The sequence below is a fragment of the Ranitomeya variabilis genome, chromosome 4, assembly GCF_051348905.1.
Source record: "Ranitomeya variabilis isolate aRanVar5 chromosome 4, aRanVar5.hap1, whole genome shotgun sequence".
NCBI classification, from domain to species: Eukaryota; Metazoa; Chordata; class Amphibia; order Anura; family Dendrobatidae; genus Ranitomeya; species Ranitomeya variabilis.
In genome coordinates, this window is record NC_135235.1 from 590,694,760 (window position 1) to 590,950,673 (window position 255,914).

Here is a 255,914-nt window from a genome sequence, read left to right on the forward strand (position 1 = left end):
ACGGGCTCATACTGTATACAAAAGGCTATGTTCAGGCTCGCACTATATGCAGGAGACTATGTAAAGGCTTACACTGTATATAGGAGTCTAGATGAGGGCTCATACTATATATAGGAGGCTATGTACGGGCTCATATTGTATACAGGAAGCTATATGGGGGCTCATACTATATATAGGAGGCTATATTGGGGCTCATACTGTATGTAGGAGGCTCTGTGCGGGCTAACACTGCGTACAGCAGGCTATGTGCGGGTTCATACTGTTAATAGGAGGCTATGAGTGGGCTCACACTGTATAGAGGTGGCTATGCATGGGCTCATACTGTATATAGGGGCTATATGTGTGCTCATACTGTATATTGAAGACTATGTGCAGGGTCATACTGTGTATAGGAGGCTGTGTGTGGGCTCATACTGTATATTGGAGGCTATGTGTTAGGTCATACTGTACAGTATATAGGAGGCTATGTGGGACTCATACTGTATAAAGGAGGTTATGTGCGGGTTCATACTATGTATAGGAGGCTATGTGGGGCTCATACTGTATAAAGGAGGTTATGTGCGGGTTCATACTGTATATAGGAGGCTATGTGGGGGGCTCATACTGTATATAGGTAGCTATGTGGGGGCTCATACTGTATAAAGGAGGTTATGTGCGGGTTCATACTGTGTATAGGTAGCTATATGGGGCCTCATACTGTATGTATGGGGCTGTTTGGAGGCTCATATTGTATGTAGGGGCTATGTAGTGGGTGGTACTGTATATAGGGGATGTCAGAATACTTAATTCTGCTCAATATTAAGTCATACAATTATTAATAATTATTGTTTGATATTATAATAATATTGAGCAGAATTCATTTCAGCCTATTGGTTCAGCCTCTACAATTGTCACGGTCTGTCATGTGGCCGGACACATGAGGAGTAGTGTTGAGCATTCCGATACCGCAAGTATCGGGTATCGGCCGATACTTGCGGGTATCGGAATTCCGATACCGAGATCCGATACTTTTGTGGTATCGGGTATCGGTATCGAAACAACATTAATGTAAAAATGTGTAAAAGAGAGAATTAAAATAAAAAATATTGCTACACTCACCTCTCCGACGCAGCCTGCACCTTACCGAGGGAAGCGGCAGCGTTTTTTGTTTAAAATTCGCGCGTTTACTTCCTTACGTGAAGTCCCGGCTTGTGATTGGTCGCGTGCCGCCCATGTGGCGGCGACGCAACCAATCACAGCAAGCCGTGACGTAATTTCAGGTCATTCAGTATTTTAAAATTACGCTCCGGCTTTGTGATTGGTTGCGTCGCAGTCACATGGGCGACGCAACCAATCACAAGCCGTGACGTCACGGGAGGCTGGACACGCGCGCATTTTAAAATGCGCGCGTGTCCAGCCTCCCGTGACGTCCCGGCTTGTGATTGGTTGCGTCGCGGTCAACCAATCACAAGCCGGGAGGCTGGACACGCGCGCATTTTAAAATGCGCGCGTGTCCAGCCTCCCGTGACGTCCCGGCTTGTGATTGGTTGCGGCGCGGTCAACCAATCACAAGCCGGGAGGCTGGACACGCGCGCATTTTAAAATGCACGCGTGTCCAGCCTCCCGTGACGTCACGGCTTGTGATTGGTTGTGTCGCCCATGTGACTGCGACGCAACCAATCACAAAGCCGGGACGTAATTTTAAAATACTGAATGACCTGAAATTACGTCACGGCTTGCTGTGATTGGTTGCGTCGCCCATGTGACTGCGACGCAACCAATCACAAAGCCGGAGCGTAATTTTAAAACACTGAATGACCTGAAATTACGTCACGGCTTGCTGTGATTGGTTGCGTCGCCGCCACATGGGCGGCACGCGACCAATCACAAGCCGGGACTTCACGTAAGGAAAGAAAAGCGCGAATTTTAAGCAAACAACGCTGCCGGTTCCCTCGCTGAGGTCCAGGCTGCGTCGGAGAGGTGAGTATAGCAATATTTTTTATTTTAATTCTTTATTTTACACATTAATATGGTTCCCAGGGCCTGAAGGAGAGTTTCCTCTCGTTCAGACCCTGAGAACCATCAGGAATACCGTCCGATACTTGAGTCCCATTGACTTGTATTGGTATCGGGTATCGGTATCGGATTGGATCCGATACTTTGCCGGTATCGGCCGATACTTTCCGATACCGATACTTTCAAGTATCGGACGGTATCGCTCAACACTAATGAGGAGAATAGCCGACTGCAATGAGTGACAAGAGACATGAAGAGAAGAGCATACCTGAGCTAGTTTCAGACACATGAAGACTACAAGTGAGAGCCAGAAAGAGGCATTATTTGTTTAACCCCTTCCCGACACCTTAGAAACCGTCAAAATGGCTGCCAGCCAGTTTTTATTTTAGATTTGTGAAAAGCGATTTACAAATTATTTGTATTCTGAACAATCCAATTGTTTTATGATCTTCAAGGTGAACTCAATTAGCATGAAATTAACATAGTAACATAGTTAGCAAGGCCCAAAAAAAAAGACATTTGTCCATCCAGTTCAGGGTATATTCCGTCAGAATAAATCCCCAGATCTACGTCTTGATTCTCATCTCTGATCAGCACTCTCCTCTTCAAAAATAATTGCTATTATCAGGAACCTTGCCCCCAGTAAGGCTCTTCTAGTCCGCTGCTGGCATCCATCTTTCGCATGAAGTCTGTTTCCCTGGTCCTTGGATAGAACAAAGAAATGGAATTGCAGCAAAATGCAGCATATGCGTCTGTTCACGAGTTTTTTCTTTTTTTTTCTTGGATGTGAGTATATGGAATAGTGTAGCAGGCTATGCTATGTCATATATTAAGAAGTACTATACAAGATATCCTGACGTCAGCAAACTGACAGGAGCCAAGGGGTCACTCAGTTGCTCTACATTGGGTACATCATACACTTCTGGTACAAAAGCCACATGGACTGTGAAATGGGATGTACTGCTTCATTGATAGCACAGACTTTCCACCTGATAGAGTATATGTGAGCGGTGAAATTAGCATTGTCTGATTGAGGCTAATGTGACATTTTACTGTTGTACTTCCAACAGGTGGCGCTATAGAGTTCTCTTTTTCTCTGAAGAGGCAATTTGCATATTATATTTCCCAGAGGAGCATTGCACTGCGAATAAGCCTCCTTACCTTGACAAGCCAGCTGGTATGTCACTCCCCATAAGGAGAAACGCTACCCCTTAGACCCCAGTCCAGAGCCTCTCACATAGCCAAATCAGTTCTCATACCTCGCACTGACGAGGGCCAACAGCCAGAAACACCGTGTCTGCGAATTGAGATACTGATTTGGCTCTTATCTTAAGTCATATTGCACGACTCGTTAAATGGATAATTGTGACTTGTAGGATCGCTACTTCCAACAGGTGGAGTTCAAGTCCACTACTATCCAGTGAAATTTGTCTCCTATGCAGTTTATTGTTGTGGCTGATCTGAATACATGGTAAATCTCGCCATCTACTGATCAGAGTTAGAATTGCATGACATCCATAAAGTCGCATGAAATTTGTTTCATTAAAGGAAACTTTCCTAAAAAAACCCCATAGTAAATGCAAATTCAAGAGTCTTTCTAATGGTGTTTTTGAAATTTCGATAGCGTCTGAATGAAGCAGTGAAAATTCTTCACTGCTACTCGATTCACAAGGTGGTTGTCAGAGGCATAGCTAGGGTTTTGGTTCAGGGGGGTGCGAAACCTCTGAGTAGACCATTAGCCAGGTATCCCTGATTACAACTATGGTGAAGCACCCTAATTGTAGCTATAGGGGAACTTCAGCAGATGGCAGAGCAAATCTCTATACAAAGACCAACACTGATATTACCACCATATGATGACCGTCTATTGGTAGCTAACAGTCCTGCAGAACATGGAATAGATTACAGTGCAGTTCCAAATAGTGACTTGCAGATGACGTTATTTCTGGTGGAGTTGTTCACTTTTCCCGTCTTTTCCATCTGGATCAGACTGTCACAAGAACTTCTTCCAGCCAGGACTCGTCTGCAGAGAATACAACAAAGACACATTTCACTTCTCTCACTTCCTGCACTGTCACCATTAGTGTTGAGCATTCCGATACCGCAAGTATCGGGTATCGGCCGATACTAGCGGAATCGGAATTCCAATACCGAGATCCGATACTTTTGTGGTATCGGGAATCGGTATCGAAACAACATTAATATGTAAAATAAAGTATTAAAATAAAAAATATTGATATACTCACCTGTCCGGAGGCCCCTGGACATCACCGCTGGTAACCGGCAGCCTTCTTTGCTTAAAATGAGCGCGTTTATGGCCTTCCATGACGTCACGGCTTCTGATTGGTCGCGTGCCGCTCATGTGACCGCCACGCGACCAATCACAAGCCGTGACGTCATTCTCAGGTCCTAAATTCCGAATTCTAGGAATTTAGGACCTGAGAATGACGTCACGGCTTGTGATTGGTTGCGTGGCGGTCACATGAGCGGCACGCGACCAATCAGAAGCCGTGTCGTCATGGAAGGCCATAAACGCGCTCATTTTAAGCAAAGAAGGCTGCCGATTCCCAGCGGTAAGGTCCAGGCTGCGTCGGAGAGGTGAGTATATCAATATTTTTTATTTTAATTCTTTATTTTACACATTAATATGGATCCCAGGGCCTGAAGGAGAGTTTCCTCTCCTTCAGACCCTGGGAACCATCAGGGATACCTTCCAATACTTGAGTCCCATTGACTTGTATTGGTATCGGGTATCGGTATCAGATCAGATCCGATACTTTGCCGGTATCGGCCGATACTTTCCGATACCGATACTTTCAAGTATCGGACGGTATCGCTCAACACTAGTCACCATCTATTCCCAACCTGCACAAACTCATCCTGCTGATACCCCAATACTGAGCCACTGCTTCCATATGTGTCCCTGTTACTGCAAATATTGTGTGGTACTCTGTGCCTTCTAGATGGTAAAACAATCTAGAATATAGTGATGACCAGGGCCGGCGTCAGCACCCGGCATACCCGGGCAAGTGCCGGGGCCCTGGCGAGACAGGGGGGCCCATTGAGGGCGGCATTAGGGGCAGGCAGCTGCCTAGGGCCCCCCGCTCCCCCAGGGTCTCTCAGCTAGCGGCACATCACGCAGCCACTATGGGGCCTCTGTAAGGCAGGGGGGCCCGCCTATCGCCAGCGCCAACTCCCCTGCCGCCACATTGAACTATACCGGCGTCTGCCAGTAAAGTTCAAAGCAAATGATGGAGGAGAGAGCCTGACGCTCCCTCTCCCATCATTCCCCACTCTGCCTCTGACACTGCCTCTGCGGGTGCGCGATGACGTATCGCACACTCGCTGTGTGTCAGGCAGTGCAGCGGCAGCTGCAAAGACCGGAGCAGGGAGCAGCGCGGGCACGTTGAGAGGTGAGGAGTGTTTTTTTTTGTAACTATAACAGTGAGTACTGGACTATGGGGCCATTCTTGGGGGGAGGGGGGCTGTGCTGTATACTACATGTCTGTGCTATATACTACATGGCTGTGTTATATACTACGTGGGCTGTGTTATATACTATATGGGCTGTTATATGCTACGTGGGCTGTGCTATGTACTACATGGCTGTTCTATATACTACATGGGCTGTGTTATATGCTATATGGCTGTGCTATATACTACATGGCTGTGCTATATACTGTATGGGCTTTTATATGTTATGTGGGCTGTCGTTTATACTACGTGGCTGTGTTATATGCTACGTGGCTGTGTTATATACTACGTGGGCTGTGTTATACACTACATGGCTGTGTTATATGCGATCATGAATCGTGGTATGTGTTAAAGGGGGGCCCACTGAGACTCTTTCGCCCGGGGCCCTCAAAAACCTGGAGCCGGCCCTGAGTGATGTCGTGGGCAAGTTCCTTAGAAAAGCTTTTTGCCACCTAGATCCTAGAAAGTAACAATGCCCTCTGTGTGCTCCTTTGATAGTCATAGTAACCAGAGTTCCCCTATAACAATAAGTGCCCACTTAACATTTAATGATGTCCCAAGTCTTTCCCCTACACAGCACCCTTCTACACAGTATGATGCTCTCTTATACATAGCATAATACTCCCTTACTGTATAGTAACCACCACACAGTATACTGAACTATTAGCAGCCACCAAACTGTTTATGGCCCCAACACTTTATGATGACCCCCACACTGTAAAAAGACAGACCCCACATTATCTCCCACATTGTATCATGGCCCCTCTCACTGTAATCCCCACACTGTATGATGGCAGCCTAAATAGCCCTCAAATAGTATAATGCACCAGATAGTCCTCAATATAGTATAATGTACTCCTCTTAGGCCTCCATATAGTATAATGCACTCCCCACGGGGCGGGCATACTGCATGTGCAGCTGGTACGGCTGCACCAGGGCCCAGAGGTGGAGGGGGGCCCCTGCAGGGTGGCTAATAATGAGGGCAATCTGGCCCCAGGGCTCTGGGGGGCCCCTGGCCAGATTGCCCTCATGTGCAGCTGGCAGGGAGAGATCCCGGCAGCTCCGCTGCCTACAAGAGAAATTAGCAGCAGAGAGGAGCTTCAGTGATCCGTCCTGCTTCCTGCCCATGGTCCCTGTCTCACACAGCAGTCAGCAGCATGGCTGGATGACATCATCATTCAGCGCCGCGGCTATGCCAGAGAGAGGAAGCTGCCTGCGACAGTAAGAGAGAGTGCAGAGTGGTGAGAGGTGCTGTGTGTGTGTGTAGAGATGAGTGGTGGTGTATGTGTGCATGCGTAGCGCTGCGGGAGAACGTGCAGAGAGGTGAATGGTGCTGTGTTTGGCTGTGTGTAGGTGGAGGAGAGGGCAATGATGGGGGTGATGGGGGAGAATGCAATGATGGGGTGACAGAAAGGACAATGATGGGGTGGTGGGGGAGAAAGCAATGATGGAGGTGGTGGAAAGGACAATGATGGGGGTGGTGGAAGGGGCAATGATGGGGAGGAGGAAATGATGGAGGTGGTGGAATGGGTGATGATGGAGTGGTGGAGGAGAGGGCAATGATGATGGCAGTGGAATGGACAATGATGGGGGTGGTGGGGAAGGAGGCAATGATGGTGGTGGTGGAAAGGAAATGGTGGTGGTGGAAAGGACAATGATGGGGATGATGGGGAGAAGGAAATGATGGAAGTAGTGGAATGGGTGATGATGGGGTGGTGGAGGAGAGGGCAATGATGATGGCAGTGGAAAGGACAATAATGGGGGTGGTGGGGAAGGAGGCAATGATGAAAGTGGTGGGGGAGAAGGCAATGATGGAGGTGGTAGAAAGGGCAATGATGGGGTGGTGGGGAGAAGGCAATGATGGGGTGATGGAGAGGACAATGAGTGTGCAAAGCAATCATCAAAGCAAAAGGTGGCTACTTTGAAGAACCTAGAATATAAGACATATTTTCAGTTGTTTCACACTTTTTTACTAAGTATATAATTCCACATGTGTTAATTCATAGTTTTGATGCCTTCAGTGTGAATTTACAATTTACATAGTCATGAAAATACAGAAAAATCTTTAAATGAGAAGGTGTGTCCAAACTTTTGGTCTGTACTGTATATATAGTATAAAGCACACCTATAGGGCTCTATAGTATAATACACTGCTCATAGGCAGAATCTATATAGTATAATGCACTACCCATAGGCCTCCATATTGTATGTATAATGCACTCCCCAAAGTTCTCTACATAGTATAATGCAATCCCCATAGGTCTCCATATAGTATAATGCACTCCCCATAAGCCTCCATATAGTATAATTCACTTCCCATATGGCTATATATAGTATAAAGCACTCCCATAGGCCTCTATAGCATAATGCATTCCCCATAGGCAGACTCCATATAGTATAATGCACTCCCCATAGGACTCCCTACAGTATAATGCACTCCCCATAGGCAGACTCTATAAAGTATAATGCCCTCCCCATAGGCAGACTCTATATAATATAATGCACTCCCCATAGACAGACTCTATATAGTATAATGCACCCCCATAGGAAGATTCTATATAGCATAATGCATCTCTATAGGCATCTATAGTATAAAACACCTCCATAAATAGACTCTATATAGTATAATGCACCCCCATTGACCTCTATAGTATAAGGCGCAAAGTAATGACGTCATTGCGCCCGCTGTCAGTGTCTGCGTCAGATACAGAGAGGAAATGATGGGAGAGGGAGCATGACGCTCCCTGTCTCATCAGGGCTTTCAACTGTATCGGCATTCAGGCGAGGGTCTGGTGTTGGTTGGTGGTCCCCCCTCCTGCTCAATGGCCCCATAGCGGCTGAGTGGCAGTGTAGGAAGATCGAGTTTTATTGCTCTGCAACAGAGTGTAACTGTATGGGAGTGCCGCCCATGCCCATACAGTTAACAGTAATGTAGATCCGGGCGGTCCCTTCAGAGCACAGGGCCTGGGGTGACCGCCTCCTCTGCTACCCAACCCCCCCCCCCTCGTAGCTACGCTACTGGTCGTTGTGCTTGTATGAAGGGACTAGTGTGTCTAGTGATTAGTGAAGATCCCAATGGTGCAGCAACAATCAAATTTATATTATTAATTCTGTTGGTGGATTATATTGTTTATTAGATGTGTGGGGAAAAAAACAACTTTAACCCCTTACTGACCTCGGACGTACTATACCGTCCGAGGTCAGCTCCCCTGCTTTGATGCAGGGCTCCGCGGTGAGCCCGCATCAAAGCCGGGACATGTCAGCTGTTTTGAACAGCTGACATGTGCCCGCAATAGGCGCGGGCAGAATCGCGATCTGCCCGCGCCTATTAACTAGCTAAATGCCGCTGTCAAACGCAGACAGCGGCATTTAACTACCGCATCCGGCCGCCCGGCCGGATATGACGTCATCGCCGACCCCCGTCACATGATCGGGGGTCGGCGATGCATCAGGAAGGTAACCATAGAGGTCCTTGAGACCTCTATGGTTACTGATCGCCGGTGGCTGTGAGCGCCACCCTGTGGTCGGCGCTCACAGCACACCTGCAATTCTGCTGTGTAGCAGCGATCTTATGATCGCTGCTGCATAGCAGAGCCGATCGCGTTGTGCCTGCTTCTAGCCTCCCATGGAGGCTATAGAAGCATGGCAAAAGTGAAAAAAAAAAGTAAAAAAAAATGTGAAAAAAATAAAAAAAACATAAAAGTTTAAATCACCCCCCTTTGCCCCAATCAAAATAAATCAATTAAAAAAAAAACAATTACATATTTGGTATCACCGCGTTCAGAATCGCCCGATCTATCAAAAAAAAAAAAAAAAAGCATTAACCTGATCGCTAAATGGCGTAACGAGAAAAAAATCGAAACGCCAGAATTACGTTTTTTTGGTCGCCGCGACATTGCATTAAAATGCAATAACGGGCGATCAAAAGAACGTATCTGCACTGAAATGGTATCATTAAATATGCCAGCTCGGCACGCAAAAAATAAGCCCTCAACCGACCCCAGATCATGAAAAATGGAGACGCTACGAGTATCGGAAAATGGCGCAATTTTTATTTTTTTTTTAGCAAAGTTTGGAATTTTTTTTCACCACTTAGGTAAAAAAAAACCTAGTCATGTTAGATGTCTATGAACTCGTACTGACATAGAGAATCATAATAGCAGGTCAGTTTTAGCATTTAGTGAACCTAGCAAAATAGCCATACAAAAAACAAGTGTGGGATTGCACTTTTTTTGCAATTTCACTGCACTTGGAATTTTTTTCTAGTACACGACATGGTAAAACCAATGATGTCGTTCAAAAGTACAACTCGTCCCGCAAAAAATAAGCCCTCACATGGCCAAATTGACGGAAAAATAAAAAAGTTATGGCTCTGGGAAGGAGGGGAGTGAAAAACGAAAACGGAAAAATGAAAAATCCCAAGGTCATGAAGGGGTTAAATGACATTATAAGAAAAGGCAAAAAATGTCAGCACTAGTATTTGTATCTATTTTTTTTTTTAGCCTTTTATACCATTTTAAAAAGTGGTACAAGGGTTATATTATATACATAATTCGTCAGTGTGCATGAACAATCTTAAAGGAGCGGTGCCTGCAATTTTCATAGATGACCACCAGATGTCAGTAAAACACTACAGATTTTCCTTTCTGGAAATTGACTCAATTTTGTCTCTTGTTGTCAACTGCCATATTGAAGTCCTGTCTGTATGAGTATAATGCTCTGTTTACATCAATGTTGTCATTCCCAGTTCTCAAGGAAGCAACAATGCTGTGCTAGATCGGATTGACAATGCTGAAGTCTTTTAAAGTCTACTGGCGTATAGGGACTCTGTCAGTAGGATCAAACCTCCTAAGCCATCTTTAAGCAGTAGTCATGTAGGTCATAGAAAATTGATCTATGATCTGATGCCTTATTCCAGACAAATGTTGTTAAGCTCTATAGGCAGGACATAGATCTAGCTGAGAATTTGCTTCCAAAGGTTATATTACCAGTGTGAGACATTTAATGACTGACAGTCTGCTCTCTTGATCTCACTGCAGAGCTGATTGTGATTATAAGGTCGGGGTCACACTACCGTAGAATATGGGCGAGTGCTATGAGAGAAAACATCTCATAGCACTCAGCCCAGTGTTAATCTATGGGGTAGCTCACATCACCGTTTATTTTTTTAGTCGTAGTCAGCATGCGTGTAAAATCGCAGCATTCTCAGACTCGGCAATGCAAGCCTATGGGTGAGAGAAAAACTCACACAGCACTTGCACCATGCGAGTGCTGTCCGATCTCTACTCACCGGTGTCCTTTGAAAAGGAAAAATGTGTCACCGAGGTGGCTAGCCTCGGTGATGTAAGTCCATGACATGAAGGCTCCAGCAGCAGAACGTTGCTGAGATAAGTTTCACTAATCTCCTGAATTTGGTAATGTTCTTTTCGCCCTGCGCCTCTCCATTCCTGAGATATAGCTCCTTCCCTGAATATAAATCTAATCTTTTTAGCCAACGGGGTATTGTCCTCAAAGAAGACATCATAGGGCCATGCCCACTTGGCAACATGACTATATTTACATTTAGAGAAGAGGGGGCCATATCTCAGGAACAGAGAGGCGTGGGAAGACAAAAAGAGCATCTCCAGATTCAGCTTTTACACCAGGTAATAAAAAAGTAAGATTTTTCGCATGTGACAGGTCCTATTTAAAGGGGTTTTCCTATGCTTTAAAATTGATTCTCATGGGCCCAGAGTGGGGTAATAAAGATCCAAATCTCAACTCCTTGACCCTTGCTGATCCTCTGCGCTCTCTCCTCTGTCCCATGCCGCCGGTCTTGGGATGTCAACATTTGGAGCTTTATGTATCCACTGCTCCTAATTACCTTTAAATGAATAGAAATTCAAAAGGGTCTGTATTTCCCTACTTCCATGGGGAGAATATACCACAGGTATTTCTAATGCAAAGGTTCACGTTCACCAAAAAATTCACAATGTGATCCATATGCAGACAGAAGGGAGGTAGTCAGTGCTAGCAGTCATGCAGAACAGGATTTGTTGCCCCAGAGAATTAGTCCTAAGACAACAGGAATCCACTGTAGAGACAGCGCACAATTGTACATACACCATGGAAAATGCTTATGCAGCAACTCTCTAATATACTTTTTGTATGTGGTATGTATAGCTTCCCTATAGCCTGTGAGTAGACATAGGCTCTTAATTCTTTTTATATTTTTAGTTGTTTTTTTTTAAGTCACTGTTCTTTTTTTGCCTTATGGTATTTGCTAACAATTATGAAGCAAAATCATCAAAAAAGACGTATGCGGTTCATTAATTTTCCGCAAAATAGAAATGCTAATTATTTACAGTATGTCTTTAACCTTTTCAATGCAAAGAGCTGCCTAAAATGTTGTTCAATTTTCTCTAAGGCTACTTTCACACTAGCGTCGGGCTCGGCCCGTCGCAGTGCGTCGGGCCGAGGTTCCCGACGCTAGCGTTGTCTCCGCCGCACAACGGGGGCAGCGGATGCATTTTTCCAGCGCATCCGCTGCCCCATTGTGAGGTGCGGGGAGGTGGGGGTGGAGTTCCGGCAGCGCATGCGTGGTCGGAAAAAGCGGACCGTCGGCAGCAAAAAACGTTACATGCAACGTTTTTTGCGGCCGACGGTCCGCCACAACACGGCGCAACCGTCGCCTAATGTTAGTCAATGGAGAAAAAACGCATCCTGCAAGCACTTTTGCAGGATGCGTTTTTTCTGCAAAACGACGCATTGTGACGGATTGCAGTTAACGCTAGTGTGAAAGTAGCCTAAAATGTTTTGCCTATGTAAAATCCACCCACTTGGGAGGGGAAGACTGGAGGACATTTGTGACAAATTTTGCAAAAAAAAATATTAAATGATGAATCAGTTGGAAACATCAAGAAAAACCCAAATGCTGCCCATAACGGCGAATCGGAAAAACCCTTAAGAAAGAAAAGATTAATGTGGCGCTAGTAAAAAAAAGACAAAAAACATAACACCAAAAATGGGTGCAATAATGAATTAGGATCTCTGAGCACAAAAGGACACACAAAAAGAAAACCACAAAAAAACAAACAGTTAAACTTATAACAAAATGACCTTAAGAAAAATGTAAATGGAAAGATGAAGATGGCAAAATACGTAGTGGCAAACATAAGAAAAACTAACAAAAACCAGATGAATATGTATATATATATATATATATATATATATATATATATATATATAAATGACTTTAAAAGAGACACAAATAGAAAGATGAATATGAGGCAAATAAAAATAAAGGCACAAAACACCAAGAACTCTCCAAATAATAGTCACAAATGCCATAAAGAACAGTAGTTTATTTTGAGACAACCCACAGGCTGCCATAGACTGCAGATACAGTATTCTGCTAAAGCCGGGCTCACACATACGCGAGATACCGCCGAGTCTCGCAGGTGAAAACCCAGCTCTGGCGCCGGCACTCCGGAGCGGAGCGTGCAGCTCCATGTATTGCTGTGCGGCCGCACGCTCCGCTCTGGAGTGCCGGCGCCAGAGCTGGGTTTTCACTTGCGAGACTCGGCGGTATCTCGCGTATGTGTGATCCCGGCCTAACAGTTCCAGGCTGGATTTTCTCCACCCTCCACAAAAATCTTTGCCCGGGTCATGACCCTGGTAATGTCGAGCGATTGGGGTAAGGGGGACCCAAACCCACACCTACCCGTCGCTGCACCTAGCTCCGAGTGCAAACCCCATTAATCCCCAAATAAAACGCATACAACAAATTATTTGGAATAGTAATGGCCACAGCAGCCTTTTATTTATTTAGCATAAACAAACATAGTAATGCATAAAACCCACCAACAATGAGAAACTGTGAAGGAGTCCTTGGAGCTCCCAAAGAATCTGGTGAACCACACAGCAAAGCGTGACCATAATCAAAGCCAACTTACTCCCAGCCGTTTCCATACTGGCTCAGGAGCACCGAAAACCCATAAGGTTCGCTGTTCACGCTAGAAACCAGGGGAACCGACTCCCCCTGCCGGAACCCCCACCCCAGTCACCAGATCCAAAAACCAATTGAACACTAAATACAGAGGAGCCATCAGCCAATGGCTCCCCCAACCCAATTTCCACCAACTCCAAGGACTCCCCCCCAGCCACCACAGCCACCATGACCCTTAAAAACACAAGAAAAAATTCCCCCGCACAAAATTAACACCCCAACATAACAAACAAAATAGGGCGGGCGGGCGGGACACAGAATGGCCGGAGAGCGGGAACTGCTGAGCACCACCCCCCACACCACTATTTAACCTCCCGCCTTTCTTCAAATCCCTGCCCCATTAACCCTAACCCCTCCCTCCATCCCATGGTCATGTTGACCTTCACTTACGCCGCTGGGGGGAGGGGCGGCTCCAGCTCCGGCCCTTACTTGACCCTGGTAATGTCGAGCGATTGGGGTAAGGGGGACCCAAACCCACACCTACCCGTCGCTGCACCTAGCTCCGAGTGCAAACCTCATTAATCCCCAAATAAAACGCATACAACAAATTATTTGGAATAGTAATGGCCACAGCAGCCTTTTATTTATTTAGCATAAACAAACATAGTAATGCATAAAACCCACCAACAATGAGAAACTGTGAAGGAGTCCTTGGAGCTCCCAAAGAATCTGGTGAACCACACAGCAAAGCGTGACCATAATCAAAGCCAACTTACTCCCAGCCGTTTCCATACTGGCTCAGGAGCACCGAAAACCCATAAGGTTCGCTGTTCACGCTAGAAACCAGGGGAACCGACTCCCCCTGCCGGAACCCCCACCCCAGTCACCAGATCCAAAAACCAATTGAACACTAAATACAGAGGAGCCATCAGCCAATGGCTCCCCCAACCCAATTTCCACCAACTCCAAGGACTCCCCCCCAGCCACCACAACGAGGGACTTTGAATACCTCAAAGGCCCGAGACCCCACCAAAATGAAAAGCTATGGCCTTCTCCACACCCTCCTGCAACCCAAGTGCCCAGAAATCAATTCCCACCGCATTTAAATGTACCCCATCAGCCAGCCAAAAGGCCCCATCACCTTTTTCCAACTCAAAATGCCTCACGGCAACTCCCCCATTCCGGACAACAAAAGCAGACACCGCTCTGTTAACTTTGATTCTCGCTTTATTAAGTTTTTCCAAAGACCGCATATTCCGCCATCGCTTCCGCGGCACTATCTCAGACCAAACCACTGCCAAACCAGGGTATAAAAGCCACAACCGCAGCAAATCTTGTTTAATATCCCTGATTAACTCTCTGAAAGGTCTCACCCCCAGATCATTACCCCCCACATGCAACACCAGAATATCTGGTTGCTTATCCAAAATGACCACCTTGTGAAACTCCTTCAGGACCCTGTTCCAGGCCATACCCCTGAAGCCAATCCAACGGACCACCGCCACCGACCGATCGAAGCCCAGCTGTCTACCATCCGACCGCACGTCCGCTCTCAAGGCTCCCCAATGGACATAGGAATGGCCGAAAATCCACACAAGCAATGGCAAAGAACCTAAAAGATACAAACATAAACAGTTAAAAAACTGCTAAAGTAAACCAAACACAAAGCAACTGATGCCCACAAGCACCCAACAACCTTCCACTCAATATCTAACGTAACTGCGGTACCTATTGGACGACCATCTACCAATCCGCTTGATAACCTCGGAATCCAAACCTCCCACAGCAGCAGCAGTTGCCGCCCCAATACGAAACGAATGAGGAGCGAAACAAGAATCGTCCAAACCTAAAGCTCTAACCGACTTCTTGAAAACCATAAGAAACTGATAACGCGACAACGACGACCCATCCCTGTGGCACAGCAACGAACCGTCCCTAGAAGGGAACCACCCCCAAAAACACTTCAAACAGCTGACGGGGCACATTCTGGACCCCGCAACCAAACCTAGCACAATCCTCTTACCCTGACCAATTTGATCCGTCTTAGAGCGACGTAACCAGAACTCCACACGCCCATCGGACAAAAATACATCGCGCGCCAAAATTCCTGCCGCCACTCTCTTATTGGGGGACACCAACTCCCCAATTCTCAACGCGCCAAAAAAGGCAAACGAGAAAGCCAGTCTAAACAAACAATGTTCAAAAACCGATTCACAACAATCCCCCAACACGTCACCCAACCCTTCCAACATAACAAAAGACACAGGACGCCGGGAATCCAAGCGACCATAATGTCTGCGGAAACCTTTCACTGCCTGTTTTACCAAAAATACTTTGGACAAATCCCGCTGTCCCCGTATCCTACAACCAAAAGCCAGAGCGGCCAACAAACGCGATACCTTAGACCACGACCAACCTTCAGCAAAACCCCGACTCAGCCACGACAACAAGACACCCACCTGCGAATCAAAATCCCCCACATCCGGGTAAGATGACAACTCCCTTTCCCATGAAAGCCAAGCCGCCTGATAAGCCTCCCATGTCTTGGGAGCCAACGATGACCTTATCAAATCTTCTGCGTCCCGGATACCACAAGCCAAAGCTCCGCCGGGCATTCCAAACCGCTGATCTCTGCCTCTGGCGCCAAGAACCGAAAACGGTCGAACTGAAAACGAGAAAGAGAATCAGCAATTGAGTTACACACCCCAGGCACATGAGTGGCCGTAACCTGTGAATTCAATTCCAAACAACGAAGCACCAATTGTCGCAAAACCCGCACCACCGGAGGTGAAGATGCTGTGAGACCATTCACTGCACAAACCACCCCCATGTTATCACAGTTGAAACGAATGCGCCTGTTACGGAATTCCTGTCTCCACAAATGAACTGCCACCAAAATCGGGAAAAGTTCCAGAAGCGCAACATTCCGAACTAATCCCTCTGAAAACCATTCCGCGGGCCAAGGGGCAGCACACCACTGTCCTCTGAAGTACGCCCCAAAACCACTACCGCCAGCCGCATCCGTGAACAAATCCAGCGACTCATTACCTACTACTTCTTCCATCATCAAAGAACGACCATTGTACGTTTCCAAAAAGGAGCTCCAAACCGCCAAATCTTCTTTCAAGTCAGCCGATAAACGAACAAAATGGTGCGGAGCACGGACCCCGGCCGTGGCACCCGCTAACCTCCTGGAAAAAACTCTCCCCATCGGCATCACCCTGCAAGCAAAATTGAGTTTTCCCAGCAGTGATTGCAAATCCCGCAACGACAGTTTCTTAACACGACGCGCCCGAGCCAAATCCTCACGCAAACCTACTATCTTCTCCGCAGGCAACCGAAACTCCCAAGCCATTGTATCAATAACAATGCCCAGAAAACTCAAACATGTGCTCGGACCTTCCGTCTTACCGGGGGCTAAGGGAACCCCAAACCGCTCGGCCACCCACTCGACAGCCCTCAACAGCCTATTGCAACGATCAGACCCAGCCGGGCCCACACACAAAAAATCGTCCAAGTAGTGTATAACGGAATCACAATCCGATACGTCCTTAATTGCCCATTCTAAAAATGAACTGAATGTTTCGAACAAAGCACACGATAAAGAACATCCCATGGGCAAACAACGGTCCACGAAGAAACCCCCTTCCCAACAACAACCAAGAAGTTTAACACTTTCTGGATGAACCGGCAACAACCGAAATGCCGCCTCAATATCAGTTTTAGCCAACAAGGCCCCTTTACCAAACTTGCGTACCCACCCAATGGCCTCATCAAAGGACGCATAAACCACCGAGCAAAGCTCCGGGGCAATACCGTCATTCACCGAGAAACCACGAGGATAAGACAGGTGGTGAATCAAACGAAACTTGCCCACTTCCTTCTTGGGCACCACACCTAGAGGTGACACCACCAAATCTGCAAACGGCGGAGCCAAAAATGGACCGGACATCCTGCCCAAAGCCACTTCCTTCTTCAACTTTTCCGATACAATCTCCTTGTGTACAAAAGCTGACCGCAAGTTCTTAATAACCCGGGGGACATCGAAAGACGGGGCCGGAATAACAAAACCAAACTGAAAACCCTTAATTAACAACTCGGCCGCCTCTCTCTTCGGATATCTATTTAGAAAGGGGGCCATCCTTTCCAGACTCACCGGCGTCACCCCCATGGGAATTCCCCCCTCCTGACTTCGATTTTGCTTTCTTAAAGCATTTTGAGGCCCCGTGAGAGGAGCCACTACAATGGGAGCATAAGTGCTTGAACTTGCAGTTAACTCCGAACTTACACTGCCCATCATTGAATTGCCAGCACAAACCCGCTTTATGTCCCCCTGACTGACCAGACTGGCCTGACACCCCCGTACTGCTGGACTGACCCCCTTGGCCGGAAGATCCGGCTCCCCCCTGAAAGGAATGACCAAATCTATATTGCGCCATCACGCGCAACCAAAGCCCGATGTCCTTTTGGTCCCAACGCAACGTTGGACGAATCGCTTTCCTTTGCCGAAATTGCTCGTCATACCTCAACCAGGCCTGCCCCCCATAAACCCTATGAGCCTCCCCAATGGAGTCCATATAGCAGAACAGACCCGAGCAATTCTCCGGCGCCCTCTCACCAATCACGCTAGCCAGTATAGCGAAAGCTTGTAACCAGTTAACGAAAGTCTGAGGAATAAGTCGCCATCTGCGCTTTTCCTCCTCCTCCTTCTTGCTGTCATCCTTCTTCCCCTTCTCCAGATTAAATTTTTCCAGAGGAAGCAAAGAAAAAATTTCCACATACTCATCCTTAACGATTTTCTCCTTCACCTCTTTTTTAAGGTGCGCCCCCAACGGGCCCTCAAAACAAACATACACTTCCCCGTGAGCCCTATCATCCAAGTGAATGCGACATTCCTTCTCCTTATCTGTCTGAACCGAAACCGAAACCGGAGCCACGGGGCCAACCGCCATATCACGTGCACCAATAACCCCTCCTCGAGCAGCCATCCAAGCCGCCAAATGCCTCTGATCATTCATACCCCCCTCCAACCGTACCAGTAAATCCCTAACGTCATTTAAAACTGCACGTACGCCACCCGCATCCCCCACACTCGGGACCAAAACCCCCGAAGCAAATCCCCCATCCCCTTGCAGCCCCCGAACAACTGGAGAGGATAACAATTGCGCAGATAGTAAAGACACGGACGCACACTCACCAGGCTGCGAGGGAGCTGTGATCCCTCCAGCCGGAATACCTGGGTCCTGATGACTCTGTCCTGAAGAAAAGGATCCATCTAAAGGGGATAATCCTGCGTGTCCTTGGTTTGGATCCAGCTGCACTCCTCGCGACACTCCAGCAGGTGGCGATGAAGAGACGGGTGCCAGCCGACCACCAGATGGCTGCACCGATGTAGGTCCTGGGCTCCCATCCAGCCCTGACGAGACCACCATTAAATCCGGGCCTCCGGTCACGGAAGAAGGTCCTGCTGCCGAAAACAGGGTCGGCCCGTGGGCTACCGGGCCACCCGGTCCATAGCCGTCGCTCCGCCCGCTCCTGTTTGAAGCTGAGGCAGGCCGCGCGGCAGGGACATCACCGCCGCGGCCCCCCGCTGCACGCTGCCTCACGCGCTGGCCGGCTCGCGCAGGCTCCGCCCCCACTATGCAGCGAGGCGAAGGCCTAGCAGCCGATGATGGGCCCCTTCTGGCTGTTGGATTCCTCCCAGGCCGGGGCGCGCTGGCACCGCGACTAGATTGCGCCCGGCCTGGAGGGTCCCTGGAGGGGCTCCTACGCCGACGGGGAGCCCGGGGAGCTACGTCGGGAGAGAGACGCTCTGGGGGCCTGGCCCGGCGCGAACGCCGCAGAGGAGACGCCGTCACTGCCGCCGGACCGCCGCTCCCCACGATTCCTGCCACCTGCTGTTCCAGCCAGCCGGGAGGGTGCGAAGCAGCCGCAGCCCTCAGACTCTCCAAGGCACGATCCACGGCGGACATGGTGAGTGCACACAGAATGGCCCGGAGAGCGGGAACTGCTGAGCACCACCCCCCACACCACTATTTAACCTCCCGCCTTTCTTCAAATCCCTGCCCCATTAACCCTAACCCCTCCCTCCATCCCATGGTCATGTTGACCTTCACTTACGCCGCTGGGGGGAGGGGCGGCTCCAGCTCCGGCCCTTACTGGATATTTAGGCTATGTGCACACGTTGCGGATTCGCAGCAGTTTTCCATGCGTTGTACAGTACCATGTAAACCTATGGAAAACCAAATTCACAGTGAACGTGCTGCGGAAAATACCTCACGGAAACGCTGCGTTGTATTTTCCTCAGCATGTCAATTCTTTGTGCGGATTCCACAGCGGTTTACACCTGCTCCATAATTGGAATCCACACAAAAACTGAGGTAAATCCATGGTAAATCCGCAGGTAAAACGCAGGGTGCAGAATCCGCCACGTGTGCACATACCCTGAGAGACAGGACTAGGGGCATCAAACTGATTAAAGACAGACTTGCTGGAACTGTTGTTCATGTGGTTTCCCAGATTATAGGTGCATGTCTCTTTAAAGCCTTCCCAGGTGCTCGGATTCTGCAGGTATTTTTTTTGTGTGTGTGCGAAACAAGAAACGAGGAAGTTGGTCTAGGAGGAAGTGCCCGACGCAGAACCCTCCGTGTAACCGCTGCTCCTCGTATTAGCCTCTGACTGACCTCCAGCTCTCCAGGGTGTTGGGCAAGTGGACAGCTCACTGGAGTCATGGCTGACCATAAGAAACATCTGCCCACCCAGGTAAGTGCCCGTCAGTTGGTGCCATCTCTGGGGTGTGGGGGAGAAGTATTAGGTCAGAGGAAGATGAGGAATCTGAGCCTTCACTTGTCATTGCTGCCTTATTACTTCTGCACAAAGCAATCACAGAGGTAGCAATTGCGCAATCCTTCCTCAACTATAGATGTAGCCAAAGGGAATTGTCAAAGTTCATAAAGGTTATGCACAACTACTCATCATCGCTTCTCACTATGCTGCCAGGATCATCACCATCTGCTGTGGAGGGCATTTATTATCATGGGAGCTGCTATTTTAGCCATTGACATCTCAGGGTTACATATTAAATGCTATAATCTACCTGGGTAAGAAGGCGAGTACATGTCTGCAGGTGAATCGCACCACCAACATGAGGATTACCACCATTTACTAAGGCAGCACTGTTTTTCGGTAACACCCCTGTTTTTCTCTAATCTGAGAAAAACGGTCCGATTATGTTAATTTGGTCAGCGTTTGATCAGAGTGGACTCTCATATGTTTTTCTCATATGTGGATAAAAATTCTCCGTTTTATCAGTTCAAGAAAATCGAACTGCAATCAGATGTCATCTGAGTGCAGTCCAATATTTTCCACTGACCCATAAAAATGAATTCCTCGAATGCGATCCGATAATGAAACTCATGCATGCTGTGATTTCTTTCCTTGGACTGACTGGGCCCAATGAAAAAATTGGACATGTGCACGGCCCCGCAGAACAACATTTGGATGAGTGTTATCCGTCAAAACAACGGATAGCACTTGTCCAATTTTTACGTTTGTGTGCACAAGCTCTTAAAGGGTTTCTCGACTACTCAAGTCGGTTTACTCCTGTGTATTGTGCACTCAGCAGTCTGCAGTTTTCTTTTTGTAGCAAATTTATGCCTGGAAAAGATTTTTACAAGATTTTTTTTTTTTTGGGGGGATGCATTTTTTTGCATCACACGCTCACACTGCGACAAATCTGCAATCTGTCTGGAAATATCATGTCCCTAAAAATCCTGATAACAATGGCTTCCAAAAGCATAAAATGTAACGTACAAGCTAAAAATAAAAAAAAAGTCAAATTACCGTACATTAAAAAAAAGCAGTGAAAATAACAACAACAAAAACTGGCACAAGAACAATGAAAATTTCTTTCTTTTGTGTTTCAATTCTTCTGTCTGCAAGATCTAATACTCAGCTGTGTCTGTGGCTGAAAACCCATCCTGATCTTGTCCTGCTTATACAGCAGCAGAGTGTTTCAGTCATTTATGCCGGGCTACATGGCGACTTTGTGCATGGTTGTGCAGCAAACAATCGTTCTTTGGAGCTACTACATCGCAGCGTAATGCCGGGGAATGGACAAGGTACTGCGACAAGCAAATCGCACAATGTCAGAACCAGTTGGATTTCCTCCCACTTGCTTATCTGGGAATTGCAATGTGACCCCATTCACCTGCACTACGCCAGGGCCATGGGGTACTTGGTACAGGGTCCGGTACTTAAAGGGATGTGTCACTGTGGCAACGACCTGGTCCGTGGCCCTGGGCGCCCATGTTAAAGGGACGGTCTTTAAAGAAAGTTCCTGTGGTATTTGGTCAGGAATGACCATCGCTGCTTAAAGGGGTCCTCTGGGGTGAAGTTATGGCAGCCAGATGGTATAACTTTCCACAGGTGAAGTAGGTCCCCAGGGCTCCCGGTGAATAGATGGAGGATGGTGAGTGGTGCAGTAAAGAGTGAAGGACACAGTTGAGCAGTCTTTTTACCTAGTTTATTGATGGCAGCAGGCAGCCACAGTCCAGGGCACCAGATCATAGGTACAGGCAGGGTCTGGCCGTCTTGGAAGCGAGTTCAGAGTCCAGCTTTACCAGGTGGAGTTAAAAGCCTTCCTACTAGCGCTGTGTTGTTGTAGTCCCTTACTGCCTAAGGCTTATGGCAAGGTCCTCTCAGTTCTCTCTGTCCCCCTTTAGGTAGGACTCAAACCAGTACAACAGGTGACGCAAGCCTTTTTACAGGGTCTCTATCACGACCCAGGCTCTATGTGTCACTGTGTCTCCTGGGTATTAGGGCGGATAAATTACATGTAGTCTAGCTGTCCTACCAGTTTCTGCTGTGCCTCCTAGAGTATGACACAACCTCAGTCTTCCGGTTACCTGTATCTGCGCTCTGTCAGGGATTTAGCCCAGTCGCAGCTATTCTCTTTTGTTGTCACTCTCCTGTGCTTTGCTCTCCAGCACGTTAGCTAAAGGCACGTTAGCACGTTAGCACGTTAGCTGTTCTGCCTTCTGTATCTCACTATCTAGGAGCTACAGCACTTCAGGCTGTATGGCCCCTCACCCGTCCTTCTGCCTCAGACTGCTCCAGTCTGCTGTCCAGGACCAACTGTCTAATTCTTCCTAACTGCCTAGCAACTGCCTAGCAACTAACTCCTCCTCCCGACCAGAGAGAGCAGCTTCCCTGAAGTTGGGTGAAGAGCTCCCCCTTCTGGCCTGGAGTCAGAACTGTGTTGTATGGTTGTATGTGCCATTTACCTGTTAAAAGGAATCCTCCATCGCTTCCAAGCGTGACATCACTCTCCCCATGAGGAAAGCAATGCCACTGTGACAACCAGGGCCCTGGGGCGTCACACTGACATCTACCACTTGACCTGTGTTGCGGCTAAAGTCAGGTATTGCGGGTTTCCAAACAAAGATATAGTTTTACGTTACTTTGGTATTGACATTTGAATCCACCATAAAAACAACCAAAAACCTGCATCGGACTCCACCTAAATTTATTGTGTCTGAGCAGCAGTTGATCAAGACAGTAGGAAACAAAGAGGTTTCCGATTACTGACAGGTAGCACAGATCTTGAAAATTCTATAATAATAATCCCTCACAGACTGCAACACTACACCCCATTTATCCAAACTGCAAATAGCACCTGGTAGCGGTTACCAAAAACTTGTCTTGGTCGTAGCATTGTCTCTCATACAATGTGACGGTTACTATTACATTATGTTTTTTCTTAAGAGGGGAGAATGTTTATTCAGGTGTGAGCTGGGGTGTCTGCCAATCTTGATCTCCACAGATCACTCCCCTCACTCTGTATGTAGAAATTACCTGATGATTGTTGTAAAGAGATGGACATAATGCCCACGTTCCTCTTTGAAGACACAGGTACTGTTATGATGTCTAATGTATATTGTTATATACATTATTTGTGTTGGTGTTGTAATCTGCCCAGCAACAGCTAGTGAGTAGACGATAGATGCCCAGCAACAACTAGTGAGTAGGCGATAGATGCCCAGCAACAGCTAGTGAGTAGGCAATAGAGTTAACAGTTGGGACTAGCTCAGAGAGGGAGGGCCTATGTAGCAAGATTGGAGAGGACTTCCTGATACTGAATTAAATAATGCCCACCAAGCAATAAAAGCAGACTTATTGTTTGACTAATGAGCTGAGCCGTATGACGTGGATATCCCTGATGTGAGTGGAGACTGAAATAGTGGATAGTGTGATTCCTGAGTAAAGAGAGATAGTGATTATTATTATTATTATTATTGTTTATTTATATAGCACCATTAATTCCATGGTGCTGTACATGAGAAGGGGTTACATCAAAATACAAATATCACTTACAGTAAACAAAACTAACAATGACAGACTGGTACAGCGGGAAGAGGACCCTGCCCTTGCGGGCTTACAATCTACAGGTTTGTGGGGAAGGAGACAGTAGGTCAAGGGTTGCAGTAGCTCCAGTGGTGTTGAGGTGGCCGTGTAGTCTTTACAGGCTGTAAGCTTCTTTGAAGAGATGGGTTTTCAGGTTTCTTTTGAAGGATCCAAAAGTAGTGGATAACCGGATGTGTTGGGGCACTGAATTCCAGAGGATGGGTGATATTCGGGAGAAGTCTTGGATGCGATTGGGTGAGGAGCGAATAAGCGTGGAGGAAAGGAGGAGGTCTTGGGAGGACCGGAGATTACGTGAGGGAAGATATTGAGAGATTAGTGTGGAAATATACGGAGGAGAAAGATTATGGATGGCTTTGTAGGTCAGTGTTAGTAATTTAAACTGGATACGCTGAGAAATTGGGAGCCAGTGAAGGGATTTGCAAAGAGGGGAAGCAGGAGTGTAGCGAGGAGAGAGATTAATTAGACGGGCAGCAGAGTTAAGGATGGACTGGAGGGGTGCGAGAGTGTTAGAAGGTAGGCCACAGAGGAGTATGTTGCAGTAGTCGAGGCGGGAGATGATTAGGGCATGCACGAGCATTTTGGTAGAGTGTGGGTTGAGGAAAGGACGGATTCTGGAAATATTTTTGAGCTGGAGGCGACAGGAGGTGGCGAGAGCTTGGATGTGCGGTTTGAAGGACAGGGCAGAGTCAAGGGTTACTCCGAGGCAGCGGATTTTGGGGACAGGGGAAAGTGTGATTTCATTTATTTTGATAGATAGATCAGGTAGGCAAGATATGCGAGAGTGAGGAAAGATAATTAGTTCAGATTTGTCCACATTGAGCTTGAGGAAGCGAGAGGAGAAGAAGGAGGATATGGCTGATAGACACTTTGGGATTCTGGAGAGCAAGGAGGTGACATCTGGACCAGAGAGGTAGATCTGAGTGTCATCGGCATATAAATGGTACTGGAAGCCATAGGACTTTATGAGTTGTCCCAGGCCGAGTGTATAGATTGAGAAGAGTAAGGGTCCTAGGACAGAGCCTTGAGGGACACCAACAGAGAGGGGGCGAGATGAAGAGGTAGTATGGGAGTAGGAAACGCTAAATGTGCGGTTGGCAAGGTATGAGGAGATCCAAGATAGGGCGAGGTCTTTGACCCCAAAGGAAGAGAGGATCTGTAGTAGGAGGCAGTGGTCAACTGTGTCAAAGGCAGAGGACAGGTCTAGGAGGAGGAGAATAGAGAACTGTCTGTTAGCTTTGGCTGTAAGTAAGTCGTTAGTAATTTTGGTCAGGGCAGTCTCAGTGGAATGGTGGGGACGGAAGCCAGATTGTAGGTTGTCGAAGAGAGAGTTAGATGCAAAGTGAGAGGAAAGTTCAGCATGGACGTGCTGCTCAAGGAGTTTGGATGCAAATGGGAGCAAAGATATGGGGCGATAGCTGGACATGGCGCTTGGGTCAAGGGATGGCTTTTTGAGGATAGGTGTGATTGTGGCATGTTTGAAGGCAGAGGGGAAGGTACCAGAAGTTAGTGAAAGGTTGAAGAGATGGGTTAGGGATGGGATTAGTGTGGTGGTGAGGTTGGGGAGGACGTGGGATGGGATGGGGTCAAGTGCACAAGTGGTGAGGTGTGATTTGGAGAGAAGATGAGCAAGCTCCCCTTCAGAGATTTTGGGGAGTGAAGTTATGGGGTTTGGGCATTGGTCTCTCATACAAAGGGGTTGTGGTGGTTGGACAACAAAGACTTGCCTTGTTTGGTCTATCTTATTTTTGAAGTGCGTGGCAAAGTCCTCGGCAACGATTAGGGAAGTTGGAGGGGGCAGTGGTGGGCGGAGGAGGGAGTTAAAAGTGTTGAACAACTGTTTGGGGTTGTGGGATAAGGAAGATACGAGGGTTGTGAAATAGGCCTGTTTAGCAGAGGTGAGAGCTGATTTGAATGCCAGTGTTGCTTGTTTGAGTGCAGTGAAATCATCTTGTGAATGCGTTTTCTTCCAACGCCGTTCTGCAATTCTGGACTCTTGCCGAAGCTTTTTAGTGATGTTATTGTGCCAGGGTTGTCTATTGGTTCGTCGCGCTCTGCTATGCATGACAGGGGCAACCGTGTCAATAGCTGATGCAAGAGTGGCATTGTAGAAAGCAGTGGCAGTGTCTGTGTCTTGTAGTGAGGATATAGAGGACAGTGGTAGGATAGAGTCAGAGAGTGTGTGGGTGTCTAGGTGTGCGAGGTTCCTGCGTGGGTGCGCATGGTGCTGGACATGGGTGACAGGTGAGGAGGGCAGGGATGAGAAAGTGAGTAGATGGTGGTCGGATAGAGGAAGAGGGGAGGTTGTGACGTTAGATAGGGGGCATAAACGGGTGAAGACCAGGTCTAATGTGTGTCCATCTGTGTGGGTGACTGAGGAGGACCACTGAGTAAGTCCAAAGGATGAAGTAAGGGACAGGAGTTTGGAGGCTGCTGACTGGTGGGTGTCAATGGGGATATTGAAGTCACCCATGATGATGGTGGGAATGTCAGCAGAGAGAAAGTGAAGGAGCCAGGTGGAGAATTGGTCAATAAAGGCAGTGGCCGGGCCCGGAGGTCGGTATATGATGGCCATTTGGAGGTTGTAGGGGGAGTAGATGCGGACAGAGTGGACTTCAAAAGAGGGGAGGATAAGGGAGGGTAGAGGTGGGATTGCGTTAAAGGTACAGTTGGAAGAAAGGAGAAGGCCCACTCCTCCACCATGTTTGTTGCCAGGGCGAGGAGTGTGGGTGAAGTGGAGGCCACCGTAACATAGTGCAGCGGGGGAGGCTGTGTCAGAGGGTGTCAGCCATGTTTCAGTGATGCCCAGAAAGAAAAGATTACGAGAGGTAAAGAGGTCGTGAATCACATGGAGTTTATTGCAGATGGAGCGGGCATTCCATAGTGATCCAGAGAGAGGTTGCAGGGGGGTGGGTGTCATGGGCACGGATTTGAGGTTGGCAAGATTACGGTTTTTTATAGTGGGTTGGGAGCGATAGGAGGGGGTAGTAATGGTTGGTATGAGCTGTGGGGGTCCAGGATTGGGAGATATGTCACCAGCAGTGAGGAGAAGCAGAGAGAGACAGAGCAGGTGAGAGAAGGAGAGTGGGCGACTTGTTTTGTGTTTTATTAGGAGAGATCTGAGGTTGAGGAGAAGGTCAGTGGAGGAGGTCAGGTGGGGAGGCAGGAGGGAAGGAGAGATTATTACTTGGTTAGGGGGTGCTGGTGTTTGAGGATAGCGAAGGAGAGTGAGGAGTAAGGGAGCCAAAACTGTTATAGCGTATGTCAGCATAGTGTGGCAGAAAGTTAATGAAATTGAGTACAGTTATTAACAGGGGTTAGTCTTACCTTCTGTTCACTTCTGGCTCATTTCTGGCATATTTCTGCTATAATATTTGTTATTATCCTTTTAGCGACATCCTTATAGAGACAGACCAAGGTCCAGACAGACCTGTGACTCTGAATTTATAACAGGCTAAGGGCTCATGAAATAGGCCAGGTGTGATCAGGAGGGAGGGGCAGCAGGGAGACTGGTCACAGACACAGGAGGGGATTAATTAGAAGTCAGAAGGGAAAATGCAAGGGGAAATAGACCCAAATGGAAAGATAAAGCCAAACTGTGTATTGGCATCAAGGAATTACAATGAGAAAACATGCATGGGAAGGGGGAAAAAACAAACAAACAAAAAAAAAAAAAAACAGTCATAGCAGCCAGCGGACATACCAGGAAGAAATATCAGGGTGAGGAAGATCAGGAAAGTGGGGTGATGGTGATGGGATTGGGGTAGCAGCCAGCGGACATACCAGGAAGAAATATCAGGGTGAGGAAGATCAGATGCACTGGAGTCCTTGGACAGGACGTCTAGCAGTATGGCCCCGATTTTATAACTCAGAGAGGTAATAAGCCAGGATGGAACAGAGAACGTGAGACAGAGAGAGTGACCTGGGTGCAAGTTCCAAGGAATCGGCAAGCAGAGAGGCTAAGTACTGGACATAGTGGCAAACTAGTTCCTTAAGAGGGAAGAGGATGCGGAACTGCGGGTTGAGAACAGGACTCTCACTGGATTGTAGTAATATGCTGGGTTGTGTTGAAGACAGATGAACCAGTGGAGACAAAAACTAAGAAAGTTAAGAGAAAGAAATTGAGACTGTGTGTAAAAATCCTCCATGTGACGAAGGAAATTAATTAAGCTGTGCACTCGCTATCTTTAGTATATAATCCCCACCAAATTATCGTTAAAAAAAAGTTTGTTTTTGACTGGCAGTCTCCCTAATTGAAGTCCTCAACATCTGGTCCTGGCCAATCAAAAAGATCAGTAACATGTGGTCTGCAAGTGTGTAGCGCCCCAATAGAAGTCCACACACCCAGGACCCCCACCTTCATGTAAGAGATGAGTACCTAGCCCACGGCTGCTGCCCAGTGCCCCGTTACATGATGACAATCTCATTTGTTGTTTTACGAATCATTCTGGAAAAGAGGAACTGCAGTGTTAGACATGGAGATGATCCAAAAGCTGGCTATAATAAAACATAATGTGACAACAGTCGGTGGAATGATCTTTTGGCCAAGGGCTTTATCTGCTGAAACTGTCATATACATGTACAGTGGCATATAAAAGTTTGGACACCCTTGGTCAAAATTACTGTTATTGTGAACAGTTAAGCAAGTTGAAGCTGAAATGATCTTTAAAAAGAGCTAAAGATAAAGATGGCACATTTCCTTTAGATTTTAGGCAAAACATTACATTTTAAAAATTACAAAAAAGGAAAAGGAGCAAAAGTTTGGGCACCTTGCATGGTTAGTACCTAATAGTACCCCCTTTTCAAAGTATCACAGGATGTAAACACTTTTTAGTCAGCCAAGAGTCTTTCAATTCTTGTTTGAGGGATTCTTCTTTGGAAAATTCTTCCTGTTCCATGAGATTCTTGGGTTGTCTTGCATGCACTGCTATTTTGAGGTCTAGCCACAGATTTTCAATGATGTTCAGATCAGGGGACTGTGAGCGCCATTGTAAAATCTTCAGCTTGTGGAGCGCCCCCATGGGGCCGTGGGATATTCAATACCGGGTCCTGCAGTTCATAGGGGGATGTCACAGTGGCTGACCCGGTTCGTGGCCCTGGGACATCCGTGTAAAAGGGAAAGGTCTTTAAAGGGATAAAGTTTGTGCTCGTGACCCCACCTGTGGTATTTGGTCAGGGTGACCGACGCTGCTTTAAGGGGTCCACTGGGGTGATGTTATGGTAGCTAGATGGTATACCTTCCCACAGGTGAAGTATGTCCCCAGGGCTTCCCGGTGTGTAGATGGTGGATGGTGAGAGGCGCAGAGAAGAACAAGGACACAAGGTTGCAGTCTCTTTACCTTTACTGAAGACTTCAGCATCCACAGTCCAGGGCACCAGATCACAGGGCAGGCAGAGTCCAGCCAGTTTGGAGGCAAGTCCAGAGTCCGCTTATCCAGGTGGAAATCAGTAGCCTTCCCTTGTGCTGCAGTGATGTAGTTCCTTACTGCCTAAGGCTTCACATAAGGTCCTCACAGATGTAATGTCTTTCTCTCTGTCCCCCATATAGGATAGGACAAACCCGTATGACTGGTGGCTTGAGGCTGTTTATAGGGAGTCTAGCACGCCCCGGCCTCCAAAGGTTGCCACCGTGCCTCCTGGGTGTAGGGCGGACAGGTAACTTGCAATTAGCTGCCCTGCCGGTCTCTGGAGCAAAGCATAAAGGTCCTTACTCCCTCGGTGTTCCGGCTACCGGGATTCTGCACCTCAGAAGGAGGCAACCTGTGTAGGGCTGGTCCCCTTCTGGTATCCTATCCTTTGCTACAACTTCCTTCTTGCTCACTGCAATACAGTTCTGCCTTCAATGTCTCTTCCTAGGAGCTGCAGCTCTGAGGGCATGCACAGCTCCGTGTCCTTTCTCCTTCGTTCACTGACAGGATCCCACCCCTGTCAAGGACCAACTCACTGAGCTGAGCTCAGCCAGCAACTGACTCACTCTCCCTACAGGCGACCAGTTTTACCTATGTGGGGAGTGACCTAATAAATAGGAGCAGAGATCCCCCTGGTAGCCTGGAGTGTGAAATGTGTTGCATGTTTGTGATACCTGGATGCAGTTATCCTTCTTTGCCTCCAAACGTAGCATCACTCTCCCCGAGAGAAAAAAATACCACTGCGATGACCAGGACCCTGGGGCGCCGCACTTGCACCTTTTGAGGTAGTCTATTGTGGATTTTGACATGTGTTTAGGATCATTATCCATTTGTGGAAACCATCCTCTTTTCAACTTCAGTTTTTTTACAGATGGAGTTATGTTTGCATGAAGAATTTGTTGAAATTTAATTGAATCCATTCTTCCCTCTACCTATGAAATGCTCCATTGGCAGCAACACAACCCCAAAGCATGATTGATCCACCCCCATGCTTAATGGTTGGCGGGATGATCTTTTGCTGAAATTATGTGCCTTTTTTGGTACACACATGCCTGTAATCATTGTGGCCAAAGAGTTCTACTTTTTAACCTTTAATATTTTTTAGCCTCTCGGCCAAGAAAAAAATGGAAACATTTGCAGAATCTTAAGTTTTTCGGATTAATTTGTGCAGAGATAATAATCGTATAATATGATTAAGGCCAGAGTCACACTAGACCGTAATACGGATGATTGCTATGCGATAAAAAAATTGCGGCCAAGTCTAAAACCAAGCTCTGGCACCGGCACTCCGGAGCGGAGCATGCGGCTCCATGTATTGCTATGCGGCTGCATGCTCCGCTCCGGAGTGCCGGTGCTAGAGCTTGGCTTTAACCTGCGAGACTCGGCCGTATCTCGCTGTGTGTGATCCCGGCCTAACAGTTGCTGTAGAGATGTGTCTGCTGCTAGAACTCTCTGTGGCATTGACCTGGTCTCTAACCTGAGCTGCTGTTAACCTGTGATTTCTGAGGCTGGTGATTCGGATAAACTTATCCTCAGAAGCAGAGGTGACTCTTGGTCTTCCTTTGGGGCGGTCCTCATGTGAGCCAGTTTCTTTGTAGCGCTTGATGGTTTTTGCCACTGCACTTGGGGACACCTTTCAAAGTTTTCCCAATTTTTCATACTGACTGACCTTCATTTCTTAATGATGGCCACTTGTTTTTCTTTACTTAGCTGCTTTTTTCTTGCCATAATACAAATTCTAACAGTCTATTCAGTAGGACTATCAGCTGTGTATCCACCAGACTTCTGCTCAACACAAATGATAGCCCCAACCCCATTTATAAGGCAAGAAATCCCACTTAATAAATCTGACAGGGCACACCTGTGAAGTGAAAACCATTTCCGGTGACTACCACTTGAAGCTCATCAAGAGAATGCCAAGAGTGTGCAAAGCAGTCATCAAAGCAAAAAGTGGCTACTTTGAAGAACGTAGAATATAAGACATATTTCAGTTGTTTCACACTTTTTTCTTAAGTATATAATTCCACATGTATTAATTCATAGTTTTGATGCCTTCAGTGTGAATTTACAATTTTCATAGTCATGAAAATACAGAAAAATATTTAAATGAGAAGGTGTGTCCAAACCTTTGCTCTGTACTATATATAGAGAGAGAGAGAGAGAGAGAGAGACTATATATATGTTTTCAAGAATATTTGAGCCTATGGATCCATTATATGTCCATTTTGCAAGCCGCCGAGAAAATCTCGCCATACGGATGTCATACGGATGCCATACGGATATTTTTTGGAGAAAAAAATTGCATCCTCGCACTGCACACGGCTTACTGTTCATGAAACATTTGTGCGATTCTCGTCCGTGTAAAACGGACTGATTTTTTTTTTATACGTAGTGTGTGATGCCGACCTAAGACAGAGGACAGAGCGCAAGATGGGGCAAGCTTAATATTACAGCCTGGCAGTGGCTGAAAGGGAAATCTTCAAACTCTGAGACAGAAATGAGCCACGGTAAAGAGTGAGCTCCTTGCCTGTGTAATTAGGGACGAAGAGTGATAAACAAAGTCTCCATTGTCAAGGACTAATCTGTCCTCAACTATAAATGCTTTATTCATTGATACAACTATCATCCAACAATGACTGTGGTATTGTAGATGCTTCTTCTTTGGATAAATTGCAGAAATTGGCTTTTTATTAACAAAGCTTACAATAAATAACTTTTTGTAGGGAGGTTCTTGGAGGTCCAAAACCTGGGTGAATTCAGTAAATAATTAACCATCCAGCATTACCCCCAGCCTCGCCCATAGGCTCAGGGGCACTTTTGTCGCTGGAAAACCTTTTCCATAACACTGACTCTCAGGGACCCCACCCTGTAGAGTCCCAAAATCCATCAGGCAATTAACCAAATCCAAACATAAAGGAGAGGTCACCATCCACCTGATGTACAACCCCCCAACCACAATTTTGCCACCAACTCCAAGTACCCCCTCATCACCGCTTGCTGAAATTACCCAATCATGCATCATTTTTGATATTTTTTCCTTACTTGAACCCCTAAATTAAAGAGCGGGAGGGCGAGACCTTTGCTCTTGGTGCCTCCTGACCATTACTATCCCCCACCCCTTCTCAGACAGATAAACCCTGCTCAACTTTAAACATCTCCTACCCTTACTGTCCAACCTCTCTAAACTTTTGACCCCTGAGCCCACCCACTTTTAACCATATACGTTTTCAACCCCTGCTTGCCGTACAAACCAAGTCATGGGCACTCTAACATGGCTTTAGTGCGGGCGACATTTTTCCTTTATAAAGCATCTGAGTCATCTTCCTGGAAAATCTCTAAGATTTTTTGGCTGATCTTGGTTTTCAAGTTTCACCACTAAAACTGCCCACAGTGGTTAATGCCCAGCTTTCCACAGAAAATCTATTTCCTTCTGTTTCATTGAATGAGTCAGTCATCACTACTTGTGTTATTTTATTTGAACACTGCCCTGTATAGAATTGTGTGAAGACATGAAAAAAATATTTATTTGCCGATGTCATTTGACTTTTGAGTTTTACTTGACTTTCGTCACAAACTACATACATAATTTTGCATGCAGCATATTTTCAAAAAGTGTTTGTGGATGATGATGGTGTGCCCCCTAAGTTATACATTCCGATGTAGTGGCCATTCATGGCAGAGTCAATCCCACTAAAAACTGGTGAAAGTATATACTCTAGTTGTATATAGATGAGCTTGCTGATTTTCACAGTCTAATCAGATGAAAAAGGCTGACTTGTACAGTGGTAGATAGGTAACACTTGCGACAATTGGCTTACACTTAAAAGGGCTCATGCTGATGTCTGTGAAACTCGGTCTGGTCCTGGACCGCAATCTACGAGCTGGTCGCAGGTCTGCTGACCCAAACTCAGCAGTCTCATGTGACCAACACATGAATTCTAGTCCAAGCTCATACCGAGATTCACAGACATCTGTATGAGCCTTAACTCTTGGCTGACTCTTGTGATAGTCTGCTGGTAGGGATAAGCGAATATGCTCGGTGATACTCGAATGTCTCTCGAGTATCTGGGTGCTCAGATGTGCTTGGCACTTGTCGAGCATTGGGAGGTCCTTGGATTTGAAGGTTGAATCCCTATCCTGCATGTTTGGCACCTGTTACACAGCCAATGCGCATGCGATGATTGGATGCCAGTAACTGTAATACCGTAGTCATCTTGGTAGTGGCATTACTGTGATTGGCTGGCTACTTTACCTCATCAGAGGTTAGAAAAGGACAGGCGCTGCCATGCTCGGCTCACAAACGCCATTGCACTGCTCAGGGACAGTTCTGATTGGAGGGAGAGAGCAGTTATCCAGGCCTGTGTATGCATAGTTTAACTAATCAGAGTCCTCTAGTGTTGATACTGGTGCTGATGCTGAACCATCATTCTAACAGTCTTTCTAAGAGCTTTGCTGTTTGTATCACATACATTCTGCATTTAGCCTAGGTACAGTTGCAGGAGAAGGGAGAATGATAGGATAGAGCCTCTAGGCAGTGCTTAGAGCTTTGTAGTCCGTTGTAAAATATATAGCTGCTGCACATGACTACATTCTTTTTTTGTGGGGTTTGAAAATATTGACTATACTGTCATCTATACAGTTTAACGTGCTTACTGTTACATTAGGGTGGAATATAAACCTCAAACTGTTCAAAAATATTTTTCTGGATTCAATTAGTCATCCATACAGTTTAACGTGCTTAGTGTAATATTATGGTAGCATTTAAAACTTTTTAAAAAACTTTTTTTTTCTGTATTCAATCAGTCATCCATAGAGTTTAGCTTGGTTTGTGATACATTATGGTGTTATATAAAACTTCAAAAAATATATAATTTTTCTGAATTCAGTCAGTCATCATTACAGATTAATGTGTAAAATTACAGTGGTTTAAAATAAAAAAGAAACGCTTGGCCTGCTACAGTTAACCCCATTTTTGGGTTCATTAAAAAAATGTGTTTCAATTAATGAAGGAAACTTGGTTTCCAGAGAAGTAGCAATTAGAAATTGCATAAGGCGTGTGGTAGAAACGGGTAAGTGGAGTTGCTGAGGACGGTGCATACAGATGCCGAGGACGTGGGGCAAGTGCCCCTACGACTGTTGCTGGAGCACAAGAAACACATCCATTCGTGTAGAGATGGAGGAAGACATAAGACAGGGAGATTCTAAAAATGCCAGCCTCATCTCATTTGCTCAGTGCAGATTGGATAACAATGAGGAAGTGTAGGCTGAGGAAAAGGAGGAACAGGAGCGTGTTGCTAACACAACAGAGGCTTGTACCCACACAAGCTTCATTCCGTCTATTCTATGTGGATGGACTAAAGGGAGGAATGAGGAGGAAGAGATGGAGGAGGAGATTTAGACAGGGAGATAGGGAAATTTTGGCGGTATGGAATTTGGCACATATGGCCAACTTTATGTACCATTTCCTTTCCTGTGACCCTCACGTTAAATTCATCTTGGAAAAAAAAGAGTATTTTTTTCACCCTGCTAGACCCATGCTACAAGGAGAAACTTGCATCTCTCCTTCCAGAGGCAGAGAAGTCTGCCAAAATGGTGCTATACCAGAAGGCCATTGTGGAAAATATTTAGAAAAAATTCCCATCAGACAGCGCTAGCGGCAGGGGGCAAGCTTCCTTGCGCAACCAAGGAGGGGAAGCGAGGGAAACACACATCAGGTACAGCAGAGGCAGGGGTACACTGTTAAAGGCCTGGGCCAATTTCATGCCCTGATGATTGGGTATTTTTGACAAGGAGAAATTTTCTTTAAAGATGGTCATGCAATACCTGGCTGACAAAACCAACATACTCCCTAATTCCTCTGTGACCTTCAACTAGTCAGTCTCAAAGCTGGACACCTTGCATGAACTGTCCCTCTATTCCTTGGAGGTGTTGTGTTGCCCTGCTGCTAGCATCTTCTGTGAGCGGGTTTTTAGATTCGCAGGGGAGCCATAAAAGACAGGTGATTTCGGCTGTCATCAGAAAAGGCTGACAGGCTAATGCTGATAAAAATGAATAAAGCCTGGATTAGCCCTGACTTTTCCACAGCAGCAAATAGTAATCTTCAATATTTGAATGAGGCCCGCCAGTTGTTGCCCTCAAGGGTCTATGGATGACTGCATTACCCTCCTTATCATTTTTTCCTGGCTTTGCACTTTGTGAAAGCCTTTATGAGTGTAGGAGTACATCAACCACACCTTAAACATAATTGAATGAGGCCCACCAGGTGTTACCTTCAAGGATCAATGGATTTTTCCCTGGCTTTGCACTGTGTGCAAAACCCTTGAGTGTAGAAATGCCACAACTACACTTTCTTATTTTTTTTGTTAGGCACTCTAGTTGGTATGGATGACCCTGCTTGTCATTTTTGACAGGTTTTGCACTGTATGCAGTGCTTTTATGACTGTAGGAGTACCACAGCTACACTTTGTTCACAATATTGAATGAGGCACTATAGTTGGTGCATTCCTCGATGTATGGATGACACTGTATGTAATCTTTGGCAGGCTTTTCATGTAGTTCATAGCCTTTATCAGTCTAGGAGTACCAACACATGACATTTTGAACAATATGTGTTTGAGGCCCTACTTATGTCTAATACAAGGTGCATCTGAGTTCCTCTTCCAACAAATTTTTGGCAGTTCTTTATTTCTTCATAAATAACACTGACAGTTAAACATTAATAAAGATTGCAATTTTGGTTTACTTAAATTATTATTTTTAAAACATTATTTTTAAATTTTGACTTGCATGGAAGTCATTATACAGAAAAGAATGTTTTGTAGTATTTTTTTCCTGTAAACTCCAATTTTTCATTGATTTTGAATGTTCTGTCCTCACAGTGGAGTAAAAGTGTGACACCATTGTTCTCAGCAGCAATCTGGGAGTCAGAGGTGCTTCAATGGTTCTTCCCCATTTTGTTCTCCTTCCATTCAGCACTTTTTCCATCAATTTTAACATTTTCACTGCCCTTGTAGGGTCTGCAGAAAAAAATGCTCAGATTTCCTATTGACGCCCATTATACTTGGTACTCAAAAATAGCATCCAAGCATTAGGAATTGCTCATCCCTATCTGCTGGCATTTTCTTGAGCAGCACCTATGTCACTTTACACAAGGTGTTGCATGCTCCTCTTTTTCACCAACTCTCTGTTCCTTAAAGCATTGGTTCACCATAGCAAACTGATTCCTACTTGCACATTATTATCTCAGGCTTTATAGATAGGTTAATTTGATGGAACGTTGCTTGAGTATTCAGGTAGTCTGCATGCGTGCTGATACTGTGGACTGCCTCCCTCCTCTGCCTAGAACCTACTAACAAATCCAGTTCTCCTATGCTGCTGCTCAGTGCTGCCTTGACCTCTGTGACAAATCTTGCTCTACTATATCACTGGGTTACTCTTCTATACTGTTAGCCAGTTCTGACTTTGACTGTGTGACCAACTTAGCTTTTCTTACTACCATATTAGCAGTGTGAGAAGCTCAGTCCTTCAGTCAAATCTGTTTACAAAGGCAAATTTGGATTGGACTCTATGAGAAACTTAGCTCTGTTACATTACTGAGTCAACTCTGCCATGCCACTGTCAGTTCTGCTTGGAACTTTGTGAGAAACTCAACTTTGCTATATGATTTAGTCAACTCAGTTTGTAACTCAGTTCTCCACTTATTCCTCATCACTGAGTCTTCGGTGCACCCTTCTGGATTAAAACTCTTTTATGCCTGTTGCCACAATCTCAATTATGTTTCATCAGATCCCTAGATTCCTACTTGCTCCTCTTGTTGCCATTCTCCTGCAATGGCATCTGTTCATTCTGGATCTCTCTGCTGACTGCAGCTGAGGCTAGCACTTTTTCATCCTCTTCTGTGGGCTTCACAAATCCCTAAGGTGGCACAACTTAAAACAGTGAAAGCTACTCATTCCCACTTGATAGCTAGCTATGTTGCAGGTGTTTCTCTTTGTGCTGTACAACTCCTCATGCAGAGGGCAGACACATGCTGACAGTATATTTCTGTTATTTGTGTATCTGGAATGCCAACTAGGGCCGTGAGGCAATCGGGCCGGGTCCGGTGGTCATTAAAGGGGTAGTCATGGTGGCAGCGACCCGGTCCATGGCCCTGAAAGTCCAAGTTAAAGGGAAAGTCTTTAAAGGGGTTGATTTGAGTAAAGAATGTTTGTGACGACACCTGTGGTATTTGGTCAGGGATGACCGACGCTGCTTAAAGGGGACCACTGGGAATGATGGTACTGCAGCAGGGATGGTATGGCTTCCCACAGGTGAAGCTTAGTCCCCAGGGCTCCCGATGTAGTGGGTAAAGATGACAGACGGTGTAGTTCCAGAAAGAATTGGAGGATACAAGGTTGCAGTCTCTTTACCTTTTACTGGTAGTATGCAGACACAGTCCAGGGTCCTGGTAACAGGTGATGGTGAGGTCCGACCAGCCTGGAAGCAATTGGAGTCCTTTTAGCCAAGTGGGGTTGGAAGCCTTCCTTACTGCGCTGAAGTGTACATCCCTTGCTGCCTAAGGCTTCACACAAGATCCTCTCTCTCTCTGTCCTATACGTAGGACAGTACCCGCATGGCAGGCAACATGAGCCTTCATACAGGTGTCCCTACTTATGGAGACTCCGGGCTCTATATGCTGCTGTGCCTTCAGGTGTGGTTGTGGACATGCAGCGCCCCAGAGTCCTGGTCGTTGCAGTAATGTAGCTCTGCCACTAAGGGGAGTTAATGTTACGTCTGATGGCACTGAAGGAGTTCATCTGACCAGGTATCACAGACACCAATACATTTCACAGTCTGGCCTCCAGGGGGAGCTAAGGGTTCTATGTATTAGGCCACTCCTCACAGTCTGGTAAAACTGGGGGTTAGGCAGGAAGTTAGAACAGAAAGCTGACTGGGTTGGAACCAGGCAACACCTTGTGGCAGAGGGTGTTGTGGGGGAAGATTCAGAGGGGTCCCTGTCAGGGGTGGGATCCTGACAGAGGCCTAGCGAACAGAGAGAACGTTACGGGACCCCGCCTGCACGATATAGCGGCAGTGCCCTAAGAAAGGACAAGAAGCGAGGTTTATTATGCTGAGTAAGAAACGAGATCAACGCAACAAGGAGAATACCAGTAGGAGTCGTGCTGTAAGACGAGGCAACATCCTACTGAGGCGCATAACCGGTGGCCGGAACGCCGAGGAAGTATTAGGCTCCAGGCAATACTTCAAACCTACGGCAGGACAGTCAGTTAGAGGCGGGCTGTCTCACCCAATTGACCTAGGAAGACACAGGGGGGTAACAACAGGAGTGGGGCGACACTAGAGTCCCGGAAGAGCTCCGAGCCTCCCCGTCATACGGGTGCGTCCTAACCTTAACATCTGGGGACGCAGAAGAACATCAGAATCGAGTTGTGAGGGAACACGAGAAACAGACACAACAGTTGTGGGGACTATCCCGTAAGCCCAGCAGGGGAGGACCACAACACACAAGCGCTAGAAGGTAGGCACAGATTTCCACCTGAAAAGGGAGCTCTGGATGTGCTATCGGACCGGCCGGACTTGCGCAGCCCGGTTAACCGTATTCTGGATTGAGGACCCTGAAGCCTTCAGTAAAGAGGTAAAGAGACTGCAACCTGGTGTCCTCGTTATTTACTGCGACCGGCACTTCACCGCACCATAACATCATCCCATACCTCCACCTTCATTGTACGCCCCTCAGCAGGGTCACGGACCGGGTCTAGCCACCGTGACAACCCCAGAACAGAGACTCAGAGGCCCGGTACTGGGTACCCCTCGGCCCTGCGGCAGTGGGGGCGCTACAAACTTGGCGTCACGAACAGGATCTACTTAAGCCTGAAGAATCAGGTCATGTGTGCCTTGGAACTTTGATTTATTGTGCTTGGACTGCTTTATTGCAAGGACTGTGTATTGTCATTTGCCACCAAACTCTGCCATTACAGCACCCTGAGGAGAGCACAGGAGAAGAAGAGGGGCGTGGAGTGGGCGTAGACAAGCTGGAGAGCGCGAAAGACAATGGCCGCCCAGTCTAAATATTTCTGTGTCCTGAGGACGTGTCCGTCAGCAGCCGAGGTCCGCCTTCTCATCCTCTTTGGAGGGTGGAGACCATGGAGACGGGGCCGCCCACGAAAGAGACCGCGGGAAGAGGACACTGGAGAAGAAGCAAAGATGGCGACGCCGGGAACACCGCATGGGAATGACCCGACTCGGCGTGAGGCTGCACAACCCGACACAGCCCCATATGCGCCATCATTACGGGGACTGACCCTCACGGAGCTATCGATGGGCCGACCCCCCTTGCCACCGTCTGAGGAGTGTGTGGCTGCAGCCGAGGCCCGGCAGATAGCCTACTGCCGGGAGGCCGATGCCCGTGTGATCGCCCGGCTGGGCCAACCCACGGAGGTTCGCCTGTCTCCGGTGTCCCATGCTTCCTTCACCCCGACCGCAGCGGAGTGTGAGCTGCAGGCACAGGGCCTGAGGATCCTGCCAGAGGCAGAACACCTGCAGCGCTGGATGATGGCCTGGCGGAACAGACCCCAACCTGCGGCCCAAGTCGATCTGATGAGCATCAAGGAGACTCCACCGTCACACTGGGGTGTTGTGGTGTCCTTCAACTCCCGGAAAGGAAGGGGAGTTATTCAGGAGATCGGGGAGCCACTACAGGTCAGTGTTGACCGAGAGGAAGTAGAGCCCTGCGTAGGGAAGGTACGACTCTGATCTGGAGCCTGGTGACGCAGTGACCTACACCCGGTGGAGGAGGAAGGTTGGCTGGATGGCTGAGGGCATCCAGCGGTGTGTCGCATTCCAGGCCGCTGCCGGAACGTCGGAGGACGAGCCTCCTGCAGGGAAGGCAACGGAACCCGTCCCCGCGGAACCTCAGGAAGTCCAGACCCACCGCGTGCCTCGGGGTCGCGCTTGCCAACGAGTAAGGAGGACATCCCGACGAGTGATCCTGTCGTTGCTGGGGCCGGAACCGGTCCTTGGTACACCAACGCGACCCGTTGGCCTGGTGAGGCCTGGAAGAAGAACGCATCCTGCTCCACAAGAAACTGAGTAAGCAAGAATGCTTTATAAAGTGTAAATAGTTAACTGTTTGTTTTCCTGCTTTTTGCTACTTTAAACCCGGTCAGGGTTAACTCTTAAAGGGATCCCTTTGTTTACCCGGGATCCCTTCTTCTGCTTTTTGTTTTGTTTCCTGTTTATTCATCATTGAAAGAACTGCTGAATCATGAACAATGCATGATTACAAACTTTTTGTACATAGTTTGCACCTTCTTAAAGGTGCTCTCTACTGGTTTTACACAAAGAAAGGACTCTTTGCGAAGACACTGGTCTTGGAACCAGCACCGGAGTCCTTACTGCGAACGGACTTGCAGCTAGAGAAGTTGCACTACCTCATAGAGACTTGGTTCCCTCTTAAAGGGAATGTTCACATATTACACTTATGAACAGTGTTGCCTTGAGATGGTTAAATGGCAATAATGTCTTGACAGAAGAAGTTAAATGTAGCTAACTAGTTGATTGTAAGAAATGTTTAATAATGTTGATAGAAGAATGAGGACAGAAAGTGGACCCGTATGGGGTTAGTCAGTGAGTCCTCCTAGGAGCCATACAGAGATGGCTCAGTAATCCTGAACTGAAAGATGGATGATAAGTTCTATACTGTGTATAGTAGCGGAAAGGCAGAAGGCCCCTGCGGAAAGGGGCGGTCCTGTAACAGAAAGGAGAGGCAGCAGGCCTGGAGCAGTTAGGACAGGCGGTCCTGCAGATGTAAAGAAGGAGAATGTAGAAAAGTTGATTAGTATTATAATGTTTTATGAGTAGGTCTTTAGTGGATTGAGCGTGTACGTCCTTAAAGGCAATGTTAACTTATTGTTCAAAGTTTGCACTTAGTAGAACACCCGGTTGGGTAAAAGAAGTTATTTATAGTAAGTTATTCTAAATATTTAACCATGTTTGTAACGTTCAAGTGTCCTCACCTCCCATAATGGGAAGCTCTGTTCAAATTTGTTTATGGTTATTGCATTTCAAAATTGTATGTCTTTTTGCTGACATGTATTGTTGTTTTCTTCCCAGTCCAGGAGTACTGGATTTAACCGGGGGGGAGTGCAGCGCCCCAAAGTCCTGGTCGTTGCAGTAATGTCGCTCTGCCACTAAGGGGAGTGATGTTACGTCTGATGGCACTGAAGGAGTTCATCTGACCAGGTATCACAGACACCAATACATTTCACAGTCTGGCCTCCAGGGGGAGCTAAGGGTTCTATGTATTAGGCCACTCCTCACAGTCTGGTAAAACTGGGGGTTAGGCAGGAAGTTAGAACAGAAAGCTGACTGGGTTGGAACCAGGCAACACCTTGTGGCAGAGGGTAATGTGGGGGAAGATTCAGAGGGGTCCCTGTCAGGGGTGGGATCCTGACAGAGGCCTAGCGAACAGAGAGAACGTTACGGGACCGCGCCTGCACGATATAGCGGCGGTGCCCTAAGAAAGGACAAGAAGCGAGGTTTATTGTGCTGAGTGAGAAACGAGATCAATGCAACAAGGAGAATACCAGTAGGAGTCGTGCTGTAAGACAAGCCAACATCCTACTGAGGCGCCTAACCAGTGGCCGGAATGCCGAGGAAGTATTAGGCTCCAGGCAATACTTCAAACCTACGGCAGGACAGTCAGTTAGAAGCGGGCTGTCTCACCCAATTGACCTAGGAAGACACAGGGGGGTAACAACAGGAGTGGGGCGACGCTAGAGTCCCAGAAGAGCTCCGAGCTTCCCCGTCATACGGGTGCGTCCTAACCTTAACATCTGGGGACGCGGAAGAACATCAGAATCGAGTTGAGGGAACACGAGAAACAGACACAACAGTTGTGGGGACTATCCCGTAAGCCCAGCAGGGAAGGACCACAACACACAAGCGCGAGAAGGTAGGCACAGATTTCCACCTGAAAAGGGAGCTCTGGATGTGCCATCGGACCGGCCGGACTTGCGCAGCCCGGTTAACCGTATTCTGGATTGAGGACCCTGAAGCCTTCAGTAAAGAGGTAAAGAGACTGCAACCTGGTGTCCTCGTTATTTACTGCGACCGGCACTTCACCACACCATAACATCTGTTATGACCCCAATGGCAGAGGGTCTCAGGAATAATGCTAAGTCAGTAAATACAGAAAACCAGCTCATAGGGCAGTGGTAACTGGGCTGACCATATAACTAATCCTAGCACCACAAATACCAGCAGCCGGGGAACGTTCCTACGTTGATCCTAGACGTCTCGCGCCAGCCGGAGAGCTAACTACCCCTAGAAGGGAAAAGAAAGACCTTTCTTGCCTCCAGAGGAAATACCCCAAAAAGTTGGATAGAAGCCCCCCACAAATAATAACGGTGAGGTAAGAGGAAAAGACAAACATAAGAATGAGCTAGGAATTTAGCAAAGAGAGGCCCACTAGCTAATAGCAGAATATAGAAAGATAACTTATATGGTCAGCAAAAAATCCTATCAAAAATATCCACACTGGAAATTCAAGAACCCCCGAACCGTCTAATGGCCCGGGGGGAGAACACCAGCCCCCTAGAGCTTCCAGCAAGGTCAGGAATCACATTTAGTACAAGCTGGACAAAAATGATAGCAAGCAAATAACCCAAAAAACAAAGAAGCAAGACTTAGCTTAATTAAACACGAACCAGGACCAGCAAACAGGAGCAAACAGAATGTGTCTGATAACACCGATGCCAGGCACTGGACTAAGGTTCCAGGAGGTTTATATAGCAACACCCCTGAAGTAACGACCCAGCTAGGTGCAGACAGAGGGAAGGAAATCCCAGAGTCATATCACTAGTAACCAATGGAGGGAGCCAAAAAAGTCTAATTCACAACAAACATCATCCCATACCTCCACCTTCATTGTACGCCCCTCAGCAGGGTCACGGACCGGGTCTAGCCACCGTGACAACCCCAGAACAGAGACTCAGAGGCCCGGTACCGGGTACCCCTCGGCCCTGCGGCAGTGGGGGCGCTACAGACAGGCAACTTGGAATCTCCTGCCCTCCGGTTTCTGCTGTGGGGCATACAGTCCCACACAGCCTCGGACTCCTAGTGTCCGGTTCCTGTGCTGATTCTGGAGGGAGCACACTCGCAGCTCCACTCCCAGTATCTTTCCTCTCCTTTTCTTCTTCTCCCTTCACAGTCTCACAATCTGACTGACTCTCCTGTCAGGAGCTGCAGCACCTCGTGTCTGCACGGTTCCAGCTCTCCTCTCGACTCTCTTCCTCCACACTCCTCACTCCTCTCTCTGACTGACTCTGTGTCTCTCTCTCTAACAGACTCCCTCAACTCCTCCCCCAGCCAGAATATATATAGGGAAGCTCCCCTGAAACCCGGTCTAGATTTCCCCCTTCTGGCCTGGAGTCAGAACATGTTGCAAGTATGTGTTACCTGTTAAAGGGATTCTCCTCGCTTCCAGGCATGGCATCACCCCCCTTCCCCCCCGAGAGGAAGGCAATACCACTGTGGTACCCAGACTCCTGGGGTGCCACATATCTGGATGGCAAACATTTAAGTGTACCTTCCTGCCTTCTTGCTTTCCAACAATCTACATGTTTCTCTGGCTCTATGAAACCAGAGCTGTCAGTCAAAAAACAAGGAAGGCGGAGATAAAGGGGAAAACAAGTAGGTGAGGAGATGCACTTAACTGATTGGCCACGCCAATATGCACCAAGTGCCTATACTTAGTCCCTTTAACGGTAAGCCATCATAACATCTAGTCAGTATGATATACTGCCTGGAGTAACACTATATGTCCAAGGAAGCAACACCACAGAGCATGTTTAGTGTAGATACCAAATTTGCCAAAGCTTTAGGATTAGTGGTGAGCGAGTGTACTCGTTGCTCGGGTGACCTCCGAGTATTTGACTGCTCGGAGATTTAGTTTTCATCTCGGAAGCTGAATGATTTACAGCTACTAGCCAGGCTGAGCACATGTGGGGTTTCCTGGTTGCTACAGAATTCCCACATGTAATCAAGCAGGCTAATAGCTGTAAATCATTCAGCTGCCCCACGATGAAAACTAAATCTCCGAGCAGTCATAAATACTCGGCGGTCACCCGAGCGTGCTGGGAAAACCCAAGCAACTAGTAAGCTCGCTCATCACTATTTAGGATATATACAGCTGTTTTTGCAGGGGGGTTTTTTTGCATGAAAAATGCATTGTCCAGAAAAACACTCCATACATTACGTACATTTTTATGTGTTTATGATACGTTTTTAATGCAAACAATTGAATGGGTAAAAAATGCAGAAAAGTGTTGAAAGAATTAACATGCTGCGATTTAAAAAAAAAACAAAAAAACAGAAGAAAAGGAAAATGAACTGTGTTTACAAAAATCTCATTTATTTTGCTCTATATAAAAAAAAACGCAGCAAAAGTGCTGTGTGAACATGCCCTTATCCTGATTATGGACACAGCTATCTTTGACTTTTTCACGGCATGTGGCTGTCAGGAGGAAGTGCTGCATATTTTTACAATGTATTGTTTGCAAAGTAAATTTACACAAGGTCTAAAGAAATCACTATAAATTCTTTGACGTATCCAAGAATGACGCAGATTTCACAACTTATTGATTCGGAGAGATTTTTAGAGACAGAGTGTAATAGAACCTTAGAATCCTGAAGTCTGTATCTAAGCCTGTTCTGGGTGATACGGTCTGCTGATGTAGCTAAGCCTGTTATGTGTGAGCTCCAGGAAAGTTTGGTGGCTTCCTGGCACTTGTAGTGATAGTTTTAGGCATTAAAGTTTGTGGAACAATGATGTCTTCTAGTAAAAGTAATTCACATAATGGAATGTATAGCTGTCAGTATGGGAGGATAATGGGGCAGCACCGCATGTTCTCTGCTGAATGTGACCGTTGTCTGGAATCTCCTGAATGTCTTAGTCTTTACGTCTGAAGCATTTCAAATCTTCGAAGAAAATTGCCTCTAATGCAGAGAATTGATCCTTAGGCTGAAATGTTAGGTATGAATTTATAACCTGCAGGTATCATGCTAAATGGAGAGACTGGGTACTGCTACTTTTAAAGGGACAGTACCACTATCACTACGACACTAAAGTTGCACTTATACTGCAAGATATTTGTGAACGAGTGCTGTAAAAAACACTGGTCTCACTATTATCTTACTGTGTAAACAGGGTGCCAATCACCCGATGAACAAAACTCTCCTTCATTGGGTGAAATGACCTTTTGTGCAGCACAAAAAATCTTTGCTCTTGGCGGTGCATCAGCCTGTGTAAAAAAGGCTTGCACTGCTCAGCACCCTAGCAAATTCTGCGCACTGAGTGATCTATACTAGATCGTTCAGTCCACATTGTTAAATTCGGTCTGCCTGTGTAATCATTAATTTAAATGACGGTATATGAAAACGGATAGGATGGGATTTCACCAGCAAAATAGTGAGTGCAGCTCTGGAGTATAATACAGGATGTAACTCAGGATCAGTACAGGATAAGTAATGTAATGTATGTACACAGTGACTCCACCAGCAGAATAGTGAGTGCAGCTCTGGGGTATAATACAGGATGTAAATCAGGATCAGAACAGGATAAGTAATGTAATGTATGTGCACAGTGACTCCACCAGCAGAATAGTGAGTGCAGCTCTGGAGTATAATACAGGATGTAACTCAGGATCAGAACAGGATAAGTAATGTAATGTATGTACACAGTGACTCCACCAGCAGAATAGTGAGTGCAGCTCTGGAGTATAATACAGGATGTAACTCAGGATCAGTACAGGATAAGTAATGTATGTACACAGTGACTCCACCAGCAGAATAGTGAGTGCAGCTCTGGGGTATAATACAGGATGTAAATCAGGATCAGAACAGGATAAGTAATGTCATGTATGTACACAGTGCCTGCACCAGCAGAATAGTGAGTGCAGCTCTGGAGTATAATACAGGATGTAACTCAGGATCAGTACAGAATAAGTAATGTAATGTATGTACACAGTGACTCCACCAGCAGAATAGTGAGTGCAGCTCTGGGGTATAATACAGGATGTAAATCAGGATCAGAACAGGATAAGTAATGTCATGTATGTACACAGTGACTGAACCAGCAGAATGGTGAGTGCAGCTCTGGAGTATAATACAGGATGTAACTCAGGATCAGAACAGGATAAGTAATGTAATGTATGTACACAGTGACTGCCCCAGCAGAATAGTGAGTGCAGCTCTGGAGTATAATACAGGCTGTAACTCAGGATCAGTACAGGATGAGTAATGTAATGTATGTACACAGTGACTCCACCAGCAGAATAGTGATTGCTGCTCTGGAGTATAATACAGGATGTAACTCAGGATCAGTACAGGATAAGTAATGTAATGTATGTACACAGTGACTGCACCAGCAGAATAGTGAGTGCAGCTCTGGATTATAATACAGGATGTAACTCAGGATCAGTACAGGATAAGTAATGTAATGTATGTACACAGTGACTCCACCAGTAGAATAGTAAGTGCAGCTCTGGAGTATAATACAGGATGTAACTCAGGATCAGTACAGGATAAGTAATGTAATGTATGTACACAGTGACTGCACCAGCAGAATAGTGAGTGCAGCTCTGGGGAGTAATACAGGATGTAACTCAGGATCAGTAATGTAATGTATGTACACAGTTACTCCACCAGCAGAATAGTGAGTGCAGCTCTGGAGTATAATACAGGATGTAAGCCAAGATCAGTACAGGATCAGTAATGTAATGTATGTACACAGTGACTCCACCAGCAGAATAGTGAGTGCAGCTCTGGAGTATAATACAGGATGTAAGTCAAGATCCGTACAGGATAAGTAATGTAATGTATGTACACAGTGACTGCACCAGCAGAATAGTGAGTGCAGCTCTGGAGTATAATACAGGATGTAACTCAGGATCAGTACAGAATAAGTAATGTAATGTATGTACACAGTGACTCCACCAGCAGAATAGTGAGTGCAGCTCTGGATTATAATACAGGATGTAACTCAGGATCAGTACAGGATAAGTAATGTAATGTATGTACACAGTGACTCCACCAGCAGAATAGTGAGTGCAGCTCTGGAGTATAATACAGGATGTAACTCAGGATCAGTAATGTAATGTATGTACACAGTGACTCCACCAGCAGAATAGTGAGTGCACCTCTGGAGTATAATACAGGATGTAACTCAGGATCAGTGCAGGATAAGTAATGTAATGTATGTACACAGTGACTCCACCAGCAGAATAGTGAGTGCAGCTCTGGATTATAATACAGGATGTAACTCAGGATCAGTACAGGATAAGTAATGTAATGTATGTACACAGTGACTCCACCAGCAGAATAGTGAGTGCAGCTCTGGAGTATAATACAGGATGTAACTCAGGATCAGTAATGTAATGTATGTACACAGTGACTCCACCAGCAGAATAGTGAGTGCAGCTCTGGAGTATAATACAGGATGTAAGTCAAGATCAGTACAGGATAAGTAATGTAATGTATGTACACAGTGACTGCACCAGCAGAATAGTGAGTGCAGCTCTGGGGAGTAATACAGGATATAACTCAGGATCAGTAATGTAATGTATGTACACAGTGACTCCACCAGCAGAATAGTGAGTGCAGCTCTGGATTATAATACAGGATGTAACTCAGGATCAGTACAGAATAAGTAATGTAATGTATGTACACAGTGACTCCACCAGCAGAATAGTGAGTGCAGCTCTGGATTATAATACAGGATGTAACTCAGGATCAGTACAGGATAAGTAATGTAATGTATGTACACAGTGACTCCATCAGCAGAATAGTGAGTGCAGCTCTGGAGTATAATACAGGATGTAACTCAGGATCAGTAATGTAATGTATGTACACAGTGACTCCACCAGCAGAATAGTGAGTGCAGTTCTGGAGTATAATACAGGATGTAACTCAGGATCAGTACAGGATAAGTAATGTAATGTATGTACACAGTGACTGCACCAGCAGAATAGTGAGTGCAGCTCTGGAGTATAGTACAGGATGTAACTCAGGATCAGTACAGGATCAGTAATGTAATGTATGTACACAGTGACTGCACCAGCAGAATAGTGAGTGCAGCTCTGGAGTATAATACAGGATGTAACTCAGGATCAGTGCAGGATCAGTAATGTAATGTATGTACACAGTGACTGCACCAGCAGAATAGTGAGTGCAGCTCTGGAGTATAATACAGGATGTAACTCAGGGTCAGCACAGGATAAGTAATGCAATGTATGTACACAGTGACTGCACCAGCAGAATAGTGAGTGCAGCTCTGGAGTATAATACAGGATGTAACTCAGGACCAGTACAGGATAAGTAATGTAATGTATGTACACAGTGACTCCTCCAGCAGAATAGTGAGTGCAGCTCTGGAGTATAATACAGGATGTAACTCAGGATCAGTACAGGATAAGTAATGTAATGTATGTACACAGTGACTCCACCAGCAGAATAGTGAGTGCAGCTCTGGAGTATAATACAGGATGTAAGTCAAGATCAGTACAGGATAAGTAATGTAATGTATGTACACAGTGACTGCACCAGCAGAATAGTGAGTGCAGCTCTGGAGTATAGTACAGGATGTAACCCAGGGTCAGCACAGGATAAGTAATGCAATGTATGTACACAGTGACTCCACCAGCAGAATAGTGAGTGCAGCTCTGGAGTATAGTACAGGATGTAACCCAGGGTCAGCACAGGATAAGTAATGCAATGTATGTAAACAGTGACTGCGCCAGCAGAATAGTGAGTGCAGCTCTGGGGAGTAATACAGGATGTAACTCAGGATCAGTAATGTAATGTGTGTACACAGTGACTCCACCAGCAGAATAGTGAGTTCAGCTTTAGGGTGTCATAAAGGATGTAACTTGAGATCAGTATATATTTGTGTGTTTGTGTATATCAGCTGCTAGATATATATAATTAACAAGGTATACTAATGTCATCCTGTGTTCTGTCTATGGAACAAATAGTACAGACTTCACCACAGCATCCTATGTCTACTGTCAGGGAGGAGCTGCTCGGATCACGTCTACTGAGAATTGACTTTTAGCCTAATGTTCTTCGAGGAACAATACAGTAGGTTTTCGTCAATAAGATTAGACACATTTCATTATTTGGGGTATTTGACTATCATTAATCAGTTGCCATGTGGTCGATATTCTCTATTCTATAATGTGCCTATGTGGTATTTTATCCACATGACATTTGACCTGCGGAGTGGATTTTGAAATCTGCAGGATATCAATTTCTATTAGAGATTTGACCTCTCTCAGGGTAGAGAAGTGAAATATGCAACAAAATCTGCGAGTTGTACATGTGGATTTTGCTGCAAATTAGTGACCAATTTATGCATTTTTGTCCCTTCGTTTGCGCTCCCCAATATGTGCACGTCTGTAAGTACTGTATGGAATTTAGGTCAAAAATCACCTCATGGAATTCCATCATTTTATAGCCTCTTGAAGTGTTTCACACTAAAGTGGAGTAAACACTCGAGGGAGACGATGAAGTAACGTGCGGTTCTGAGCGGCCTCATTGTGCAGATTGGGCTCTGTGAGTCTCCTGCTGGGGAGCGACCAAACTTCTTGTCATGTCTCCATGTAATGTTGTCCTTTTGATGCCCTGATGAGACAGTCTATACTTTTACCACTAGGGTGGATTTGCTTTCTCCGATGTGCAGTTGATTTACTGTGGCTTGAGGAATAGAAGCTGTAAAATAGTTTAAAATCAGAAGTTCTATGTTATCAGGGTTATCCTTTCATTGTATCTGTGACATAACGCCTATTCTCTTAGGACAAGTAATTAGAAACCTTCAGGTAGAAAATATTATTAAAGTGATAAAAAAATAAAAATTGACACTGCAGTACCACTCATTGCCACCAGGTGGAAACTCTTACATTACATGCACAGGCCCGAATCATCCGCTTGCGTTCTGTTCTGCACTCCAGTCTTGATGAAGTATGCAGTTGAGTAATATGCACCAAATTCATGAAGGCTTATGAACTTGGATTATTTTTCAGTTGTCGCGTGCCATTGCCAGATATGTTGCTCCAAGTTATGGACTGAAGTACATTTCTGTCGGTGGAGTAAATTATGATGAATTTTACACCTCCTTGTGACCTTGGCAGAGCTGACCAGGACTGGCCCAAAATGGGAAAATTAGGGACTTTTCTTTTTAACCAACAAGTTGCAAAACATTTTGCAACATTTTAAACAGTTTTACCCTGGAATTCTGGGTAAAGATATTTGATGAATTTAATTGGCTCCAACGAATACATATAAGAACATAGAAACAGAAGCACTGCCGTTATTATGTCTTTATTTCTTTAGTAGGGGCGATTAGAGCATGCTTTTGTGGGATGAAAGGGTTAAGTGTGCATTACACAGGTGACAGGTGTGGCAGCTAAATCAGTCACACCTGTCCTCAATGTCACACATCATAGAGCAGCGTCTCCCTCTAGTGGTCAAACTGCTTACTACGCCCACACTGTACACAACTGCGGACAATTGAGCACTAGTACTTACTTCCCGCCAGAAATCAGGGAGAAGTGATGAATTAACTCAAAATTTGACGTAAATTGTGGAGAATCAGGCCATTGTCAGCAGGATATTCAACTTCCATATCCAATTATTTATTGTAGGGTGGAAGGATTAAAATGAATCCTTTTTTCTATTGGGAACTTTGGAAACAAGTTGGGTGACTCCGGCTTAGCTGCATTGCTTGTTGCAGTCTTCTATAGAGTAACATCCCTTATTTATGCCTTTGTGGCTCAGGTCTTCTGGTCTGCCTCACTCCCTTTATATTGCAGCTTAATAAAATACAGCTATGATCAACCACTGCAGTAGTTTCTCATTCACTTACATTCATGGCCGGCCTTAGCCCTGTACAATGTGTGCGTGTGACCAGACTCCAGTGGGGAGCATTGGGTGTAAAGATAACAAGCCAGTTTGAAATTGGCCCCCACAAGATGCATTTACTGCTGTTACCCCCTGCCACTCACGCTGCCCACTAGGGAGAAACAGCAGCAGCGACCCTACCCTGGCTGCTGCTCACTGTTCAGTAGACAGCTCTTCCCAGGTGGAGCAGCCATAACAAAGCCAATCAGTAGTAAGGGTGTCTGTGCCCCCCTGGCTCTACGAAAGGCTCATGTAAGGAGCTGTACTGTGACTGACAACGCTACATCTCCATCACTGATTGAAACTGTTTACTGACGGCAAAGCTGGTATCAAAATAGCGCAACCAACCGCTGCAGCCAGTCACTGAGTTACAGCAGAATCCAGTATATGGCCATATTGTCACATGCGCTGTTAAACATACTAGCAGAATAACATTGGGGATGATTATTTATAAAACTAGATGGTAGCCCGATTCTAACGTATCGGGTATTCTAGAATATGTATGTCGTTTACTCATGAAGATTTCAGAATATTACATTGAATACACAGGATTCGGCCGGCGGGCCACGACCAATTAGGGAAGCGTGGTTCACAGCCCGCACCAATTTGCGGCCGGACTGCGTCTGTCGCTGATTGTTTGCAAGCAATCAGTGAAGACAAGGGCCAGCTCCAGGTTTTTGAGGGCCCTGGGCGAAAGAGTCTCACAGCCCACGTAGCATATAACACAGCCCACGTAGTAAATAGCACAGCCACATAGCTTATAGCACAGCTACATAGTATTTAACACAGCCATGTAGTATATAGCACAGCCATATAGTATATAGCACAGCCCACGCAGTATATAACACAGCCCACGTAGTATATAGCACAGCCCATGCAGTATATAACACAGCCCACATAGTATATAGCACAGCCCACGTAGTAAATAACACAGCCCACGTAGTAAATAACACAGCCACGTAGCATATTGCACAGCCCACGTAGTATATTGCACAGCCCACGTAGTATATTGCACAGCCACGTAGTATATAGCACAGCCACATAGTATATAGCACAGCCCACATGGTATATAACTCAGCCCATGTAGTATATAGCACAGCCCACGTAGTATTTAGCACAGCCCATGTAGTATATAACACAGCTCAAGTAGTATATAGCTGAGACGTAGTATCTAACACAGGCCACGCAGCATATAACACAGCCCATGCAGTATATAACACAGCCCACACAGTATATAACACAGCCCACGTAGTATACAGCACAGCCACGTAGTATATAGCACAGCCCACGCAGTATATAACACAGCCACATAGTATATAACACATCCCACGTAGAATATAACACAGCCCACATAGTATATAACACAGCCCACATAGTATATAACACAGTCCACGTAGTAGATAGCACAGAGATGTAGTATATACTACAGGCCACGCAGTATATACCACAGGCCACGCAGTATATAACACAGCTCACGTAGTATATAACACAGCCCAGATAGTATATAGCACAGCCCACGTAGTATATAACACAGCCCATATAGTGTATAACACAGCCACGTAATATATTGCCCAGCCACGTAGTTTATTGCACAGCCCATGTAGTATATTGCACAGCACATGTAGTATATAGCACAGAGACGTTGTATATAACACAGCCCATGCAGTAAATAACACAGCCCATGCAGTATATAACAAAGCCCACGTAGTATCAAACACAGCCCACGTAGTATATAGCAATGTGGGCACCATATCCCTGTTAAAAAAAGAATTAAAATAAAAAACTAGTTATATACTCACCTTCCGGTGGCCCCCGGATCCAGCCCAGGCGTTTAGCGATTCTCCTCACAACGCTCCGGTCCTAAGAATGCATTGCGGCAACCGCTACGTCATTTCCGGTCATTGCCGCAATGCATTCTTGGGACCGGAGAGTCGTGAGGAGCAGGGAAGTCGCCGGAAGGTGAAAATATAATGATTTTGTATTATTTTTAACATTAGATCTTTTTACTATTGATGCTGAATAGGCAGCATCAATAGTAAAAAGTTGGTAACACAGGGTTAATAGCAGCGTTAACAGACTGCGTTACACCGCGTTATGCCGCGGTGTAACACAGTCCATTTAACGGACTGCTAAACCGCAATGGGGCACTGACTGGAGATGAGTAGGGAAGGGCGAATTCACGGCCGGACTGTGCCCATCGCTGATTTGTCGCGGCCGGCCGCGACCAATCAGTAACGTGGGATTTCTGTGACAGACGGAAGTGACCCTTAGACGATTATATAGATAGATAGAAGCTTAGTAGCGGCAATAATATGGATGCAAATAGAGGACATTGCCTCAGACTTCAAAATTACAGTGCCACACCACGTCAGGAAGAGAAACAGCATAAAATCCTGCTCTGTGCACTGTATGGCACTATTTATCTGGGCACCATGGGGCACATTGTACTCGGGTGCTGCCACAGTAATAAGTTGGAGCCTGTGTTCATTCCTGACACTATACTCCTGGAAGGAGATGGTAATCTTCCACTTGCCAGTAATGTGTCCATTTGGTAACATGAAAACTCCATTAGCCTTCAGAACAGCAATATTTCTTACAGCTGAGGGTTTGTTACAATTCTATCCAGTCTAGACAATGCTCTGTGAGTTAAATAAAATGACAGCACAATTTTCTCTCCTGTCCTGATGGTTTGTTACAATGTATCAGTGCTGATAACATATTAGGTCTCTCTTGTACTGTGCAGCCAGTCTTGATGAGAGTTGTAGTTGTGTAATGGCTGGAGAAGCACAAGTTGCATCCTGCCATAATACACTCATAGACGGGTTTCCAGTGCTGGAGTTTTCAGATCCATAAGCAATCTAGTTGGGCTTCCTTCTCTTATTACACTTCGGAGCTCCTGAATAAACCATGTGTTGGCAGCAGGGGGAGACATTGAGCACAGAAGAAAGCTCCGCCCACTGTACAGGGAATCCGAAACTGGTCCTTCAGCCAGAAATACATGGATTTTAACTAAACCCCTTTTATATCATACTAGCTGAAGAGCCCGGCGTTGCCTGGGCATAGAAAATATCTGTGGTTAGTTATAGCACCTCACTTGTCTTATTTTCCCATCATGCCTCTCATTTTCCCCCTCACTCCTCTCATTCCCCCCTCCTAACACTTGTCATTTCGACCTCACATCTGTCATTTTCTGATCACTCCACTATTTTCCCTCACTCCTCTCATTTTGCACTCACACCTTTTCATTTTCACCTCACACCCTTCATTTTCACCTCACACCTCTCATTTTCCCCTCAGTATACACTGTGTTCCAAGTTATTATGCAAATTGGATTAAAGTGTCAAAAGGATTTAATTATTTTGTTTTTCAAATAAACTCACAGATGGCATTGTGTCTCAGGGCTCAATGGATCACTGAAATCAATCTTAAACACATGTGATAATTAGTTTTCCAGGTGATTCTAATTAAAGGAAAACTACTTAAAAATGATGTTCCACAATTATATGCAGGCCACAGTTTTCAAGTAACATGGGAAAGAAAAAGGATCTCTCTGCTGCTGAAAAGCATCAAATAGTGCAATGCCTTGGTCAAGGGATGAAAACATTAGATATTTCTTGAAAATTTAAGTGTGATCATCTTACTGTTAAGAGATTTGTGGCTGAATCTGAGCACAGTCATGTTCGTGCTGATAAAGGCATAATGAGGAAGGTTTCTGCCAGGCAAGTTCATCGGATAAAGAGAGCAACTGCTATAAAGCCATTACAAACCAGCAAACAGATATTTGAAGCTGCTGGTGCCTCTGGAGTCCCTCAAACCTCAAGGTGTAGGATCCTTCAAAGGCTTGCTTTGGTTCATAAACCTACTATTTGGCCACCCCTAAACAGTGTTCACAAGCAGAAACGGTTGTAGTGGGCCCAGACATACATGAAGACTAATTTTCAAACAGTCTTGTTTACTGATGAGTGTCGAGCAACCCTGGATGGTCCAGATGGATGGAGTAGTGGATGGTTGGTGGATGGCCACCATGTCCCAACAAGGCTGCAACGTCAGCAAGGATGTGGAGGAGTCATGTTTTGGGACGGAATCATGGGGAAACAGCTGGTAGGGCCCTTTAAAGTTCCTGAAGGTGTGAATATGATCTCTGCAAAGTATATAGAGTTTCTGACTGACAACTTTCTTCCATGGTATAAAAAGCAGAAACGTGCCTTCAGGAGCAAAATCTTCTTCATGCATGACAATGCACCATCTCATGCTGCAAAGAACACCTCTGAGTCATTGGCTGCTATGGGCATAAAAGGAGATAAACTCATGGTGTGGCCACCATCTTCCCCTGTCCTCAACCCTATAGAGAACCTTTGGAGTATCATCAAGCAAAAGATCTATGAGGGTGGGAGGCAGTTCACATCAAAACAGCAGCTCTGGAAGGCTATTCTGACTTCATGCAAAGAAATACAAGCAGAAACTCTCCAAAAACTCACAAGCTCAATGGATGCAAGAATTGTGAAGGTGATTATCAAAGAAAGGTTCCTATGTTAACATGTAACTTGGCCTGTTAGGATGTTTTGGAGTTAAATAGCTTTTTTGTTCAGTGAATGTGACCTCTTAATGCTGCAAATTCCACAAATGAGCATTTTCAGTTCTTTAAAACATCAAATGTCTAGAAATTCTACTGTGCCTAATAATTTGGAACAGTGCATTTTGAGTTTGTATTCATTTTGGAGATTATACTGTTATTATTGGGAGGTTTCTTCAATAAAATTCAATGTATTCTCTAAAGGGTGATGACTTTTAGTAGACTGACTGTCATTTGGACCGACCATTTAGGAAAATCCGAGAAAAATATCATTTGCATAATAATTAGGAACATGGTGTATACATTAGGGTGTTTCATTTTGTATGGTAAAAATTAAAATGTCAAATTTTTTAAGACTTTGCTTACGCCCCGAGTCTCACTAATGTAAAAAGTATATATGCCAAATTTCAAGATGATCGAACAATATTTAGAGGTTGCACACTTTTATCAGTTTAATAAAAGTGCGCAAAAAACAGATTTTCAATGTTAAGTATTTTTTATTAGAAATTCAAACAGTTAAAAACTTAGGATAATAGTGACAATAAACAGTAACATTGATAGGCAGTATCATGCGTATTAAATGATTTACACTAAAGATGCAACTCCTTCTTTTGTTCGCTTGGTGACGGCTTTTCTATGACACTCGACAACTCTTAACAAGAATTGTTTCTGTTGTTCATCTGTGATCGAATTACTAAACTTCTTTATCAGAGCAATGCCCCTTTCAGCGGTGTCATTCACCACCTGAAGAGCATTGACGTAGCTTCTTAGTGTATTACTGCAATATTCTTCTATGTTGTGGATCCCAAACAATTCAAAGAATGTCTTTGTTTTACTTGTAACAAAATCGCTGAGGTCTTTTCCTTCAAAAACAAGTTTTTTACCTTCCAAGCATTTCAGTTCCTTTTTCTTTGCAGGTTTCATTCTTAAATTTTCAAACATCTTATCCTTGTCAGCCTGACCGATATGTTCATCCAAAAATGCCAATCCTATGTTAGTTTCTGACAGATACCAAATGTGACTCTTAGCCACTGTGAGGGCACTTTCTCTGACATCTTTATCTGGATAATATTGCAAAAGCTGTAGCATCTCCAAATCCTTCCTTGGAGCCCATCGACTTACAACTGCCTAGTGCCAAAAGCGGACATATATTAGACAGACAAAACGTGCTACAATATGCAGCAATATCAAATAGCTCAACAAGATCACCTTTCCAAATCTGCCGCTTCATATTTGTTTTGTCAGTGCTTCTTGATTTCTCTTTACCCAGATGTTGATATTCCTTGTATAACTTCTGTATACGAGTTTGGATATTCTCCTCTGTCATGACAGGGATACTTGCTTTCTTCCACACTTCCTGTAGTTTAATACTTGTGGATTTAGCAGCACACGAGAGTGTTTCTTTAATTTCCTTGTGATGGTAAATAAAAACTAAAAGCACTTGTTCCTCGGAAGGGAGTCGAGCTCCCAAAAATTCACCACCAGGCACCTTTTCAAGTAACCAAATTCCCTTTCTAGTACTCATTTTCAGTTTAACTACCTGCAAAACATAATAGAAACACAACATACACATTAGTGTGATGTCGATGATACATTTTCATGAATTTCAGTGCTTTCAGATAAAAGTGATCAAAGTGTGCAACCCCTAAATATTAATCGATTTTGCTAATATTTTTTACATGGATCTTTTAGATAACTTAGACGAAGGATTCAAGCAAAGTCATATGAAAATCATAACTTTGGAAAAATGAAACACCCTAATATACATGTTTGCCATCTCCCTTATATATAGTATACACCTGTATGTCATGTCCTGTATATAGTATATACCTGTATGTCATCTCCCCTGTAAATAATATATACCTGCTGTATGTCATCTCCTCCTGTATATTGTATATACCTATGTGTCATCTCCTTCTGTATATAGTATATACCTGTATGTCATCTCTTCTGTATATACTATATACATGTATGTCTCTCTTCTGTATATACTATATACCTGTATGTCATCTCCTATATATAGTATATACCTGTATGTCATCTCTTCCTGTATATAGTATATACCTGTGTGTCATCTGCTCCTGTATATAGTATATACCTGTGTGTCATCTCCTCCTGTATATAGTATGTACCTGTATGTAATCTCCTCCTGTATATAGTATATATTAGCTCACACATACACATAATAGACAGGTCATGTGACTGACAGCTGCCGTATTTCCTATATGGTACAGTTGTTGCTCTTGTAGTTTGTCTGCTTATTAATCAGATTTTTATTTTTGAAGGATAATACCAGACAGTGTGTGTTTTAGGGCGAGTTTCATGTGTGTGTTGAGTTGCGTGTGGCGACATGCATTGTAGTGTCTTTTGTGTGATGAGTTTTGTGTGACAACATGCATGTAGCAACTTTTTGTGTGTCGAGTTGCATGTGACAGGTTAGTGTAGCAAGTTGTGTGCAGCAAGTTTTGCTCATGGTGAGTTTTGCGCGTGGCGAGTTTTATGTGGTGCGTTTTGAGTATGTGCAAGTTTTGTGTGAGGCAACTTTTGCATGTGTTGCAACTTTTGTGCATGTGGCAATTTTTCCGCTTGTGCAAGTTTTGCGTGTGCCGAGTTTTCCATGAGGTGAGTTTTGCACGTGTGGCGAGTTTTGCGGAGCCTAGTTTTGCATGTGGCGAGTTTTGCGCGTGGCGAGTTTTGAGTGGTGACTTTTGTGTTTTGACTTTTATGTGGCAAGGTTGGTGTATGTGTGGTGAAATGTGTGTTGAGAGTGGTATATGTGTTCAAGCACATGGTAGTGTGTGGCGCATTTTGTGTGTGTGTGTTCATATCCTGTGTGTGGTGAGTATCCCATGTCGGGGCCCCACCTTAGCAACTGTATGGTATATACTCTTTGGCGCCATCTCTCTGACTCTTTAAGTCCCCCTTGTTCACATCTGGCAGCTGTCAATTTGCCTCCAACACTTTTCCTTTCACTTTTTCCCCATTATGTAGATAGGGGCAAAATTGTTTGGTGAATTGGAACGCGCGGGGTTAAAATTTTGCCTCACAACATAGCCTATGACGCCCTCAGGGTCCAGACGTGTGACTGTGCAAAATTTTGTGGCTGTAGCTGCGACGGAGCAGATGCCAATCCCGGACATACACACACACACACACACACACACACACACACACACACACACACACACACACACACACACACACACACACACACACACACACACACACACACACACATTCAGCTTTATATATTACATTTGCATTATGTCACTCATCATTAATCTCTGCATCCACCCTGATCTTATCAACGGTGATCGGAGTTCCCCTTTAATTCCTTTTTTATTATTATCACTATTTTCCTTTAAAAATACTACATAAGTTTATTAACGTCATGAAGGCGTATAGGATGTTGCTCTCGGCTGCATCGATCAGCCCTGACTCTCAGCATTTTCCATTTTGCGCTTGCTGATTTTTTTTGTCCATCACCGGTCGGATACATAAAAAGCCAAGATACAATTGATATTCTTGGCTCATACTGTGAAGAAAAAAAACAGAATGTAATTCCTGCCAAGTGGAGTTTGAAGATTGGGCAGTCAGCAAACATGGTGGACGTGAGCCCCTCCAGATCTCCGAAGGCTTTATATGGAGGGAGCATCAAATATGGATGAGGCAATAAGAGCCGGGCTATTGGCTTCAGCAAAGACGGTGTCATGTCCGGCCTCAGGAGCCTCCAACATGCCAGGTATTGGGGGAGGTGCTAGGAAAGTTTGGGGTTTTAACTTTTGGATTTTTTTGTTTAAGTATTTTGAGCCACATTAATGCAACGTCTGTGAGTAAGCAACAGATCAAACAATGCGACGTCTGATAATCAAGTTCTGCAACATTCATATTTTAACATCTATTCTTAATATCAGTGAATAGAATTTACTTTTACACCCAAAGGTCAAAAACATGTTCAGACCGAACACTTCTTATATCTGAAAATTTGCTGCAATGTATCTGTGCATTTTCTTTTAAGGATCTCTGCTTCCTGTCAATGAATATACCTTTGTTGTTTATATCCGAAATCTGTACGGACCTAAAACTTCTCACAGTTGAAGGGTTGTTACAATGTATCCACGCAAGGACAGGTTATCTTCCCTGTAAACACATCACTATTACATGTCTCCCTCCTGTCCTGGTAATTTGTTAGAATGTATCAGATTTGGATTCTCTAGACTGGATACAGTTATAGCAAACACTCAACTGTATATTAAAGGGGTTGTCCAGGCTTGAGGTTTATGTCGTATGACTGCAGACTAGTGAATACTAAGATCATGCATGATCAGGATTCTCCGGTGCCGGAGATTTGCATACATGCGGTCACATGCCGACTAGACATGCAAGTCAATTGAGCAAGGTGGGACACGTCTAGTCGGAATGTGACAGGAAATTGTATAATTGTGGTCACATGCCCACCGCTCCAGGCGCCGACATTGGAGAATCCTGACAGCATGCACCATGTGAGCTGCGAGGTTTCACAAGTCTGCAGTCACATAGAGTGCAGCACTGAACTCAGGACTGGACAACCCCTTTTAAGCTTCTGGATATGAACAAGATTATTTCCATCCACTGGGGCGTCTGATACTGTTGTCAATTTGTAGACGATCTCCTCCATTGAATAAATATCACCACATTCGTAATCACGGTTCTCATCTCAGAATTCACCCACTAACCTAGATTTTTTTAAATTCTTTTAGCGAAGTCAAGAAGAACTCTTACAAATACTTCAGATGGTGAAGAAGAATGAAATCACCATTGTAGAAGCGATTGCTCGATCGGAAGAGGGCGGGAAGGTAAGAAATGGCGCCAATAACTTAATAGATATCTTGAATGGCTTCTCTAAACCCGGATATGCTTGATTGACAGGTCTTTCCTTTTGGAGACCTCTCAATAAAGTTGAGTGGAGTAGGGAGAAATCAGAAGAACTCCGCACAGTCAAGACTTTTCTCCATGTTTGACTTTGTTTTTAAACTGTCTCCTCTGAAATGCAGCAATATTTTATAGTAAAACCACAGTTGCCTCTAGTGGAGAAACCTGTGGGTCCGTGGCTAACGGGAGTCTGTCAGCACAGAATGACTGTTCAAACCAAGCACGGTCGCGCAGTTCACCGCTAGTGTAGCCAAACAGCTCAGTGCACCTTCCCACCTACTTTACTTCCCTCTATTTCCAACTTTCTCTGGTTCTATGAAGCCAGAGCTGTCAATCAAAGAAGAGGTGGTGAGGAGGAGATAGAGGAAAACAAGCAGGTAGGACGGGGCACTGAACTGGTCACACGAAGGCTGCACTGAGTGCCAGTACTTTTTGAACAGTTATTCCATGCTGACAGACTCAATTTAAAGGGGATGTCTGGCCCTAGGATACAAGTCTATGTGACTGCAGACTTGTTTATCCTCACATACTGCACGCTGTGACAATTATCAGGTGTCGGCGCAGGGAGCGCATGACTGCAAGTATGCGATTTGCATATAGAAGTAACATACCAACTAGACATTCGAGGCCTCACTCAATGCAAGTTTATTCAGACAGGCCAGACAAGTCTAGTTGGAATGTGGCCGGAAATATGCAAATTGTATACATTTGGTCACATGATTGTCAACTCCTGGTGCCGGCACCGAAGAATCATTACGGCACACAATGTGCACACTATGAAAACTCACAAGTCTGCATTCACAGAGTAATTACAGATGGTTATCCGGCCTAAAGCCGGATAACCTTTTAAGTTAGCATGAATTTCCTGTAAGGTTCCCTTTGAGATGGATAGTTGATGGTCTAACGATTGTGTGGCTGATAAATAGACATGTACCTGGACTTATCTGATAAATGTACACGCTCAGCTCAGTCAAGTGCACATTGTACTTTTTAATTTAAAAAAATAATATATTTTTATTAGGTCAAATTTTGAAATATTATAAATGAAAGGGGCGTTATTCATTTATTTTATATTTTAACAGATGGAACTTTTTCAAATGTAGTGATACCAAATATGAGTATTTTTACATTTTTTTTAAATTATTTTTTGTGTGCTGAGAACATTTTTACTGATACCATTTTGGGGAACATATAATGTTGTGATTGCCTTTTATTGCATTGTTGTGGTGTCCAAAAAACGTAATTCTGTTGTTTTTTTATTTTTGTTTTCGTAACACCATTAATCTATATAATATATATAATATATATAATTACCTAAGGGGTACTTCTATCTGTTTCTAACTTCCATCTGTCTGTAACGGAAATCCTGGGTCGCTGATTGGTCACGGCCGGCCGGCCGCGACCAATCAGCGATATTGGGACGGGATTAAACACCGCTTCACTTTTTACTATTGATGCTGCCTATGCAGCATCAATAGTAAAAACATAGAATGCTAAAAATAATAAAAAAAAACAAAAAAATTTATATTCTCACCTTCCGAAGTCCACCGCAGTCTTTCCTGCGCCTCGCGACGCTCCGGTCCTAAGAATGCATTGCGGTAGTGCCCCAAGATCACGTGGCGGTCTCGCGAGACCGCTACATGATCACGGGTTATTGCCACTAGGCATTACTGGGAACAGAGCGTCGCGAGGAGCATCGGTAAAGGCCTGGGCTGGATCCAGGGGCCGACGGAAGGTGAGTATATAACAATTTGTTATTTTAATTGTTTTTTAACAGGGATATGGTGCCCACATTGCTATATACTATGTGGGCTGTGTTATATACTGCGTGGGCTGTGTTACTGTATATACTATGTGGCTGTGTTATATACTACGTGGGCTGTGTTATATACTACGTGGGCTGTGTTATATACTGTGTGGGCTGTGTTATATACTGCGTGGGCTGTGTTATATACTGCGTGGGCTGTGCTATATGCTACGTGGGCTGTGTTACATACTACGTGGGCTGTGTTATATACTACATGGGCTGTGTTATATACTACGTGGGCTGTGTTATATACTGCGTGGGCTGTGTTATATACTGCGTGGGCTGTGTTATATACTGCGTGGGCTGTGTTATATACTGCGTGGGCTGTGTTATATACTGCGTGGGCTGTGTTATATACTACGTGGGCTGTGCTATATACTACGTGCCTGTGCAATATACTACGTGCCTATGTTATATACTGCATGGGCTGTGCTATATACTACGTGCCTCTGCTGCATGCTACGTGGGCTGTGCAATATACTACATGGCTGTGTTATATACTGCGTGGGCAGTGTTATATACTGCGTGGGCTGTGTTATATACTACGTGGCTGTGCTATAAACTACGTGGGCCGTGCAATATACTGCGTGGGCTGTGTTATATACTGCGTGGGCTGTGTTATATACTGCGTGGGCTGTGTTATATACTGCGTGGGCTGTGTTATATACTGCGTGGGCTGTGTTATATACTGTGTGGGCTGTGTTATATACTGCGTGGGCTGTGTTATATACTGCGTGGGCTGTGCTATATACTACGTGGGCCGTGCAATATACTGCGTGGGCTGTGTTATATACTGCGTGGGCTGTGTTATATACTGCGTGGGCTGTGTTATATACTGCGTGGGCTGTGTTGTATACTGCGTGGGCTGTGTTATATACTACGTGGCAGTGCTATAGACTACGTAGGCTGTGCTATAGACTACGTGGCTGTGTTGTATACTGCGTGGGCTGTGTTATATACTGCGTGGGCTGTGCTATATGCTACGTGGGCTGTGTTACATACTACGTGGGCTGTGTTATATACTACATGGGCTGTGTTATATACTACGTGGGCTGTGTTATATACTACGTGGGCTGTGTTATATACTGCGTGGGCTGTGTTATATACTGCGTGGGCTGTGTTATATACTGCGTGGGCTGTGTTATATACTACGTGGGCTGTGCTATATACTACGTGCCTGTGCAATATACTATGTGCCTATGTTATATACTGCATGGGCTGTGCTATATACTATGTGCCTCTGCTGCATGCTACGTGGGCTGTGCAATATACTACATGGCTGTGTTATATACTGCGTGGGCAGTGTTATATACTGCGTGGGCTGTGTTATATACCACGTGGCTGTGCTATATACTACGTGGGCCGTGCAATATACTGCGTGGGCTGTGTTATATACTGCATGGGCTGTGTTATATACTGCGTGGGCTGTGTTATATACTGCGTGGGCTGTGTTATATACTGCGTGGGCTGTGTTATATACTGCGTGGGCTGTGTTATATACTACGTGGCTGTGCTATATACTACGTGGGCCGTGCAATATACTGCGTGGGCTGTGTTATATACTGCGTGGGCTGTGTTATATACTGCGTGGGCTGTGTTATATACTGCGTGGGCTGTGTTGTATACTGCGTGGGCTGTGTTATATACTACGTGGCAGTGCTATATACTACGTAGGCTGTGCTATAGACTACGTGGCTGTGTTGTATACTGCGTGGGCTGTGTTATACTACGTGGCTATGCTATATACAACATGGTCTGTTATACACTATGTGGCTGTGCTATATACTACGTGGCTGTGCATTCTAGAATACCCGATGCATTAGAATCGGGCCACCATCTAGTTTATTTTATATTTTGATAGACTGGACTTTTTCTAACGTAGCGATACCAAATATGTCTATTTTTGTTTTTTTAAAATGCTTTTATTTAAAAAAAAATAGTTTCTTTTTTCATATTTTGAAGTGTTTTTTTTTTTTACTTTTTACTGGATTCAAAAGTCCCATTAGAGAACTTGAAGCTACAATCCTCCAGTTGCTTATGCTTTACATAGCAGTGCTATGCACAGTGAAAATAATGATCTATGAACACTAGCTAAGCACTGTCTTTCACAAGAATCGTCATGACAAGCAAGGAGGTATTCAGCAGACCCCTATCTGTCATGGCAAACCATCAACGCCCTGTGAATCCATCATGGACGGACCAATGGGTTCATGGAATGATGATGCACCCTTTGCAGGTGAGTTAAATGTACCTGTCAGTGATTGACAGCGACATTTAACATGTTAACAGCAGATGACATAGCTCCGCTCCAACCGAGGCTGTTAGTCAGATGATGGTTGAATAATTCAGCGATCATATGACAGGAAAGATGCGAGCCACATCAAAGTCAGACGTAACTGTACGTCAAATGTTGGAATTGATATGTCTTTTATTGTTAACTAAATGGTGGCCCGATTCTAATGCATCGGGTATTCTAGAATATGCATGTCCACGTAGTATATTGCCCAGTCACGTAGTATATTGCCCAGTCATGTAGTATTTTTCCCAGTCACGTAGTATAATGCTCCATGAAGTTATGGCCCCATAGATGCCCCATATAATGCTCCATGCACTTATGGCCCCATAGATGCTCCATATAATGCTCCATGCAGTTATGGCCCCATAGATGTCCCATATAATGCTCCATGCACCTATGGCCCCATAGATGCTCCATATAATGCTCCATGCAGTTATGGCCCCATAGATGTCCCATATAATGCTCCATGCACTTATGGCCCCATAGATGCTCCATATAATGCTCCATGCAGTTATGGCCCCATAGATGCTCCATATAATGCTCCATGCACTTATGGTCCCATAGATGTCCCATATAATGCTCCATGCAGTTATGGCCCCATAGATGTCCCATATAATGCTCCATGCAGTTATGGCCCCATAGATGTCCCATATAATGCTCCATGCAGTTATGGCCCCATAGATGTCCCATATAATGCTCCATGCACTTATGGCCCCATAGATGCTCCATATAATGCTCCATGCAGTTATGGCCCCATAGATGCTCCATATAATGCTCCATGCACTTATGGCCCCATAGATGCTCCATATAATGCTCCATGCAGTTATGGCCCCATAGATGTCCCATATAATGCTCCATGCACTTATGGCCCCATAGATGCTCCATATAATGCTCCATGCAGTTATGGCCCCATAGATGTCCCATATAATGCTCCATGCACTTATGGCCCCATAGATGCTCCATATAATGCTCCATGCAGTTATGGCCCCATAGATGTCCCATATAATGCTCCATGCAGTTCATTATAGCACCATAGATGCCCCATATAATGCTCCATGCAGTTCTTTATGGCCCCATAGACGCTCCATACAGCATTGTGCCACATGTAATGCTGCTGTTGCTGCAATTAACAAAAAAAAAATCACATACTCACCTCTCGTCGCTGCTCCTCAGCGTTCCGTCTCTCCGCACTGACTGTTCAGGCAGAGGGCGGCGCGCACACTAATACGTCATCACGCCCTCTGACCTGCACAGTCACTGCAGAGGACGGGAAGACGGAGCGGCGCCCGGCGGATGGAACGCGGACAGATGAATATGAAATACTCACCTGCTCCTGGTGCTCCTGACGCTGTCCCTGCCTGTCCCATGGTACCGCAGCTTCTTCGCGCCTGCGCGAGAAGGACCTGCCATGACGTAATGGTCACATGACCGTGACATCATGGCAAGTCCTTCTCGCGCAGGCGCGCAGGGCCTGTGATAATGTCGCGGTCACATGACCGTGACGTCATGGCAGGTCCTTCGCGCAAACCATCCTTGCCACCAAAACCTGCCGGTGGAAGGTGAGTATATAATGATTTTTTATTTTTTAATTATTTTTAACATTAGATTTTTTTTACTATTGACGCTGCATAGGGAGCATCAATAGTAAAAACTTGGTCAAACAGGGTTAATAGCGGCGGTAATGGAGTGAGTTACCCGCGGCATAACGCGGTCCGTTACCGCTGGCATTAACCCTGTGTGAGCAGTGACTGCGGGGAGTATGGGGCGGGCACTGACTGCAGGGGAGTAGGGAGGGACTAATCGGACTGTGGCCGTCGCTGATTGGTCGTGGCAGCCATGACAGGCAGCTGGCGAGACCAATCAGCGACTTGGATTCCATGACAGACAGAGGCCGCGAGTCGCGACCAATGAATATCTGTGACAGACAGACAGAAGGACAGACAGACAGACGGAAGTGACCCTTAGACAATTATATAGTAGATGACTTTGTAGAGCTTATTATATGGAAAAATATAAAATGGAAGGTGGGTGACAACTATAGAGCGCTTTTTTGTGTTGTCAAAGTTGTCACCCACCATTACATACAGCCTTTTTTCTTGAACAGACTCTGACACATTCATGGTATCCATTGTTTAGGTCAAAGATTCTCTCCTGAAACCTCATTGGGAGATGTACAGCTATATTTCCAGTGAAATGGCTGATCACAGGGAACAATAAATTGACAGTCACTTTCTCCCTAGCATAAAATGACTACAATAAAATAAGAAAGATATATATCTTGGTACCGTGTTAGCCAGTAGATAGAAAAATATTTAGAATTGAGAGTCCTCAGTGGTTGATACCTTTTAATGGCTAACTGAAAAGATGGTAACAAACTGCAAGCTTTCGAGACTACACAGGTCTCTTTTAGGTCTTTTAGTATTTGCCTGATGAAGAGACCTGTGTAGTCTCGAAAGCTTGCAATTTGTTACCATCTTTTCAGTTAGCAATTAAAAGATATCAACCACTGAGGACTCTCAATTCTAAATATTTTACAATAAAATAATGAACTCAAATGTACAAAAAAAAAATTGAGAAAAAATACCCAGCATGGTTACTGTCCTTTTAAATGTGCAGCGGTGAGATGGGAGGCAGTTCTAGTGTCAATGGGAGAAAGAATAATGATTTTTTTGGGGACTTTTGATAAAAAATAAAAATAATTATAGTTGCCTCAATGGTTATAAACTAATAATGATAATTATGTGTAATTGATGTAGTTGCAATCTTACTGCGCTCTCCAAGAAAATGTCTATTTACTGCCAGATCCCAGTAAAAACAGCGCAGCGGGCAGTATGTTCCATTCCCCTAATAAGTGTCAGAATGTCATTAGCATAAACTACATGTTTTTGCTAATTTGAATACATAAGCTTAATTCTATCACAGCACATTAATAGCTGAAGAAATACAAATTTCTATAGACCTGCCAGAGAGAGTAAAATAATCTATAAGAGTAATAATAACATTGTTATAAGATGAACTTGTATATAGGGGCAGTATTATAGTAGTTATATTCTTGTACATATAAGGCAGCATTATAGTACTTATATTCTTGTACATAGGAGCAGTATTATAGTAGTTATATTCCTGTACATAGGAGCAGTATTATAGTAGTTATATTCCTGTACATAGAGGGCAGTATTATAGTAGTTATATTCTTGCATATAGGGGCAGTATTAAAGTATTTATATTCTTCTATATAGGGGCAGTATTATAGTAGTTATATTCTTGTACATAGAGGGCAGTAATATAGTAGTTATATTCCTGTACATAGAGGGCAGTATTAGTTATATTCCTGTACATAGGAGCAGTATTATAGTAGTTATATTCTTTTACATAGGGGCAGTATTATAGTAGTTATATTCTTGTACATAGAAGGTAGCATTATAGTACTTATATTCTTGTACATAGAGGGCAGTATTATAGTAGTTATATTCTTGTACATAGGGGCAGTATTATAGTAGTTATATTCTTGTACATAGGAGGCAGTATTATAGTAGTTATATTCTTGTACATAGGAGCAGTATTATAGTAGTTATATTCTTGTACATAGGAGCAGTATTATAGTAGTTATATTCTTGTACATAGAGGGTAGTATTATAGTAGTTACATTCTTATACATAGAGGGCAGTATTATAGTAGTTATATTCTTGTACATAGAGGGCAGTATTATCTACTATATAATTGTCTAAGGGTCATTTCCGTCTGTCCTTCTGTCTGTAACGGTTATTCGTTCGCTGATTGGTCTCGCCAGCTGCTTGTCATGGCTGCCGCGACCAATCAGCGACGTGCACAGTCCGGAAGAAAATGGCAGCTCCTTACTCCCCGCACTCACTGCCCGGCGCCCGCATACTCCCCTCCGCTCACCGCTCACACAGGTTTAATGCCGGCGGTAACGGACCGCGTTATGCCGCAGGTAACGCACTCCGTTACCGCTGCTATTAACCCTGTGTGACCAAGTTTTTTACTATTGACGCAGCCTATGCAGTGCCAATAGTAAAAACATCTAATGTTAAAAATAATTAAAAAAAAAAAAAAGATTATATACTCACCTACGCCGCCTTTCCCGCTCCTCGCGATGCAACCGCCATGTTCCATTGGCACGGATGGTCTGGCAGAAGGACCTGCCGTGACGTCACGGTCATTTGACCGCGACGTCATCACAGGCCCTGCGCGATATACTACGTGTCTGACCAATATACTACGTGGACTGTGCAATATACTACGTGGACATGCATATTCTAGAATACCCGATGCGTTAGAATCGGGCCACCATCTAGTAGTAGTTATATTCTTGTACATAGAGGCAGTATTATAGTAGTTACATTCTTGTACATAGGAGGCAGTTTTATAGTAGTTATATTCATGTACATAGGGGGCAGTATTATAGTAGTTATATTCTTGTACATAGAGGCAGTATTATAGTAGTTATATTCTTGTACATAGGGGCAGTATTATAGTAGTTATATTCTTGTACATAGGGGCAGTATTATAGTAGTTATATTCATGTACATAGGGGGCAGTATTATAGTAGTTATATTCTTGTACATAGGGGCAGTATTATAGTAGTTATATTCTTGTACATAGGAGCAGTATTATAGTAGTTATATTCTTATACATAAGGGCAGTATTATAGTAGTTATATTCTTATACATAAGGGCAGTATTATAGTAGTTATATTATTGTACTTCATCTTTCATTAGTAATATTCTTGTATGTGTGATTCCCTCTCTTACAGTTAAACCTCAGAGTAGTAAACGTAGTAGTGTCTTGGGCCTTTAATATCAGCTTCCATTTTTCTCCTTTATCATAGTAAGTCTCCTTTGGGTTTCTGGTAAGTTTGAGTTTCTGGTCTGAGCTGTTTGCCATTTTCCCTCTCTGGTTTCCAGCTCCTCGCAGCTCATTTCAGAGGAGTCTCACAGATGGGGATAATGTCTTGCACTGTCAGACACGTTGAGGCTGAGCTTCCATTCATGAAGTATTCATCAGCCCGGTGGAAGTCGCTGCTGGGGATCACTCCACTCAAGTCCTTTCTGGTAACGCTATCTATTGCTTTCTTGTAGGAGACTTCGAACTCTCCCTCCAACCAACAGTACAACTTCAATGTCTACAAATTCCGGTACCGGTGGCAGAAGCGTATCTTACAGGTAAGTTATCAAACTTTTACTGCTGCAGCTTACACTTGTATTAGAAGATAGCGCTCACCTCTGCCGGGAACGATGAAATATTTAAATCCTATAAATTATAGAGAAATTCAGGATTTCTGAGAAATTAAATATTGCATGTGAGCAGAGTTTTTTTCCTGTTTCCTGATATGCTACAAAAACAACTTGTCGTTCCTCGAAGACGATGACGTCATTTAATAGGCGCTGTACGTTTAATGTGATTTCATTAATATACAGCAAAATTCTTAGAATTCAGCATGAAAGTATTACCAAGAATGAATGCTGTACTCATTATAGTAAAGCAGAAAGTTCCGCTAAGTCTTCCGTTTTTCTGACACAAAGCTCCAAAACCCCAGCTTAGACTCAGGGGGCAATTCATCATGTTCATGTTTTTGTCCTTTTAAGTCACTTTTTTTTTATCTTGCTGTATATATTTGCACCATATTCCTCGATATGACGCACGTGGGTTTGTAAATTTTCTGCAGAAACAAACATGCTTTTTTTTTTTTACCTTCTTTGGAGCAAAAAAATCACACGACTCGTTAAAGTTTCAAAATGTGCAAAAACCTGACTTCAATGAGTAGGATACTTAAAAAAATGTTGCACCTTTAAAAATAAAGTCGCATTTGATGAATCTGTGGTGCGCCTGAGGGTCCAGTCGCCACAGAGGTACTGCACATCAGCCAGAGGTGTGGTACCCCACTATCAGGGAAGGAAGGGGCACTACCCGGTACCCGGACACTAGCATCCAACATCACACCACTCCAGGCCAGGTGTTCTGGGCGGACCCTATTTAGGGAGGGCCCCATCTCAGGCTGGACAGGGAACTAGGTAGAGGGTGTGGGTGGAGGAAGTAGATAAGGGTAGGAGACCCAGAGGTAGTGTGACAGTTGGGAGTGAAGTGTTGTCATGGAAACGGCAGTGAGGTGGAGTTAGTCAGAGGAGGAGAACAGAGAAGAGAGGAGCTCCAGAGAGAGAAAGGGTCCTAGGGGCCAGGGAAGTGAAGAATCCACCTGTGGTTCCCAAATCCATGCTGACTTTAGTCGGATGGAGGGACCAGGTCGCAGTGGGGACCGGCCCCAGTGGAGAGACAGTAGGACTCAGCTAGCAAACCGGAGGCTGTGGTATCTGTATGTGCAACAGCCAAATCTACACACAATCGCTAAAAAGGCAGCCATATAGGGTCAAGGGGATCAGGAGGTCGTCGCCCGACAGGACCTGAGGCTGCTGGCTTGGGACACTGTGTGTAAGGTGCAGGGCAGGAGGGTGTGAGCCAGAGCAGAGAGACGACCTTGAAAGGTACACAAGAAGGGGGTCCCGGTAAAGTGCACCCAAACTACCCGAGAGCTGGCTGGACCACCGACCCGGAGGACACAGCATCCGGCTGGTGATTGTAACCAAAAGACTGTGAGTAAAGTGTGAATACTGCACCCTGCTGTGTCCTCCGAATTGTTTACTGCATCACCTGCCCAGTACTACAACAGTTGCCATCATCAAATTTACCCTATAACTGCCCTAGGGCCCACTCTACCCGTGGGAAGCTGTACCATCTTTTCTGCGTCGCCACTGGCCCCAGTGGACCTGAAATGCAGCGTCGGCCATCCCTTGCCAAACACCATGGGTGGCGTCACAAATCAATCCCATATAATTTTCCCCCTTGCATTTCTATTGCACGCCCAGGGCCACGGAGTCGGGTCACGGCCCTGTAACGTCCCCAAAGAACTGTTCAACCTGGTTCCGAGTACCCCACGGCCTGGGTGGGTGTCGCAAATCATCTGAAAATAACTGGGAAACAAAAACGCCACCCACAATGTTGAACCTAAAAACAATCAAAAGGCAAACAAATATAAAATAGACAAAAAAAATGATGCAAATTGTAAGAAGAAGATTAAAAGCAGGCGAAAAACACCAAAAATAAAATAAGAAAAATATGCAACAGGGATTTGGCTCATGGTATATGATACAATTCTCTCTGATAGTTTCTACCACTAGAGGGAGCTGGCTGCATGGTCTTAATATTGAATTCAATATTACCTGTATACGTTAGGCTCCCTCTAGTGGTGGCTGCAGGAAGCCAGAAAATCATCATAAACTGTAACTAGTTTTTACAATCTTTGCTTGCTGTCATTCAATAGGAACCTTTATCGTTGACCTACTGTTGATAAAATGTTATTGAAACCTAGAAATGAATTGATTTATCTTGGAAAAATATAGAATTATTCATTGTAGAAAGAACTACAACTGTGGTCTTAGCTATCTGGTCCAAATTAAAACCTCACAGGTCTTGACATTTTGGGGGAGTCCTACCTGTAGATTAGCACTCTTACACTAATTCAGTTTTTCGTCTAATCCCATGAAGTTTGTCTATAAGGTCTGTCCAGAAAATTAAGAGATGATGATAATGATATTTGTAGCTCCACAGCTTTTAGTGTGCGTTATAGATAAATATCGATAAATATCTTTCTTTCTTTTTAGATTGATTTCTATACACAGATGATTTTCAATATAGAGAAGGGAACACTGAAGAAACAGTTCCCGTTCGAACAGGTCAAGTCATGTCAGGATATCGATGGCCTGAAATTTGTCATCTCCTTTCACGGCCACCAAGACTATGAGCTGGAGGCAGCATGTGCAGAGGATAAACAGAGTGTAAGTACCAAGCTGGTATAACCAGGGAATCTGGTATATGCACAGCTGGTATAAGTTATACATCTTCTGTATATAGCGATATGGAGCATGCTGGTATAACCTGGGCATCTCCTGTATATAATTATATATGTACACCTGGTGTAAGTTATACATCTTCTGTATATAGGGATATGGAGCATGCTGGTATAACCTGGGCATCTCCTGTATATAATTATATATGTACACCTGGTGTAAGTTATACATCTTCTGTATATAGGGATATGGAGCATGCTGGTATAACCTGGGCATCTCCTGTATATAATTATATATGTACAGATGGTGTAAGTTATACATCTTCTGTATATAGTGATATGGAGCATGCTGATATAACCTGGGCATCTTCTGTATATAATTATATATGTACGGCTGGTATAAGTTATACATCTTCTGTATATAGTGATATGGAGCATGCTGGTATAACCTGGGCATCTCCTGTATATAATTGTATATGTACAGCTGGTATAAGTTATACATCTTCTGTATATAGTGATATGGAGCATGCTGGTATAACCTGGGCATCTCCTGTATATAAATATATATGAACAGCTGGTATAAGTTATACATCTTCTGTATATAGTGATATGGAGCATGCTGGTATAACCTGGGCATCTCCTGTATATAATTATATATGTACACCTGGTGTAAGTTATACATCTTCTGTATATAGTGATATGGAGCATGCTGGTATAACCTGGGCATCTCCTGTATATAATTATATATGTACAGCTGGTGTAAGTTATACATCTTCTGTATATAGTGATATGGAGCATGCTGGTATAACCTGGGTATATTCTGTATATAATTATATATGTACGGCTGGTATAAGTTATACATCTTCTGTATATAGTGATATGGAGCATGCTGGTATAACCTGGGCATCTCCTGTATATAAATATATATGAACAGCTGGTATAAGTTATACATCTTCTGTATATAGTGATATGTAGCATGCTGGTATAACCTGGGCATCTCCTGTATATTATTATATATGTACAGCTGGTATAAGTTATACATCTTCTGTATATAGTGATATGTAGCATGCTGGTATAACCTGGGCATCTCCTGTATATAATTATATATGTACAGCTGGTATAAGTTATACATCTTCTGTATATAGCGATATGGAGCATGCTGGTATAATCTGGGCATCTCCTGTATATAATTATATATGTACGGCTGGTATAAGTTATACATCTTCTGTATATAGTGATATGGAGCATGCTGGTATAACCTGGGCATCTCCTGTATATAATTATATATACACAGCTGGTATAAGTTATACATCTTCTGTATATAGTGATATGGAACATGCTGGTATAACCTGGGAATATTCTGTATATAATTATATATGTACAGCTGGTATAAGTTATACATCTTCTGTATATAGTGATATGGAGCATGCTGGTATAACCTGGGTATTTTCTGTATATACCGTATATACTCGAGTATAAGCCGACCCGAGTATAAGCCGACCCCCCTAATTTTGCCACAAAAAACTGGGAAAACTTATTGACTCGAGTATAAGCCTAGGGTGGAAAATGCAGCAGCTACCGGTGAATTTCAAAAATAAAAATAGATGCTCCATACCGTTCATTATTGCCCCATAGATGCTCCATATAAAGCTGTGCCATATATAATGCTCCATACCATTGATTATTGCCCCATATATTATCCATATATAGCTGTGCCATATAGAATGCTCTGCACCGTTCATTATGGCCCCATAGATGCTCCATATAAAGCTGTGCCCCATATACAATGCTCTGCACCGTTCATTATGGCCCTATAGATGCTCCATATAAAGCTGTGCCTTATATGCTCTGCACCGTTCAGTTTGGCCCCATAGATGCTCCACATAAATCTGTGCCATATATAACGCTGCTGCTGCAATAATAAAAACAAAACACATACTCACCTCTCTTGCTTGCAGCTCCCCAGCGTCCGGTCCCGGCGTCTCTCCGCACTGACTGATCAGGCAGAGGGCGGCGCGCACACTATATGCGTCATCGCGCCCTCTGACCTGAACAGTCAGGGCGGAGAGACGCCGGGAAGACAGAGCGGCGCCCAGCGTGTGGATCGTGGACAGGTAAATATGCGATACTTACCTGCTCCCGGCGTCCCGCTCCTTCCCCCGGACAGCTGGTCTTCGGTGCCGCAGCCTCTTCCTCTATCAGCGGTCACCGGCACCGCTGATTAGAGAAATGAATATTCATTTCTCTAATGAGCGGTCCCACGTGACCGCTGTACAGGGGAAGAGCTGCGGCACCCGAAGACAGTGTGACGGGCAGGGGGAGCGTCAGGATCGCCGGGACTAGGTAAGTATGCCTCAGCGCCCTCTCCCCCGCACCCGCCGACCCTGCCACAGACCGTGACTCGAGTATAAGCCGAAAGGGGCACTTTCAGCCCAAAAATTTGGGCTGAAAATCTCGGCTTATACTCGAGTATATACGGTAATTATATATGTACAGCTGGTATAAGTTATACATCTTCTGTATATAGTGATATGGAGCATGCTGGTATAACCTGGGTATCTCCTGTATATAATTATATATGTACAGCTGGTATATGAGTCATACATCTTCTGTATATAGTGATATGGAACATGCTGGTATAACCTGGGTATCTCCTGTATATAATTATATATGTACAGCTGGTATAAGTTATACATCTTCTGTATATAGTGATATGGAACATGCTGGTATAACCTGGGTATCTCCTGTATATAGTTATATATGTACAGCTGGTATAAGTTATACATCTTCTGTATATAGTGATATGGAGCATGCTGGTATAACCTGGGTATCTCCTGTATATAGTTATATATGTACAGCTGGTATAAGTTATACATCTTCTGTATATAGTGATATGGAGCATGCTGGTATAACCTGGGCATCTCCTGTATATAATTATATATGTACAGATGGTATAAGTTATACATCTTCTGTATATAGTGATATGGAGCATGCTGGTATAACCTGGGCATCTCCTGTATATAATTATATATGTACAGCTGGTATAAGTTATACATCTTCTGTATATAGTGATATGGGGCATGCTGATATAACATGGGAATATTCTGTATATAATTATATATGTACAGCTGGTATAAGTTATACATCTTCTGTATATAGTGATATGGGGCATGCTTGTATAACCTGGGTATCTCCTGTATATAATTATATATGTACAGCTGGTATGAGTCATACATCTTCTGTATATAGTGATATGGAACATGCTGATATAACCTGGGTATCTCCTGTATATAATTATATATGTACAGCTGGTATGAGTCATACATCTTCTGTATATAGTGATATGGAACATGCTGGTATAACCTGGATATATTCTGAACATAATTATATGTGTACCAATGGTATAAGTTATACATCTTCTGTATATAGTGATATGGAGCATGCTGGTATAACCTGGGCATCTCCTGTATATAATTATATATGTACAGCTGGTATAAGTTATATATCTTCTGTATATAGTGATATGGGGCATGCTGATATAACATGGGAATATTCTGTATATAATTATATATGTACAGCTGGTATAAGTTATACATCTTCTGTATATAGTGATATGGGGCATGCTGGTATAACCCGGGTATCTCCTGTATATAATTATATATGTACAGCTGGTATGAGTTATACATCTTCTGTATATAGTGATATGGAGCATGCTGGTATAACCTGGGTATATTCTGCATATAATTATATATGTACAGCTGGTATAAGTTATACATCTTCTGTATATAGTGATATGGAGCATTCTGGTATAACCTGGGTATATTCTGTATATAATTATATATGTACGGCTGGTATAAGTTATACATCTTCTGTATATAGTGATATGGGGCATGCTTGTATAACCTGGGTATCTCCTGTATATAATTATATATGTACAGCTGGTATGAGTCATACATCTTCTGTATATAGTGATATGGAACATGCTGATATAACCTGGGTATCTCCTGTATATAATTATATATGTACAGCTGGTATGAGTCATACATCTTCTGTATATAGTGATATGGAACATGCTGATATAACCTGGGTATCTCCTGTATATAATTATATATGTACAGCTGGTGTAAGTTATGCATCTTCGGTATGTAGTGATATGGAACATGCTGGTATAACCTGGATATATTCTGAACATAATTATATGTGTACCAATGGTATAAGTTATACATCTTCTGTATATAGTGATATGGAGCATGCTGGTATAACCTGGGCATCTCCTGTATATAATTATATATGTACAGCTGGTATAAGTTATATATCTTCTGTATATAGTGATATGGGGCATGCTGATATAACATGGGAATATTCTGTATATAATTATATATGTACAGCTGGTATAAGTTATACATCTTCTGTATATAGTGATATGGGGCATGCTGGTATAACCCGGGTATCTCCTGTATATAATTATATATGTACAGCTGGTATGAGTCATACATCTTCTGTATATAGTGATATGGAACATGCTGATATAACCTGGGTATCTCCTGTATATAATTATATATGTACAGCTGGTATGAGTCATACATCTTCTGTATATAGTGATATGGAACATGCTGATATAACCTGGGTATCTCCTGTATATAATTATATATGTACAGCTGGTGTAAGTTATGCATCTTCGGTATGTAGTGATATGGAACATGCTGGTATAACCTGGATATATTCTGAACATAATTATATGTGTACCAATGGTATAAGTTATACATCTTCTGTATATAGTGATATGGAGCATGCTGGTATAACCTGGGCATCTCCTTTGTATACCGTATACACTCGAGTATAAGCCGTCCCCCCCTAATTTTGCCACAAAAAACTGGGAAAACTTAATGACTCGAGTATAAGCCTAGGGTGGAAAATGCAACATCTACCGGTAAATTTCAAAAATAAAAATAGGTACCAATAAAAGTAAAATTAATTGATAATCCAATTGAGAATCCATAAGATGCTCCATACAGTTCATGATGGGCCCCATAAGACGCTCCATATTAAAATATGCCCAACATAATGCTGCACAAAGGTTAATAATGGCCCCATAAGATGCTCCATAGACACATTTGCCCCATACAGTACTGCATAAAGGTTAATAAGGGTCCCATAAGTTGCTCCATAGACACATTTGCCCCTTATAATGCTCCACAAATGCTGATTAGGGCCCCATAAGATGCTCCATACAGATATTTTCCCCATATAATGCTGCACATGGCCCCATAGAGATATTTGCCCCATATAATGCTGCACATGGCCCCATAGAGATATTTGCCCCATATAATGCTGCACATGGCACCATAGAGATTTGCCCCATATAACGCTGCACATGGCCCCATACAGATATTTGCCCCATATTATGCTGTACATGGCCCCATACAGATATTTGTCCCATATAATGCTGCACATGGCCCCATAAGATGCTCCATACAGATATTTGCCCCATATAATGCTGCACATGGCTGCATACAGATATTTGCCCCTTATAATGCTGCACATGGCCCATGCAGATATTTGCCCCATATAATGCTGCACATGGCCCCATACAGATAATTGCCCCATATAATGCTGTACAGGGCCCCATACAGATATTTGCCCCATATAATGCTGTACATGGCCCCATACAGATATTTTCCCCATATAATGCTGCACATGGCCCCATACAGATATTTTCCCCATATAATGCTGCACATGGCCCCATACAGATATATTTGCCCCATATAATGCTGCACATGGCCCCATACAGATATTTGCCCCATATAACGCTGCACATGGCCCCATAAGATGATCCATACAGACATTTGCCCCATATGATGTTGCTGCAATTTAAAAAAAAATAAAAAAATGACATACTCACGTCTCAGACCCAGCACTTGCTATATTCACCGGTCCGCGTTCCTGTCCTCTGCACTGTGGTTCAGGCACAGGGCGGTGCGCACACTAATTGCGTCACCACGCCCTCTGACCTGAGTGTCACTGCAGAGGACGGGGAAGATGCAGCGCCGGCTGTCGGTGGAACGGGGAACAGGTGAATATCACGCACTGCGTTATATTCACCTGCTCCTGGCGCGGTTCAGGCCCTGGTTCTCCGGCATCGGCAGCTTCTTCCTGTATTGAGCGGTCACATGGTAACGCGGTTACCATGTGACCGCTCAGTGCAGGAAGAAGCTGCTGGCACCTGGAGAACCAGGGACGTCCAGGGACCTCGCCAGGAGCAGGTGAGTATTATTAGACAGCTGCTGCTCCCCCTCCCCTGCCAACCCCTGGGTATGACTCGAGTATAAGCCGAGGGGCAATTTCAGCCTAAACAAGTGGGCTGAAATTCTCGGCTTATACTCGAGTATATACTGTAATTATATATGTACAGTTGGTATAAGTTATACAGTTATATGAAAAAGTTTGGGCACCCCTATTAATCTTAAGCTTAATGTTTTATAAAAAAATGTTTTTTTTGCAACAGCTATTTCAGTTTCATATATCTAATAACTGTTGGACACAGTAATGTTTCTGCCTTGAAATGAGGTTTATTGTACTAACAGAAAATGTGCAATCTGCATTCAAACGAAATTTGACAGGTGCATAAGTATGGGCACCCTTATCATTTTCTTGTTTTAAATACTCCTACCTACTTTTTACTGACTTACTAAAGCACTTTTTTTGGTTTTGTAACCTCATTGAGCTTTGAACTTCATAGCCAGGTGTATGCAATCATGAGAAAAGCTACTTAAAGTGGCCACTTGCAAGTTGTTCTCCTGTTTGAATCTCCTCTGAAGAGTGGCATCATGGGCTCCTCAAAACAACTGTCAAATGATCTGAAAACAAAGATTATTCAACATAGTTGTTCAGGGGAAGGATACAAAAAGCTGTCTAAGAGATTTAACCTGTCAATTTCCACTGTGAGGAACATAGTAAGGAAATGGAAGAACACAGGTACAGTTCTTGTTAAGGCCAGAAGTGGCAGGCCGAGAAAAACATCAGAAAGGCAGAGAAGAAGAATGGTGAGATCAGTCAAGGACAATCCTCAGACCATCTTGCCTTAAACCGGTAAACTTTACCTTCTGAGTCATATTTGTTTTTGAAGACCCACTTATTTCGGACAGCTCTTTTTCCTTGGGGTAGCTCAGTAAGCTCCCATGTCTGGAGTTGGTGAAGGGACTCCATCTATTCATTAGCGGCATTTATCCACTTCTGTTTCCCGTGGACAGGCAGTTTTTGCATCTCCTGCCATGACTGTGGCTCTCATTCTGGAATTGTTCTGACCATATAAGAAAGGCATCTAGCTGGGATACCTTTGTTTATCCTTTCTGATCTCCTGACTGGAGGTTGACTTGGTTCTTCTGTGTATTCCTTGGTGGCTTCAGAGCTTATCCAAACTTCAGTGTTTTCCTTTTCGGTGTCTGGTGATTCTTGTTCTTGATTCTTAGGTTGAATAACTGGTGTAACATCATGGAATTTGAGCGATACAGAGTTTTCATCAATCACTACATCTCTGCTGATTGTTACTGTGTTGGTCTCTGGGTGCAGGATTCTGTATCACTTTTGAGTTTCGTTATAGCCCTGGGTATCTCCTGTATATAATTATATATGTACAGCTGGTATAAGTTATACATCTTCAGTATATAGTGAAATGGAGCATGCTGGTATAACCTGAACATTGTTTCATTGTTTTGTCTTATAGATTCTGAAGATTGTGAATGAGATTCTGCAGATGCAAGCAAATGGTCAGACGTCTGTTGTGAAAACCTTTGTTAAAAAAAATGCTTTTTCTGATGTGGTCTTGGAAGGGCTCCTAGAACTTCTGGATAATCCATCCAACAAATGGGTGAAGTATGCAAAAGCATCATGGTTTATAAGATTAGTTGTGAGTGACCGCCTCCATATCCGTGTAGCTATTACAGTTGTTTTTGACAGAGGAGTTTGGGTTTTGTTCTTGTTATCCAAAAGCTAAAGGGGATAAGACGGTCCAGCGCTGGTCCTCATCCCTCCATGAGATGGAAACCAGGAGACGTCATCATTATTTCCCAAATATTCCTGCTCTTTATCTCTATTCTGTGTCCAGTCGGAGGAGGGAGAACATATTGTAGAACATATTGTATAGGAATTGGTTTGATTGCAGCACTCCCTGTTACATAGTTGCGCTCTCATCCCGTCACTTCTGGTTTAGGATGTCTGGATGTTAATACCACGTAATTACAGACCAAGAAACAAGATACAAACTCAGCTGCCGGAAGATCCTTTCCCCCCCAACAATGAAAACAGTGTGTAAAATATTCATGGGGTTTTTGTTTCTCTGGGCAAAAAAACAGTCCTGGAATTAATGAGGTGCTGGAGATGCAGAGCGGACACTGAGGACTCAGATCTAGAAATTACATTTGTCATGTTGTTAACTATATTGGAAATTGTAAGACGATTCTGGCTAATTATAAATCCAGGCCGTGTTACTGACCTCCAGCCTTCCGGTGAAGAACGCAAAAGTAGATTTTTATTTTTCAATATTTTTGAAAAGTTTACATCTTTCTTTTCTTCTATTTATTTTGGTGTGAATAGTGCTTTTTATTATTGCAGTCTTTGGAATATATGATGGGATGAATTTTGGGTTTACAGTATTATCCCGATAGGATATTTTATTGCTTTAATTCATTTGCAATTGTTTTTTGAGACCTCAAGATTAGTATTTAGATCCATTTGGTGGCAGGTAAACATGAGTACAATACTTCTGTCTGAAAGATGTCTTAAGGCATTGAGGGGTAGTTTAATCAACAGTAAATTTAAGTGGAAAATTAATTTTGTGAGTTTTAACTTCTTTCAGTGACCATGGTGGACTTCTCTTACTTCATCCCCTTACCAACATATCATTTACAGTCATAACAGAGTCTGCATCTTTCCTGACAGATGATGGCTGTGATAGTCAACCATCATTTACCTCTAATTGCTGGGAGTGGAGGCGCCGATGAATTGCCATGATGGCCGGTGGTCTGCTGAATACCCCGGTAACTTTCATGATGTTAATCCTGTGAATGTCCGCTTCTGGCTGGTGTTCATAGTGTCTGAGACGGCGTCCACCAAGCCGGGGCATAATGGTGGCCGATGGTCGGCGGGTCTTCCTCATCAGAATAAAAAGGGAGAAGTTCTAGAATTGATGCAGGATCAGTCTGTCTTAATAAGCAATGCCCAGGAAAAAAAACTTGCTTTTACCGGAGCGATGATGATGATTCAATCTCCACAGTTATTCAGTAGATAGAGCCAGCAGCCCCTTATGGTGTGATGAACCCAGCTCTTTTTCAGCAATATGTAGTAGCTCTCCTCACTCCTGCTGCATATAGCATTATATGTGCACTAAAACGTCTCCTCTCAGCCTGGACCTTGGCATCCACAGCACCTCGGCATCCACAGCACCTCGGCATCCACAGCACCTCGGCATCCACAGCACCTCAGGCTTACATGAATGTACCTCAACTCTCTACTAACTGCTGACAACCAAGGATTGTGTCTAGACATCTCTCCTGTGATCTTTAAGTGATGTCGTCTGGCAGTTGGGCACCTCTTGAACCACGTAGGACACTATGTCCCACGTGGCCGTAGATTTCGCTGGAGTCCTGACAATGAATGCAGCAAAGGAACTGGCTGGCCTCCTTGATCTCCAGCGCCACTCAATCCGAGGGGTGCAGGGTTGCTTCTCTTGGGCTCAATAGTTCTCTTGTGGGGGCTGATACCCACCAGTCTTCACAATAGCCCTTACACTAATCACATATGTGTGTAAATGGATGAACAGCTGGCTTCTCACACCATCCGATTTCACAGCCATTTGCGACACCTGACTTTGCAGGGCATCACAGTAGGAGATCATGATTTTTGCATTACAAATGTAATGTGGTACTGCTGCATATACTGCAAGCGATCAAATAATCGCAGGTTAAAGAAGTTGTCCACTACAATAAAAATTATTTTTTTTTTTCATAAATCTTGCTATTATGTGCCACTGAAAACATCCACTGTCTTTATTTTAGCAATATTACCTTTTATCATGCTGTAGCAGCACATCTTTAGTGCTGGATCCAGCTCTCATGGGGTTAATCGACAACTTCCATTCTCTTGAGTTATTGTGCTCTAATACTACAAGTTCCATGATGCATTGCACTGCCACTAAGCAGGAACCTACCACACCCACTCCAAAACACACCCCAACCCCTCCCTCCTCTAGCTTCAAAAAGATTTGTGATGTCATTTCTGTCCAACCTCCTCTTTTACATTTGTCCAACCCACACTCCATTACACACAGATAGGGTATGTTCACACGTTCCTGATTTCAATCCTTTTTTTCAGGACTAAAAACCGCAGCTCTTGGCAGAAAACGCAGGAGCGTTTTTGATGCGGTTTTTGATGCGGTTTTTAGTGCGGTTTTTTATGCAGTTTTCTCTGCAGATTGTCTGTGTTTGACACAAATAAAGCTTTAACTGCAGTGGGGGAAAAAAAAAAAAGAAATGATGTCATTTCCTTGTCCAACCCTTTTCTTCTTCCATCCTCCATTTTGGGACTAAACACCAAAATTGAGTGGACGTGTTTTGGATGACAGCGCTCCGCAGAGTGCTGAGCGTAGGCCAGATCACAGCCCGCGGATCCAGCTCTATCCAGCTATTTAAGTCTACGTTCACATTTGCGGTCTGCGCCGCAGCGTCGGGCACCGCAGTGTCGCCGCATGCGTCATGCGCCCCTATATTTAACATGGGGGCGCATGGATATGCGTCGCACTTGCGTTTTGCGCCGCATGCGTCACTGCAGCGCACGCATCCGGGCGCAGAGGACGCAGCAAGTTGCATTTTTGCTGCGTCCAAAATCAATCAAAAAAAGGACGCATGCGGCGCAAAACGCAGCGTTGTGCATGCGTTTTTGTTTGCGTTGTGTGTTGCGGCGCCGACGCTGCGGCGCACAACGCAAATGTGAACATAGCCTAAGTGCCACGTATTTAAGTGCCACGTATCACGTATTTCAGTGCCACGTATTTCAGTGCCACGTATTTCAGTGCCACGTATTTCAGTGCCACGTATCACATATTTAAGTGACACGTATCACGTATTTAAGTGACACGTATCACGTATTTAAGTGACACATATCACATATTTAAGTGACACGTATCACATATTTAAGTGACACGTATCACGTATTTAAGTGACACGTATCACGTATTTAATTGCCACGTATTTAAGTGCCACGTATCACGTATCCCACGAAGATCTTCCATGGAGAACAGACACATCCAGAGATATGTCTGCTCTCCACGGCTGCAGCAACACACTGACAGGAGCCATAGTTCCTGTCGGTGTGTCACTGCGCATGCGCGAGCGAGTTTACCGGCGGTCATTGACCCTGGCACTCTCGCTTAACGGCAGTGCTGCGTGGGAAAGTTCAGCGCAGCTGTACTGCCGTTAACCGAGACGCCGGAGTCATTGAACTCCGGAACAGTACGCGATACACTGCTAGGAGCTTCGCTCCTGGCAGTGTATCGCCGGAGAGCAGCCGATCGGCGTGGGGCACTCGTTTTATGGATTCTGCGGACAGGGAGTATGAATTTGATTTTTTATTTTGGGATTTTTTCCTGGAGGATCGAGGGCTTCGTCTACAAGTGTGCTGTTGGTGAGTATATACTCTGTGTTATATGTTGTATGTACTGTACTGTGTGTCATGTATGTGTATTGTGTGTGTTTTGTGTAACTTTACAACTGTGCTAAGTCGCCGGACACAGGGACAACTCTCCCATCCTAATACCGGATGGGAGTAGTAGTCCCATACGGCGACTTAGCACAGTGGTGGCACTAACGTCGCATGGGGACACGCACACACACACGCACACACACACACACACACACACACACATACACACACACAGACACACACACATACATACACACACACACACACGCACACACACACACACATACCAAATACCAAATCAATCAAACGGCCGACACGATCCCCATGCGACGGTATGCCTCCATGTCTCTCCGCCCAAGCACTTCCGCCCACGCACTTCCGGCCGCTTCCCCGCACTTCCTGCTGCAGCGGTTCTGCACCACAAACCGCAATAAAACCCGCAGATATATTTTTGATCTGCGGGTTTTACTGCGGGTTTGACCTCACAATGGAGGTCTATGGGTGCAGAACCGCTGCTGTTTCGGGCAAAGAAGTGATATGCTCCTTCTTTTTTCCCGCAGCTATTCAGCGCGGCTTTTTTTTTTTAATTCAGGATCATGTGCACAGTGGTTCCTGTTTTCCATAGGGTACATTGTACTGTACCCTGCATGGAAAAAAGCTGCGGAACCGCAGCGGCAAAACCGCTGCGGTTCCGCGGTAAAAAACGCACTGTGTGAACATGGCCATAGAGGGATAGATGGATGGATAGATAGATAGATGATAGATAGATAATAGATTGATATGGGATGGATAGATAGATAGATAGATAGATAGATAGATAGATAGATAGATAGATAGATAGATAGATAATAGATTGATATGGGATGGATAGATGGATACATACAGATATATCTATATATCTATGTCTATTTCCATACATATGTTCATATCCATGTTTCTAAACCCCTTTACCCCTGGAGCTTTTTTCGTTTATCGCTCCCCTTCTTTCCAAAGCCATAATTGTTCTGTCAATATGGCCATGTGAGGGCTTATTTTTTGCGGGACAAGTTCTACTTTTGAATGACACCATTGGTTTTACCATGTCGTGTAACAGAAAATGTGGAAAAAAGTCAAAGTGCGATGAAATTGCAAAAAAAGTGCAATCTCACACTTGTTTTTTGCTTGGCTTTTTTGCTAGGTTCACTAAATGCCAAGGCTGTGTGCACACGTTGCGGATTTGATTGCAGATCCGCAGGGTTTTTTGCTGCACAGAATTGCATCAAATCCGCAGTGTAGTGCACAACCAATGCAAGTCTATGGGAGCCGCAGACTTGTTGCCCACATGCTGCGGAAAAGGCCGCACCGAAACGCAGCTTTTTTTTCCGCAGCATGTCACTTCTTTTGTGCCGAACTGCAGCATTTCTGCACCCATAGACTTTCATTGAGTCGGGCACATCCGCAGCAAAACCGCAGATGTAAAAAACATCTGCAGTTTAGATGCGGATGTGGGTCCGGGAAACGCTGCAGTTCGAGAGGAGGGAAGTGTGTGGGCGGTGACGGTGTGCGTGTATGTGTGTGCGGATGGGGTCTGCGGCCTGATCAGTTGTGTGCGGCGCTGTGCGGGACTGTTCAGGTGTGTGCGAGGTCTGCGGGCTGTTCGGGTTCGTGCGGGGATCATCCAATGGGACTACAAGTACGCAGCATCCAATCTGCAGCTAATCCGGATGTAATCCGGACAGTGGACACGCACCCTACACTATCCATACATCTATCAATAGATATATCTATAGATAGATATAGGAATAGATAGATGTATGCATCTATAGATCTATCTATATGTAGCTCTGTCTATCCATTTCATCTATCATCTATATGTCTATCTATCTGTGTGTAATGGAGTGTGGGTTGGACAAATGTAAAAGTGGAGGTTGGACAGAAATGACATCACAAATCTTTTTTTTTGTTTAATAATACATCTTTATTTAGCTTTCAAAAACGCATACAAACACCACGCAAAAATCGCACCAAAAAAATTAAAAACTGCATCAAAACCGCACCAAATACTGCATCAAAACTTCACCAAAAACTGCATAAAAAGCATCAAAAACCTGAATCCAAACCACGCAAAAAACCGCACCAAATACTGCAGCAAAAACTGAATCAAAACCGCTCAAAAACCACACCAAAAACCGCACCAAGAACAGCATCAAAATCACACAAAAACCCCGCATCAAAACCGCGCAAAAACATGAAAAAAAACGTGAAAAAAATGCATCCAAAACGCAGCTGCATTTTCTGCAAGGAGATGCAGATTTTGTGCAGACAATTCTGTACCCAAATCTGCAATGTGTGCACACAGCATAAAACTGACCTGCCATTATGATTCTCCAGGTCATTACGAGTTCATAGACACCAAACACGTCTAGGTTATTTTTTATGTAAGTGGTAAAAAAAGTTTCAAAACTTTGCTAAAAAGAAATAAAATAATTGCGCCATTTTCTGATACCCGTAGCGTCTATATGTTCTGAGATATCGGGTCGGGTGAGGGCTAATTTTTTGCGCGCCAAGCTGACGTTTTTTTAATGATACCACTTTTGTGCAGATACGTTCTTTTGATCGCCCATTATTGCATTTTAATGCAATGTCGCGGCGAGCAAAAAAAACATAATTTTGGCTTTTAATTTTTTTTTCTCGCTATGCCATTTAGCGATCATGTACATTTTTTTTGTTGTATTAAAAACAGTTGACATGTTGCGGCTTTGAAGTGGGCTCACCGCCGAAGCCCATCTCAAAGCGTGGGGATACTGCCAGCTGACGTACTATTCCGTCAGCTGGCAGAAAGGGGTTAATGAACAATATGTTTCAGTTAAAAAAAAAAAAATTGCGTGGGCTCCCGCAAAATTTTCTGCGCCAGAGGGGGAAAGCCAACGGCCGGGGGCCAATATTTGTAGCCTGCTATGAATATCAGCCCGCAGTTGTCTGCGTAGCCTTTACTGGCTATTAAAATAGGGAGACCCCCCAAAAAATGATGTGGGGTCCCCCTATATTTCATAGCCAGATAGGCTACGCAGACAGCTGTGGGCTGATATTCATAGCCTAGAGAGGGGCCATGGATATTGGCCCCCCCGGCTACAAATACCAGTCCGCAGCCGCCCCAGAAATGGCGCATCTGTAAGATGCGCCAATTCCGGCACTTAGCCCCTCTCTTCCCACTCCCGTGTAGCGGTGGGATATGGGGTAATAAGGGGTTAATGTCACCTTGCTATTGTAAGGTGACATTAAGCCAGGTTAATAACGGAGAGGCGTCAATAAGACACCTATCCGTTATTAATCCAGTAGTAATAAAGGGTTAATAAAACACACACACATTAGGAAAAAAGTATTTTAATATTGTTCATTTAACCATACTTACCATACTTCAGCGCCTGCAAAAAACGTAAAATAAACCGTATACTACCTGTCCGCCGTAGTCCAATTAATAATGAGTGTCCCACGATGATCTCCCCTATAGAACAGTGACATCGGGTGATGTCACTGCTCTATAGGACCCTCAGTGACACACTGACAGGAGGCAATGGCTCCTGCAGTGCATCACTGAGAGGATACTATAGTTCACAGGTCTCACTTTATGGCAAAAAGCGGCGTGGGAACTTTCTCACACAGCAATGCCAAAAGTGAGACTAGGGACTATTTTCTCAAAGGGGCGTAGGAATACATTGTGAGGAATACATTGTGGATGGATACCTTCCATCATTGTAGTCCTGGAGCCCCTGGAGAGCAGTCGCATCAGCTGATGCTCCTGCTCTCCACGGGAGATCATCGTGGGACACTCGTTTTAATTGAATTTCTGTGGATCAGGGAGTATATTGTTTGTTTATTATTTTAATATTTTTTACAGGTGACACTGGCTTCGGGGAACAAAGTGACAGGTGATGGTGAGTATGTAATCTATGTTATATGTACTGTATATCTGTTGTATGTATGCACTGTATGTACTGTATGTAGTATGTATGTATGTACTGTATGTATGTACTGTATGTGGCATGTCACATGTTGCATGCTGCATGTCATCGCATGATGTTGCATGCTGCATGTCGTCGCATGTTGCATGTCGCATGATGTCACATGTTGCATGTTGTCGCATGGGGCATGTCGCATGGCGTCGCATGGTGCATGTCACATGGTGCATGTCGCATGATGTCACATGTTGCATGTTGTCGCATGGCGCATGTCATCGCATGTCACATGTTATCGCATGGTGCATGTTGTCGCATGGTGCATGTCGTCGCATGCTGCATGTCGCATGCTGCATGTTGTCACATGTCGCATGGTGCATGCCGTCGCATGTCGCATGCTGCATGTCACATGGTGCATGTCGTCGCATGGCGCATGTCGTCGCATGTTGTATGTTGTCACATGTCGCATGTTGTCACATATCGCATGCTGCATGTCGTCGCATGGTACATGTCGCATGGCGCATGTCGTAGCATGGCGCATGTCGTCGCATGGTGCATGTCGTCGCATTTCTCATGGTGCATGTCGTCGCATGCCGCATGGTGCATGTCGTCGCATGGTGCATGTCGCATGTTGTCACATGTCGTATGTCGCATGGTGCATGTTGTCGCATGGTGCATGTTGTCGCATGGTGCATGTCGTCGCATGGCGCATGTCGTCGCATGGTGCATGTTGCATGTCATTGCATGGTACATGTCGCATGCTGCCACATGTTGCATGTCGTCGCATGCTGCATGGTGCATGTCGTCACATGTTGCATGTTGTCACATGAAAAAATGCACACGGCACTCAAGGTTCCTATGTGGTGCTCAAGTCGGGTTTCCAGCCCCTCAATCCAATACTCAAAAAATACTTGGCACTCAGAAGAATATTTTGCAAGTTGATTATTCCATTTATTTGTGCATCCAGTTAGAAAATAAACGCTTTCGGTCCATACATCAGACCTTCATCAGAAATTCCTTTTTTATCAAACTGAAATACAGGTAGATAATACAATAAAATGAATATTAATCTACAATACATCACAATATACATGGTGCACAACATAAAGGACAATAGAATTATAATGGTATATTTCCAGACCAAATCCATCATGTGACAGACCGAGTGCACGCAACCGTGGCGGCTGGAGAAGTTCCGGGTTGGTGGTCCGTGAGTTGTAAGTGCTTCCAATTATTGAGAGCTAGATAACAGGAAATAAAAAACTGTGCAGCTGTACGTGCATATAAGGAAAAGAACCACTGGCACAAAGTGGAAACTTATGGCTTATGACGGTAAGTCCTGTCAGAGGACTATAATTATGGTAGAGGTTCATATTGCCTCAAAGGATACTAGGTAAAGGATTAGTCCGGGTGCTTGCAAGAGGTGCTGTGCTCTATAGCGGACAAGTGATGGCCTACAAAACAAGTGTGACAACATATATTAATTACCACACACGATGGTGTCTATGCTGTCAAGAGCACTGGTCATTATGTGAATGCTGTGCGTGACCCGTTTGTCCTAGGTACTGAGCTGGTGGTCTTAGGCACATACGGCGAAAAGAGAGGAGGTAAAGAGAATGTGGAAAAAAAGGATAAAAAATCGTATAAAGATTTTTCTAGAGCCAAGTGGCAACCCCACTCGGTCTGTCACATGATGGATTTGGTCTGGAAATATACCATTATAATTCTATTGTCCTTTATGTTGTGCACCATGTATATTGTGATGTATTGTAGATTAATATTCATTTTATTGTATTATCTACCTGTATTTCAGTTTGATAAAAAAAGGAATTTCTGATGAAGGTCTGATGTATGGACCGAAAACGTTTATTTTCTAACTGGATGCACAAATAAATGGAATAATCAACTTGCAAAATATTCTTCTGAGTGCCAAGTATTTTTTGAGTATTGCATGTTGTCACATGTCATAGCATGTTGCATGTCTCATGGTGCATGTTATGTATGTGTGTTCTATGTATGTATGTATTGTATATGTCTTTTTTTTTACATTCAACACATTAGACGGATGATGGGACTACTACTGTCCCATCATTGGCTAATGTGTCACTCACTGTCACTGTAGCAGGCAGAGCCCGATGGGACTTGTAGTCCCATCGGACGATGCCTGCACACAGAGGAGCCGCCGCCACCACCACCACCACCGCAGACCCCCGCACACTCCAGCACCTTCGGCACAGACCTTCACCGCACAGACCCCCGCCGTTGCACCGGCCGCCACCGTTGCACTGGCCGCCGCCGCCGACGCACCGGCCGCTGCCGCCACGGCACCGGCCACCGCTGAAGCACCTGCCGCCGCCGATGCACCGGCTGCCGCCGCCGAAGCACCGGCCGCCAATGCATCGGCCGATCCTAGCACAGACACCAGCACAGCCCTGCCCGCCCCCAGCAAGCCCCGCCCGCCCCCAGCACAGCCCCGCAGGCAGCCCACAGCCATGCCCACAGCCCAGTCACTCTTGAGCAGGGCCGGACTGGGACTAAAATTCAGCCCTGGCATTTGAAGTTACACAGGCCCACTATAATATCTTTGTACACTTGTAGGCAGGGCCGGTTTTAGGCAAAGTGGGGCCCTAGGTAAAGTTTAAAATGGGGCCCCAAATGCTAACATGACTGCTACGACCCACAACCGTTTACTCCCATTAAGTGACACCAACAAATTATCAAAATTGAAGACTTTATTGGGAAATATAGGCATAAAATTTCCATCTTTTAACTTTGGGTAAATATTTGGTCGCAGCTTATAAACTCAGGCAATATCTGCCAACAAATTTGGGTGTAGGGAGATTTACTGCCTTCCGGACTCCCGGGCAGGTATCTTCACCACCAACAAAACTCCACCCTTACGCCAAGGAGGAGCGAATACAGAGAGCTGCGACCCCCCAAATGAAAGCATAGCCTGTACGACACCTTCACGAAGCCCATTGAGGAAGATATCCAAACCCGCCTCGTACGAATGAACTCCGTCTGAAATAAGAAAACCGGAATTATCTCCCTCCAGACGATGGTGCCTTACCACTACACCATTCTTAAATTTCACGAAGCGCGATATCCTCTGATTCAAAGAGCGTCTGGATCTCTCCATAGCATCCAATTCCCTGGCACCCCGCCACACCAGTTTTGGGATAACTTCGGACCAGATTAGTCGCATCAGCAGGAAAAACTCGGGAATTTGTCCATATCAGATCTGATAAGCGTAAGCAGCTCGGCAAGTGGAAACGAAGCCAGGTCATTTCCTCCAGCATGGATAACCACAATGGCGGGAGATGAAGACCCCCTTGTAATGTGAGCGACCTCCGGCAGCACTTGGGACCACGTCAGACCTCTCATACCACGCCATATCACATCGACATCAACAAAAAACCAAGGATCGCCCTCCTGGGTACAATTCAGCACGACGAGCTGCCCAATAGATGTATGAGAGACCCACTATCCAGACACTGGGTCGCACTCCATCTAGGAAGTAAAGTATACAATTAGCCAACATATAATAACCAAAACACTAACGATAACTTCTCCGATTTGTATCTGGAGCTGCTTCTATATTATTGTTAGACAAAACAAAACCAAAACCAAAAATAAAATTATTTTTAATTATAACACTAAGTCAGGCTTGATATATCTGGCAAAACAGCGGGATATCCATCTGCCCACCCTTTGAATCTCTGATTCAAATAAACCCACCCTGGAAGCTTCAGACGCTGCACCTATACGAAAAAAATGAGTCCCAAATTCTGCTGCAGGAATACCCAAAAAGATGACAACGCACGTCTCAATATGGCTAAGAATTGGCCCGACACTAGAGGGAGACCACTCGCATGCATGAAAAATTGATCACCATCCTTTCTCACCTGCAAGTAGTTCTTGACTAACGTTCATGGACAAACGTCCTTATTGATGGCAAATATCGGGAACCACGTCCCCAGACCTCCTGATCAGTTTTAGATTTACATATCCTGATCCTGAGATTGTAACAAATCAATACGTCATCACGCCTCAGTCCACCCGGTTTATTTAGGGCCGTGGGAAAGATCTCACTGACCCGCATGGCCCCCCAAAAAAACAAAAAAAAAACAAAAAAAAAAAACGCCAGTTCGAAAGCCGCTGATGTAAGTGCAGCTTCATAGTTATAATCGCAAACTGATACCGCGGATTTAACCAAGCTAATTAGCAAATCAAAGGAGATAGGACGCCTATTGTCGCAGTGCATTATCCACTCAGAGCCAACCTTTCAATAGCTGGCTGACTAAAAAAAAAGAAAAATGTTTTGTGAAATCCGACCATCCTCGCAATTTAAAATGGAAGGCTAACGCAGACACACGGTTGCGCGCTATCGCACCCGATACTCCCTTGGCACGCAATTTGGATAGAAATGCAATGGTCACCTGCATCCGAACATCATCAGAAGACCCCACCGGCTTTCCGTCTGCTAAAAACCACCACTCCTCCCACGCCTTACCATAGGCTCTCCAGGTCGACGGAGCTACCGATGAGCGTATTAGCGGCATCAGGTCCCCAGGACATACCAGATCGAATGTGGGCAATCCACCTCCTCCAAACGCTCCTGAAGAAGCAAATCCCGTAGGTCCTGTGAATAAATCGCAGTTACTAACTCTGGAACAGTCTCATTGTTATCAGGAAATGTATTAGATTTAAACCAAACATTAAACATTTTAATACTATGGATCTGATCAGGTACAAAAACCAAAATGAAGGAAATGCTAGGTAGCTGATGGCATGCGCCCCTCCAACGGTTTCAAGGTGTAAGCGGATCCGCATGTTGGCCAATAGTGGGCCCCATAGTTCCATGACAAGCGCAACGGGAAAAGGTCAATCAAGGTTGGGTCACCGTTACACTCCTTGGAATCCAGGAAGCAGGCCATTGGCCGGAGCATATTTGGCAGCCGAAACGAACACTGAAACCCGTGTGGCCTGATGCTGCAAACAACAAACCCATATCAACGGTTGAACACTCTGTCTCCTGAAAGCAAGTCCTACCATTGTAATTGCTGAGAAACATCTTCCATGTGTTTAAATCAGAAAGTAACTGGGCCGTGATCCTGAATCTGTGATGACGTTGTTTCACTCCTCTCGTGGCAAAGGTCAATCTGCGAGAAAAATATCCTGCCCGCTGGCATGAACCTGCATGCAAAATTTAGTGAGCCAAGAAGTGACTGCATTTGCGTCAATGTGACTTTGCCAACCGAAATGCATCCATTAATGAGGTCCAGCGATTTGTTGATTTTTTTTTTTTTTTTGGCAATCTAAATTCCATGGCGACCGTGTCGATTACAAACCCAAGGAATGTGATCACTGATACTGGCCCTATCGTCTTCTCGGGGAAAAATGGGACCCCAAAGTATGTCATGGCATCTTTGAATTGTGCCAGTGCTGTGGAACAGACGTCTGAGTCGGCTGGGCCAACTATCAAAAATGATCAAGGTAATGAGTAATGGCGGTTAGCCGAGTGATCTCGCGGGCAACCCATTCTAAAAAATTCGCTGAATAATTCAACATAAAAAACAGGAAATTGAGCAACCCATGGGAAGACATGCGTTGTAATAGTAAAAAATCCTCAAATTTGGCTCCCAGTAATTGGCAGCAATCCGGGTGAACCGGAAGTAGACGGAAAGCGGATTCTATGTCTGACTTGGCCATAAGGGCCCCCGAACCAGCATTTCTGACTAAATCCACCGCTTTATCGCAGAATATATAAGTAATGGCTGAGTCCTCACTGAGTATGCCGTCGTTGGCCGACGTACCCTTGGGGTAGGACAGGTGGTGAATCAACCGGTACTTGCCTGATTCCTATTTGGGAACCATGCCTAGGGGTGAAACACGCAAATTAGGGAAAGGATGTGTCTTAAAAGGACCGCGGAAGCGACCCAACCCGATTTCTGTACCCAATTTCTCCGCTAACACGTTGGGTAACTCCCTAGCTGATTGTAAATTTGGGGCTGACTGCGACTCGAGGGACCAGTTAAACGGGATGAAAAACCATAGGAAAAACTGAACCGCAGTTGCGCCGCAGCCGACTTATTGGGGTATTTGTCCAGCCACGACCCCATTCTTTCCACGCTCACTGGCGTCGGTAACCTCACCTGTAGAGGTTTTTTTTTGGGGGGGTTAGCTTTTTGGGGCTGAACACTCGTGCTTATATTTGCAGAGCCCGTAGAACTTACAGTGGGGATTATAGATGCTGACTAAGTATATAAAAAACTCAGAGCACCTCGCCGGGTGCTTCTCCGCCATAACACGTCCTAGGAGGACAGATTTGTTCCTTGATGGCGCTGTCCTAGTGAGCCCCTAATGGAGGGACACCACAAAAACAGCCTATCCTTATAAACATTCGGGCGAGGAGGGAGGGGCTGCCTACACGATCCTGACAGTTGTAGTATTTTTGGGGTTAACATAAATCCTATTCCCTGTGGCCGCATTGGCTACTGTGTCTGCAAAGATGGTGTTGGTTCTCTCCCCCCCCCAAGCCCCAACAAAGGATACTCACCAATTGATGCACCAACCTCCGAACGGCTTGTGTCCCGTGCCACGGTAGTCATCGAACCTTGACGCTCCATGCGATGTTTTGGACCTAGGACGAGAAGACTCCTGCCAGCGCGACCTGCTTGAAAAAATGCCTGATGACGAAGGCGAGCACCAACGCGACGCTCTAGAATGCTTACTGCGCCGGCTGGACCTGGATCGATACGAACGCCGCTTGCTGTCAGAACGACCGCGCTTCCTATGTCTATTCCTGCGGTGCCCTCTGGGGGATGACGATGATGACGATGATGATCTGCGCGCGGAGCGGATGCCCGCACTCTGTCTGTTATCCAGAGCCAGGGTGCCAACCCCTGAATTGGGGGACGAACACCGGTTGCCATCAGCGATAGCGACGCTGGGTGGTTCTGATGTTCGGCTACCACCGCCTGAGAGGGAGCTAATTGCCCACCCGGTATTTGCGAGTACGGGGTACTAAAAATGAGCGGGTAGGATGGAAACTGTGACTCTCCCCCTATACTATACTGGGAATATACGCTATGCTGTCCGGGCGCTGATAATATGCGATGTGAACCCACATTCGGCTGCACTGGGGCTGCCGTCTCCCTGCCCCTGTCAGTATTGGCCATAACTTCCCCCATGTCCCTAGAAAGTGGTGGGATGCCCCCCTGCAGAGCCTCAATCTCCCTTTCTGCAGAACCTGCATCCTGTGAGGAAACAGATGTTCCCTGGGCTCCCCCCATGCTGTTACCAAGTAAGATTGCAGTGCCAGGTAATAACGCTGGCACTTGCAGGCCTGCACCCCTTCCTACTGTAACAGGGGCAGCAGGGGCTAAACTAATGTGAGTGTCACGCAGCGCCGATCCCTGCACCTCCCCCACCTGATGTACGACGCTGCTTCCCGCCGTGCTAAAGCGCCTGGCGCCCGAGTCAGAAGAAGAGCGCGCACGCGAATTGCGCACGCTCTTCTTTGAATGTAATGGCGGGCTCAGCCGTGCCGGAGGCCGGGTGGCTCTGCGAGAGCGCCGGCCCTCCGGCGGCACCGCCGTCGCCATGGCAGAGAAGGAGTCGCTCCCGGTCAGCAATGCTGCTAACCAAGCGCTACCTTCCCTGCTAATTCCGTCCCTCACCGCTTCTCCCAGCGGGTCCATGATGCCGGCTGCCCTCACAGGTCCGGGTCCAGGGATCGGATGAGCTATCAGCACTTCCTGGTGCCAGAAGCAGAGGATAAGCCCCGCCCCCTCTGCAGGGAGTTAACCCCATATCCCATTTTGGACTCACTAAATGGGAGATCTGCTTTTAACACAGGGGGAAGGCGCAGCAGTCAGGGGACAGCGGCGTAAGCCGCAGTGTCCCAAAATTGCACATCACACAAAAGTATTTCTGTTGTATTTACGTGTGCTGAGTTCAGGCCGCTAAATGAGTTTGATCGACAATACGGAAGTTGTTCAACGCTTGTTTCCCGGCCTCTTTCCACCAACTGAGGAATAATGATGGGACAGAACGATCACTAATAGATCACTAACAGATCACCATACAGTATCGTGTTATCAGCAGCACATCTACAGTTTACGCTGGCGATGTGCTGCTGAGAACAATGATTTTTGTTCCAGCAAGAACAATCTGAATATGCAGCATTTTACTTGTTTAGTAAAATACACCCCATAGTCCTCCATATATTATAATGTGCCCCACAGTCCTCCATATAGTATAATACACTCCCTATAGTCCTCCATATTAAAATACACTGATCAGTCCTCCACATAGTATAATACACTCCTCACAGTGCTCCATATAGTATAATGCACCGCCATAGTCATCCATGTACTACAATTCACTTCCCATAGTATAATGCACCCCATAGTTCTTCATATAGTATAACGTATTCCCCATAGTCCTCGATACAGTATAATGCAGCCCACATATAGTATAATGCAGCCACCCCACAGAGTATAATGTAACCCCCCATAGAATATAATACAGCCCACCTCCCCATAATATATAATGTAGCCCCCATAGAATATAATGCAGCCCCCCATATTATATAACACAGCCTCCCCCATAGTATATAACACAGCCTCCCCCATAGTATATAATATACCCCCAGAATAGTATATAACACAGCCACATAGTACATAACATGGCCTCCCCCATAGAATATAATATACTCCCCATAGTATATAGCAAAGCCATATAGCACAAACCGTATAGTATATAGCACAGCCTGCATAACATAGCACAGCACGTGTAGTAGATAACACAGCCCACACAGCAGTATACAGCACAGCCCACGCAGTAGTATACAGCACAGACCAAACAGTAGTATACAGCACAGCCCAGAGTACTATATACAGCACAGCCCACAGAGCACTATATACAGCACAGCCCACAGAGCACTATATACAGCAAAGCCCACAGAGCACTATATACAGCACAGCCCACAGAGCACTATATACAGCACAGCCCAGAGTAATATATACAGCACAGCCCACAGAGTAATATATACAGCACAGCCCACAGAGCACTATATACAACACAGCCCACAGAGCACTATATACAGCACAGCCCAGAGCACTATATATAGCACAGCCCACAGAGCACTATATACAGCACAGCCCACAGAGAACTATATACAGCACAGCCCACAGAGTACTATATACAGCACAGCCCACAGAGCACTAAATACAGCAGAGCCCACAGAGCAATATATACAGCACAGCCCACAGAGCAATATATACAGCACAACCCACAGAGCACTAAATACAGCAGAGCCCACAGAGTAATATATACAGCACAGCCCAGAGTACTATATACAGCACAGCCCACAGAGCACTACATACAGCAGAGCCCACAGAGCACTATATACAGCACAGCCCACAGAGTACTATATATAGCACAGCCCACAGAGTACTATATACAGCACAGCCCACAGAGCACTATATACAGCACAGCCCACAGAGTACTATATACAGCACAGCCCACAGAGCACTATATACAGCACAGCCCACAGAGCAATATATACAGCACAGCCCACAGAGCACTACATACAGCAGAGCCCACAGAGCAATATATACAGCACAGCCCACAGAGTACTATATACAGCACAGCCCACAGAGCACTATATACAGCACAGCCCACAGAGCACTATATACAGCACAGCCCACAGAGCAATATATACAGCACAGCCCACAGAGCACTACATACAGCAGAGCCCACAGAGCACTATATACAGCACAGCCCACAGAGTACTATATATAGCACAGCCCACAGAGTACTATATACAGCACAGCCCACAGAGTACTATATACAGCACAGCCCACAGAGTACTATATACAGCACTGCCCACAGAGCACTATATACAGCACAGCCCACAGAGTACTATATATAGCACAGCCCACAGAGTACTATATACAGCACAGCCCACAGAGTACTATATACAGCACTGCCCACAGAGTACTATATACAGCACTGCCCACAGAGCACTATATACAGCACAGCCCACAGAGCAATATATACAGCACAACCCACAGAGCACTATATACAGCACAGCCCACAGAGTACTATATGTAGCACTGCCCACAGAGCACTATATACAGCACAGCCCACAGAGCACTATATACAGCACAGCCCACAGAGTACTATATACAGCACTGCCCACAGAGCACTATATACAGCACAGCCCACAGAGCACTATATACAGCACAGCCCACAGAGTACTATATACAGCACAGCCCACAGAGTACTATATGTAGCACAGCCCACAGAGCACTATATACAGCACAGCCCACAGAGTACTATATATAGCACAGCCCACACAGTAGTATACAGCACAGAGCACAGCCCGCATCCCACACAGTTCAGTAAAAAAAACAAAACTCTCCTCACCTCTCCTCGTGCCCCGCGTTGCTTCCTGGTTCCTGCTCCTGTCTAACTCTCAGCAGCTGCAGTCTGCCCGGGACACAGCAGGTGCGCGATGATATGACGTCATCGCGCACCCGCAGTGTCAGAGGCAGAGCGGGGAATGATGGGAGAGGAGCGTCTGTAGACGCTCTCTCCTCCATCATTGCATTCAACTGTACCGGCGTCTATACGCCGGTATAGTTGAATGCGACGGCGGGGGCGGGGGGAGGCGGATCGAGCGGCCCACTACTGGCACCGGCCCTTCTGGCATTTGCCAGAAGTGCCCGATGGCCAGTCCGGCCCTGCTCTTGAGTGACTGCTGCCAGTGGAGCCTTGGTCACACCTGTTGCTGATGTCACGTCAATTTCCAGAGTCTGGAAATTGACGTGACGTCGGCGGAAATTAGCGGTGGCTCCAGCCTGGGGGTCACGTGACCCGGACTCAGCCGCTGCCATAGCACCGCTCACAGGCGAAAGCGGCAGCAGAAGGTAATTACACAATTCATTTGGGGTCCCGGGGGGATACATTGGGGGGTTAACTGAAAGTACTGGACAACCCCTTTAAAGTAACAGATACAATGAAAAGTAAAAAAAAATAATTATATACTGTATATAAATGTATATATGTGTGTGTGTGTGTGTATATATGCATCTGTGTAGATATATATACAGTACAGACCAAAAATTTGGACACACCTTCTCATTTAAAGATTTTCCTGTATTTTCATCACTATGAAAATTGTAAATTCACACTGAAGTCATCAAAACTATGAATTAACACATGTGGAATTATATACTTAACAAAAAAGTGTGAAACAACTGAAAATATGCCTTATATTCTAGGTTCTTCAAAGTAGCCACCTTTTTCTTTGATGACTGCTTTGCACACTCTTGGCATTCTCAAGAGGTAGTCACCGGGAATGGTTTTCACTTCACAGGTGTGCTCTGTCAGGTTTAATAAGTGGGATTTCTTGAATTATAAATGGGGTTGGGACCATCAGTTGTGTTGAGCAGAAGTCTGGTGGATACACAGCTGATAGTCCTACTGAATAGACTGTTAGAATTTGTATTATGGCAAGAAAAAAGCAGATAAGGAAAGAAAAACGAGTGGTCATCATTACTTTAAGAAATCAAGGTCAGTCAGTCCGAAAAATTGGGAAAACTTTGAAAGTGTCCCCAAGTGCAGTTGCAAAAACCATCAAGCGCTACAAAGAAACTGGCTCACATGAGGACCGCCCCAGGAAAGGAAGACCAAGAGTCACCTCAGCTTCTGAGGATAAGTTTATCCGAGTCACCAGCCTCAGAAATAGCAGGTTAACAACAGCTCAGATTAGAGACCAGGTCAATGCCACACAGAGTTCTAGCAGCAGACACATCTCTACAACAACTGTTAAGAGGAGACTTTGTGCAGCAGGCCTTCATGGTAAAATAGCTGCTAGGAAACCACTGCTAAGGACAGGCAGCAAGCAGAAGAGACATGTTTGGGCTAAAGACACAAGGAATGGACATTAGACCAGTGGAAATCTGTGCTTTGGTCTGATGAGTCCAAATTTGACATCTTTGGTTCCAACCACCGTGTCTTTGTGTGATGCAGAAAAGGTGAACGGATGGACTTTACATGCCTGGTTCCCACCCTGAAGCATGGAGGAGGCGGTGTGGGGGTGCTTTGCTGATGACACTGTTTGAAGGCACACTGAACCAGCATGGCTACCACAGCATCTTGCAGCGGCATGCTATTCCATCCAGTTTGCGTTTAGTTGGACCATCATTTATTTTTCAACAGGACAATGACCCCAAACACACCTCCAGGCTGTGTAAGGGCTATTTAAAAAAAAAAAAAAAAACCAAGCTAAGATGGACCGAAATCCTAGAAAAATCTATAAACCAAAAAGACAAGGATCCCTAAAATGTAACTTTTAATAGAACCAGTAAAAAACTCTATTTAACATGAATAATTGAGTAAAAAAAGTGAGAAAATATTCAATGTACCTAAAAAACCCCTAGGTCACACTACAATGAGTACTGCCTGGCAGTGGAGGTTGGCACCCTACTTTTTCTCGGTTGGCGCCCCCACTCCTCGACGGCTCACCCTTTTATTCCCTAGAAAATACCTACAATAAAGGAAAACTGGTGAACCCTAAAATTATGTACCTATACTATCACCTGCCTGGCAGTGGAGGTAGACACCCTGATTTACTGCGGTAGGTGCCCCCACTCAACGATGACTGCCCCTAGGGTCCCTCACAATCCCTACAGTTACAGATAGACAAAAGATAATGTCCCACAAATACCTCTGATACCCATAAGAGAAAAAAAGAAAAATAAGGAAAAAATTAATCAGAAAAAATCAGAAAGGAGCTCCTGTATCGTTGATGTGGCTGCTTAACCCCTGATGAACCCCCGTTATTCCCAATGGGGGGGAAACGCGTCGGGCATTGTCTGGGGATTTTCTAATAGATGTTGATCACGTACATCCTCATTGAATGATCTGCATCTCTGGGTTTAGCTGGACGAAAAGGTTGGGAGACTCCAGCAAATAGATGAGTATTGCGGTGGCATATTATATATACTCCTTGTTCATCTGCATTAGTAGGACGACTGTGTCCCCCTTTTTTGCTGGGTTAGAAAATTCTCCTTTATTTACCTATGACTGGCTGTGATTACGTCCTTGCTACCCAGAAAACCTGTGTAATGGTCTGTTCACATCTTGTAGTGGCAAAACAGTTGCTGATTTCTGTTGATTAGATCACAGTGAACATGTGGGTGCATTTATCTGGTTATTACTGAATAACTAACCTCTTATATTTAGCACTCTTATATTATAAGACATGTTATAGCAAGACAAGATGGTACTCACTTTTTGAATGTAGGAGTGCTTGTTCAATATCTGATATTTATATTTTTGTAGGCACTCTGGTGCTGTTATAAAAGCTGTATCTGGACAAACATACATCTTTTTTGCACTCTGTGTACCCGTATATTCTTATAACTCAAGGTCATTGAACTTGATGGTAGTCCCTTATGGGTACTAATATTGAATTGTACTTATACTAATTATTTTTGGTTTTGTTGATTTTTTTCTGATTAATTTTTTCCTTATTTTTCTTTTTTTCTCTTATGGGTATCAGAGGTATTTGTGGGACATTATCTTTTGTCTATCTGTAACTGTAGGGATTGTGAGGGACCCTAGAGGCAGTCATCGTTGAGTGGGGGCACCTACCGCAGTAAATCAGGGTGTCTACCTCCACTGCCAGGCAGGTGATAGCATAGGTACATAATTTTAGGGTTCACCAGTTTTCCTTTATTGTAGGTATTTTCTAGGGAATAAAAGGGTGAGCCGTCGAGGAGTGGGGGCGCCAACTGAGAAAAAGTAGGGTGCCAACCTCCACTGCCAGGCAGTACTCATTGTAGTGTGACCTAGGTTTTTTTTAGGTACATTGAATATAAGGGCTATTTAACCAAGAAGGAGAGTGATGGGGTGCTACGCCAGATGACCTGGCCCCCACAGTCACCAGACCTGAACCCAATAGGGATGGTTTGGGGTGAGCTGGACCACAGAGTGAAGGCAAAAGGGCCAACAAGTGCTAAGCATCTCTGGGAACTCTTTCAAGATTGTTGGATGACCATTCCCGGTGACTACCTCTTGAAGCTCATCAAGAGAATGCCAAGAGTGTGCAAAGCAGTCATCAAAGCAAAAGGTGGTATTTTCAGTTTAGTCATGAAAATACAGAAAAATCTTTAAATGAGAAGGTGTGTCCAAACTTTTGGTCTGTACTATATATATATATATATATATATATATATATATATATAATTTTTTTTAAACTTTTCACTGTATCTGTTACTTTAACCTGCAATTGTATATACACTGCTCAAAAAAATAAAGGAAATTCTTAAACAGAATATAACTCCAAGTAAAGCAAACATCTGTGAAATCAAACTGTCCACTTAGAAAGCAACACTGTTTAACAATTCACATGTTGTTGTGCAAATGGAATAGACAACAGATGGAAATTATTGGCAATTATCAAGACACACTCAATAAAGGAGTGGTTCTGCAGGTGGGGACCACAGACCACATCTCAGTACCAATGCTTTCTGACTGATGTTTTGGTCACTTTTGAATGTTGGTTGTGCTTTCACACTCGTGGTAGCATGAGATGGACTCTACAACCCACGCAAGTGGCTCAGGTAGTGCAGCTCATCCGTGATTGCACATGAATGCGTGCTGTGAAAAGGTTTGCTGTGTCTGTTAGCGTAGTGTCTAGAGGTTGGAGGCGCTACCAGGAGACAGGCCAGTACACCAGGAGATGTGAAGGGGCCGTAGGAGGGCAACAGCCCACCAGCAGGACCGGTACCTCTGCCTTTGTGCAAGGAGGAACAGGAGGAGTACTGCCAGAGCCCTGCAAAATGACCTCCAGCAGGCCACAAATGGGCACGTAGTATATAGCACAGCCCACGTAGTATATAGCACAGCCCACGTAGTATATAACACAGCCCACGCAGTATATAACACAGCCCACGTAGTATGTAGCACAGCCCACGCAGTATATAACACAGCCCACGTAGTATATAGCACAGCCCAAGCAGTATATAACACAGCCCACATAGTATGTAGCACAGCCACGTAGTATATTGCACAGCCACGTAGTATATTGCACAGCCACGTAGTATATTGCACAGCCACGTAGTATATAGCACAGCCCACGTAGTATATAACACAGCCCACGCAGTATATTACACAGCCCACGTAGTATATATCAATGTGGGCACCATATCCCTGTTAAAAAAAATTAAAATAAAAAATAGTTATATACTCACCTTTCGGCGACCCCAGGTTCCAGCTCAGGCCTTTAGCGATGCTCCTCGCGACACTCCATTCCCAGTAATGCCTTGCGGCAATGACCCGCGAGACCGCTACGTCATCTGGGGCTATTGCCGCAATGCATTCTTGGGACCGGAGTGTCGCGAGGAGCGGGAAAGGCTGCCGCAGACGCCGGAAGGTGAGAATACAATGATTTTTTTTATTATTATTATTTTTAACATTATATGTTTTTACTATTGATGGTGCATAGGCATCCGGTTAACGGACTGCTAAAACGCTATGTGGGCACTGACTGGAGGGGAGTATGGAGGGGACACTGACTGGAGGGGAGTATGGAGGGAGCACTGACTGGAGGGAAGTAGGGAGGGGCAAATTCACGGCCGGACTGTGCCTGTCGCTGATTGGTCGCGGCCAGCTGGGTGCGACCAATCAGCGACGCGGGATTTCTGTTACAGACAGACAGACAGATGGAAGTGGACCGTAGACAATTATATATATATATACTAGATGGTGGCCCGATTCTATCGCATCGGGCTTTCTAGAATATGTATGTATGTATGTATGTCACGCTGTGAGTGGGGGTTAAATTCCGTGCGAATATCGCTGATTGGTCACGCCTGGCTGGCTGATCAGCGAAGCGTGGTTCAAATCCAGCGCCAATTAATGGCGGGACTGCGCCTGTCGCTGATTGGTCGCGGCCGGCTGGGCACGACCAATGACCGAAGCGGTGTTTAAATACCGCACCAATATCGCTGATTGGTCGCGGACGGCCGTGCGCGACCAATCACTGAAGCGGTGCATTAAATTCATAGGCAGCATCAATAGTAAAAAGTTTGTCACACAGTGTTAATCTCAGCGTTAAGACTGTGTTACACCGTGTTATGCCATGGTGTTACAATCAGTTTAATGGACTGCTAAAATGCTATGTGGACGGCGGGCGCTGACTGGGGGGGAGTATGGAGAGGGCACTGACTGCAGGGGAGTAGTGAGCGGCCATTTCGCAGCTGGACTGTGCCCGTCGCTGATTGGTCATGGCTTGCTGGCCGCGAGCAATCAGCGACTTGGGATTTCTGTGACAGACAGACAGACAGACGGAAGTGCCCCTTAGACGATTATATAGATAGACTAGATGGTGGCCCGATGCTAACGTATCGGGTATTCTAGAATATGTAGGTAGTATATAGCACAGGCTACGTACTATATTGCACAGTGACGTAGTATATAACACAACCGACGTACAGTAGTATATAACATAGCTACGTAGTATATAGCAGAGCTATGTAGTATGTAACACAGCGTACGTAGTATATAGCAGAGCAATGTAGTATATAACACAGCCACATAGTTTATAACATAGCCACGTAGTGTATTGTATGTAGTATATTGGTCAGCCACGTAGTATATAGCAGAGCCACGTAGTATATAACAGCCACCTAGTATATTGTAGAGCCACGTAGTAAATTGCACAGGCACGTAGTGTATTGCACAGCCACGTAGTATATAACAGAGTCACGTAGTATGTAACACAGCCACGTAGTGTATTCCACAGCTACGTAGTGTATTGCACAGCTATGTAGTATATTGGTCAGTGACGTAGTATATTGCAGAGCCACGTAGTATATAACATAGCCACGTAGTATATTTTAGAGGCACGTAGTATATAACAGAGCCATGTAGTATATTGCACAGTCGACGTAGTATATAACAGAACCGACACAGCCACATAGTATATTGCACAGCTACATAGTATATAACAGAGCACGTAGTATATTGCACAGCCACGTAGTATATTGGACAGTCACGTTGTATATTGCCCAGCTACATAGTATATAGCACAGAGATGTAGTATATAACAGAGCCCACGCAGTATGTAACACAACCCACGTAGTATATAGCAATGTGGGCACTATATGCGTGGTTACAAAAGACTTAAAATAAAAAATAAACATATACTCACCTTCCGAAGGCCCCTTGAAGTCCTGGCGCCTGTGTGCGGTGCACGCGACAGCTTCCGGTCCCAGGGTTGGTATGAGCGCAGGACCTGCGATGACTTCGCAGTCACATGACCCTGACGTCATAGCAGGTCTTTCTCGCATAGCATCCTTGGCACCGTAACCTGCCGCTTGCACTGCCGAGGACAGCCGTGACGTCGGAAGGTGAGAATAACCTTTTTTTTATTATTATTATTATTATTATTTGTAACATTAGATCTTTTTACTATTGATGCTGCATAAGCAGCATCAATAGTAAAAAGTTGGGGACACACAGGGTTAATAGCAGCGTTAACGGAGTGCGTTACCCGCGGCATAACGCGGTCCGTTAATGCTGGCATTAACCCTGTGTGAGCGGTGACTGGATGGGAGTATGGAGCGGGCGCCAGGCACTGACTGGATGGAAGTAGGGAGGGACTAATTCTCGGCCTGACTGTGCCCGTCGCTGATTGGTCGCGGCAGCCAGGACAGGCAGCTTGCGAGACCAATCAGAGACGTGGGATTTCCTTTACAGACAGACAGACAGACGGACAGCGGACAGACGGAGGTACCCCTTAGACAATTATATATAGTATATATATATATATAGCTATGGCAAAAATTAAGAGACCACTGCAAAATGTTCAGTTTGTCTGATTTTTCTCTTTATAGGTATGTTTTTTAGTAAAATGTAAATTGTTATATTGTTATTTTAGTCTATAAACTTCTGACATGTCTCAAATTTCCAAGCAATAAATTTTGTATTTTTTTCTGACAAAGAGAAATGGTCAAAATTAGAAAAAAAGCCAGTGCTTTCAGGCCTCAAATAATGCAAAAAAAACCAAGTTCATAATAATTTAGAAACAACAATACTAATGTTTTAACTCAGGAGGAAGAGTTCAGAAATCAATATTTTGTGGAATAACCATGATATTTAATCACAGCTTTCATGCGTCTTGGCATGCTTTCCACCAGTCTTTCACACTGCTTCTGGCACAAAAATGTAAGCAGTTCTTTGTCTGATGGCTTGTGACTATCCATCCATCATCCTCTTGATTACATTCCAGAGGATTTCAATGGGGTTCAGGTCTGGAGATTGGGTTGCCCATGACAGGGTTTTGATGTGGTCAGGGCCGTATTTGCCACTAGGCACTTGAGGGCACGTGCCTAGGGCGGGACAATACGGGGAGCGGCACCTGAGCAAGGTTGCTTTTTTTTTTTAATTCTTTTTTAAAGTCGTGGGTCACCTCCCGACCGACCGCCCCCCCGGCCACCCACCCGCCTGCCTGCCTCCCTCCCTCCTTGAAGACGATACTCACCCTGCTCCAGCGATGCCTGGTCTCAGCGTCTGCAGCTCGTCCTGAGTGAGCGGTCACGTGGTACCGCTCATTAAGGTCATGAATATGCGCATATTCATGACCTTAATGAGTGGTATCACGTGACCGCTCACGCAGTAAGAAGGTGCTGCGCTGGGAGTCGGGACAGAGCGAGAGGGATATCGGCGTGGCTGTGTGGTGTGGGAAAGGTGAGTATGAGGGACAGGGGACGGGGGGGATGAAGGAGGACGGTAAGCGGTGCCATGCAAGATGGGAGTGGGAGGGGGGGTTGTTGAGAGATGAGCCATGCATACAGGGGGGGGAATATGAGCCATGCATACAGGGGGGAATATGAGCCATGCATACAGGGGAGGATATGAGCCATGCATACAAGAGGGGGAATATGAGCCATGCATACAGGGGGGAATATGAGCTATGCATACAGGGGGGAATATGAGCCATGCATACAGGGGGGGGGATATGAGCCATGCATACAGGGGGGGGAATATGAGCCATGCATACAGGACGGGAATATGAGCCATGAATACAGGGGGGGAATCTGAGCCATGAATACAGGGGGGGAATATGAGCCATGCATACAGGGGGGGAATATGAGCCATGCATACAGGGGGGGAATATGAGCCATGCATACAGGGGGGGAATATGACCCATGCCTGAGGGGGGGATATGAGCCATGCATACAGGAGGGGGAATATGAGCCATAAATACAGGGGGGGGGGAATATGAGCCATGCATACATAGGGGAATATGAGCCATGCATACAGGAGGGGAATATGAGCCATGCATACAGGGGGGAATATGAGCCATGCATGCAGGGGGGAATATGAGCCATGCATACAGGGTGGGAATATGAGCCATGCATACAGGGGGGGAATATGAGCCATGCATACAGGAGGGGGAATATGAGCCATGCATACAGGGGGGGGGAATATGAGCTATGCATACAGGGGGGGAATATGATCCATGAATACAGGGGGGGAATATGAGCCATGCATACAGGAGGGGGGATATGAGCCATGCATATGGGATGGGAGGGAGATGAGCCATGCATACAGGAGGGGGGTCATTATACAGTATGGAGCATCATGTGGGATCATTGTACAGTATGGAGAACTGTGTGGCCATTATACAGTATGGAGCATCATGTGTGGCTATTATACAGTATTGAGCATCATGTGGGATCATTATACAGTATGGAGAACTGTATGTGGCCATTATACAGTATTGAGCATCATGTGTGGCCGTTATACAGTATGGAGCATCATGTGTGGCCATTATACAGTATTGAGCATCATGTGGGATCATTATACAGTATGGAGAACTTTGTGTGGCCATTATACAATATGGAGCATCATGTGTCGCCGTTATACAGTATGGAGCACTGTGTGGCCATTATACAGTATGGAGCACTGTGTGGCCATTATACAGTATGGAGAACTGTGTGTGGCCATTATACAGTATGGAGCATCATGTGTGACCATTATACAGTATTGAGCATCATGTGTGGCCATTATACAGTATGGAGCACTGTGTGGCCATTATACAGTATGGGGAACTGTGTGTGGCCATTATACAGTATGGAGCATCATGTGGCCATTATACAGTATTGAGCATCATGTGTGGCCATTATACAGTATGGAGCACTGTTTGGCCATTATACAGTATGGAGCATCATGTGTGGCCATTATACAGTATTGAGCATCATGTGTGGCCATTATACAGTATGGAGCACTGTGTGGCCATATTTTTTTTGTTTATAATTATTGTATATAAAACAGTGTGATCAGCAGTGCTAAATGGCTGTGGTTGGGACGTGGATATGGGTGTGACTAGTTGTGAAATGGGTGTGTTCAAAGGCATGGCATAAAATTTGCCGTGGCGCACACATCAAAAGTTGGGGGGTATGGTACCGCATTTGCCAGATCACGGCAAGTGCCGCAAATCCCAAAGGGAATGAATGAGGCCAAACGCAGTGTTGCTGTAAGTGATCCGTTACGCGGCAGATGCAGAAAAACTGCCCAATCTGCTGCAAAAGGCTACTTTCACATCAGCGATTCTTGCCACAGTCACTGCCGATAGTGTCATACTCACCAAAGGGGGAGGCAGCACTAAAAGTGCCTAGGGCAGCAGTAACTCTAAATACGGCCCTGGATGTGGTGGTCTTTTAATTTTTGCCAGAGCTGTATATGTATATGTGTGTATTTATACATGGGGCAAGGTATCGGAGTCCCGGAAGCATGTGGTTCGAAAGAATGAATTGTGATCATATTTGCAAACCTTGCAAATTCTGCTGTCAAGCTGGACAGTGGCATTTAAGAGATTAAAAAGAAGCAAACTAGGATAACTCCAACAGCATCCGTTATCAGTCGAATGTCTGCTGTGTAAACCAGCCAGCACCTGCGGTGTATGGAAATGGCTGAGTTCCTGAACCTGTATTATATAAGCAGTGCACAATTCTGCCTCAAAAAGTAACGTGAAAGTTGCTAAGAGTGCTTTTGGAGCACCCCCAAGAGCCGTGGGGTATTCGGGCTGGGTCGGACAGTTCTTAAAGGGGATGTGGTCACGGCAGCGGTGACCTGGTCCATGGCCCTGGGCGTCCAATTGAAGGTGAAATAAAGGAGAAATAACGTTTATGGGAGATTGTTCTTGATGCCACCTGTGGTATTCAGCAATAAAGGTGTTAGCCGACGCTGCTTCAGAGTCCGTTAGCCTGATGCTGTGTTCTCCAGGCTAGTGGTCCAGCAAACTCCCAGGCAAATTGGGATGCACTTTTCCAGGACTCCTTTCATATGCCTTTTTCTGGCCGTCTCACTACGCTGGCTTCCACTTCTCCTGCCCAGCGCCTAACCCACAATGTCCCAAGCCAGCAGCCATGAACCTGGTCAGGCAACGTCTTCTCAGTTCCCTGGATTTTATACCTCTGCCTTTTTTGGCGAAGTATGGGTGGATGTGGCTGTGACTCTTGCAAAGCCACAGCCTCCGGTTTCTCAGCTGAACTTGAAGTATTCCACTAAGTTGGGGCCGGTCCCCTAACTGCGACCTGGTACCTCCACATCTGGATATGAACCCCACGGGTGACTTCTGCACTTCCCGTGCCCCTAGGACCCCTTCTGTCCTCCCAGGAGTTTACTTCTGTCTCTCCCTCTCAATTCTCTCTTCAGGCTGTCAGGAGCTGCAGACCCTCACATCTGCTCAGCTCCACTTCTCTCACAATCTGACTCACTTTCCCTCCTAATTAGCTCCTCCCCCGCTCTACTTACCCTACCCTGTCTCACCACCCATTCCTGTCCAGCCTGGGATGAGGCCTTCCTCCCTAAGGGTACGCCCAGGTGCCCTGACTGAACTGGTGTGTGTTGGATGTGAGTGTTAGAGTCCTGTGTAGTGCTCCCTCCTTACCTGTGAGTGGGACACCACACCTCTGGGTGAGGTGCAGTACCATACCTCCCAACCGTCCCGATTTCAGCGTGACAGTCCCGCTTTGGCACCGGGGTCCCGCTGTCCCGCTTCGGGCATTTAAAATCCCGAATTTGCGGCCGCCGGTGAAGCCCCGCCCACTTCCGGGACGTAGAGAGAGCCCGATTAGTACCCGCTGTTCGTTCCGTTCCCTGGGACTGCGTTGTAGCCACGCCCCCTTGAGTTGCCTCACCGCCCGCCTCCGGCTTCCTCCTCAACTATAGACATGGGCGGACTCTGAGGACAGAGCGGCAGCACCCGGACTGGTTTCTGGCACGGGGGCAGAGTTGTGAGACACTCCGTGTCTGTGTGACCGCGGGAGCAGCGAGCGGATCTCCAGACTGTAAGTGAATGTATGTGTCTCTCCCCCTCTCCATGCAGCGCTGCCCTGCTGCGGTTACAGCAGAGACTCTGACAGCATAGGAGGACTGACAAACTAAACTTTGTCTCCCCATGGTGCGCGCACCCCGCTCCCACTCTCCCCCTGGTACCCATCCATCGGATTCTCCACCAACCTGGTGCAGCACCCCTTACATTCTATGGGGGCTGCCACCTGCCTGCGTTACATTCTATGGGGGCTGCCACCTGCCTGCGTTACATTCTATGGGGGCTGTGCAGCATTATATTCTATGGGGCTGTGCTGTATTACATTCTATGGGGACTGAGCTGTAATGCTGGATACAGCAGTCAGCGGCGCAGCTGGATGACACCATTCAGCGCCGTGGGAGTGGAAGCTGCCGGCTGCTGCGAGGGAGCGCGGTGAAAGGTGTTTGTGTGTACTGATGGAGAAGGCAATGATGGGGGTGGGGTAACCATGTGTGGCCATTATACTGCACCCAGCATTGTGTGGGGCCATTATACTGTACCCAGCATTGTGTGGCCATTATACTATACCCAGCATCGTGTGGGGCCATTATACTGTACAAAGCATCATGTGGCGCCATTATACTGTATGGACCATCACGTGGGGCAAGTATACTGTACGCAGCATCATGTGGGGCCATTATACAGTATGGAGCATAATGTGGCCAATGGCCATTGTACAGTATGGAGCGTTGTGTGTGGCCATATTTTTTTGTTCATAATTATTGTTAACGAAACATTGTGATCAGAAGTGCTAAATGGGTGTGGTTGGGGCGTGGCTAGTTGTGAAATGGGTGTGGCCTAAAATTTGCCGCGGCGCACTACGCGCGCCGCTAACTTTCTCCCTCTTTCCCTTCCCCTAAAGTTGGGAGGTATGGCAGTACCTCTGTGGAGACCAGACCCCAGGGGCGCCACACTTTCATATTGTGTTCTCCCTCCGCAAAACAGGGTCTGGACGCATGTTCTTATGGGGCCATAGACTGTAATGAACGTGAACTCTACAGTGAATAATTTTCTAAAGTGCATAATTTTTGGGAGTGTATGGCTACAGGAGGCGACCACTGAGATGTAGTAGTATTTGCCTTCTGTAGGTGTACACTCCCAAAAGGAGTGCACAGCAGAGCGCATGTTCGCTCTGCCATCACTAACAAAGTCTATGGCCCCATCGGCGCATGCATCTGAACCATGTTTTGCAGGGGATTTTGGACGTATGCCCCCACGGGGACACAGGACGCAGTGTGAAACCACAAGGGGTTAATATGCTTTTGCAGGCTGTATTTTTGGATAAACAATAAATCCCCTGCAAAGACAAAGAATTACATGATACAATTTTATCTTTTGTGGGTTTTTTTTATAGCATTAGTAAACTCCTATGCTCCCCCTAGAGATGACTGCAAATAGATCTATAAAAGGAATTGAGAGTTTTGTATTGGAATACAATTCTCACCTCTATAATGATATATATTAAAAAAAATATTTATACATGATGTAATATTAAAAAATGGAGATAAATAGAAAATGATATGTGTATGTTTGGTTTGTAAAGGGTTTCTATGTTTTCTTTCTACTTTGGACTAAACTCTGAGCCATTGGGTGATGAGAGTAGGATTTATATTACTTTCAATAACAAATAAAAAAGCAGCTGAATCAGTTTCTTCACCCCTGGACGAAGAAAAAACCTGAACAATAACTGTAGAAAAAAATTGCAACTATATTACAATGATTTTTTAAACAATTAACAGCATTAGAAAACTTTATAGTAGCAAAATTCCCTTCTGCCTCATACTTCAGTAATATATTAGTTTAAAAAGAAAAAAACATATAAACCTTTGGGGAAAAATGTGTTATTCTGTGTGGTGCCTGGTACAGTGTAAATAAAATATTTTTCTGCATTGTTTTACAGATATTTGGTAAAAGTGAAGAGAGATGAACTTATATTTTACTGTGCCCAGAAGCTATCTCCAGAAAAAATTAGTGTCAAGTTATCTGATTGTGAAGTGTGTGCCGGAACATACAACTCCATGCCTACATTCTCCATCCACAGCACTGGAAATACATATATGTAAGAGGAAACTCAATGCAAAACAAGTACAGTACTGCCCCTGTGTACAAGAATATAACTACTATAATACTACCTCTATGAACAAGAATATAACTACTATAATACTACCTCTATGAACAAGAATATAACTACTATAATACTGCCCCTGTGTACAAGAATATAACTACTATAATACTACCTCTATTAACAAGAATATAACTACTATAATACTGCTCCCTATGTACAAGAATATAACTACTATATTACTGCTCCCTATGTACAAGAATATAACTACTATAATACTGCCTCCTATGTACAAGAATATAACTACTATAATACTGCTCCTATACACAAGAATATGACTACTATAATACTGCTCTTATTTACAATAACTACTATAGTACTGCCCCCTGTGTACAGGAATGTAACTACTATAATACTGCCCCTGTGTACAAGAATATAACTACTATAATACTGCTCCTATACACAAGAATATGACTACTATAATACTGCTCTTATTTACAATAACTACTATAGTACTGCCCCCTGTGTACAGGAATGTAACTACTATAATACTGCCCCTGTGTACAAGAATATAACTACTATAATACTGTTCCTATGTACAAGAATATAACTACTATAATACTGCTCCCTATGCACAAGAATATAACTACTATAATACTGCCCCCTATGTACAAGAATATAACTACTATAATACTGCTCACTATGTACAAGAATATAACTACTATAATATTTCCCCTATGCACAAGAATATAACTACTATAATACTGCTCCCTATGTACAAGAATATAACTACTATAATACTGCTCCTATATACAAGAATATAACTACTATAATACTGTCCCCTATGCACAAGAATATAACTACTATAATACTGCCCCCATGTACGAGAATATAACTACTATATTACTGCCCCTATGTACAAGAATATAACTACTATAATACTGTCCCCTATGCACAAGAATATAGTTACTATAATACTGCTCCTATGTACAAGACTATAACTACTATAATACTGTCCCCTGTGTACAAGAATAAGACTACTATAATATAGTAGATTTGGTTTCCAGTACCATCTCTATGCTGATGACACCCAATTATACACCTCTTCTCCTGCTTTCACTCCGACCTTCTTAGAAAACACCAGTGATTGTCTTACCGCTGTCTCTAACATCATGTCCTCCCTCTATCTGAAACCGAACCTATCAAAAACTGAACTCCTCCTGTTCTCTTCCTCTACTAACCTACCTTTGCCTGACATTGCCATCTCCGTGTGTGGTTCCACCATTACTCCAAAGCAACATGCCCGCTGCCTTGGGGTTATCCTTGATTCCGAGCTTTCATTCACCCCCCACATCCGATCACTGGCTCGCTCTTCTTATTTGCATCTCAAAAACATTTCTAGAATTCGCCCTTTTCTTACTTTCGACTCTGCAAAAACTCTTACTGTTTCTCTTATTCACTCCCGTCTGGACTATTGTAACTCTCTACTAATCGGCCTCCCTCTTACCAAACTCTCCCCGCTCCAATCTGTCCTGAATGCTGCTGCCAGGATCATATTCCTCACCAACCGTTACACCGATGCCTCTACCTTGTGCCAGTCATTACACTGGCTACCCATCCACTCCAGAATCCAGTACAAAACTACTACCCTCATCCACAAAGCACTCCATGGCTCAGCACCACCCTACATCTCCTCTCTGGTCTCAGTCTACCACCCTACCCGTGCCCTCCGCTCCGCTAATGACCTCAGGTTAGCATCCTCAATAATCAGAACCTCCCACTCCCGTCTCCAAGACTTTACACGTGCTGCGCCGATTCTTTGGAATGCACTACCTAGGTTAATACGATTAATCCCCAATCCCCACAGTTTTAAGCGTGCCCTAAAAATGCATTTGTTCAGACTGGCCTACCGCCTCAACGCATTAACCTAACTATCCCTGTGTGGCCTATTAAAAATAGAAAAAAAACCCAAAACACATAATCAGGTTCCTTGCATCGTGTTCTCATACACTTTATGCAGTTAATAGCCCTCTGTGTCAGTACTGCTACATACTTAGGCAGTTAACTGGTTCATGCAGCTTTACATGAACACCCGAGCCTTACACTATGGCTGGTCCAAATAACTAAAGCAATTGTTACCATCCACCTCTCGTGTCTCCCCTTTTCCTCATAGTTTGTAAGCTTGCGAGCAGGGCCCTCATTCCTCCTGGTATCTGTTTTGAACTGTGATTTCTGTTATGCTGTAATGTCTATTGTCTGTACAAGTCCCCTCTATAAGTTGTAAAGCGCTGCGGAATATGTTGGCGCTATATAAATAAAAATTATTATTATTATATTAATATTATTATTATTGCCCCCTATGTACAAGAATATAACTACTATAATACTGTCCCCTATGCACAAGAATATAGTTACTATAATACTGCCCCCATGTACGAGAATATAACTACTGTAATACTGCCCCCTATATACAAGAATATAACTACTATAATACTGTCCCCTATGCACAAGAATATAGTTACTATAATACTGCTCCTATCTACAAGAATATAACTACTATAATACTGGCCCCTGTGTACAAGGAAAAAACTACTATGATACTGCTCCTCTGTAGAAGAACACAACTACTATAATACTGCCCCTGGCTTGTCCAGGAATGGCGTGACTGCAGGCTTCTGAATCCTCACTGCAAGCGCATCATGCATGCTGTCAAGATTCTCCAGTGGGAGTGGATGGCCTCATGACTGCAATTATCTGATTTGCATACATGTAGTCACATGCCGACTAGACGCTCTTAGTTTCTCTCAATTCACTTGTATATAAAGTGACTGCAAACTTTCATCCCAAACCTGAACAACCCCTATAAGCTTCTTCTCCTTCCTTCCACCATGCTTTACAATGCAGCTCAGTTTGCACAGATTGGCCCAGTAAGATGTTAGTTCATGTAGCAGGACCAGAACTAAACCACCAATAGAATGATGGGAGAAGCCTCGGCACAGAGGAGGAAACATCTTTTTTAGTTGCATTAAATCAAAGGTGTTGATGCTAATCGCCTTATTTATATACCTTATGTCAAATCCAGTCATTTTATTTGTTGCAAAATTGAAATTCTCAAGATCAATCTGAGATTATCCATTAATGTTGGAGTTCAGATAATGCTGTGCAAAGTTTACAAAGTTCAGCAAAGGTCTAATAATCAGGAGCATTTAGCACAGGGCTGAGACCTTTCATCTGCGGCAGAACCCTCTGCAGTATCCAGGGGGCGTGCAGAGTCTTTCCCTTGCAGGACAGCTCAATGCACAAAGCAGAGCCAAATCCTAACAAACCGTGGACTCCCCGGCTGCCACTATGTCAGCAATTAGCGCTGCCTGAAAAGGTCAGACCCAGAGCTGCGCTCCACCTGATGTGCATTCACTTTTAATAGATACACTGCAACGTTTCATGCGCTGATACATTGTAGCAGATTGTTCTCGCCCCATATCCCCTCCACAGGATAATGAAATGCCACAATTAAATTACTGGAAAATATTCACATCAATATAACATTTTCCTTCTTTTATCAAGAGTTAAATGACTCAAAAACAAAAACAGTTTCTAGTTGAAAGAAAATTCAGAAAAAAATAATTTTCATATAATTTAATTAAATCTTTGAAGCCAAATGTCGGATAATAGACCCAAGGCCGAATCATGAAGCCTGGCGTTGTTGAAGTACTTTTCTGGCATAATTTAAGCCACCAAGGTGGTGTTAATTTGGATGAATTTGAAGCTCGGGTAACACCATGCCCCATGCCGCCCCTTTCCCCCACCCCCTTTTAGTAAAATTGGAATAAAATGTTAAAAGCTGTAAAACTTTTGTGATATGGTTAGGTCCAGAAATATTTGGACAGTGACACAAGTTTTGGCATTTTTTTTGGCAAAACACATTCAGGATATATAATCAATATAAGCTTCACATCGTAATTGGAGTAAGGGTTTAGGAATTACACCTTTTTAATATGAAGCTGCCTCTTTCTAAAGGGACCAGAATTAATTAGACAATTATCTCAAAAGCTCTTTAATGGGCTACATGGGCTTTCCCTTTAGTTAATCCATCACCAATTAAGCAGGTATGCTCTCCAGCTGATTCCAGGTGTGGCATTTGCATTTGGAAACTGTTGCTGTGAACTTACAACATGCGGTCAAAGGAGCTCTTAATGGAAGAAAACAGACTATCATTGGGCTTAAAAAAAGAAGAAATCCATCGGAGAGATAGGAGAAATGCTAGGAGTGACCAAATCAACAGTTTGGTACATTCTGCAAAAGAAAAAGAGAGCACTGGTGAGCTTGGGAACTCAACAGGGCTTGGACATCCCTGAAAGACAACATTGGTAAATGATCTTTCCATGGTGAAGAAAAACCCTTTCACAACATCCACTCTAGGGAAGAACAACTCACCAGGAATTAGATGTTTCAGTTGTTTCATTTAAATCAAAAGTAGAGGCGTTCAGAGCCCAAATTACGATGTCTCCGTCACTGTCCAAATATTTCTGTGCATAACTGTACATCAAGATACATTTCAAGGTGTTTTACATTGGAATTCTGTCAAAAAACACCTTCATAAATCAGGCCTCAAGCATTATATAGTGAAAGGAGCAGGGTCCTCAGCAAAGTCATCTATTGAGGATAATGGAGCGGATGAATTATAAAATAGTGTCTTCTAGTAGAAGGCGGTTAATACCTGTACTAAGATACATACATGCATTTAACAGCTGAAGCTTTGCTACAGTTGCATCCAGTCAAGACAATATTTTGTGAGACATCAGCCTGGTATCTTGACTGATACATCCTTTCTACACTGAAACATTGTAGCACCGACAGGAGCAGCACAGCAGTGTACAGCTGAGGTAGTCACTAGTGATGAGCGAAATTGTTTGGGAAACGATCGCCAAACATAAATTACAGACTTGGCACTTTGTTGGATCTCCTTATACATAACAGACAAGACACTGTGTCTCCCTCTCACACACCACCTTCTTATCTCATCCCCTATGTGTCATTGTCTCCCAAGGTTCAGATATGAGACCGGGCACTATGCTTAGGGCGCACGGGTAAAGGGACCGCCTGCATCAATCTAAGGTATTCCCAGCCTATAGCTAGGTGACACCTTCTATTTAAGGTTTCTTCTCCAATATGGAGGTGCCTGAGATACGTTGTTAGTTTGCCTTGCATGTTTGCTAGTTGTCAGGGTTCCCAGGTCCGCCCATCTACTAGTCTACCCTGTACCCATCTGCTCGTACCTGTCTGTGCTCTTCTGTCCATCAGCCAGTCCAGCCTGCACCTGCCAGTGCTTTTCTGTTCCTCAGCCGGTCCCATCTACACCTGTGGTTCCAGTGTCCCTACAGTGCCTGCCTGCATTTTTCATCCCTTCCTTCGGGCCGTGGCAGCCTACCCACTGTAGGGGGTCAGCTGCCGATCTGTAGGTCAGCCCTGGAGTAGCACCTGGTGCCACATCCTTGTCCCTCTTTAGGTCGCAGTTTTTGCCTGCTGACACTTATCCGAGTTCGGATTTGGTAGGCCACCTAGTTACGCCCCTCCAGGCTTTCCGAGGGATATGGCACAGTGGTTCCTCCACCTTGTCCTTTACAGTCTACATCTGCTGGGTGGCTGTATTGGAAGAGGTATTCGTCCCCGCTGTACTAGTTCTACTCTATTGCATTTGATGCCACAAATTTTTGTAAATGTGTAGACTCCTTTTTGAGTCTCCTTCATGCATGTTGCCTGTAGCAGTAGGCCTCGAGAACCATCAGTCCTCCACTCTCATGGAGTCAACTACTCGTGTTACTATCCTTAGATTTTTCTGACAACAGTAGTCTGTGAAACTGATATTTGTACCACCTGAGTGTGGCTGAGCATGAAAGCAGGTTGAGCTGTTGCATGTGGTATCAGGGCTCACAACACAGCATGTTTCCACTGTTCCCTCATCCACCTCGACTTACTTTGACATGCAGTTGAAAGCTGTAAATGCTGGCCTAGACCCCGATACATCATGCATGGCTTGTTGCTGCAGTGCCATGCTACAATTTGTACTGTGGGTGAACTGAGACCACTTTCCTGGTGTCTTTCCCTCATTTGATGTCTTTTGGCAGCTTTTGTGTCCGTTTGAAGGTGTTGTGCATGCGTTTGTTTTTGCCTCCTATTGACTGTAATGGCGTTTGGTGAATATTCAAAGAATAAATCGGCAAATATTGCAAATTCGGCGATCATAATGTGAACCGAACATTGAAATATTCGCTCATCTCTAGTGGTCACCTCCCTGAGGACTGTCTACACTGGGTACAACTGTAACTCAGCCGTTACAACAGTAGGTTAGGATAGAAATTGGGGCTTTGGGATTAAATCTTGGCCTGGGCAAAATTAAAAGTGGGGTCCATCACATAAATATTTAGGGTGCATTTACACAACCGGATTTCAGACCGTTAAACGAGCACTGACTATATTTGAGAATTTCTGTTCTTCTTTAGCTGCCTCCTTACATAAGCTGATGAAGAATAATTGGGTCAGAGCGATCACTAATACATTGGTTTTATCCCCATACAGTATCATGTATCATCAGCACATCTTGTTTACATCGGGTGATGTGCTGCCGAGAACAAGGATTTTTATTCCAGCATAAATTATCCAATCACCTGATGAAAATATTTTGCTCATTAGTTGGGTTATTGCTGACACATTTACATCTATGAATTTTTATCTGCATTGTCAGTCTTTTTAAATGGTAATGCTACACACACTGTATGCTGCACACACTGCATTCTACACACACACAATGTTCTTTATGTTAAACACATTCAGTGCTATGCATAAACACAGGCTACACACATGCACTGCAAGGTACATGCACACAGTTCATGTAACACATTCTGTAGGTTACACACACTCCATGCTACTGTGAAAGGGTCACTGACGCTGTATGTGAGGGGAGATATGTGTCGCGAAAGTTGCTATCTTCTGTGATGTAAAACCCATAATTTTTTTATCCAGCGTGCTATGTGCTGAGGGTTTAATTAGCAATTAAAAGGGTTTGGGTTTTTTGTGAGTAGATGTAAGAGATGGGCGAGACATCTACTCACTATATCTCCACCTCAAGGGCGTGGTTGGGGAAGTTAAATGTTAAAGGGAACCTGTCACCTGAATTTGGCGGGACCGGTTTTAGGTCATATGGGCGGGGTTTTCGGGTGTTTGATTCACCCTTTCCTTACCCGCTGGCTGCATGCTGGCCGCAATATTGGATTGAAGTTCATTCTCTGTCCTCCGGAGTACACGCCAGCACAAGGCAATATTGCCTTGCGCAGGCGTGTACTCCGGAGGACAAAGAATGAACTTCAATCCAATATTGCGGCCAGCATGCAGCCAGCGGGTAAGGAAAGGGTGAATCAAACACCCGAAAACCACGCCCATATGACCCAAAACCGGTCCCGCCAAATTCAGGTGACAGGTTCCCTTTAAGCTTTTTTTTCTCAGCTATGTGTTTGGAGACAAGGAAGTATCCAAGCTTGACCTCTGGTGGGAGTTGAAGTGTCTTGTTTTCCAGAAGGCTGGAGCCACTGTGTGATGGACTTTTGTATGAACTTTTTATTTTCAGGCTGCTTTGTGTTACTATTTGCTTTATGAGGCAATAAACCCGCCACAGACTTTAAGGGTATGTGCACACGTTGCGGATTCGCTGCGGATCCGCAGCGTTTTTTGCAGTGCAGAAACGCTGCAGATCCACAATTGATTTACAGTACAATGTAAATCAATGAGAAAAAAAAAATGCTGTGCACACTTTGCGGAAAAATCTGCTGCGGAAACGCTGTGGTTTTAAAGAAATAGCATGTCAATTCTTTTTAGTGAATCTGCAGCGTTTTTGTACCCACTCCATTATAGAAAACCGCAGGGGTAAAAAATGCAGCAAATCCGCAAGAAAACTGCAGCAAAAACGCACAAAAAAACGCTGCGGAATCGCACAAAAAAACGCAGGTGCGTTTTCTGCCAGGAGAGACAGAATCCGCACCAGAAATTCCTAAGCCGAATCCGCAACGTGTGCACATAGCCTAATACCAAGTGTTCCTATGTCAGCCTCTGAGAGCAGTTGAGTTAGTCAACCTCCCACACTACACACACTGCATGTTACCCACACACACACACCAGGACACACCAGGCTCTCTTCTCCTTTTCATTCCTCCATAGTTCTGTACTATAAAGGACTGTTGCCACCAAAGGTTCTTGTACACTTATAACTTGTAAATTGTGCTGTTAACGCAAGACTAGTATTGAAGAATCCCTCAGAATTAACATTTCTTTTTTTTTATCTGTGTACATATGTACATAGTGTACTGTCAGCCTTCTCCTGGATGAAGAGCTGTTCAGCTCCTCTTCTCAGTGATGTCACCGCTCTTCAGACTCTCTGGATCGCACTGCGCTCTGCGTGAGCGAAAGTTTCTTTTAAATGAAAAGCTATGTAGTCTTGTCCTGACACGCCATATATTTGCATTGTAAAAGCCACTTCTGGGTTGCATGTAGCACAGTGTGATCCAGAGAGTCTGCAGTGGGGTGACATCATTGAGAAGAGGAGCGGAACAGCGCTGGATCCCTGAGAAGGAGCCAGTAGAGTTGATAAAAAATAAAACAATCTTCCTTGGAGTGCTTCAGTAACAACACAGTTTCTGATTTGTAAAGACTGGTGGCGACAGATTGATCAGCCTACTGAACCTGCAGCTATATAGGGCCCTCTCAACACCAGCCCTTAGGACAAATCAGAAAACCCTGAACACATTTACCTTTGCTTGTTTGCATGCACAATTCTGCACTGCCAATAGTGAATGTTAGATTTCTATGAAAATCTACTGTGATCCCTGCTCCCCCTCCCCATTACTTTGGTCACATATTAATATATTTTTTTGTTATATTAGTTTACGGATACCATTAAATGAGCAGAATAAGATCCTGGAGAAAACAAAATCTATGCGAGACGACTGGGTCTCCATCCTGGAGGAGCTCTGCCTTCAGAATCATCAACGTCCTCTGCCGGAAGGCAAATCAGCTGCGTCCGAGGACATGGAGATGGATAAAGATAAGGTGGTGTACAGTGAACCTAACTGCTACAGTCCATGTCTTAAGGTGGCGAACGGTCTCCAGATTTATGACGAAGTTCAATTGCAACCGATAGCCTCTGGGAACCAGACGGGTTCAGAGGCAGCAAGTATTGATAAGAGACTCTGCTTCCCTGGTGTTCCTCAGATCCAGACTCCTGGACCCTTCTTACCTCCTCCATTACCAGTCACTCAAAGGACAGTGTCACAGATCAGAACCAAAGCTTTCCATTGGAACACTATACCCCAGGAAAAGGTAAAGGGCATCCTTCAGAAATTGGATATCACACCATCATTGACATTCCGAGGTGCCACTAGAAGAAGGTTCCATACCTCAACACAAAATCTGTATAACCTCATATGCCATTTATTATACTGGGGTCTTCTTCATGTGTCTCCCATATGTCTAACTTGCTGTGGGAGGTGTCTCTCAGCTCTTGCTCTCCTGTCTGCATACAGGGGGACCAGAGTGTTGTGCATTAAGTTCAGGATCGTAATTACCACAGTGGCAAGAGTAATGCTTGCTGGAAAATGAGATTTCTGCAAAGTGCTGGCAGAATGCTGATGAAGAAGAATCCACTACTAAAAAATAGAGACAGGCAAGTTAGAGTGTCAGAATCAGGACATTTCCTAGATATATTAGTTTATGTGCACAAAAAGTCTTACCTTTTTCGGGGGAGTGAGAGCAGCACGACCTTTTCTATGTGAAAGTACTTGTACAATTTCAGTCCTGTTTGAAACTTTTGTAATTCAAGGTCTGATTGCAGACGGCTATGTCAGGCCTGGCCGTCAGTCTCCTGACCTGAAATCAACAGTCTCATAAATGGCTGCAAGGCAGCTGAGTTCAGTTAAGGAGAACTGCGGCCGGTCCTAACATCGTGGTCTGTACTCTGACCGTGAATGTCAAAAAAGTATGAAATGTGTTTAAGCCTTAATTAAAAGAATATCCTCAACCTTGTTCCAAAATCATGATTTATAGATGTCTGGGGAGAAAATACTTTTGGACAAGTAGTGTCATTTTATGATATGAATTTAACCAATTCACATATATTTCCTCAGATTAACAAGTCTATGTGGGGACAGAACTCTGCTCAGAAGAAGATTGACTCCCAAAGAATTCTCCATCAATTCCAAATCAGCGACTCCTGTCCTGTTCTAGATTCAGACATCACAAAGCACTCGAATATCCTGTTAGATAGGAAGATCGCACATAATTTTAGTAAGGAACCAAATATCTCATCATAGAGGGAATCAATTATTCACATTGTTTATAATGGGAAAGGGATCAATGCGTAGTTTGCTTGGGACTGGTATACTGTAACAAACTATAAGTATAGGGATAATTACCATTAACGGGAATTTGTCAGTAGGATCAACCCTCCTAAGCTGTCTGTGCATATAGAGCATAGGAAGCTGAATAAAATGACACCTTGATATCTGCGATCCGATGTCTTATTCTAGAGAAATCCACATTTTTCTTATATGTAAAGGAGCTGTTAAGATCTCTGGTCCAGACATAGATCTCCATGAGAATCTGCCTCTAGAGCTGATTTTAAATGAAAGGGGTCATTACCAGTGTAAAACATGTAATGGCTCATAGTCTGTTCTCCTGATCTACATGTCTCATGCTGGTAATGCCCCTTTTCATTTAAAAAAATCTCTAGAAACAGATTCTCAGGTCAGATCTATGCCCGGCCTATAGTTCTCAAGAGCTCATGTGGATTTCTCTGGAATAAGACATCACATCTCAGATGTAAAGGTATCATTTTATTCAACTTTCTGTGGCCTGCATGCCTATGTAGACCGTTTAGAAGGGTTGTTCCTACTGACAGATTCCCTAATTTCCAGGAGATATAATACAGGATTTAGCTTAGAGAATCAATAAAGGATAAGTAATGTATGTATACAGTGACTCGACTAGCAGAATAATGAGTGCAGCTCTGGAGCATAATACGTCATGTAACTCAGGATCAGTACAGAATAAGTAATGTAATTTATGTACACAGTGACTCCACCAGCAGAATAGTGAGTGCATCTCTGGAGTATATAATACAGGATGTAACCCAGGATCATTACAGGATAAGCAATGTAATGTATGTACACAGTGACGCCACCAGCAGAACAGTGAGTGCAGCTCTGGAGTATAATACAGGATGTAACTCAGGATCAGTACAAGATAAGTAATGTAATATACTGTATGTACACAGTGAATCTACCAGTAGAATAAAGAGTGCAGCTCTGGAGTATAATACAAGATGTAACTCAGGATCAGTACAGGATAAGTAATGTAATGTATGTACATAGTGACTCCACCAGTAGAATAGTGAATGCAGCTCTGGAGAATAATACAGAATGTAATTCCGGATTAGTACAAGATGAATAATGAGTGCAGCTTTGTACTCAGGATCAGTTAGGTTAAGTAATACGATGTCTCCTTACTTATCCTATGTTTTCTTAGAATATCCTTCCTTTATAGATATTGTCTTAAAACGTTTTTACCTGAAACCAGAGCAGCTTCAGGAAAAGTTATTGATCATACGGGAATGCGACGGAGGTTTATCTGATGAACATCTGACGAACCTCAGAAGGTAAATCAAAGAATTAGATCAAACCATTGTGTTCCCAGTCATATTGGGGTGGCCATGTTTGAGTACCTGACTAGACAGTCCATACAACTTCTTTGGGGCCCTTCAGTAACAGGGTTAAGCTCAGTCCAGCCTTTACCAGCCTTAACCAATCCCTTCACAAATTAGTACAAAGAAAAGTGGTGGAATGGGCCAGGGGTCTCACCAGCCTTCTCTTCTATAAAAGGAGCAAAGGAGGTGGAGGAAGGTCATAAGCCCAGTGTGATGCTGGGTGAGGGGAAGTAAGGGGCATGACAACACAATAATGGTGAGAGGGGAGAGGAGCCCAAACACTAGGGTAGGGGGGAGTGGAGACCCCTAGACAGATCTAACAACACCCTGCCTGCCCTAAACGTACCTAAATAGGTTCTGCACCTATTGCTGAGCAGGAACCTAATCCCGGCCTGACCCTAGCGATAGGCCCTGGCTAGGGAGGGGACAGGGTTACTGCTAGTCAGCCCCCACTACAACTAAAAAGAGAGAGGGTGAACAAATGAGGGAATACACTTAGCTTAAGAAAACCACCGAGATATCAAGCCAGCAATCCTCCAAGATTACTCCAATGTGACACTGGCCGACTGCTAGTACTTCCAGCCAGAGAAAAGTTGATCTAACATCAGCACCCTGCTGAAGAGTCTTAATGTATTTAAACCTTCAGCCAAGGTGTGCTACTTAGCAGCAGGAGGTGGAGGTAACTGTTAGGTCCTAGATGGAGAAGAACCTCACTCCATAACAAGATGCCAAACTCAAGAAGGTGCTTGTAAAGCTAATCGCATTGACCTTCTATAGCCTGATCCAGGATGACTGCCTGTCACGCCGAACACACCTGTGGCAGTGCCCCTCCACCTTCTACGAGTGGCTTCTGGACACTCAGGATCCAGTTTCTCAGGATGAGAGGAATGGAATGAATGAACCAGTCTAGGGGCATTCACCTCTGAGGCTGAAAACCCACATCGTCTCCTCTGGACCATAACCACTCTAGTGCACCAAGTACTGTAGGGACGACACTGAAGACGAGAATTAACAATCCTTGAAATCTGGAACTCCAAATTACCATCAGCAATGATTGGGGGCAGTAGCAGGGGAGAGGACTCAAGAGGTTCAACATACTTCTTGAGCAGAGACCTGTGGAACACATTGTGAATTTTAAGAGCCCAGGATAACTCAAGACGAAAAGCTGAAGGTTTGATGATGGCTGTTATTTTATAGGGGCCAATAAACCTAGGTCCCATTTTCCAGGAGGGGATCTTCAACTTGATATTCCTGGTAGACAACCACACAAAGTAATTTACTCTTAGGTCTGTACCTGGCGAGTATTTCCTGTCAGCCATACAATTGTACCTGTCTCCCATGATCTTCAAATTACTCAAAACCCCTCGCCTCACTGAACAGAGCGACAAAGCAAAATGTTCCCCCTCAGGAAGTCCCCAAGCCCCTCCCTCTACTAAAAGTACCAAACAGTCGATGCACCAAAGAACGGTGACCTGCCGGTAGATTCTTGGCAATGATTGTTAATAGCAAACTCAGCCCACGGAAAAATGCCCATTCCTCCTGGTTTTCAGAGACAAAACACCTGAGGTAAGTCTCCAAATTCTGATTAGTGCGCTCGGTCTGTCCATTCGACTAATGATGGAAAGCAGAGGAAAAGGACAGCTGCACCCCCAGTTGAGTACAGAACGCTTTCTGGAACTTTGAAACATATTGGGTCCCCCAATCTGACACCACATTGGAGGGAACCCCGTGAAGATTCTCGATCTCATTAACAAAAACCTGAGCCAGATTCCTGGCATTTGGAAGTGCTGGTAAAGCAATGAAATGCCCCATTTTACTGAACCTATTCACAACCACTAGAACCACAGTCTTGCCTGCTGATACCAGTAGGTCAGTAATAAAATCCATGGACTAGTGCATCCATGGACTGTTAGGAATAGGTAGTGGAAGAAGAGGACCAGATGGACAGGGATGTGATACTTAAGAATGTGTGCAAACACTGCAGGCAGACACCTGTTCCACTACATCCTGAAGCAACACCAGCTACCAAAAACAACGAGAAAGGAGGTCCGTGGATGCCTTACCTTCTATAACTACTTTGGGGCGCAAATCAGACAATACAAATAATCTCCCTGAAGGGCAGGAGGCTGGAGTGTCCCCCTGAGCCTCCAACATACATCTCAACCTCAAGGTCAGGGTATAAGGCCGAGATGACTACCCTCTTTTGCAAAATTGGACCAGGGTCCTCATGGTCACCACCAGGGAAGCTCCGGGACAAAGTGGTGCACCCGCCAGGGCTGTGGGACACTTGGTACTGGGCCGGTTCTTAAAGGGGACGTGTCATGATCGCAATGACCTGGTCCATGGCCCTGGGCATCCAGTAAAAGGGGATGTGAATGGGGAATAAAGTTTATAAGTGAAAATGTTTGTGACGCCACCTGTGGTATTCGGCAAATGTGAGATGTTAGCCGACGCTGCTTGAACAGACCGCTGGGGCTGATGGAGATGCAGCAGAGTTGGTACAGCTCTCCACAGGCAGAGCTTTAGTCCCAGGGCACTTAGATTGGAAATGGTGGTTATGGCAGTTGTGGTGGCTGTAGTGCAGGGTGGATGGTGCCGTAAATAAGAGTGAGGACACAGCAAGGTGCAGTTTCCAAAGCTCTACTCACAGTTCTTAGTTGCCCCAGCCGAGGTGCTGTGTCCTCCAAGTAGGTGATCCAGCCAGCTCTCAAGCAATTTGGGTGCACTTTCCAGAACCGTCTTTCATGGTTCCTTTCCTGGCCGTCTCTCTGCGCTGGCTTCGCCTCTCCTGCCCTGCACCTGCCACACAGTGTCCCAAGCCAGCGGCTGCGAATCTTGTTCGACAGTGTGCACTGAATCCCCCTGGATCCTATATGGCTGCCTTTTCAGCGAATGTGTGCAGATGTGGCTGTGGCACATACGGATACCACAGCCTCCGGTTATCTAGCTGAGCCCTTAGTTTCTCCACTAGTTTGAGGGCTGGTCCCTCACTGCAACCTGGTCCCTCTACCTGAAGATGGTATGCGTAGATACGAGCCCCTCGGGTGGACCTCTCACTACCCGTCCCTCTAGGACCCCTTATGTACTTCTGGGAGCTTCTTTCTGCTTTTTCCTCTCACTTTTCTGTTATGTCTGTCAGGAGCTGCAGACCCTCACGTTTGCTCAGCTCCACTCCTCTCTTCAACTGACTAACTTTCTAGATCTTTCCTGGCTCTTGCTTACTAAGATCCTCCCCTACTCTACCTATCCCACCCACTCCTCCAACACCCTTTCCTATCCAGACTGGGATGAGTCCATCCTCCCTAAGGGTACGCCCAGGTGCCCTGACTGAATTGTCTAATGGGGGATGCGGGTGTAGGGTTCTGTGCAGTGACCCTCCTTATATGAGAGCTGAATATCACACCTCTTGGTGTGGTGCAATACTCTGTGCTGAATGGACCCTCAGGGGCGCCACACAAAGCATTCACCTTGGTGTTTTTAGATGGAAAGTAATCACAAAATTATATCTAGTAAAGAACAGGGGCCAGTTAGCATATTTAGGGCTGAGACGTTTAGCCAATTGAAGATATGACAGGTTCTTGTTGCCCATGATAACACTAATACGATGGACTGCCCTCTCCAACCAATGTTGCCACTCCTTGAACACTTTTTCAATTGCCAAAATTTCCATATCACCCACGTCATAATTTCTCTCAGCTGAGGATAATTTTTTGAAAAAGAAGGCACATGGATGCCATTTACCAGGGGGTGGACCCTCAGACAACACAGCCCCAACCCCCACCTCCGACACATCCACTTCCATGATAAAAGATTGAGAAACATCAGGTTGATTGAGTACTGGTGCAACATCAAGACAACTCTTTAAGGAGGAAAAAGTTTGCTGACCGTTTAGAAAAGGCAGACCCTTTCCTTGTCATGTCAGTAAGGGATTTCACCATCACCAAATAATTTTAAATAAACTCCCGGTAAAATTAGTAAAACCCAGAAAATGCTGTAATGCCTTCAAGTTCTCGGGATGGTCCCAATCAAGTACAGCACGAACCTTCTCTGGATCCAACCCAAAACCAGAAGATAACAACAGGTACCCCAAAAACTGCACCTCCTGAACAGCTAAAACACATTTCTCAAGTTTGGCATGAAGCTTGTTATTCCTTAATATCTGAAGCACCTGTCCCACATGCTCCCGATGTGTCTCCAAATCAGGTGAATAAACCAAAATGTCATCCAGATGACTACCACAAACATACCCACCAAATGATGGAAAATATCATTTATGAAATGCTGAAACACCACTGGTGCATTAGTCAGACCGAAAAGCATAACCAGACTCTCAAAATGTCCCTCAGGGGTATTGAATGCCATTTTCCATTAATATCCTTCCCTGATTCAAACCAGGTTATATGCCCCTCTTAAATTCAACTTGGAAATAACCTTAGCTCCCGCCACCTGGTTGAATAAATCTGGAATCAAAGGAAGAGGATACGGATTTCAGATAGTAATTAGATTCAATTCCCGGAAATATAAATAGAGACAGAGACCGCCACCTTTCTTTTTCACAAAAAAGAACCCTGCCGCCATGGGCAAAAATAAAGGTCTGATATGTCCCTTCTCAAGACTCATTAATAAAATCTTTCATGTCTCTCAGGACAGGACAGATTGTACAGTCAGGACTTAGGTAGTTTAGCTCCAGGAGTTAGGTTAATAGTACAGCCGTATGCAGGATGGGGGCGGGGGCAAATCCTGACTCCCCTTCTCAGAAAATACATCCTCAAAGCCGGACAAAATTGCAGGTAAGGTCCCCGTAGTAATCTGCTCATTCCATGGTTCCTCTGGATTGCCAATCCACTATCGGATTATGTTTCACCAACCAGGGGAAACCCAGTACAATTGGAATGAGAAGACCCTCCAAGACATATCAAGGTGTTACTTTATAATGAAAAGACCCCACCTTCAGTTTTATGTTATGTACAATTTGCGCCAAAGCTCTCTGTGCAAGTGGTGCTGAGTCGATGGCATAAAAAGGAATGTTCTTAGCTAAGGTAGAACAAGCAAGCCCATGAGTTCTAGCAAACTCGGCATCAACCATTCTTACTCCAGCTCCACTGTCTACAAACAGAAATTCTCTCAACCCTGCTCTCTAGCACCATCTCTGCTGTCAGGACAAACCAAGAATAACAGGTTGAAGACGAAAATACCCCTTGATTATCAAACTCCAGACTCCCAAGGGATACCAGTGTCTCTTTTTGTTTAGGAATCAAAGGACAGGCCCAATAAAATGTCCCTTCCTCCCACAACAAACACACTCCCTTTTTCTTGCGAATGTCAGGGGAGACATAAGATGTAATACCACCTCCAAACTACATAGGTTCTTTCAGACTCCACAAGTATAGGTTCACCCTCGGACTGGGGGTATTGTTCCGGAACGAGGGCTCAGGAGGAGGTGGTCTTACCCGTCTATTCCTTAGGCTTCTATCCACCCGTATAGCCAGTGACATGGCAGCCTCCAATGACTCTGGGGTTTCATACACTGCTAAAGCATCTTTTAACCTTTCAGTAAGACCTTGAAAAAATTGGCATCTAAGAGGTGGATCATTCCATTTGGTATCGGTTGCCCACCTGCAAAATTCAGAGCTATAAACTTCCACTGAAGGATTCTCCTACTGAAGGCCACACAGCCTGGATTCAGCCAAGGAAATATGGACAGGATCATCATAGATCAGGGCTAAAGTCCTTAAAAACCCTTCCACAGACTGAAGACAAATAGACCCCTGTGGCAAAAAAAAGCCCAGGATTGAGGACCCCCTGCAACAGTGAAATCACAATTCCCACTTGTTGCTCTTCATCTCCAAAGGAGTAAGGACTAAGTTTAAAATACAATTTACATGCTTCTTTAAATAGAAAAAAACTTTTCCCCACCTCCTGAAAACCTGTGCGGGAGGGCAATTTTGGGTGCAAGCTGGACCGGCCTACATATAGCGTCCCCCACAGTAAGAGTCTCAAGCTGCTGCCGTTGCTGCTGAACCTCAGATCGAAGGTCTGTCACCTCCAGTGACAACCTCTGTAGCTTCTCTGCCAGCTCAGAAACAGGATGCATGAACCCAGAAAAAGAAAAAAAAAACACACCAAAAAAAAGTGTCTGACTTTTTTTATATATATTAAAATGTACTGGTGGTGTTGATATCACACTGGGTGAGGGAGAAGCAAGGTACATGACAACACAACAATCGGGAGAGGGGGAGGAGCCAAAACTCTATGGAAGGGGAGAGTAGAGACCTCTAGGCAGATCTAACAACACCCTGTCAGCCCTAAACGTCCCTAAATAGGTTCTGCACCTATTGCCAAGCAGGAGCCTAATCCCGGGCTGACCCCAGCGATAGGCCCTGACTAGGGAGGGGACGGGTGAGCGCTAATCAACCCCCACTACAACTAAAGACTAAAGAGAGAGAGGGAGAACGAACAAGGGGATTGAGAAGACCACTGAGATATTACACCAGCAATCCTCCAAGAGTACTCCAAAGAGACATTGGCCTTCTGCTAGTACTTTCAGCCAGACAGAGGAAAATTGAACTAACAGTAGCATCCTGCTGGAGAGTCTGAATGTATTTAAACCTTCAGCCAAGGTGTGCTGATTAGCAGCAGAAGGTGGGAGTAATTGTTGGGTCCTAGAGGGAGAAGAACCTCACTCCATAACGATGCCAAACGATGCTTGTAAAGCTAATCAAAATGACCTTAAACAGCCTAGGATGACTGTCAAAAATAGAAAAATTGAGGCTGACAGCACAACTGACAAACGGATGCCCGTCCTAATTCCACTGGACCCAAGTGGAAGAGTACATACCATGAAGTGAAGTGAAGGACAGCATCCAATCCAGGTGAAAAAAATCTTTCTTTATTGTGCCAAATGCGACGTTTCAACCACAAAGGTCTTTTTCAAGCGTGAAACATCTTGAAAAAGACCTTTGTGGTTGAAACGTCGCCTTTTGCACAATAAAGAAAGATTTTTTTTCACCTGGATTGGATGCTGTCCTTCACTCCACTTCCTAGGATGACTGTCAGTCACACCTGACACACCTGTGAAACCCAGGCGGCATAGTGAGGTGTGATGGCCAAGCCAGCAGCAGGGGCTATTTTGTTTTTTTTCCCACAGACTTCATTGTCCATCTTGTAGTTTGAAGTTCCCAAATAGTTTTTGGAATGCAAAATCATTGTCTAGAAATATAGGATCCTGGGGTTTACTGGGCTGAACAGATCCTCGCCAATGTAAAGCCAATCATTAATTTCATGGAATCTTTTGTCAATTTTTTATGTGTAGGCACCAGCAGATTCCTCCAGATGACTAAAATTGGGGCATAAGATGACTGGCCATACTGGATTTTTTTCTGGACATTCTTTTTAATAATTGATTCAGGAGCAAATAATGGCTGATTCCCTACCCCACCCTCCCCCCCGGTTATCCAGGTGGCAGAACATCCTGCAGTCAACATTATCCTGCTAACTGTAAATAAGCTTTGGCCCCTTTAAGTATTTGGCTATATTGTATGGTATTTGTGCTTTCATGCAGATATGTGCCAACTGCAAAAGACAGGACCATGTACTTGGCTTATAAGGGTTCTCCGGCAGAGCTGCACATCGTGGATCAGTTTATGCTTCAGGTACAAAAGTAATTTATACATTACCATCTATTTAGAACAGAGGAGGTACGCAATATCTGCTTACTGTCTGTGAATGGGACTATCCTTGTTTGCATAAAGAGGCCGAAAATACAAAAAGGCTTTTGGCCTGACTCATTATTGATACATATTTTACGCGTTTTTTTCCACTTTTCGGTGCTTTTCACCTGTTTTTCATTTAATTTGTATCTTTTATAAAGTCTATTAAATATGTGTTTGTCTTTTTTTTTGCTATTTTGGGAGATGTTTGGGGTTTTCAGATGTTTTTGGTTGATTCATCAATTGCAGCTTTTTAAAAATTTTTTAGACCCCTTTGTAGTGATTTTATGTTTTCCAGATCGTTTTACATTATTTGGTAAAACTGGCATTTTTTTTTTGCACAAAAAGTCATAAAACGCGTCAAAGACAAATCCATGCACTATTCTCCAAAATTTGGAGCAAAAAACATCAATGAATATCCCAATACCTAAAAGAAAAGTAACTTTAAAACAAATGCAAAGAATAAATGGCTCCTTAGTCCTTTCAATAATTAATGTACCTATTGTAGCCCAGAAATGCTTCTTACATTGGCCCCTGTAACATTACTGAGTAAGCATAGCCATCATAGCCATGTTGGTAGCCATTCCTTGAAATCTGCCTTTCCAAATACCTCTCTCTGGTTTTTTTACAGATGTGCAAAATCACAGATCTGTGCCCCCGACTTGATACTTTACTAACAATAAGAGAACTGCCTGTGTATATTAAAGACATATTGCCGGTAAGTGGGGTTAGAAACAGTAGCATTGATACCCCATCTTCTGTCACAAGGCGACCCAGAAAAGAAGGGTATAGAGAGCCCCATGTCCATGACCAATAATTTGATTTTCCAGTCCCACATGAGATGTAGTTTCGTGCCCCAGTCTCATGTGAGCAGTAGTTTGGTGCCCCAGTCCCATGTGATAGTAGTATAGTGCTCCAGACCCACATTATTAGTTAGTTTGGTGCTCCAGTTCCACGTGACTAGTAGTTTAGTGCTCCAGACCCACATTATTAATAGTTGCATGCTCCAGTTCCACATGACTAGTAGTTTGGTTCTCCAATCTCATATTAATTGTCATTGGGTTTCGCAATCCCACAAGACTAGTGGTTTGGTGCTTCAGTCCCACATTGATAATAGTTTGTTGCTCCTGTCTTTCGTGAATAGTAACTTAATGCTGCAGACCAATATTATTAGTACTTTGGTGCCACAGTCCCAAGTGACTAACAGTTTGATGCTTCAGTCTTAGGCTATGTGCACACGTTGCAGATTTTTCTGCGGATCCGCAGTGGATCTGCAGCAGCGGGTCCGCAGCAGTTTTCCATGCGTTTACAGTACAATGTAAACCACAATCCACAGTGCCCATGCTGCGGAAAAAAACGCGTTGAAACGCATGTCAATTCTTTGTGCGGATTCCGCTGCGGTTTACACCTGCTCCATAATAGGAATCCGCAGGTGTAAAACCGCAGGTGGAATCCGCACAAAATCCGCATAAAAACCGCTGTAAATCCGCAGGTAAAACGCAGTGCCTTTTACCTGCGAATTTCTAAAATCTGCTGCGGAAAAATCCGCAGAGCTCCTTTCTACGTGTGCACATACCCTTATGTTGCTAGTTGATTGGTGCCCGAGTCCCACGTGACTAGTAGTTCAGTGCCCCAGCCCCATGCTCCTTTTAGTTTAGAGACCAGTTCCCTGTTAGAGATGAGTGAACCTTTCAAGTTTCGGTTCGGTTTGTTTGAACATCCTTTAATGAATCTAAATTAAATCATACTCACGTCATTGCCCATTCCACAGAAGGCAATCTTTCCTGTAAAAATGAGGAATGAGGAAAAGGAAACCTTTTCTTTATTCACTTAAAAGATGTGCTCAGTGGAGGATAAAAACATCAGCAATAGCAAAAAGTAAAATGCAATATCAACGCGTTTCTGGTGACCAAGCACCCTTAGTCATGATGTAACAGAATTAAAATAATAAACTACAATATTCCACACCTGTCCGCCAAGACGATAATAAACTATTTGTCCCGCGATGGGTTTAGCTCCACTACATCTAGATGGCAGGCTGCATGGTTGCATGATGCAACTATCCAGCCTGCCATCCAGCAGCGACACTGAGCAGCGCATGCTAGCGTTGCTCAGTGTCTCGCGGTGAACTCCTATGACCTGACTGACGTCACCACGAGCTTGAGAAAGTTTCACACTCGCCGTGCTGTCATAAAGGTCCTGGGAGTTCAAAGCTAATGAACTCAGTTCAACGCACTGATGTCAGCACGAGCACCGCTACAACTTTTCCCACTGCACTGAATCCCAGCCGTACATTTCAATCCGAACACGAATCCGAATGTGCAACGTTCATGCCGAATTTGAGATTTAGGGCTCCAGTCCCCAGACATTGGTTGAATGACCAATTTTAAAGCAAGTTAGACTTCCAGGCCTTCGGTATTTGACACTTTTGTCCAATTCTTGTTCAATCCCTTAGGTGTACTTTTGCCTGGGCCCCCACCATCTTTTCCTTTCTCCTACACTTTCTTCTCATGTATAGATATTATTAATGATCGTGTGTTACCTTTAGTCCAGTTGATTCCATCATATCTTTAATGTACAAAAAATGAGATGTATAAAGCACATTTTGTGATATATGATGAATGAAAGGAAAACATAATTTTTTTTGCTTGCAGCTCACATCACAAAAGATCAAAGCTTGTAAGCAGCTGCTCCAGAGCCAGTCCTTCCCCGCAATGCTTGCTTACATCCTGGCCATGGGCAACTGTCTAAACGAGACTACAGGCAAAGAGAAAGCCAAGGGGTTCCATCTCTCCACCCTGACAAAAGTGTGTATTATAACAGTACTCTAATTCTCTTGGCATTTTGTATTTTTTCTGTTCCTCTGACTGCGACACTTTGTAATTCCGGAACTGTTATTGAAAACGATTGGGTTATACGTGGTCTGTTTATTCTCTTTTTCTGTTCCATAAACATTATGATTATTACTAGAGACAATCACATTTTCTGCAGGATCCTTTTCAGCAACCATGTCAGTATTCTGTGGCCAACAGACGTGAGCCTTGTGAACTTACTTCTACCTGCTGACATCCAAGGCTCCTTTTTGATTAGCCTTCTCGGCACAGCGCTGTATGTATATCACACCCAATGACAAGGTTGCGCCAAAACAGACAACCACAGTGGAGCCAGTATGTAGGAAGCAGGGCTCCCATCTGGCAGCCATAGAATACTGATGTTGCCAATACAATAGATCAGGATCCTGCCAGTTTATTTGCTCATGACAATCATGAATCAATTTGATATCCACAGTCTTTTCAAAATAATCTACCATTATTAGATTATAACATTGCCTTTTGAGGCTGTTGCTTGGCAACTCGGAGCTTCAACACTCCATAAGTTTTCTATGGGATTGCTTCTTTTTGAGCCACTCCTTTGTTGCCTTGGTTGTATGTTTTGGGTCATTGTCTTGCTGGAAGACCCAGTCACGACCCATTTTTAATGTCCTGGTGGAGAGAAGGAGGTTTTCACTCAAGATTTTACAGTACATGGCTCCATCCATTCTCCCATTGATGCGGTGAAGTAGTCCTGTGCCCTTAGCAGAGAAACAACCCCAAAACATAATGTTTCCATGTTTTCACCTCCATGCTTGACAGTGGGGATGGTGTTCTTTGGGTCATAGGCAGCATTTCTCCTCCAAACACATCAAGTTGAGTTAATGCCAAAGAGCTTAATTTTTGTCTCATCTGACCACAGCACCTTCTCCCAATCACTCACTGAATCGTCCAAGTGTTCACTGGCAAACTTGAGACGGGCCTGCACATGTGCCTTCTAGAGCAGGAGGACCTTGCGGGCACTGCAGGATTTTAAATCTTTATGTGTTACCAATGGTTTTCTTGATGACTGTGGTCCCAGTTGCCTTGAGATCATTAACATGTTCCCCCTGTGTAGTTTTAGGCTGATCTCTCACCTTCCTCATCATCAAGGATACCCTTCGAGGGTGAGATTTTGCATGGTGCCCCAGATCAATGTCGATTCAGAGTTATTTTGTATTTCTTCCATTTTCTTACTATTCAACCAACAGTTGTCTCCGTCTCACCCAGTGTCTTACTTATGGTTTTGTAGCCTATTCCAGCTTTGTTCACTTCTATGACCTTGTCCCTGACATCCTTATAAAGCTCTTTAGTCTTGCCCATGTTGTAGAGGTCAGAGTCTGACTGATTAATTGAGTCTGTGGACAGGAGTGTTTTATAAACGTGACTATGTAAGACAGCTATCTTTAATGCAGGTAACGAGTTGATTAGGAAAGTCTAAATGGTCTGTAGGAGCCAGAACTCTTAATGGTTGGTAGGGGATCAAATACTTATTTCTCACTGCAAAATGCAAATAAATTTATATAATTTATACAATATGATTTTCTGGATTTTATTTTTGATTTTCTATCTCTTAATGTTAAAATTAACCTACCCTTAAAATTATAGACTGTTCATGTATTTGTCAGTGGGCAAACTTACAAAATCAGCAAGGGATCAAATACTTATTTCCCCCACTGTTTGAGAGTCTTTAACCCCTTAATGACCTGGGGTATTTCCATTTTTGCATTTTTGCTTCTTGCTCCCCTCCTTCCCAGAGCCATAACTTTTTTATTTGTCCGTCAATATGAGAGCTTATTTTTTTGCAAGACGCCGAAGCCCACTTCAAAGCGGGGGTTCTGTCCTCGGACGTACTATTCCATCCGAGGGCAGAAAGGGGTTAATATCCATATTCTGATGGACCCTCTGATGCACTGGTAAACCAGTTTGAGCTTAGTCTTTGCTGAAAAAAAACGACAAGACAAGATTTCCAATCCTAGCTTGTTGGTGGATCCATCAAGAGCAACACATTTACCATAGACTGGACCATCTAAATCTCTGGTCTTTTTTAACATTGTTCCACCATGAGACATATTTTTGTGATGGCAAATCTAGATTACACTGCCAAGTTTTAGGTAACCTTTGATGTTGTTTATTCTTTTTTTGATGTTTTATTTTTTTATTTCTTGCCTCAGTTTTTAAAAGGAAATTTCTCTCACCGTCCATAGACCCGTGTCCATACTCATAATAGGTGTATGTGGTTTTCAGATCACTAAAAGTTGGCAGGGCAAGGACAACTCCAATTGAAAACACACATGGTCACCCAATAATCTCTCCATGTATGTGTACATTCTTTTTACAGTGTCATACACAGGTCTGTGATTTAATTCATCTTGGTGACATCATTGTCCAATTTTATGAATAAATTTGAGGCAAATTCATGTACAGACCTGAGAAATGCCCAAAATTCCACTTCCATGGACACGCGTTTAATACATTTTAAAGAAGCTCATGTTTAAGAGTCAATAAGTGATTTATGGCTATGAGACCATCGCATTTGAGTGCATCCAGAACCTCTGTGGTATAAGACCTAACACCTCATTCATCAATGAGAGAAAAGCCGAGCAAATCATATTTTACCACTGCTCTTCCCAGAGGAGTTACCACGCAATCATTAAAACACCCAGGATTAAAGAACATCACAAAATGTAACATCAAATCTGCAGAAGGTCAGCAGCTCAGCACGAATATTCCCAATGTAAAGTTTACACATCATCTGCAAAATATTACTGCTCTGAATCTCAATGATACAACCGCTATGTATACTAAAGGAAGATACGTACAATTGTCCACTATAGAAATATGCCAGACAGATATTAAAAGTATCTGAAATATATTTTATATTCTAGTCCATAGGAGCAGTATTATAGTAATTATATTCTTGTATATAGGGGGCAGTATTATAGTAGTAATATTCTTGTATATAGGAGCAGTATTATAGTAGTTATATTCTTGTATATAGGGGCAGTATAATAGTAGTTATATTCTTGTACATAGGAGCAGTATTATAGTAGTTATATTCTTGTACATAGGGGCAGTATTATAGTAGTTATATTCTTGTATATAGGAGCGATATTATAATAATTATATTCTTGTATATAGGAGCAGTATTATAGTAGTTATATTCTTGTATATAGGGGGCAGTATTATAGTAATTATATTCTTGGATATAGGAGCAGTATTATAGTAGTTATATTCTTGTACATAGGGGCAGTATTATAGTAGTTATATTATTGTACATAGGAGCAGTATTATAGTAGTTATATTCTTGTATATAGGGGGCAGTATTATAGTAATTATATTCTTGGATATAGGAGCAGTATTATAGTAGTTATATTCTTGTACATAGGGGCAGTATTATAGTAGTTATATTCTTGTACATAGGGGCAGTATTATAGTAATTATATTCTTGTATATAGGAGCAGTATTATAGTAGTTATATTCTTGTATATAGGGGGCAGTATTATAGTAATTATATTCTTGGATATAGGAGCAGTATTATAGTAGTTATATTCTTGTACATAGTGTGACGCTGAGTAACTTCTCATGAACAAGCCATCAGTCAGGATGGTCAAGGAGGCCAAGGTCAGAAGCCAGGAGATAACATTACAAACAGAAGGAAGATACAAAGGCATAGTCAGGTAATGTTCTGATGTCAGAAAACCAGGTGGATAGCAGGTCAGAGCAGAAGGGGTTAAACAGGCACATGGTCAGAACGAGGTCCAAGGTCAGGCAACAAAAGATCTACAAACAGAAAGCAAGGCACAGAGGGACAAACCACACGGTAGCTGAATGTACGTCTGACAGAGGTCTGAGAAAAACTGCCCAGGTAAGTAGCCTGGCAATCACCTGGGACAATGAACAACTGTAGACAGCCAGCACAACCCTGTCTCAGACTGGATGGCCGAGCTGTTAATCAACACACTGACAGCTTCAGCACACCCCTGTATCAGATTGTACTGCTGAGCTGTCAGTAACTGCATCCCAGAAATACAATGAGTGGTGGAACCGTGACATAAAGGAGCTGTATTATATTAGTTTTATATTAGTGTATTATATTAGTTATATTCTTGTACATAGGAGCAGTATTAAACATTCATATAATGAGAAAAAAAAAGGTTTAAAGCCTCACTGTGTTGTTCAGTACTAGGACCATTTGCAACATGATGTTGCTGCTCCATGGAGAACCGCTGACCAACAGTAAAATATAAAAAAAATTCCAAGTGTCGGCAACCGAATAAAATCTTTATTTCAAAACATAGAATTAAAATTCATGGTGGTAGATGAGATAACGCTCAGATGTCTCTGAGGCATGAACTGCTCTTGATCACTAGTATCTTTTACAGCTGTAGATTCCCTTTCATGGCACCCAGAGAGTATGATGCTAGTGCCCCCAAAACACTCTATGATAACCCCACAGTGAATTCCGCCAAAGTACCCTCCACACACCAGTATGATGACCCTATTGCACTGCACCTCAACTCCTCTGGCAAAAATATGCTTACCCCATCTGTGTGGCCACACAGCCCTCAATGCAGTGATGTATAATGGGCGTGCATACAGTATAATGGCCCCTCACCTCACCACACTGTATAATGGCCCCCACTAGCCCTCCAAACAGTATAATGTCCCCTCACAGTATGATAGACAGCACAGAAATCTTCACACTGTATAATTGCTTGCATACAGTATAATTGACCCCACATAGCCCTCCATAAAGTATTAAGGCTCCCACATAGCCCTCCAAATATTTGAATGGTCCCCACATGGCTGTCCAAATATTATAATGGCCCCCACATAGTCCTCCGAAAATTATAACAGCTCCCACATTGCTTACATGCAATACAATGGGCTACATACACCATGTTCCAAATTATGCAAATTACATTTTTCTCAGATTTTCCTAAATGGTCAGTGCAAATGACAGTCAGTCTAATAAAAGTAATCACCCATTAGAGTATGCATCGAATTTTATTGAAGAAACCTCCCAATGTTAACAGTATAATCTCCAAAATGAATAAAAACTTAAAATGGACTGTTCCAAATTATTAGGCACAGTAGAATTTCTAAACATCTGATTTTTTTTAAAGAACTGAAAATGCTCATTTGTGGAATTTGCAGCATTAGGAGGTCACATTCACTGAACAAAAAGGCTATTTAACTCCAAAACATCCTAACAGGCCAAGTTACATGTTAACATAGGACCCCTTCTTTGATATCACCTTCACAATTCTTGCATCCATTGAACTTGTGAGTTTTGGAGAGTTTCTGCTTGTATTTCTTTGCATGAAGTCAGAATAGCCTCCCAGAGCTGCTGGTTTGATGTGAACTGCCTCCCACCCTCATAGATCTTTTGCTTGATGATTCTCCAAAGGTTCTCTATAGGGTTGAGGTCAGGGGAAGATGGTGGCCACACCATGAGTTTATCTCCTTTAATGCCCATAGCAGCCAATGACTCAGAAGTATTCTATGCAGCATGAGATGAAGATGATTTTACTCCTTAAGGCACGTTTCTGCATTTTATACCATGGAAGGAAGTTGTCAGTCAGAAACTCTATATACTTTGCAGAGGTCATTTTCACACCTTCAGGAACCTTAAAGGGCCCTACCAGCTGTTTCCCCATAATTCTGGCCCAAAACATGACTCCTCCACCTCCTTGCTGACGTCACAGCCTTGTTGGGACATGGTGGCCATCCACCAACCATCCACTACTCCATCCATCTGGACCATCCAGGGTTGCTTGACACTCATCAGTAAACAAGACTTTGAAAATTAGCCTTCATGTATGTCTGGGCCCACTGCAACCATTTCTGCTTGTGAACACTGTTTAGGGGTGGCCGACTAGTAGGTTTATGCACCACAGCAAGCCTTTGAAGGATCCTGCGCCTTGAGGTTCGAGGGACTCCAGAGGCACCAGCAGCTTCAAATAACTGCTGCTTTGTAATGGTATTTTGGCTGCTGGTCTCTTAATCCAATGAATTCGTCTGGCAGAAGCTTTCCTCATTATGCCTTTATCTGCATGAACTCTGTCTTTGCTCTGTTTCAGTCACAAATCTCTTCACAGTATGATGATCACTCTTAAGTTTTCTTGAGATATCTAATGTTTTCATACCTTGTCCAAGGCAATGCACTATTTAACGCTTTTCAGCAGCAGAGAGATCCTTATTTCCAATATTGCTTGAAGCCTGTGGCCTGCTTAATAATGTGGAACACCATTTTTTAGTTTTCCTTTAATTAGAATCACCTGGAAAACTAATTATCGCATGTGTTTTAAGATTGATTTCAGTGATACATTGAGCCCTGAGACACAATACCATCCACGAGTTTATTTGACAAAAAAAATCTTTGACACTTACATCCAATTTGCATAATAATTTGGAACATGGTGTAGTCCACCGTATTGTATACTGCACTCCATAGTCCTCCATACAGTATAATGCACTCTCCATAGTACATACAGTATTATGCACTCCTCATAGTCCTTCATACAATATAATGCACTCTCCATAGTCCACACAGTATGCACTCCCCAAATTCTTCAATATAGTACACTGCACTCCCTATAATATATACAGTATAATGCACTCCCCATAGTCCTCTATACAGTTTAATGCTCTCCACATAGTCCTCCATACAGTGTAATGTACTATTCCCCATAGCCCTCTATGCAGTATACTGCAATCCCCATTGTCCATAAAGTATAAAGTATAATGCACTTTCCATAGTCCATAAAGTATATTGCACTCCCCATAATCCATACAGTGTAATACATTTCCCATAGTCCTCCATACAGTACACTGCACTCCCCATAGTCCATACAGTATAATGCACTCCCCGTAGTCCTCCATACAGTACTATGGCCACCACAATTTACTCATTAATTTAAAAAAAAAAAATAACAATACTCATCTCTCCTCCTTGATCTTCTGCTGCTCCATTCTCGGCCACGAAAGATCTGTAGTTCCCACATATCTCAGTACAGCGAGCGCCATGTAGTGGAGTCAGGGTGAGGGCAGTATTATAGTAGTTATATTCTTGTGCATAGGAGCAGTATTATAGTAGCTATAATCTTGTACGTTTGGAGCGCTCTTTCAATATTGAGCAGTTTATCTGTGAATTCATGATACCATCAATGAAATTTAGCTCCTCGACACCAGCAGCATTCATAAAATGAAAAGGGGCTGACAGCACTCACTCTATTGGGGCGCCCGTTCCATGTCCAGGGAAACTTCCTGGATACTCCAAGACCATCCCACATCAAATGAACAGCGCTCCACTCGGGTGTAGAAATCTTCAAAAAGTGCTTTATTTAGCCATGATACAACAGCAACGTTTCGACCAAAACTTGGTCTTTTTCAAGTTTTGTTCAAAACGTTGCTGTTGTATCATGGCTAAATAAAGCACTTTTTGAAGATTTCTACACCCGAGTGGAGCGCTGTTCATTTGATGTTGGATGACCAGCAGCATTCATGACCTCATAAAAGGGAACTGCCATCTGTCTTACCATGTCTCACTGTAGGCACCATGTATTTAGAAAAAAGAATTTCGAACAATAAATGGTGCCTACAGTGAAATACAGTGGTGTCAGTTTCATTGTGTGGGGCGCCATGAGTGCTGCTGGTGTCAGGGATTTCAGTGATGACCTCATAAATTCACAGATAAACTGTTCTATTTTGAAAGAGTAGATGCTACCATCCCCACGTGCCCTTGGTAGACATGCACTTTTCCAACATATCAATGATCCAAAACACACGTGTTGCATTTCTGAAGAACAGGGTGAAATTGATTCAGTGGCTAAAAGTGTCTCCTGATCTCGACCAACCGAAACACCTATGGAGCATTCTGAAGAAATAAGTGGTCATCAGCATCCTGGCTCTAAAAGAGGTCATTCCTGATGAATGGAAAAGATAGATGTTGCAATATGTCGCCAACTTGTTCATTCTAGGCCTAGAAAAATTGGTTCTATCCTTAAAAATCATGGAGCATAAAAAATACTAGATGCAGGAGTTTTTCATGTTGGGTGTATTCATTTTTGCATCAACTAATTTGAATAAAATTGAAGATTTTGTAATGAAAGTTATATTATTAACCTTTTATGTTATGGGTTTAACCCCTTTATCCCATATGACGTACTATCCCGTCGAGGTGACCTGGGACTTAATTCCCAGTGACGGGATAGTACGTCATATGCGATCGGGCACAGCTGATCGCGGCCGGGTGTCAGCTGACTATCGCAGCTGACATCCGGCACCATGTGCCAGGAGCGGTCACGGACGGCTCCTGGCACATTAACCCCCGGAACACTGTGATTAACCCCTTCCCGACCCATGACGCCACATAGGCGTCATGAAAACCGGTGCCAATCCGACCCATGACGCCTATGTGGCGTCATGGAATGATCGCGTCCCTGCAGATCGGGTGAAGGGGTTAACTCCTATTTTACCCGATCTGCAGGGAGAGGGGGAGTGGTACTTCAGCCCAGGGGGGGTGGCTTCACCCCCCCGTGGCTACGATCGCTCTGATTGGCTGTTGAAAGTGAAACTGCCAATCAGAGCGATTTGTAATATTTCACCTAAAAAACTGGTGAAATATTACAATCCAGCCATGGCCGATGCTGCAATATCATCGGCCATGGCTGGAAATACTGAAGTGCCCCCCCCCACGCCCACCGATCGCCCCCCCCGTCCTCCGTTATGGGGTCCGGTCCCCTCCGTCCGCCTGCCGGCTCCCCCGATCTCCTGTCCGCTCCCTCCTTGCCCAGACCCACCCCCCCTGTGCTCCGTTCCCCCCCCCCCGTGCTCCGATCCACCCCCCCACCACCCCTTCATACTTACCGATCCTCCCGGTGTCCGGCCGTCTCCTCGCTGGGCGCCGCCATGTTGGAAAATGGCGGGCGCATGCTCAGTGCGCCCGCCGAATCTGCCAGTCGGCAGATTCCTTACAGGTACATTTTGATCGCTGTGGTAGGTTCTATCACAGCGATCAAAATAAAAAAATAATAAATAACACCCCCCCCCTTTATCACCCCCATAGGGACAATAATAAAATAAAGAATTTTTTTTTTTTTTTTTTTTCCACTAGGGTTAGGATTAGAACTAGGGTTAGAACTAGGGGTAGGGTTAGGGGTAGGGTTAGGGTTACGGGTAGGGTTAGGGGTAGGGTTATGGCATGTGCACACAGAGCGGATCGGCCGCGGATCCGCAGCGGATCGGCCGCGGATCCGCAGCGGATCCGCAGCGGATCGGCCGCGGATCCGCAGCGGATCGGCAGCGGATCGGCCGCGGATCCGCAGCGGATCGGCAGCGGATCCGCAGCGGATGGGCCGCGGATCGGCAGCGGATCGGCAGCGGATCCGCAGCGGATCCGCAGCGGATCCGCAGCGGATCGGCCGCGGATCCGCAGCGGATTGACAGCGGATCCGCAGCGGATTGGCAGCGGATCCGCAGCGGATGGGCCGCGGATCCGCAGCGGATCCGCAGCGGATCCGCAGCGGATTGGCAGCGGATCCGCAGCGGATCGGCCGCGGATCCGCAGCGGATTGACAGCGGATCCGCAGGGGATCGGCCGCGGATCCGCAGCGGATTGGCCGCGGATCCGCAGCGGATTGGCCGCGGATCCGCAGCGGATTGGCCGCGGATCCGCAGCGGATTGGCCGCGGATCCGCAGCGGATTGGCCGCTGCGAATTCGAAGCAGTTTTCCATCAGGTTTACAGTACCATGTACACCTAAGGAAAACCAAATCCGCTGTGCCCATGGTGCGGAAAATTCCGTGCAGAAACGCTGCGTTGTATTTTCCGCAGCATGTCAATTCTTTGTGCGGATTCCGCAGCGTTTTACACCTGTTCCTCAATAGGAATCCGCAGGTGAAATCCGCACAAAAAAACACTGGAAATCTGCTGTAAATCCGCAGGTAAAACGCAGTGCCTTTTACCTGCAGATTTTTCAAAAATCGTGCGGAAAAATCTCACACGAATTCGCAACGTGGGCACATAGCCTTAGGGTTAGGGTTGGAATTAGAGTTAGGGTTGGAATTAGGGCTAGGGTTTGAAATAGGGTTAAGATTAGGCTTGTGGTTAGGGTTACGGATAGGGTTAGGGGTGTGTTGGGGTTACAGTTGTGGTTAGGGTTGGGATTAGGGCTACGGTTGGGATTAGGGTTACGATTAGGGTTGGAATTAGGGTTACGGGTGTGTTGCGGTTAGGGTTGTGGTTAGGGGTGTGTTGGGGTTAGGTTTGTGATTAGGGTTATGGCTACAGTTGGGATTAGGATTAGGGGTGTGTTGGGGTTAGTGTTGAAGTTAGAATTGAGGGGTTTCCACTGTTTAGGCACATCAGGGGTCTCCAAACGCAACATGGCGCCACCATTGATTCCAGCCAATCTTGCATTCAAAAAGTCAAATGGTGCTCCCTCCCTTCCAAGCCCCGACGTGCGCCCAAACAGTGGTTTACCCCCACATTTGGGGTACCAGCGCACTCAGGACAAACTGGGCAACAACTGTTGGGGTCCAATTTCTCCTGTTACCCTTGCAAAAATAAAAAATTACTTGCTAAAACATAATTTTTGAGGAAAGAACAATTATTTTTTATTTTCACGGCTCTGCGTTATAAACTTCTGTGAAGCACTTGGGGGTTGAAAGTGCTCACCACACATCTAGATAAGTTCCTTCGGGGGTCTAGTTTCCAAAATGGGGTCACTTGTGGGGTGTTTCTACTGTTTAGGCACATCAGGGACTCTGCAAATGCAATGTGACGCCCGCAGACCATTCCATCAAAGTCTGCATTTCAAATGTCACTACTTCCCTTCCGAGCCCTGACGTGCGCCCAAACAGTGGTTTACCCCCACATATGGGGTATCAGCATACTCACAACAAACTGGGCAACAAATATTGGGGTCCAAATTCTCCTGTTACCCTTGTGAAAATAAAAAATTGCTTGCTAAAACATCTTTTTTGAGGAAAGAAAAATGATTTTTTATTTTCACGGCTCTGCGTTGTAAACTTCTGTGAAGCACTTGGGGGTTGAACGTGCTCACCACACATCTAGATAAGTTCCTTGGGGGGTCTAGTTTCCAAAATGGGGTCACTTGTGGGGGGTTTCTACTGTTTAGGCATATCAGGGGCTCTGCAAACGTAACATGATGCCCGCAGACCATTCCATCAAAGTCTGCATTCCAAAACGTCACTACTTCCCTTCCGAGCCCCGGCATGTGCCCAAACAGTGGTTTACCCCCACATATGGGGTATCAGCGTACTCAGGAGAAACTGGACAACAACTTTTCGGGTCCAATTTCTCCTGTTACTCTTGCAAAAATAAAAAATTCTGGGCTAAAAAAATATTTTTGAGGAAAGGAAACACATTTATTATTTTCACGGCTCTGCGTTATAAACTTCTGTGAAGCATTTGGGGGTTCAAAGTGCTCACCACACATCTAGATAAGTTCCCTTGGGGGTCTAGTTTCCAAAATGGAGTCACTTGTGGGGAGTTCCTACTGTTTAGGCACATCAGGGGCTCTGCAAACGCAACCTGATGCCCGCAGAGCATTCCATCAAAGTCTGCATTTTAAAACGTCACTACTTCCCTTCCGAACCCCGACGTGTGCCAAAACAGTGGTTTACCCCCACATATGGGGTATCAGCGTACTCAGGAGAAACTGGTCAACAACTTTTGGGGTCCAATTTCTCCTGTTACTCTTGCAAAAATAAAAAAATTCTGGGCTAAAAAATATTTTTGAGGAAAGGAAACACATTTTTTATTTTCACGGCTCTGCGTTATAAACTTCTGTGAAGCACTTGGGGGTTCAAAGTGCTCACCACACATCTAGATTAGTTCCTTGGGAGGTCTAGTTTCCAAAATGGGGTCACTTGTGCGGGAGCTCCAATGTTTAGGCACACAGGGGCTCTCCAAACGCGACATGGTGTCCGCTAATGATTGGAGCTAATTTTCCATTCAAAAAGCCAAATGGCGTGCCTTCCCTTCCGAGCCCTGCCGTGCGCCCAAACAGTGGTTTACCCCCACATATGGGGTATCACCGTACTCAGGACAAACTGGACAACAAAATTTGGGGTCCAATTTCTCCTATTACCCTTGGGAAAATAAAAAATTCTGGGCTAAAAATCATTTTTGAGGAAAGAAAATTTATTTTTTTATTTTCACGGCTCTGCGTTATAAACTTCTGTGAAGCACCTGGGGGTTATAAGTGCTCACTATGCATCTAGATAAGTTCCTTGGGGGGTCTAGTTTCCAAAATGGGGTCACTTGTAGGGGAGCTCCAATGTTTAGGCACACAGGGGCTCTCCAAACGCGACATGGTGTCCGCTAACGATTGGAGCTAATTTTCCATTCAAAAAGTCAAATGGGACGCCTCCCCTTCCGAGCCTTGCCGTGCACCCAAACAGTGGTTTACCCCCACATATGAGGTATCGGCATACTCAGGAGAAATTGCCCAACAAATTTTAGGATCCATTTTATCCTGTTGCCCATGTGAAAATGAAAGAATTGAGGCTAAAAGAAATTTTGTGTGAAAAAAAAGTACTTTTTCATTTTTGCGGATCAATTTGTGAAGCACCTGGGGGTTTAAAGTGCTCACTATGCCTCTAGATGAGTTCCTTGGGGGGTCTAGTTTCCAAAATGGGGTCACTTGTGGAGGAGCTCCAATGTTTAGGCACACAGGGGCTTTCCAAACGCGACATGGTGTCCGCTAACGATGGAGATAATTTTTCATTCAAAAAGTCAAATGGCGCTCCTTCCCTTCCGAGCCTTACCATGTGCCCAAACAGTGGTTTACCCCCACATGTGAGGTATTGGTGTACTCAGGAGAAATTGCCCAACAAAATTTAGGATCCATTTTATCCTGTTGCCCATGTGAAAATGAAAAAATTGAGGCTAAAATAATTTTTTTGTGAAAAAAAAGTACTTTTTCATTTTTACGGATCAATTTGTGAAGCACCTGGGGGTTTAAAGTGCTCACTATGCCTCTAGATGAGTTCCTTGGGGGGTCTAGTTTCCAAAATGGGGTCACTTGTGGAGGAGCTCCAATGTTTAGGCACACAGGGGCTTTCCAAACGCGACATGGTGTCCGCTAACGATGGAGATAATTTTTCATTCAAAAAGTCAAATGGCGCTCCTTCCCTTCCGAGCCTTACCATGTGCCCAAACAGTGGTTTACCCCCACATGTGAGGTATTGGTGTACTCAGGAGAAATTGCCCAACAAAATTTAGGATCCATTTTATCCTGTTGCCCATGTGAAAATGAAAAAATTGAGGCTAAAATAATTTTTTTGTGAAAAAAAAGTACTTTTTCATTTTTACGGATCAATTTGTGAAGCACCTGGGGGTTTAAAGTGCTCACTATGCTTCTAGATAAGTTCCTTGGGGGGTCTAGTTTCCAAAATGGGGTCACTTGTGGGGGAGCTCCAATGTTTTGGCACACGGGGGCTCTCCAAACGCGACATGGTGTCCGCTAAAGATTGGAGCCAATTTTTCATTCAAAAAGTCAAATGGCGCTCCTTCCCTTCCGAGCCCTGCCGTGCGCCCAAACAGTGGTTTACCCCCACATATGAGGTATCAGCGTACTCAGGACAAATTGGACAACAACGTTCGTGGTCCAGTTTCTCCTTTTACCGCTGGGAAAATAAAAAAATTGTTGCTAAAAGATCTGTGACTAAAAAGTTAAATGTTCATTTTTTACTTCCATGTTGCTTCTGCTGCTGTGAAACACCTGAAGGGTTAATAAACTTCTTGAATGTGGTTTTGAGCACCTTGAGGGGTGCAGTTTTTAGAATGGTGTCACTTTTGGGTATTTTCAGCCATATAGAACCCTCAAAATGACTTCAAATGTGAGGTGGTCCCTAAAAAAAATGGTTTTGTAAATTTTGTTGTAAAAATGAGAAATCACTGGTCAAATTTTAACCCTTATAACTTCCTAGCAAAAAAAAAAATTGTTTCCAAAATTGTGCTGATGTAAAGTAGACATGTGGGAAATGTTATTTATTAACTATTTTGTGTCACATAACTCTCTGGTTTAACAGAATAAAAATTCAAAATGTGAAAATTGCGAAATTTTCAATTTTTTTGCCAAATTTCCGTTTTTTTCACAAATAAACTCAGAAATTATTGACCTAAATTTACCACTAACATGAAGCCCAATATGTCACGAAAAAACAATCTCAGAATCGCTAGGATCCGTTGAAGCGTTCCTGAGTTATTACCTCATAAAGGGACACTGGTCAGAATTTCAAAAAACGGCAAGGTCATTAAGGCCAAAATAGGCTGGGTCATGAAGGGGTTAAACATGATTGCAGCGTTCCGGCAGCATAGGGAAGCATCGCGCAGGGAGGGGGCTCCCTGCGCGCTTCCCTCAGACCTTCGGAGCAACGCCATGTGATCTCGTTGCTCCAAGGGTCTCCTACCTCCTTCTCCCTGCAGGCCCCGGATCCAAAATGGCCGTGGGGCTGCTTCCGGGTCCTGCAGGGAGGTGGCTTAGCAGCGCCTGCTCAGAGCAGGTGCTAGAAAGCCTGCAGCACTGCCTGTCAGATCGTTGATCTGACACAGTGCACTGCAAAGTGTCAGATCAGCGATCTGACCCTATAACATGATGCCCCCCCTGGGGCAAAGTTATAAAGTAAAAAAAAAAAATATTCACATGTGTAAAAAAAAAAAATATATATATATTGTTCCCATTAATACATTTCTTTATCTAAATAATAAAAAAAAACAATAAAAGTACGCATATTTAGTATCGGCGCGCCCTGTAACGACCCGACCAATAAAACTGTCCCATTATTTAACCCCATCAGTGAACACCTAGGGTTAGGGTTGGGGTTAGGGCTACAGTTAGGGTTGGGGCTAAAGTTAGGGTTAGGGTTGTCGGGCTAAAGTTAGGGTTAGGGTTTGAATAACATTTACGGTTGGGATTAGGGTTAGGGGTGTGGTTAGGGTTATGGTTGGAATTAGTGTTAGGGGTGTGTTGGATTTAGGGGTGTGGTTAGGGTTGGGATTAGGGTTAAGGGTGTGTTTGGGTTAGGGGTGTGCTTGGGGTTAGGGGTGTGGTTGGGATTAGGGTTAGAGGCATGTTTGGGGAAGGGGTGTGGTTAGGGTTAGGGGTGTGTTTGGGTTAGGGTTTCAGTTAGAATTGGGGGTTTCCACTGTTTAGGCACATCAAGGGCTCTCCAAATGCGACATGGCGTCCGATCTCAATTCCAGCCAATTCTGCGTTGAAAAAGTAAAACAGCGCACCTTCCCTTCTAAGCTCTCCCGTGCGCCCAAACAGGGGTTTACCCCAACATATGGGGTATCAGCGTACTCAGGACAAATTGGACAACAACTTTTGGGGTACAATTTCTCTTGTTACCCTTGGAAAAATAAAAATTTGGGGGGCTAAAAAAACATTTTTGTGGGAAAAAAATATTTTTTATTTTCACGGCTCTGCGTTATAAACTGTAATGAAACACTTGGGGGTTCAAAGTTCTCGCAACACATCTAGATAAGTTCCTTGGGGGGTCTAGTTTCCAATATGGGGTCACTTGTGGGGGTTTCTACTGTTTAGGTACATCAGGGGCTCTGCAAATGCAATGTGACGCCTGCAGACCAATCCATCTAAGTCTGCATTCCAAACTGCGCTCCTTCCCTTCCGAGCTCTGCCATGCGCCCAAACGGTGGTTCACCCCCACATTTGGGGTATCCGCGTACTCAGGACAAATTGGACAACAACTTTTGGGGTCCAATTTCTCCTGTTACCCTTGGTAAAATAAAACAAATTAGAGCTGAAGTAAATTTTTTGTGAAAAAAAGTAAAATGTTCATTTTTTTTAAACATTCCAAAAATTCCTGTGAAACACATGAAGGGTTAATAAACTTCTTGAATGTGGTTTTGAGCACCTTGAGGGGTGCAGTTTTTAGAATGGTGTTGGAGAGCCCCTGTAGGGCAGTGGGGTACTCGGTACCGGGTCCTTCGGTTCTCAGAAGGGGGATGTCACGGTGGCTGACCCGGTCCGTGGCCCTAGGGATGTCTGTTGTAAATGGGGGAAAGGTCTTTAAAGGGATAATGTTTGTGACGCCACCTGTGGTATTCGGTCAGGGTGACCGACACTGCTTAGGGGTCCGCTGGGGTGATGTTATGGCAGCTAGATGGTATACCTTCCCACAGGTGAAGTGTATCCCCAGGGCTTCCCAGTGTGTAGATGGTGGATGGTGTGATGTGCAGTGAAGAATGAGGACACAAGGGTGCAGTCTCTTTACCTCTTTACTGAAGGCTTCAGCGTCCACAGTCCAGAGCACCAGATCACAGGGCAGGCAGAGTCCGGCCAGTTTGGAGGCAAATCCAGAGTCCCCTTATCCAGGTGGAAATCAGTAGCCTTCCTCTAGCACCTGGGTGTTGTAGTACCTTACTGCTGAGCCTCTCATAAGGTCCTCACAACTGTTGTAGATGTTCTAGATGTTGTGTCTCTTTCTCTCTGTCCCCCAGATGGATAGGACAAACCCGTATGACTGGTGGCCTGAGGCTTTTTACAGGGACTCTAGCACGCCCCGGCATCCACAAGTTGCCACCGTGCCTCCTGGGTGTGGGGCAGATCAGTAACTTGCAATTAGCTGTCCTGCCAGTCTCTGAAATAAAGCGTAGAGATCCTTACTCCCTCGGTATTCTGGTTACCGGATTTCTGTGTCTCAGAAAGAGGCAGCCTGTGCAGGGCAGAACTCCTTCTGGTTTTCCTCTCCTGTGCTCTGCTTTCCTGCACACTCTCTGCAATATGTTCGCTTTAGTGTCTTCTTCCAGGAGCTGCAGCACTTCACGCCACAGGGCTCCTATGCTTCCTCTCCCCATCTCCCTTACAGGAACTGAACTCTGAACCCCCTTTCCCTCCAGATCAGGATGTTTTATAGGGAAGTACACCTAAAACAGGCTTAGAGCTCCCCCTTCTGGTCTGGAGTGTGAACATGTTGCATGCATTGTGTTTACCTGGTGAAGAGATCTCCTTTATTGCCTCCAAATGTAACATCACTCCCCACTAAAGGAGAACGATATTACTGCAACGCCCAGGACCCTGGGGCGCTGCCATGTCACACTTGGTTATTTTCTATCATATACAGGTCCTTCTCAAAAAATTAGCATATAGTGTTAAATTTCATTATTTACCATAATGTAATGATTACAATTAAACTTTCATATATTATAGATTCATTATCCACCAACTGAAATTTGTCAGGTCTTTTATTGTTTTAATACTGATGATTTTGGCATACAACTCCTGATAACCCAAAAAACCTGTCTCAATAAATTAGCATATCAAGAAAAGGTTCTCTAAACGACCTATTACCCTAATCTTCTGAATCAACTAATTAACTCTAAACACATGCAAAAGATACCTGAGGCTTTTAAAAACTCCCTGCCTGGTTCATTACTCAAAACCCCCATCATGGGTAAGACTAGCGACCTGACAGATGTCAAGAAGGCCATCATTGACACCCTCAAGCAAGAGGGTAAGACCCAGAAAGAAATTTCTCAACAAATAGGCTGTTCCCAGAGTGCTTTATCAAGGCACCTCAATGGTAAGTCTGTTGGAAGGAAACAATGTGGCAGAAAACGCTGTACAACGAGAAGAGGTGACCGGACCCTGAGGAAGATTGTGGAGAAGGATCGATTCCAGACCTTGGGGAACCTGAGGAAGCAGTGGACCGAGTCTGGTGTGGAAACATCCAGAGCCACCGTGCACAGGCGTGTGCAGGAAATGGGCTACAGGTGCCGCATTCCCCAGGTAAAGCCACTTTTGAACCATAAACAGCGGCAGAAGCGCCTGACCTGGGCTACAGAGAAGCAGCACTGGACTGTTGCTAAGTGGTCCCAAGTACTTTTTTCTGATGAAAGCAAATTTTGCATGTCATTCGGAAATCAAGGTGCCAGAGTCTGGAGGAAGACTGGGGAGAAGGAAGTGCCAAAATGCCTGAAGTCCAGTGTCAAGTACCCACAGTCAGTGATGGTGTGGGGTGCCATGTCAGCTGCTGGTGTTGGTCCACTGTGTTTCATCAAGGGCAGGGTCAATGCAGCTAGCTATCAGGAGATTTTGGAGCACTTCATGCTTCCATCGGCTGAAATGCTTTATGGAGATGAAGATTTCATTTTTCAGCACGACCTGGCACCTGCTCACAGTGCCAAAACCACTGGTAAATGGTTTACTGACCATGGTATTACTGTGCTCAATTGGCCTGCCAACTCTCCTGACCTGAACCCCATAGAGAATCTGTGGGATATTGTGAAGAGAAAGTTGAGAGACGCAAGACCCAACACTCTGGATGAGCTTAAGGCCGCTATTGAAGCATCCTGGGCCTCCATAACATCTCAGCAGTGTCACAGGCTGATTGCCTCCATGCCACGCCGCATTGAAGCAGTCATTTCTGCCAAAGGATTCCCGACCAAGTATTGAGTGCATAACTGAACATTATTATTTGATGGTTTTTTTGTTTGTTATTAAAAAACACTTTTATTTGATTGGACGGGTGAAATATGCTAATTTATTGAGACAGGTTTTTTGGGTTTTCAGGAGTTGTATGCCAAAATCATCAGTATTAAAACAATAAAAGACCTGACAAATTTCAGTTGGTGGATAATGAATCTATAATATATGAAAGTTTAATTGTAATCATTACATTATGGTAAATAATGAAATTTAACACTATATGCTAATTTTTTGAGAAGGACCTGTAGACCCCTCAAAATGACTTCAAATGTGATGTGGTCCCTAAAAAAAATGGTGTTGTAAAAATGAGAAATTGCTGGTCAACTTTTAACTCCCTAACAAAAAAAAATGTTGGTTCCAAAATTGTGCTGATGTAAAGTAGACATGTGGGAAATGTTACTTATTAAGTATTTTGTGTGACATATCTCTGTGATTTAAGGGCATAAAATTCAAAGTTGGAAAATTGCGAAATTCAAAATTTTTGCCAAATTTCAGTTTTTTTCACAAATAAACACAGGTAATATCAAATAAATTTTTACCAACAACATGAAATACAATATGTCACAAGAAAACAATCTCAGAATCATCAGGATCCATTGAGTGTTCCAGAGTTATAACCTCATAAAGGGACAGTGGTCAGAATTGTAAAAATTGGCCCGGTCATTAACGTGCAAACCACCCTTGGGGCTTAAGGGGTTAAAAATGTTCTATGAAACTCAGTCATGTGAAAATTTAGCAAATTGTTCTTTTGTTCAGTGAGATTTTGATTAAAATCTTAGTTTTCAAATGGGGAGTTGGGCACCATATATTTTTGTATATGGGAGCAGTATTATAGTAGTACCGTAATAAACAGAGGAGCAGTATTAATGTAGTTATATTTGTATACATACTGTAGGAGCAGTATTATAGCAGTTATATTGTTGTACATATTGGGCAGTATTATAGTAGCTAAAACTTTATGAGAAACTTGTAAACTTCTATACAGAAAATGTACATTGCATAAATTCAGTCATCCACGTGTAGATATGTTTCATATTCGGCATGTAGGTCTTGACTTGATTCACTAACAATTGGTTAATGCCAAAGCCAGATTGTCATCATCCACATGCTTCCTTTTGTAAGCAGGTGACTAAATGCAACAGTGAAGGCACCAAGTGGAAACAACTAGTGATGAGCGAATATACTCGTTACTCGAGATTTTCCGAGCACACTCGGGTGTCCGAGTATTTTTTAGTGGTCGGAGTTTTAGTTTTTCTTGCCGCAGCTGAATGATTTACATCTGTTAGCCAGCATAAGTACATGTGGGGGTTGCCTGGTTGCTAGGGAATCCCCACATGTACTTATGCTGGCTAACAGATGTAAATCATTCAGCTGAGGCGCTAAAAACTAAAACTCCGAGCACTAAAAAATACTCGGATGACACCCAAGTGTGCTCGGGAAATCTCAAGTAACAAGTATATTCGCTCATCACTAGAAACAACAATTTAATTATTGGATTAACAATATGACATAGGAACAGAGATACTGAAAATGGCAAACCACAAAAGGACAATATTTACAGAGTATCTGGAAAGCAATTATATAACTGAGGTATATGGATTAGTATTGTCGTCGCCACATAATGTGGGGCGTTCTGAGACATTGTGCCTCCTCTAAATTAAATTGTAAAATTCAGACATGTGCACGGAAGAGCTACGCTGATACATTGAGCATCAAAGCAGATCTCTCTATATTACATCATCAGTCACATATATATATACAGGTCCTTCTCAAAAAATTAGCATATAGTGTTAAATTTCATTATTTACCATAATGTAATGATTACAATTAAACTTTCATATACTATAGATTCATTATCCACCAACTGAAATTTGTCAGGTCTTTTATTGTTTTAATACTGATGATTTTGGCCTACAACTCCTGATAACCCAAAAAACCTGTCTCAATAAATTAGCATATCAAGAAAAGGTTCTCTAAACAACCTATTACCCTAATCTTCTGAATCAACTAATTAACTCTAAACACATGCAAAAGATACCTGAGGCTTTTAAAAACTCCCTGCCTGGTTCATTACTCAAAACCCCCATCATGGGTAAGACTAGCGACCTGACAGATGTCAAGAAGGCCATCATTGACACCCTCAAGCAAGAGGGTAAGACCCAGAAAGAAATTTCTCAACAAATAGGCTGTTCCTAGAGTGCTGTATCAAGGCACCTCAATGGTAAGTCTGTTGGAAGGAAACAATGTGGCAGAAAACGCTGTACAACGAGAAGAGGTGACCGGACCCTGAGGAAGATTGTGGAGAAGGACCGATTCCAGACCTTGGGGAACCTGAGGAAGCAGTGGACTGAGTCTGGTGTGGAAACATCCAGAGCCACCGTGCACAGGCGTGTGCAGGAAATGGGCTACAGGTGCCGCATTCCCCAGGTAAAGCCACTTTTGAACCATAAACAGCGGCAGAAGCGCCTGACCTGGGCTACAGAGAAGCAGCACTGGACTGTTGCTAAGTGGTCCCAAGTACTTTTTTCTGATGAAAGCAAATTTTGCATGTCATTCGGAAATCAAGGTGCCAGAGTCTGGAGGAAGACTGGGGAGAAGGAAATGCCAAAATGCCTGAAGTCCAGTGTCAAGTACCCAGTCAGTGATGGTGTGGGGTGCCATGTCAGCTGCTGGTGTTGGTCCACTGTGTTTCATCAAGGGCAGGGTCAATGCAGCTAGCTATCAGGAGATTTTGGAGCACTTCATGCTTCCTGGCACCTGCTCACAGTGCCAAAACCACTGGTAAATGGTTTACTGACCATGGTATTACTGTGCTCAATTGGCCTGCCAACTCTCCTGACCAGAACCCCATAGAGAGTCTGTGGGATATTGTGAAGAGAAAGTTGAGAGACGCAAGACCCAACACTCTGGATGAGCTTAAGGCCGCTATTGAAGCATCCTGGGCCTCCATAACATCTCAGCAGTGTCACAGGCTGATTGCCTCCATGCCACGCCGCATTGAAGCAGTCATTTCTGCCAAAGGATTCCCGACCAAGTATTGAGTGCATAACTGAACATTATAATTTGATGTTTTTTTTGTTTGTTATTAAAAAACACTTTTATTTGATTGGACGGTTGAAATATGCTAATTTATTGAGACAGGTTTTTTGGGTTATCAGGAGTTGTAGGCCAAAATCATCAGTATTAAAACAATAAAAGACCTGACAAATTTCAGTTGGTGGATAATGAATCTATAATATATGAAAGTTTAATTGTAATCATTACATTATGGTAAATAATGAAATTTAACACTATATGCTAATTTTTTGAGAAGGACCTGTATATATATATATATATATATATATATATATATATATATATATATATATATATATATATATATATATATATATATTATACCTTGGACATTCTTTATAGCAATATAATTGGCTCATCTTATCTCTAAATATGTGCTGGCTTTAGCATACATACGTCTCATTGGCTAAAGGTAATACTGTCTACACCCAGCTGAAGAGTCTAGGTGTGTCTTTCTCAGAGTTTCATTTCTCCCACTTTCCTTTATACAAAAAAATTCCTAAGGGACACCTTATCACAAAACACACACACTTGCTCTAACACAATTTTGGAAAGCAGGACAGAATACATGTAGAATATCCACAATAGAGTCAGGATAGATAAATGTAAATCCTGCTCTCACAGTATACAACAGGAAAGTCCAGAATCTGATCAGAGCCTGCGGTCCAACCTAGTTTTAGTGGGGCAAGGCAAATCCAGTATTTGGTGGGAACAGTCTGTAAAGTTTCTGCGGCTTTCGGGGCCTTGGCGAGGGCTGTTTCTCTGCCTCACTAGCAGCACATTTTTCTTACAAAGTTCAATGCTCTCTGAACCCGCTCTAGCATCAGCCAGACTCGATCTGGTCAGCAGCCCTCCAGCCCTCCTGACGTCCAGCACAATAGTGATGAAAGTGTGGTGCACCCGCTAGGGCCGTGGGCTACTCGGGCTGGGTTCGGCGGTACTTAAAGGGGTGGTCACGGAAGCGATGACCCGGTCCATGGCCCTAGGCGTCCAACAAAAATGATGAAGGGAAATGGAAAATAAAGTCTATGGGGGATAAATCGTGACGCCACCGGTGGTGTTCGGCCAGGATGGCCGACGCTGCTTATAGGGACCGCTGGGGCAGATAGTAATGTAGCGAAGATGGTTCTTCTCCCCACAGGTGGAGCGTGGCCCGAGGGCTACCGGTGCAGTTGGTAAGGGATGATAGACGGTGGGGAGCAGGAAATAATTGGAGGGCACAGGGTTTGCAGTTTCCTTTACCTTGTACTGGTGAATTGCAGGTGCAGTCCGAGGCACAGGTTACAGGTGTTGATGGGGTCCGGGTAGCCAAGAGGTAACTTGGGATCCACCTAGCCAGGTGGGTTTGGAGGCCTTCCTTTTGCACTGTATTCTCTGTCCCTTGCTGCCTGAAGCTGTACACAAGTTCCTCTCAGTGTCTGTTACTCCTAACCCTAATGGTTGACAGCATGAGCCTTTCATGGGCACGGTCTTCTCACTGGCAGCCCAGGGCTCCTGACCTGCTGTGGTGCCTCCAGTTGTCAGATGGGCCAGGAGACCTGCAATCTCCTGCCCTCCGGTTCTAGTTGCTGGGCCTTTAGTACCCGTGCAACCACGTACTCTGGTGTCCGATTTCTTTTGCGCTTAATCCTGGGGAGAGCTCAGTTACAGCTCCACGCCCAGTCTCTCTCCTCACATGCTTCCTCTCCATTCATTGTCTCACACTAAACTCACTAACCCCGCCTCCAGACCAGAACTTATAGGGAAGTTCCCCTGAAACCAGGTTTAGAGCTCTCCCTTCTGGTCTGGAGTCAGGAACGTGCTGTATGTTTGTGTTACCTATTAAGGGGATCCCTCCTTACTACCAGGCATGACATCACCCCTCTGTGAGGAAGGCAATGCCATTGTGGCAACCGGACTTCTGGGGTGCCACAAGTGATGGCCCGTCTCACATGTCTCCTTTGATCACTATCCCAGGCTAGAGTCTTTGGCCAGGTATTCCCATGGCCTCTTCGGTGCTTTACCACCGAGTGTTTCCTTGATCCATATCGGTAGGGGCTGTTCCTCGACTGTTGACCAGGGTTTTCTAGGTTGGGATCCTTGACCGGTGTCATTCGGGTTTTTGGTGCTGTTATCGAGCGCAGTCTGGACCTTGACCGGCGTAGCTCTGGTCTTCGGTGCTTGACCTTTGTCGTGTTGGTCCAGGCCTAGCTGGTAACTGCAACTGCAGCCTACTATCTCGGCCACTGGAGCTGCAGCTGGAGCTGTCACCTCTCTTGGCTCAAAATCTGCTCTCATTTTGGCAGGCTGACCTTTTATATCAAAGCCTGGTTTCGTCTCGATCACCTGATAAGGGGCATTGCCAAATTCTATTCCTTCTGCAACTGTGCTCCTTAAGAATAGTTTTGCAGGGTTTTATTCAAGGCTGGAGGCCGCAAGGTTTTGCAACACTGCCTCCTACACACAGATGTTTGGATAACAGAATATTGATAGGCATTATATTAGTTTAGAGACAGTATTGGCTTAGAAGTTTGTATAAAATATATCTAGTGCATTGAAGCTGTGTTTGATGTGTGAGGTGATCTGAGTGCTGGTTCCTTATATCCTTATCTAACAGAAATGTGAAAAGATAGTAAGAACGCACTTCAAACAATCAGGAGTGGGAGAGCTGCATTGTTAAAATGTAATTAAGCATAAATTATTTTCACAACAAGGCTTCAGTCAGCGGTAGGCGATGTCCTTCATTATGATGACTGAAAAATTAACGTTTAGCAAATATTTCCTTCTGGTCCATTCCTTTAAAAAACAGAACAGGTAAAATCAGGGCATGTTGGAGTATGTGCATTTTTCAAGTGTTTTTGAGGTCTATTTTTATTGGCGTTTTATGGATGGTTTTTTTTTTTAACTCCAGTAATGAAGAAACCACCAATGTTTTTTGAAGCAAAAACACTATCTTTATGCTCAAAATGATGCCAAGGCAGAAGTCTTTCAGGAATCTTTTGAACTTACTTATTGACTTGTATTGTAAAGTAATAACTCATTTTCAGAGCAGAACACGCCTGAAGAATAGTTGGCTTACTTCCTTTAAAAGCTTACTTATTTGGAAACCTGAAGAGGTTAAAAGATACTGAAAAGACTGAACATGTGAACAATAAGTATTTTTACATAAATTTCTATGTTCATTCTTTTGAGCATTTTCTGGGCACTTTTTCCTGTCCGTACCAGAGAGGACCTTCCAAAAAAGGATAATATAACTACTTTAATACAGCCCCTATATACAAGAATATAACTACTATAATACTACTCCCTATGTACAATAATATAACTACCATAATACTGCTCCTATAATAATCTTAATAATAACCTTGTTTGCACACATTATCATCGCTGTCCCCAATGGGGCTCGCAATCTAACTTCCCTAACAGTATGTTTTTAGAATGTGGGAGGAAACCAGAGTACCCGGAGGAAACCCACGCAAACATGGGGAGAACATACAAACCTCCTTGCAGATGTTGTCCTTGGGGGGATTTGAACGCAGGACCACAGCGCTGCAAGGTTGCAGTGCTATCCACTGAGCCTCCGTGCTGCTCCTATGTAAAAGAATATAACTACTATAATACTGACCCTATGTAGAAGAAATAACTACTATAATACTGCACAGTGTACAAGAATATAACTACTATAATACTGCTCCCTATGTACAAGAATATAACTACTATAATACTGCTCCTATGTACAGAATATAACTACTATAATACTGCCCTCTATGTACAAGAATATAACTACTATAATAGTGGTGCGCCCCCAAGGGCTAGGGGAACTCGGTTCCGGGCCCTTTGGTTCTCAAGGGGGATGTCACGGTGGCTGACCCGGTCCATGGCCCTCGGGAGGTCCGTTGTAAATGGGGAAAGGTCTTTAAAGGGATAATGTTCATGACGCCACCTGTGGTATTCGGTCAGGGTGACCGACGCTGCTTTAAGGGGTCCGCTGGGGTGATGTTATGGCAGCTAGATGGTATACCTTCCCACAGGTGAAGTATGTCCCCAGGGCTTCCCAGTAAGTAGATGGTGGATGGTGAATGGTGTAAGGCGCAGTGAAGAACGAGGACACAAGGGTGCAGTCTCTTTACCTTTAATAATAATCTTTATTTTTATATAGCGCTAACATATTTCGCAGCGCTTTACAGTTTTGCACACATTATGATCGCTGTCCCCAATGGGGCTCACAATCTAAATTCCCTATCAGTATGTCTTTGGAATGTGGGAGGAAACCGGAGTGCCCGGAGGAAACCCACGCAAACACGGAGAGAACATACAAACTCTTTGCAGATGTAGTCCTTGGTGGGGTTTGAACCCAGGACTCCAGCGCTGCAAGGCTGCAGTGCTATCCACTGAGCCACCGTGCTCAGTGGCTACCTTTTTACTGAAGGCTTCAGCATCCACAGCCCAGAGCACCAGATCACAGGGCAGGCAGAGTCCGGCCAGTCTGAAGACAAATCCAGAGTCCCTTTATCCAGGTGGAAATCAGTAGCCTTCCTCTAGTGCCTGGGTGTTGTAGTACCTTACTGCTGAGCTTCTCATAAGGTTCTCACAACTGTTGTAGATGTTCTAGATGTTGTGTCTCTCTTTGTCCCCCAGATGGATAGGACAAACCCATATGACTGATGGCCTGAGGCTTTTTACAGGGACTCTAGCAAGCCCCAGCCTCCACAAGTTGCCACCTTGCCTTCTGGGTATAGGGCGGATCAGTAACTTAAAATTAGCTGTCCTGCCGGTCTCTGGAGCAAGGCATAAAGGACTGTTGCTCCCTTGGTGTTGCAGCTACCAGATCCTGCGCCTCAGAACGAGGCAGCCTGTGCAGGGCAGAACTCCTTCTGGTTTCCTTTCCTTTTGCTATGAATTTCCTCACGCTTTACAATACAGTTCTCCTTCAGTGTCTCTTTCTGGAAGCTGCCACACGTGGGGTAGGCGCAGCTCCGTGGCCTTCTGTCTAGGCCTCTGACAGGATCCCACCCCTGTCAGGGACCCACTACCTGAGCGGAGCTCAGATAGCAGCTCACTGGGTGAAGCCCAGCCAGCTTCTACCTAACTTCCTATCCAGACCACCAGTTTTGCCTATATGTGAAGAGTGCCCTAATAAATAGGAGCATAGCTCCCCCTGGTGGACTGGAGTATGAAGTGTGTTGTGTGTTGGTGTTACCTGGTAAAGAGATCTCCTTTATTGCCTTCAAATGTAACATCACTCCCTCCTAGAGGAGAATGACATTACTGCAATGCCCAGGACCCTGGGGCGCTGCAATAGTACTTCCTATGTAAAAGAATATAACTACTATAATACTCCTCTAATGTACATGAATATAACTACAATAATACTGCCCCCTATGCACAAGAATATAACTACTATAATACTGCTCCTATGTAGAAGAATATAACTACAATAATACTGCTCCCTATGTACGATAATATAACTACCATAATACTGCCCCTATGTACAAGAATATACCTACTATATGTCACGCTCATGCCCTGACTGGTGGGCATGAGCCAGGGGGTTTGTGGCCCCACTGTGCCATGAACCAGACTACTCTGGAAGGGGCGTGACTATGACAGCTGCCTTGGTCTTCTCTGGAGCCTCTGATGGTGAGGTCAGACTTGTGTGGCAGGCAGCTGCCAGGTGCTACTCCAGGGTGGTGTCTGGCTGTGGCTGCTGATCCCACTTGGAGAACAGGAACACTAGGACAGGTGCGGGCATCAGGCAGGACTAGCAGATGAGCACGGATGAAACTCAGATGAGTAGACTGGCACGGCTGAGACACAGGGCTGACAGAGACACAGGGCTGGCAGGCACGGCAGAGACAAAGGGCTGGCAGGCACGGCAGAGACACAGGGCTGGCAGGCACAGCAGACACAGGGCTGGCAGGCACGGCTGAGTCACAGGGCTGGCAGGCACGGCTGAGTCACAGGGCAGGCAGGCACAGCTGAGTCACAGGGCAGGCAGGCACGGCTGAGACACAGGGCAAGCAGGCATGGCTGAGACAGAGGGCAGGTTGTTGTGGTGTATGAAGGAACAGGTAGGGACTTGTTCACATAGGAGGTGCAGGTACGGATATGAAGAATGATGGAACAGGTTGGGACCTGTTCATACAGGAGATGCAGGTACGGAAACAAGCCGGAAGGAAACAAGTATGAAGGAACAGGTTGGGACCTGTTCACACAGGAAGAGAACCGCAATGCTGCTGATAGGAACGGTAGAGCAGCAAGAGATAGAGCAGAAGCTAAGCAGAGCGTAACCGCAAGGAATGCGGGGAGGAGCTGCGGCAAGAGATTTCTGCAACAGGAGCAGAGCAGAGTAGGATGGAGCAGAATCGCAGGAGTGCGGAGCAGAGGCAAAGCGGCAAGAGAGCGGAGCACAGACAAAGTCACAAAGGTACAGAGCAGGCAGAGCCGCAAGAGTGCGCAGCATAAGCAGAGAGGACACAAGGAAAGACACAGCAGGGAAAGAAGCCACAGACCAGGAGACAGAGGTAGGACAAAGTTCAGACAAGGTAATGGAACAAGACAAGGTACAAGAACAAAGACACAGGGACCAGGATATTCTGCCTCCTGGAGGGCGGACAACAAGATCAAGGCAAGGCTAGAAGAGAAACACTAAGACCAGGATATACAGCCTCCTGAAGGATAGACAGACAAGATCAAGGCAAAGCTAGGAGTAGAACCTCCAGAGAAGGAGGAACACAGAGCAAGGCCTGGCAGCTCAGAAGCTAGACACTAACTGAGTTTAGACATTGCACAGGCCCAGTCCACAGGGTGGAGTTGCCCTAAATACTGGAGGCCTCTTGGTAATTGGTCAGGAACACATTAGACAGGTGCGCCCTAATTGTATAAGAACCAGAGACTTCTGGCACCGCCCCCCTATGCACACAGCCAGGAATTATGCAGAGAGCAGGCAGAAAGCAAGAGACACAGAGCATGGAGCCGGCAGCAGACAGAAACCATAACATGACCTGGAGCAGTGGGTAAAATGGTGTGTGAGAGATAAGAGGCCATGCCTTGATGCCAGCAGAGTTGTTACACTATAATACTGCTCCTATGTACAAGAATATAACTAGTATAATACTGCCCCATATGTGCAAGAATATAACTACTATAATACTGCCCCCATATGTGCAAGAATATAACTACTATAATACTGCTCCTATGTACAAGAATATAACTACTGTATTACTGCTCGTATGTACAAGAATATAACTACTTTAATACTGGTCCTATGTACAAGAATATAACTACTATAATACTGCCACCTATGTGCAAGAATATAACTACTATATTACTGCCCCTATGTTCAAGAATATAACTACTATAATACTGCTCCTATGTACAAGAATATAACTACTATAATACTGCTCCTATGTACAAGAATATAACTACTATAATACTGCTCCTATGTACAAGAATATAACTGCTATAATACTGCCCCACATGTGCAAGAATATAAGTACTATAATACTGCTCCTGTGTACAAGAATATAATTACTATAATACTGCCACAAATGTGCAAGAATATAACTACTATAATACTGCCCCCTATGGACTGGTTTACTAACACTACTGCCCTATATATTTTTATTGAAGTGAACATGTGGCGGTCTGTTTATGTTTGACTCTTTCCTATAATTGCAGTATGAATGTTCATATTATGGTGTATCAGTCATGTTTTATCACACTCTTAGTTTCTCACTTATTGTGATATGTATATAGTATACAATGAAACTTTATATCCTTCTCATAATATTCAATGTGATAGGTAGCGGCTCCGAGGATGTATAGATCAAATTTAGCAGAGGGCCTCTACCTGTCATGATGTTCTATAATTGATGGACGCAATCTCCTTTAATACTTGCATTACTTGTGGATTGATTGCCCGGCTTGTCATATTACCTCTGTATTCTGTCTGTAGATGTCCCAGTTGGTGAGTAAGGAGAAGAGCTTCACCTTCCTACATGCCCTTGTAGAGCAGATCTCATTACATGAGCCTGATTTGGCGAAATTTTCTCAGGAGTTGACAGAATTTGAAGCCATTCCTGGTGGTAAGCAGACAGAAAACATTATTCAATCGCATTCATAAAATCTTGGGCCAAGTACAAAGTGCATTGATTTAATGCCTCTCTCTGTATTCATTTCTCCTCCAGCTTCCGTCAAGGGTCTGAACGCTGAGGTGGATGGTATGTAAATACAGGTGGCTGGTGATTTCCTCCTGGCAATTGTCCATGCAAAATAATTGTCAAATAACTGGTGGTCAAGGGTTATATTAAAGATCAACAACTCAAACCAAGGGTTGTACACAAAAAGAAAAGGGGGCCCCATGCTAAACATTAAAATGGGCCACTTTCTGCAACAGAATGACACCACCATCCCGCTTACCCCTCAGTGGTGGTGACTTCCCCTGCCTTCCCTTCTTTGAGTCTTGGGTTGATCCCCTGCACCCTTATTTGCTAATGCTGCAGTTTTTTACACCCATTAAAGAAGGATTCCAAATCCGGTGGTGCTTCCACTCTCCAGAAATAATGTAGCAGTAGCCTGGGTGGCCTTTATGGTATATACAGTATTACTTCCACTCAAAATCCAAATAATGTAAAGAAGAAAATTAATTGTCACCAAACTGGTTTCAAGGTGGTACTGAAAGGAGATTAACTACTAGGTGGCAATGTAAAAGCTACAACTAGATGAATACACTAAAAACGATGGATATACTATTACTTTCCAGATGTGATCACTAAGTAACCTCCATAGGATGGAAATGTCCTGTTGATGTTGAAGGCACAGTAATTGTGTTTGCAATATCACTAGGAGCTACAAGGGCCTCTGGTCTTCCTTGTCCATAAGCCAGAATTCTTTAGCATGAAAGAGTCTGTGATCAGTAGTGTTGAGCATTCCGATACCGCAAGTATCGGGTATCGGCCGATATTTGCTGTATCGGAATTCCGATACCGAGATCCGATACTTTTGTGGTATCGGGAATCGGTATCGGGATCGATATTAATGTGTAAAATAAAGAATAAAAATAAAAAATATTGATATACTCACCCTCTGACGTGCCCTGGTTGTAACCGCCAGCCTCCGTTTATAAGAATGAGCGCTTGAAAGTCCTTAGATGACGTCGCGGCCTGTGATTGGTCGCGGAGCGGTCACGTGACCGCAACGCGACCAATCACAAGCCGTGACGTCATCTAAGGTCTTTCAAGCGCTTAATATGGATCCCAGGGCCTGAAGGGGAGTTTCCTCTCATTCAGACCCTGGGAACCATCAGGATACCTTCCGATACTTGGTGTCCCATTGACTTGTATTGGTATCGGGTATCGGTATCGGCGATATCCGATACTTTTCGGGTATCGGCCGATACTATCCGATACCGATACTTTCAAGTATCGGACGGTATCGCTCAACACTAGTGATCAGTGCTGATGACTAGGGTTGAGCGAAACGGATCGGTAATTTTCATAAGTCGCCGACTTTTGGCAAAGTCGGGTTTCATGAAACCCGACCCGATCCCAGCGTGGGATCGGCCATGCGGTACACGATCATCGCGCCAAAGTCGCGTTTCCTATGGCGCTTAAAGCACCATTTCTCAGCCAATGAAGGTGCACGCAGAGTGTGGGCAGCGTGATGACATAGATCCTGGTCCCCACCATCTTAGAGAAGGGGATGGCAGTGATTGGCTTGCTTTCTGCGGCGTCACAGGGGCTATAAAGGGGCGTTCCCGCCGACCGCCATGTTACTGCTGCTGATCTGAGCATAGGGAGAGGTTGCTGCCGCTTCGTCAGAAGCAGGGATAGCGTTAGGCAGGGTAAATTAACCCCCAAACCGCTTGTGCTGTAGCGATTTCCACTGTCCAACACCACCTTTTTTTGGGACAGTGGAGGCTCGATTTCTGTGCAACAGCTCTGTAGCTTATAAGGCTCCCTGATAGCTGCGTTGCTGTGTGTACGCCGCTGTGCAAAGCAACTGCTTTTTTCAAAGCGCAAATCCTGTTGCTCCTTCCTTTCTGCACAGCTATCTTGTTTGTTTGTCCACACTTTTGACTTTTGTGTGCAGCAGTCCTTTTTATTGCGGCCTGACATACTTTTCTGATATAACTGTAGGGAGATAGTAATTGTAGTACAGTCCCTTTTTTTTTTTTTAATATCTCTTCAAGCCACTTTTTGCCACAGAAAATATACTCTAATACAGTGGCCCAGATTTATTCACAATTCTCCCAGAAAAAAAAATAAAAGTGGGAGATTAAGACTGGCAAATCTGCATTAGTGCCAGTCCTGTGTGTGGCATTTTTTTTTCTGCCACAGAAAACCTACTGTGTAACAGTGGGCCTGATTTCTTCACAATTCTCCCAGAAAAAAAAATAAAAGGGGGAGATTAAGATTGGCAAATCTGCATTAGTGCCAGTCCTGTGTGTGGCATTTTTTTTTCTGCCACAGAAAACCTACTGTATAACAGTGGGCCAGATTAAATCACATATCCCCCCAAAAAATTAAAATAAAGGGAGAATAATCTTGCCAAACCTGTGCATCTGTGCGAGTGCTGTCTGTGGTATCTGTCAGTCATTTTGTGCCACAGGAACTATACCGTGATATAGTGGGCCTGATTCAATCCCTTGTCTCCCATATCAAAAAAAAGAGGGACATTTCTATTGCCAGTGTTTTTATCTGTGTCACTCCTGTTAGTTTGATTAGCAGAAAGAGGCTGGCAGATATGGCACTAACAGGAGTGACACAGATAAAAACACTGGCAATAGAAATCACCCTCTTTATGTGTGGCAGAATCCAGGGAAAAATCAGGCCCACTGTATTACATGACAACACAGTTTGATTAGCAGAAAGAGGCTGGCAGATATGGCACTGTGTTGTTATGTAATACAGTGGGCCTGATTTTTCCCTGGATTCTGCCACACATAAAGAGGGACATTTCTACTGCCAGTGTGGGCATCTGCGTCACTCCTGTTAGTGCTATATCTGCCAGCCTCTTTCTGCCAATCAAACAGTGTAGTGTAATCCAGTGGGCCTGATTTTTCACTGCATTCTCCCACACATAAAGAGGGTCATTTCTATTGCCAGTGTTTTTATCTGCGTCCCTCCTGTTAGTGCCATATCTGCCAGCCTCTTTCTGCCAATCAGACGGTGTAGTGTAATACAGTGGGCCTGATTTTTCACTGCATTCTCCCACACATAAAGAGGGTGATTTCTATTGCTAGTGTTTTTATCTGCGTCACTCCTGTTAGTGCCATATCTGCCAGCCTCTTTCTGCTAATCAAACTGTGTTGTTGTGTAATACAGTGGGCCTGATTTTTCACTGCATTCAACCACACATAAAGAGGGTCATTTCTATTGCCAGTGTTTTTCTCTTCGTCACTCCTGTTAGTGCCATATCTGCCAGCCTCTTTCTGCCAATCAGACAGTTTAGTGTAATACAGTGGGCCTGATTTTTCCCTGGATTCTCCCACACATAAAGAGGGACATTTCTACTGCCAGTGTGTGCATCTGCGTCACTCCTGTTAGTGCCATATCTGCCAGCCTCTTTCTGCTAATCAAACTGTCCAGTGTAATACAGTGGGCCTCATTTTTCACTGCATTCTCCCACACATAAAAAAGGGAGATTTACATTCCCAACAAGTTCACGCACACCTTGTACGTGGTTTTACAGGACCACATAACGGTTGTTAGTTTGGTAACATTTTTCCAAGAATGAGGAAGTCTGGTGGAAGAGGTCGTGGCCATGGGCGGTCATTGGCAGCTGGTAATCATGGTAGTGGTGGTGGTCGTGGAGCATCAGGTGGTCGTGGGAAAAGCAGTATAGCCCCTAAATCTCAAGTTGTTGAGCCAGCGTCCTCGTCTGGCTACACAAGGCCTCGAAGGCTCCCTTTTCTGGGAGTAGGAAAACCGCTTTTGAAGCCGGAGCAGCAGGAACAAGTATTGGCTTTCATTGCTGACTCTGCCTCTAGCTCTTTCGCCTCCTCCTCGGAAAGTGCCAAATGTCAGAGCAGTGCATCGTCAGTGGATGCTCCCGGTCAGGAACAAGTTGCTTCCTTGTGTCCTTCACCCAGAACAACAGTGAAGGATGCGTCAGGCGACACAACTGGTTACTCCATGGAGCTCTTTACACATACCGTGCCTGGGTTAGAAAGGGAAATTGTTAACAGGCCATGCCCATTACAAGTTGAATCGGACATGGAGTGCACAGATGCACAGCCACAGCCAGATTATTATGCTGTTCCTTTGACTCAGATCAGAACATTGCCCTCGCAGTGTACTGATCCAGAAACTGACCCCGATGAGACTATGGAGCCACGTCACGAACGCTATAGCACCGGCTTACACGGTGACCCAGAGGAAGGTGCACAGAACATAGAAGAGGAGGTCATAGATGACCCAGTTGTTGACCCCGATTGGCAGCCATTGGGGGAACAGAGTGCAGGCGGCAGTAGCTCTGAAGCGGAGGAGGAGGAGCCGCAGCAGGCATCAACATCGCAACAGGTTCCATCTGGCAGGCCCGTATCTGGCCAAAAACATCTGGCAAAACCAAAACCAGTTGTAGGACAGCGTGGCCATCAGGTTAAAGTAGCTCAGTGTGCAATGCCTGAAAAGGTATCCGATAGGAAGAGTGCAGTCTGGAATTTTTTTAACCAAGATCCCAATGATCAGCGCAAAGTCATCTGTAAGAAATGCTCAAGGACCTTCAGCAGAGGTCAGAATGTTAAAAATTTAAATACAAGTTGCATGCATAGATATTTAACCACCATGCACTTGCAAGCCTGGACAAACTACCAAACGTCCCTTAACGTTGTAGCACCCTCTCACAATGAAGCAAGTCAGCAACGCGTCATCCCTTCCCTCACTGTAAGCCCACCGTTTACCACACCACCTGCAGGTAATGTGGCGGTTTCGTCGCAAGGCCAAAGCAGTCAGGGAATCACCAGGTTTGTGGTCGGAAAAACTGTATGTAGGGCACCATCAAGAATACCATCACCAACCCTCTCTCAGTCACCCATGTCCACCGGCACCCCCGCTAGTTCCACCATATGCAGCTCTCCAGTCCAGCTCACCCTACATGAGACTCTTGTTAGGAAAAGGAAGTACTCATCCTCGCATCCGCGTACACAGGGTTTGAACGCCCACATTGCTAGACTAACCTCGTTAGAGATGATGCCCTACCGGTTAGTTGAAACCGAAGCTTTCAAAGCCCTGATGGACTACGCTGTACCACGCTACGAGCTACCCAGTCGACACTTCTTTTCGAGAAAAGCCATCCCAGCCCTCCACCAGCATGTAAAAGACCGCATTGTCCATGCGCTCAGGCAATCTGTGAGTAGAAAGGTGCACCTGAAAACAGATGCATGGACCAGTAGGCATGGCCAGGGGCATTACGTCTCTATCACGGCACACTAGGTTAATGTGGTGGATGCAGGGTCCACAGGGGACAGTAATATTGGGACAGTTCTGCCTTGCCCACGGTCTAGGAAACAGTTGGCTGTAGGCGTTCGTCCCCCCTCCTCCTCCTCGTCCTCCAGCAGAAGCGAGAGCTCCTCCACAGACCACAGTCGCACAACCACTACATCCGCAGCTGCCACTGTTGCACACGAGGTGTCCAATTATGGAACAGCTTGTTGTGAATTTACTTTTTGGCTCCCTCTAGTGGCTACTAGTGATTTGACTCTCGGTTTGTCAGTCATTCCTTTTATGCTCACCTGGGTCGTTAGGTCAGGGGTGTTGCTATATAAGCTCCCTGGACCTTCAGTTCAATGCCTGGCAACGTTGATATCAGAGCTAATCTGTAGTGCTCTTGTCTACTGATCCTGGTTCCTGCTTGATTAAGCTAAGTCTTCTTTTTTGCTTTTTGCAATTCGTTATTGTTTGCATTTTTTGTCCAGCTTGTATATTATCTGTATCCTGACCTTGCTGGAAGCTCTAGGGCGGCTGGTGTTCTCCCCCCGGGCCGTTAGACGGTTCGGGGGTTCTTGAATCTCCAGCGTGGATTTTTGATAGGGTTTTTTGTTGACCATATAAGTTATCTTACTATATTCTGCTATTAGTAAGTGGGCCTCTCTGTGCTAAACCTAGTTCATCTCTGTGTTTGTCATTTCCTCTTACCTCACCGTTATTATTTGTGGGGGGCTTGTATCCTACTTTTGGGGTCCTTTCTCTGGAGGCAAGAGAGGTCTTTGTTTTCCTCTACTAGGGGTAGTTAGCTCTCCGGCTGGCGCGAGACATCTAGCGACCAACGTAGGCATGTTCCCCGGCTACTTCTAGGGTTGGCGTTAGGAGTAGATATATGGTCAACCCAGTTACCACTGCCCTATGAGCTGGATTTTTGTACTTTGCAGACTTGCTGATATCTCTGAGACCCTCGCCATTGGGGTCATAACAGTTTGCCAGGCCAGTACTAAATGTTAAATGCATTGCAGAAGTGGGATTATAAGAAAGAAAGTTCTGAGTTTTTTTTTCTCTCTCTCATTTTTTTTTTTTTCTTTTCCCCTTTACCTTTGAGTGGCTTGTGATTGCTGCAGACATGAATGTCCAGACCTTGATTACAAGTGTGGACCAGCTTGCTGCTCGTGTGCAGGGCATACAAGATTATGTTACCAGAAATCCTATGTCAGAACCTAAGATACCGATTCCTGAACTGTTTTCCGGAGACCGATTTAAGTTTAGAAATTTCAGGAATAATTGTAAATTGTTTTTGTCCCTGAGACCCTGTTCCTCTGGAGACTCCGCTCAGCAAGTGAAAATTGTTATTTCTTTTTTACGGGGCGACCCTCAGGATTGGGCTTTCTCGCTGGCGCCAGGAGATCCGGCATTGGCTGATATTGATGCGTTTTTTCTGGCGCTCGGTTTGCTTTATGAGGAACCCAATCTTGAGATTCAGGCAGAAAAAGCCTTGCTGGCTATGTCTCAGGGCCAGGACGAGGCTGAGGTGTATTGCCAAAAATTTCGGAAATGGTCCGTGCTGACCCAGTGGAACGAGTGTGCATTGGCTGCAAATTTTAGAAATGGCCTTTCTGAAGCCATTAAGAATGTGATGGTGGGTTTTCCCATTCCCACAGGTCTGAATGATTCCATGGCCCTGGCGATTCAAATTGACCGGCGGTTGCGGGAGCGCAAAACCGCAAATTCCCTCATGGTGTTATCTGAACAGGCACCTGATTTAATGCAATGTGATAGAATCCTGACTAGAAATGAGCGGAAAATTCATAGACGCCAGAATGGCTTGTGTTACTACTGTGGTGATTCTGCACATGTTATCTCAGCATGCTCTAAGCGTCTTACTAAGGTTGTTAGTCCTGTCGCCATTGGTAATTTGCAACCTAAGTTCATTCTATCTGTAACTTTGATTTGCTCACTGTCATCGTATCCTGTCGTGGCGTTTGTAGATTCAGGTGCTGCCCTGAGTCTTATGGATCTGTCATTTGCCAAGCGTTGCGGTTTTGTTCTTGAGCCATTAGAAAATCCTATCCCTCTTAGGGGTATTGACGCTACGCCATTGGCAGAAAATAAGCCGCAGTTTTGGACACAGGTTACCATGTGCATGACTCCTGAACATCGGGAGGTGATACGTTTTCTTGTTCTGCATAAGATGCATGATTTGGTTGTTTTGGGGTTGCCATGGTTACAGACCCATAATCCAGTCTTGGACTGGAAGGCAATGTCAGTGTCAAGTTGGGGCTGTCATGGAATTCATGGAGATTCCCTGCCCGTGTCTATTGCTACTTCTACGCCTTCGGAAGTTCCGGCGTATTTGTCTGATTATCAGGATGTCTTCAGCGAGTCTAGGTCAAGTGCATTGCCTCCTCATAGGGAATGTGCAATAGATTTGATTCCAGGCAGTAAGTTTCCTAAGGGGAGACTGTTTAATCTGTCGGTACCTGAACATACCGCGATGCGTTCATATATCAAGGAGTCTCTGGAGAAGGGGCATATCCGTCCTTCTTCTTCCCCTCTTGGTGCGGGATTCTTTTTTGTGGCTAAAAAGGACGGATCTTTGAGGCCTTGTATTGACTATCGGCTTTTGAATAAGATCACTGTCAAATTTCAGTATCCTTTGCCGTTGTTGTCAGACTTGTTTGCCCGGATTAAAGGTGCCAAGTGGTTCACCAAGATAGACCTTCGTGGTGCGTACAACCTTGTGCGCATTAAGCAAGGAGATGAATGGAAAACCGCATTCAATACGCCCGAAGGTCATTTTGAGTACTTGGTGATGCCATTTGGGCTCTCTAATGCACCTTCAGTTTTTCAGTCCTTTATGCATGACATTTTCCGGAAGTATCTGGATAAATTTTTGATCGTTTATCTGGATGATATTCTGTTTTTTTTTGATGATTGGGACTCGCATGTGGAACAGGTCAGGATGGTTTTCAAGATTTTGCGTGAAAATTCTTTGTTTGTTAAAGGCTCAAAGTGTCTCTTTGGTGTACAGAAGGTTCCCTTTTTAGGGTTCATTTTTTCCCCTTCTGCTGTGGAGATGGACCCAGTCAAGGTTCGAGCTATTCATGATTGGACTCAACCCTCGTCAGTTAAGAGTCTTCAGAAGTTCTTGGGTTTTGCTAACTTCTACCGTCGTTTTATCGCTAATTTTTCTAGCGTTGTTAAACCGTTGACGGATATGACCAAGAAAGGCTCTGATGTGGCTAACTGGGCTCCTGCTGCCGTGGAGGCTTTCCAGGAGTTGAAGCGCCGGTTTACTTCAGCGCCTGTTTTGTGCCAGCCTGATGTCTCACTTCCCTTTCAGGTTGAAGTGGATGCTTCGGAGATTGGGGCAGGGGCCGTTTTGTCGCAGAGAGGCCCTGGTTGCTCTACTATGAGACCTTGTGCCTTTTTCTCTAGGAAGTTTTCGCCGGCAGAGCGAAATTATGATGTGGGCAATCGGGAGTTGTTGGCCATGAAGTGGGCATTTGAAGAGTGGCGTCATTGGCTCGAGGGTGCTAAGCATCGTGTGGTGGTCTTGACTGATCACAAAAATCTGATGTACCTCGAGTCTGCTAAACGCCTGAATCCTAGACAGGCCCGCTGGTCATTGTTTTTCTCCCGTTTTGACTTTGTGGTTTCGTATTTACCAGGTTCTAAGAATGTGAAGGCCGATGCTCTGTCTAGGAGCTTTGTGCCTGATGCTCCTGGAGTCGCTGAACCTGTGGGTATTCTTAAGGAAGGAGTTATCCTGTCAGCTATTTCTCCAGATCTGCGACGTGTGTTGCAGAGATTTCAGGCTGGTAGGCCTGACTCTTGTCCACCTGACAGATTGTTTGTGCCTGCTAAATGGACCAGCAGAGTCATTTCCGAGGTTCATTCCTCAGTGTTGGCAGGGCACCCGGGAATTTTTGGCACCAGAGATCTGGTGGCCAGGTCCTTTTGGTGGCCTTCCTTGTCAAGAGATGTGCGGTCATTTGTGCAGTCCTGTGGTACTTGTGCTCGAGCTAAGCCTTGCTGTTCTCGTGCCAGCGGGTTGCTCTTGCCCTTGCCTGTCCCGAAGAGACCTTGGACACACATCTCTATGGATTTCATTTAGGATCTTCCGGTGTCTCAGGGCATGTCTGTCATCTGGGTGATATGTGATCGTTTCTCCAAGATGGTCCATCTGGTTCCTTTGCCCAAACTGCCTTCCTCTTCTGATCTGGTTCCTGTGTTCTTCCAGAACGTGGTTCGTTTGCACGGCATTCCTGAGAATATTGTGTCGGACAGAGGATCCCAGTTTGTTTCCAGGTTCTGGCGATCCTTTTGTGGTAGGATGGGCATAGATTTGTCGTTTTCGTCCGCTTTTCATCCACAGACTAACAGACAAACGGAACGAACTAATCAGACTCTGGAGGCGTATTTGAGGTGTTTTGTCTCTTCTGATCAGGATGATTGGGTGACCTTCTTGCCGTTGGCTGAATTTGCCCTTAATAATCGGGCTAGTTCTGCCACCTTGGTTTCGCCATTTTTCTGCAACTCTGGTTTCCACCCTCGTTTTTCCTCGGGACATGTGGAGCCTTCTGACTGTCCTGGGGTGGATTCTGTGGTGGATAGGTTGCAGCGGATCTGGAATCATGTGGTGGACAACTTGAAGTTGTCACAGGAGAAGGCTCAGCGTTTTGCCAACCGCCGCCGCGGTGTGGGTCCCCGACTTCGTGTTGGGGATTTGGTATGGCTGTCTTCTCGATTTGTTCCTATGAAGGTCTCCTCTCCCAAATTTAAGCCTCGATTCATTGGTCCTTACAAGATATTGGAGATCCTTAATCCTGTATCCTTTCGCCTGGATCTTCCGGTGTCGTTTGCCATTCACAACGTATTTCATAGGTCCTTGTTGCGGCGGTACGGTGTGCCTGTGGTTCCTTCTGCTGAGCCTCCTGCTCCGGTGTTGGTTGAGGGCGAGTTGGAGTACGTGGTGGAGAAGATCTTAGATTCTCGTCTCTCCAAGCGGAGGCTTCAGTACCTGGTCAAGTGGAAGGGCTATGGTCAGGAGGATAATTCCTGGGTGGTCGCCTCTGATGTGCATGCGGCCGATTTAGTTCGTGCCTTTCACGCCGCTCATCCTGATCGCCCTGGTGGTCTTGGTGAGGGTTCGGTGACCCCTCACTAAGGGGGGGGTACTGTTGTGAATTTACTTTTTGGCTCCCTCTAGTGGCTACTAGTGATTTGACTCTGGGTTTGTCAGTCATTCCTTTTATGCTCACCTGGGTCGTTAGGTCAGGGGTGTTGCTATATAAGCTCCCTGGACCTTCAGTTCAATGCCTGGCAACGTTGATATCAGAGCTAATCTGTAGTGCTCTTGTCTACTGATCCTGGTTCCTGCTTGATTAAGCTAAGTCTGCTTTTTTGCTTTTTGCAATTCGTTATTGTTTGCATTTTTTGTCCAGCTTGTATATTATCTTTATCCTGACCTTGCTGGAAGCTCTAGGGCGGCTGGTGTTCTCCCCCCGGGCCGTTAGACGGTTCGGGGGTTCTTGAATCTCCAGCGTGGATTTTTGATAGGGTTTTTTGTTGACCATATAAGTTATCTTACTATATTCTGCTATTAGTAAGTGGGCCTCTCTGTGCTAAACCTAGTTCATCTCTGTGTTTGTCATTTCCTCTTACCTCACCGTTATTATTTGTGGGGGGCTTGTATCCTACTTTTGGGGTCCTTTCTCTGGAGGCAAGAGAGGTCTTTGTTTTCCTCTACTAGGGGTAGTTAGCTCTCCGGCTGGCGCGAGACATCTAGCGACCAACGTAGGCATGTTCCCCGGCTACTTCTAGGGTTGGCGTTAGGAGTAGATATATGGTCAACCCAGTTACCACTGCCCTATGAGCTGGATTTTTGTACTTTGCAGACTTGCTGATACCTCTGAGACCCTCGCCATTGGGGTCATAACACAGCTAGTGGCAAGCGTCAGCAGGCTGTATTGGCAATGAAGTGTTTGGGCGACAACAGACACATTGCGGAAGTTCTGTCCGAGTTCTTGCAGCAAGAAACTCGGTGATGGCTGGGCACTGTACATCTTGAGGCAGGCAAGGTAGTGAGTGATAACGGAAGGAATTGTATGGCTGCCATAGCCCTTTCACAACTGAAACACATTCCTTGCCTGGCTCACACCTTAAACCTGGTGGTGCAGTGCTTCCTGAAAAGTTATCTGGAGTTACCTGACCTGCTGCTGAAAGTGCGCAGACTTTGCTCTCACATCCGCCGTTCGCCCGTACACTCCAGCCGTATGCAGAACCATCAGCGGTCTTTGAACCTTCCCCAGCATCGCCTAATCATTGACGTTGCAACAAGGTGGAACTCCACACTGCACATGCTTCATAGACTGTGCGAACAGAGGCGTGCTGTTATGTATTTGTGGGAGGATATACATACACGGGCAGGCAGTTGGATGGCAGACATGGAGTTGTCAGCTGTGTAGTGGTCGAAGCTCCTAGACCTGTGTCAAGCCCTTCAGTGTTTCGAGGAATGCACATGGCTGGTTAGCGCAGACAACGCCGTATTAAGCATGAGCATCCCCCTAATGCGTCTGCTGTTGCAAAGTTTGACGCACATAAAGGAACAGGCGTCTGCAGCCGAGGACGAGGGAAGCCTTGATGACAGTCAGCCATTGTCTGCTCAGGGAAGTCTACAGGACGAGGTGGATGATGGGGATGACTATTTTTTGGATGAGGAAGCTTCTCAGGGGGCAATAGAAACTGCTGGTGGTGCAAGGCCGGATTCAGGGTTTTTGAGGGAGACAAGTGACGTTGATTTGCCAGAAAGTGCTCCTCAACCCTGCATATGCACTGACTTGACAACTGGAACATTGGCCCACATGGCGGATTATGCCTTGCGTATCCTCAAAAGGGACCCACGCATTATAAAAATGATGACAGATGACGATTACTGGTTGGCCTGCCTCCTTGATCCTAGCTATAAAGGCAAATTGCAAAATATCATGCCACATGAGAACCTCGAACAGATATTGGCAACCAAACAAGCTACTCTTGTAGACCGTTTGATTCAGGCATTCCCAGCACACAGCGCCGGTGATGGTTCTCACACGAGCTGCAGGGGGCAACAGGGCAGAGGTGCACAGATCAGAAGTGGCGTAGGACAGAGGGGTTTTCTGACCAGGTTGTGGAGTGATTTCGCAATGACCGCAGACACGACAGGTACAGCAGCATCCATTCAAAGTGACAGGAGACATTTGTCCAGTATGGTTACTAACTATTTTTCCTCCATTACTGATGTTCTCCCTCAACCGTCATTCCCCTTTGATTACTGGGCATCCAAAATAGACACCTGGCCTGAATTGGCTGAATATGCATTGCAGGAGCTCGCTTGCCCAGCAGCTAGTGTGCTATCAGAAAGAGTATTCAGTGCTGCTGGTTCAATACTGACCGAAAAAAGGACTCGTCTGGCTACCCAAAATGTTGATGATCTAACCTTCATTAAAATGAAGCACTCATGGATTTCAAATTATTTTGCCCCACCTTTCCCGGCTGACACATAGCTTTCCTGTAAAAAGGTATTGCTTTGGGACTGGTGTTACTGACTGTTTCAATCTCTTAATTAGCAGCTGCTGTTTGTCCAGCATACGACATGTTTACACCTCCCTAAATGGCCTAACTCCCCCCACGGGGCCGCGGTCTCGCCACTTGTCGCAAGCACCCGTCAGAGTGCCGTTTGCCTGAAGAGGTGGGTGTGCCCACTTTTGGTCAACGGCACTGGCACTGGGTCCCTCATAGTACAATGAAGTGTCTCTGGCGGTGGTGGCGCGCACCCAACGTCAGACACACCGTTGTAACATGAGGAGCCCTGGGCTTGTACCGCCGGCCAGGAGAGAGTGTCCCCCCCCCCCCCAAGGTCAAACATTGCTCTACCACTTGCAAATCTGTCGCTGCGCCACCACTGTTTAGTCTATGCGCTGAAATCCTTCCATGCCTGGCACAGACAATAACAATTTGTTGACATGTATGATGCTAGTTAAAATAGTCAGGGGCCCTGTCCTACATTTACACCAGTAAATACTTTGAGCCCAATTACAATGTCTGAAAGTCAGCATAGAAGCACACCCCTGTACCTAAGTATGCCACCCTTTTTTTTGTTTTTTGTTTTTGTTTTTTTTTTGGGATACATTAACATCAATTTAGGTTTTGGGACTCGGAGTACTTACTGTGTCAGACACTCCTTCCAATTGTCCTCCACTGACCACACCAATGCTGCCTGTGTACCCCTGCCACCTAATGGAAGCTGCTTAGAGCCTATTTTATTATTTTAGGCCTAGGAAGTCTGTCTGCGGTCCCTCCTTCGAATTGTCCTCCGCTGACCACACCAATGCTGCCTGTGTACCCCTGCCACCTAATGGAAGCTGCATAGAGCCTATTTTATTATTTTAGGCCTAGGAAGTCTGTCTGCGGTCCCTCCTTCCAGTTGTCCTCCGCTGACCACACCAATGCTGCCTGTGTACCCCTGCCACCTAATGGAAGCTGCATAGAGCCTATTTTATTATTTTAGGCCTAGGAAGTCTGCCTGCGGTCCCTCCTTCCAGTTGTCCTCCGCTGACCACACCAATGCTGCCTGTGTACCCCTGCCACCTAATGGAAGCTGCATAGAGCCTATTTTATTATTTTAGGCCTAGGAAGTCTGCCTGCGGTCCCTCCTTCCAATTGTCCTCCGCTGACCACACCAATGCTGCCTGTGTACCCCTGTAACTAATTTAAAAATGCATAGAGCCAACTTTTTTAGTTAACACATACTACCTTTGTCTGTCTGCGGCGCAACTCAATCACGCTGTCCTCCACTGAAAAAGCTGAACTTCAACCTTCAGGCTCTCATTAAGTATTTTTTAATGTCACACTGCAGTTGGCCTACTACTTTGGTTGGGGCCTAGTAACGGTGTCTGCCGCTCCTTGGTGTTCTCCTCCAGGTTTCCTTGTCTGAGCTTCAACATTCAGGCTCTCATTAAGTATTTTTTAATGTCACATTGCAGTTGCCCTACTACATTGGTTGGGGCCTAGTAACGGTGTCTGCCGCTCCTTGGTGTTCTCCTCCTCCTTGGTGTTCTCCTCCAGGTTTCCTTGTCTGAGCTTCAACCTTCAGGCTCTCATTGAGTATTTTTTAATGTCACACTGCAGTTGCCCTACTACTTTGGTTGGGGCCTAGTAACGGTGTCTGCCGCTCCTTGGTGTTCTCCTCCAGGTTTCCTTGTCTGAGCTTCAACCTTCAGTGTCATGATCTCTGCAGGCAGAGATCATAGCAAGCCTATAGAGGGACAAGCTCTCGGAAGATGCAACTATACTGACCATGAACTAAGCCTGCCGCGCAACTAGAAATAGCCAGGTAGCATTTCCTATTTATTGCTAGATGCCCAGCTCTGGCCTAAGACCTAAATAGCTAGCAGAGGGAAATATAAGACCTGGCTCACCTCTAGAGAAATATTCCAAAGAAGACAGTAGCCCCCCACATATAATGACGGTGAGTTCAGATGAAACAACAAACGCAGCAAGAAAATAGTCTTAGCAAATTTGAGGTCCGCTTACTAGATAGCAGAAGACAGATAGTATACTTTCATGGTCAGCAGAAAAACACTAACAAAACACCATCCAGAGATTACCTTAAACTCTGGCATTAACTCATAACACCAGAGTAGCAATCCCTGATCAACGAGAGCTTTCCAGACACAGTAACAAAACTTCAGCTGTGAACTGGAACAAATAGGCAAAACGAAACATGGACAAAAGTCCAACTTATCTAGTAGTTGTCAGAAGCAGGAACAAGCACTGAGAGGCATCAGATAACATTGTTGACCGGCAAGAAACCACCAGAGAAATGAGCTTAAATAGCGACACCCACTACTGATGGAAACAGGTGAAACAGGAAAGAGGATGACAAGTCCAATTCCACAAGCGGCCACCGGGGGAGCCCAGAATCCAAATTCACAACAGTACCCCCCCCTCAAGGAGGGGGCACCGAACCCTCACCAGATCCACCAGGGCGACCAGGATGAGCCCTATGGAAGGCACGAACAAGATCAGAATATCATCCAGATATATTATCATAAATTTATCCAGAAAATCGCGGAAAATATCATGCATAAAAGACTGGAAAACTGAAGGGGCATTAGAAAGACCAAAAGGCATGACCAAATACTCAAAGTGGCCCTCGGGCGTATTAAATGCGGTCTTCCACTCATCCCCCTGCCTGATCCGCACCAAATTATACGCCCCACGAAGATCAATTTTAGAGAACCACTTAGCACCCTCTATACGAGCAAACAAATCAGTAAGCAATGGCAATGGGTATTGGTACTTAACAGTGATCTTATTCAGAAGCCGATAATCAATACATGGTCTCAAAGAGCCGTCCTTTTTTGAGACAAAGAAAAACCCAGCTCCCAAGGGAGAAGAAGATGGACGAATATGTCCCCTTTCCAAAGACTCCTTTATATATTCCCGCATAGCAGCATGTTCCGGCACAGACAGATTAAACAAACGACCCTTTGGATATTTGCAACCCGGTATCAAATCTATGGCACAATCGCACTCACGGTGCGGAGGTAACGACCCAAGCTTGGGTTCGTCAAAGACGTCTTGATAATCAGAGAGGAACTCAGGGACTTCAGAGGGAATGGACGACGAAATAGAAACCAAAGGTAAGTCCCCATGAATACCCTTACATCCCCAGCTCAACACAGACATTGCTCTCCAGTCCAAGACTGGATTGTGAGACTGCAACCATGGCAATCCCAGTACCAAATCGTCATGTAAATTATACAGCACCAGGAAACGAATAATCTCCTGGTGATCCGGATTGATACGCATGGTTACTTGTGTCCAGTATTGTGGTTTATTATTAGCCAATGGGGTGGAGTCAATCCCCTTCAGAGGAATAAGAGTCTCCAAAGGCTCTAAATCAAAACCACAACGATTGGCAAAGGACCAATCCATAAGACTCAGAGCGGCGCCAGAGTCAACATAGGCGTCCGTGGCAATGGATGACAAAGAGCAAATCAGGGTTACAGACAAAATAAACTTAGACTGAATGGTGCCAATGGAAACAGACTTATCAAGCTTCTTTGTACGCCTAGAGCATGCTGATATAACATGAGTAGAATCCCCACAATAGAAGCACAATCCATTCTTCCGTCTAAAATTCTGTCGCTCGCTCCTGGACAGAATTCTATCACACTGCATACTTTCTGGCGTCTTTTCCATAGACACCGCCAGATGGTGCACCGGTTTGCGCTCCCGCAGACGCCTATCAATCTGAATAGCCATTGTCATGGACTCATTCAGACCTGCAGGCACAGGGAACCCCACCATAACATCCTTAACGGCATCAGAGAGACCTTCTCTGAAAGTTGCCGCCAAGGCGCACTCATTCCACTGAGTAAGCACAGACCATTTACGGAATTTTTGGCAGTAAACCTCAGCTTCGTCTTGCCCCTGAGATAGTGCCATCAAAGTTTTTTCTGCCTGAAGTTCCAAATGAGGTTCCTCATAAAGCAAGCCCAAGGCCAGAAAAAACGCATCCACATCGCGCAACGCAGGATCCCCTGCTGGCAATGAGAAGGCCCAATCTTGAGGGTCACCCCTGAGCAAGGAAATCACAATCCTAACCTGCTGAGCAGGGTCTCCAGCTGAACGAGACTTCAGGGACAAATAAAGCTTACAATTATTTCGGAAATTCTGGAAGCTAGCTCTATTCCCTGTGAAGAACTCCGGCAAAGGAATTCTCGGCTCAGATACTGGAGCATGTACCACAAAATCTTGTAAATTTTGTACTTTCGTGATGAGATTATTCAAACCCGCAGTTACACTCTGAAGATCCATTATTGTCAGGTGCACACAGAGCCATACAGAGATTAGGAGGAGAGAGAGAAAAAAGACTGCAACTGTCATGATCTCTGCAGGCAGAGATCATAGCAAGCCTATAGAGGGACAAGCTCTCGGAAGATGCAACTATACTGACCATGAACTAAGCCTGCCGCGCAACTAGAAATAGCCAGGTAGCATTTCCTATTTATTGCTAGATGCCCAGCTCTGGCCTAAGACCTAAATAGCTAGCAGAGGGAAATATAAGACCTGGCTCACCTCTAGAGAAATATTCCAAAGAAGACAGTAGCCCCCCACATATAATGACGGTGAGTTCAGATGAAACAACAAACGCAGCAAGAAAATAGTCTTAGCAAATTTGAGGTCCGCTTACTAGATAGCAGAAGACAGATAGTATACTTTCATGGTCAGCAGAAAAACACTAACAAAACACCATCCAGAGATTACCTTAAACTCTGGCATTAACTCATAACACCAGAGTAGCAATCCCTGATCAACGAGAGCTTTCCAGACACAGTAACAAAACTTCAGCTGTGAACTGGAACAAATAGGCAAAACGAAACATGGACAAAAGTCCAACTTATCTAGTAGTTGTCAGAAGCAGGAACAAGCACTGAGAGGCATCAGATAACATTGTTGACCGGCAAGAAACCACCAGAGAAATGAGCTTAAATAGCGACACCCACTACTGATGGAAACAGGTGAAACAGGAAAGAGGATGACAAGTCCAATTCCACAAGCGGCCACCGGGGGAGCCCAGAATCCAAATTCACAACACTTCAGGCTCTCATTGAGTATTTTTTAATGTCACACTGCAGTTGCCCTACTACTTTGGTTGGGGCCTAGTAACGGTGTCTGCCGCTCCTTGGTGTTCTCCTCCTCCTTGGTGTTCTCCTCCAGGGTTCCTTGTCCGAGCTTCAACCTTCAGGCTCTCATTAAGTATTTTTTAATGCCACACTGCAGTTGGCCTACTACTTTGGTTGGGCCCTAATAATGGTGTGTGCCGCTCCCTGGTGTTGTCCTCCACTGAATAAAGCTGAGCTTCAGTCTTTAGGCTTTCGGCCTATAGTATCAGATATTAAACTGCATTTGGCCTTCAACTTTGGTTGGGGCCTACTAACGGTGTATGCCGCTCCCTGGTGTTGTCCTCCACTGTATAAAGCTGAGCTTCAGTCTTTAGGCTTTCGACCTATAGTATCAGATATTAAACTGCATTTGGCCTTCAACTTTGGTTGGGGCCTACTAACGGTGTATGCCGCTCCCTGGTGTTGTCCTCCACTGTATAAAGCTGAGCTTCAGTCTTTAGGCTTTCGGCCTATAGTACCAGATATTAAACTGCATTTGGCCTTCAACTTTGGTTGGGGCCTACTAACGGTTTGTGCCGCTCCCTGGTGTTGTCCTCCACTGTATAAAGCTGAGCTTCAGTCTTTAGGCTTTCGGCCTATAGTAGCAGATAGTAAACTGCATTTGGCCTACTAGTGTGGTTGGGCCCTTAAAATGGTGTCTGCTGCTCCTGGGTTTGCTCCTCCACTGAATGGCAATGGGAATGCCGCCTGTTTAGTCCTGTTACCAATTTTGAACTGCATTTAGCCTACTTTATTCTTTGGCCCTATATCTGTGTTTCCTCCTCATCCTGCCCATTGCCCAGCCACTGCTAGATGAGTCTGCTGGTACATTGACCTAGACCACTACATTCCCCTTGTACTCTACACAGCCAGAATCTGACCCTGCTGAAAGTAAGTTTCCCATGCCCGCATGCTATACCACCTTACACAGGGACAAAGAGGAAGGTGCAGATGAAAGTGCAGGTTCCTTCATCAGGTGGGGGGGGCATACTCGTTGGCGACGTCACTGGCACAGGGCCCCTCAGAGTACGCAAAAGTGTCGCTGCCGGTGGGATGCGCCCCCACCGTGCAAACACACCGCTGTACTTTGAGGGGCCCTGTGCCAGCGCCAATGCCAACGAGTGGGCCCCCCCTGCTTGCTCAGGATCACAGCACTTGCAAACTTGACATACTTACCTCTCACTGCTCCACCGCCGTGACGTAGTCCACGTGTCCTGGGCCCACTAAAAACTTGAACCAGCCCTACCCCCCACAACTTTAGCCAAATGACCCCCAATTTCCAATGCCTATCTATTATTATAAAGTAAATTAAGATTGACAAGCTTCAGTAACAAGAATGGATGTTTTTGCCATTAAAATGGGCACTGTAGGTGTTTTCCTGGCCTCCACTCACTGCCGACTATGCTTCCCCATTGACTTGCATTAGGTTTCATGTTTCGGTTGATCCCCGACTTTTCACGATAATCGGCCGACTTCACTCGACTCGACTTTTGACAAAGTCAGGTTTCGCAAAACCCGACTCGACCCCCAAAAAGTAAAAGTCGCTCAAACCCTACTGATGACCTTTGGTCAGAGCTTTGGTCATAGCTGGAATGCTATAGATAAGCCCCCCCATGTATCCTGAAAGATAAGAAAAAGAGGTTAGATTATACTCACCTGGGCGGTCTGATCCGATGGGCGTCGCGGTTCGGTCCGGGGTCTCCCATCTTCATAGGATGACATCCTCTTCTTGTCTTCACGCTGCGGCTCCGGCGCAGGCATACTTTGTCTGCCCTGTTGAGGGCAGAGCAAAGTACTGCAGTGCGCAGACGCCTGGAAAGGTCAGAGAGGGCCAGCGTTTGCGCACTGCAGTACTTTGCTCTGCCCTCAACAGGGAAGACAAAGTACACCTGCGTCGGAGCCGCAGCATGAAGACCAGAAGAGGACGTCATCGTAAGAAGATGGGAGGCCTTCGGACCGGACCGCGATTTTCAAACCGTGGTTTTCACTGCGGTTTTACAACTGCGGTTTTCCATAGGGGCAGCTGTAAAACCGCTGTGGAATCCGCAGAAAGAAGTGACATGCTGCAGAATGTAAACCGCTGCGTTTCCGCGTGTTTTTTTCCGCAGCATGTGCACAGCGTTTTTGGTTTCCCATAGGTTTATATTGAACTGTAAACTCATGGGAAACTGCTGCGGACCCGCAGCTGCAGAAACGCTGCGGATCCGCAGCAAAATCCGCATCATGTACACATACCCTAACACAATTCCAGTGCTCCAACAGCATAATTTTATCAATGCAACTCTACCAAATTTTGATTGATAATACTGTAACTAAAGCAAAATAACAGTTACTAGACATCCTGAAATGAGGATCCCATCATGGGGAATGTGAAAAGTAAACCATAATAAAGGTGGTAGCTACAGTCTGAATACTTGTAAAATGACATCTGTCATGCCTCAAAAACTACAACTCTTGGCAAAAATTATGGAATCACCAGCCATGGAGGATGTTCATTCAGTTCCTTAATTTTAATCCTTAAAAGTAGAAAAAAAGCAGATCACAGACATCGCAAAAAACTAAAGTCATTTCAAATGGCAACGTTTTGGCTTTAAGAAACAGTAAAAGAAATCAAATTACAAAAAATGTGGTAGTAATGGTTACTTTTTTTAACCAAGTATAGGAAAAAAATTATGGAATCACTCAATTCTGAGGAAAAAATTATGGAATCATGAAACACAAGCAAACAAAAAAAACACTCCAACACATCACTAGTATTTTGTTGCACCACCTCTGGCTTTTATAACAGCTTGCAGTCTCTGAGTCATGGACTTAATGAGTGTCACACAGTACTCTTCATCAATCTGGCTCCAACTTTCTCTGATTGCTGTTGCCAGATCAGCTTTGCAGGTTGGAGCCTTGTCATAGACCATTTTCTTCAACTTCCACCAAAGATTTTCAATTGGATTGAGATCCGGACTATTTGCAGGCCATGACATTGACCTTATGCATCTTTTTCAGGGAATATTTTCACAGTTTTGCTCTATGGCAGGATGCATTATCATCTTGAAAAATTATTTAATCATCCCCAAACATCCTTTCAATTGATGGGATAAGAAAAGTGTCCAAAATATCAACATAAACTTATGCATTTATTGAAGATGTAATAACAGCCATCTCCCCAGTGCCTTTACCTGACATGCAGCTCGATATCATCAATGACTGTGGAAATTTGCATGTTCTCTTCAGGCAGTCATCTTTATACATCTCATTGGAACGGCACAAAATTAAAGTTCCAGCATCATCACCTTGCCCAATGCAGATTCACGATTCATCACTGAATATGACTTTCATCCAGTCATCCACAAGTCCATGATTGCTTTTCCTTAGCCCATTGTAACCTTGTTTTTTTCTGTTTAGGTGTTAATGATAGCTTTCGTTTAGCTTTTCTGTATGTAAAGCCCATTTCCTTTAGGCGGTTTCTTACAGTTCGGTCACAGACGTTGACTCTAGTTTCCACCCATTCGTTCCTCATTTGTTTTGTTGTGTATTTCCTGTTTAGGAGACATATTGCTTTAAGTTTACGGTCTTGACACTTTGATGTCTTCCTTGGTCTACCAGTATGTTTGCCTTTAACAACCTTCCCATGTTGTTTGTATTTGGTCCAGATTTTAAACACAGCTGACTGTGAACAACGAACATCTTTGCAACATTGCGTGATGAATTACCCTCTTTTAAGAGTTTGATAATCCTCTCCTTTGTTTCAATTGACATCTGTTCGGAGCCAAAATTCATGTCAGTCCACTTGATGCAACAGCTCTCCAAGGTGTGATCACTCCTTTTTAGATGCAGACCAACAAGCAGATCTAATTTGATGCAGGTGTTAGTTTTGGGTATGAATATTTACAGGGTGATTCCATAATTTTTTCCTCGGAATTGAGTGATTCCATAATTTTTTCCCTATGCTTGGTTAAAAAAGTACCACATTTTTTGTTCTTGATTTCTTTTAGTGTTTCTTAAAGCCAGAAAGTTGCCATTTGAAATTACTTTAGTTTTGTGCCATGTCTGTGATCTGCTTTTTCCTACAAAATTAAACAACTGAATGAACATCCTCCAAGGCCAGTGATTCCATAATTTTTGCCAGGGATTGTATTATGCTGCATGTATCGTAGCCAGCTCTAATAATTCACTAATTCACAGTTTTTTAGTTCTAGAAACCACCTCTATATACGAGTAGCTGTGCTGTGCAGGAATCATTTCTTAAACCCACTTACTACTACTACTACCGGAAAAGTGATGAGTTTATATAAAGAGAAAGATATTATAAATAAGGAGGAATTAAAAGCTATACACAATATAACATCAACATTAAAAACGACCCTTAAGTAATTTTCATAATATTTGGACATAGTAAGAAAAAAATGTACAAATGCATTATGAATAACCCTGCCATGCGCTTGTTGTTTTAATGCACTTGATGACATTCTTTATTAACCGCTCTAACTGGGTCAAAATCATCAGGGAAAACTTGCTTCATTACTTCAGCCTTAGTCACTCCCCACTGACTAAAGGGCACACAGAATAGGTATACTGTTCTTCAGTTTAATGCACTGCTTTATTCAGAAGACAACCTTAAAACAAACAATAGTTGGTCAATATAAACAGTCAAAATTCATGCCTCTGCATTCTCAAGTCACATGAACAAGAGAGGGTCAAAATGAACATAACAATATAACATTGACAAATAAGGAAGCGGATCTATGGAAGCTGTGTACCAGCTTTTTTGTGCCAACAGCCGCACCTTAGGTCCTCAACCGCACCACACCAGTTCGAGGACCCGCCTGCTTATGCCCTCAACTGCACCAGTTCGAGGACCCTATTGAATGGCGCTACCAATTAAATTGTCCCGCGGAGACCTCAGCCCAGTAGGGACCCCTTTTATTTAAATTATACTCTGACCACCAAATGAAGCAAATAGAGGGGAGGGGTAGGTAAACCGCCCCACCAAACGGGCCCCCTACTCCTCCTTCTGCTACCATCACCTGGCTCTCGACAGATCCGTTCCCCACCCAAGATGGTTGCCTGTCATGTTCTCAATGGCAAGAGAACATAGCATCAGCATATATAGGAACTAGCTCTTGGAAGATGGGAACTGAGCTGACCATGAGCTAAACCTAACGCACAACTAGCAGTGGCCGGGTAGCATGCCTACGTTGATTCTAGATGCCCAGCACCAGCCGGAGGACTAAATAATGCTAGGAGAGGAAAATATTAGTCCTAGCTCACCTCTAGAGAAATACCCCGAAAGGAGACAGAGGCCCCCCACATGTATTGGCGGTGAATTAAGATGAAATAACAAACGTAGTATGAAAATAGGTTTAGCAAATTTGAGGTCCACTTACTACATAGCAGAAGACAGAAAGGACACTTTCATGGTCAGCTGAAAACCCTATCAAAACACCATCCAGAAATTACTTTAAAACTCTGGCATTAACTCATAACACCAGAGTGGCAATTCCTGTTCACAAGAGCTTTCCAGACACAGTAACGAAACTTCAGCTGTGAACTGGAACAAAAATGCAAAAACAAACATGGACAAGAGTCCAACTTATCTAGTAGTTGTCTAGGAGCAGGAACAAGCACAGAGAGGCTTCTGATAACATTGTTGACCGGCAAGCAACTAACAGAGCAGCAAGGTTATATAGCGACTCCCACATCTTGATGGGAACAGGTGAACAGAGAAGATGACAACACCAGTTCAATTCCACCAGTAGCCACCGGGGGAGCCCAGAATCCAAATTCACAACAGTTGCCCCTCCACAGAACAACATTAAACAACATTACCAGCCCTGTTTATTAACATATTTACATTACAAAAAGAACATATCAATATAACTTTGACAAATAAGGAAGCGGGTCTATGGAAGCCATGCACCAGCTTTATTGCGCCAACAGCCGCACCTTAGGCCCTCAACCGCACCACACTGTTTTGATGACCTGCCTGCTTATGCCCTCAACCGCACCAGTTCAAAGACCCTATTGAATGGCGCTACCAATTAAATTATCCCACTGAGACATCAGCCCAGTAGGGACCCCTTTTATTTAAATTATACACTGACCACCAAATGAAGCAAATAGAGGCGAGAGGTAGGTAAACTGCCCCACCAAACGGGCCCCCTACTCCTCCTTTTGCTACCATCACCTGGCTCTCGACAGATCCGTTACCCACCCAAGATGAATAAACAAGAAAACAGCCGCACTCTCTTGGATTATATCTTGCAAAGGGTGATATATTTATTCACATGTGTTGAAACATAAGTATATATACACACAGCAGGATTGGAAACAGACCCATTCCCCACCCAAGATTGTTGCATGCAACATTAAACAACATTAACTTGACTCTGAAAAAGGAGGAGGGGAATTGAAGGTTAAACCATTTTGAAACTTCAACAACAGCTCTATCATGCCACCCCCAGCCACACCGCAACTGGCCCAAGGGGACCCAGCAGACTGTTGCCCATACCAAAAATTGTCACGTTGAGACCTCCCTCAGTTCGGATCCGTTTTCAGTTTTAAGAACAAACCGCTCCACCATGCCACCCCCAATTGCCAAAATTGTTTTTAATTCAGTTCCTGAAATGTATATAATTGAGGATGAAACACCATGTATGCACATATAAGTTATAGTTTACAACCTGGGTATACAACAGGTTGATACTGGAAAATCTCCCATCATAAGGTCAGATATAGTCAGTGATGGGCAATGTTATGTTATACTGGAAAATCTCCCATCATAAGGTCAGATATAGTCAGTGATGGGCAATGTTATGTTGTATGCTGCAACAATAAATGAGGAGAAGCCGCCTGCCCTTCTACAGCAGTTACCGACAGACACGGCCCTCAAATCACCAGCTGCACATAAATAGTAAGAAATATCATATGTAGGTCTAGTATAAACTGCCTGCTGCCATAGGTGTATGTGTAGCAGACTGCAAGTTCTGTATCCCAATCAGTCACGCAACGTACATACAATAGACGAGACATGGCTTAAAACTGGGCCCATGATATATCCTCCAGAGCAAGGTGCAGCATCACACTAGGAGTGCCCGCTGAATACCCCACCATGTGCTGAGTTATTAGTGCCCACTCACTGCCCGCCATGTGCTGTTATTAGTGCCCACTCACTGCCCGCCATGTGCTGAGTTATTAGTATCCACTCACTGCCCGCCATGTGCTGAGTTATTAGTGCCCACTCGCTGCTCGCCGTGTGCCGAGTTATTAGTGCCCCTCTCACTGCCCGCCATGTGCTGAGTTATTAGTGCCCACTCACTGCTCGCCTTGTGCCGAGTTATTAGTGCCCACTCACTGCCCGCCATGTGCTGAGTTATAAGTGCCCACTCACTGCCCGCCATGTGCTAAGTTATTAGTGCCCACTCACTGCCCACCATGTGCTGAGTTATAAGTGCCCACTCACTGCCCACCATGTGCCGAGTTATTAGTGCCCCACTCACTGCCCGCCATGTGTTGAGTTATTAGTGCCCACTCACTGCCCGCCGTGTGCTGAGTTATTAGTGCCCACTCACTGCCCATGTAAGAGGGTGGTGCTGTTATGGACAGTAAGGAACACGCTGTCACTTTAACCCCTTTCTGACATATGACGTACTATCCCGTCGAGGTGGGGTGGGCCCGTATGACCACCGACGGGATAGTACGTCCAGCGCGATCGGCCACGCTCACGGGGGGAGCGCGGCCGGGTGTCAGCTGATTATCACAGCTGACATCCGGCACGATGTGCCAGGAGCGGTCACGGACCGCCCCTGGCACATTAACCCCCGGCACACTGCGATCAAACATGATCGCAGTGTTCCGGCGGTATAGGGAAGCATTGCGCAGGGAGGGGGCTCCCTGCGTGCTTCCCTGAGACCCTCGGAGCAACGCGATGTGATCGCGTTTCTCCGAGCATCTCTTACCTCCTATCCCTACAGGCCCCGGATCCAAAATGGCCACGGGGCTGCATCCAGGTCCTGCAGGGACTACTTCCGGGTCCAGAGCAGGCACTGGTAAGCCTGCAGCGCTGTAAGTCAGATCGCTGATCTGACAGAGTGCTGTGCAAACTGTCAGATCAGCGACCTGTGATGTCCCCCCCTGGGCAAAGTAAAAAAGTTAAAAAAAAAAATTCCACATGTGTAAAAAAAAAATAAATTCCTAAATAAAGAAAAAAAAAATTATTCCCATAAATACACTTCTTTATCTAAATTTTAAAAAAACAATAAAAGTACACATATTTAGTATCGCCGCGTCTGTAACGACCCAACCTATAAAACTGTCCCACTAGTTAACCCCTACAGTGAACACCGTAAGAAAAAAAACGAGGCAAAAAATGCTTTATTATCATACAGCCGAACAAAAAGTGGAATAACACACGATCAAAAAGACGAATATAAATAACCATGGTACCGCTGAAAACCTCATCTTATCCCGCAAAAAACGAGCCACCATACAGCATCATAAGCAAAAAAATAAAAAAGTTATAGTCCTCAGAATAAAGCGATGCCAAAATAATTATTTTTTCTATAAAATAGCTTTTATCATATAAGAATAAAACTGCTTTATCAATTTTACCAAACGTGGAACGGTATAAACGCCTCCCTCAAAAGAAATTCATGAATAGCTGGTTTTTGGTCATTCTGCCTCGCAAAAATCGGAATAAAAAGCGATCAAAAACTGTCATGTGTCCGAAAATGTTACCAATAAAAACGTCAACTCGTCCTGCAAAAAACAAGACCTCACATGACTCTGTGGACCAAAATATGGAAAAATTATAGGTCTCAAAATGTGGAGATGCAAAAACTTTTTTGCTATAAAAAGCGTCTTTTAGTGTGTGACAGCTGCCAATCATAAAAATCCGCTATAAAAAATGCTATAAAAGTAAATCAAACCCCCCTTCATCACCCCCTTAGTTAAGGAAAAATAATAAAATTAAAAAAATGTATTTATTTCCATTTTCCCAATAGGGTTAGGGCTAGGGTTAGGGTTAGGGCTAGGGTTAGGGCTAGGGTTAGGGTTGGGGCTAGGGTTGGGGCTAAAGTTAGGGTTAGGGTTGGGGCTAAAGTTAGGGTTAGGGTTGGGGCTAAAGTTAGGGTTGGGGCTAAAGTTAGGGTTAGGGTTTGGATTACATTTACGGTTGGGATTAGGGTTGGGATTAGAGTTAGGGGTGTGTCAGGGTTAGGGGTTTGGTTAGGGTTACCATTGGGATTAGGGTTAGGGGTGTGTTTGGATTAGGGTTTCAGGTAGAATTGGGGAGTTTCCTGTTGTGAACTCTATTTTTGGGCTCCCTCTAGTGGTCACAAGCGGTACTGTGTAGTGTTGTCTTTCTGCAGGTTGGCAGCATCAGCTGGTTCGTTATCCTTGGTTGGTTTCCTATTTAACTCACCTGGATACTCAGTTCCTTGCCTGCTATCAATGTATTCAGTGCTCTTCAGATTCCTGGTGTCTGCCTTGCTCCCAGTCTCTCCAAGACAAGCTAAGTTTTTGTTGATCATTTTTTGATAATCAGTGTTCATTATGTTTTTAGTCCAGCTCGCTAAAATGTGATTTCCTTGCTTGCTGGTTGCTCTAGGGGACTGAGTTTCTCCCCCCACACCGTTAGTTGGTGCGGGGGTTCTTAAAATCTCAGAGTGGATATTTTGTAAGGGTTTTTTACTGACCGCATAGATTCCCTTTTCTATTTTCTGCTATCTAGTATTAGTGGGCCTCATTTGCTGAATCTGCTTTCACCCCTGTGTATGTGCCTTCCTCTTACCTCACCGTTGTTATTTGTTGGGGGCTTCTATATCTTTGGGGATTATTTCTCTGGAGTCAAGAGAGGTCTTTCTTTCTCTCTAGGGGTAGTTAGTTCCTTAGGCTGGCTCGAGACGTCTAGGATTTTTTAGGCACGTTCACCGGCTACTTCTAGTGTGTTTGGATAGGTTCAGATTTGCGGTCAGTCCAGTTTGCCACCTCCCTAGAGCTTGTCCTATGTTTGTTACTTAGCTGGAGTAATTTGTGATCCTCAACCACTAAGGATCATAACAGTTTCCACTGTTCAGGCACATCAGGGGCTCTCCAAACGCAACATGGCGTCCGATCTCAATTCCAGCCAATTCTGCGTTGAAAAAGTAAAACAGTGCTCCTTCCCTTCCGAGCTCTCCCGTGTGCCCAAACAGGGGTTTACCCCAACATATGGGGTATCTGCGTACTCGCGACAAATTGCACAACAACTTTTGGGGTCCAAGTTCTCTTGTTATTCTTGAGAAAATAAAAATTTGGAGGGCTAAAAATCATTTTTGTGGGAAAAAAAGGATTTTTTATTTTCACGGCTCTGCGTTGTAAACTGTAGTGAAACACTTGGGGGTTCAAAGTTCTCACAACATATCTAGATAAGTTCCTTGGGAGGTCTAGTTTCCAATATGTGGTCACTTGTGGGGGGTTTCTACTGTTTGGGTACATCAGGGGCTCTGGAAATGCAACGTGACGCCTGCAGACCAATCCATCTAAGTCTGCATTCCAAATGGCGCTCCTTCCCTTCCGAGCTCTGCCATGCACCCAAACAGTGGTTCCCCCCCACATACGGGGTATCAGCGTACTCAGGACAAATTGGACAATAACTTTTGGGGTCCAATTTCTCCTGTTACCCTTGGGAAAATACAAAACTGGGGGCTAAAAAATCATTTTTGTGAAAAAAAAATAATTATTTCACGGCTCTGCGTTATAAACTGTAGTGAAACACTGGGGGTTCAAAGCTCTCAAAACACATCTTGATAAGTTCCTTAGGGGGTCTACTTTCCAAAATGGTGTCACTTGTGGTGGGTTTTAATGTTTAGGCACATCAGGGGCTCTCCAAACGCAACATGGTGTCCCATCTTAATTCCAGTCAATTTTGCATTGAAAAGTAAAATGGCGCTCCTTCCCTTCCGAGCTCTGCCATACGCCCAAACAGTCGTTTACCCCCACATATGGGGTATCAGTGTACTCAGGACAAATTGCACAACAATTTTTGGGGTCCAATTTCTTCTCTTACCCTTGGGAAAATAAAAAATTGGGGGCGAAAAGATCATTTTTGTGAAAAAATATGATTTTTTATTTTTACGGCTCTGCATTATAAACTTCTGTGAAGCACTTGGTGGGTCAAAGTGCTCACCACACATCTAGATAAGTTCCTTAGGGGGTCTACTTTCCAAAATGGTGTCACTTATGAGGGGTTTCAATGTTTAGGCACATCAGGGGCTCTCCAAACGCAACATGGCGTCCCATCTCAATTCCAGTCAATTTTGCATTGAAAAGTAAAATGGCGCTCCTTTCCTTCCGAGCTCTGCCATGTGCCCAAACAGTGGTTTACCCCCACATATGGGGTATCAGCGTACTCAGGACAAATTCTACAACCACTTTTGGGGTCCATTTTCTCCTGTTACCCTTGGTAAAATAAAACAAATTGGAGCTGAAATAAATTTTGTGTGAAAAAAAGTTAAATGTTCATTTTTATTTAAACATTCCAAAAATTCCTGTGAAACACCTGAAGGGTTAATAAACTTCTTGAATGTGGTTTTGAGCACCTTGAGGGGTGCAGTTTTTAGAATGGTGTCACACTTGGGTATTTTCTATCATATAGACTCCTCAAAATGAGTTCAAATGCGATGTGGTCACTAAAAAAAAATGATGTTGTAAAAATTAGAAATTTCTGGTCAAATTTTAACCCTTATAACTCCCAAACAAAAAAAAATTTTGGTTCCAAAATTGTGCTGATGTAAATTAGACATGTGGGAAATGTTACTTATTAAGTATTTTGTGTGATTTAAGGGCATAAAATTCAAATTTGGAAAATTGTGAAATTTTCAAAATTTTCGCCAAATTTCCATTTTTTTCACAAATAAACACAGGTAATATCAAAGAAATTTTACCACTATCATGAAGCACAATATGTCACAAGAAAATAATGTCAGAATCACTGGGATCCGTTGAAGCGTTCCAGAGTTATAACCTCATAAAGGGACAGTGGTCAGAATTGTAAAAATTGGCCCGGTCATTAACGTGCAAACCACCCTTGGGGGTAAAGGGGTTAAGAGGCTGCACCCCCTTGTCTGGCGTGATGGAATGTTCTGCTTCTCCCCTGCAATAGTCAGTGTGATGAACTAGTCTTGCAGAGTGCAGGTGTAGAGCTGTAGCAGCGTGTGTGAACTGAGGCTGCTGCAGAGAGGACTTTTTGTGCTGAAAGCTGAAAGAGAGAACTGTGTCCTGATATAGCTGCCAGAGAGCCACGAAGATATAGAGAAAGGGATTTACAGTTACCAAGAGCATCCCTAGGATCCAGAAGCAAGGAGAAGACCACGCTTCACAGAGCTGACAGAAAGCCGTGCGCACCACCGTATTAGACTGCTGGGGCCCCCCCTGGGACTGGAGCTGATTCTCCAACATCACCGTGAGTCTGTTCCTGTTTGGTGCACCTGTTAGGGCCTAGTGTAGGCTTCAATAGTCAGTACACGGGAGCCGTGTGGCCTGCTTGGTAAAGGCCAGGGAGGTTATACTGAGAGTAGCATCATCACTTGTTTATTGTTTACATTTGCTTGTTAGACATATTTTGAGTCTGTAATAGTTGGAGCACCGTGCTATTTTATGGGAAAGATAACGTTTATAACTCTTGTAAATTGTCTTTTACCATTGTATACCCCTGTTTGCATCTTCCTCTTTCACTTCGTTCCTTGCTTTCCAATAAATCTACCCTTTGTTGTTTGCACCTCATCTTGTGTACAGTAGTCTTCCTGCACCGTGGTGGTCCCCGGCCATCGCTTCAAGTGGCGCTGCGAGCAGGGTACTGTCACCAAGATGGAGGCAGCAGACAGCAATGGTGGGAATGCTAATGTTAATGGAGATGCCGTGGGCATTGGTGGAAGCCCTGCAAGGACACTCCCTATGGGCACCATATTTAGTGTGCTACCAAAGTTTAATGGCAAGAATATCCCACTGTCCGACTTGGTGTCCCGGCTGCAAAGCTCCCTGAAGATTTATAACATCAGCCCAGACCTCGAAGTGGACATTGCGTTAACTGCCCTAGAGGGAGAAGCCCATAGAAACGTCTGCCTACAACCCGAACTCACCCGCAGTACCCTGAAGGAGCTAGTGAAGTTCCTGGAAGAGATCTACGGCGAGACTGCTAGCGCCAGACACCTTCGCGCCAAATTTTTCTCTAGGCTGCAGCGGGAAGAAGAAGGAATTTCTCAGTATGCAAAAGCACTGCAAAAAGTGTTAGCAGAGGTGCAGAGAAAGGAGGCGCATGGATTTGGCAGCATGGGCTCTAAAGACCAGATACTCCGGGAGCAATTCATTCTGGGACTGCACAGCACATCCTTGAGGCGAGCACTGTCAGAACGGGTCCGGGCAGATCCGGCTTTTACGTTTCATCAAATCCTGGCGGAAACAGTGGCCCGAAGTAAATAAGAGAGCTATGCGTCTGGGGTGATGCGTGTCCAGGGCGCCAATACCAGAGGGGACCCAAACCATCAGGAGGTGCTGGTCCAGGTGGTGCAGGACTTGCACCGGTCCCTTGTAAATGTGCAAGAGAAACTGACCCAGATGGAGCAAAGAGTGGGGGAACTACAACAGTCTGACCCACCGTATTCATGCAACCATTCTTCAGCCCGACCGATAAGGGATCAGTGGTAGCAAGCCCCCTCCATCAGGCATCGGAGGCACGAGGAGAGGCTCGAGGTACCCCCCCGGCGAGGAGGCATCCAATGCTGGGAATGTGGAGGACGGGGGCACCTTGCCAGAGACTGTCGGAACTATACTCAAGGTCAGCGGAAGCCGCCGTTAAACTACCAACCCCCGCAGTAGTGCTGCACTCTGCGGGGGAGGTGAAAAGATAGGTTGTTCCATATCATAACGAACACTTGATTGCTGGGAGCCCCATCCTATGTGCTGAATTCAAAGGAATTCTAGTGGTTTGCCTGATAGATACCGGGTCACAAGTGACAACGATGCCGGAAGCGTATTTCAAGCAGCATTTCCAGGACCTGGCCAAGCCAGAAAAAGAGACATTGATCCGGTTGTTTGCTGCCAACCAACAACTGATCCCGGTCACAGGGGTCGTGTGGATGAATATTCGAATCAGTGGGCAAGAAGTTGGGAGAAAAGGGATCCTGCTAGTCCCTGAGCCTATCAAGGAAGATGTGCCTGTAGTACTGGGAATGAATAACCTACGTGAACTCGATCAGATTATGTTTACCAAATGGGGACCTGGATATTGGAAGAAGGCTACTACACATAAGCCCACTCAAGAAGCCCTTCAACAACTGATCCGCGTCTGTGGGACGCAGAAGAGTGTGCCATCTTATCAGATGGTAGGGGTCATCAGGGTCCCTGGCAAAGAACCTGTAATCCTACCTCCCGAGCGAGAAACTATAGAATACCTTCCAGTGGGGACTCACCGCAACCTTGATGGGTTGGAAGTGGTTGTTCAGCCTGTGGTAGGCAGAGGGGTGGACCAAGAAGTCATGATAGCTCGTACGATAGCTGTGGTCCAGCGAGGACATGTCCCCATAAGAGCTTTGAATGTGGGCCCCAGGGAGGTCACCTTGCCATGAGGGACAGATCTGGCCCTGGTGTACCTACATAAGGGTGAAGTGGTGAGTCAGAAGGAGATGTCTTTATCACTGAAAGAAGGTGCGGGGTGGACCCTAGCAGTTGCTGCAGGGGACGAAGAGACGCTATCCCCGGAGTGGAGTGGGCGGGTAATCCTTGACCAAATGGAAGTGGATGTGAAGGCTCTAGGCCCTAAGCGTGTGAAAGCAATAGAAACTACGCTGTGGGAAAATCAGGCCGCATTTGCCTGTCACGCCGAAGATTTCGGCTGTACTGAAGCCATCACGCATGAGATACCGACTGGGGAAGCTCGTCCAATTTGAGAAAGATACTGACAGATCCCGCCCAAGATATATCAAGAGGTGAAAACATTACTGAGGCAGATGCTGGATTCAGGAGTGGTGCAGAGTAGTCAGAGCCCTTGGGCAGCCTCGGTGGTGCTCGTCAAGAAAAAGGATGGGACCATCCGGTTCTGTGTAGATTACAGGAAACTCAATGCCTGCACTGTTCGAGACTCGTATCCGTTGCCCCGCATTGAGGAATCCTTGACAGCGTTGGGGAAAGCCAAGTACTTCTCCACCCTGGACCTAGCAAGCGGATACTGGCAAGTAGCCGTGGCAGAGAAAGACAAAGAGAAAACCGCCTTCATCCTCCCTATGGGGCTGTTCGAGTTTAACCGGATGCCCTTCGGGCTCTCCAATGCTCCAGGCACATTTCAACGGCTGATGGAAAAGTGTTTGGGAGACTTAAATTTTGAGGCTACCATGATCTATCTGGATGACATCATTGTGTTTTCGGCCCCATTCGAAGAACACCTTGCCCAGCTTGGACAGGTACTTGGAAGACTGCGGGCTCATAACCTGAAGGTGAAGCCAAAAAAATGCCACCTCTTCAAGAGAGAGATCGAGTACCTGGGCCACAGTGTCACAAGATGGAGTTCTACCCTCGCCAGAAAAAGTGGCTGCTATCCAGAAGTGGCCAGTCCCTCGAACAGTGAGAGAACTCCAAGCCTTCCTGGGACTCGCTGGGTACTACCGCTGGTTTGTTAAAGACTTCGCGAAGGTGGTGGGTCCTCTTAATGAGTTGTTGAGGGGGACCGCTGGAGTGCCGAAGACCCAGCGCATCCCCTGGGCACAGGGACAAGACGAGGCCTTCCAGGCTATAAAGAATTCCCTTACCTCAGCCCCGATTTTGGCCTACGCAGACTTCGATCAACTGTTCCTGTTGTACACAGATGGTAGCCTTCATGGACTCGGTGCAGTACTTTCTCAGATACAGGATGGACATGAGAGAGTCATCGGGTATGCCCTCAGGTCCCTGTGAGACAGCGAAAGAAACCCTCACAATTACAGCTCCTTCCGGTTAGAGCTCCTGGCCCTGGTGTGGGACATGACAGAAAAGTTTGCAGGCTTCCTGACAGGTAACAAGGTTCAAGTTCGAACAGACGATAATCCCCTGGCCCACCTTGAGAATGCTAAATTGGGGGCCTTGGAACAACGGTGGGTGGCTAGCCTAGCCAAGTTCGACTTTACCATCCGTTATCGCTCTGCTACTGAAAACGCAAATGCTGATGGGCTGTCCAGAGTGACTGTGGAGACTCCAGTGGGAGATCTTGATGAGCAACTCGAAGAGGAAGAAACCTCAGACTTTCGTAAGTTTAAGCCCCCAATGGTTGTGGCCCAGTCAAGAAGGGAGGCCTGTGCAATACCCCGGTCCCTGGGGAGAACCAATGAGGAATGGGGACACGTTCAGGATGAAGACGAAGGGCTGAGACAGATGAAATGGTGTTTAACTCAAAAGCGTAAGCCTGGCAAACAAGAGAGAGATGATCTGGACTCTGAAATGAGGAGTGTGTTACACCAGTGGGATAGACTGGAAGTGCGAGAGTCAGTGCTATATCGTAAGAGGCAACAGCCAAAAGATATGAAAGATGGCATGTGGTCATCCCAGGAAGAATGGCTCAAGAAGTAGCTAAAGAAGCCCACGAATTTGGAGCACACTTCGGCCCCACAAAGACCTACCAATGGTTACAGCGGTATGTGTATTGCCCCCGGTTGGAGTTTGTGGTGGAAGAGGTTTGTCGGCAATGTCGAGTATGTGACCTAATTAAGAGTACCGAGCAGAGGGCACCCATCCAAACCATACAAACTAAGGAACCGCTAGAAGTCTTGATGATCGACTATCTCCTCATGGGACACTCGGCCCGGGGGTTGCAATACTGTTTGGTGATGATGACCGATCATTTCTCTAAGTTCGTAGTAGTCACTCCGACTAGAGATCAGACTGCGGAATCGGCGGCGCGAGCCATCTGTCAAGACTTCATCCGGGTGTATGGGTGCCCAAAGCGCATCCACTCCGACCAATGGCGCATGTTTCCAAGGCAAGGTGATGGAAGAATTTTATCGTATGTATGGCATCGAGCGGTCCCGGACCACCCCTTACCACCCTCAAGGCAACAGAGCTTGTGAATGCTTCAACCGAACCTTACTTCAAATGCTGAGAATGTTGGAGGAGGATAAGAAGGTGTGTTGGCCAGACTATCTGCCAGAATTGGTCTGGACCTACAACAATCAGGTCCACTCCACCACTGGTTATATCCTCCTATCTACTGTTGTTTGGAAGAGCTGGACGAGAGATAATTGAGCTGAATTTGGAACAGCCAGAGGAGCTGATGGAGCGAACTGTCACCTCATGGGTGAAAGAGCATCTGCAACGATTGCAAATGATACAGCGGTTGGTGGGTCAGCAGCTGCAAGAAAAAGAACATACGAGCCGCAAACCGACTCAAGAGTTACCCCTCCAACCTGGAGACTGAGTATTAGTCAGAGAGAAATGCCCCAAGGGAAAACTAAGTGAGAGATGGGAAGTACAGCCGTACAAAGTTATCAAGCGAGTGTATGCTAACGGCCCTGTCTACAAGGTACAGACTGAGACTGGGGCATCCGCCCCTAGAGTACTTCACAGAAATATGCTGCGGCCTTGTCGGTCTGAGGTCTGTTCTACGCCATTGTCGCCTGAAGGCGCTACTCCACTTCCTGAATCTGTCATGCCTGATGGTGAAATCGATGATGAGTGGTGGACCGTCCCTGACACAGGAGGGGGTCCTCAGTCGCACAGAGACGGTAATCCCATGGATGTACCAGTACCGCCATGCGATGACGAGACCAGACAAGCGCTTACAATGTCTCCTGCAACAAGTGTTCCTCTGGAAGATAGTAAAGCCTTGCCTGACAGCCAAGAGCTTCGGAGATCCCAGATGTCTAATGCAGGGGTTCCACCAGTCCGATATGTAGAACAGTGTGCTCAGTCTGTTTTTGCAACTTTATTACCTCCTCTATAGGTGCTGTTTCCGCATTGAACATTCCTCCATTACACTTTGACCCTGATGCTGTGATGGCCGAGGATGACCATCATTAAGAAGGGAGGCATGTAAGAGGGTGGTGCTGTTATGGACAGTAAGGAACACGCTGTCACTGTAAGAGGCTGCACCCCCTTGTCTGGCATGATGGAATGTTCTGCTTCTCCCCTGCAATAGTCGGTGTATTGAACTAGTCTGGCAGAGTACAGGTGTGAAGCTGTGGCAGAGTGCAGGTGTGGAGCTGTAGCAGCGTGTGTGAACTGAGGCTGCTGCAGAGAGGACTTTTTGTGCTGAAAGCTGAAAGAGAGAACTGTGTCCTGATATAGCTGCAAGAGAGCCACGAAGATACAGAGAAAGGGATTTACAGTTACCAAGAGCATCCCTAGGATCCAGAAGCAAGGAGAAGACCACGCTTCACAGAGCTGACAGAAAGCCGTGCGCACCACCGTATTAGACTGCTGGGGGCCCCTCTGGGACTGGAGCTGATTCTCCAACATCACCGTGAGTCTGTTCCTGTTTGGTGCACCTGTTAGGGCCTAGTGTAGGCTTCAATAGTCAGTATACGGGAGCCGTGTGGCCTGCTTGGTAAAGGCCAGGGAGGTTATACGTAGAGTAGCATCATCACTAGTGTTGAGCGATACCGTCCGATACTTGAAAGTATCGGTATCGGAAAGTATCGGCCGATACCGGCAAAGTATCGGATCCAATCCGATACCGATACCCGATACCAATACAAGTCAATGGGACTCAAGTATCGGACGGTATCCCTGATGGTTCCCAGGGTCTGAAGGAGAGGAAACTCTCCTTCAGGCCCTGGGATCCATATTAATGTGTAAAAGAAAGAATTAAAATAAAAAATATTGCTATACTCACCTCACCGAGGGAACCGGCAGCGTTGTTTGCTTAAAATTCGCGCGTTTACTTCCTTACGTGAAGTCCCGGCTTGTGATTGGTCGCGTGCCGCCCATGTGGCCGCGACGCGACCAATCACAGCAAGCCGTGACGTAATTTCAGGTCCTTCAGGATTTTAAAATTACGTTCTGGCTTGTGATTGGTCGCGTCGCGGTCACATGGGCGACGCGACCAATCACAAGCCGTGACGTCACGGGAGGCTGGACACGCGCGCATTTTGCCAGCCTCCCGTGACGTCACGGCTTGTGATTGGTCGCGTCGCCCATGTGACCGCGACGCGACCAATCACAAGCCAGAACGTAATTTTAAAATCCTGAAGGACCTGAAATTACGTCACGGCTTGCTGTGATTGGTCGCGTCGCGGCCACATGGGCGGCACGCGACCAATCACAAGCCGGGACGTCACGGGAGGCAGGACACGCGCGCATTTTGCGCGCGTGTCCAGCCTCCCGTGACGTCACGGCTTGTGATTGGTCGCGTCGCCCATGTGACCGCGACGCGACCAATCACAAGCCAGAACGTAATTTTAAAATCCTGAAGGACCTGAAATTACGTCACGGCTTGCTGTGATTGGTCGCGTCGCGGCCACATGGGCGGCACGCGACCAATCACAAGCCGGGACTTCACGTAAGGAAGTAAACGCGCGAATTTTAAGCAAACAACGCTGCCGGTTCCCTCGGTGAGGTCCAGGCTGCGTCGGAGAGGTGAGTATAGCAATATTTTTTATTTTAATTCTCTCTTTTACACATTATTACATTAATGTTGTTTCGATACCGATACCCGATACCACAAAAGTATCGGATCTCGGTATCGGAATTCCGATACCCTCAAGTATCGGCCGATACCCGATACTTGCGGTATCGGAATGCTCAACACTAATCATCACTTGTTTATTGTTTACATTTGCTTGTTAGACATATTTTGAGTCTGTAATAGTTGGAGCACCATGCTGTTTTACGGAAAAGTTAAAGTTCATAACTCTTGTAAATTGTCTGTTGCCATTGTATACCCGTTTGCATCTTCCTCATTCCCTTCATTCCTTGCCTTCCAATAAATCTACCCTTTGTTGTTTGCACCTCATCTTGTGTACAGTAGTCTTCCTGCACCGTGGTGGTCCCCCGGCCATCGCTTCACCCACCATGTGCTGAGTTATTAGTGTCCCACTCACCACCCTGCCCTGTGCTGAGTTACTCCCCAAATATTTATTTTATATATGATGGAACATACTGTATATATTAAAGCATCAGGTAATCCACTCAGGCCTGTGCTATCCACCATCTTAGGTAATATAAAATAAGAACTTGGTGGGTATACACCGATCATGCAACATATGAGGGGGACAATATACAGAAACAGGATGGATATTTCAGGCAGGACAGCATGCGCCATAAGAGGACTAAAAGCTGCTATAACTACAGAAAGAAAGAACTAAGCTGGAAGTCAGGTCCAGATTATATGTACAGCAAGGAAAAAACCTGTATACACAGTATCATTATACACAGCATGATCCGTATATAGCAGAGTGAGAAGTGATAACATGTACCTCAGGTTTGTATCCATGATAAGTATACAGTAACTAAAAGACCAGAATTATAAGTATTTGTTAATATTTTATCCAAAAAATTGAAGTAATCTTCTATCCTTATTATAGGAAATAACTGAGGGGGTCTGACCACTTAGACTCTCATTGATGCCAAAATGGTAATGCGGGAATGAATGGAACAGAGGTCGAGCATATGCACGTGTTCTCTTTTTAGGATGAGGTTCTGCAGAGCCTGTTTCTTAGGTTTCAGAGCCCCCTATTTAGGGATCACTGGAAGGTTTCAATGATCAGACCCCCATCCCCATTTTTCAATTAACCCTTTCAACAAAAATAAGTAAATGGATCTGAGATCAATACAAAGTGATTTTAAGGAATATTGCAGTATGGTTGTGACTTTTGGGCATGATGTGAGTCACTTATATTATAGTACAGAGAATCTTCACATATTCACTAGGGCTTAATGATCCCTTCACTATGTCACCATTATTAGCCATATCAACCATTGATAAGAAGAGATGTCACACTCGATCCTGAACACGTCATCACATCATACAATAACAACGCGGTCACTTTATTTGCCGTGAGAACAGAAATAGAAACACATTTAAGATCCTGTCAATTCCCAGTGGACTTCGTCTTAATCTTATAAAAATCCAGAGAGATGGAGTAGAAGGAAGAGATCATGTCGCACTCGGGGGATGGAGCACATTATTTATCCATGAGATTTAGATGACCTGATTACATAAAGGATATTTTTAGTCCTCTCTTACCATAGACCTCGTGGAAGCGTTTCTAACTTTATCAAATGTGCTATTTTCCCACATTATTAACATTTTGTGTTCATATCTATCTATATATGTCTATCTACAACAGGTGAACTAAATATTGAACATGTCACCAACTTTCTACGTAAATATATTTCTAAAGGTGCTATGAAATTAAATTCTCACTAGATGTCGGTAATAACCCAACGAATCCAATCCACAAAGGAAATAAAATAATACAAAAGATGTCCATAAATTGTTATGTGTAATAATGAGAAATGACACAGCGAAAAAGTACTTTCTACAAAAGCCTTTTTGGTGATGCTAGCTTCAAGACTGCCTTCTATATGGAGAAACTATTCGCATGCATTGCTCAAGTGTGATTTTGGCTCATTCTTCCACACAAATACTCTTCAAATCATGAAGGTTTAAAGGGCTCTTTCTATGAACTCTGAGTTTTATTTCTTGTATTCAGGTCAGGTGATTGGCTGGGCTGTTGTGTCAGCTATATTTTCTCTGAAACCAATTGACAGTTTCCTTGGCTATTGTGTTTGGGATCATTGTCTTGCTGAAATGTCCACTCTCATTCCATCTTCATCATTATTGTAGATGGCAGAAGATTTTTTTTTATCAAGAATGTCTCAGTATATTTGTCTATTCATCCTTCCTTCAATTATATAAAGTCTTCCTGTATCTTATGCTGAAAAGCTGAAAAGCAGCCTCACACCATGATGTTCCCACCTCCTAACTTCACTGTTTGTATAGTGTTTTTGGGTTGATATGCAGTGCGTTTTGGCCTTCGAACATGGTGTGCATTATGGCATTCAAAGAGTTCAATTTTGGTCTCAATTTTTTGACCAGACTATATTCTCCCACTATTTCATACGCTTGTCTAAATGTTGTTGAGCAAACTTTAAACATGATTAAACATGCTTGTTGTTCAGCAATGGAGTTTTGCATGATGAGCATGCATAAAGGCCATGGTGGTTGAATGCATTACTTATAGTTTTCTTTGAAAGAATTGGACCTGCTGATTCCAGGTCATTCTGTAGCACTCCACGGGTGGTCCTTGGCTCTTGGACAACTCTTCTGATCTTCTGATAATTATTTTTACTCATCTCTCTGAATTCTTGCGGGTAGCAACTGATCATGGCCAGTTTATGCTGAAATTATGTTGTTTCCACTTCCAGATTGTGGCCTTCACAGTGCTCACTGGAACCTTCAGTAGTTCACATTCTTCTGTAATGAATGCCATCAGTATGTTTTGCAACAATAAGGATGCAAAGGTCTTGAGACAGCACACTGGTTTTGCCAATCATGGGATGTTTCTTGTGCGGCACCTTGGTAATGAGACACCTTTTATAGGCCATCAGTTGAACCATTTGATATTATCTTTCACTATCAAGATTTCTTTTTAATTACTGATAGATTTCAGTTGGTGTCATGGCTTTCCATGGCTTTTTGCACCTCTCTTTCTTTATGTGTTCAATACTTTTTCCCTGTGTTATTTTTCAATTTTACACATAACTTAATTTATGAACAGCTATGGTTTGATTTCTTTGCCTGTGTGGATTGTATGGGTTGTTACTGACATCTGTAATGATTTTATGTCAATAGAATCTTTAGAAATATATTTTCTTAGAAAATTGGTCATGTGATCCATACTTATTTTACTGTGAAAAGTGTGCAGTATAGCAGGTTTTGTGTGCTTTATGGTAGCTGCAATGGATAGTAGCTGATGCGAAAGAAAATATTAATAGACCTAGACTAAAATGTAATACAGATCCTTAGACAGAAACCAGAGCAAGTACGGAGAGAAACATTCAAAAATTATCTGCAGTATTTGTCTACAACAGAACATACATCAGTCATTAAATCCCCATCCTGATAATGATCATTCATGAGACAACTCTGCGGCCCTCCCCCATGACAATATTATATGTTTTCCAAGGCTCTGTTCACATGTCCAGTAGCTATTTCTGCTTTTATATAGAATATAGTATAGTACAGTCCAATATGTATTCATTTGAATGGGGACTAAGATGCATCATAATGGATAATCATTTATTATGTTATGTTTTAGATGCAATTTTTGACCTTATGCACATGTTCAGGATTGTATCAGGAAAAATGCAGCATAAAATATGTGCATTTTAGCCATGCAGATTTTGCCCTACTCATTATTATCGGTGAAATTTGAATGCTCAAAATTCAATCAATCAAAATCACTTAAAGAATTGACGTGCTGTAGATTTAAATCTGCTGCAAATCTGCAGGGAAAAAATTAGCAGTGGGTGCAGGAGAATTCAGGAATCTCATTACATTTTCGGGAAGTAGGAATTCCTTCAGGTTTTATGATAAACCGGACAGAACCAATACAACAAAAACGCAACAAGTGCGCTTTCCCTTAACTTCTTACATGTGGCTGTCAGCGGCATTGCCGTGAGCTGGCCCTGATGCAGTCACACAGAGCTGATGGGTTGCTTTGACAGCCGGTAACCAGCACAAAATCCTTGTGAATGACTATACTGACCATACCCTCAAATGATACTAAGCTGACTGTCACCCACATCCTCGAATGATAACGAGATTACTATGCTGATCCCATCTTAGTTCTATATAGACTGAGATTTAAGCATAAGGCAAGAAATTTCAGTCTATTGTGTGTGATCTGGTAGTCAGTTAATGATTTAGAGATGGCTTTGCTGACTCTGTCCTGATCTACACGGCAAAGCTGTGTGAGCTGGAAAAAATAAAAAGTGTGTGCTTATTGTGTGCACTCCAGTGTACTGATACTTGAATATTTCATTGCTTAGAGTACGGTAGTTCTGTTCCTGTGCTAATATGTACAACTACAGTGTTATTGGCAGATCAGGTAACAGGGACACAAGTCATTAATGAATTGTACATCTCCTGGGATCTGATGCGCACCTGATGGGTCTCATTACATCTAATTACACTGGAATTTCTTCTAGTCATTAATCAGGAGGGGAGAGGTAGCGTTCTACAGATGGATGGGCTTTATAGAGCCCCATAAGTAACTGGTGAAGCTGTGAGAGCTCGGATTCATTGTTATTCCTCAGTCTCTGCCTCGTAGAGCAGAGCGCGGACTGCAGACATAAAAAGACTTCTATTGATTCCTCGCTGTTTAGCCGTAATCGATGCACTCCGCTGTTACTGAGCTGGACGACTCGTCACTTTAAGACCTGTTTGCTAAACAGACAACAGTCAACTATAATATAATTACTCCTAAGGAAACTCTCCAGGTTGTTCAAACGTGAGAAATGCAAAAAAGTTAAGGACACTACTCGGTAATTTTCTCTTTTACTTTATTTCGGCCACTTGAAAGTCTGCAAACGATGGTGAGTTTTTCAACTATATAATATAAATAATCCCTTTTTGTCCCTAGACGACATGATGATCACATATTGTCTTGCTGCTAAGATCATCAGCAACCAGCATACTGATGTTGCTCAGTTTCCCTGCAGCGCCACCACAGGAGAATTTAAGCATTACACTGCTCTCGCAAAGATGATGCAACGACGACATGGTCTACCAAAGATCCCCTTTAATCCTTTTCCAACTGATTGGCTGCAGTGCTGTAGACATGACATCAGCGTTGCAGCCAATACCAGACAATGGGAGCAGAAGACACGATGGTGGTAGAACGGGGGAAGGTGAGTAAAGCTATTTTTTTTTTTTAATAGAACAATCTGCAGCTATGCGCTAGGAGTTTTCCAAAACCAAAAATCCCCTTTAGTGTCTGTTTTAACAGAAAAACGTATCTTTCTAATAAAAATCTGAATTAATATACTTAAAGGATTTTTTTTTCAAAATCACAAGTCTTCCATTAGATATTGGATATCTTTCTGAATGCTGGATGCTCGGCCTCCGCTCCATCCATTGTATGAGGCTGTGAGAAAAAGACAAGTAAAGCCCTCAGCTATTTTGGGCAGGCCCTTTGACTTACCAGTTATGGGAAAACCCTCTTAATTTACTGAAATCTTTTCAATGTAACTTATTTTTGTAACTTTTTGAAAGTTAAATTATTATTCTGCTTATTCCTACTTTTCGACATGTTTTTCCTGTTATTATTATTATTATGTATCAATCAAAATCTATTTCTTGACAGTTTTAGCCAAGCAGTTAGAAAGTATTGACCAGTACCGGAAATCTTTCAAGAGTAAACACCCCAAACCATCGCCGAGGGAAGAGCTGTTTATGAAGCAGCTAAAGGTAAGTAGTTTTCCTAGTTATTACTGTATATATTATATGTGGACTTATACGGGGTGGAGAGGAGAGAACCTAGAATATTACAGGGATTTTTGACCCATATAAAACAGTTGTTTCAATGTTTTTAAAATTCTAATTATTTACGATTACTAATATACCCTAAGTTGGCGCCATTCCATTCCACATCAGACTCCGCAACGGAGCATCCTCTCACACTCTGGTAGCATACGACCAGTGGTGGGAAGGCTGCCTAACTCACTTCATCCAATAAGCCAGTCCACCTTGCCATTATGGCTGATGCAGAGACAGAGAAGGGGGCTATCTGGCCCAGTTCATTAACTAAGCCAAGTCCCTTCTTCTTTATGGTTAATGCAGAGACAAAAAATGGGTCTATCTGGCTCAATTCATTAGGTAAGCCCAGCCCCTTCTTTGTTACAGATCATGCAGAGACAGCTAATGAACTAAGCCAAATAGGCAGCCCCATGCTTTCTCTCTGCATCAGCCATAATGACAACGGGGCATGACTTAGCTAAGGGACTAAGTTATATATCCCCCTTCTCTGTCGCGGCATGATCTGTGATGGAGAAGGGCCATGGCTTAGCCATACAGCCAGACCCATTCTTTGGATTAGCTAATGCACTAAGCCAACCAGCCCCATATTCTGCCTCTGTATTATCCGTGATGGAGAAGGAGCTTGGCTTAGCTAATGGACTAAGCCATACAATCACCCCCATTTTCTAAGTCATCCCCCTTTGCCATTACTGCTGATGCACAGACAAGGAAGGATGCTCAGTTCATTAGCCAAGCCAAGTCAAATCTAAATTAGAGCTAAGGCAGAGACAGAGAATGAGGCAGGCTGCATAGCTCAGTTTATTAGCTAAGTCAGCCCCCTTCAATATTACAGCTGATGGACAGATAGAGAAGTCAGTGGTCTGGCTCAGTTCATTAGCCTTGCCTGTCCTCTTCTCATTTCCAGCTAATGCAGAGACCGATATGAGAGCTTGTTCAGCTAAAGAACTGACTCATGCAGCCATCCTTCTCTGTCTGAGCATCAGCTGTTATAGAGAATGGGCCTGGCTGTCTGACTCAGTTCATCAGCCAGGCCAGCTCCCTTCTCTATTATGATGCCGACACAGGAAGTTGGAAGAAGCTTAAGTTCTGTGGTAGAAAAAACCGTGAAGAATTTTTTTTTGTGGCTGGACAACCCTTTAAAGACAATGAATGTATGTGACTACAAATATTTAGTTTATACAGAGATTTGCCCACAGTACATTTCAGCCATGGTTCTTTTTTTTTTTTAAATGGACACCTCCAACATGACTGGGGCTTAGACTGATCATAACTTAGGTTCATGTGATTTTGAAAGATCATGTGGTGGAGATGAGACATCCAATGACACTGGAAATGCCCTTGAAAGATAATGCACTAATCGCTATGAAATTATACAATATTATGATCTTTTCACCAAACTCATATTATTCATCCTAGGAAACAGTAGAAGTTTACAACGCCCAGCACGCCGACCTCACCAAGAAAGCAGCTGAAATGAAGAAGCTATACTCTGAGGTTTTGGTAAATATCACATAGAGTAGAATATATGTGAGGTTATTCTAGAGATGTTCGACCCTGCAGAAATATTTTTTTTTTATGGAAAACAACTCCATCTCAAACAAACCCCCAATAACCTGAGGTTCTCCAATTGTGATGAAACTACAAAGTCAAAGATGGCAAATCTCCATCTGACTACCTCACTTGTGACCACACTTTCACGAATGATTCCATACACCATACCATAAAATGCTTCCTTCTTCCTTAGAGCAGCTCTCACTAAAGATTGAGCGCAAACTAATTACAGGGTATCACTTATTGACCAGCTGTAATCTATGAGGGATCCATGTGGTTGATTCTTTTCTACAGTATAAGTGAAGTATTGTAGCTATTAAAATTAGTGTACTGCCCATCCAAAACGTGACTCTAGTGTTCAAGTTCTCTTCCTCTCTGAAGAGGTTATTTGCATATATAAATTTCCAGTGAAGAATTGCATAGCCTATTAGTCTCCTTACACCAGCTTGGCACATTTCACAATGCCCCCTCTTAGACTCCAATTAAGGGCATTTCACCTTCCTAAAGTAGGAACTTCAGTTTTGCACCCCCGAAGAACAGGTATTCAAATGGAATGTTTGGTTTGTTTTTTTATCCCAAGTCATGTGGCAAGGGTCATTAAAGTGTCGATACTGACTTTTGGAATTGCTACTTCCAATAGAGTTCCTGTCCTCTTCCTAAAGAGGCTATGTGCATAAGTATCTGCCCATGTAATGCATGAATATTCCCAGAATACAATATGCCATAGCCTGAGTAACAACTACATGCCTATTTCATATCTCTGTCATTTCAAACCAATTTTTAAGATATGTTCTATTTTTTTTTAAACCCTGTCATATCATGAGAGAAAAACTCTTACGATGCTAGAGTGATCTCACTGAGGTCATGGCAGTTCAGCTCAGCTGGGAACGCAGCCTCAGTGACCGGAGGTAATCTCGATGACGTTACCACCGGTCACTGAGGCTGCGCTCACAGCAGTTCAGTCACTAGTGGTTCTCATATACCAGCAGGAGAAAATAAGGAGCATATAGTATTAAGTAACAAAAAATCCTTTATTAATACAATAATATTAAAACAGTAATATATTTCAAATAAATAGTGTTACCCAGTCAAGCACAAGAAGGGGAACTACCCCCTGTAATGCCCCCATATATAATTATATGAGTAAGCATAAGAGGAGAGCAAAAAGAGAACAACAAGCCCCCCACAGTAAAAGATTGAAGTTATAAGGACACCAGAGTATATCCACCGCTAGTGCGGTAGCCAAAACAGGGCCATAATAAAGGTGCATAGTGCATAGTTATATAGTGGATACCATAGGTGAGCTTACCGATTGAGAGGGCAAAGCAGGGGGGGGTCCCACCAGAACAAAAAAGCGCCCCGACGCGCGTTTCGCGGCTTAACCACGCCGCTTTCTCAAGGGGAAATGCGGCGTGGTTAAGCCGCGAAACGCGCGTCGGGGCGCTTTTTTGTTCTGGTGGGACCCCCCCTGCTTTGCCCTCTCAATCGGTAAGCTCACCTATGGTATCCACTATATAACTATGCACTATGCACCTTTATTATGGCCCTGTTTTGGCTACCGCACTAGCGGTGGATATACTCTGGTGTCCTTATAACTTCAATCTTTTACTGTGGGGGGCTTGTTGTTCTCTTTTTGCTCTCCTCTTATGCTTACTCATGTAATTATATATGGGGGCATTACAGGGGGTAGTTCTCCTTCTTGTGCTTGACTGGGTAACACCATTTATTTGAAATATATTACTGTTTTAATATTATTGTATTAATAAAGGATTTTTTGTTACTTAATACTATATGCTCCTTATTTTCTCCTGCTGGTATATGTACTCTATGGAGCTTTATTTGTCTGGAGGCACCTAATGTGTATGTGCTTGGGTCCAGACTATCGCTATGACTCTGGGAATTTTGTTAATACTAGTGGTTCTCAGCCTGGATGGTCGCATCTTGGCACCGTCCAGGTTGAAAACTGTTTATCCCCCAGACATGGATTACAGCGTGGGACAGAACAACAGTTGTTTTTTATTTTTGCTTTGTTACAGAAGATGAGAGCTTCGATGGAATAGGCGTTCGGTGAGTGTAACTGTGTTTGTTATTTTTAAATAAAAAAGTAAAAGTGTGTTTTGTTTTATAAAAGACTTTATTATGTTTGTGTGTTTATTTACCATACAACTATAGGATTAGTAATGGATAGGTGTCTTATAGATGCCTCTCCATTGCTAATCTGTGGGCTTGATGTCATCGGACAATACAAAAGTGAAAACAGCCCCATAAATATTAACCCCACTTGCCACCGCTACAGGGCACGTGAGAAGAGCTGAGCAAAGTGCCAGAATTGGCGCATCTAATAGATGTGCCTTTTCTGGGCTGCTGTGGGCTGCTATTTTTATTCTGGGGGGCAATATCCATGGCCCCTTACCAGCCTGATAATACCAGCTGTCTGCTTTAGCAAGGCTGGTTGTAAAAAATGGGGAGAACCCTATACTAAATAATTAAAAAATACGGTGTGGGGACCCCTCTATTCTTGATAACCAGCCTTGCTGAAGCTGACAGCTGAGGGTTGCAGCCCCAGCTGTGAGTTTTATCTGGCTGGTTATCAAAAATACAGGGAAACCCATGCCATTTTTTTACAATTATTTATTTACAGCAAAGGAGCCAGCTAATAAATACACCCATCAGCCACTCCTTCTCTCTCTGTTATTAGCGGCAGCAGGTGTCAGATGATGGGAGCAGTAGTGCCATGAGCTGACACCAGTGACCGGAGGTAAACTTTATACCTCCGATCACAGCTGAGCGCTCACGCTGTCTTTTGACAGCGTGGGAACAGTGGCTCTCTGACTGGCGGGGATAGTTTCACTGCGGATCAGAAGCGGTGTTTGTCGCACTGTCATGCACATGACAGCCTGACAAACACCCAGTGTTTGGGCAGCTGAACCCAAACAGTAACACTGATTTCCATGTTCGGTGTCTGTGCCTGAACAGTAGATGTTTGGCACGGACGCCCAGCTTTACTGTTTGGGTTCGCCCATCTCTAATTATGAGAGTTTCCACTACGCAGCTGACTCCGGGCATCTTTTTACATCACGACCCCTATTTATTGCTTTTATGCCTATATGTATAGGGTGAGGAATCATCCAATGTTTTCCTACGCATTATCTGGTTTACATGGAAACAGCAGAGTATCAAAGGAGAGAAGCATATTACACAAGCAAGGCAGGAACGGAGCCCGAGATCTCCCATTGGCCTCATCTACAGATGTCTATTGATAGTGAAGGTCGCAGTTGGAAAAAAGCTTGCAGGACTGGCAGATATGGTAGACGTATAGCAAAGGAGGGACTAACCCATGGGCACAAGCACCTTCTTATCATTCATCATTGTCATGTTCCTCCTCTGCAGAGGCACATTGCTATTCTTTACCAGTAGCAAAAGGATTAAAGAAACTAAAAAAATTAACCTAATTGAAGTAGCAGCTGCTGCTGAGAAAATGAGCAGGCCTGTCCATGTAATATTTGGTCTATACTTTATGTAATACCACATTTCTCCAGTAGTGGCCACTACTTTTTTCAACATCAATAATAATAAAGTTAGTATATATTACAGTTAGTATATATTGCAGTATATCTACAGCAAAACACAAAATCCTCAAAAAACTGCAAGACATGAGGAAGTTATCACAGATTCCTATAGGTGGAAAAGACCATAAAAAACACACACAAGTGCATAAATTGGACATCCTCCACGATTATTGTAGGTTCTGCCTTCTATAGGTTGGAACTGGTATCAACCATGATGCGCTACCCCCATTGTTTATGATTACCACCATTTTGTTTTTTCATTGTTTTCAGCAAAAGTTTGGAGAAGCAGAAGACCAAGATTCACAAGAGTTGTTTGGGTGGATTTCGTCTTTCATGAAAGAGTTTCAAAATGCGTACCTGGATATAAGAGTGTCTCACTAACAATACTCAATAGTATCAGGGCCAGGGTATCATGTCCTTCACAATGAAGCCACTATCAGGACTGGAGGGGCCGTCTACCATGTTTTCTCCAAGTCTCTTCTTCTGGTGATCATAGACTGGGTTTAAAGACGCAGGGTGGCGTTACCAATGCTGCCCTAGAATAGACCACAGACTACATTATCTAAAGTGGATATTGTGATACATACATATTGATTAGGGAAAGTATTGGGCTTAAAAGGAAAGTCTTTTCAAGATCACCGGTCTGAATGCTAATAAGCTCTGAGTGGTCCGGTGGGTGTTCATGCTCAGCACCCGATGTGATCCTGCTAATACCGCACCTCTGCTTTTGATTGCTGTGGATGATGTCTCCTACATTATCTTTACAACCTTATCTATTCCTTTCCTGTTCAGAAGATCAGCGCATGCGCAACTTTTTCTACTCAGTGGGATCACTTGACTTCTGTGCACATGCGCTAGTGCTAGATCTTTAAGGCTGTGCAACTGATGAAGTAATCAAAAGCAAAGGGGTGGCATTAATGGGCTCACATAGGATGCTGAACATGGTCCTGATTTGCACCCTGGACCATTCAGTGCTCAATAACAGCCCCGATGATCTGCAAAGTTCTATTAAGATGGTATGCTTGGCTACGGGTGTCAAGAGAAAGAGTTGTTAATGTAGGGAAAATCAGTAGCACCAATTTTGAATGTGGAAATGAAATGAGATGACCAGTTTCCTTCAAAACATGTTCTAATCTGACTAACGTAATATATTTATCTGAGTCAGAAACAGTATTTGAGTATACCGGATTACCCTTTTAGGAATGTTATTCATCACATTGATGGTACAGGAAATATATAAAAGTTGCATAGGCAAATCTCATATTATGTTGAATCTGTATTGTGTAATAGAAATTTTGCAATTTTCGCACCGGCCACTGGAGTTCTTTTTAGACTCATGCTTTCATTTGCTTCAGGAAACAACACATGTGCATAGCCATGATGGTCAGCCTTCAGCCTTATCTTTTATTAAGGAAGTATCTAATGAGCGTGTGCAAAGGTTACTGTGCAGGAAGGGGGAGCATGATCAGTTGTGATACCGTATATTATGATTAGCCGATTAATCAAATGTTATCAGATGTGTATAGGGGTATTACCTGTTATTGGAATCCTGCCTCTGTTGATTATGAGGATGCTGAAAATTCTTCCTGAAAGGACAGGAAGTATGAATCTAAAATTCTCCAGGGGCCAGTATGAAAATTGCAATATTGCTATTTAAAAAAAAAAAAATCAGGATATGAAAAAAAGAAATCATGGCTAATATTTAAAAAAAAAAAAAAATACATATAGCACAAAAAACAATGACTGGAGTACAAATCGATGAATTTGATTGGATGCTCTTGACCCCATCCATTTTAGTAGAGCTCCACCCATTTTTTCAAATAAATTGCTGACCAGTCATAAAAATGTCAAAAAAGTTGTAAAACTTTTCTGAAAAGTCATAAAATTTTTTGCACAATTACAATTTGTGTAAACATTTTTTTTTCAAAATTTCAGGCATTTTTTTAATCAGATAACTGGCAGCAACTATTTGATGAATCTGGCCCATAGTTTATTTTCTGTATGAGCGTTCTGCTGTCTACATTCCAGCCATGCAGCAAACAAATATATTAGCTGCGGTGAATACAAATAACCATATTTCCTCCTTATATTAATGCAGAGATCTGAATGTGTGATCACGCCGGCTCCTGCATATGGACTCATTGTAAATCTCTGCATGTTTCATGTATTTATTGAAAAGTTCATCGTATTTGTAATGAGTTTTGAAAAATAGTGTTTCTATAGCGGACACTTTATATTAACCACCAACCCCAATAGTATGCTATGCCAATAAATGCAGGGAATGGTGACATCTTGGGTGGGGGAACTAGGCTTGTGTAAAGGGCATATTGAATATGGGGCACTAAAGAATTACGAGAACACTAACATTTACTTCCACGAAGATAGTGAATGTGAAGGTGTCTTGTAATAATTATTGACTGTCATGGGAGTACAAATGTATATTAATGATGATTTTTTTATACTGCTTTCTACAAGGCTGACTGACATTGAGTGCACTTAAAAAATATATTTGTTTTTTATTTTTAAGCTTAAAAATTTGAGTATTCCCACAAAAAAACATTTATTATCTTTCCAATGAACAGGTTGGATTGATGTTGAGCCACCACGAACATGAAAACAGGTCATGTGTAGTACTGCTCCATTCAAAGGCTATGGGACTGATAGAGACCCCCATTCTAGTGATCAATAGGGATTCAGCCATGGGTGACCAACAATTAGGCAATTATCACTCATCCTGTGCATGGGAGATAAATATCTATTCTTGGGGAAAAAGTGCTTTGAAGGATGTAATATAAAAACTCACTAACTGTAGAAGTAATGAATTCTTTGCATGCAGAATTCCTGTAATTTTCTTTATTTGAACACCGTTTGCCACTCTTATTATAATACGTTTTCCTGTGTGAAATATGTAATCTCTGGATTTAATGTAATGATTGGTAAATGAAGCTCTTCATAATAAAGTCTATATTTTAACTTAATGGTGTTTTTTCCATTGTTCTTGAATAGAGGAATCTTATTTAAAAGGGTCAATGGTAGGGTCAGGACATATAACGCCTGATTCATCAAAGGTTTTACGCCAGTAATGTGGCCAAAAAAAGCTATGACAAGTCACTTAAGTTTCGCTGACTTATCCTTGTATATAATTATGACGTAATATCCTTTTTTGCCTCTTTATAAATGATGTGTTATGGTTTCATTATTGTTGATGAAAGCTTGGGATGGACTTAAACGCATCTTATTGATTTGCTGGATAAAAGACGAGTTCATAGAAACGTGAGTGCTGGGATTTTATTGAATTTACATAATTTTGGCACAAGTAGAGATTGCACAATAACTATCCGACTTTTGGTGTTCTCACGCAATTTTCATCGAGCTCTAACAAAGTAGGTGAAGATCGGGCGGAAGGGGGAGTGGTGACCACCGGTCGTCAAATTCATGACCAGCTGGGGCACTCGCTACACCAAAAACCTTACTACATCAGGAACCGGAGTAATATTTGTGGCAAAGCGCAGTATACACCGCTTGTCTGGACTCATGAAGACATGTACATCAAGACCAGCGTGAACAACACTAGTCTTGATGAATCAGACCCATTATCTTTGCTATGTCCCCTATTCATCATTGCTTTTTCTCCACTTTTCTTTAGTAGTAGTGGCTGTAGTATCTACTATACCTTATTCTCTATACATTTTGTGCCAGTTTATAAGTTGTCTTTCTCTTTTAAGCATTTTTTAATTTTTTTTCTCAACAACCTTCGTTAACCAGATGTTTTAGACTGATTCAAGAAATGTGTCTTTTAACCAAATGTCAGATTGATTTGGGGGCATTTTACTCCGTTCCCTCCATGAAGTAAGGTTTCTGGAGGAGTTTCAATTTGATAGATTTTTGAGACTTTTTTAAATGATTTGCAACTTTTGCTGCTAATAAGTTGCAAAAATTGGTCAAACACAAAACTAAAGCGCGTTCTATATCTTGCGCCAGATTCGCAAACCACATGCGCCATTTTGAAGAATTTGGTGCAAAAAAATCTGCAAACAACACAAGACAAAAGTGACTTAAAAAACACAAATGATGAATTGGGCCCTATGACTTATGGATTTAGTTTTTTTTTTCTTTTGCGGATACATATATTTATCTATGCAAAAGAAATTGTCAAAAGATAATGCGCTAATAATAGAAAATTACATTGCAAAATAAACAAAAAGATAGCAGCAACAGCAAAAAAAGAGAAAAAAAGATGTCAGTAAATTAAGTAAAATAAAGTTGAAAACTATAACAATAATGAAATAAAAGAGAACATAGAAGTTTTAATAAAAATAAAAAAACTAAATCAAAGGTATATCACTTGATTAAAAAAGAAACAATTTATTTGGATGTTTTTAGCATTATAATACATGAAAAAAATGTACCGTAATCATTTACTCTTAGAATTAATAATTTCCAATAGTGTCCATTTTGCAATTTTTTTTCTTACATATTAAAATTTTAGTTTTTTAATATTAAGCAAACATTTGTAATAGTTTTGGGTTAAGAATTACATTTCTCTTGCTATTATTTTTTGTGCCATTTTTGGGCTTTATTTTTGGTCCATAAAATAAATATAAGTGAACACTTTGGATCTTGTTCTCTTTAGGAAGAAGTTTTTGGATAAAGTTCACTAGAGCACTGCGGGCGTTTGTTAAGAACCTGCTGTCAGTTTTTATTTTTGCTTGTTTACCTTTAATTATTAATAGCATTATATAATTAGGCCTATCACAGGCAAATAGCTTTCTTACTTATCTTGGCTGCAGGATAAACTGAAATTCAGCTTCCCTTGTGACAGTACCCTCCAGCAGGTAAACAGCAAAATTTAGGAAATTACATTCCACCACAGATAGGAATTTGTTTTTCTGCTTACACACCTGATAACTGCTATTAATGGCTGTTGTACATGCAGATCATTTACCAAGGGCATGCACCATAGATGATAATGCCCTCCACCTGGTTCATGGCACAACACTGATCCATCCTCAATTATTCACAATTCACCTTCTTTTCCCATAGGATTGCTTATTTATGCTGCATTAGGACAACATTAGCCATAAATTCATTGTCTGTCGCAATATATGTTAAAAGCAAGGAAAACACAACAGGCAGCTATTAAAATGTCTAATCATGATATCTTATAAGAGAACCTCAATATAGATATCATAAGCCTGTAGATGGAATAGTGTGGGACACACTAATACTTGGAAAAGGCAAAACCACATAAAGAATATAGTGCAATAGTCCGAAAATAGCATAATCATAAATAAGTTTATTAAATATAAATACATTAACAACAAGTCACAGACATAATAGTGAGTTTAGAAGTGGCGGCAGAAAGCATGGAGCACAACGAGTAAGACAGCAATCCCCATAGCATATAATAAATGCATATGCACTGAGAAAAAAAAAAGTTTGAATCCATACAAGTTCCACATCAGTGGCAATCCAAAATTGTAAGGTATCAAGCCAGGAACACATGAACCAAATTATATCCCAGTATATGGTAAAGAGACCTAAATAGGAAGCATACCAGTAGTATAGCAGAGGGGACGTGCCGTCTCCTACCCACCCCGACGCGCGTTTCGGAGTAATCCTTCTTCAGGGGACAATTTATGTTGTATATGCAGCCTTGTAGGAGGCTGACTGGCATTGATATGTAACTCGAATAGTAAACATTGTAAAGATAAATCACAATCAAAATGTTGCATGTACTCCAAGATGGTTTGCATTAAAGGGCATCTGTCAATAGGATCAAGCCTCGTAAGTTGTCTATATGGGCATGCAGGTCATGGAAATTTGAATAAAATTGTACCTTGATACTTGCAATCCAATGTCTTATTCCAGAGAAAATACACATTTTTCTTAATGTATAAATTAGCTATTCAGAAAAGTATTACCCCACTTGCCACCACACCAGTGCAATGGGAAGAGCCTGGCAAAGTGCGAGAATTGGTGCTTATAATAGATGCGCCTTTTCTGAGGCTACCATGGGCTGGAATTTTTAGGCTCGGGAGGGCCAATATCCAGGCCCTTTTCCAGTCTGAGAATACCAGCCCTTAGCTGTCTGCTTTTGCATGGCTTGTTGCCAAAAATGGTGGGGATCCCACACCATTTTTTTTAACTATTTAAATAATTAAAAAATATGGCGTGGGGACCCCTCTCTTTTTGATAACCAGCCAAAACAAAGCTAACAGCTGGGGGATGCAGCCTGTAGCTGTCAGCTTTACCTGCATTGGATATCAAAAATAGAGGGGAACCCATGTCATTTTTAATTTTATTTATTTATTGCACTGGCGCCAGCTGATGAATACTCTCATCAGCCTCACCTGCTCTTGCTGCCATCAGCAAGAGTAGGTGTAGGATGATGAGAGTAGTGCTCTCATCAGTAGTACTCTCATGAGGTGACACCTGTGACTGGCAGTAACGTTGTTACCGTCGGTCACAACTCCTGGCTGACACAGTGCCATCTGACAGCGTGGGAACCGCAGCGCTCTGACTGGTGGTAACAATCTAACCGTTGATCAGACCCCATGTTTGCCGCGCTGTCACGCAGATGATATTGTGGGAAACAACAGATGTTTGGGTCCCACATTCATCTGAACATCCACGGATTTGCCCATCTCTTGTATAATTCATAATTTTCAAAAAACTGACCGCCACATCCAAACATAGACTAAGTGTAAACAGGTGCTGAACCTAGAGTCACCAACTCATATACTCTCAAACAAAAAAAGGCAGCACTCTGTAGCGCCAAAGCTTGCAAACATGAAATATGACAATTGAATTGCATTACTGCATTAGAAATATGAAAAATTGAAGAATTGAAAAAAAAAATCATTGAATAGCTAGGCCTGCATCTTGTATTATTATTATTTCAGGCCTCATTTAGATGTCTGTTTTTCAAGGATAGAACACAAACCCATTATAACACAGGTCTGCAAAAAATAAAATTTCAACAGCTGTTTTGGTTATTCCACATGTCTTTGTTTCCTGATGCGCTGAATCCGAAAATGACCTCCGTTTTCTCATAGGACAATACATTTCCTAACAATTTAGGCAATTATGCAAAATAAATCAAAATAGGCTTATAAAATTATTTTTTTAGTACATATTTTTCATGAAAATAATTTTTGAACTGAAATGAGCTCACTAACACTTTTACTAAAATATTTTTTTTCCCTGTGAGGCTCCTCTTGGTACATTTACGCTTGTCAGTGGCATCTGGAATGTCTCTCTGAAGCATCCAACAGTAGTCTGTCATCATTGTAATGCTCTATTTTCCCATCGTATCTTCTTTCCATCTCTTTAATGTCCTGGTGGAATTGTTCACCTTGCTCTTCACTCACAGCTCCCAAAGTAGTCAAGATGGGAATGGAGGAAATGCACTTTCAAACTCATCAGGCAACCTAAAGCTTGAAATGTTTTCAGCATTCGTCCGGTGATCTTTTTGTAGTCAGGATCTTTTTTGTTGCCTAAAAATTTCTCTACGACCTCTATAAACGCAATCCACCCTTCTTTTTGAGGATCTGTCATGGTATTGACAAACTCTTTATCAGCTATAAGCCGTCTAATGTCTGGTCCGTCGAACACACCTTCCTTCAATTTTGCCTCCGAGAGGCTTGGAAACTTGGTGACTAAGTATTGTAAGCATTCCCCATCTCTTGGAAGTGATTTTACAAATTGCTTCATCAAGCCCAAATTTATAAGGAGAGATGGTAGAAGAACTTTATAGGGAGTCACCAAAGTTTCTCGAGGACATTTTTTTCACTGACTGTGAGCACCCTCGGCTGCCAACTCTTCTTGGTCCAGTGATTTTGTCAGCCTCAACTATCCCACAGTCACAGAAAACAAGGGTATTTGGTATACCCAGCTTGTTGCCCGATCAACATGCACAAGACCGTCAAATCCCCACACACATGCCAACCGTGGTGTTCATATTTAAGTTTATGAAGAACCAATTCCAAGTTATCGTAGGTTTCCTTCGAGTGTACGGAATGACCTACAGGAATGAAAGTGTACAAACCGCCATTGTGGAGTAAAACTGCTTTGAGACTTCTTTTCGAAAAATCTATAAAAAGACTCAATTGTGCTGAATCATTTTGGATTTTGAATTGACCCATCAAACCTTCGACAAAAAAGCAATAAACCAACTTGTCTTCCTGGGCAAAAAGTAAGGAACGAACTCCTTTTCACAATGTCTGAACCATGAAAAAGACACTCCATTGAATTTCTGCTTTTGAGACTTGATCCGAGTAACTCAGCGGCATCTTTGTGAAGACTGAAGTCTCTTACTAAATCGTTCATCTCTTCTAGGGAAATAAAATGTTGATCTTGTATCATCTTCAAAGTCTAAAGTTGATTTGTCATCTGATTCAGGTATGATTCCACCTTCACCAGCTAGGTATCTCTTCCAATGTAGCAGGGGCCTTGGGTACAGGTATATCTGAGCCATGGGGGATGGGATGAATTACTAAGTGAAGATTGCGGTATGAAATGGAATGCTTCCATTTGGAACTATACCCTTCCACATTGCATGAACAAAAGTATCAGTCGACTTGTCACTATTGTTCTTTTGCTCTATCCATACCATAGGAATCCCATAACCGAAAGCTTGTTTCTTACCCTTGAATCAATTTCGGAGGTCCTCAACACACCGTTTGCACACTTGATCTCCAAGTTTTAGTCCGAAGTATGCAAAGTATACTTTTTTCACAAAGTTTGTAGTATTCAGCTGTTGACTGAACACTGTATATTCATCACAAATGAACCAGAAATGGTCAGGCAAATTAATACACTTCCGCAAAGCCATAACACTAATTTTGGGAAACACAGTTGATGAATGGAATGCCAATGCAAGTTTCTCGAAAGAATAAGGATTTTCATTATGTCACTAACCACCTAACTGCCAACAGCCAATCACGCAGTTCCTATTGATGTTAATCGGGAAAGCAAATAAGGTGCCTGCTGATGATTCACACCAGAGTTTGCAGAAGAACCTATAGATCTGTGGCAATTTTTTTCAATATTTTTTTTGTTATCAAAATACCAAAATACATTCAAATGGTATGAAAATAATCAAACATCTTTTTAGTCGCAGACCTGTGTAATCTATGGAGGAGTTCACACATTATTTTGAGGACTGTGAGTCTGCAAAAAAACACGGACATATGTCCGACTTTAGTTGCAGTCACTCAGGAAACTGCATTCACACAGCTCTCCCTCCTCCAGCCAACATTGATCAATCTGATTGGAGCAAGGCAGAAGAGAAAACTACTATGATCTGAGTATCACTAATGTATCACAGAGGTTGCAGGTCCTGACTAGCTGAAAGACCTTTTAGGTCATGTGATCAATCATATTCCTGGAAGGAACATAAAAATGTGGTATTGTATGCACAATGTTTATGTATATTTAAGATGTATCTGAGCTCTGTGTGTTGATGTAGCTGTAGTGTTTGTGTTGATGTAGCTGAGGTGTGTGTTGATGTAGCTGAGCTGAGTGTTGATGTGGCTGAGCTGATGGATGTGTACATGTAGCAGAACTGTGTGTGGATGTAGCCATATGTGAGGCATGTTGCAGAGCTGCATGTGTATGCAGCAGAGCTGTGTGTGCCATGCAGCATAGCTGCTTGTGTGTGCATGGAGCGCCCCGTCAGGGCTGTGGGGTACTCGGTACCGGGTCCGGTTGGCTCAAAGGGGGGATGTCACGGTGGCTGACCCGGTCCGTGGCCCTGGGACATCTGTATAAAAAGTTTATGTTCGTGACGCCACCTATGGGATTCAGCAGTGATGCTTTAAGGGGTCTGCTGGGGTGATGTTATGGCAGCTAGATGGTATACCTTCCCACAGGTGAAGTATATCCCCAGGGCTTCCCGGTGTGTAAATGGTGGTATGGTGAGAGGCGCAGAGAAGAAAGAGGACACAAGGTTGCAGTCTCTCTACCTTTTACTGAAGACTTCAGCATCCACAGTCCAGAGCACCAGATCACAGGGCAGGTAGAGTCCGGCCGGTTTGGAGGCATGTCTAGAGTTCCCTTGTCCAGGTGGAAATCAATAGCCTTCCCTTGCACTGCAGTGGTGTAGTCCCTTACTGCCTATGGCTTAACATAAAGGTCTCTCAGATGCGATGTTTTGCTCTCTCTCTATCCCCCGTATAGGATAGGACAAAACCCGTATGACTGGTAATTTGAGCCCGTTTATAGGGTCTCTAGATAACCCGGCTCTGTAGGTGTCACCGTGCTGTTGTGAACTCCGTTTTCAGGCTCCCTCTTGTGGTCACAGATGGTATTGTGTGACTTTGTTTTTTTGGCTCCCCCTGGTGGTTTGGTTTATTATCCTGCGGGTCTGCTGGATCAGCTGCCTCGTTATTCACCAGGGAGGCTCCTATTTAGCTCTGCTTCACTTCCACTTGTTGCCGGCTGTCAATGTATTCAGTGCTATTCTGATTACTTCTGATTATCTCGTTTTCTGCCTCTTCAGGATAAGCTAAGTTCTGTTTGAATATTTTTTGCTCATCTGCCTGCAATATGATTTCTGTGTATGATGAGTCTTGTCCAGCTTGCTAACATGTGATTTCTTTTTGCTGGTAAGCTCTGGGGTACGGAGTTGCTTCCCCCGCACCGTTAGTTGATGCGGGGGCTCGAGCAATCTCTGCGTGGATATTTTGAATAGGGTTTTATATTGACCGCACAGTTTCCTTCCTATTTTCTGCTATCTAGTATTAGCGGGCCTCATTTGCTAAATCTGATTTCATCTCTGCGTTTGTGCTTTCCCCTTAACTCACCGTTAATATTTGTGGGGGGCTATTCTATATCTTTGGGGTCTTCCACTGAGGCAAGTGAGGACTTACTTTCCCTCCAGGAATAGTCAGTTTCTCAGGCCGTGACGAGACGTCTAGGATTTTTTAGGTAACGTTCCACGGCTGCCTATAGTTGTTTGCGGATAGGATCAGGTTGCGGTCAATCTAGTTACCACTTCCCCAGAGCTAGTAGTCTGTTCAGTTACTTAGCTAGTCCGACCTGCGATCCTTGCCACTAGGATCATAACACCGTGCCTCCTGGGTGTAGGTGCGGACAGGTAACCTGCAATTAGCTGTTTTGCCGGTCTCTGAAATAAGGCGTAGAGGTCCTTACTCCCTCGGTGTTCCGGCTACTGGGATTCTGCGCCTCAGAAGAAGGCAGCCTGTTCAGGGCTGGTCCCCTTCTGGTATCCTCTCCTTTGCTTCGACTCCCTTCACGCTCGCTGCAATACAATTCTGCCTTTCAGCATCTCTTTCTGGGAGCTGCAGCTCTGAGGGCATGCACAGCTCCGTTGACCCTCTGTCTTCCTCAGACTACTGTCTGGAACTCACTTCTGTCTAGAACTGACTAGCTTTCCCTACAGACTACCAGTTATATATGTGGGGAGTGACCTAATAAATAGGAGCAAAAGCTCCCCCTGGTGGCCTGGAGTGTGAATGTGTTGCATGTTTGTGATACCTGGATGCAGTTATCCTTTCTTGCTTCCAAACGTAGCATCACTCTCCCATGGAGGAAAGCAATACTACTGCGACGACCAGGACCCTGGGATGCCGCATGTATATATAATAGAGCTGTGTGTGCTGATATAGCTGAGCTGCATGTGATGATGTAACTGTTAGGGGTCGAGTTCCCACCTCTGCACAGGGGGAATCTCGGGCCATCTCCGCTGCAGTCTCCCATTCTTCTCCTGCTGCTGTGGAGCCTGCTCAGCGGAGACGTCGGTCCCAGCATCTTGCTCAGTCCCACTCTGTACAAAGAGTTACTGCTGCTTTTCCTGCTTCTGCCATTGAAGTCAGTGCTGGGCAGCGGCGAGCAGACGCTTCTGGGACTAAGTCCTGCTTTTCTCGTTCTGAGCATGCCGAGTAAGATCTCTCAGTGGGGATCGAGGGTCACATGGTCAGATACTGCAGCTAAGTCCATTGGTCCTTTCAGGAAGGTCCTGTAGGTGCTAGGACCTCCAACTGTTGGCATTGACTCAGGGCTCGTCCTTGGTCAGCCATTTTGCCGTCCACTTCCGCACCTTAGCATCTGAGCTGGAGTGGTCGGATAAAGCCCTCATCCCTATATTTTGGCTGACCATGTTAAGGACAATCTGGCAACTAGGGAGATTCCCGCCACACTGGAGGAGTTAATAGCTGTATCTACTCGTATTGAACTCCGTTTTAACGAGCGGAGGTTAGAGCGAGCCCTGTGTAGGCAGAGGTTTCGGCTGGCTCCCACCTTCGCCAAGCCTTTGGAATCTCCGGTCCAGGCACCCGAGTCACATGAGGCCATGGAGGTGCTACGAGCGGGACCTAAGTCCCGGACCGCTCGTTCACTTAGGGTCTGTCATGTTTGCCGGCAGTCAGGACATCTTGCCACCAGATGTCCTCAGCGGTCGGGGAAACGTCAGCGTCTAGTGGTAGTAGGTGGAGGTTCACTAGACACGGCGACGTTTGCCTCCAAATTGTCCTTTAAGGGGACAATTACCATTGGCCCATCCACTCATTCGGTAGAGCTTTGTGTGGATTCCGGGGCGGAGGGCAATTTTATGTCTTCTGCCTTCGCCCAACGACACGCAATACCTCTGGTGATGCTCGCCCAACCAGTGACCGTACGAGTGGTGAATGGGTCGACACTGCCCTCACAGATTACACACCAGACCATCCCATTTACTCTATCCATGTCGCCATCTCATCAGGAGATAATATCTCTGCTCGTCATTCCAGAGGGAATTGATGAGGTCCTCTTAGGGATACCTTGGCTACGGTATCACTCTCCTCATATTGAGTGGTCCACAGGCAGGATTTTGGGATGGAGTGAATCTTGTGAGGGTAAATGTCAGAGGGAATGCGTTCAGGTTGCTACTACTGAGGTACCCGCAGATCTCTCCTCTCTCCCCAAGCAATATTGGCCCTATGCAGACGTGTTCTCCAAAAAGGCTGCAGAGACTCTTCCGCCTCACCGCCCCTATGACTGTCCTATTGACCTCTTGCCTGGTGCTGAGCCTCCCCGGGTTTGAGTCTACCCATTGTCTCTCCCAGAGACGGAGGCAATGTCTCAGTACATCCAGGAGAATCTAGCAAGGGGATTCATTAGGAAGTCTGTGTCACCTGCAGGGGCTGGTTTCTTCTTCGTGCAGAAGAAGAACGGAGAATTACGTCCATGCATAGATTACAGGGGTCTTAACGCCATCACCGTTAAGAACAAGTACCCTCTGCCCCTGATATCTGAGCTTTTTGACAGGCTTCGGGGAGCAAGAGTGTTTACTAAATTAGATCTGCGGGGTGCTTACAACCTGATTCGCATCTGTGAGGGGGACGAATGGAAGACGGCTTTTAACACCAGGGATGGGCACTATGAATATCTGGTGATGCCCTTTGGGCTTTGTAATGCCCCCGCCATTTTCCAAGACTTTGTAAACGATATCTTCCGGGATATGCTCTCCACCTCGGTTGTAGTCTACCTGGATGATATTCTCATCTACTCTCCAGATATAGACTCCCACCGGAGAGATGTGTGCAAAGGCTTCAACCTCCTACGGGCAAATTCCCTCTATGCCAAGTTGGAGAAGTGTGTGTTTGAGCAGGAGTCTTTGCCTTTCCTGGGCTATATCATCTCGGCCCAAGGATTGGCTATGGATCCTGCCAAGCTACAGGCTGTAATGGACTGGCAAGAACCCCATTCTCTCAAAGCGGTGCAGCGCTTTATGGGGTTCATTAATTACTATCGCCAGTTCATTCCCCACTTCTCAACTTTGGTAGCTCCTTTGGTTGCCCTCACCAAAAAGGGAGCAAATCCCAAGTTGTGGTCAGAAGAGGTCTCCAAGGCCTTCCTCTCTATTAAGTCCCACTTTGCTAGTGCTCCCATTCTACATCGCCCCGATGTAGATAAACCTTTCTTAATGGAGGTGGATGCCTCGTCTGTCGGTGCTGGAGCAGTCCTATTCCAAAAGGATGCTCAAGGTCGGAAGCATCCCTGCTTCTTTTTCTCTAAGACCTTCACACCGGCAGAGAGGAATTATTCCATCGGGGACAGGGAGTTGCTAGCTATGAAGTTGGCCTTCTCGGAGTGGAGACATCTCTTGGAGGGGGCTCATTTTCCCTTCCAAGTTTTCACCGACCACAAGAACTTGGTCTATATTCAGACTGCCCAGCGGCTAAATTCTCACCAGGCCAGATGGTCCCTGTTCTTCTCCCGGTTCCATTTCACCCTCCATTTTCTCTCCGGGGAGAAGAACATTCGTGCCGATGCTCTCTCCCGCTCCGAAGTGTCATCAGCGGAGGAGGAGGAGGAACCTCGGCTTATTGTCCCATCTGAGAGTCTGAGGACCGTGGCTCCGGTTTCGCTAGAGTCTGTACCCCCGGGTAAGACTTTAGTGCCAGCAAATTTGCGACCGGAGGTTCTCTCTTGGGCTCACTCGTCCAGGGTGGGTGGACACTTTGGGACCAAAAGGACATCTGAGCTTCTGGCGAGGACGTATTGGTGGCCGCATATGGCCCATGACGTCGGAGACTATATTCGGGCGTGTGTCTCCTGGGCCAAAAATAAGTCTCCTCGACAACGGCCAGCTGGCTTACTTTATCCCATGCCGGTGGCAGACAGGCCCTGGGAGATGGTCGGGATGGACTTTGTGGTGGGCTTACCCAAGTCCCGTGGCTGCACCATTATTTGGGTGATCATCGACCATTTTTCCAAAATGGTGCATTTGGTGCCTCTTCCACGGCTACCTTCTGCACGGGCTCTGGCAGCATTGTTTATTAAACATGTCTTTCGCCTACACGGTATGCCGGACAAAATTGTCAGTGACCGGAGTCCCCAGTTTGCGTCTCGGTTCTGGAGAGAGCTTTGTCATCTACTCAGCATTGAGTTGAATCTCTCTTCAGCATATCATCCCGAGACGAATGGGTTGGTAGAGAGGGCCAACCAGACTCTGGTCACATATCTGCGACATTTTGTTTCTGCTAGGCAGGATGACTGGGCATCCTTGCTACCGTGGGCGGAGTTTGCGCTTAACAACGCCGTAGCCGACTCCACTGGTCAGACTCCATTCCTTCTTAATTACGGTCAGCATCCGCGGGTTCCTGTGCCTATGCCGACTCCAGGGTGGCAGACTGGGCTGTGGAGGCACGGGACATTTGGGACCGCACTCAGGATGCCATCCGGGCCTCCAAGGAGAGAATGAGGTCCTCCGCCGATGCACATCGGCGCCCCGCTCCGATCTTTGCTCCTGGCGACTTAGTGTGGCTCTCCGCCCGTAACATCAGGCTGCGAGTTGAGTCCACTAAGTTTGCACCTCGCTACTTGGGTCCCTTCAAGGTCCTCGAACAGGTTAACCCTGTGGTCTACCGTCTGGCCTTTCCTCCACGCCTGGGTATCACTGACACCTTTCATGTGTCCCTCTTAAAGCCCGTATACATGTCCCAGTTTTCTGAGTCATCTGCCGGGACATCGGGTTCATCTTCAGATGATTACGAGGTGAACGCTATCTTGGGGTGCAAGGTGGTACGTGGCAAAAAATTTTATTGGGTGGATTATGGTTCAGAGGACAGGTCCTGGGAGCCTGTTGAGCACATTCGGGCTCCGCAGCTCATTGCTGCCTTTGAGCGTAGCGAGGCCCAAGGAGGGGGGGTAATGTTAGGGGCCGAGTTCCCACCTCTGCACAGGGGGAATCTCAGGCCATCTCCGCTGTGGTCTCCCATTCTTATCTTGCCGCAGTGGAGCCTGCTCAGCGGAGACGTCGGTCCCAGCATCTTGCTCAGTCCCACTCTGTACAAAGAGTTATTGTTGCTTTTCCTGCTTCTGCCATTGAAGTCAGTGCTGGGCAGCAGCGAGCAGACGCTTCTGGGACTAAGTCCTGCTTTTCTCGTTCTGAGCATGCCCTGAGTAAGATCTCTCAGTGGGGATCGAGGGTCACATGGTCAGATACTGCAGCTAAGTCCATTGGTCCTTTCAGGAAGGTCCTGTAGGTGCTAGGACTAAGTCCTGCTCTGCACACACTGAGCATGCCCATGGCAAGATCTCTCAGTGGAGATCTAGGATCACATGCTCAGGTATGGCAGTCTCTCATTGGTCCTTCTAGAAAGGTCTTTTACTTGTTGCAGCTATATAAAGCTCGCATGGCCGCACGGCCATGCGCTGGTATCAAATCTGTTATGTGCATGCGCCAGTGTGGTCACATTTATGTGTGTTCAGGGACTCGGCTGAAATAAGCCCCTAGAATGCCGACACCTCCGGCGAGGAGATTGTATGTTTGCGTTACCACAGACTGCCTTCAGCTCGGCAGTTAGCTGTGAACTCCTGTGGGGTTAACAGGGCACAGCGTCTTGTTTCCGTGCGACTCTGTGAAGTAACAGAGTTCGCTTAAACCGCCATATAGTGCCGTCATTTGCTAGCAGCAGGTTCCTCCTGCACGGTGGACCCGGGCTGCGAACGCACCAATAAAAACATCTATATTTAATCAGTGCGTTCCGCTAGCCCTAACAGTAACTGAGTCATATGCGTACTCTAGTAGAGCTGCACATGTATACTTAGCAGAGCTGTGTGAACTGTGTATGCAGCAATGTTGAATATGTGTGAGCTGCAGAGAATATTGTACGATAATATATTAAGTTCATCATTTTAGTCCAGGTCATTTTCATTAGTTTTTTTTTTTCTGTTGTACCACAATTGAAACGCAATGTCCGATTTTTATCCGTTGATATTTAGTAAATTTAAACTTAAAATTACTTTTCTCAGTTTCAAGTTATTTCAGTGACTATTGTGGGTTTTTTGTACTTTAAATAGAAGGGAACCAACAATTTTGTCTGTGTGTATAACATGTACATAGAAATGCTTCTCATTAACCCCTTTACCCCCAAGGGTGGTTTGCACGTTTATGACAGGCCACTTTTTACAATTCTGACCATTGTCCTTTTATGAGGTTATAACTCTGGTACGCTTCAATGGATCCTGATGATTCTGACATTTTCTCGTGTCATGTTGTACTTCATGATAGTCATAAAATTTCTTTAATATTACTTGCGTTTATTTGTAAAAAAAAAAAACCCTGAAATTTGGCAAAAATGTTGAAAATTTCGCAATTTTCCAACTTTGAATTTTCATGTCCTTAAATCACAGAGATATGTCACACAAAATACTTAATAAGTAACATTTCCCACATGTCTACTTTACATCAGCACAATTTTGGAACCAATTTTTTTTTTTGTTAGGGAGTTTTTACAACACCATTTTTTTTAGGGACCACATCACATTTGAAGTAACTTTGAGGGGTCTATATGATAGAAAATACCCAAGTGTGACACCATTCTAAAAACTGCACCCCTCAAGGTGCTCAAAACCATATTCAAGAAGTTTATTAACCTTTCAGGTGTTTCACAGGAATTTTTGGAGTGTTTAAAAAAAAATGAACATTTAACTTTTTTTCACAAAAAATTTAGTTCAGATCCGATTTGCTTTATTTTACCAAGGGTAACAGGATAAATTGGACCCCAAAAGTTGTTGTGCAATTTGTCCTGAGTACGCTGATACCCCATATGGGATAAACCACTGTTTGGGCGCATGGCAGAGCTCAGAAGGGAAGGAGTGCCATTTGACTTTTCAATGCAAAATTGGCTGGAATTGAGATGGGACGCCATGTCCCGTTTGTAGAGCCCCTGATGTGCCTAAACAGTGGAAACCCCCCAAAAGTGACCCTATTTTGGAAACTAGATCCCCCCAAGGAACTTATCTAGATGTGTTGTGAGAACGTTGAACCCTCAGTGTTTCACTAAAGTTTATAACGCAGAGCCGTGAAAATAAAAAATCTTTTTTTTCCACAAAAATGATTTTGTAGCCCCCAGTTTTGTATTTTCCCAAGGGTAACAGGAGAAATTGGACCCCAAAAGTTGTTGTCCAATTTGTCCTGAGTGCGCTGATACCCCATATGTGGGGGTAAACCACTGTTTGGGCACATGGCAGAGCTCGGAAGGGAAGGAGCACCGTTTTACTTTTTCAACGCAGAATTGTATGGATTGAGATCGGACGTCATGTTGCGTTTGCAGAGCCCCTTATGTGCCTAAACAGTGGAAACTTCCCAATTCTAATTCCAACCCTAACCCCAACACACCCCTAAACCTAATCCCAACCCTAACCACACCCCTAACCCGAACACACCCCTAACCCTAATCCCAACCCCAACACACCCCTTACCCCAATACACCCCTAACCCAAACGTAAACGTAATCCAAACCCTAACCCCAACTCTAGCCACAACCCTAACTTTAGCCCCAACCCTAACCCTAACCCTAATGGGAAAATGAAAATAAATACTTTTTTATTTTATTATTTTTCCCTAACTAAGGCGGTGATAAAGGGGGTTTGATTTACTATTTATATTGGGTTTCTATAGCGGGTTTTTCTGTTTGGCAGCTGTTACACACTAAAAGACATTTTTCATTGCAAAAAATATTTTTTGCATTACCACATTCTGAGAGCTATAATTTTTCCATATTTTAGTCTACATTGTCATGTGAGGTCTTGTTTTTTGCGGGACGAGTTGTCGTTTTTATTGGTACCATGTTTGGGCACATGACATTTTTTGATCGCTTTTTATTCCGATTCGTGAATTTCTTTTGGGGGGCATTTATACCGTTCCGCGTTTGGTAAAATTGATAAAACAGTTTTATTCTTCGGGTCAGTACGATTTATAGCGATACCTCATTTATATCTTTTTTATGTTTTGGCACGTTTATACAATAAAAACTATTTTATAGAAGAAAAAATTATTTTTGCATCACTTTATTTTGAGGGCTATAACGTTTTAATTTTTTTGCTGATGACATGATGACATTTTCGGCGGTACCATGTTTATTTATATCTGTCTTTTTGATCGCGTGTTATTCCACTTTTTGTTGGGCGGTATGATGATAAAGCCTGTTTTTTTTAGTTTTTTTTACGGTGTTCACTGAAGGGGTTAACTAGTGGGACACTTTTATAGGTCGGGTCGTTACGAACGCGGCAATACTAAATATGTGTACTTCTATTGTTTTTTTTATTTACATAAAGAAATGTATTTATTGGAACTATATATATATATATATATATATATATATATATATATATATATATATATATATATATATATATATATATATATATTATTTTTATTTATTTTTTTTAATTTTATTTATTTTATTTTTTTTACAAATTTTTTTACACATGTAAATATTTTTTTTAACTTTTTTACTTTGTCCCAGGGTGGGGCATCATGCTATAGTGTCAGATCGCTGATCTGACACTTTGCACAGCACTGCGTCAGATCAGCGATCTAACAGGCAGTGCTGCAGGCTTACCTTGCAAGCCACCTCCCTGCAGGACCCCAAAGGAACCCCCCGTGGCCATTTTGGATACGGGGCCTGCAGATAGGAGATGTTCGGAACAACGCAATCACATCGTGTTGTTCCGAGGGTCTCAGGGAGGCACGCAGGGAGCCCCCTATCTGCGCGATGCTTCCCTATGCCGCCGGAACACTGCGATCATGTTTGATCGCAGTGTTCTGGGGGTCCGTGACCGCTCCTGGCACATAGTGCCGGATGTCAGCTGTGATAATCAGCTGACATCCGGCCGCGATCGGCCGCGCTCCCCCCGTGAGCGAGGCTGATCGGTGATGACGTACTATCCCGTCGTGGTCAAAGGGGTCCTGTCATGATTCTCAATGGCGAGAGAACATAGCCCAGCATATATGAGAACTAGCTCTTGGAAGATGGAAACTATACTGACCATGAACTAAACCTGCCGCACAACTAGAAGTGGCCGGGTAGCATGCCTACGTTTTTTAACCCTAGATGCCCAGCGCCAGCCGGAGAACTACCTAATCCTAGCAGAGGAAAAGACAGTCCTGGCTCACCTCTAGAGAAATTTTCCCAAAAGGCAGACAGAGGCCCCCACATATATTGGCGGTGATTTTAGATGAAATGACAAACGTAGTATGAAAATAGGTTTAGCAAAATCGAGGTCCGCTTTCTAGATAGCAGGAAGACAGAAAGGACACTTTCATGGTCAGCAGAAAACCCTATCAAAACACCATCCAGAAATTCCTTTAAGACTCTAGCATTAACTCATAACACCAGAGTGGCAATTTCCGATCACAAGAGCTTTCCAGACACAGTAACGAAACAGCAGCTGTGAACAGGAACAAAATGCAAAAACACACAAGGACAAAAGTCCAACTTAGCTGGGAGTTGTCTAGTAGCAGGAACAAGCACAGAAGGCTTCTGATTACATTGTTGACCGGCAAGAAACTGACAGAGGAGCAAGGTTATATAGCGACTCCCACATCCTGATAGGAGCAGGTGAACAGAGGGGATGATGCACACAAGTTCAATTCCACAAGTGGCCACCGGGGGAGCCCAGAATCCAATTTCACAACAGTACCCCCCCCTCAAGGAGGGGGCACCGAACCCTCACCAGAACCACCAGGGCGATCAGGATGAGCCCTATGAAAGGCACGGACAAGATCGGAGGCATGAACATCAGAGGCAGTGACCCAAGAATTATCCTCCTGACCGTATCCCTTCCATTTGACCAGATACTGGAGTCTCCGTCTGGAAACACGAGAGTCTAAGATCTTTTCCACAACGTACTCCAACTCACCCTCAACCAACACCGGAGCAGGAGGCTCAACGGAAGGCACAACCGGTACCTCATACCTGCGCAACAATGACCGATGAAAAACATTATGAATCGAAAAGGATGCAGGGAGGTCCAAACGGAAGGACACAGGGTTAAGAATCTCCAATATCTTGTACGGGCCGATGAACCGAGGCTTAAACTTAGGAGAAGAAACCCTCATAGGGACAAAACGAGAAGACAACCACACCAAGTCCCCAACACAAAGCCGAGGACCAACACGACGACGGCGGTTGGCAAAAAGCTGAGTCTTCTCCTGGGACAACTTCAAATTGTCCACCACCTGCCCCCAAATCTGATGCAACCTCTCCACCACAGCATCCACTCCAGGACAATCCGAAGATTCCACTTGACCGGAGGAAAATCGAGGATGAAACCCCAAATTACAGAAAAACGGGGACACCAAGGTGGCAGAGCTGGCCCGATTATTGAGGGCGAACTCCGCCAAAGGCAAAAAAGCAACCCAATCATCCTGATCCGCAGACACAAAACACCTCAAATATGTCTCCAAGGTCTGATTAGTCCGCTCGGTCTGGCCATTAGTCTGAGGATGGAAAGCAGACGAAAAAGACAAATCTATGCCCATCCTAGCACAGAATGCCCGCCAAAATCTAAACACGAATTGGGTCCCTCTGTCAGAAACGATATTCTCAGGAATACCATGCAAACGAACAACATTTTGAAAAAACAGAGGAACCAACTCGGAAGAAGAAGGCAACTTAGGCAAGGGAACCAGATGGACCATCTTAGAGAAACGGTCACACACCACCCAGATGACAGACATCTTCTGAGAAACAGGCAGATCCGAAATAAAATCCATCGAGATGTGCGTCCAAGGCCTCTTCGGGATAGGCAAGGGCAACAACAATCCACTAGCCCGAGAACAACAAGGCTTGGCCCGAGCACAAACGTCACAAGACTGCACAAAGCCTCGAACATCTCGTGACAGGGAAGGCCACCAGAAGGACCTTGCCACCAAATCCCTGGTACCAAAGATTCCAGGATGACCTGCCAACGCAGAAGAATGAACCTCAGAGATGACTCTACTGGTCCAATCATCAGGAACAAACAGTCTACCAGGTGGGCAACGATCAGGTCTATCCGCCTGAAACTCCTGCAAGGCCCGCCGCAGGTCTGGAGAAACGGCAGACAATATCACTCCATCTTTAAGGATACCTGTGGGCTCAGAATTACCAGGGGAGTCAGGCTCAAAACTCCTAGAAAGGGCATCCGCCTTAACATTCTTAGAACCCGGTAGGTACGACACCACAAAATTAAACCGAGAGAAAAACAACGACCAGCGCGCCTGTCTAGGATTCAGGCGCCTGGCAGACTCAAGGTAAATTAAATTTTTGTGGTCAGTCAATACCACCACCTGATGTCTTGCCCCCTCAAGCCAGTGACGCCACTCCTCAAAAGCCCACTTCATGGCCAAAAGCTCCCGATTCCCAATATCATAATTCCGCTCGGCGGGCGAAAATTTACGGGAAAAAAAAGCACAAGGTCTCATCACGGAGCAGTCGGAACTTCTCTGCGACAACACCGCCCCAGCTCCGATTTCAGAAGCGTCGACCTCAACCTGAAAAGGAAGAGCAACATCAGGCTGACGCAACACTGGGGCGGAAGAAAAGCGGCGCTTGAGCTCCCGAAAGGCCTCCACAGCATCAGGGGACCAATCAGCAACATCAGCACCCTTCTTAGTCAAATCAGTCAATGGTTTTACAACATCAGAAAAACCAGCAATAAATCGACGATAAAAGTTAGCAAAGCCCAAAAATTTCTGAAGACTCTTAAGAGAAGAGGGTTGCGTCCAATCACCAATAGCCTGAACCTTGACAGGATCCATCTCGATGGAAGAGGGGGAAAAAATGTATCCCAAGAAAGAAATCTTTTGAACCCCAAAAACACACTTAGAACCCTTCACACACAAGGAATTAGACCGCAAAACCTGAAAAACCCTCCTGACCTGCTGGACATGAGAGTCCCAGTCATCCGAAAAAATCAGAATATCATCCAGATAAACAATCATAAATTTATCCAAATAATCGCGGAAAATGTCATGCATAAAGGACTGGAAGACTGAAGGGGCATTTGAAAGACCAAAAGGCATCACCAAATACTCAAAATGGCCCTCGGGCGTATTAAATGCGGTTTTCCACTCATCCCCCTGCTTGATTCGCACCAAATTATACGCCCCACGGAGATCAATCTTAGAGAACCACTTGGCCCCCTTTATACGAGCAAACAAATCAGTAAGCAGTGGTAACGGATATTGATATTTAACCGTGATTTTATTCAAAAGTCGATAATCAATACACGGCCTCAAAGAGCCGTCTTTCTTAGACACAAAGAAAAAACCGGCTCCTAAGGGAGATGACGAAGGACGAATATGTCCCTTTTCCAAGGACTCCTTTATATATTCTCGCATAGCAGCGTGTTCAGGCACAGACAGATTAAATAAACGACCCTTAGGGTATTTACTACCCGGAATCAAGTCTATGGCACAATCGCACTCCCGGTGCGGAGGTAGTGAACCAACCTTGGGTTCTTCAAAAACGTCACGAAAGTCAGACAAGAATTCAGGAATCTCAGAGGGAATAGATGATGAAATGGAAACCAAAGGTACGTCCCCATGAGTTCCTTTACATCCCCAGCTTAACACAGACATAGCTCTCCAGTCGAGGACTGGGTTATGAGATTGCAGCCATGGCAATCCCAGCACCAAAACATCATGTAGATTATACAGCACCAGAAAGCGAATAACCTCCTGGTGATCCGGATTAACACGCATAGTCACTTGTGTCCAGTATTGTGGTTTATTACTAGCCAATGGGGTGGAGTCAATCCCTTTCAGAGGTATCGGAGCCTCCAGTGGCTCCAAATCATACCCACAGCGTTTGGCAAAGGACCAATCCATAAGACTCAAAGCAGCGCCAGAGTCGACATAGGCGTCCGCGGTAATAGATGACAAAGAACAAATCAGGGTCACAGATAGAATAAACTTAGACTGTAAAGTGCTAATTGAAACAGACTTGTCAGGCTTCTTAGTACGCTTAAAGCATGCTGATATAACATGAGTTGAATCACCACAATAGAAGCACAACCCATTTTTTCGTCTAAAATTCTGCCGCTCGCTTCTGGACAGAATTCTATCACATTGCATATTTTCTGGCGTTTTCTCAGTAGACACCGCCAAATGGTGCACAGGTTTGCGCTCCCGCAGACGCCTATCGATCTGAATAGCCATCATCATGGACTCATTCAGACTCGCAGGCACAGGGAACCCCACCATAACATCCTTAATGGCATCAGAGAGACCTTCTCTGAAAATCGCCGCCAGGGCGCACTCATTCCACTGAGTAAGCACAGACCATTTGCGGAATTTTTGGCAGTATATTTCAGCTTCATCTTGCCCCTGAGACAAGGACATCAAGGCCTTTTCCGCCTGAAGCTCTAAATGAGGTTCCTCATAAAGCAACCCCAAGGCCAGAAAAAACGCATCCACATTGAGCAACGCAGGATCCCCTGGTGCCAATGCAAAAGCCCAGTCTTGAGGGTCGCCCCGGAGCAAGGAAATTACAATCCTGACCTGCTGTGCAGGGTCTCCGGCAGAGCGAGACTTCAGGGACAAAAACAATTTGCAATTATTTTTAAAATTTTGAAAGTGAGATCTATTCCCCGAGAAGAATTCAGGCAAAGGAATTCTAGGCTCAGACATAGGTGCATGAACAACAAAATCTTGCAAATTTTGTACCTTTGTGGCGAGATTATTCAAACCTGTAGCTACACTCTGAAGATCCATTTGAAACAGGTGAACACAGAGCCATTCAAGGATTAGAAGGAGAGAAAGAGAGGAAGGCTGCAGTATAGGCAGACTAGCAAGTGATTCAATTAAGAGCACACTCAGAACTAGAGGAAAAAAAAAAAAAATTGTAGCAGACTTCTTTTTTCTCTCCTTTCTCAGCCAGTAATTTAACCCTTTTTTGGGCCGGTCAAACTGTCATGATTCTCAATGGCGAGAGAACATAGCCCAGCATATATGAGAACTAGCTCTTGGAAGATGGAAACTATACTGACCATGAACTAAACCTGCCGCACAACTAGAAGTGGCCGGGTAGCATGCCTACGTTTTTTAACCCTAGATGCCCAGCGCCAGCCGGAGAACTACCTAATCCTAGCAGAGGAAAAGACAGTCCTGGCTCACCTCTAGAGAAATTTTCCCAAAAGGCAGACAGAGGCCCCCACATATATTGGCGGTGATTTTAGATGAAATGACAAACGTAGTATGAAAATAGGTTTAGCAAAATCGAGGTCCGCTTTCTAGATAGCAGGAAGACAGAAAGGACACTTTCATGGTCAGCAGAAAACCCTATCAAAACACCATCCAGAAATTCCTTTAAGACTCTAGCATTAACTCATAACACCAGAGTGGCAATTTCCGATCACAAGAGCTTTCCAGACACAGTAACGAAACAGCAGCTGTGAACAGGAACAAAATGCAAAAACACACAAGGACAAAAGTCCAACTTAGCTGGGAGTTGTCTAGTAGCAGGAACAAGCACAGAAGGCTTCTGATTACATTGTTGACCGGCAAGAAACTGACAGAGGAGCAAGGTTATATAGCGACTCCCACATCCTGATAGGAGCAGGTGAACAGAGGGGATGATGCACACAAGTTCAATTCCACAAGTGGCCACCGGGGGAGCCCAGAATCCAATTTCACAACAGGGTCCAGACCACCTCGACGGGATGGTACGTCTCATGTCAGAAAGGGGTTAAATTAGAATATCATCAAAAAGTTAATTTATTTCAGTTCTTCAATACAAAAAGTGAAACTCATTCTGTATATTATATAGAGTCATTGCAAACAGAGTGATCTATTTTAAGTGTTTATTTCTGTTAACACTGTGAAGAGCCAGCTTCTTTAGCAATGACCTTTTGTGGCTTACCCTCCTTGTGGAGTGTGTCAATGATTGCCTTCTGGACATCTGTCAAGTCAGCAGTCTTCCCCATGATTGTGGAGCCTACTGAAACAGACTAAGGGACCCTTTTAAATGCTTAGGAAGCCTTTGCAGGTGTTTTTCGTTATTCTAATTTACTGAGATAATGACTTTTGGGTTTTCATTGGCTGTAAGCCATAATCATTAACATTAACAGAAATAAACACTTGAAATAGATCACTCTGTTTGTAATGTAATTTTGTGAGAAGCAACTGTATGTGTCAGAGCTGTGTGTGTATACTACACATGGTGCCGAAACATGCAAAGAATAGATCTACTACTTCCACATTCTACCTCAGTGCTTTAAAATGAGTGGTTTGACCCTTCCATTTCTTTATATCGTTATGGAAGTTTTAATTAGTAGGGAATATGTTTTTCCTGTTTTTATATGTATAATCTTTGTTTGCATCTTATAATAACGTGCAGCCCATAGTGCAAAAAATATGTTATAAGGCTCTTCTAAATGACAGTGGCTGGTACTGATAAGGAGCAAAAAAGTCTTCACCAGTAAGTTATTTCCTTTGTCTTTCAGAAGGATATTTAGAAGATCAGATAGTAAGGAAAACTGTATTTTTTTCTAACGATCTTGGGTTTCAGCACCATGCACCGTGTCATTTGCTCCCTCAATGCACTTGAACCGGCGGCTCTGGATGCACTTTGTAGAACGAGGCGTTCCCCTGGAAGATCGCTATCCTGCGGATGCCGTAATTCTTAGATTACAGTTCAAAAGGGTGAAAATCCCAGTAGAAAATAAAACACCATAAAGACAAATGGCTTCTGATAAATTCTCTTTACTTCTTGATTTCTCTTCTTTTATTGCCTCTTTGTGGCCTGTATCTCTTTGCAATCTCGCTCATCCAGCCGTGTAGCCTCCGAGTGCTGAAGCCTTTACCACCAATAAGAAAATATATATGGATGGCCAAGTGCGGCTGGAGAGATACGACTCTGAGGTAATAAAATGGATTTTTCATTGCGATTTTAACTCATTATTCATCTCTTGCTGCCATATTTATTAATAACGGAGCAGTATCGCTTATCCCGCATACCTGCGCTCTTTATGCTGGCCCTTGCGTTTCGGGATGGCTCTAATGGAGTACTAGAAGCTTTATTTAGAGTAGGTATGTGAACGCCATATAGAAGTAGTATTGCAGAGTGGCGGCGGTAAGAAATGAAGACCTGGGGGTTATGAATTTCACTTTTTCTTGTGTGCACAGGGCTTGTTTTATAGAATATAGGACCCTGGGCATCCAAAGAAGTAGCCTCTACTTTCCATTGAAAAATTGTTATTATAAAATAATGTCGCCATTCAATGTTCAAAGAATACCTGTATTCGGCATCATTAGTATCATATAGTGCCTACATAACAGTGGCATATGTCATCCACCCAACCCTGCTAGTGCTTAAATAAGCAGGTGTTTTAATCGCAACAGGTCCATTACCCCTCCACAGAGAGAGAGAATGTTAGTCTAAGAAGAGGTTTCACAGGTACCCATTCAGATGGAGACGTTTATTCTCAGCGAAGAAAGGAAAGCGTAGGACCTGGTATACGAGAGATGCCCTAAAGTGGCTACCAGGTACATATAAAATTGGCCATTTTAATGCTCTAAACGCTTTCATTTTTCATATTTCTAGTGCAGTAATGCAGTTCAGTTTTCATGTTTCATGTTTGCATGTTTCAGCGCTGCAGTGTGCTGCCTTATTTACTTGACTGTATATGAGTTGGTGACTCTAGGTTCAGCACCTGTTCACACTTAGTCTATGTTTGGATGTGACGGTCAGTTTTTTGAAATGTATTCCTTAGCCTTCTGACAGCACTCCGCCTCCTAGCCACAGGTGTTTTAATCGCAACAGGTCCATTACCCCTCCACAGAGAGAGAGAATGTTAGTCTAAGAAGAGGTTTCACAGGTACCCATTCAGATGGAGACGTTTATACTCAGGGAGGAAAGGAAAGCGTAGGACCTGGTATACGAGAGATGCCCTAAAGTGGCTACCAGGTACACATAAAATTGGCCATTTTTATGCGCTAAACGCTCTCATTTTTCATATTACTAGTGCAGTAATGCAGTTCAGTTTTCATGTTTCATGTTTGCATGTTTCAGTGCTGCAGTGTGCTGCCTTATTTACTTGGCTTAAATAAAACTGTCATATATTGTCCAAATAATACTCCCATACAGTGTTTACATAATATTTTCTTTCAGCGCCTAAAAAAAACTGCTGCAGTGTCCAAATAATACTACCACATAGTGCCTAGATTACAATGCCAATCAGTGTGCATATAAAGTGCCAAATAGTTCCCACAATACATTAGTATATATAATGCCCATGCAAGACTTGCATTCAGTACTAAAATAAAAAACCGGTATTCAGTGTCCAAATAATATTATCATATAGTGCTGAAAAAACATAAAGTCAAAATAAAACTGTCATGGTGTTAAAATAATATTATTGCATAATTAACACATGACATTGCTATTCTGTCACTGAATAAGACTGCCACAGTGTCTAAAAAATAGGATAATACAGTGTCCATATAACAGTGGCATATTGTGCTGATTCAGTATGCAAATAAACTGGCCACAGTCTCTAAATATTACCAAATAGTGCCCTCGTAACACTGATGTTCAGTGCCCAAATAAAATTATCAGAGTCTAAATAATACTACCATATAGTGCCCACATAACAATGCCATTCAGTGCTCACATTAAACTGCAATATAGTTCCCACATAAGTTATATATATTGCCCATACAACACTTCCATTCAGTTCCCCAACACAACTGCTATTCAGTATCCAAATAATCTCTCTATTTAGTGTTCAATATGGATGGGTGGAACAGTTGATATTCGGGTCTGTTGGGTTCGGCCAAAAGTTTGGTTCAGGTACCATAACTGTATCCTAACTTGATACCAAACCTCAATCAAGTGAATGGGGGGCTCGCACATCCGGTGGTTCCAACGATGTCATCTGTGCAACAGCATGGGAAACACTGGCTCTGACCGGTGTTAACCTTACTGAAGTCACCGCTGTTCACAGCTGCTGGGTATCGTGGACCGCTGCGGGTTCTCATGCTGTAACGCAGAGGACAGTGTGTGAGCCAGCAGCTGTGACCGGCGGTGACAAGATTACCACCAGTCAGTCATCAGCTAATGACTGCAAATCTCATCAATGTCTCTTGCTCCTGCTCATAATGGCTGATGAGCATATTCACTAGCATCAATATCAGGGAGATATATAATTAATGCAGTGCATGTGTAGCTTACTGTACATGTATTTAGCTGATTAAAAAAAAAAAAAAATGGTGTGGGCTCCCCCTTATTTTTAACCCCTTCATGACCCAGCTTTTTTGACCTTAATGACCTGGCCGTTTTTTGCAATTCTGACCAGTGTTCTTTTATGAGGTAATAACTCAGGAACGCTTCAACGGATCCTAGCGGTTCTGACACTGTTTTTTTGTGACATATTGGGCTTCATGTTAGTAGTAAATTTAGGCCAATAATTGCGTTTATTTGTGAAAAAAATGGAAATTTGACGAAAATTTTTAAAATTTAGCAATTTTCAAATTTTGAATTTTTATTCTGTTAAACGAGAGAGTTATGTGACACAAAATAGTTAAGGCTTGTTTCACACTAGCGTTTACCTGATCTGCGGCGGGCTGCGGACTTCCTCCGTGAAGCCCCGCCCCCCCACCGCACCTCCGCCGCTAGCTCCGCCTACGTCTGCATGCGGCCTGTGTTCCTATATTTAACATTAGGTACGCAGGTCCTGCCGCAGTATGCGGATGGTGCCGCATGCGGCGTTTTGACGCTGCAGATAAAAAAATAAATAAATGCTACAGGCTGCGTCCTACGCTGGTAGCTGCAGCGTCAAAACGCCGCATGCGGCAGCCTCCGCATACAGCGGCACGACCTGCGTACCTAATGTTAAATATAGGTACACAGGCCGCATGCAGAAGTAGGCGGAGCTAGCGGCAGAGGGCGGGGCTTCACGGAGGAAGTCCGCAGCCCTCCACAGCTGCTCCATACGCAAGTGTGAAACCAGCCTAACAAATAACATTACCCACATGTCTACTTTACATCAGCACAATTTTGGAAACAAATTTTTTTTTTTGCTAGGAAGTTATAAGGGTTAAAATTTGACCAGTGATTTCTCATTTTTACAACGAAATTTACAAAACCATTTTTTTTAGGGACCACCTCTCATTTGAAGTCAGTTTGAGGGGTCTATATGGCTGAAAATACCCAAAAGTGACATCATTCTAAAAACTGCACCCCTCAAGGTGCTCAAAACCACATTCAAGAAGTTTATTAACCCTTCAATGCTTCACAGCAGCAGAAGCAACATGGAAGGAAAAAATGAACATTTACCTTTTTAGTCACAAAAATGATCTTTTAGCAACAATTTTTTTATTTTCCCAAGGGTAAAAGGAGAAACTGGACCACAAAAGTTATTGTACAATTTCTCCTGAGTATGCCGATACCCCATATGTGGGGGGAAACCACTGTTTGGGCTCACGACAGGGCTCGGAAGGGAAGGAGCGCCATTTGAATTTTTAAATGAAAAATTGGCTCCAATCTTTAGCGGACACCATGTCGCGTTTGGAGAGCCCCTGTGTGCCTAAACATTGGAGCTCCCACACAAGTGACCCTATTTTTGAAACTAGACCTCCCATGGAACTAATCTAGATGTGTGGTGAGCACTTTGAACCCCCAAGTGCTTCACAGAAGTTTATAACGCAGAGCCATGCAAATAAAAAATCATTTTTCTTTCCTCAAAAATTATTTTTTAGCAAGCAATTTTTTATTTTCACAAGAGTAACAGAAGAAATTGGACCCCAAAAGTTATTGTCCAGTTTGTCCTGAGTACGGTGATACCCCATATGTGGGGGGGGACCACTGTTTGGGCACACGTCGGGGGTCAGAAGGGAAGTAGTGACTTTTTGGAATGCAGACTTTGATAGAATGGTCTGCGGGCATCATGTTACATTTGCAGAGCCCCTGATGTGCCTAAACAGTTGAAACCCCCCACAAGTGACCCCATTTTGGAAACTAGACCCCCCAAGGAACTTATCTAGATGTGTGGTGAGCACTTTGAACCCCCAAGTGCTTCACAGAAGTTTATAATGCAGAGCCGTGAAAATAAAAAATCATTTTTCTTTCCTCAAAAATTATGTTTTAGCAAGCAATTTTTTATATTTGCAAGGGTAACAGGAGAAATTGGACCCCAATGGTTGTTTCCCAGTTTGTCCTGAGTATGCTGATACCCCATATGTGGGGGTAAACCACTGTTTGGGCGCACATCAGGGCTCGGAAGGGAGGGAGCACCATTTGACTTTTTGAACGCAAGATTGGCTGGAATCAATGGTGGCGCCGTGTTGTGTTTGGAGACCCCTGATGTGCCTAAACAGTGGAAACCCCTCAATTCTAACTCCAACACTAACCCCAACACACCCCTAACCCTAATCCCAACTCTAGCCATAACCCTAATCAAATCCCTAACCCCAACACACCCCTAACCACAACCCTAACTCCAACACACCCCTAACCCTAATCCCAACCCTAACCCCAATCCTAACCCTAATCCCAACTCTAACCCTGATCCCAACCCTAACCACAACCCTAACCCCAACACAAATACTTAACGTGTGCAGAAAGCCTTACAATCAATCCACCGGGGAATCCGGCTGTGCACAGACTCATGGGAGGAGCGCCCCCCCAAAAAAGTATAGGAACATACACAAGATGTTATGCCCATAGGAAAGTTTGAGAGAGGTAATAATTGACATGGGCAATCTGCTGTACTACTATCTGCTACAGATTTCACATGAATTTTCTACAGCCAGTGGCTCTCCGGGTGTCAGGGCACTGCTGAGAGTTGTAGTTCCAGCGTCAGCTCACAGATCTTGCTCTTAATGACCCCCATCCACTTGCCCTGTGCATAAAAGCCTACTTAGCATGCGGTTTCTGCATTGTGCCTGAAGTTCCCTGAACCATCCACTTGGCAGCGCCAGCAAATAACAGAACGCAGCATTAATCTTCATAGAGAGATTGTCAATAGCGCTGAGGCCTGGGAGCCGGTAATTGTTTTACATACAGACTCCGTGTGCTGGGTCATTGCAGATTTCATTAAGATAATCAGTCTTAATGATTTACAGCAGCTCAGGCTCAGATCATATCTCTGGAAGATGAGGATGAAATATTCACCTTTCCCTGACTGATACATCGGAACTGACTGCTACACCAAAATTGACTGATACACCTGGCATTGACTGATACACCTGACATTAACTGATACACCTGACATTGACTGACACACCTGGCACTGACTGATAAAACCTGCACTGACTGATACAATCTACACCGAGACATACACCAGCACTGACTGATACAACCTGCACTGACTGATACACCAGTACTGACTGAAACTTATGACAAAGACTGATAAACCAGCACTGACTGATACACCCAGCTTTGACTGATACAGAATTCCTCAATGTCTATCCGCTATTTCATCCTTCTTCTCCGCTAGATTTCTGAAACTTAACATGGACAAAACAGAATTCATTGTCTTTCCCCCATCTCACGTGACCCCCCCAACGAACCTATCCATTACAGTAAATGGCTGCCCACTCTCCCCAGTCCCACAAGCTCGTTGCCGTGGGGTAATCCTTGACACTTATCTTTCCTTCAAACCGCATATCCAAGCCCTTTCCATTTCCTGCCGTCTTCAACTCAAAAATATTTCACGGGTCCGTACATTCCTAAACCAAGAATCTGCAAAAACCCTAGTCCATGCCCTCATTATCTCCCACCTTGACTACTGTAACCTCCTGCTCTGTGGCCTCCCCTCTAACACACTCGCACCCCTCAAATCTATTCTAAACTCAGCTGCCCAACTAATCCACCTGTCCCCCCGCTATTCCCTGGCCTCTCCCCTCTGTCAATCCCTTCACTGGCTCCCCATTACCCAGAGACTCCAGTACAAAAGCCTAACCATGACATACAAAGCCATCCACAACCTGTCTCCTCCATCCATATGTGACCTCGTCTCCCGGTACTTTCCTGCCCGCAACCTCCGATCCTCACAAGATGTCCTTCTCTACTCCCCTCTTATCTCCTCTTCCCACAATCGCATACAAGATTTCTCTCGTGCATCACCCCTACTCTGGAACTCTCTACCACAACATATCAGACTTTCACCTACCATCGAAACCTTCAAAAAGAACCTGAAGACCTACCTCTTCCGGCAAGTCTACAACCTGCAGTAACCACCGATTGGCCAAACTGCTGCACGACCAGCTCTATCCTCACCTACTGTATCCTCACCCATCCCTTGTAGATTGTGAGCCCTCGCGGGCAGGGTCCCCTCTCCTCCTGTACCAGCTGTGACTTGTGTTGTTCAAGATTATTGTACTTGTTTTTATTATGTATACCCCTCCTCACTTGTAAAGTGCCATGGAATAAATGGCGCTATAATAATAAATAATAATAATAATAATACAGCCAACACTGTCTGATACACCCAACACACTGACTGATATACCATCACTAACTGATAAACACAACACTGACTGATACACCGAGCACTGACTGATACACTGGCACTGAATAAAAAACTGTCACCGACTGATACACCCGGCACTGTCTCATATACCAGCACTGTCTGATATACTGGCACTAACTGACCCTTGCAGAAATCTCAAACACCTTGATTTAAACTGACTCTCTGAACTCCTTCTCCCTCTTGCAGACATAGGTTACTTACATGATGCAGATGCTGCTGCAGCTTTATATAACACCACAACAGCTACTGCTCTCGAATCGGTCCTCACCCATACTAAATCTCGTGCAATCAACAGGCAACCCTGGCACACCAGCCTGACTAAACAACTGACTTGGGATTCCAGGGTTGCTAAGCGGAGATGGAAAAGATCCTACTCCAACGAGCACTTCATCACATTCAAACAGTCCCTCACTACTTTCAAGTCCACACTCACTGCAGCAAAACAAACATACTTCTCATCTCTCATTCTCTTCCCTGTCTCACACCGTAAAACTCTATTCAACACTTTCAATTCTCTCCTATGTCCTCCAGCACCTCATCTCAGCTGATGATTTGTTAGGTGTTGAGTTCCTACCTTTGCACAGGGAGGATCTCGAACCACCTTTGCTGCGGTCTCCCATTCTTCTCCAGCCGCAGTGGAGCCGTCGGTCCCAGCATCTGGCTCAGGCTGATACTGGGTGACTGGTTACTACTGTTCTTCCAGGCTCTGCCTTTGTAGCCAGTACTGGTCAGCAGTGAGCAGATGTCTCTGGGACTAAGTCCTGTTTTTCCCCTTCTGAGCATGCCCCCAGGGTAAGACCTCTCATTGGAGGTCGGGGGTCACATGCTCAGATACTGCAGCAGCTTCCATTGGTCCTCTAGGAAGGTCCTGAAGTTGCTCAGGTACTGTAGCAGCTCCAATTGGTCCTCTAGGAAGGTCCTGAAGTTGCTGCAGCTATAAAAGGTTCGCATGGCTGCACGGCCATGTGCTAGTATCAAACCAATGTCTATGAGCTTCTCGCCAGTGTGATCATGTCTGGATGCGGTTAGGGTTTGGCTGAAATAAGCCCCTAGAATACCGGCACCTCCGGGGAGGAGTTGTTTGTCTGTTTTCTCTGACTGCATGACCATAGTTTGCTCTGGTTGGTAGCTGTGTACCTCTGTGAGGTTAACAGGGCACAGCATCTTGTTCCTAGCGACTCTGTGGAGTTAACAGAGTTCGCTTATACCACCATGTAGTGCCGCCATTTGCCAGCAGCAGGTTCCTCTCCTGCACGGTGGACCCCGGGTTGCGAACACACCTAATAATACACATATATATATATATATATATATATACTCGGTGCGTTACGCCAACCTTAACAAGATTTTGCCTCATTCTTCAAACAGAATATTGATTACATCAGACAAACCTTTGGCCTACAGTCCCCATAGCCCATCCTCATGACTTTTCAGACATCTTCCAAAATCAGCTTCTTCGCCATTATGTCAGATCAACTTTCCTCTCTACTCTCCAGATAACATCTCACCCCCTGTGCACTTGACCCAATCCCGTACTGCCTCAACCCAAACCTCACCAGAGTCTTCATCCCAACCCTAATCCATCTCTTCAACCTGTCACTAGCATCTGGTGTTTTCTCCTCTTGCTTCAAACATGGCTCAATCACACGCATCCTCAAAAACCCCTCGCTTGACTCATCTTCTGTATCTAGCTATCGCCTCATATTACTTCTCCCCAATGCCTCAAAACTACTGGAACAACACGTCCATCTTGAACTGTTCTCCCGTCTCTCCTCTTGCTCCCTATTTGACTGCTTACAATCTGGTTTCCGTTCACATCATTCCACTGAAAATGCTCTGACTAAAGTCACCAATGACCTACTATTAAATTCAAGCGACGCTATTCTGTCCTCTTGCTCCTGAGCCTGTCCTCTTCCTTCGATACAGTGGACCATTCACTCTTACTTTAGATTCTCTTATCTCTTGGCATCACAGACTTGGCCCTACCAGACTGGACATTCAACATCTCCCACTCACACCACATCCTCATCTCGCCCCCTATCTGTTGGTGTCCCCCGAGGTTCAGTTCTACAACTCCTGTTCTGTTCCATCTACACCTTCGGCCTGGAACAGCTCATAGAGTCCCACGGATTTCAGTATCATCTCTATGCTGATGGCACAGAGATCTACCTCCCTGGATCCGATATCATCTCTTTACTAACCGGAATCCCACAATATCTGTCCACTATTTCATCCTTCTCTGCTAGATTTCTGAAACTTAACATTGATAAAACAGAATTCATCATCTTTCAACCATCTCACTCAACCTTCCCAACAGACCTATCCATCAAAGTCAATGACTGCTCATTCTCCCAAGTCCCAGAAGCTCTCTGCCTCGGGTTAACCCTTGACGCTGATATCTCCTTCAAACCACACATTCAAGCTCTTTCCACTTACTACTGACTGCAACTCAAAAATATTTCCCTGATCCACACATTCCTTAATCAAGAACCTGCAAAAACACTTGCATGCCTCCATCATCTCCCGCTTGAACTACTGCAACTTCCTACTTTGTGGCCTCCCCTCTAACACTCTCGCACCTCTCCAATCTATCCTAAACTCTGCTGCCAAACTAATCCACCTCTCCCTCCACTATTCCCAGTCATCTCCTCTATGTCAATCCCTTCACAGGCTCCACATTGTCCAGAAACTCCAGTTCAAAACCCTAACCATGGCATACAAAGCCATCCAGAACCTGTCTCCTCCATACATCTGCAACCTAGTTTTCCGGTACTTACCTGCACGCAACCTCAGGTCCTCACAAGATCTCTTACCCTACTCTCCCTCTTATCTCTCCTTCCAACAATCACATATAAGATTTTTCCCGTCCTTCCCTCCTACTCTGGAACTCTCTACTCCAACAAATCAGACACTCGCCTACTGTGGAAACCTTCAAAAGGAACCTAAAGACTCACCGCTTCCGACCAGCCTACAACCTGCAGTAACCCTTGTTCCACCATACTGCGACATGACCACCTCTACCCTCACCTACTGTATGCTCATCCATCCCTTGCAGACTGTAAGCACTCATGGGCAGAGTCCTCACTCCTCTTCCACCAGTCCATGACTCGTTTTGTTATTGATCTTGTTTTTGTTATATATACACCTTTTCAGATGTAAAGTGCCTTGGAATATATGGGGCAATAATAATAAATAATAATAATTAGTGATGAGTGAGTAAACTCGTTGCTTGGGTTTTCCCGAGCACACTCAGGTGGTCTCCGAGTATTTTGGTGTCCTCGGTGATTTAGTTTTCGTCGCCTTAGCTACATGATTTGCGACTGCTAGACAGGCTGAATACATGTGGGAATTCCCTAACAAATAGGCAAACCCCCCATGTATTCAGGCTGTCTAGCAGTCGCAAATCATGAAACTGAGGCGACGAAAACTATATCTCCGAGCACGCCAAAATACTCGGAGACCACCCGAGTGTGCTCAGGGAAACCCGAGCAACGAGTATACTAGCTCATCACTAATAATAATAAATTATACACTGAGCACTGACTGATACACTGGCACAGAATGATACACTTGGCACCAACTGGTATAGCAAGCAATGACTGATATAGCCAGCACTGACTGATACATCGACACCAATGTGATACACTCGGCTCTAACTGATATATAAAACACTGACTGATACACCAGAATTGATTGCTAAATCTGCCACTGACTGATAAACTCGGCACAGACTGATAAATGATAAACTCAACACTGACTGATACACCAACTAATGCATCCGGCACCGAATGATACACTCGGCACTGACTGATATACCCAAGACTGATTGATAGACCAGCATTGATTGATACATCTGACACCGACTGATGCACCTGGTATTAACTGATATGCCTAGTACTGACTGATACGCTGGCACCAACTAATATACCCTGCAATGAATTATTCATTGGCATCGAGTGATACATTGGGCACTGACTGATGCACCAGCACCGAGTGATTCACCCGACACTGACTGATATGCCCAGCACTGACTGATACTCTGGCAATGACTGATACACCTGGCACTTACTAATATGCCCAATGTTGACTGTACACCAGCATTGACACACTGGCACTGACTGATACACCTGGGACTGATACACCAGCACCGAGTGATTCACCCGGCACTGACTGATATGCCCAGCCCTGACTGATAGACTGGCACCAACTGATACACCTGGGACTGATACACCAGCACCGAGTGATTCACCCGGTACTGATTGATATACCCAGCACTGACTGATACACCCGGCACTGATTGTTATGCCCAGCACTGACTGATACACCAGAACTGACTGTTACACCCAGCTCTGAATGATGCACCCAGGACCCACTAATATACCCAGCACTGACTGATGCACAGACACCGACTGATACACCAGGCACCGAGTTATATACCTGGGACTGACTGATACACCAACACTGATTCATATACCCAGCAGTGACTGATATGCCCGGTACTGAGTGATACACCAGCATCGGTTGATACACCTGCCACTGACTGATACACATGGCACCGACTGGTACCTGCAGCACTAATTTGTACACCCATCTCTGACTGATACCCTCGGCACTGACTGATACACCGTCACTAGCTGACAAACCGAGCAGTCACTTGTACACCTATCACTGAATGATAAACTTGGCACTGGCTTATACACTCGAGGGGCACAGAGTTGCTATCTATACATTTATAAATCAGGTGAATTTGAGTCAGTAGGTTTAGTTATATCTGACAAAAGTAGTAATGAAACTTTTAGAGCTCTATAAGTGTCAGTATCCAACACAGGGCCGTATTTGCCACTCGGCACTTGAGGGCACTTGCCTAGGGCGGGAGAATGCAGGGGGGCAGCACCTAAGCATGTTTTTTTTGTTTGTTTTTTTTAGCCCTGCGGCGGCGGTGCATCTCTGAAGACAGGGGGCAGCAGAGTGGCAGTCAGTACATGTGGTGCTGGTGCCGACTCTCCCTACTCCCTGCTGACACACAGTGACATGATTTGTGCATGCGTCCCTGCTCACACGCACAGCCTAACTTCATGCCCAGCCCGGAAGGTGACTGACTGTTACCGAAGTTACCAGTCCACTTACCGGGGGTGGGGCTGAGGTGGAATGGCGGTGCCCTGTCTCCTGACCTGGCTGGGACACACATTGCTAACCTGGCCTGGGACTTGCAGTTGCAGAGCAGTACGTGTCGGTAAGTAAACATGACCTCCCACCGGCAGGCTGCCTGCTGCACGGTTTTGTCAGTGACTCACCACTTCCCTCAGACTCCTCGTTTCTGCCTGGAGGCTGGAGCACAGACAGCAGCAGCACTGGCAATGTTTGCACCCAGTCCCAGATAGAGTGAGTAGAGTGGGGGGGTGTAATATAGAGTGGGGGGTGTAATATATCTCTGCCTCTGGTCTGTCTGGACATTATGGGGATCTGCACATGATGGATGGAGGGGGGATCTGCACATGATGGATGGAGGGGGGATCTGCACATGATGGATGGAGGGGGGATCTGCACATGATGGATGGAGGGGGGATCTGCACATGATGGATGGAGGGAGGATCTTCACATGATGGAGGGGGGTCTGCACATGATGGATGGAGGGGGGATCGGCACATGATGGATGAGGGGGATCTGCACATGATGGATGGAGGGGGATCTGCACATAATGGATGGAGGGGGGATCTGCACATGATGGATGGAGGTAGGATCTGCACATGATGGAGGGGGGGTCTGCACATGATGGATGGAAGGGGGATCTGTTATGGACCTGGTGGTTAGGAGCACCCGGAATGACCTGATGAGTAAACTCAAAATCGGGACTAGCTCTGGGAAAGTGGGAACTCTGCTGACCGCAAACCCTACTCCTATCACACACACTAGAAATAGCCGTGGAGCGTACCTAACTCTCCCTAGACGCCTCTTCACAGCCTAAGAGCTAACTACCCCTAAACATAGAAATAGAAGCCTTACCTTGCCTCAGAGAAATTTCCCAAAGGTAAAGGCAGCCCCCCACATATATTGACTGTGAGGTAAGAGGAAAGTCACAAACACAGGAATGAAACAGGTTTTAGCAAAGGAGGCCAGACTTAACTAAATAGTCAGAGGAAAGAAAAGGGAACTATGCGGTCAGCACAAAAAACTACAAAAAAAGCCACGCAGAGTAAGCAAAAAGACTCCCCACACCGACTCACAGTGTGGAGGTGCCACTCTGCACCCCCAGAGCTTCCAGCTATCAAGGGAATGTCATGATAGCAAGCTGGACTAGAATTTAGCAGTACTAAGAAATATATTCAGGAAGCAGTAACAACAAATGAACTAGCAAAGACTTAGCTTCTGCTGGAGTAGACAGGTCCTCAGAGAAGTCCAAGAGAGATCTGAACCAATACTGAAACATTGACAGCTGGCATGAAGTAACGATCTGAGTGGAGTAAAATAGGGAAGCCAGCATAGCAATAAACGAGGGCAGCTGATAAAGCCAACCTCAGTGACCAGCAGTTCCGCTCGAAGCCACCAGAGGGCGTCCAAGAGCAGAACTAACCAAAGTACCATTCATGACCACAGGAGGGAGTCCGAGAACGGAATTCACAACAGGGATCTGCACATGATGGATGGAGGGGGGATCTGCACATGATGGATGGAGGGGGGATCTGCACATGATGGATGGAGGAGGGGAAGTTACAAAAAAAGCAGTAAAGCCGCACCCTATAATTATATAGTCTCTATGGACATCAGGGCGCACGTCCTCACCAGGGGGTCCATCCCAGATAGAACATCCAAATCCAAACTGAAGAAAAGGACAGCACCACACCGGATAGTGAAAAACAGCTCACATATTTATTCTGCCTTCTGCGGCAACGTTTCGGTCCGAAGACCTTTGTCAAGCCCCTTGACAAAGGTCTTCGGACCGAAACGTTGCCGCAGAAGGCAGAATAAATATGTGAGCTGCTTTTCACTATCCGGTGTGGCGCTGTCCTTTTCTTCAGTTTGGATTTGGATGGAGGAGGGGATCTGCACATGATGGATGGAGGGGGGTCTGCACATGATGGATGGGGTCTGCACATGATGGATGGAGGGGGGATCTGCACATTATGGATGGAGGGGGATCTGCACATGATGGATGGAAGGGAGGATCTCCACATGATGGATGGAGGGGGGATCTCCACATGATGGATGGAGGGGGATCTGCACATGATGGATGGAGAGGGGATCTTCAAATGATGGATGGAGGGAGGATCTGCACATGATGGATGGAGGGGGGATCTGCACATGATGGATGGAGGGGGGATCTGCACATGATGGATGGGGGCGGGTCTGCATATGATGGATGGAGGGGGATCTGCAAATGATGGAGGGGGTTGCAAATGATGAAGGGGCTGCAAATGATGGAGGGGGCTGCAAATGATGAAGGGGCTGCAAATGATGGAGGGGGCTGTAAATGATGGAGGGGCTGCAAATGATGGAGGGGGGTGCAAATGATGTGAGGGAGGGGATGGGGGACTGCACATGAATGTAAGGGCATGTAAATATAATGAATCGGGGGAGCGGGAGGCACAAAGTGGCGGGCGTTGAGGATGCAGTGACTGGTGATGAATTGGGGGAAAGAGTACAGGGGCTAATTAATGTATATATTTATTAAGTGGGGAAAATGGCTATTTATAGTTGGTGGGTGCGTATTGGTGGATTAAAAAGAACTAATTATATATTAATGGTGGGTGCACATCTGTATTCAGAAAAAGTGGGGAATGTGCTCTGGAAGCGGTGCTCTAGGTAATTATGTGTTATTTTATGCAGAGACGAGTCCTGGCTGGAATAAATGATGGCGGTCTGCGCTGCATGAAAAAGAATAGCAAAGATGAAGGACTTCAGCTAGAGACGTCACTAGTGAGTTAGTGTGTTGCCTGTACACTGACACTATACACTCTATTACCTGTTCACTGAAGCTATATACAGAGCTCCTGTGTATAATGTCACTGGTGATCACTGTATTACTTATACACTGACATTATATACAGAGCTCCTGTGTATAATGGCATTAGTGTTGTGTTTTTTTTATTAATGATCATTATTGTAGTATTTGGTCACTATATGGTGGTAGTATGTGATCTGGTTATGGTGTGGTGGTATTTCTCCCTGTATGTGATATTATTTGGTCACTGTGTGATGGTAATATGTGATCTGGTAACAGTATGGAGGTATTTGTTCCTTGTATGTGGTATTATTCTGTCACTATGTGCTGGTAATATGTCGTCTAGTTATGGTGTGATGGTATTTCTCTCTTGTATGTGGTATTAATGGTCATTCTAAAAAATATGTGTGACTCATTCCCTTAAAAATGAATAAAAATATACCTAAAAAGAGTATTTGATATTTTAAGAAATGATTAATAGGTTAGAGTAGAGTAGGGCCTGGCCAAAATAGTCTACCTTGTTGTGGTGGCGGCTTAAAAATTATTTTGGCCAAAACAAAAGCTGCTGGCTATGTATGTGATCTGCTGTCTGCTGAGAACTGTTAATATCAGATTGGTGAGGACGCGGTGTAGAAGATGAGTTTTTCCAAGAGCGGGTGTTGGGACTGTGGAAGGCTTGAGGGTGTGGAGGCAGAGCTGGGGTGGAGCCTGGGCAGAGTCTCAAGGGAGCCCGGAAATTTTGCCAGTATGGGGCCCCAAAATTCCTAGTGGCAGCCCTGCCCGCACTGTCACCGCAGTTCTGTGAAGGCTGACCCCTTGTGTTGGCTCTGTTCCACCAGTGTTGACACTCACGTTCATGGGACATTGACTGGAAGTGAGATCTATGGCTGCCACTCATTTTCTCTTCATTACTTAGCCATACAAACACGGGGACAGTGACAGTATATCATGACCTTGCCGTTTTTTGCAATTCTGACCAGTGTCCCTTTATGAGGTAATAACTCAGGAACGCTTCAACGGATCCTAGCGATTCTGAGACTGTTTTTCGTGACATATTGGGCTTCATGTTAGTGGTAAATTTAGGTCGATAATTTCTGAGTTTATTTGTGAAAAAAATGGAAATTTGGCAAAAATTTTGAAAATTTCGCAATTTTCACATTTTGAATTTTTATTCTGTTAAACCAGAGAGTTATGTGACACAAAATAGTTAATAAATAACATTTCCCTCATGTCTACTTTACATCAGCACAATTTTGGAAACAAATTTTTTTTTTACTAGGGAGTTATAAGGGTTAAAATTTGACCAGTGATTTCTCATTTTTACAACAAAATTTACAAAACCATTTTTTTTAGGGACCACCTCACATTTGAAGTCAGTTTGAGGGTTCTATATGGCTGAAAATACCCAAAAGTG

The 255,914-nt window shown here is 44.6% G+C and overlaps 1 protein-coding gene across 3 annotated transcripts; it reads left to right on the top strand.

Moving 5' to 3' along the window:
• Positions 1-20,012: 20,012 nt before the first annotated feature.
• Positions 20,013-216,287, top strand: LOC143765946 (formin-H-like). 3 transcript variants are annotated; one of them, XM_077253165.1, is made up of 17 exons: positions 20,013-20,158; positions 60,493-60,588; positions 69,867-69,950; positions 72,444-72,617; positions 80,352-80,500; positions 112,560-112,718; positions 121,652-122,087; positions 122,891-123,050; positions 124,308-124,419; positions 132,029-132,119; positions 132,808-132,894; positions 134,831-134,983; positions 164,524-164,653; positions 164,756-164,788; positions 208,017-208,120; positions 209,606-209,689; positions 213,580-216,287. In XM_077253165.1, the coding sequence occupies exons 1-17, from the start codon at positions 20,126-20,128 to the stop codon at positions 213,688-213,690; spliced, it is 2,196 nt and encodes a 731-aa protein (XP_077109280.1). In that variant the 5' UTR covers positions 20,013-20,125; the 3' UTR covers positions 213,691-216,287. The 3 variants fall into 3 exon arrangements, with proteins under 3 accessions (XP_077109280.1, XP_077109283.1, XP_077109284.1); XM_077253168.1 differs by lacking the exon at positions 112,560-112,718; XM_077253169.1 differs by lacking the exons at positions 20,013-20,158; positions 60,493-60,588; positions 69,867-69,950 and adding an exon at positions 70,971-71,375.
• The last annotated feature ends 39,627 nt before the right edge of the window (positions 216,288-255,914 follow it).

Bases quoted from the DNA above. Each gene is read 5' to 3' on its own strand.
- LOC143765946 (XM_077253165.1), top strand. From the start codon at position 20,126: ATGGCTGACCATAAGAAACATCTGCCCACCCAG. The intron at 60,589-69,866 runs GTAAGAAATGGC...GCTTTCTTGTAG, and splicing joins GATCGGAAGAGGGCGGGAAG to GAGACTTCGAACTCTCCCTC. The intron at 80,501-112,559 runs GTATGCAAAAGC...ATTGTTTTACAG, and splicing joins CCATCCAACAAATGGGTGAA to ATATTTGGTAAAAGTGAAGA.